At 38.1% G+C, this 243,793-nt stretch overlaps 1 protein-coding gene across 1 annotated transcript; it reads left to right on the forward strand.

Moving 5' to 3' along the window:
• The first annotated feature begins 117,972 nt into the window (after positions 1-117,972).
• On the forward strand, positions 117,973-239,912 carry LOC114654332 (receptor-type tyrosine-protein phosphatase F-like). Its single transcript, XM_028804816.2, has 30 exons — positions 117,973-118,109; positions 118,271-118,408; positions 138,340-138,408; positions 153,335-153,520; positions 154,948-155,124; positions 161,332-161,508; positions 167,573-167,881; positions 169,746-169,846; positions 172,846-173,038; positions 173,815-173,917; positions 184,139-184,403; positions 185,801-185,840; positions 189,986-190,088; positions 196,297-196,361; positions 199,700-199,836; positions 203,987-204,074; positions 207,082-207,158; positions 208,605-208,641; positions 210,626-210,723; positions 213,716-213,832; positions 214,379-214,533; positions 217,628-217,763; positions 222,525-222,674; positions 224,598-224,697; positions 224,779-224,858; positions 227,463-227,597; positions 228,089-228,214; positions 230,755-230,906; positions 233,066-233,201; positions 235,957-239,912. The coding sequence occupies exons 2-30, from the start codon at positions 118,324-118,326 to the stop codon at positions 236,020-236,022; spliced, it is 3,663 nt and encodes a 1,220-aa protein (XP_028660649.1). The 5' UTR covers positions 117,973-118,109; positions 118,271-118,323; the 3' UTR covers positions 236,023-239,912.
• Positions 239,913-243,793: the final 3,881 nt, after the last annotated feature.

Consider the following 243,793-nt stretch of genomic DNA (forward strand, 5'->3'; position numbering starts at 1 on the left):
ACTCTTGTGACAGAACAAGTATGTTTTACTCTATTTGCATATGGTCCACTTGAACCTGGAGCAGCAACAAAGCAACAACTCCAAACAACATCAGACATCAACTTTATAGGCATGGCTTTGTAAAACTATTTTTAGGATTAGTTCCATGCAAAGTCTTCTCTGCTCGGCTAAATAGCTTTAATTCTCAGAGTCTGTCAGAGTATGACATGTCATTATGTCCTGGGATGCAGCTAGTTGCTCTCCTCTGCACAGCTTCAAGTGCTGCCAAGTCTTTTTTGTAGCATGGTAGGCAGAACTGCACACAATACTCCAGATGTGATCCTGCTAGTGCATTATATAGTCCAACAATAATGTCCCTTGATTTATATTCAACAGTTTTTATGATATAACCTGACATCTTATATGTCTTTTTAATTGCTTTAGCACAATAAAAATGTTGTGTCAATATAAACCCCTAAATCCTCTTTCAGAAGCTGCTTCACTAAGAACAGTGTCACCCACCTTATGTTTATAACTGACGTTTGTTCCTTTTGTCCATGTGTAGCACTTTGTACTTTTTTGTTTTTAGTTCTGAAGCTTGTCCAGGTCTTTTTTTTTGCTGCCACCTCAGTGTGTCCCAGTTGTGCAATATTAGTGTGTGGCATGCGGCTGGGGGTGGTACCCAGCCAGGACGCCCAGGAAGACAGGAGGAGGGCTCATGCCTCCTCCAGACCACAAGGGGGCAACCGCCCTGGTTGCTTTGGGGGCCACGGGTAAAGAGCTTGGATGCTCAGCCCTGTAGGGACCTGTGGTCACTGCCAGGGGGCGCCCCTATGCCTTGAAGGTTCCTGGACCCCAGTACTTCCGCTACACCCGGAAGTGCTGGGGGGGAAGATGTGTGGAGACACCCGGAGTGTTTCCGAAGATTCAGCCGGCACTTCCGCCACACTGGGGCGTATCGGTGGGAGATTGCCGTTGCACACCTGGAGCACATCCGGGTGCAGACAAAAGGGGCCGCCTTCCTTCACAAGGAGGTAGGAGTCGGGAGAGCAGTTGGACAAGATCTCGGGAGGAGACACGGAGGCAGCCTGAAGAGTGAGGCATAGTGGTTTGGCCTGGACTTTGGGGAGTCTGTGGGTTGTGGAGCACTGAACTGTGTAAATAGACTTGTAAATAAACGTATGTTAGGTGACAAAAATGATGTCTGCCTGTCTGTGTCCGGGCTGTTCCCCACACGTGTCATTTGCAAATTTAATAAATTTACTAACTATACTTGAATCAATGTGTAAAATGAACACATTTCTTCTTGCTCTTTCCTGGTCCTCGTCAGCACCCATGGTTATCCCATGGACATAGTCCGCTGCACCCTTTTGATCTGTTACTCCTGTTGGTACCCATGGATGAGAACTGGCCACCTCCATTGGTCACCGCAACTCTTTCCCAGGTGCCATACCCTTGTGTGGATGCTGCCACAATTGGACTCCTTCCTTTCACCTGCTCCCTTGGCTTCTTTCACCATCATACCAGCTCACCACACCGCTCCTAGTAAACAAATCATCAGTGCGGAACTGTCCAACTTGTCCTTCCTCCATTCACCTCCTCACACTCGGCAAACACATTCTATTTCATTTTGGTTTGTTTTTCTCCTCCCCTGCAGTTACCCCACTCCTTTAATTTTTTGTCACAGTGTTAAGCTGGTGCCCTCTGATTGCAGTGTTGCTTTCAGCCAGCTATCATTAAGGCCAATATGTGCGCACTCTGCATTAATATGTGATACAGCAGGGTGTGCCACCGTTAAAAGGAATAAATAGTTAAAACCATTAGTGTCTCTCTCGCACTGCCACAGACTTCTCTCATCACACTGGTACAAGGTATGGAACTAGATCTGGATAGGACAACAGTCAAATTAAGGGTTCTCTCATGCATAAAGCCACACTCACCTTCACCAGTGAACCTATTATGCATGTTTGAGATAATGTGGAATGAAAATAGCAGTATCTGAAGGAAGCTCCATGCAGAAACTAGCAAAATGTGAAATATGTCACATGGACAGTAAGGGGACTGATGCTTAATTATGAGGTAAGTGCCCATGCCACAACACCATGGTTCCAGCTGACTAAGTTGGAACTGTATATCATAATTCAGATTAGTCACTGAATCATTCATTTTCTTAGTCCACTTATTTCAATACAGGATCACAGCATGGGGAGCAAGTCAGAGAATGACTCTAGACAGGGTACTGGTCCATTGCAGAGCAAACCCTCACACAAAGTTGTCCACATTGAATATGCAGTGTACCAGCATATGCCTTTTTTGATATGGAAAAAATGTCATGCAGACTTGGTGTGAACCTGCATTCTTCACAGAAGGAGTATCATAATTATTAAATAATTATTTTCTTCATTTTGTCATTCTACTGCCTATTTTATGTCAGTGCCACCGTCTCCAACCCATATAATATAGCGGGTCTCACTACCATCTTGTAGACCTTCCCTTTCACTCTTACTGGAACCTGTCTGTTGCAAATCACTCCTGTCACTCTTCTCTGCCCACTCCTCCTGCGTGCACTCTCTTCTTCATCTCTCTTCCACACTCCCTAATACTCTGTACTGCTGATTCCAAGTATTTAAACTCCTCTACCTTTGCCAGCTCTATGCCCTGCAACCTCACCATTCCTTTAACCTCCCTCTCATTTACACACATGTATTCTGTCTTGTTCCTACTGACCTTCTTTCCTCTCCTCGCTACAGCATATCTCAAACTCTCCAGGGTCTCCTCAACCTGTTCTCCACTCTCACTACAGATCACAATGTCATCCACAAACATCATAGTCCACAAGGACTCCAGTCTAATCTCGTCTGTCAACCTGTCCATCGCCACTGCAAATAAGAAAGGGCTCAGAGCTGATGCCTTATGTAATCCTACCTCCGCCTTGAATGCATCCATCACTCCTACTGCAAACCTCATGACTGTCTCACTTCCCTCGCACATATCCTGTAACACTCTTACATACTTCTCTGTCACTCGCGACTTCCTCATACAATACCACAACTCCTCTCTAGGCACCCTGTCATATGCTTTCTCTAAGTCCACATAGACATAAAGCAACTCCTTCTGGCCTTCTCTATGCTTCTCCAACAACACCCTCAGAGCAAACATTGCATTCTTGAAAATGTGTACCAGTACACTTCTCCATTCCTCAGGCATCCTCTCACTTTCCAAAGTAGCATTAAACAATCTGGTTAAAAACTCCACTTCCTTCTCTCTTAAACACCTCCATGCTTCCACGGGTATGTCATCTGGACCAACAGCCTTTCCATTCTTCATCCTCTTCATAGCTGTCCTTACTTCCTCTTCCTAATCCATTGCACTTCCTTATTCACTATCTCCCCATCATCCAACCTTCTCTCTAGCTCTCTCTCATTCTCTTCATTCATCAGCCTCTCAAAGTACTCTTTCCATCTGCTCAGCACCCTCTCCTTGCTTGTGAGTATGTTTCCCTCTTTATCCTTTATCACCCTAACCTGCTGCACATCTTTCCCAGCTTGGTCCCTCTGTCTAGCCAATTGGTACAGGTCCTTTTCTCCCACCTTAGTGTCCAACCTCTCATACATCTCATCATATGCCTTTTCTTTAACCTTCGCCACCTGTCTCTTCACCTTATGCCTTATCTCCTGGTACTCCTGTCTACTTTCTGCATCTCTCTATCTATCCCACTTCTTCTTTGACAACCTTTTCCACTGCGTACTCTCCTGTACTTCCCCATTCCACCACCAGGTTTCCTTTTCCTCCTTCCACCATCCAGATGTCACACCAAGCACCCTTCTTGCTGTCACACTTGCTACTTCTGGTGTAGTTGCCCAACTATCCTATGCTATGCTTTCCCCAGCCACTACTTTGCAGCCTGCAGTCTTCTTTAGACTGACCCTCCTGCATAGGATATAATCTACCTGAGTGGATCTTCCTCCACCCATATTGTACGTCACCCTGTGTTCCTCTCTCTTCCTAAAATACATATTCACCAAAGCCATGTCCATCCTTTTCGCAAAATATGCTATCATCTGACCTTCTGCCTTTCTCTTCTTGACACCATACCTGCCCATCATCTCCTCATCTCCTCTGTTCCATTCACCAACATGTCCATTGAAATCTGCTACAATCATCACTCTCCCTTGGGTACACTCTCCACCACTTCTTCCAGCTGACTCCAGAAATCTTCTTTCTCTTCTATTGCACATCCAATTTGCAGGGCATATGCACTAAAAACATTTATCATCACACTTCAGTTTCCAGCTTCGTAGTCACTACGCTGTCTGACACTCTTTTCACTTCTGTTGACATTCTGTTACTTCAGAATAGCCCCTATTTAAAATATAAAATTTAATCCTGCCTCTGATACACCTTGCCTCACTCCCCTTCCATTTGGTCTCTTGCACACACAATATATTTACCTTCCTTCTTTCCATCACATCAGCTAACTCTCTCCCCTTACTGGTCGTACTGCCAACATTCAAAATTCCTACCCTCACTTCCACTCTTTTTACCTTCCTCTTTTTCCTCTGCCTCTGGACACGCCTTCCCCCTCTTCTCCTTCACCTGCAACCTGTTGGCTAACAGCACTAGTAGTGGCCGTTGTTAACTTGGGCCTGGAAATCTATATGGCTGTCTGCATATTGATCTTGCAAAATTTTACATCAGATGCCCTTCATGATGTAACCTTCCCCAATTATCTGGGTTTGGGACTGGAATGAAAAAAGACATTGGTTTGTGCATCCCCTGTGGCTGGGTTAACACTTTTACGTACAAGGAGTCAATATGTTTATCATTGTCAGGCAAGGGTTTTGTGCCACCATTAGATATATTTTTTCAGTCTGGTCCATTTCTTTACCATGAAAAAACACTTTTTTTAGACTGAATCAAACTCAATTAAATTTGATGCTATGATCAATGAAAATGTCTCCCAAAGCAGAATTATTGATTTTTATTTTCTGAGTGGCAGAGTTGAAAACTCAAACCAGAAATCAAAACCTAAAAACAAGCAGGGGTTGATCGATCAAGCAAATATTTGCAATAGGGCAAAAGAAGGACTATAGTTGAGAGTATGCTTTAAATAGGAAGTTGAAATTCTTCACAAATGAAAATATTTTATTCTTTCTTAAGTCAGCATCTGTCCTTTATGTGTTGACTAAATATTGTGTTTCCTACTGTCGCTCAGTCTTAAAAATCTACTGTCCATTTATTACAATATTATTATTATCACAAACTGCATGCATCTAACTGGCACCACAACAGAACAGAAACCATAGTAACCAGGTTGATGCAACCTTAAAAGATATCGTACAAAAAAACTCATATGAAATAAAAATAATTTTAAAAGTACAGATAAGGAAACAAACTTAAAATCTAACCTTAATAAATAAGCTTAAATAGTCATAACAGGTGATTGATTATACATTTTTTTCATATTACAATCAAAATGTTCCATTTGAATGATCTGAAGACTCTTTCAGTGCATTATTATTATTTAAGATAGCACTGCTATGCCAGTTTCTTCAAGTCTGGCAATGATTTTACACATATTAATTTTAATAATAATTTTTAAAAATAATTCTTCACATTTATATAGCACAATTCTCACTACTTCTATGCACTTTACATCGAAAGTGAGGAGCCACTTCAACCACCACTAATGTGTAACTTCCACCTGGATGATGCAATGATAGCTATTTTTGCGCCACTATGCTCATCACACGTTAGCTATTAGGTGGTGAAGGGGTGAGAGATAGCTAGCCAGTTAAAAACAGGGGATGATTGGGGGCCAGAATGACTAGGCCATGGTGGACATTGGAATACACCCTACTCTTTATGAAACATGCCCAGGAATCCTTTATTACCACAGAGAGTGAGGACCTTGACTTTAAATGATATACAAAGGATGGCGCCAGTTTTACAGTACAGTGTTCCCATCACTGCACTGGAGCATTGGGATCCACATTCAGACCACAAAGTGCCTCCTGCTGGCCACACAAACACGTTTTCCAACAGAAACTCTTTTCCTAGTTGGTCTCCCATCCAAGTATTGGCAGGACCCAAAAAGGCTTAGCTTTAGGAGGACTACCTTTCCTGAAGTGCAGTTGTGGTATGGTGGCTGGCTTCTTTATTAAATTGCCAAAGCTCTGCTAGATAACACACATCTGTTAATATCACTTCCAGTAAACAAGATTTATATATGCTTCCTTCTTGACAGTTTATCTCATTTTGATACCACTCTGATTTCACTCTACATTTCTAACATCATTGTCAGATGTATAGTTGATAATAACCAATCATTTATAGTTTAAATAATTTAGCACCTTATTAGAAATGGATACTTTTATTTTCTAACACTCCCTTTTATATCTCAGGTCTTTTTATAATCTATTTACACAAATGTTATTCTGCAATGACACATTAGTTTAGGTACTGCAAAAATGCATCTTTTACTCATTTACTCTTATGTAACAAGACCTAAACAAAGGCTTCTTTTGGTCTTCACAACACTTTTAAAACATCATCAGATAGGTTATTCATGTCTTTGCAGTGAGGGATATTGACATGATGGTAAAATTACTTGTTAATGTGAAGGATTGACAGGACTTATACTAAAGATGTAATATCAAGAGAAATGCATCTCAGTAAAGCTGTCTTAGACAACTCCAAAGTGAAGTTGTACAGATGCTCTGTAAGTGCTATGAACACCCAAAAAAGTGTTTAACACTTTGAATGTGATGTACAAGTTAAGTCGTGTCTCATTGAGCCCATCTAGGAACATTGTACAATATAACTCATGTCTCAGTATACCGACACTATACAGTAGATGCACCCTTGGAAGGTGAGCTTTGTTGCAGTATCTCACTTACCTACTACAGTGCTGCCATCTAATGGATAGCCATTTTTTGACACAACAGCTTACAGAAAATAGTATTATAAACAGAAAGTAAGTACTGTAGTTATGTCATCACAGAAAAGGTATAAAGTTGCTGATGTTTTGAAACAACTAGATTTGTCACAAGATGAATATCTTAAAAATAATAATAGTGATCGTGTGACAATCAATTGATGTGGAATCTGTAGGCTGTGGCACAGATGCAGGTAGCTACCCCAAAGACATTTCTTCATTACAAGACATCCAACCTGTCGTAACTGTCAGGACAGCACTACATGGACATTCTGCTGCACACTGACTGCAAACAGTCACCTTCTACCAAACGTGTTACGTGCAACAAGCGTGGACAGCACAGAGAAAGACATTATTTAAGGCGTATGTGTCTAAGCCTGCACTCTCTGTGGTGCCATCCTTCAAGGACTCTTAAGCAAAAGCAGAATGTTAGTCGTGTTGCTGGTCAAAATAAAATAATTAACAGTTTCTTTGTATTGTTGATAATAAAACCATTGCTTTCTAATACATTTCTTTACATGTTTTACAAATTTTGAAAGTGTGAATAAACCAATATTGTAGTGTCCTGGTAAGAAATGGTCCAGCTATCGATGTATTAATGTCTTGTAAATGAGTAATATATGCATCTTTGCAGTACCTAAAGTGTTACTCAATACTCTTTATGTTAAAAATATAGAATCTAACACAGAGCTTATCTCCTTAAAAGTTAGCAAAAAACTTTACAAAATAAACTACATTTTCTATAGATGAAGAACAAAGGCAACTTTCAGTTTAACATTAATACATATTTCTAATTGTGATTAGGTACCTGACTAACATTGTGTTTTACAATTATTGTTACAAGAGCTCTGCAATGTGTTGCCATACAGTGGATTCAGAAAGTATTCAGATCCCTTCACTTTCTGCACATTTAATCGTGCTGTAGATTTCATTTTAAGTGAATCATCAATCTACACTTTATCACTCACAATGACAAAGTAAAAACATGTTTTCAGAAATGTTTGCAAATATATTAAAAATCAAAAACTAAACTCAGTCATTGATATATAAGTCTTTAGACCCTTTGCTGTGGCACTTTAAATTGTGGTCAAGTGCATCCTGTTTGCTTTAATTCTCCTTGAGATGTATCTAGCACTTGATTAAAACTGACCTGTGGCAAATTGAATTGATAGGATCACTTAGAAAGGCATCCACCTGTGTATTCACACTGCAAAATAACCAAGCCATGAAGTGTAAGGAATTCTCTGTAGACCTTCACAATCAAATTGTGATGAGGCATAGATCAGGGTGAGGGTATAACACCATTCTGAAGTTTTCACACAACAAAATGTATTGAAAGTGAAGGGGTCTGAATACTTTCTGAATCCACTGCCAGTTCTGTTTGTGCATGCAGATGCTGTGATGCACTCCATATGTCACGATGGTACATCAGAGCTAAGGAGGTTTAGAAAATGAATGAATGAATGGGTGGTTGATTTCATTGTGAATATGTGATTTAAATGAAAGGAGATGCTTTCCTTGGATTTTCAAAGTCAGCATACATTTTATAACGTGGAAAAAATAAAAATGATTAATAAAAATCAAAGTAGTTATGAAGGGCATGTGTGTTATGGGATAGTCAACATAGGTCCCAGCAATGAAAATCCACTTTTTCTTAATATGTTTGAAGAGGGCCAGCAGGTGGGGTAAGAAGAAGCGATTACCTAAAGCAGTGCTTTGGTCAGGGTGGAATTTTCATACAAGATTGTCTTTTTTTGTATTATTGGAATAATAATACAAAAAAAGAATTAAGTATGAACCATCCATCCATCCATTTTCCAACCCGCTGAATCCGAACACAGGGTCACGGGGGTCTGCTGGAGCCAATCCCAGCCAACACAGGGCACAAGGCAGGAACCAATCCCGGGCAGGGTGCCAACCCACCGCAGGACACACACAAACACACCCACACACCAAGCATACAGTAGGGCCAATTTAGAATCGCCAATCCACCTAACCAGCATGTCTTTGGACTGTGGGAGGAAACCGGAGTGCCCGGAGGAAACCCACGCAGACACGGGGAGAACATGCAAACTCCACGCAGGGAGGGCCCGGGAAGCAAACCCGGGTCCCCAGGTCTCCCAACTGCGAGGCAGCAGCGCTACCCACTGCGCCACCATGCCGCCAGTATGAACCATAAGACTTTCAAACATATCAAGTGCTTAAGTTACATACTGCCTTAAGATTGACTGAAGTAAAATTCACACACTTTCGCCACACTGCTATGGAGGAATATTTTGGACAAAATAAAATAAATACACAAATAAATGAAAGTACTGAGAAAGTGACAATAAATAAAGAAAAAGAGCACTAAATGTGAGCATAAATAAATAAAAGTGCCACATAATGTTTTTTGTTGTTTATTTATTTGCTTAATTTTGTCCAAAATATTCCTCTAAATGCAACATGTTAATGCAGCTTGAATATTGAAACTGTCACTTCCACTCATTAAAGCTGAGAGGACAGGCTCTAGCGAGTGGTGTGTTTAAATTATTGAATCGCAGGTACACCAGATTTAAATCTTCTGCCATCAAGCCACATGTACAGCAGACACTTCAGATGTAGACTCTTAATAAATTTGGAGTTTATAGATTTAAAGTAGTTGTTTTGCATAGGAATTCTGGGCAACGTTTTCTTGTACTTGTAGTTAACATGTACAGTAACATCTTTGAGCAGACAAACCATGTGACCATTCTGTGGAAGATTCACCAATCAAAAGACAGCACTCACTAGAGCCTGCCCTCTCAGGTTTGATGAGTGAAAGTGACAGTTTTATATTCAAGTCAAATTATATATTGTGTTTTGAGGAATACTGCGAACAAAATTAAATAAATTAATAAGCAGCAAAAAAACATATTCCATGACACATTTATTTTATTTATGTTATTTTTCATTATTTAATGTCACTTTTCACAGTACTTTTACTCATTTGAATAGTTACTTGTTTAATTAATTTTATTATTAAAGTAGAAAATACTTGTTCTGAAGTTCCATGTCATGTTTTTCACATATCATATTATGGATGTATAGATTGTCATTTTGTCATTTTGATTGTCATGCTGTAAATGGGTCTTTCAGTCACTGCTAGCTATGGGACCTGTTCTAAACAACAACTGTCTCAATTAACACACTGCATCTTAGTTATAGTAAGAAAGTTCTATCTCTTATTAACTTACAGGGGGTAAAAGACTATACCATTGTCTTTAGCAATTAAATAAAATTATATTCTATTCAAATTAAGCAAACACTAATATGAGTTTAACTTAAAGCATTAACTTTCTAAGATTGGCTCTTACATAAAGAATATATATACATATATAGTATAGTGTTTTTAATGAAGATTTTCATTGTTTTATTGATTTTTAAGCTAATCCTTTTAATTTCTTTTTTACATTTTTTCCAAAATACAGAATATTATTTATTCATTATTTTGTCTATCAGAGGATATACTGTACTACGTGAGTACTGCATTATGAACCCTGTAAGTACTGTATGTGGATCAAGTATGTCGACTGATGCCTAGTAATGATTTAAAAAGTTACACAGCAAAAAATATGCCTTGCCTTAGTCAGCATTATTTAACACACTGGTCCTGTGTTGGAAGCAGCAAAAATATTAAATTAAAAGTAGCTTTTCAGAAGAGACACATTCAATATGCAGTGTTACAATGGGAATACGACTAGCTTCAAAGCATCTGTTTTAAGGGTCCACTTCTGAGAGTTTCTGATTAAAGTCTAAGCTGGTATCTGCAGTCCTTTTGACGTGTATTCAAAATACCAAAAGCATCTACTCTTGTCGCCATGTCTGCCTATCTACATACAATGTTTTGGTTCCCAGTGGACCAATATTGTTAGAATTTGGCACATGTATACATTTTTTAAAGAAAGTTCAACTGTTGTTAAGAAGCCTTGAGTAGAACGTGTTTTACATGTCTACTAAAAGACCCACAACCAAAAAGGTATGGCAAATTTTTAAAATCATCTATCTTAAATTAGAGAAACATTCTGTGTGACATTAATTACTGATTAATTATTTCATATTTGCAATTAAGTAGGTTATTTCAACTTGCAAATTGCATACATTATCTTCTTTTTACATGTCTCGACAGGCACTCCTGATGGCAAAACAGATCACCAATACAAGGAGCACCATAAAAGTCGTGCACACAGGTGGGCCCAAACCTTCACATTAGCTGCTTGAGTAAATTTATCGTACCCAGTAAGTTAAATGGTCTTTATTACTGTAAAAGTAAAAATGCAAACAAGAAAAGAAAAAGTTAACTTATCCTGAGATTAATGCAAAATGAAAGGTGACTCCTAAGTGTGGCTTAGTAAACCGTTACAAGTACAGTGAATAAACATACAGTATACTTTGTATTTAAGTTACTCTAAAAACAACCTCACAACTGCATTATATCTGCAGATAATGAGGATTCAGTATTTCACTCACACTATAATTTCCAGGCAAAACGTCACAATGACATGCCCTCCATCATGGTCAACAACACTGTAGCCAACAATTTTGACTTGAAACTTCAACATAGATTTTAATTCTCCATCAGGCCCTTCTTTATTACATGTTTAAAAATATGAGCCACAATAAGCCATAGGGCCTTCATAACCAACAGTTAACAATGGTACATCAATCCATGCCATTTTACATCACTTGACTTGAAATCTGATGTCAATGAAAGCTATTTCAACCATTACAAGCCTGTTTGGGGTTTGGTTTTTATGTAAATGCTATTACAAAACATGCATTATGTTATTATTTATTAATACATGTACTGTAATTTTAGCTCCCATTGTTTTCCGCAGGAAAAAAAGTGTCATTTTTCAGGACAGAGTGGAAAAATATGATATTAATTCATGACTATATATTTTAAAAGTTATTAATAATACGAATGGCACATGTGATGAGTGAAATGAATTTACAAGAAGCGCAATACTTGTTAAGTTTACGGACTCGATAAGTTTATTTTTAATTATTTATTTATTTATTGAATGATTTATTGATTGATTGTCTGTATTATCTGTCCTGTGAGTCTGTATCCTTGTGTTGTATATTTCTGATGCTGTATGCATCTGAATGTCCCCATGGAATTAATAAAATGTACCTAACCTAACTAATCTAATCTAATCTCATTACACTCTGCTCTGGTATTACTGTTATTTGTGTGTGTGATTCATTGTTATAGAGATACTTAGTAAATTCAAATGTGATATCAATGTTTTTAATGAACGACGTAGACAAAAATTTAAAATGTTCCAACTTTTCAAAACAGCTATAACCCTGAACGTGCCTGTTCTAATTTGATAAATTATAAAAACGATATACTGCAGATAACAAGGCAGCACAAGGGTGTAGCTCTTGGACCACATTTCAGTTCCTCTGAGTGTCTGCTCTTTTATATATTTGTATATTTTTCATTTGTTTGAATTCATAGTCCAAATAATTACTTTTAGAGTGAATTTACCTTAATTGCCCAATATGAATAAATGGTTTGTAAGTTAGTGTGTCCTGCAATAAGTTTTGAGCTCATCCATGGTCCACTCCTTTGTTTTCTATACACAATTTTGTATCCACAAGACTTTTATTTTGATAATTGGGTTCAGAAAATAGGTGGATGAATAGAATATGTTTATTTTGCTCCCATTGTCGTCCCTCCAAAAAAGGGACAAAGTGGACAAACATGAAATAAATTCATGATTATATAACAGTTATGAATAATATGGACAGCACATGTGATGAGTAAATGCTTACACTCAATCTTAGGTAGAAGTTGCAGTTTTCTTTCCTTAAAGTCTTTTGCACCATGTTACGGTATGAAAAATATGAGAGATTTTTGTATTTTATATACTGAGTAATTAGCACGCTCTGCATGTAGGTTTTTAGTTCTCTTTAAAGGCATTTTAGAGTCCTCCCTCGTCATATTAAGGTATTAGAAACCCACAAAACATACAGCTGGATTTGCTTCCTATGCTTATTGTTCCTTTTATTTTCCTATAGTAATAAAATTGTACACCACACTAGCAGCACACACACTCAACACACCTTTTGGAAAGATGACCCAACAGAAAAAATAACAGCTCAACTATGAGAAATGTTGCATACATTGGTTATTACATATTTTAATATGTTACAATCAAAGTACATTAAATATTATTTTTGTTTTTTAGAATAATGGAAATATGATGAAAATATGTCCTTTCGTCTTATAATAAATCTTTCAATTTCCAAATTGCTGTATTATAAACACAGTAAATGGGATGTTTCCCAATGCTAAACCTCTGGCATGTGTGCATTAGAAACATTCTGTTGACCGCTGGGTGGCACCAGAAAAAGTTAAAAGTTACAGCTGGATCAGACTTGTGTAGTGTAAAAATGCATACAAAATACTAGGAACTATATTTTTTATTTTGTTTATTTTAGATTGATTGTCTACGCTTCCGTAACTGTCAGCAAATCCATGTATTGGCTATGTATACAAATATATGGTTTATAGGAACCATTGTTTGGAGTGAATGACAGGAAGTGATGCAGCACTAACTGGTATTTTCTTGCTTTGTCAACTAGTGCAGTGCTGAGGTGTCACCTGTTGCGCAGCTGCACTCGGGTCCTAAATTGGGATCCTGAGGTGGTTTGTCGTGTGGTGGGTGCAGCAATGCACTGTATCAGTACATGCTCCTAACCTCTCTCTCTCACTCTTCCTGTTGTTTCTCTGCATATGTCCACCCCCTTAAAACATCAGTGACTAAATAACTCAACCTAACATTACTGTTGGCTCGGAATTTTTCAATTTGAATGTTCCCAAGGTTTAGGTTCCTGTAATGTATCACACACATTCATGGTTTTCTTAATGAAAGGGAAAAGGCAACTATTTGTAGATGATAGGATACACATTGGGCAATCTTACATGCTAAATTCAAATATAATTTTATCATTGTTCTTGGGTTTTTAAATTGCAAGAAAATAAGCAGGCATTTTGACTGTATTATTTAGCTCCATATACACTTTTTCGTGAAATGTTTTTGGACACCTGACAATCATACTTATTTTAGATGGTAGGACATCACATTACAAAACCAATTGCACAAATATGGAGTCCCCAAACCACCCCCCATCCCGTCTTTGCGGCTGTAACAGCCTCCACTGTTGGACGAGAAGACCTGGCTCACAATTGCTGTTCAGACTCATACTAATTGTGTGTTCAGTAGCGTTGAGGTCCAGGCTCTGTGCAGGGCACTCGAGTTTCTCCATATCTTTATGGACCAGGCTTTGTTCATAGGTATACAGTTATGCTGGAGCAAAAAAATGACCTTCCCCAAACTGTTACCACAGTTGTCTAAAATGCCTTTGTATGCTGTATCATTAGCAATACCCTTAACTGGAAACAAGGGGCCTAGTCCAAACCCTGGAAGAAAAGCCCTAGATCATTAGACCTACTCCACCAAACATTTCAGTGGGCACTATGCAGTCCGGAAGGTAGTGTTCTCCTGCCACCTCCCCAACATACAGTAGATTCTTCCATCAAACTGCGAGATAGTGAAGCATGATTTATTGCTCCACTACTCCAGATTGCACTTCAGGTGTGCTTTACAACTTTACAACAGCATATTGTGATCTTTAAGCTTGGGTACAGGTGCTCAGCCATGGAAATCCATTTCATGAAGCTCCCAACACACAGTTCTTGTGTTGATGTTCCTTTCAGAGGCAGTTTGAAACTCAGCTGTCAGTGATGCAACAGAGGATAGGCACGTTTTATGCGCTGTGTTTCAGTACTTGGTAGCCCCACTCTATGGGTTTGTGTGCTCTACCACTTTGAAGTATAGAAAATTGTATTCCTAAAATTGGTAATCTCTATGTATTAGAAAAGTATTATAAGCACATGAGAAAAGTAGACACTATATTTTATTAAGCATTAAGATGCAAGAGTTAGAATTAAAAAGACTTTTGCCTACATATTTTTTATTATTCTGTATGAGCTAGAAACCACCAATGGTGTATTAAGCAAAACGTTAGACATTCAGGAGAGCTGGTCTTGGTTTACCTATTTTATCCTTCTTAATTTATTTGTTCATTTCTTTCTCTCTTCTGTTGCCCTTATGGCTAATAGTTTAAATGTTAAAAATTAAAATGTCCTTGATTTTCTCTACCAAAATAAAAACTTTGCCTTCTTGCAAGAATCTAAACTGTTAGCTAAAGAAGTGTCCTGATTGGACAGCAGATGTTATTGTCCTCTGTAAGCATTGGAAATTTGGTGTGGTCATTTTCCTGTAAAGTAATTTGCAACTTACAACGCTCAATTCAGTTAGATCTTTTATTTCCTTATAGAAGTTGGTAGAAAGAAAAATGTTTTCTGCTTACTCTCCAACCTCATACCACCCCTTACTCTGGTTTCTCCTAGCTAGTCACATTTTAAATTTTGAAGACTTCAAAATTATTCGTACAGTGAAAGCAAAAGCTTTCATGGATACATTTCCTGTTCTCATCTGCCATCATACATCATGACTTAAACTGGTTAACTCCTTATATTTAATAAAACCCCCTGCCAAAAATACACTTTCTTTTCCCCCACCATCACTCTTAATCTAGACATAACTATATTTTTATTTCAGAATCAGCTTTTCTGATTTTTTGATAAATGCCATTTATCAATAATGTAGTATTCACAGCTCTCCTGCAAACCACTTGATAGTGTTTCAATTCCTCCTTACTTCAGAACTTTGACTTTGCCTAAAACTAGCTTCCATATTTAATGAAATTATATCCATCAGTTCTGACTCTGTGAGCGATCCTGATTGTTTTATGGTTAGCCTTGATAGATGGTAGTCGTAATTTTAGAGGTTCTTTTGCCAGAGTATTGATTTGTTCAAAAAAATAAAAGATTGCAGTGCTTAATTCATGTTTCTGTTCTACAGAGTGCGCCCATATCCTCATGTGGTCAATCGTGGGCATGAATCTCTAATAACTCACTCTAGTCAGAATTTAAATTCTATCCATCTACAAAGAGCTGAATTTGAGTTCCATTATACCACAGAATAACCCAGTAAATTAAAGTATTAGTATCCAGACTTCGGAGTTGTAACTCCAATGCTTCATTCAAACCAAGAAAAATAAATCAGGATGACCAAACACCAGTCACACTGAAATTAATAAATGGCTCCTTGAATTCTATTCAGAGTCATTTTCAGAAACTCAAAGTCCTCCCTCTCCAATATTTGTTCTTTTCTAGAAGGTCTGATTCTCCCTAGGTTTGCAAAGGAAGAGGATTCCCATCACCTTTTTAATGACATAACTTAAAAAGGCCTTGCAATCTATGAGTAAAGATAATAAGACCTTGACATCATTTTTAGCAAAATTCTGTCTGCTTTTAGAAGCAGTTATCTAACCAACTGTCTGTTAGAGGAAATTTGAGTCACCGTTACAAATGACATTAAAGATGGACTGGTGAAGTCCCCGCCATGCTACACTGAACATGTCTACATCTGAACATGTCTGTCATCTACTCCACAAAAATGAACATTTCTATTAATATGAATATGATTACACTTTTACTGACACAGGGTAGACTGTTCAAATTACTGCAAGATATCTTTAACCCTTAACTACTTACACCATTTCTCATCTCATAAGTACTTGCGTGGTGTACTTTATGCACCAGCGTTAAAATGGTTATTTATATGCATTGTGAGGTTGTAATATAAAATATTGCAATAATTTTAAATTGTACACATTTTTAATATATTTTAATACCATATTACTTAATAGTATGATACAATCTAGGGCGGGGGTCTCCAACCTTTTTTCCACTGAGAGCTACTTTTACAAAATGAAAATGGCCGAGAGCTACTCATGTTTTCTAATGTTTATTCTCATAGCTTATTTCAACCCAAACAAACTGAATAAGCTTGTTTTGCCTGAACATTTTCAAAATGTTGGTGTCCACAACTCACATTTTGCATTAAATCATCACAAAAAAATATTTAATTCACCTGCAATTGCATTTTGTATGTCTGTATGCATTTTCTAGTGTATCTCACACTATTCAATTAAAACATGAATGCTGTCAAAACAAAACAATGCAATTACAAATACAGATATTACTTATTCAGTTGTCATTTTGTTACATGTCACTGTTTCACTTCACCAGAGTATTCACATGTCCAGTTCCATGTGTGATGTGTTTTTAGTTACTGAGATGACTCAACAAGAGAGGTGTATGGTGGAGTGGAGCCACTTGGGTTCACTCTTATGGAGTCATTTCAATGTTCATCTGTCAGTCTTGTTCTGAACTTTGATTTCATGACATTCATGTTGTCAGAAAGGCGGATTCACAGAGGTATGTAGACCCAAACAAAGCACACATTTTCAGAGCCGCTTGGTGAAGATTCTTATAGTTATCTGGCTCTACTAAGCTCCAGAAATGCTGAGAATACTGTTGAGACTTTGATTGCACATTATTTTGAAGGTTTACTTATATACAATACATAAAATCCAATGTCTGTCTGTCTGTCCGCTTTTCATGAGAGAACTACTTAACGGATTTAGATCAGGTTTTTTTCTATAATTTGCTTGAACATTCCGATTGATTTTGCAACTTCTCTCATTTCACTATGTATCATAGTTCACTTGCGGTACCGATTTATCTGTGCGAATCCGAGAGACACGCAACGGGTCGAAGAGAAGGGCCTTCCTCACTCAGTCGCCAGCTTTGGGACGTGTTCCTTAACTCCGCTTAACTAGTGAACGTTAGAACAATTCAATTCAACTTTGCTTTTATACTTAAAATAAAGTGTTACTTAGGTCTTGATGAGTTTGAGTCCGGATATTCTCTTAAGTGTATGCCACATTGTAAAGATAGATTGCAATTCAGATTGTGGATCGTGATATGATTTTTTGGAAAGATCACCCACCCCTAATTTGGCTAATCAAGTTTTCAAATTTATGTAGGATTCATTAATCCTTTGGCAAGCTACTTCGCAAAGGGGTTGCGAGCTACCAGTAGCTCGCAAGTGACGTGTTGCAGACCCCTGATCTAGGGCTATCTGAAAATAAACCTGATCCACTTCTCCAGCGCTCATTCATCACCGGTCACACTTTCACCCATTGCAGGATTTGCACTTCAGTTGTTGGATGTTCTTTACTGATAAAGTCATTGCAAGAAGAACATCTCATTGTTGTCATACATATGTAATTACCTGTGTGGTGTTCCAAATGCACCATATCGAACTTGTGATTATGCATACAGTCATAAAACTGACTGGGGGCACACTGGAGGCAAAGCACTGCAACACTATACTTGTGAATCAAGCTGAAGAGAGATGGTGGATGCTGCCAGTACATTCAAATAAAAGGACGTTGGACAAAAATAACTGAGATTGGTGCACAAAATACACCAGCGCAAGTAGTTAAGGGTTAACTACTTTCCCCACATTCTCTCTATGTTTTTCTCTTCTACTCTCTAAAATTCAAGTCTCCGCTTCCTAACTCTGGTCCTTTTTTCTTTAATGCTCTTTGGATGTGACTTTGGGTTGTAAGAATCCTTTCCTAAAATGGCATATTGCAATTTGTCACAATGAAGCCCATCAAGATGGTGATGTTCCATCCTGTTTCATGTCTGAGTGTTAACACTCTTGGCAATATTTTGAATGACTCAGGACTTTAAATGTTCCAGTCAGTCTTTCTTCTTTTATGTTCATCTGAGCTTAGCCCTTAAAATATATGGAGTACTGCTATTTACTCTTTTTTTCACCCATCTACCTTCTGTCTTTTCATATTGTCATTTTCCCCGTAAAAGGTCAATTTCTGCAGTTGTATGTTGTATTGTACTGGAGGGCCACAGTAGCAGCAGGTTTTCATTCCAACCCTATTTTTAATCAGTGACCTGTTTTTGATGCTAATTAACTTCTTTAGAATTCATTTTAATTGACTTGAATTACTTCATTTCATTCCTTAAATGGCATGCAAACAGAAATGAAAGGTGAAGTGAGTGAGCCAACAGAAGACAAATTAAGTCAGGGCCTGTAAAACTCCAACCTATTTCACTCCAACCAGTTGCTTAATTAGGCTCAGATTCTTGTTGTTAATTAAACCCGTTCTTTAATTCCATGGCTTGTTGCTGCTCTTATTGTACAATAACATACATTTCTAAAATTGTTGATTTTCTCTTTTCTCAGAGCACTGTTGAAATATTTTGGGGGCCTGAGCAGATCAACATTCCTGAGATCTTCATCTTTCTTTCTTTTCAGATAATGTATGATGTTTGCTGGTCCTGTTTTGGCTCATTTTGTATCTCATTATTGTTTGGCTGCTAATTAAGGAAAAAGAAACAATAAATGGGTCTGAGTCTTCAAGAGTGTGTCTATTAAAATTAGTTCAAAAGAAGTTAATTAGCAGCAAAAATAGGACACTCATTAAGAAAAGGGTTAGAATAAAAACCTGCAACCACTGCAGCCCTCCAGGATCGGAGTTGGGGACCCCGTTATATTACTTAAAACAGTTTGCAAGCCTGTGCCCATGCATTCAATCTGGTAACCTGATCTCTCAGTCATCAACATCTTCAACTGCAGTTTGTTCATCATCTATATCATACACCTCATAAATGATTTGCAATGGATTTGGGTACTGATTCATATTGCCATTCCGGTCATTTAAATAATCCTGAAATGTTTCTCCACATTTTGTAATTGTCTTTTCCTTTTGGTTCTTTGTTTCTACCTCAGTTTATTTGATCTCCTCTACTGATATTCTTCTCTCTCCCCACATACCCCTTCTCTTAGTTTACTTTTGACTTCCTCTCTTTTGCTTTTATTCAACAGAAGATTTTTTTCTTGTGTACCATTGTTTCCATGTTGGCACTGTGTGTCTTATCGGAAAGTCCCTAACTCTCATCATGCTGATTTCTGGTAGGTTTCCTTCTATAATTTAATGCTTGAGCTAACAATTTCAGTTATCAAGGGATCTCTTGCTCCTAATATAAAAAAATGGATATCTGTTGCGAGGCTATTGGCTGGTGGTCCATAACCCACAGGAATCATTTTTCTTGCAGGCCTTCCTTTGTTAACTTTTTTGTTTATTTTGGTCTGGTGGTGAACCATTCTCCTCTTTCTCACAGCTGCTCAGAATTTGTTTATATTTTTCATCTCCCTTAACATCTTCCTTACAGGACACGGGGTTCAAATTAGTTGAATATGTTTATTTCTGTCTTAACCCATGAAAAAAATTGATTACCAAAAATAAATAAATAAATAATAGCTTACTCTTGGGCAATACAGTGTAAAGCAGGTAAATCAATTGCTTTGCTTTAGAGTCACACCTCAAACTAAGTTTATTTGTCTGCCATCTCTCTGCATGCTTGTAAGCATCTCTCAGCACATTTCAGTTTGACACTGGGGTGTTCAATTTGGAACTAGAAGAAACACAGAGAAAGCTCATTTCACTTTGGGCATGCTGAACTGTTGCTCACACCAATTACGGCAAAGGATGTGAAACACACAAATACTGACCAGATACGAGTTTTTTACAGAATGCTTCAAATCTAATATGACAGTAAAACGGTTTTAATAGAAAATAATCATTTTTAAAATCTAATCATTAGACCTTTTAAAGCAATTAATAAAAGGTTTGATTGTCAAAACCTAAAACTTTCTCCACAGTCCTCTCTAATTGGCATTCTGCTCTCACTTCAATTTCTCTCTTCCTAGACGTCACTGCTTTCTGCTAATTCTTGACCTTTCTACAGTGTGGATTTATGAGTTCTCCATTCCCAAAATCAGCAAGTTACCTTCTATGTTATATCTGGTTGGGAGGTTGTTGACTGGTGGTGACTGATATTGTGATCTCCTAACCCTGTGTCCTTAACCCTGAGCATTTTAGTCTGTGGCCTGCCAGTTGGGCTGTTGCCTTCTTCTGCGGTTATCCTGGTACATGCCTTTTCATTTTCATTTTATTGACGTGGCCTCACAAGACTTAGATAGAAGAGGGGAGAGGGCGTTGGGTGAGGGGAGATTCTTTTTTATCTAGTAAATTTAAAATTAGTTGTAATTCTTCCTTTATTGTTTTGTTGATTCAATAATAATACGACATAACATACAAAAATATCGAAAAATTATAATAGTTGACAAAGTAGTAGTAATATTGTCACATCGGCAGAATTCAGTGAAATTCTTAGTTGCATATCTAACCGACAAGTCACACATCACCACTCTCTAGCTGCATGATAATAAATTCATTATAATATTAAATAATATGGTGGCATGGTGATACTGTACCTAATGCTGCTGCCTCACACTTTTTATTAGTGTGACAAGCTGTGTAACAGTTTTCAGATTATACTGTAGCTTAAACATTTTTATAAATAATTAATGGGCGCACACAGAGGGTGGGCACAGAGAGACGCACTTCAACAAATGTCTCCATGGTCGAAGAGCTTTGGTGGTGGTCGTTCCAGAGTGTGTGTTTTGTCTAGAAACTTATGGACAAACACATGCCACTAGTTACAGAGACCACCATCCCGTCATGGACCAGGGAGTGTATAAAGTTGTCGGAACATGCGTAGAGAAGAGCGAGAGTAACAGTAACAGCAGACATGGTAGCCGCAGGTGCTCATGAGGAAGAATTCTTATTGAAACAAAGAGATAGCATGGATAATATCAATCACTGGGTGAACTCACAAAAGTGTCCAGATGGACTGGTCAAGGAAACCCTGGGTCAATAAAAATATGCCCACATACATGCTTGGGTTGTCTATGGGCCAATTAGCACTGTAGATCATTTGGAGAGCAGTTACAATCACTGGGGAGAAGAGGTGGTGAGCCACTCATTGTATTTATTTGATTTTTGATAAATACTTTGATTTTTTCTTTTCTGTTTCTTCGTAGAATAACCTCCTGGACGGAGATAGTCCTTGGAGGAAGAAAGCATTTTGCTTTTGTTTAGATTCACTGTTGAACTTCAGAAAGGTGAGACTGTTTAATTAATTGTACATAGTCATTTTGCCATTGTTTTGCATTTATTATTTGTGTGTGTTATTGCATTACTGTACTGATTTGTATGGAACTTACTTTTTGTTATTGTTTTTGTGTACTTTGCTGCAGCAAAAGACAGCTTCTATTTGCACCTCGTCAAGTGTCTGTGCACATGTCTAATATGTTTTTTTTTTCAGTACATGAACTACTAAATGCCCAGGAATCAGTGCTGTCAAGGAGCATGGGGCATCACAATTAGCCCTGTGTTTGAATCCCTCTGTTCATGTCCTTCCTAATTCCTGAAGGACATACTGATTAGGTTAATTGAGACTGTGTAAGTGTGGGTAACTGCATACAAGTACAGACAAACATTCCATACTGTTAAGTTACCTGTAGTTTATCACAGTGATGCAGAGCATACTGTAACTTGCAAGGCCAAACGGTCACAGGAATAGTCAAACAAGTACAGCCATGAGCACTGACATACACCATCCATTTATTTAGTAAATCCCTTAATCCAATTTTAGGTTTGTGTAGAAAAGTTTCTACCCCATCTGTTAGGCACACAGGCAGGACAGGCATTCCGGCAGGAAGTTGGGAAGGTCCCTTTCCTGGACAGGAGGCCCCAAGCGAACAGAAAGGCATCCTAGCCAAGAGAGGGAAGAATGGTGCACCCGGACATGACTGTCTTAAGGGATGGATGGACATCCCAGCTGTAGAAGATTCCCTACCCCAAACAAGTGGACAGGCATCCCAACCGGATGTGTACCTAATACCTTCCCTGGCCGGGATAAAAGAAGAAGACAATGGAAGGCCTGTTGCAGAGGGGTATTTAATTCCCCCAGGTGTTAGATGGCAGCAGCCCTCCATATCAGCACCTATTTGAGAACCAGCAGGGAATGCCAGGAGTTGTAGTCCGGCAGCACAGCCCTGCTGGGGTCTGTGGGTGCCGCAAGGGGCACTGCAGGGAGATGCGCTCCCCAATTCATGGGACTTCCGTATGACACAGAAGTACTTCCATTGGGCAATGACCCTGGCACTGGAAATACTCCTGGACCCTTAAAAAAGAGACCGTACTCCCTTATCCAGGCGATTTGGAGCTGGAAGGAAGGAAGTCAACACTTAACTGAAGGAGGGTAGAGCGGTGGTGAGAAAAGAGGTGATTTGTGGAGAGAGTACTGTGAAGAGAGAGAGAAAACCTGTGCTTGTGTTTTGTCAATTTTGGAGGTATTGTGTATAATAAACACACATTTATTTGAAGTTGGGATTGTGATTGTGTGATCGTGTTTGGGGCTTGCTAGTGCCCCGGTTCCATCACACCCAGAAACATTAAGTGCATGGTAGTAAACAGTCCTGGACAGAACACACTAAGAGACCTACCTTGACTGTGACCTGTCCAATTTACAATTGCCGATGAGCCTAATGCACACACCTGTCACATGTTGGAGGTAAACCGGAGTATTGTGACCAAATACCAGAAATCTAGGTTCAGACTGGTTAAATCCTAGTGTTCAAAATGGGTGTTACCCCCAGACTTTAAGTAGACTATGGCCAACAAAGACACATAAAGAGGAAAGTGATTTAAAAAAAAAAACAATCCTCATAATCACTTCTACCAAAAATTAACAAACAGAGTGAAAACTGTGTAAAACCCTGGATCTTTAAATACGGTGTGGATTTATTACAAAGGAACTCTAAATATACAAACATATCAAGCAAACGAGGTGCACCTAAAAGGAAATCTAGAACAAAACAAAAACAATCCAAAATTCAGAAATGAGAATCAACAATGGAAACCAAGAAAAATCCAAAGGTACTCAGAAAAAGCAAAACTCCACAAATAAATCTGAGAGCTTATCAAAAAGATCTTGTTATGTTACAGCCATAGTTTGTTTCCTGGCCTATGTCTGTTGTCTGTTTTATTGTTGTTTTTGTCAATTTTATGTAATTCTTTCTCAAATCTTTCAGTAAATTTGGTTAAAATTTTTATTTAGTATTTATGTATTGTGTATGTAAGTTTGAATACATTTCTTGTTTTCGGCAGGTGGAATCCCATGAGGTGGGGCAACATTTATATTACTGTTAAGAGACCACCTTCAGTCTTTGTATTTCTGGTGGGAAAGAGAGTCCTTTAGAAATTCATTGAGTTTTGTGGAAGAAACATCATACTGTATTGTATTGATTTTTACGTTTTTCTGATTTTTGCTATTGTTTTGCTGTTGGATTGTGCATTTGGAATGGTTTGCTTTAGCTTGCCTTTCAGGAAAGCCCCCAAATCTTATTTTAGCATTTTCCATTTTTATCCTCTTTTTGTTTAAAATAATGTTTTCATTTATAAAGATTCTAGATTGGCCATGTCCTTCCAAACCAGAGATTTTAAAGTTTCCTCTCCATTGAAGGGCATTTTTAGGTATTTTTGTGCTTCTGAACTTTGACAGCCAACACCCTTTTGGTCAAGACCGTGCAGGCCAAAACCTGCTCAATGAGTTTGGAGTCAGGCTGCCTGGCTTGAGGCCTTCATTTAGGCACGTTATTGAAAGTTCTGGCTTTATTTGTGGGTATTTTGGAGGTCTTTTATCCCTTTGCTATGTTTGTGTCACGCATAACAACATACCTGACCCTTTAACCGGAAAATATAGGCCAAAGGCAGTTCTGTGGATATATGTTATGGTGGCTCCACCCTCTGAAAAACTGTTAATTGGACAGGGCACATAACTAAACACGTTCACACAAAATTGAAAGTATTTAAATAATACATAATTAGTTATTAAAACAATGCTCAAAGAGGGCAGAAAATATATTATATGCAAGAAAAACATTTATATAGTAGCAAAAAAGAACAATAAATAAAACCACATTTAGGCCTTGGCTCAACATGAAAAATATAGAGAAGAAAATCTATGCATGCACAAGGAGACCATACAAACAGCACACAGACAATAACAGTTTGAAGAATTCAAATGCAGTCAGTTAGAATTGACTTGAGGTCATGAAATGGCAACAAAGCAATGATACCCATTAGTCAGTCACATTACATTACTAAAATGTTATTCAAAGTGGGCACTCTCATCAAAAAATTTAGTTTAAGAGTTAATGTTTGCCTATGCACCATAACGATGTTAATATTCAATGACTGAGCAAATAAAACTGAAACAAAGTAAGAAGTGCGTCTTAAATTTTAATTTGACTGACACACTAACAACAAAAAATTAATAAAATGCAATTAAAGAAATGTTATATCCACAAAGTACATGAAACTCTGAAACAGCAATGCTGTAAAAGTAGCCCAAAAACATCCAGTAATACTTGTTTATTTTTATTAACTCTTTTTGATGTAATACATAAACGTATGCAAAGAACCTATTTGACTAATAGACATGTCTGACAGGCACTGATATCCCTAATCCAGAAAAATTATTTTGTTATGTGGTGAATAACAGACCTGAGGACATCAGTGAAAATGAAGTGAAAGAGCATTTAAGGAATCCAAGAATCACTTCTTCACCCAAGAGTTTCAGGAATCTGGAGCAAACAATTCATTTATGTCATTGAAGCAGAAAACTTGAAAATTTGAATAAAGCGTCTGGTTGAGGTTGAAAAATGCAGGTGGGCTCCCATGTGGCTTTTGCTGAGGAGATGCTTCTGTCTAGCCAGTCTGCCATAAAGACCAGATCAGTGTAGAATTGCAGTGATTGTTATCCTTCTGGAAGTTTTTCCCTTCTCTATACAGATTATTTGGAGTTCAGCCAGAAGAACCATTGCGGACGTGACCCAACTCTCTTACCACGGCTTTTCACCCCTGATTGCTCAGTTTGGCTGACCAGCAAGCTCTAGGCATTTTTTGTAGCCTTCCATAGATCTGTGCACAGACAGAGTCTTGTCTGTAAGTTCTGCAGGCAATTCCTTCATCATTATAGCTGTTTTCTTTACTCTGATACAAAATGTGAACTTTTGGACCTCATATAGACAGTGGTGTGATTTTCCTAATCATGTCCAATCAGTTGAATTAACCACAGATGAACTCCTATACAAGATACAAAAACATATCAATGAAGATTATCTACAGAATGGGATGTACCTGAGCCAAATTTCAAGTGTCATAGCAAAGGGTTTGAATACTTGTATAAATGTGATATTTCAATTTTTGTTTTATATTTTAAATAATTTGCAATAATTTCTAAAGTCCTATTTTCATGTTCTCATTCTGAGGATTTGAGTGTTGCCCGATGATCTTAACATAAGGCTGCAACATAGCAAAAGGTGAAAAAATCAAGGGGTCTGAATACTTTCTAATCCACTGTAGATCCATCTAACTTTGTGCTTCAGTGGATGCAGGTTAGATAGAACAGATTTTGGTGAGTTCTTATTGCTCAAAGAATAATTAACAGTATGTAGTAAATGCATTAGGTAATAATGGTATTATACAGATGATTTAAAGACTGTATTAGATAATATATCATTTATGACTACTGTTGGTATATACAAATTATATAATAGACATGTCTCCCCACAATGATGACGGTATTATAGTACATCAGATCTGCTTAAACTGAAGACTTTCAGCCTCTTAACGTAGCTCTCTCAAGTAATAAAAAGAACAGGAAGGGAACAAACTGTATTTTGATATCTTCCCAAGCTGCTCAACTCCTAGACCAATTAAAAAAAAAAAAGTGCTGCAGTTGACTTATCCAGGTAATTGGAGTGAGCCAAGGAGGGACGGCTTTCCGTGCTGCAATCAAGTGGACCTCTGTGCAGGTTACAATAGTAGTCTTTCTTTCCTTCTTAGAATTGGCGGGCCTATAAAGTTCAGGACACACACTGGGTTTTTATTAGAAAAACTATAAAATGTGAAGATGAATGCATCTGTGTTTATTTGTGTTGCCATTTAGGGCCAATAGCATTCATTTTGGTTAACCAACTGGGCTCCCATTAGCTCACAGTTGGAACTCTTTACATTGTTACTGTTTATGTTTAGTGCTGTTTCATCATTTCGTTGTTATAACAGAAATGTAAATATGCCTTTGTCATTTACTGCCTTAGCTGCACATTTCAACAGCCATGTCTTTGTTCAGGAACTATTTTCAGAGTTAACAGGGTCAGTTTCTACATGCCATAATTCACTGCTGAAGCCTGCTTGGCACATCAAGGAAAAAGTAAACTTGTCCACATTTGAAGAACAAATGAGCTTGAGGAATAAGTTACATTTTTTTGTAATCCACTTTTTTAGCTATTTTTGACTATTGCTGTTCCTTTCAATACATTAAAGCAAGTTAACCTGCTAAGGTAATTTACCTCTTTTGTCACCTAAATTTTCATTTATATAAAAATGGTGCCTGTGACTGCAGCAACATTATACTCTCTTTACAGTTGTTTTTAAACTGGTTTGACAGTATTGTAGTATGTTCCCTATCTTATTTTGTCTCATCTTCTCAACGGGTTTACCTGGTAAGGACTGCTAATGCATAGATTCCACTTGTTCCTGGCAAATTCCCAGGTGTTTCCAATCCAGCTAAGAGATGAATTATTTCCACCATGTCCTGGGTCTGCTGCAGGTTCCTTCTCCAATGGGACATAACTGGAGCAGCTCTAGGGAGAGCCTCCCAGGAACATCCTTACAATCCACTCGATCCAGACAAATAGCAGTTCTTCTCTTAGGCTCTCCCAAGTTACTGAGTATCTCACACTCTGACACAGAGTGTCAGCCCAGCTACCCTGTGAAAAAACATATTTCTTCCGCTTATACTCACTATCTAATCCTTTCAGTCATTACTCTCAGTTCATGACCATAGGAGAGGACAGGGATGTACTATGACCAGTGAACCAAGAGTTTTGTCTTTACACTCAGCTCCTGCTTCAGCACCATTGGCCAGTATAGCCAGCTGCTGCCACTCCAATCTGCTTATTGATCTCATGCTCACTTTTTTATTAATTTGTGAACAAGATCCTGAGATACTTGAACTCCTGCATTAAGGGCAGTTTTCCCTCCTCACCTGGAGAGACTAGTCTACCTAACTTGGAAATAAACTGATCCTTATCCCAGGCACTTCACACTCTGCAGCAAATCATTTCAGTGTGTGCCAAAGGTCACAGTCAAAAGAGGCAAAGAGGACAACATCATCTGTATTCACTTGGTTCTATTCAAACTTCAGAATATACAGTATATTTACATCTTCTTTCAAATTAACTGCACGTCTTTTAATAGCTATCTGGAAAAAGATCACAAGTAGCTAAAAAGATTAGACTCCATTTGTTTTTATTTTATGCACATGAATGTAGGCCTTGAATGTTACACCATGCAAACTTTATATATTGACTACAGGTCTTGTGTTAATCAAATGTGCTTTTACCATCTAAAAATTAGAAACATCTAGGCTGACCTTTTGAGTCGTAATTTATACAAAGGCCAGTGCACTTTTCAGATTATTATTCATTATGAAAACAGAGTTGAGTCTTACGATTATATCAAAAACACCCATTGAAAATTCTTATTAATCAAATAAAAAATTAAATTACCCAAAAAAGATAAATCAACATTTTAAAAACTCCAAAATTCAAAACAAAGAGCAAAATAGAAGCACTAAAGTAAATTAACAGAAACAGTGACAAAACAAACTACAAACTAAATTCAATAATCTAAATCCTAATACCAAAAACAGAATCAGAAAGCCATAAGTATCCCAAAAAAAATCAAAAGACCTAAAAGACTGAAGCCATAACATTGAAAGGGAGTCTGTTGTGATTCCAGGTTTTAGCACCATTCTGTGTAATTTAAGATATTGTCACAATGGCACTTAATTTTTTAGCAGGGCATCATTTTGGGGGTTTGGAATGCCAAGGAATATAATGGTTACATTTAGATTTCATTGAGACACATTCTTAAGAATAGTAAAATCAAATCTATTTCATTTTTGATATGGGCAATTTTGTTTTGTTTGGTCTGGTTGCCAAGCAGTTGCTAGGTAAGGTCAACCAGAAGTTGACTCGTGGATACTCACTAAAAATACTTAACACTAGTTTATTACTGTTTATGTTGTTTTTTTGGTTATCATTTTGTTTTCGACTATGACTTGCACCTTTTGTTTCACCTTTGATTATGATGTTTTGTTTTTGGTTTTGTTTACTTAACTTTCTGGTTATTATCTTGGCTAATTTTCCCTGATCTAAGTAAAATTCTATACTGAAACCACCCAGTGAAGTAAGCACAAATATTTTATCAGTATTTTTTCCGTGATGCTATTTCAGATTATTGTGGGAGGCAGTATTTTAAATCCTTGGTTGCTGCATTGCTAAAGTAGTTGCTAGTCTTGTGACCAGTATGACATTGTGATGTCATTGTGCTGCCTGTATAAAACATGGCCACGCTGTTTCACAAGTACCCCGGTATTGGGATAATATGTACATATTACCTTGCAGTTTACTTCAACTTTTAATTTTTTTAATTATAGTTTCTGACTCTGCCATAATTCTCTTTGGCTAAAGCTTTTGGTTTTGGTACCTGGGCACTATGATTCTCTGGTAATGACTTTAGCAACATTTTTAGTTAATTTCCCCTCAACCCATCTATTAGTTATTTTTTCCTGTCTGTACTGTCAGCAGCAAAATGTGCAGAACAGTATTGCAGTATTCTAATAGGAAAGCTAGAAAAAATGTTTATATGCATTCTTCATTTTAGTTCTTTCTGGCTTTCCCCTTTTCTAGACCCATGCCTAGATTTTTGAAATGTCCATATTCTTTTTTTAGTTCACAGTAATACTAGGGTGTTAGCCATTATGAATGTAGTGAGAAGTCAAGCAAAATGATGCCTTTTATTGGCTAACTAAAAAGATTACAATATGCAAGCTTTCGAGACAACTCAGGCCCCTTCTTCAGGCAAAATGTAATCTTGTTGCCTGGAAAGCTTGCGTATTGTATTCTTTTTAGTTAGCCAATAAAAGGCCTCATTTTGCTTGACTTCTCACTTGTTCACAGTAAAGAAGACTCAAAGGATCTTTAATAAATGTTCTCATTGCATGTCTACAGGCTATGTATTTCCTACAACCTTTCTACAGAAGCTATTTTGCATACATGGACAGAAGATGTATTTGGTCAAAATTCTAAAATCTTACATTATTAAAAAAGTTAAAAAAGACATAAAGGGAAACTGAATGACTTTAGAATAAGTAATTGATAGCCTAATATTCACAAATCCACCTAGTGCTGTTTATGAATGTGGGAACTAGAATTTATCATAGCAAAACTGGGAATAAAGTAGAAACCAACCACAGATGAGATCTCAGTTCATCAAAGGGGTCATTCAGGGCCAGTTTTAGAGTCATGAATCAGCCTTGTCTGCATGGCCGTGAGACTAAGAGAAGAAAACTAGAGTATCCAGAAGAAAACCCATGAAGACTTGGGAAGAAGATGCACACGCTACATCAACAAAAATCAGGTATGAGATAGGAACCTTCAAACCTAGGACATGAATTCTTGAGACACTCCAGTGCCACTGTGCTGCCCCACAAACAATTTGTGAATTATATAATTTGCCAAGTTAGAAAACATAAGAGCAGAGTCATGAAACACATTTTTTGTGCAAATATTTCATGCCAAACAAAGCCCTCCTAACTTGTGAGTGCTAGTTTTGTTGAAATGGGCAGAATTTTAATGATCTGCATTATTCACTGGCCCTTAAACAGTAAGCAGCAGGATTTTGTACTCAATCATCATATATTGCAGCATATGATCTCAACATGAGCAAGAAGCTGTTATAGTTGTCCAATATGGAATGGAAGAGAGTGTCTAAACCTGAGATTAGACTGAGAGATATGGTTTTCTCTACATATAATTCTTCAATAGTGTAAAAGCTATGGTGGATACCATTATGTTTTGTGAGGTAAAATGTAATGTAAATTAAATTTCAAGATAAACATTAACATGGTGAAACTGAAAAGATATATAAAAAAAAGAAATCCAGCTTTTTGACTTGAGGCACTTCAGGTTTACTGGTATTGATTTAGTTGGTCTGACCTTTCAACCGATCGTAAACAGAAAAATGCAGCTAGGACCTAAATGTAATTAACAGCTGCCTATGAGTCAAAAGAAGTCATAAATTAAGAGAATGAATAAAGTCGGAAGTATCTTGATGGGAGTGGAAAACAAAAATGTGAAATGACTGCCTAGTACGAGAACTATTTAATTTAATGGTTTAAGAAAAGGCTGAAACGGCCACTGAGTACCTGTGTTCATGCTCATGTTAACAAAAGTTCTGTAGATTTCAACAGGTACTCATTGAACTCATTACTCATTGAAGTGAAAAAATGTCACAATGGAACGATTCATGGAGAAAAAAAACTAACTGGAATTTGCCAAAATGTAACATAATTCTGACCTCTCAGCTCATTTCAATATCTACAATTTAAAAAAAATGATAATCAAATTAGCTAGACGTGGCATTTGTATGGTTAAATTGTTTAATTTTAATTGGTTAAATAGTCATTATTTTTACGATTACGGTGAAATTCTTCCTTGCACGTGCTAATCTCCATGCAACACATCACAGCTTTCTGGTGCCATGATTAGTGAGAATACTGTAACTATTCTACTTTAAAATTTATGTCTTTCTTACCTGAAAAAACCATCAGAACATATTGGCATACTGGTAAATAAACTTGCAGTAGCTTACATACTTAACATGTAGATTTTGCCCTTTAAAATCACCAAAGAATTAGAGCTTGTCTTTAATACTTATATTTTGTGGAGAAAGCTGCAAATCGACAGACACTTTGTGTTTCCCCCAAAATGCCAACTAGAAGACAACAAAGCCATCTCATCACATCCCATCCTCAAATTCACTTGCTCCAGTTCAGGGTGTTGGGGGTGCCAAAGACTATCCTGTCAGCACTGGGCACAGTGCATGTAACACCATTGGAAGGGCACCAGTGTCAGACATATTAAATGGTAAGCGTGAAAATTCTCTTGGCACATGACTGCAGTGCTAGACAAAAGAATCTCCTTCAAATTTAAGAATAAACACTTTCAATTGTCCTATGTTTGGCTGATTTTGGGATTTTCTAAGTAATATTTAAGAGTAAGGTCCTTATTTGTAATCAGCGCTCTCTGATTAATTTTGGCACTGCTTATGCAAATGGGTTTGTGAACTACTTACTATAGTTGTTGCTATAATTTCCGGATAATTCCTGAGTTTCCCATTTCTTGTTTTTAATGCACCATAGGATGTTATTTTACTTAATTGTTCATATTGATCTTAAGAACTTGATTTTCTAATAATATCGATTCAGCTGATTTGTAACATGCACACATGATCATGCAAAAATCACAAAAAGGTCTGAATCTCAATATATTGTATTACTGGCATGGTTTAGCGTTCAAGCTGCAAAACTTCACTCTAAATCCTAATGTGCAAAAAACTTCCCTTTAACAGTAGACAGATAAAAAATGAACTTTCCATCCAAAAATTTTGGATGGGCTTTATTTAAAAATATTCAGCTTTGATTAATTCAAATGAAGATACATCTCATGAACGCACTTTTGCCTCCACAGGTTAAAAAGTAAAACTCGTACTTTATTTTTTTATTAACTAAAAAAAACTTGATTTTCCTCTTATCCAATTATGACTACAGTCTGTAAGCATGAATGCCATTAAATGCACAACTCTGTAAGGCAGCCAAAATCTTCAAGTAACTGAAAACAATTAACACTGAGTGTCCCAAGGGAAGAAACCAGATGGTACAGTTCATAAAATCTTGGCCAGGATAACTACTCCCCCAAAAAAGAAAGAAACAAAATATTCTATATTCAAAGATTACATATGCAACAGATGGGGGCCTTTGAGACTGCTGTTTGTATCCACACCAAGAGTGATTTACAGTACTGATTGACAGCAATGACAATTACATTATGAAAGAAAGATGAAAATACAGGATGTGCTAAGTGGTATTCAGACTAAGTATGAATACCAAGTTTTCTTTATTTATATTAAATTATACAAAAGACCCTTTGATCTGGGGTTAGAATAAAGTCATCGTCCCTCTTATACATGTAATAAAAGGAAGCTGGAGTCAGGAATTGTATTCGGCTATAAGAATTCTGCTCCAATACCCTCAAGATCTGGAGAGCAATCAGTCAACCTAGGTGAACTTAAAAAATGACAGCAAAACTTCAAGCATGTATGAAGCAGCAAACTTCTGTAATACTTTAATGTTAATTTATAATATTATAATTAGCTTACATTGTATGAAGTACTGTAATTGTAATTGTAGAAAGTGCTTCTTCAGTGTAAACATATCTGTCATTTATTACAATGTGCTTATACTGCTGTGTTAGAAGATAATGAATTCGGAGTACACGTTCATTAAATATGTCCACCTTAGCGTTTCTGAGGTAATGACAAAGCAGCAAGTCCTACTACTAATTTAGAAAATTAAACCAACAAACTGTCCCAATAAACCAATTCCAGCACAATTCTTTTAAAAAAAATCAATTATTATACTTACTTGCAGAGCCCATACTTAGCGTAATGGATACATCTTTAAAGAGACTGGTACTGGAGACAGCAAGTTCAGGAAAGAAATGAATGAACAGATGGCCCTTTATGGACTCACATTGTTCCTACTGACTAAAAAGTAGCCGCTGTCAGATCCCTGTTAAAGAAACTGTATTGAAATCTGAAAGTTAAAAAAAAATGAGAAAAATGTTAGTTATACCTTCTCGGTCTCAGTAGTGTTAACACCTACTGTAAGGGTTTTTCCATGTTTGAATTATTATTTTTATGTTGTTTGCTTTTTCTTTACAGTTTCAAACCGCTTTAGCCTACTTTAAATTAAACAGAGTTTTGACATTGCCTTTCCGAAAGAATCATGGGTATCACTTTGGAGCATCAACAACCTATTTGCATCTGTAGTGTCGCGTGCCATGTGATGGTAATGACGTCACACCTGAGTTTGACCATGTTCCAGTAAAATGTTCAGAAAACCAATATGGACTCATCCAGGATAATGTTTGTTGTACTTACTCCACTGAAATAAATATCAGTTGATAATGACACATTGTCAGATATTTTCCTATCCAAATACTGTAGCAACAAGTCCACAGAAGTTAGACAGAACTACTGTATGTGTACAACTGATTTAGTGAGACACACATATACAGGATTGCTAATAAACAGTATTATAGCTTTCACTAAAATTTGTGGTGTACATTGCCATTGTGGATTCATGTCATGATCTGAAGTCAGACAAATTCAGACTTGACAGACCAGCTCCGAGTTTCCAAGTTGGAAATCTGACTTAAGGGGGCATTCCAGTTGAAAATTCTGACTAGGAACTCGGAAATTCCAGCTTTTCACTTTAGATGGAATACAGCATTAGTCACTTAACAAATTCTTAACAATGGTTTAACTTAGTCCTAATAAGGCTGGCAAAGCAGCAATAAACTTAATTTATCTCCAGTGATATGGCATATTAGGATCTAGAGACATGCTACTATAATACTGTAACCTGTCAACATGAGGGCTGCTCTTCAGAACAGGTCATTTACCTGAAGCTAAGCATGTTTGGGCCTGGCTAATACTTGGATGGGAGACCATTTAGGAAAAGCTTTGTTTGCTGCTGGAAGAGGTGTAGGTGAGACTAGCAGGGGGCGCTTACCCTGGGGTTTGTATGTGGATCACAGTGCCGTAATGCAGTGATAGGGACACTGAGGTGTAAATGTGGTGCTGTCCTTCAGATGAGACATACAAACATAATGACTCTCTGTGGTCATTAAAGATACCTGGTCATCTTTCCAAAAGAGTAGGGTTTATCCCAGTGTCTGGGCTAAACTATCCATCGCGGCCCCATCCATTCTTTTACAGAGTTCTGCAACTTTCAGCTTACTCAAACAAAGATTCAGGCAATGAGTGTGACACATATGTAAATAATTCTACAATCCAAGTATCTTAATTTAAAAAGGTTTTAGTAAAATGTAAAGCAAAAACAATTTATACAAAAATAAAAAGAAAAATTGATACTACAAAAAAGGAAATATTGACAGAAAGAGATGAATAAACGCTTTATTGGCTCTTTACAAACCTTATTGAGATAAAAATGTTTATTAAGAACAGGAGTAAGCTACTTATAGATTTGTTATGAGTATTCTAAAGAGTTACCAGTTTTAATACTTTGTGAATTTTATTTTCTCTGTAATCTAGCTCAATTGGACTCTTTGTTCTCTTCTTTTTCTTTACCAATGGATTACTTTATATTAACTTACTTTCTTACAATAAGATTATTACAATGTACAGATATGTTAATCTTTAAACTAATGTTTATATACAATATATGTGTGTATGTGTGTGTTATGAGTCAGGTAATTAAAAAAAAATGAATATGGTGTCAATAAAAAATTTTGTAATAATTCCTGCATGGACTATGGGATTATGAATAGCAGGAAGAATTTAAGTGATGTCGTCGACCGCTAGTAACCACAGGACATCAGATGTAATAATAAGGTGCCAAATGGATCACCCTGTTTAGTTCTTCTATACAGGTACAAAATAGCAAGCACATGATGTGGCCAAATAGAACAGAAACCAATAAAGTGATCAGCAGTCATAATGTTTCTTATTTATGTTTGTCAGGCCTATCATCAGACTTCCTTCTCATTGGTAGGTCTTCTTCCTTGTGTACTGCCACCTTCCAGGAATGCCTTCTTTTTATAGCTCCTGGACTGAGGCCATGCCTTAGTTGCCCTTATTGGGTGGCTTTCCTGGACCGTGGGTGGAGAAAGAGACAAGTTGGTTACCGATCATGCCCCCTGATGTCCTGGGGTGTTAGTGCTTACCTTTGATAAACCAGGAAGATGACTCTTCTCATATGCATGCATGACACAGTTTAATCCATTTATTGCCTCTAGAATGAAGTATATTTTTCAAAATTTAAAAATATTATTATTTTATATTAATATTTTTAACATTATTCTTATGTGCTAACTCAATGGCAGATTGTTTTGTGTGTGGGCATTTGTGGAGGCTTGTTGTCAAGATACAACTTCCAATTGCCAGTAGTTTTGTTTATGGTGGTCACGACATGAGATGTCATTGACAGGATGTTTTAAATACCCATGTGATGGATCTCTTGTTATTCAAGATTTGGATAAAAACTAAAAGCTTTTGTGAGTGATATTTGTTCTTCTATTGGTTTTAAAATTATTAGCATTCCCTCTTGACTACAATTCTTTCTTAGCATTTTGTCTTTGGCAGATTTAGTGTTTTCTGGTTTTCGACTCGATTCTGTCTTTGACTTCAACTCCCAGTCTGTTTCCAAAATCTTTACTGCTCATTTTGCTGACAATAAAATGTGTGTGAATTTATTGGATAGTGTTTCGTGTTTTACTGTTACAGTCTCATATTTACAAATGTAGTTTTTGCCTTCAGCTTCTGAAATTATAACTACCTAATAATGAAGCAAAATCAGCTACTCCCCCCTTTTAGGTTAAAATCTAGTTGTAACAAACAAATAAAGAACTGACCTTTTGCATACTGTGAATCATAGAATGGGTTTCCCAGCAGATGTTTTTGCTATGTGTACTCCTGTGGGTAGTTATCTCCCTCATTCTCTTTTTTGAATAATGAGAGACTCTGCTCCTTAATCTTTTACTCATGTCAACATAACATCTAAAAGGTAGTAGGCATTTCTTTTAAAGCTGCACCACTTGGTAAAGACAGATCTAAGGTTTTACTTCTGTATCATCAATATGTGGATTACACAGAAATCAAATTGATTCATTATTGTTCTGGTTTCTGGCTTCAATGGTTCCTGTTTTTTCTTGGTTTTAGATAATGTTACTACCAAAAATGTACATAATACTGTAAAAATAATAGTAAAGGAATAAATGATTTAGCACAGATGCACATTATAAACTGATAGCCAATAGACGTTTCAGAGCAATTGATTTCCATAGAACACCTTATAATGTATTACATATATATAAAGATTACATTTATATAAAGGAAATATATTTAAAAGAAACAGCAGCAAGCATATTTTGATGTCAATTTAAAAAGATTTTAACAGACTAAACATAATAAAAAATTAACTTGTGCGGAAAACATAACTCAATGTGATTGAATGTACAATAGTTAAAATAAACAGGTGGAGGAAGAAAAAAGTGAAAAAAGAACAAAATAGTACAATATGAAAATAATATTATGCAGAAATGTGGTCTGTCCCATTAAAAAATGGGCTGCGCACAGTCACATGATATAAGCTGGTGAGAGATTGTTTCAGGCAGATGTATTTAGAAAATGACTATAATCAAACCACACTAATATTGAATTTCTTAAGTATTTTGTTTCTGCAGTTTTTAAATTTTCCCAATGTATTATGAGAGTGTGTAAATGAGAGGGAGGTCAGTGGAATGGTGAGGATGCAGGGAGTAGAGTTGGCAAAGTTGGATGACTTTAAAATTTTGGGATCAACAGTACAGAGTAACGGGGATTGTGGAAGAGAGGTGAAAAAGAGAGTGCAGGTAGAGTGGAATGGGTGGAGAAGAGTGTCAGGAGTGATTTGTGACAGACGGGTATCAGCAAGAGTGAAAGGGAAGGTCTACAGGACAGTAGTGAGACCAGCTATGCTATATGGGTTGGAGATGGTGGCACTGACCAGAAAACAGGAGATAGAGCTGAAGGTAGCAGAGTTAAAGATGCTAAGATTTGCACTGGGTGTGACGAGGATGGATAGGATTAGAAATGAGGACATTAGAGAGTCAGCTCAAGTTGGACGGTTGCGAGACAAAGTCAGAGAGGAGAGATTGCATTGGTTTGGACATGTGCAGAGGAGAGATGCTGGGTATATTGGGAGAAGGATGCTAAGGATAGAGCTGACAGGGAAAAGGAAAAGAGGAAGGCCTAAGAGAAGGTTTATGGATGTGGTGAGAGAGGACATGAAGGTGATGGGTGTAACAGAACAAGATGCAGAGGACAGGAAGATATGGAAGAAGATGATCCACTGTAGCAACTCCTAACGGGAGCAGCCAAAAGAAGAAGAAGAAGATATTATGAGAGTGCATTTCATTTTTTTCATATTTTTCATTTCTTAAATTATTATTTTGCTCCATATTAATGAAATATTTTGTCATGGAATCACAGCAACTCTATACCTTTCCAGGCATTTTCACACAGCTACGCAATGAGCAATAAAAGAACTCCTACACTAGTCTGCCACTAAGCACTATAAGATGAGCGCCTCCTGTTGACGTCAACAAGTCTCTCTTACTCTGCCTCCACCTTGTTCACCAACGCAACATGAAATATTTTTTAATAATTCAGGTTTCGTTAGTTCTTCCAATGTTCACTCAGGTTGTACATTTGCAAAATATTTTTACAGTATATAGTCTTTCATAGTGACATTGAAAATTATTAGTGTCCATCTTGAGAGAAGAGAAGAGGTTAGGAGCATGAGCTGATACAGCACCTTGCCGCACTCACCATGTGAGGAGGGAATGTTTTTATTTTAGGCTGCATTATGCTATATCCCATGTATTTGTCAGAGGGTACCTGTGAAACAGGGATTAGCACCCCAAAATAGGCAATGCATAGACCACTCAACCCATAAGTGACATAGGCAGTCACCTAGTGCAACATTTCCCAGAGTGGCGTTGATTTAGCAAGCTGATTTTGGTTTGTCTCCATCTGTGTGTGTCACGCCCTGCATGCTCCTGGTGTCTTCTGTGGTACTAGCAGAAAACAGCTACACAATATAATAATAATAATTCATTACATTTATATAGATGGAGGCAATGCGAAAACTATGAAGTCCACTGTTAGGTTAGTTTACTGTGACCCACACTTCCCAACACCACCACCCACAAGCTACATTTCAAATGAAGTGGCAACAAGAGGACATTGACTTGTCCAGGAATGTTTCAAAATGAAGAGGCAGAAGCCATCAGGTACCTAATACTGCAAATGTTAAAAGGACAAAGAGAAGTAAACACAGTGGTACAAACATTCTGTCATTTCGTAAATTGTTTGTTTTATCCCTGCAGCATGACAGTGTCACTATCACTGTCACTATCACTAGCACAAATGTAAGCCAAGTAAGCTTGCTATGCTACATAATGGATGTGCAAAGTAGCCTGCAGGCTGTAAACTACCTGTTTGTACTTAGCTCCCAGTGTTTTCTTTTCTTCATATGCATAAGGGTGGTATCTCAACATCACAGACATTACTGAGTCCTGTAGTGTCAAAAAGAGTTTAAGGAAAAGATTGCACATTCCGATTGAAGTTACTGTAATGTCATAATAATTATCTAATTAATCCTACTACTTAAACATGCCTCCACGGCCATATTAACTCGACAGGGAAAATACACCAGGGTTTAATAGCATCATTTAATAGCTGCAATCAGTGATGTGGGTCAATAATATTATAATAAAAGGTAATAAAGACAACTACTTAGGTATATTTTATAGCACTATCATTTATGTAATTTCAGAGACATATTTACAATATCTAATGTCACTTTCAACAAACACATCTTCCTCAATGTCATGTCATTCCTTAAATTTTGTTGGATGTGAACGTTCTACTATTATTGTGTTATGTTTAAGTGATATAATGTATAATGTACATAGTTCTAGAGATAATTGTGCTTTTTCATTTATTCTTATATTCATATTTTTAATTGTGCAATTGCTTCAAAGCACAAATGTAAAATATTTATTATTCTTGTTATTATTAAATAACTAGACATTAAGTCCATTGCAATAACGGGCGCTAGAATAGTAGTGCATAAACATTAGTAGGAACAGTCTATATTAAATGGCAAAGGACCGTCTATTTTCTGTTACAGTAATACAGGCTTGTATGTGGCTCTAATATGCGTCACTGTATTGTGTGCCTTTAATTTTCTCTCACAGTAATACGTCTCTCCAGCAAGTATTTTAATCTGTGCTGGCGTGCAGCTGATTATTGTATGTATGGCATCTCCCCAGCAACGGATTTTATGTATGCGAAAATAAATCTACTTTTAAAAGTCATCCTATTGTAATATCATGAAAATTCGTATATTTAGGAAAACACTTTACACTTTACCAGGCCAAGTTTGTTAATCGCAAATCTGACATCCTCAGAGTGAACACTTTCACAACAGCAAACACTAATCCCACCGCTTTAGGGAAGCTGGTCTCCGCATCTCAGTACCCAATTGGATTTTTCATGCGTTATGTTTTAGGTCTTACCTCATTTACCGAAATCCGATTGGATCAGCCGTGCGATATTTTATAGGTCCCGCCCTCTCTGTCTTGTGTGACGCGTCAGGCGGCCTTTGAAGCAACACACCGTGCCCCGCGCATGCGCACTTCACCAGAAGACACACACACACGGAAACCTGGATGCACACAGGGATTTTATTAAAGAGGATAATATAATTCACTTTATTATTCCCTGAATAATACATAATTCCCTTGCATGCATATTGCACATGTTTAGTTTGCCATAACATTGGCCTGTTGAATTAAAAAAACATAATACATACAAGAGGAATGTAGCTCAATGTTGTTCACAGCCAGCAAAATAGACAATAGAAAAATAAAATGAATATACAGGGAGAGCAACGTTTAACCTCTGTTTGCAACTACTGGGTGCAGACCATCTGTACCCCTTCACTAAGTCACTCGACTTCTCATCAGCATGGTGGTGTACAGTATTGAGCAGCGCTTCTTCATGGTGAGAACCTATTGGGCCACCAATTCGTTTAAGCGATGTCAGAATCAACTGGATGATTGTGAGTTAATGGAAAGTTACTTCCAGCAAGATGGAGAAATGTGTCACACATCGGCAAGGAGCATGGCAGAAAGAAGAGTCCTTCTTCGGCAATAGGGTAATTTCAAAGTGTCTTTGGCCACCATGGTCACCAGATCTGACACCACCAGACTTATTCCTTTGGGGTATGCTCAAAGGAAAAGTCTATTGGAACAAGCCTCGCACTGTGGAAGATTTGACGGAAAACATCCAATGTGAAATTGCTGCTATTCCCCCCAAGACGCTTGCTGATACGTTCGGTAACATGGAGTGCCGCATCAAAATGTGTCTGGCAGAAAATCGGAAACCACTTCCAGTATCACATGTAATGCAATTGATTACACATACAGTATGTCAAGGTATATACCATATTTTGTTTTGGTTCAGATTGCTTTGTCCTGACAGGAGTTACAACAGAATATTCGGGGCCTCTTTCAAGTGAATCTCCCTGTACAACAACAACACATACTGCAAAAGCATCACAATTGGCTTTAGTTGTCGGCAAAGTGAATTTTGTTCCGGATGCTATGTTTAGAAGATGATCAACAGAAGAGCTCTTGGATTACGTGAATTTTCATTCATGACTTTAGAGAAATAAGATAATAAGTTTCTCATGCTATACTGCTTTGTTGTACAGTATTTAGTTATATTATCCTTCTGAAGTTTATAATGTATGGTTAATTTTCTCTTCCTCCATCTTCTCTCAGCCTTATGGTATTACCTCTTAAGATTGAGAACTGTCGGGAGTTTCCCAGGGTAAAACTGTAGTAGATGACTTTACAATGTTTTTCTGGGGCTACTTTGTTATATGCCACTCTCAGTTTACAACTAAAACTTTCCAACTTGGTATTTACATCAATGGCTGCACCTGAATTGGTACTACTTTCAGACAGACTGCTAAAGATACTAGCAAAGCATGAAGCAGCTACAGATTTAAAAAAAAAATATTTTAACAATGTGCTTTTTTTCAATTCTAGGTACATATAACAATAAATTAAAAAATAATACAGAAATGATCCGATAGTTCAAGATCTAAACTCCGTATCACTTCAATGTTAAAACTTTAGGAAATTTCCCAGTCTGAAATATGACAGCTCTGTTGTGTTGGCTGTGATATGCTGACAAAGATTAAAAGTTTGCAGCTGATCCATAAACTCTTTTGCTTTAAGGTTGTGTGAATCATTTAAATGAAAGTTGAATCACCTACAATTAATAGTCTGTAATAGTTAGTTCCAATTATGTTTAACAGATATTATAGTTTGGTGGATGATACACAGTAAGTGTAGTTCAAAGGGGTTGCTTCATTTAGTACAATAGCACCATTACTGCTGAGTCATGTTTCACACAAAGTTAAAAAAATCTATGTTTATATCTGTAATATAACCATTAATTTAGAATGTCTTATTAGATGAGTTCTAATATTAAGTAAGGCTATGCTGATCGTTTCAATGGTCTGTACCGAGATATTGCAACTGATCTTAAAAGAAATCATGTTATTTACGTTAATACCGGTTTGTCTATATTTATTACTAAATATAATGTTCATTATTATAGGGGGGATATAATGTACTTCTTTAGATAAATCAGTATTAAAGTCATGTCCATTATTACATATAACTTTAACGAGTCATTCGTGATTTATTGCCTTTGAGATGTTGTTGGAGAGAGCCACTGGGTTATTCAGATGCAGGTCATCCCATTTAAAAAAGCAGACTCTCTCCCAACACAGCTCCAAGTTGCCACAAAGAAGATGTTCTGTCTCATGTAAGAACAATCTCAGCCAACTGTTCAGGGGTTGAAGTCGACTATAAACCTCATCAGATCTTCTCATCATCGGAAGTGGTCTGGATATAACGAATCTAGCAGTCGGAGCTCTAACTTTAGTGGCCTGAATCAGTGAGGAGAAGTCCGTCTTTGTCACATCAGATTAGTGGTGTCGTATATGGTTTACTCCAGTATGCAGCGCTATGGTTTCAAAGTTCCTGCTCATGTGCTTTTCAAAGGCAGACTAGGGCTTTTTTTTAATCAGGTGCCAGGAAAACAGGACAAAAAAGTTTTGTTTTTAGATGGTTAAAACATCAAATTACGAATGATGGAGTCACAAATAATAAGTACAACATGACAATCTTCTCCTACAGTTGGAGATCTGAGAGGTGCAAATCGCTAGTTCCTTGGCAGATCAGGTGCTGGTGTAAAATTCAGGCCCAGAATCCAAATGCAATGTCATTGCAGAGTTGATAGTTTTGCCTCAATGCCAGAAGAATTCTGTGTGGCAAGAAGAAAAGCTTTCATTTTTCCAAGGTTTTACTGTTGCACGTGGAGAAGTTGAACCTGTTGTTCTACCGTTTTCAGCTCCTCATGCACATGCCACAGCTTGCATCTGCCATTTTAGTCAAGTTAGAAACAAAGTATCAAACAAAAACAAAAAAGTCCATAAGCAATCGGAGGCTTGCATTTTTGACATCCATTGTTTGTTAATTTATTTTGGCCTGGAGTTTTTTGATGCAGGTATGTGCCAGCAGTGAACATTGCCTAGGGTTCTAATGGGTGCTAAGGCAATCAGTGTAATTGGTAAAATTAAATTGACCCCACTATTGACATAGCTACTGAGTGAGTGTGCCTTCTAGTGCACTGGGTTAACTCCTGCTGTAACCCCATTTCTATCATAATATACTGTGATCAAGTAAAGGTACACACAAGTCCAAAATAACTGTTATGGTGCAAACTGGGTTGATCTTTTAAATAACGGCACTGATAAGGCAAATACTAGTAAGCGCATGATGATGCAAATCAAGAACAAACTCAATTAGAGAGTTCCTCCAAAACAAAGCTCTGAAGGGTGGTCAGTGATTAGAGCCGCAGCCTGCTCTTTCTAAAATGAGAGTGTCCTGGTCTTACAGTCCTCAGACCAGAAGGGCTGAAGTCAGTTGCCCTCATTGGGTGTCTTTTCAAAGCTTTGGGTGGAAAAAAGAAAGAGTACCATCAGTGACAGCGCCTTCTCGTATCCTGATGTAGTAGTGCTTACCTCTGAGCAACTTCTGATGTGCATGTGTCTAAACTGGATTAGCCTGTTTGATAATGAGTGCATGGACTTCCAAAGTAAATAAGACACATAAAATAAAATACAGAAAACACTATTAAATAAAACACAAAATAATAATTCAATCTTTACAAATAGAATTTTCTTACAAATCTACTCTCTATATATAAAATCCTAAAAGTGCAACGATTTTGTGCAACAATTTTATGTGCCGTTTTTATGTCACGTTTTTTGTCACACTTTGAATCGGGTTTATTTTAAAACCTACATATCTACATTTGGTATCATTATTTTCAGAATTTATCAAACTTTAATGTGATATTGTTAGATTTTCAGATTCTTATTCCATTTTTAAATTATAAACTAAACTAAAAAATATCAAGAACTCACCCGCAAGACATGACTTTGTGCCAAAAGATTTAACCACGCCTGGGACCCCCTAGTACAAATATAAATATTATTTACTCACAATATAAATATAAATTACCTATTTGTATTTTATGTAACTAACATTTTTTCAAAATATCCCTACATTTCAGACTTTAATAAGAATATTTTGCTAAGTATAAACATATGCAACCGCTTAGTCGCTTGCGTGATGACCTGCCACTGCTCTGTTTTAGTGTATGTTTAAATTAAGAGAAACCCATCATGTAGGAAAACTCATTTGTTTTCAAGTGATTTGCACATTTAAAAATGGTCTTTTTTCACTGTGTTCTAGTGCACATGCTATTCTATTAAAAGAGCTAATAGTAAAGGACGCAGCTGTGCTGAACAGTGAACGTCTCCACTGGGACTCTCATCATACAACACAATCACTGGAGCCTTCAACAAGTGGGAGAGCAAATGGAGGGAGAGAGAAGCAAAGTGAGTGAAGCCAATATTGAACAACTCTTTTCTAATCTGTGTTCCTTGTGTCTGCCGTGCCTGCTAGCTGCTCCAGTCCTCTGGGAATCTGAACGGCCTTGGGTCAGGCAGACTGACACTAGCAACGGTTACGTCATATTGTCTCCAAATATTTCATTAAAGCTCAGAATGGCTGAAATGTACTTTGTGAGGCTAGATAAGTGGCTGTAAAAGTTTGCAGTGGCAATCATTAGATATTGAGGTGTTTTTTAGTTGCTTGAGGTCAAATGCATTTTTTTTTATTCTGTAAGAAAATAAACTCTAGCTGTTAGTTCATAAAAAACCAAGTGAGAACCAGAGAAACACTCTGTAGCTTAATTGGTAATTATTTGCGCTTTTTATATTTGCCAAAGCAATAAATAAATTGTCTCTATCTTTTAGTGTTCACTGGGATTGTCTTTTGAGCAATTAATCAAGCCCTGGAAAGAGAATCAGTAAACCTTTCCAAGGAATTCTAATGGCTGAAGGGATGCACAATTAAGCAGTATGCCTCATAAAAAATATGTTCTGCATGAATTAGTATAAAAAGAAAAATTGTAGCTGGACGTATTTTGAGACACACTGCTTCATTTGTCCTTTTTTAGCACAAAGATTAGTAATCATTCAAAATAAACCTTCATTGACTATAAGTGAACAAAACCTTTGGCAAAAAGAATGTTGATTCAAATGGGCATGAAACCAGCATCCATTTTAAAAGGACTGCTTGATCACAAGAGTAATGCTGGCTAATAAACAGCACAAAAGATGTTCAGGAATCAACAGTCTGTTTTTCAGAATTGCTTCACCATTCAGCCTAAAGGAACAAGCTAAACATCTTTAGGAAGGCTGCAGCTTGATTTATGTACTTTGCAAGGTGATTCTTAATTTGCTTTAGTGAAATTAATATTTGGAACAATTTTAAGGACAGAAATCTGTTTGGACACAATAATTTCAGTTTCAGATGTTGAGTAAGGAAGTTAACAAACCTAAGGTCAGTGTCCAACAGAAGTCTGGGGTCCCAGAAATAAAAACCCTATTTAATTGTTTATGAAGAGAGTACATTCGGCCTCAGGACAACACAATTCAGCCATTAAGCAAAGTCTCTATTAGCCATGTGTGAGGATCTGGGCAGCTTATATCCTCAAGAGCTGGGGAAATGGGCGGAGCTTAGTCAGAATCACATTTCTTTCTTCTGGTTGGTTACTTTTAGGCTGCAAACAAAAGGCAAACCAGTGACTTCCTGTGCAACTGCCAACATTGTCCCCCTGTGTTTTCTTTAATTTGGTCCCTGTGAAAGCAGTTGAATGATCATTAGTTAGACCTGTATATAAACTTTGCATGTTCTTCCTTTGTCTAATATTGTTTTTTCCCATTGTAACCATATACTGCATATTATGAACCTAATTCTAGGGTTTTCTCTCATTACCCATAGATACAGTATGCATTTTAGGTTAACACAACTAATTTCAGTCAGTAGGAACGAGTATGGGAGTGAGTGAATTTGTGTGCCCTCTGAGATCAGATGAGTCTTGTATCAGAAGCTGACTGTTATGATTATCTGTTATGATCTAAGCTTCTCTTTTAATTTTTTTTTAGGTTTCCCTGAAGCTAGAATACTACTGTACACTTGGTATCATTTTGGGGGGTTTAGAGCTTTGGATTTAGACGTTTAATATTTTTTACTGTCTTTGTTTTGGGGATGGCACTGCTATTTTGTGGGTTTTGTGTCATCCATTTCCATGAATATTTCCCTTGAAGCATAAAGGTCACCCTAAAATAGCTAATAGTATCCAGGACTGGACCAAACTTAGTGCACTACTTACTTTGAGTACTGGTATTTTGAAACAAAGATCTGCCTTTTGACTTTGGCTTTTGGTTTATGATTTGGCTTTGACATTTCTCATTTTTTGACATTCGGTTTTGACCCTTGTTTTGCCCTTTGATGCTGTTCTTCTCTTGACCCTCACACTGTAATTATTTGGACTGATTGCCCTTTTTGCAATCAGTACATTGACAGAATATACTCCCGCAGCTCTCTAATCAAAACAGCAGGTTAAGAAAATGGACAGATGGGTAAACAAGAAAATGATGAGTAGTAGTAAAGCTGAATCAATACTGCTACTAACTGATATTCTGTTAGTTTTAACACCATGAATATGGCTCTGAGTATGAGTGTGCCCTGTGGTAAACTGAGATCCTGTTCTATGTTGGTTTTCGCTATGATAGGCTGTGGCTCCATGAAACCTTGAATTGCACTATTCAGGTCAAAAAAGTGGATGGATGGAAAACGACCCATTTGATTAAGTTGTTCCTGCTCTCTTTGATGTTATCTTGTCTCACCTTGGAGATGGCAGGCATAAGCTGGCATCACATTAAGCAACTTCTTCTCACAGGGAATGTCAAGCTTGATGATTGCAGTTACTGATCTAATCACCTAAAATATCAGATTACATGACTAGGAAGCAAAAGAGATGACAAATTAGACGATTCTATGGCAACCTAACAGTTCATTTTCAAAATAATGCAAGCTCACCTGTTTTTCTAATAATAATGTGCTGCCTGACAGAGCTGGTTCCTGTGTGAATACTTTTCAGGTAAGGCAAGTTCAGCCCCAAACCTGGCCATTTTTTCCCCTTTTTTTCTATTATATCGTGATACATTCTTATTGTGTACATTCGTATTCTTCCCAGCTGCATTATATGCATTGTACTTATGTCTGAACTCTCATTGGTCGTCAGCTCTCTCACACACACAGTGCCACATACAGTGATTTAACACAAAATCAAACCTGTGCCAAACTCTGTTAGTTGATGAGAAGCTACTAACCTGAGACCACAGACTACCAGAGGAAGCAGCTAAAGAAAAATGAATGGGGAAATAACATCCATCTATTTCCTAAACCTGCTTAATTAACAGGGGCTGCTGGAGAAAAGGAGCGTAAAAACACACCTAAACATCCACATTCTGTCATACTGAAAAAATTCAGAGTTGCAGGTAAATGCAACTCTCACCCAAATAAAACCCACGGAGGCATGGAGGAGAAATTGCAAACTGCATACAGGAAGTAAATGGCTTGGGACCTGAATCTGCGCCAGAGGACGAGTAAGGCATCAGTGCTAACCAGTGTGTCCACAATGATATTATTGATACATTAACATTTCAGTTAGTATCTTTTAGTTTTACAAATTACTTTTTGCAGTTGTACAATATTTTACAATAAAAATGGTTCCATCATTTAGATGAGATGTAAGGCTGAAGTCCTGACTCTCCATGGCCATAAAAGATCTCTAGGCACCAAAGAGTAGAGTGTTTCCCAATGTCCTGCCTCAATTGCCCACCATGACCTTATTATTCTGCCCCCCTAGTCATCTTCCATCCCTAATTGGCTAACTGTCTCTCTTATCCAGCCAATGTGTGATGAGCGAACTGGTGTATAATGGTTACCTTTGCATCATCCAGGTAGATGCAACACATTTGTGGTGGGTGTTGAAGAGGTTCCCCATTGTCTATGTAAGGCAATTGAAGTAGGTAAGAAAAGCACTATATAAATGTAATTAATTATTATTAATATCTTATTAGGGTGCCACATGGACATATACACTTCCTTAGAACCCTGACGTGTCTTCTTAATCTTTTAGGTTTTTTTTAGCATTATCCTCCACCTGTTCATCAATCCATTCTTCCTTGATTCTATCTATCCATATTTCTGAACCTGTTTATTCCAATTCAGGGTCCCAAGTGGATGTTTAACAGGAATCACATCCGCACACCCTCTACATTCAACTGTGTACCAGTATGCAGACCAAGAGCTCAACCTGTCCAAGACAAGGGTTATAATATAAAGATATTTTTTTTACTACATATATGGAGTAGACTTAGGTTACAGACTGAACTTGGCAATATGCACGAGACAGTTATCAATGAGTAGGATGACACCTTAATACTTCATAAACATGTGATAGTGCTACTACAAATGGCAAATGTTCTTCAAGTAAGGAAGATAGAAGTCTCAAGGTAAGGTAGCTATGCTCCATAATCATTGTGCCAGATGTATGTCTGTGTCCTTATGTTCTTGCTAAAATTCTTCAAAAATACTTTTAAATGGCTGTATTTTCAAGGAAAGAAAAACAAAAAAAGAAAAAAAAGGCATTTACCTTTCTTGTTCAGCAGACTAGAAGGCAAGACAACACTTTTGCTAGTGTTTTAGTGCTGCTTGAGTGGTGCAACACGGCAGGACTCTGGCAGTCCAGTTGTAGGGTTGCCATGGAGGCTTATGTGGCTTCACACGCAGCCCAGTTCCTTGCTAGCAGCTTGTTACTACGTGCCACTGAAGTACGAAAAAAAGGTGCAAAGCGTTCAGTTTAGTTTACCATAGAAACCAAAAGAGATCCTGGACATTTGATATGAAATCAGAAAGAGCTTGAGCCCGATCCCAGTTTGTGTGTGTGTGTGTGTGTGTGTGTGTGTGCGTGTGTGTGTGTGTGTGCACACCTGTTTTTTACAGGCTGCCTGTATTTTAATAGAGGCCTTGCAGAGATGGAAGCAGCTTGACGTAGGAACATGCCCATTTCATCTGTGATTGGATTGAGGGTGACATACTCTAGCATTACAGGATTGAGTATAAAAGGCACTTTTGACCAAGTCGTTGTGGTGAATGTTTTGTGTACCTCAGCCTTTAAACTTCATCAAGCATTGAGGCTTATGCCCTGCTTTTGTACATTTTTACTTTTTGTATATATAAATATTCTCCTAGTAATAGTATAATCTAGGTAGAGGTATTTATAAGACTTGGGTTTGTGGTACACTTTTTGTCTTTTTGTATATACCTTATATACTTACGTTTAAGTTCTCCCGCGGATAACTCAGGGCTTGGATTTTACCATTCTATAATTTCTGGTATCTTATAATGTCGGTCTGTGAAGACCGGCCTCGACCACGAACAGACACCAAGACAGCTATGTCCAAAACACACTCTTTTATTTGTGTTTTCTCCTCCCAGTACAGCACAAATCACTCACAGTCCTTATTATTTCTTTTCCTGCCGCCTCCACTCCTCTCTTCTCAAGCTCCGTCACGCTACCTCCCAACTCCGGCTCCCAGAATGGAGTGAGGCAGCCCCTTTTATCCAGTACTCGGATGTGCTCCGGGTGTTTCCTGTCAAGCTTCCTGCAGCACCTCCTGCAGTTAGAAGACCTGGGTTCGCTTCCCGGGTCCTCCCTGCGTGGAGTTTGCATGTTCTCCCCGTGTCTGCATGGGTTTCCTCCGGGTGATCCTGTTTCCACCCACAGTCCAAAGACATGCAGGTTAGGTGGATTGGTGATTCTAAATTGTCCCTAGTGTGTGTGTGTGTGTGTGTGCCCTGCGGTGGGCTGGGGCCCTGCCCGGGGTTTGTTTCCTGCCTTGTGTTGGCTGGGATTGGCTCCAGCAGATCCCTGTGACCCTGTAGTTAGGATATCGTGGGTTAAATAATGGATGGATGGATGGAAATTATGGTAATGTTTTAGAATAAGGGTTTCAAGGGCTACCTACAGAGCTTCAATTACCATTAAACTAAACAAAGTTGTTGTTAATGTCTTGTTATATATCAGGGTGTGATTAACAGATGCAGAAACCTTAGCCCAAAATGTTACCCAAATAATTTTTCATTAAAAATTTTGTCGGGTGAAATCTTTGTGACTTTTCTAGCCCAGTCCTTGAATATGTATTGTTTTAATAATTGAAAATAAAACATAGGATATGAACACCTGAAAAAGTATTAAGTAAAAGTTTTAAATTCTACAATAGTTTACTTTTTCTATATTTTAAAATTAGGAAGACAGTGCCCTCTGTGGATGTTATTAGGTACTTCATTCCCTGCACTACTGTATTAATGTCCTTAGCATTCTGAAGTTGCTTTCTTCAGGTCAACTGGACGAGTGTTTGTTCTGGGAAACGCTGCATCACTCATCCAGATGACTTAAACTGAATGACTAACTAAAACACTTCCCAGAAAAACACTTGTCCAGCTGTCTTGATTAAAAATATCTGGAGTACTTATTTTCTGGATAACTGAGAGAAACCCTTATCTTTATTTTTTATTATTCACTACAGTGTATGTCTCCTATAAGCAAATGTTTTTCAAACTTGGTACTAAAAAGCCGATGACCTGCATCTCTAATTCCACTTAATTCCTTAAGCACATTTAAATTTTTGTCTGCTTCCCTTATCAGGAATAGCAAACAATTTGCATTTTATGTTTCAATTTTTGCACTATTTTTTTAAGGCATGCTGTCATTATAATCAGTGGCCCTAAGCTCATTAGTGTGTATGTGTGTATTTATCAATATTGTCCTACACAGTGTTTTTCCTAAATACTTTAGCCATGTCTATTTAAGTTATGAAACTCTGAAGGGAGTCCTTTGGTACCACCCATCTTTGATTAATGTCAGGACATCCATTAGTGATTTTACATTTCAGTTTCTTGTTAATCTAGATGTGAAATAAGCACTCTGAAAGGAAAGGCATGCAAATATCACAGAAAAAGGTTGGTTAATGATCCTGGGTCCAAACATTTTGTGAAGACACCATTGTTCGATGTATTGTAACATCATGTTCTCTCTCTACACTATTCCATCCTTCCGTCTTCAAGGCCAAAGGCTATGCTTCCTTAGAAGACTGGCGTCCTTCAAAATCTGCAATAAGATGCTGCAGATGTTCTATCAGACGGTTGTGGCGAGCGCCCTCTTCTACGCAGTGGTGTGCTGGGGAGGCAGCATAAAGAAGAAGGACGCCTCACGTCTAGACAAACTGGTGATGAAGGCAGGCTCTATTGTAGGCACAAAGCTGGACAATTTGACATCCGTGGCAGAGCGACGGGCGCTCATCAGGCTCCTATCAATTATGGAGAATCCACTGCATCCACTGAACAGTGTCATCTCCAGACAGAAGAGCAGCTTCAGCGACAGACTGATGTCACTGTCCTGCTCCACTGACAGACTGAGAAGATCGTTCCTCCCCCAAACTATGCAACTCTTCAATTCCACCCGGGGGGGTAAACATTAACATTATTCAAAGTTATTGTCTGTTTTTACCTGCATTTTTATTACTCTTTAATTTAATATTGTTTTTGTATCAGTATGCTGCTGCTGGAGTATGTGAATTTCCCCTTGGGATTAATAAAGTATCTATCTATCTATCTATCTATCTATCTATCTATCTATCTATCTATCTATCTATCTATCTATCTATCTATCTATCTATCTATCTATCTATCAAAGCCTATCCTGATGCAAAGATGTAATAACTTCTGGAGGGCACATTCTTGCACATACTCATTCTTGGCCAGTGTAAATGTAAACTACTTACATTTTTAAAACGGTATGGGGCTGATGAGCAACTCTGATTTTAAATATGTTATCTATGTGTATCTGTTTATTTAGCTTTTAAATGAAGGACTTTTTTTGTCTTTCACAAAGCTTGCCTTCCATAAACCCTGCTGGTGCTCCACCTAAGGGTCCTTTGATGAACATTATCCATCTGTATGAGGATATGGGACAATGGAAAGACTTTCTGACACAGTACAGAAAGTGAGTGAGACAAAAACCAAGAGTGGCCCCATATATAGTATATAAATACAGTATACTGTATATAAGTATATACATAAGTAAATACTTATATAAGTACTTGTAAATAAAATGCTGTAAATGGGAATGCTTTCAAAAATATTAATAGTTTTTATTAAACAATAAACGTCCTAAAAAGCACAGTAAACAATAAAAAAAAATGAATGAAATAAATATTTGGCGTGACCACTTTTCTCTTGTCTTGCACCCATTGTCATGCAGTTTCTGAAGATCATGGTGTGGCTGGTTATTTTAAACCTCTTGAAGAACTTGCCACAGCTCCACTGCTGACTTTAGCTCTCTTACTTCTAATCCAAGTCTGGCTCGAGGGTGATACGATCAGGGTTCTGTGGTGTCCATACTATCTGTTGTAGGACTCCCTGATCCTCTTTTTGCTGCAGATTGTTTTTGATGACTTTAGCCATGTGTCATTATCACCCTGCAGAATCAAAACAGTTAGATACTTCCATCCATCCATCCATTATCCAACCCGTTATATCCTAACCACAGGGACAAGGGGGGTCTGCTGGAGCCAATCCCAGCCAACACAGGGCACAAGGCAGGAAACAAACCCCAGGCAGGGCCACAGCCTACCGCAGGGCACACACACCTACCCACACACCAAGCACACACTAGGGACAATTTAGAAACGCCAATGCACCTAACCTGCATGTCTTTGGACTGTGGGAGGAAACTGGAGTACCCGGAGGAAACCCATGCAGACATGGGGAGAACATGCAAACTCCACGCAGGGAGGACCCGGGAAGCGAACCCGGGTATCCTAACTGCAAGGCAGCAGCGCTATCCATTGTGCCACCGTGCCACCCGTTAGATACTTTCTTGATGGTATTGTGTGATGTTTAGGAATCTGCCTGTACTTCTCAGCAGTGAAGGAGCCATTAATTTTAATTAAATCACCAACTCACAAATCTGTTTGATGAACCTCCAATTTGCTTCACTGTTGTCTGCAGACATTCATCCATGTACCATTCTCCAGCCTTTCAGAAGACAAACCACCTTTTCTAGGGCAAAAATCTCACATTTTGACTCATTTTGACTCATCAGTTATGAGTCCATTGTTCTGCACCCCAGTCCTTGTGTTTTTTGTTTTTGTGCAAAGGTGAGCTATTATCTTTATTTCAGCCCTTGAGCAATGACTTTTTGGTTGCAACTCTTCTTTAAAGACCACTTCTATTAAAAATTCTTCTTACTGCAGATGGGTATACCAGGGTACCAGTGGTTTCTGCCAGTTCTGAGCTGATAGCAGTGCCAGACATTTTACGATTTGCAGGTTAAAGTCACATCTTCCACTGCCTCACCTTTTTAGTCTGATTGACCCTGCACAGTTGTATTCCCTCTTCACAGCTATTTCACTTCATTACTTTGTTTCCACCTACACATTTATGTCATTGATCATTTGCACCTGTTTGTTATATTTGCTTAATCGAGCAATGGGCAGCATGCCTACAAAGATATCATGTTTTTTTTAACTAGAAAGTCTACGAAGGCATTCAATTATCTTATTTCATTGGTTCACAATTTGCACAAGGAATGTATGGAACTCTAAAATGCTGATACACTAATCCAGAACACATTAAATAGCTCTCTAAGACAAATATTGTTGTGCACTATCTAAAGTACCTAAGACTCTGGCACTATATATATGTCAGAGTTCATATCTTCTCCACCTTTTGATGTATGACAGCACAGGGAAAGCCCTAGGAGAAAGAGATGATCAATTTATTTATATAGCACATTTCAAAACAAAATCCGTTCAGCCAAAGTGCTGCACAACAAAAAGCATAAATAATAAAAACACACATAAAAACAAATAGAACTAATGAGGAAATGCTATGGAATAAAAAGGAGTTTTAACCTACTCTTAAACACAGTCTGGGATGATGATATCCTTATACTAAGAGGTAAGATGTTCCATAACTTCAGGGCAACACAGGCAAAAGATCGATCAATCCTCAGCTTTAACCTAGCTGATCAGCAGTTTTAAAGGCACAGGTGAAAGTATAGGGTACAAAAAGGATAATAATGTAGGCAGGAGCATGTCCATTAAGAGCCATATAAACTAACATTACAATTTTTAAATCAATGCGATAGTGGATGAGAAGCCAATGTAAGGCAGCAATAATGGCGAATTGTGCTCATGTTTACAAGGACAATAAAACCTTAGATTATGAGTAACTAAGTCTGCAAGTGTTTTGCAAGATGAGCTTAAATTTTTAATAAATTTGAACTTGATAAATGAGTGAGGTCTTGCAATACGAGTAGTACGTATATGCTTTGTCTGCCAAGCGTCATGTGATCACAACTGGGTAATCGTCTCCCATGCTCGGTCTCAATCAGCGTGGCTCACTCATACAGTCAACATCCATAAGAGCGTATACTGTTTACTATAGCATTGTGACAATGTGTGTGTACTGTAATGTGTGAGTCCCTGTCTTGCACTCCAAAACACAAAGTTGAGTCTCAGTACTTTAGCAAAACCAGATTTATTCAACTTGAAACAGGAACAGCACAGTTATTTATTGTAGCAGGATCTGCAACTCTCCTATACACAGACACAGCAATCAGGCAGGGTTGTGGCCAGGTTAGTGGCTAAGTAATACTGTGCCCTTGCATTTATAACGTTCCTTGCATTACCCATTGACTGCGGGCGCTTATAGCATGACCGCAATCTTTTCGGATTCGCTTTTGTGGTGAACTGCTACAGCGCTGGGAGCCTGCAGTTGCTTCAGGATGCTCTTCCGCATGTTGTCCCGTTGGGGGTAATCCCAAAAGAGTTTAGAAACCTTACAGTGCGTAAAGCATTTTTTTTATTTTGTGTCCAAGTGTAGTGACTCTCCAGGCAAAAGCAACTTCATTGGATAGGCTCCTTGTTAAAGTCACAAAAAAAGAAAAAGATTCCAGTGAGCCAACAGATAGCAGGGATTCCATTAGTTAGAGTGAAAGTCGTCCCACACAGTAACCCTCCTCCTCCTCCTCCTCCTCCTCCTCTCCTCTCTCTCATCTCCCTCACACCAACCACTATTCTTTTCAAAGGAAAGGTGCAAGTTAATTTGTTTTATGTATTTTTACTTTATATTTTGTATTAATCATTTTTATATGAATATTTTTGAGTTGCAGAACGAATCATCTAGGTTTCCATTATTTCTTAAGGGGAAATTCAGTTTGATATACGAGTGGTTTGGATTACAAGCACATTTCCGGAACGAATTATGCTCGCAAACCAAGGCACCACTGTACCAGTAAGAAACCAACAGCAGCATTCTGGACCAGCTGCAGTTGAGAAAGGGCTCTCTGACTAATCCCATAATAGATGGAATTGCAGTAATCAAGTCTTGAGGAAATAAAAACATGAATGACCTTCTCAGAATCTCTATGGAATAAAAAGGGTGTCACACATGTGTGCATGGGAGGCAGCTAGAGGGCTTGAATGAGGGTAAGTCCGAGCAAGACCGGGATATAGCAGAGTGCACTGACTCTTTTTCTGACTTTTCTACAGACTGTTCATGGGAAATTCCGCCTTGTCCTGATGATGTCAAGTCTGCTTTTGACACCTTTGACGTCACTTACAGGACTGGGCCTATGGACGAAGGCCCTTCCGGGTCCAGCCCCTCTGACGTCATTTCCTGGCCTGAGCCTATGGATGAAGACCCTTCCGGTTCTGACCCCCTGATGTCATTTCCTATATTGGCCTTTAAAAGCCGTTACCTTTCCTTTATTCCCTCAGTTCTATTTTGGACTCTGAATCGTGCACCTCAGTGCTATCATTTCTTCAGTTTTGCAGCCAGGAAACAATATACGGGTGGCTACCCCAAACCTTGCTATGGCTCTTGGTCAAGTTTGTGACAAGGGTTTAACCCTAGCCAAAGAGTGCAACTTTTTTAATAAAATGTCTATGGTAGACTGAGAAAGAACCAAGCATTGTGTCAATAGTGTTGAGAACATTAGGAGGTTGAAAGACAACAATATCAGTCTTATCTTCATTCAGTGTGAGAAAATTTTAAGTTAGCCAAGCTTTAACATCATCTAAATAGTTTATAAGTGACTGAAGTGGTGGATCAGTCCTCTGCTTGAAAGTAATGTAAATCTGTGTGTCATCAGCAAACAGATGAAATGAAATATTATGCTTCTTAAAAATAAAACCCAGCAGTAATATGTATAAATTAAAAAGAACAGGTCCAAGAATAGACCCTTGTGGTACACCACAGGTAAGATGAACAGAACTAGATGCACAAACACCTATACTCACAGAGAATGTTCTACCAGACCGAATAGTTTTAAACCAATGAAGTGCAACATTCCAGATCCCAACATACTGTTCTAAATGAGAAATATGAATTTCATGATCTACTGTGTCAAATGCTGCAGAGAGACAAGCAGAAGTAAAATTGCACATTGGCCAGCATCTGGTATAAGAAGAAGATCATTTAAAACTTTTCAAAGTGCTGTTTCGGTGCATGAATAAGAATAAGAATTCTTTGCATTTATATAGCGCTTTTCTCACTACTCAAAGCGCTCAGCAATTGCAGGTTAAGGGCCTTGCTTAAGGGCCCAACAGAGCAGAGTCTCTTTTGGCATTTACGAGATTCGAACCGGCAACCTTCCAATTGGCAGTACAGATCCCTAGCCTCAGAGCCACCACTCCACCCATGGATAAACTTTATAGCCAGAATGAAAAACCTTACCGATGCCATTTGCTTCGAGGTGCACATTGAGCTGCTCAAAGCCAGCTTTCTCTGTAACCTTGGAAAGAAATGGAAGCTTAGAAGTTTGTCTGTAATTTGACAAAACAGTACGGTCCTGATTGGGCTTTTTTAATTGCGGTTTAATGGCCAGACTCTTAAAGTAACGAGGGACGACCCCAGATAAAAGGCTATTATTTATAATATCTAAAATATAAACCCTACCACATTAAAAATCTGTTTGAGAAAAGATGGAGGTATTATCTCAGTAGGGGAAAAATAAGGATTTAACTGGTTAATCAATTTCCTTAAGGTGGTCAGGCTCACAGGCTCAAACTGGTTAAAAACAGTCAAGCACACAGAAGTGGAAAATGGGTCAATGACAAGGTATACAATTTGGGTTTAGCTGTCTTAATCTTACCAATAAAAAAAGTTCAAAACCTCATCACAAACTTCAGAAGAAGCCTCAGGGTAACAGTAAACATACACTGGTTTAAGAGTACTGTTGATCATTTTAAACAATGCATTTGGACTATGACAATTATTAGCGAAGATATTTGAAAAGTAGATAAAGGACATGTCCAGTGAGGGAACTGAGAATACCTGGGAGTCAGGTCAAAACTAAGCAGGATAACCCTACCCTTCCAGTCACATGTTGCCAGGACCCATTTTAAGAGGAAAAAGCTGAATGGAGAGAGCTCAGACTACTTTTTGACATATATCTGTGTTTGAAGATCTCCACCTCACATTAGGGATAATTGTTTTAAAGGGGAAGCCAGCTCTGATAACTGGAGAAGCCTCCAACAATGAAATGGGAAATAAGAATAGGACTAGAGACTTCCTGATAGTTTTTTGGATTTAAAAATACCAATTAAGTACCTTTAAAAGGACCAAATTGGAGTTTAAGGAGAGACCACGAGGGACTTGGCAAATCTCAGCTAAAGTTTTTTTTTTGCCTTTTACTGGTGGCTGATCTTTCTTATGATTTTAAAAAAAGCTGCCAGTTTTATAGGATGAGGATGAATTGACAAATGTTTCATGGTTAGTGCCCTTGAAAAAGTGTCTAGGTGTGGTTTCCAATATTATTATTCTATATTTGGCTAATAATTTTATTCAAGACAACTTACAAGTTCAGTAAACATTGCTGAATGTTTACAGATATTTTTTACTGGTGGAGGACAGGTGACTTGCTAAAGGTACTGAATTTGCAATCTTACAGTTCAGTCTTTTTTCAGAAAGCTAACTCAGAAAACATGAGAGTACTAATTTTGGTTGACTGAACATTAAGACATAAGCTTATGGTCTGCAGGTTCATCTTGATGTCATGCTTCATTGAATAAGGATACAGATATCACAGTGGTTAGCGCTAATGCTTCATAGATCCAGTGTCCTGCACCCAGTCACTGTCTTTCTTCCAGATCCTCAGTTTTTTCTTTCACATCACAAAGTCATGTTCGTTAGTTTAAATGGTGTTTCTAAATTGGTACATTTGGTGTGAGCATACGTGGGCCCTGCTATATACTGGTGGCCCACCCAGAGTTGGTTTCTGTTTTACTCAACATGTTGTAAAGTACAACATCCACAACTCTGAATTGTAGTAAACAGGTTTCAGAATGTGATCTGAACATATACAGAGCACTTCACACTCTGGATGACATGCAGAGGATCCTTCATATTGAGTGGGAAGGCAATGTAACAGTACACCCATGTTGTCCAGATGCCATACTCTAAAACCAAATCAAGCCTTTGTCTCCCGGCTGCAATACAAAATACAAAAGGGACAAGGAAAACCAAAGAAAGTACACTCTTTATACTGACTATCTTGGGATTTGTTAGAAGGATGTAGAGGCTTTATGATTGATCCTAGCCGGAAATGAAGATCAGAAATGAAAGTGAATTAAGGAGATGATTACTTTGTTGTGCCAGTCAGAAGTACCTAAAGAGTAAATGCAGAACCACAGCACAGACACCTACTTTTCTACTGGACCAGGAGATGCATGTGTTTTTAAGAAACTGTAGCGAGGCTTTATGTCTTAATATAAGAAAGGGCACTATAGAGCTAACTGCAGAAAAAGGAAAAAAAAAATATATAGGTCTCAGTACTCCTTTTAACATATAAAGCCTTAAATGGCCAAGGTCCGGCTTACTTATCTGAACTTATCATGACTTACAAACCAAAGCACACATTAAGATCTCAAGATACCGGTCTGCTTATGATTCCAAGAATTAATAAAATAACAGTGGAAGGAAGAGCTTTTAGTTACAGGGCCCCTAAACTGTGGAATGGTCTGCCTGCTACTATAAGAGATGCCCCTTTGGTCTCAGCTTTTAAATCCTGGCTGAAGACTCACTACTTCAGTTTAGCATATCCTGACTAAAGCTGCTGATTAACTGTACATACTGCATCTCTGTTGTTAGTCATTAGCACTAAAACATAAGTGACATGATAGTTAGAATTTGTTACTAATCCTCACCTATTCTGTTTCTCTTCTCTGTACTTAAATGTGACACTTGGCAAGTTGTTTTGCCTGCCTAAAGTAAAGTCATCCCTGATGGAGGATCGCAGGAATTGTAGAGGTGTCCTTTCATCAGATTGGCTGACCCAGCGCTGTTTCAGCTGTGGAGTGGCCAAATGGGGGAGGCAGCTTGATGGCTGAGGTCTCCAGGACTCTAAACAAATCCAAATCATATTATGGGATATCATCTACTGTTAAATTCTGCTCTGTACTTGTAATATTCTTATTTTTATACAGTATTGAGGATTACTTGTCTTCTGTTCTGTGTATTGTATTGTATTGACCCCTTTCCCTTTGACACCCACTGCACGCCCAACCTACCTGGAAAGGGGTCTCTCTTTGAACTGCCTTTCCCAAGGTTTCTTCCATTTTTTCCCTACAAGGGTTTTTTTGGGATTTTTCCTTGTCTTCTTAGAGAGTCAAAGCTGGGGGGCTGTCAAGAGGCAGGGCCTGTTAAAGCCCATTGCGGCTCTACTTGTGTGATTTTGGGCCATACAAAAATAAATTGTATTGTATTGTATTGTATTAAATAGAGAGTGTGTTGTCACCCAAACCGTGATACTAAAACAGTAAACAAAGCCATGAAGTACAGTACCATGAGTCATTGAACCAGAAGACATGCAATCTTAGGAGTGCAATGACTAAAGCTGTTCAAGGAATGAATCTGTAATCTCACACTCTGCACTGAATGCCCTGCAAGGTTTTAAAGTGAAGCACCCATGACATGTATCAGGCACACATCATTAAGAGGCATTTGAAGTGTCATATGTATTCCAAACCGAGAGAGGGCACAATTGTTGACTTTTTCTCCCTTTTGGATCATAGATATGACTAGATATGATCAGTGATGCCACTTCTTCTATGATCCCAGAAAATCCTGCCTCTTTCACCTCCATCATTATATATCCACAATCCAACCTGGAAGATGGTGTTCATTTCAGAACCATCGCCTGTATGAATTACTTTGACTTATCAGGAGTGATTTTTCCTAAACGACGGACCCCTTAATCCATTTATTTCACTTTGGATTCAACTTCAGTTACTTTTTTCATTACATTCTTAACTGGTGTACTTGTGGCAACTCCCTAACTCTATATCGTGTCACTCATGTTGTTTTATACATAGCACATAGTGCCTTCTGGTAGCTCCTAATGTGTAGTGTGTCCTAGAAACATAATCAGAATCATAAAATGCCTATAAAATGGCAGTGTAGTGGTCTGCCATTTTGCAAGTAATGCATTTAATGCATGTAACGTGTCACTGTGGGTTTTCTCCTGGTATTAGTTTTTTCTCCTACATCCCTAAAGATGTGCATAACTAAGCGCACTAACAATACCAAATTAGGCTCTGTGTATGTGTAATTAGGAGTACGTGTGAGAGTGGACTGGCACTCAGTCAGGGGTTCATTGCAGCCTTGTTCTTGATGCTTCCAAGATGGGGTGCTGCTCCCTACAACCCTTTATCAGATTTAGTAGGTCTGAGAAGGTCACATTACATTATATTAATTGTGATGATGATTGCATTTGCATGTTTCAGGCCTGATTTAATTTGATTGCTTCTTTAATTAGGAAACAGCTACTCAGTGCAGCCTGTAGCCAAACTGGGGCCCTAAGCAGAATCTTCTTGGGGACCCACTCTCTCCTGAATCTACCACAGCAGTGTTTCTTCTAATAGCTTTAGTATGAACAATAAATATAAAAAATAAATAATAAATAAAGACACACACATCCTAAACAAATACAAATATGTTTTTAAAATAATCAAAACTTGAAAGTGAATATTTAGGGGCTTCTTCTGTCTCTGTTGCATATTACAAAAGCACAAATCTACATTTTCTGAAGGCAAAGTCAACTATTAGGTGATGTCATCACACAACAGCTTCTGTACAAGGTCTGAGTTGATGCTAAAGATAGCCAAGCTGCTTATACATTGTTGTGTCATGGATGACACTGGTAATTGGGTGGGTTGCTGCAATCATAGAGGGCAACCCATAGATTAAGACTTTAATTGTATTTAATACCAATGATATACAGTAATCCCTCCTCCATCGCGGGGGTTGCGTTCCAGAGCCACCCGCGAAATAGGAAAATCCGCGAAGTAGAAACCATATGTTTATATGGTTATTTTTAGAATGTCATGCTTGGGTCACAGATTTGCGCAGAAACACAGGAGGTTGTAGAGAGACAGGAACGTTATTCAAACACTGCAAACAAACATTTGTCTCTTTTTCAAAAGTTTAAACTGTGCTCCATGACAAGACAGAGATGACAGTTCTGTCTCACAATTAAAAGAATCTGTAGTACTAGGGTGTTGTACCGTGTTAGCCATTATGAATGTAGAGAAAAGCCAAGCAAAATGACACCTTTTATTAGCTAACTAGAAAGATTACAATATGCAAGCTTTCGAGGCAACTCAGGCCCCTTCTTCAGGCAAGATGTAATACAGAAACTGAAGTTTCCTATGTTTATATACACACTCTAGGACAAGAAACAACATTGGTAAATCTTTAAATGAGAGATTTTGTATGTAAAAAATTAATAGATTCATTCAGGCTAGGGTTAATTTAGCAAGAGAGAAAAGAACAATGTATTGTCAAGATCTCTGGATAAGATAACTGTCCAACAAAGTCTTTTGAAGTTTGTAATGAGTTTTTCAAAACAATGTGGGTCTGTAGACAGGTTGTCTGTCATTCTGAGAGATGTAAACAATCCTCATATCTGGCCATAAAACTCTTGTCTTTATTCAATCCATGTTGTAAAGTATTAAATTTTAGCATGAGTTTAACTTCCCATTCTTTTCACTCTTGCTGTGTTTTGAAGTTGCCCATAAGCACTGTGACCTTAAAGTCCTTCTCACAGTGTCCATGGCTGTTGAAGTGGGCCGCCACAGGAACATCTGTGTTGCCATGTTTAATGTGGAACCTGTGTAAGTTCATTCTCTGGCGGAGTGTTTGTCCAGTTTCTCCCACATAGAGTGCAGTGTCAGGACATTTCATGCAGAAAATTAGGTAGACTACATTAGATGATCTGCAGGAAAATGATCCCTTGATGTGATGTTCGAGTCGGCAGTGTGGTATAACTATACGGTCTGTATCATAGATGTGGGCACATGTTTTGCATCTTTTCTGTAGGCATGGAGATGTGCCATTTTCTGTTGGTTCACTTAGGGAGCCTCGGACAATTAATTGTTGAAGGTTTGGTGGTTGTCTGTATGCCAGGAGGGGAGGTTCAGGAAATACATTTTTCAGTGTTTGGTCATTGTTTAGTATTGGCTGAAGTTCTTTTATAATTTTTCGAAGTGTTTCAAGATGTGGGTTGTAGGTGACAACAAGGGGGATGCGATCCTTGTTGTCTTTGTTTTTATATTCCAGAAGGTTGTCTCTGGGTATGGCAGTAGCTCTTCTTATTTGAGTGTCTGTTGTTTTCGGGGTGTAACCTTGTTTGATGAAATCTTGTCTGAGCTCCTGCAGTTGTTGATCCCGGTCTGTTGGGTCTGAGCAAATACGATTGTACCGTATTGCTTGGCTGAAAATAATGGAGCGCCTTATATGCTTGGGGTGGAAGCTATCATTTTTCAGGTAGGTCCGTCTGTCTGTCGGTTTGTGAAAAATAGAAGTTACAAGGGTGTTGTCTTTCAGTTGAACGGTGGTGTCAAGGAAGCTGACTTCTGTTTTTGAGTAATTCAGCTTCAGCTTTATGTTGGGGTGAAAACAATTATATTCATTATGAAAATGGAGGAGGTCCTTTTCACTGGCAGTCCAGATTATGAAGATGTCATCTATGTAACGGAGATACAACATTGGTTTTACGATGCACATTGACATGAAATCTTCCTCCAATTTTGCCATAAAAAGATTTGCATAGTGAGGTGCAAACCGACATCCCATTGCAGTCCCCATTTGTTGTAAGTAGCAATCCTGTCCAAAAGAGAATAGATTATGTGTCAGAGTGAATTTTATCATTTCTATTACTGACTTTGTGGGTAAATCATGTTGTTTGAGGTACATTTCACATGCCAATATGCCATCATCATGGGGGATGTTAGTGTAAAGTGCCTCAACATCCATTGTGGCCAGTAAGGTTCCCTCAGGTAAGGGGCCTGCTATTAAAAGCAGACAGTTTTTTTAAGAAGTCAGTGGTGTCCTGGATGTAGCTGGTTGTGTTACGGGTGAGGGGTTTAAGGATGTGCTCCACCCAACCTGAAACATTTTCTGTAAGGGAGCCAATTCCTGAGATTATAGGCCTTCCTGGGTTCCCTTCTTTGTGGATTTTAGGAAGCATGTAGAAGTAACCCATTTTGGGGTTCTCAGGAATTAAACTGTTTACATGATCCCTGATGTCAAGAGGAAAGCTACTTACTATTTTTTTTAGTTCCTTTTTGTAGAGATCTGTTGGGTCTTCTTGCAGTTTGTGATAATGCATAGTATTGGACAATTGTCTTTGTGCCTCCTGTATGTAATCTGACGTGTTCATGATGACTAAAGCACCCCCTTTGTCTGCTGGTTTGATAATGATTTCTGTATTTTCCCTTAGTGAATGTATGGCTCTCCGCTCATCCCTAGTAATGTTTTCTATCCGATTTTGTTGCCTGTTTAAGATTCCTGTTTTCACTCTCTGTCGGAAGCAGTCTATATAATTATCCAGGGTAGAGTTTCTGCCAGCTTCTGGTGTCCATGTGGATTTATTGGTGGGGTTGTTGTAACTGCTTGTTGTTGGTTCCTGTGTGTTACTGTTTTCTTTCTTGTGGAAAAATTCTTTTAGTCTGAGTTTTCTGAAGAATTCTTCCATATCACTGCAGAGTCTGATGTTGTCAATGGGCTTTGCAGGACAATATGAGAGTCCCTTTGTAAGTACCGACATCTCTGCTTCATTTGGTGTGTATGAGGAGAGATTAACAATGCAGGTCTGTTGCTCTTTGTTTTTTGCTATTAAGTGTCCAGCTTTCTCTCGTAGTCTATGCAGCTTTTTCTTTTTGTTAACAATAAGGAGTTTCTGGAGTCTTTTGTAATAGCAATGGAGCTCCTTTACCATCTCCTGCCTGTCATTTCCAAGGAGCAGGATGAGGTCTTGGATCTCTCTTTGCGTGTTCTTCTTGATGTTGTAGAAAATTTGGATTAAGTGGTTTCTTATCCTTGCAGATGTCCTAAAACAAAGTTGCTCTGCAAACCGAGTATTATAAGTGTGAATGGTTGGATTCCTTATCATGATGCCTTTCGGGATAAGATTTTCCTTTTTGCATTTAGTTAAGAAGAAGATGTCGCTGTCCATGTGTGCCAGTTTCTTCCACCGGGTCTTCAGTTCCATGTAGTAGCGGTACATTTCGGTGTCTTGTATATCTGTAGTACTAGGGTGTTGTACCGTGTTAGCCATTATGAATGTAGAGAAAAGCCAAGCAAAATGACACCTTTTATTAGCTAACTAGAAAGATTACAATATGCAAGCTTTCGAGGCAACTCAGGCCCCTTCTTCAGGCAAGATGTAATACAGAAACTGAAGTTTCCTATGTTTATATACACACTCTAGGACAAGAAACAACATTGGTAAATCTTTAAATGAGAGATTTTGTATGTAAAAAATTAATAGATTCATTCAGGCTAGGGTTAATTTAATCCAAATTTAATCCAAATTTTCTACAACATCAAGAAGAACACGCAAAGAGAGATCCAAGACCTCATCCTGCTCCTTGGAAATGACAGGCAGGAGATGGTAAAGGAGCTCCATTGCTATTACAAAAGACTCCAGAAACTCCTTATTGTTAACAAAAAGAAAAAGCTGCATAGACTACGAGAGAAAGCTGGACACTTAATAGCAAAAAACAAAGAGCAACAGACCTGCATTGTTAATCTCTCCTCATACACACCAAATGAAGCAGAGATGTCGGTACTTACAAAGGGACTCTCATATTGTCCTGCAAAGCCCATTGACAACATCAGACTCTGCAGTGATATGGAAGAATTCTTCAGAAAACTCAGACTAAAAGAATTTTTCCACAAGAAAGAAAACAGTAACACACAGGAACCAACAACAAGCAGTTACAACAACCCCACCAATAAATCCACATGGACACCAGAAGCTGGCAGAAACTCTACCCTGGATAATTATATAGACTGCTTCCGACAGAGAGTGAAAACAGGAATCTTAAACAGGCAACAAAATCGGATAGAAAACATTACTAGGGATGAGCGGAGAGCCATACATTCACTAAGGGAAAATACAGAAATCATTATCAAACCAGCAGACAAAGGGGGTGCTTTAGTCATCATGAACACGTCAGATTACATACAGGAGGCACAAAGACAATTGTCCAATACTATGCATTATCACAAACTGCAAGAAGACCCAACAGATCTCTACAAAAAGGAACTAAAAAAAATAGTAAGTAGCTTTCCTCTTGACATCAGGGATCATGTAAACAGTTTAATTCCTGAGAACCCCAAAATGGGTTACTTCTACATGCTTCCTAAAATCCACAAAGAAGGGAACCCAGGAAGGCCTATAATCTCAGGAATTGGCTCCCTTACAGAAAATGTTTCAGGTTGGGTGGAGCACATCCTTAAACCCCTCACCCGTAACACAACCAGCTACATCCAGGACACCACTGACTTCTTAAAAAAACTGTCTGCTTTTAATAGCAGGCCCCTTACCTGAGGGAACCTTACTGGCCACAATGGATGTTGAGGCACTTTACACTAACATCCCCCATGATGATGGCATATTGGCATGTGAAATGTACCTCAAACAACATGATTTACCCACAAAGTCAGTAATAGAAATGATAAAATTCACTCTGACACATAATCTATTCTCTTTTGGACAGGATTGCTACTTACAACAAATGGGGACTGCAATGGGATGTCGGTTTGCACCTCACTATGCAAATCTTTTTATGGCAAAATTGGAGGAAGATTTCATGTCAATGTGCATCGTAAAACCAATGTTGTATCTCCGTTACATAGATGACATCTTCATAATCTGGACTGCCAGTGAAAAGGACCTCCTCCATTTTCATAATGAATATAATTGTTTTCACCCCAACATAAAGCTGAAGCTGAATTACTCAAAAACAGAAGTCAGCTTCCTTGACACCACCGTTCAACTGAAAGACAACACCCTTGTAACTTCTATTTTTCACAAACCGACAGACAGACGGACCTACCTGAAAAATGATAGCTTCCACCCCAAGCATATAAGGCGCTCCATTATTTTCAGCCAAGCAATACGGTACAATCGTATTTGCTCAGACCCAACAGACCGGGATCAACAACTGCAGGAGCTCAGACAAGATTTCATCAAACAAGGTTACACCCCGAAAACAACAGACACTCAAATAAGAAGAGCTACTGCCATACCCAGAGACAACCTTCTGGAATATAAAAACAAAGACAACAAGGATCGCATCCCCCTTGTTGTCACCTACAACCCACATCTTGAAACACTTCGAAAAATTATAAAAGAACTTCAGCCAATACTAAACAATGACCAAACACTGAAAAATGTATTTCCTGAACCTCCCCTCCTGGCATACAGACAACCACCAAACCTTCAACAATTAATTGTCCGAGGCTCCCTAAGTGAACCAACAGAAAATGGCACATCTCCATGCCTACAGAAAAGATGCAAAACATGTGCCCACATCTATGATACAGACCGTATAGTTATACCACACTGCCGACTCGAACATCACATCAAGGGATCATTTTCCTGCAGATCATCTAATGTAGTCTACCTAATTTTCTGCATGAAATGTCCTGACACTGCACTCTATGTGGGAGAAACTGGACAAACACTCCGCCAGAGAATGAACTTACACAGGTTCCACATTAAACATGGCAACACAGATGTTCCTGTGGCGGCCCACTTCAACAGCCATGGACACTGTGAGAAGGACTTTAAGGTCACAGTGCTTATGGGCAACTTCAAAACACAGCAAGAGAGAAAAGAATGGGAAGTTAAACTCATGCTAAAATTTAATACTTTACAACATGGATTGAATAAAGACAAGAGTTTTATGGCCAGATATGAGGATTGTTTACATCTCTCAGAATGACAGACAACCTGTCTACAGACCCACATTGTTTTGAAAAACTCATTACAAACTTCAAAAGACTTTGTTGGACAGTTATCTTATCCAGAGATCTTGACAATACATTGTTCTTTTCTCTCTTGCTAAATTAACCCTAGCCTGAATGAATCTATTAATTTTTTACATACAAAATCTCTCATTTAAAGATTTACCAATGTTGTTTCTTGTCCTAGAGTGTGTATATAAACATAGGAAACTTCAGTTTCTGTATTACATCTTGCCTGAAGAAGGGGCCTGAGTTGCCTCGAAAGCTTGCATATTGTAATCTTTCTAGTTAGCAATTAAAAGAATGCAAACATATCTTCCTTTTCAAAGGAGTGCAAAGCAAGCAGTCAAAAAAAAAATCAATAGGGCTTTTTGGCTTTTAAGTATGCGAAGCACCGCCGGTACAAAGCTGTTGAAGGCGGCAGCTCACACCACCTCTGTCAGGAGCAGAGAGAGAGTTAGAGAGAGATAGAGAGAGAGATAAAAAATCAATACGTGCCCTTTGAGCTTTTAAGTATGCGAAGCTCCGTGCAGCACAGCATGTCGTTTCAGGAAGCAGCTGCACACAGCCCCCCTGCTCACACCCCCCTACGTCAGCGCAAGAGAGAGAGAGAGAAAATAAGTTGGGTAGCTTCTCAGCCATCTGCCAATAGCGTCCCTTGTATGAAATCAACTGGGCAAACCAACTGAGGAAGCATGTACCAGAAATTAAAAGACCCATTGTCCGCAGAAACCCGCGAAGCAGCGAAAAATCCGCGATATATATTTAAATATGCTTACATATAAAATCCGCGATGGAGTGAAGCCGCGAAAGGCGAAGCGCGATATAGCGAGGGATCACTGTACTGATTGATTTGTTTCCTTGATAAATGAAGACCTAATAATAATAATAATAATGGTTCAGGGTATCAATGTGCTGTTGTTCTTTGTTACTTGATTTAGCCAAGAGTATCACTAGTGATGTGATACAACAACGACGAAAACAATTTTAATACTACTTGTCAGAGCCAATCTTAGAAAGTTAAAGTTTTGAGTTAAACTCATATTAATGTTTGCTTTACTTGAATAGAATATAATATCTTCTATAGTCATAGACAATGGTATAGTCTTTTCCCCCTATAAGTTAGCAAGATATAGAATCTTCTTACTATAACTGAGAAACTGTGAGTTAATAAACTCTTGTTGTGTTTAGAACAGGTCCCAGTAAACAGGGACTTGAAAGATCCATTTTTAAGTTAGAAATGGGATAAGCATATAGTTTTCTGACCGTTTCGAAATGGTTCAGAAATTATAAGTGACTAGTAACGATTTAAGATGTAACAAGATTAAGCTTAGAACTAAATTATTTCTTATTATAATTTTTTTTTTGTTGCTATTTTTAATTTTCTTTTTTGTGTGAACTGTTTTACTTTCAAACTTAACTAAACTTTTAAAAATGAAGATATTTTGTCTGTGGAATCATTTCTGCGCGTCAGGCTTTTGTTGAATCCCATTTTTTAAGTTGGAGCTGCTGTATTTTGGAAACTTTGGGAAAACGCAGCTACACTACTAGTACCAGTAATACTACTAACAATAAAGATAATAATATAAAATATAACATCTACTACTACTACTAATAATTTATAAAATATTGCTACTGCTACTGAAAATAAAATAAAAACTACTACTACTACTACTATTACGTGCTCAATAAACTTACATATTGTTGGAAATGCAGGTTCAAAATGAAGCTGAATATTTAGATATTTAAAAAATGAACATGTGAATGTATCACCTACACATTATTTTGTCCTTCCAATGACCTCACATAGCAATAAGGCATTTTACTAAATCAGTAATATAATCAATAATATAATTTAATTGAAGCTAATTGCACTTTTTGTATGTCAAAGCTGCTTATGTGGTGCTTTTCGACAATTCAGCAAATAACTAACTGGTAAGACAGAGAGTTGCCTGTCTGTTGATAAAATGTACAAACAAGTCTTCAGTGCAACAACAGTCAGAGCACTTCATATGTCCACAAGCGTTAGCAGCCTTTAACAACATGTAGAGATCCTGAGGTCTATATGGAGGTAAGAAATAATCCTCAACCATGTATCAGCTAGGTACTGTAACATAAGCTAATATCTGTTAAACACTTGATATCAAAACTGTTACACATAATGGTAATGTTAATCCAGTTAACCGCTAGCTTCAGTGCAGTGACAACTGATGTGACATTAGTAGGGTTAATGGAAGTTGAACAAATTAGGATTTTTAAACACACCTGCCAATGCAGCACAACCTGCTTCTTCATGACTTCTTTTCTGTGCTCCTGACTGGTGTTGACTTGAAGCCATCTCTCTGCTTATTAATAGAAAATTACCATAATAGGTGGATGTCAAAGATGTTAATTCGACAATTTATGAAACAGCAATAACCCCAATAGATTCAAGCTACGGACCTCCAGTTACACTATGGTTAAGATTAAGATTATGGGAAGAGCTGTCTAACTCGAGTCAAGTAAACCTAGCGACAAAAACTTGCAAGCCAGTTGGCTGTCCAGTGGAGCTCCTGAATCACAGAGGTTTGCAAACTGCCCACATCGATCCTCTGCTCATGGGTTCCAGGCACAGTGAGTGATCTACATTTATGAAGGGTTGGCTCTGCAGCCACTCACCATGAACAGGAGAAGCTACAGTATGTACAGCATAGTGGTTCAAGTTCCAGTTACTCTGTCAGAAGAAAGCATAGACATGGTTCATCCTCAGAAGAAAACAACTGTTTAATATAGGGACATTCAAAAGGTTACCACACTTTTATATTATCGTTGGAAACGGTGAAGGCAGGAGGAGTAGTAACTGGTCATGTCTGAGAGTATCATTTGACTAGTTCTGTCTGGCAAGATGGTTGCCCTTGCAGTTTAGTATGAGTTGTCACCCTGTGGTGAATATGGCTGTGAAACTTATAAATTGCACCAAAGAGGAACAGCTTTCTGTCATACTATTTTCGTGGGCAGAAGCTGTGCCGGTAGCACAAATTCATCTTCGCATGTGTGCTCAGTATGGTGATAAAGTTCTCTCTCGTAGAGTCATCTATGAGTGAATTGAAATGTTCAAAAATGGCCATACTAGTGTGATGGATGCAGAGCCCTCCTGACATCCAGCTATAGCCATGTAAAGATGATGTGAAAGCAGCGGTGCATCAAACGAAAACATTTTTTGCTGATGGCATTAAAAAGTTGGTACTACACTGGGAAAATTGCATCGCAAAGGAAGATGATTATGTAGAAAAGTGATGTAATTTTGTTTGAAATCCTTAATAAATAGAGTTAAAAAAAAGTGCAAAAACTTTTTGATCATTCCTCATATATAGCTGCTTTCCAGCTAACCAGTGTGACAAAATGCATTGTGTTGGACTGCATCTTTAAAGATGGACAGATTACATGTATTTGTGAATCTAAATGGACGTCACGTGGGCTTGAATGTGTTCTTTAGTAACTGACATTCATTCCATGATTGGTTCCTTTCTTGTTCACAGTGCTACTCAGGCTCTGGTTTTCTGCAAATTTGTAATTAATTCTGCAGGTTTAGAAAATGGAGGAATGATTGAGTGATTGTTCCTCCAAATCACTTGATTCTGGCTGTAGGTGTGGACTTGCTCTGCCAGGATAGGATGTGGGTCCTAGTAAAGCAGGATCAGAAAATGAATAAATGCTTTAAGTACAGTTTGCAGGAGTTATCTTTCCCTGGAAAGTACTTAGCAAAATTACAACACATGGTGTCAGAAAAAAAGAAAAAAGTTACTTTTCTAACATTGAAGTTGTTCACTAGCTTCCAAGGTCCTTCCTTTGGCCCCTTGGTTCAAAGGTCAGCCAATTTGTGAGCCACCTTGTGCAGACATTCTCTCTAAATTTTTCCACCAAATGTTCTCTTTCATATTATTTCTTTGACATGACTTTAATAGCACTCCCAGGCAATTCTAAAGAACAACCCACAGGAAACTAACTCTTAAGATCATATAAAAGTCACATCTCAATATTACACAGGAAATTTGAAACAATTTATGGCATTTCTTTAATGGTTTTCTCTCCTCTGTTATGAGGTATTGTTGAGGCAAAGAGTCTGACAATATGCAGTGCAACAAAAAAGGAGACAGTTCCAAAGCATAAGATAGGACTGCCATCTTGTGGACAGAGAAAATTCAGCCTATATATTTCTTGAAATTAGTCAGATTTTTTGTAGATCAGGTTTAGAATGGCACAATGACACGGTAGTTAATGCTGAATTTACCTGGTTTGTGTTAGTATGGATTTTGAATGCTCTCTTGGCATTCGTTCAGGTTCCCAAGGCTTTTCTGTCACATTTAAATAATTTGCAGGTTAAGTTATTTGATTACTCTAAATTGGCTTTGTGCGAGTGTGCATGGGCCAGGCAATACATTGGAGCCCCCACCAGAACTGCTTGCTGTCTTGTGTAAGATAAGGGGGTTTTAGGAATGTTGTGCTGTAAAGTCACATGGATTACCTCAGCCTCCCCAGGTCTAAGGAGCACCCATCTTCTATTTCATGCATTTACGTTGCATCATGACTGGAAAGTAAACTATGAGTCTGTGACGGATGGTGGGTGGTGCTATTACCCAACCAGGATGGGATGCTTTGCCCTACAAGGCTCAGCTGAGGGAGGAGAAATGTGACGGATGGCGGCCAGCATCATTACCCAACTGGGATTCCCCCATAATGGAAGGAAAGGGGAAATTTCCCTTGAACTGCTATTTGACAGACAGTGGGTAATAGCCCTTTGGAATCCATCCATCCATCCATTTTCCAACCTGCTGAATCCAAATACAGGGTCACGGGGGTCTGCTGGAGCCAATCCCAGCCAACACAGGGCACAAGGCAGGAAACAATCCCGGGCAGGGTGCCAACCCACCGCAGGACACACACAAACACACCCACACACCAAGCACACACTAGGGCCAATTTAGAATCGACAATCCACCTAACCGGCATGTCTTTGGACTGTGGGAGGAAACCGGAGCGCCCGGAGGAAACCCACGCAGACACGGGGAGAACATGCAAACTCCACGCAGGGAGGACCCGGGAAGCGAACCTGGGTCTTCTAACTGCGAGGCAGCAGCACTACCACTGCGCCACCATGGCGCCCCCCCCCCCCCCCTTGGAATCCCACAGAGCTATACAGGTCTTGGCATTGGGTGTTTCAGCCCTGTTGCGTTCCAGGGATGCCACCAGGGTGAGCTGCGGGAGCTGCAGAGCCCTACTTTGGGCTTCCGACACACAAGGGAGTAATTCCAGACCTCCCTAACGAGCCGCCTGGAGTTCACCTGGGGGCAGCTTAAAAGGAGCCAGCTACCTCACAGAAGTAAGCCGGAGTTGGAGGGCAGCGCTTGCGAGGAGGAGTGGAGAAGGAGAGAGACAAGGAGAAGAAACGGATCATATATTGGTGCCTTATTCTTGTGTACTGTTTGTACTGGGCTGCAGTGGGCGCAAGGAAAAATACTTCCCAATGGAAATAAATGTCTGTGTTGCAGAGATTGGTGCCTGTGACTTTGTGTCGAGTGTTTGGAGAGCTGTGCACCCCTGGGTCTTCACATTTTAGTGATGGAAATTTCAATTCACTTTACTGATTGTGATTCTTTACAACTACCTGTTTGGGTGAATCCATTCATTTGATTCATTAATGATAAAAGAAAAAAATATTTCAGAGTCATCTTTAAATGAATTGCAAATAAATACATTATATATATTATTTCAGGTTTTAAAAATGCTGATAATTCATATCTTCCATAACATTAACCTCTTTGAAAGCACAAAACATGGCAGAATATTTAAATTCATAATTAAACTAAGACGCTGAGTATAGCAGTTTTTATGGTGTTCTCTGTGGCTGACATGAGACTGGCTGCCAATATCCACTGTAAGACCATATAGATTGTCAGCCCAGAAGTCCACTGTGGCGATGAAGTGATGTCTCAAAAGGATTGTTAGACTGGCCGACTGAGACAATGAGCGCATTTTATTTTAATCAGTGTTGAGTATACCTACAAATTGTGTGATTTATTTCATTGTATCTTGCTTGGTGTGTAGAAAACTAATGAAATGGTAAGTACAAGTTTGGGTAAAATATTTAAACCAATGGTGTGATATTTTATCATATTTAGCTTTTTTGGCCTTACATAACTGACTTTATTGGCACTTGTAAATTCCACTTCTGTCACTACAACAGATGTCTGCAGCCAGAGTCTAATGGCTGACACTGAAGTTGCTCAGTTGAATATAGAATACCAGCTCAAACTGTTGTTGACTCAAAGCTGATGTCATCCCTGTCTGATGCAAGAGTTACCTTCTGTTTTATAGTGCTATCAGATCACCTGTGACATGCATCTAACATGAACGGTCCCAAGAAATGCTATAGAATTGTCATCCATAACCGCTTACCTCTCTAAGTCTCTATATTGTACCTCTGTTTTCAATCCAAGGGACCTCTGTGGTGTATTACTTGCTGACAAGGACTGTCTTTACTTCAACCCAGTTTTACCACCAATAGAGGATGTCATACAAGTGTAATCTTGTATTCTTAAGGGACCACATTTAGACAAGGAATGGACATAATATTAACATCTAGCATACAAATTAGGGAGGACACATGCAGGATTTAATAATTCCAAAAGGACTAAAAATTAATATGAGGCAGGTCATGGATGTTGTTATATCTGACTATTTCTTAATTTTAGTTGATGTAGATATACTTATAACCAGAACTATAGGGCAACATATTGTTGTGAAATATTTTGATGTGACAGCTGCCTCTAAGTTTACAAATCGCATGAATAACTAGTCTGAATTTAGTGCTTGTCCTAACACAGCCAATAATGAAACCAGTAAAGAGGAAAACTGCAAAGAGCTGGCATTACAGTTGACATAGTGGTCCCTAAAAATAAAAAAAAACAATCATTCATTTATAAGATGCTTTGGAAAACAAATAGGGTGTCTGGCCTTAAGAGAAAATATTGTAGGGCTGAGCATAAATGGAAGGAACAATAAATTATGAAATATTAAAGGCACACATAAGTGTGTACAACAAAGTAGTCCAACATGAGGGGCAGTGCTATATTTCTAAAATTTTAAATGACTATGCAGGAAATCCAAGATATGTACTTTTAACCATTGATTGTCTTCTAAACTCAGTTCAATCAATGAAATGCTTCCAAAATATAAAAAGAAGCTTCTGAGGCTTTTGTTGCATTTTTTAAACACAAAATAAAGAATGTCTTCTTATATAATATGCTACAGTGGCTATCCATTTGTCTGTCCAGGATTTTAAATCACCTCTAGCTCACAAACCATTTGAACTATTGACCTGAAATTTGGTACACATATACTACGTCACGTCTATTATCTGCTCTTGGGGTGATGATTGACCTCCAAGGTTATTCCTCTTGTTATTTTTATTTTATTGTAGAATCAACTTTTGGCAGCGGCCAGCAGGGCGGCCATGCAGTGCATGTGTATAGTCTCCATTCTCAATCCCTTCCACCTTCGCCTTCATTTCCCCTACCTCTTCATATCTGAAATCATTGAGGCAGATTGAACACTTAAGTGCCAGCTTAACTGAAAAAATATGGAAAACGTACTAAGTAATTGCAACACAAACACTTACTTAACCAGTTTTAACACGACAAGATGACGACGAAAGAAGAGAAGAAGCGGGCCACTAGGGTGGAGAAAAGAAGAGCTGCTCAGGAAGCAGCAAGCACATCAACCTCTGAGCAAACAAACTCTAAACGTACAGAGAAAGAGGATGAAAGCTATGAAGGCTCAAATCAAGTGTATTCACTGCATGTGCAGTGCGCCGTTACTGATTAGACATAATATAATACATCCCTTAAATATTAACTCTCTTGAACCTCAGCATGCTCCTTTCATCAAATGAAATTCCTTCACTGAATTTGGTTTACCTGAACTCAGTGGAATCATTTTTCAGGCAAAAACCTCCACTTGTGTCCTTTTTTATAGATGTATCTGAAGTGCAAATTGATAGTGTATTTAACATAGTTAACTTTTCATTAGATGCGGGACTCTTCAAAGATTGTTTAAAGACTGCAGTAGCTAAACCCCTGCTTAAAACAATAATCTAGACATCTCTGTGCTTGACAACTTTAGACCTATTTCTAACCTGCCTTTTTTTATGTAAAATTCTGGAAAAAAAATTTTGGGGGGAATTTATTGTCTATTTGAATAAACATTTTATTCTTTATAAGTTTCACTCAGGTTTTAGAACAAATCATAGTATAGAAGCTGCACTAGTTAAAGTAGTAAATAACTTGTGGGTTGATGCAGACATAGGCCACATATCTGTTCTTGTACTCCTAGACCTAAAAGCACAGCATTTGAGACCATTTTCAGTCTTCTTTAACAGATAGAACATTATTTGTTACCTGTGGCGATTGTTGTTCAGGGATCCATAATGTTTTGTACAGTCTACTACAAGTCTACCCCAAGGATCTCTTCTGGGCTGGCTACTTTTTCCAATATACATGCTCCCATTAGGCCAGATTATCTTGAAACACAAGGTGAACTAACACAGTCATGCAGATGACACACAGCTTTACTTATCTAAAAGCGCCTGATGACCCTGACTCTTTGGGCCCTCTGATCCCTGATACAGGTACAAGTCTTACCTGTATTTCTGAAAGGATGAGTTGTAATTTCTTGCTTTCCAGTATTGAAAGACTTGCTTTAGTAACTATAAAAGTCTACGTTTCTACTAAAATCATTTTCATGTAAACCATGTTAGCCTTTGTCAGAAATGAACTGTTCTGTAAAGGGAATTCTATAAGTTTACCTCTATTTGAATTGTTAGACCAGAATCATCGTTGAAGTCTAATGAAAAACATAATTGGCCCTAAAGGGTATTAGTGGTGTGATTGTGAAGAAGAAACAATGTTAGTGAGATCACTACATTCTCACAATCCATATGAAATTGGATAAAGCAAGGTCAGTGCACAAGTTAAGTCTTAAATCCTAGTCAAAAGAAGAAGGTGAGAAAAATGTTCACAGGAGGCTAGAAAATGTTGACTCAGAATGAATTAGGTAGCTGTTATGCAGAGCCTGTTTAAATATTCTGCCAGATAAGGAAACTGATAATTTCAGGTCAATGCCATTTATCAACAACAGCTCACTGACAAAGGGGGCTACACATGACAGAATGTTAATTGCAAAGAAATTCTGAGATAGTACTTTCTTAAAATGAATGTCTAGAAATAAAGCTTTATGATTACATATTTATAAATAACTACAACATAATATTTTTAAATGTGTTTAATCCAATTTAGAGTTGTAAGGCCCATCCTGGCAGCATCAGGCACAAGATAGCAACCAACCTCTGAATAATGCTAGGGCTGATTCAGTTGCAGTCTACCCACAAAGGGGCAATAAAGAATAACCCATTAACTAACAAGCAAGTCCTTAAAATATGACAGACAAACCAAAGTATACCATGAAAAACTCATGTAGACATCTGTAAGTTTGGATTCGAGTCTAGGATATGTCACATGCATGTGGCAGCAGCATTAACTGAGGTGTAACCTGCATCTCTGTGTCATCAATATGATTACAGGAAACAAATGAGAATCCAGAACCTCTTAATAAGGGCTTTCTTTAACTGTCCTAGGGCATTGTCAGTAAGTAGGAATTTTTAACTCACATATCTCAAGGGCATGTTGATACTTAATTTTATATCCACATGAATGTTTGCTTTGTTTATTTTTTAATGCACTTTAATTTGCCAGCTGAACACTTATACTGATACTTGTCTTTGAGTATGTTGGTCTCCCACTTGCTCAGTTCATTAATTTCTGAATTCGCCGACTTGTCAGAAGTAGAGTGCATGGATGGAGGTCCATGACAACTTTAATGTGACCCATAGTTATTGAGAAAAACCTGATGACTATTTGCAACTCTAATTTAAATGGCTCATTCCATTTTACCACATAGATGCTCATGTTAGATTAAGGAGACTACTGTATCAAGCTGGCTTTCGTCTCATGCAACTATTTTGGATTTTCTTAGCCAAGGAGCATTATTAATCCTACAGTATTTGCAGATTGATACACTGCTGTCATTTTGAGGTATTCTGCAGTTGTGACCACAAAAACATTTCATGACAATCATTTTCAATATTAGAGCTGCACAGGAAGAAGATATAAATCAGAAATCAAAACCAAAAAACTAGTGAGGGTAAGAGGATTGTGAGAAAGTTCAAATTTAGGGTCAGAGAAACACTGTGGTTGAGAGAGTGGTTAAACTGGAAACCTGAAGATCATAACAAAATAATTAACTTACTTTATTTGATAAGAAGTATTTCTTTATTTTTAGGTAAAGTACAAACAATAAACCTCCATACCCACTTCACTTTTAAGATGCTGGTCACTCATTTAGAAAATGAGTGCAACATGCACAAACCACAGCATCGTCAAAAGGAAACGAGCATAACACCTAACATGACACAACATTTAATGCATCTCAAATTCTGATCAAATGAATGTGAAAAAAATAGTAAAATAAAGTAAAAAAAACAGATAAGTGACACATTTCCAAGCACAGCAAACTAATCCAAAATTAATGGAGATAATGTTAAAGGTGTTACAAACATACAATCGTTAGAACACACTGCACACTACATCAGTTTGTATTGCTGATACCCAGTGTAAGGGGAGAGGTCCATGGTGGTACAAGTCTTTACTTAAAAACTTCAAAGGGTGGGCCCAAAAGAGGAGCTGGGCTCAGTGACATAGCTAGGGGCAGGTGGAGGGGGAGGTCCATCCTGGGTGGCACATTTTTGGAGGCGGCATTTTTGGCTAAAAGGCTCAATACAATTCATGTGTTAAGCAGCAGGGTTCAGAAAAATATCACTCATGAATGAAAAAAGTAAAATTCTCTGATTTTTATCCACAAATGCTTCAAAAATAATTTTCAGGCTGTCCTTCTGTGACGGCATCAGACACAGCAGTTGAAATTTATGAGGCAATAACAAAATAAACATAAACATTACACCGATAATAATTTCTAGGAAGATAAACAATTAATTTACAATTTATAATTTCGTTATCAATCCAAATGCGTTCTTGCTCTGCGCAGAAAATATCCCCACCTATCACTTGTACACTACACTGATTCTGGGTTTCACAGCGTAATTATATTAAACTAATAATTAGAACATGGCTTATCAGTGCGTCTATACTATATTCTTGTCAAGTTGATGCTTATAAATAATTAGATGTGAAAAATTATTGCTGTTTCTCTATATATGAATAAATCTATGCCAAATGTGTCTTAATTTTTCTCTATACGACATTTTCATTTTCTATTTAAATAGGTTAACATATTCAGATATGTTGGAGGGCAGCAAATTGAAGCACCATCCTGCTCTGAGTGGCACGAATTCTAGCTACGCCACTGGCTGGGCTGCTATGGGGTGTTTGGTGCATAGGTGCTCTACTTGTTTAATTGGTCGGCTGCTCTGCATTGGTGCTCTGTGGACAGTATCTAGGGTGCTACACCCACAGGAGCATAAAAGAAGCAGCTTGAGCGAGCTAAGGGGTAAAAGAAGAAAAAATTGAGGAAACAATGCATGGAGCTTAAATCGAAAGAGAAGGGAGAGGCAGGTAGTGTGTGTTTGCTTGTGTGGCACTAAGGAGTCAAGCAGCCAGGACTGATGCACTGTGAGGGGCACATGACTGGCACTCATGAAGGCAGGGTTACTCCTGCTGAGTATTCCAGGAGCTGAAGTGATAAACCCCTCTGAGTAGGTTCCCTGGCTGAAGGTCATGCAGTGATGGTGAACAGGAGACAGAGCAGGGCTCACTGATCCCTACAGATGCCAAGGGATAGCAGCGAGGGACATGAGTCAGGCTTTGGGCACCCCAGCCCTGACTGAATGAGACGGCTGGATTGCAAGCCCATTTGAAGGTTGACTGCACTTTCAGCAGGTATTTCTGTGGGCCGAGTAGAATTTGATGGATAAGCAGCAGAGACATGGTGGAAAAGAAAGCACCATAGCTTATATTGAGTTTTTAAAAGGACACCTCCTGCCAGTGATTTTAACCTCATTTTATTGATGGATTCTTTATTAAGAATTTTTTAACCCCTACTTCAGCGCTTGTTTTTATTACAGATTATTTGTGGTTTTAATTATTTTTTATGGATAAGGACTTTGAGCTGCACTATTTCAACTTAATGTGTTTGACTCTAGAAAAATAAAAGCTCAAAAAACACTTTGCACCATCTCTTGTTGGGTTATGTGTCTTCATTAACACTGGCTTTTCCTGGCCATGTTAAAAATGGTTCCCAGTTCAAAGATATTGTAGCTGCTACAGCCAACCTGGCTCATCACACCCAGTGGGACTAATACTTTGGGGTTGATCAAATTCCTGTCCTTCTATATGTTGTGAAAAGGAGACTTAAGCATGGCAACAGTGGGTGTGAGGCCTTCACAAATGACAAGGTAGACTAAGAGCTTCACTGGCCAGTCCAGAAGAGGCTCCCCTAGGCCAGCTTACCCTAAACTACCATAATTAGGCTTTGGGGCAACAAGGCCACAAAAATGGGAAACCTAGTTTTAGTTCAATATACTGTAAATCTAAACTGTCCCAAAACTCCAGCTTTTGGCTAAAAGACAACAATAAATCTGTTGTTAAATAACACTATTTTATTAGAGATCAGAAAAAAATAATAAAAAGGTGCTCAAAAAAGCAAACAGGAGTTGCCTAAAAGATGATCCTAAAACAAACAAATCCCAATAAATCAGAATCTCCAAAACAGAGGCAATAAATCAAAAGCCAGCAAATCCAGTACAAAAGCAATACTTTAACTCCTTCCAACAAACGTCAATGAACAGCTGCCTGAGCTCCTTCCCTGTAGGCTTAAATAGGGAGGATGGGCTTAGGAGTGGCAATGTCAGGGTGGCCCAACCTCTTGGGAAACCACCCACAAAGAATATGAGATATATGCACACTTTAAGAGGTAGTGTATAGTTAACCAATTATAAACAAAATCAAAATAAATTTAAAAAGTATGAAAAATAATTCAATAATAACAGTAATACATAAGCACATCTTCTTAAGCACATCTTCTTAATTTGTAATGAAACACTGTCGGCAGAAAATAATAGAAACTGAGGTTCATCAAATGAAACAATGTGCTTATAGCCCTCTTCTAGGTGTGAATATTTTTGTTGACAGGAAGAGAACTCTTTTAAATTGATGGTTGCTATATACCCCATTCATGAGATGACACTATGAGCTGTGTGTTCTGATATGTCTTTTTTTTACCACCACTATTGTACTTAGCTGTGAGCTGGCTGTTCCTTCATATAAGTCGTATGAGCCTCTATCAATTTGTTCAATGAAGTATCTGTTTCTAAACACAGTGCCACCATTAACTAGATGTTTTCTGATGATAACCCTGTAAAAGAACAGACTCGACACACTTAAAAAGGTTTGGGGCAGCCACCTGTATATTATTCCTAGCTGCAAAAGATTCTTGTAATAGTACAGAGATGTTCTCAATACCGAGTCCAAAACAGAACTGACAATGGTTTGTGAAGATGGTGGTTTTAAGGGATTGGACAGGAAGTGGCGTAAAGGAACCGGAAGTGATGTTCTTCAGTAGTCAGAGTAAGTGCCGGAAGTGATATTCTTCTAGGCACCGGAACTGGAAGTGACGTCATCTGTTCTAAATCAGACAGGTTTTCCCGCGGCTGGTCTGAAGAGATAACAGGAGAAGGTTTAGTGCACCCTGACCCCCTGGCCTGGCGTGGAATTACCTTTGCTTGGTCCATACAACGTTTTCCTAGTCACACGTGTGTGACACCCATATACAGTAAATTTAGTTGTAACACAGGTCTTGATTATTCTCTTATGTTGTTCCTTTGGTGTCCTCTGCCATGCTACATTCCAGGTTATTTAATTTTTAGCCTTGTGGCGGACAGACGGCAGCTCATCCTGGCCAGGATGCCGCTGAAATGGAAGGATGGGGGAATGGCAGCTTTTGCAGAACACTGCCTCCCCCAAAACGCTAGATGGCAGCACACCTGGAGTGTAACAGTGCTTCAGATTCCCACAGGGCATCCTGGAACTTGGAGTGTGGTTTCTCAGCCCTGTTGGGTACCGTTGGTACTGCCAGGAGGAGCTGTGAGAAGACTGGAGGAGCCATGCCTCATCCATAGCCCAGAAGTACTAAATCACAAGGACGGGAGCCCCGAATTACTTCGGGGCTGAAGAAAAAGCCAATTCTCCATCTGACTCGGAAATGCTAGCAAGTCATGTGGACAGAAGGACAGAAGCACTTCTGGGTCAAGGACTATTTAAAGGACTGTTGGAGACCCAGCAAGCGAGCCGGAGTTGGGAGGTGTGTGACAGAGTATGCTGGGAGGTGTGAAGAAGACATTTTTGTGTATAATTATTGTTTATTTAATTGCCTGATTATTGTGGCTGGGGTGGTTTGGAGTCACTACTTAAAAGAAGAAGCATTATAATACTGTGCTTTTATCCTGTATCCTGAGCATCTGTCTGTTGGGTTTAAGGGGCAACAGCGACCCCTAGCGTCAATTCATTTAGAGTCACTTTTTTTAAATGAATGAATTTCACTGATATCTTTTGCAATCACTTCTTATTGAAATTGAGCAACAAGACTACCAAAAAAGCAGAAGTAATCAATCAGTGTAAAAAAATTTATAAAGACAAGCCCCCCACACTGAGCTGGCAACCACACCGTTCCTAACTGAACCCGGTCAGGCGTTCCAAAGATAGAGACAGGCAAATAATAATCCAGGGAGAGGGGCACAGTACGCTTTGGAGGAATAAGTGACAGGTAAGTACAACAAATAAAGCATTTAATTACTAAATATCTACTTGCTTTAAATAAGCATCGGCTATCCATATAACCTTGTCACTGATCGAGTAGAACATTTCTTATGAGGAGCAGATGAATGTTTTTACTGTTGGACCAAAAGGAAGTTCCTATTAGAAAATAAATAACCAATTGATGCATTTTATTCATCTGATTAAATCAAGGTATTTTAGTACCATTTTATGCTAATTGCAGCACATGAAGCTGTCATAGCATATAAAATAGTATTTTACATTATTTATTTTCAAATACACCAGTAGATGGTGCTATTTAGCTATTTAGTGTCATTTTTTACAAACTTCAAGGAAAAATAAACAGCATTTTTTGTTTTACTAATACATTTAAAAATGTTTTAGAAACCCTTTAATGGCCAGAAATAGAGACGATGCTTCCATTCATTTATGTGTCTGCAACACCAATGATATATAAATAGATAGCACTTTAGTTGTCCCAAGAGGAAAATGTAGCTTTTTATGGAATTATAACGAAAAACAACAACAACCCCCGTCACATACATACAAAACATTACAAAAAAGAGACTTGAACAAAGATAAAAAGATAAGACACAGTCATAGTGAGACAAAGGCATAGTGCTAAAGACATAGAAGAGCCGCAGTAGTGTTTCTTGATAAATTTCAGTTTTGTCTTTCTCTTCTCTGCTACTACCTTGAGAGTCCATCCAATAATCAAACTTTTTTTTTTAACTAACTTGTTAATTTGGTTGGCCTTTCTTGAAGTGATGTTACAAGCCCAGCACATCACAGCATACACAACAACGCTGGCTAACACAGAGTTATTGAACATATAAAGGATGTCACTAGCCACATTAAAGAACACAGTCTCCTAAGAAAAAACTGCCAGCTCTGCCATTTCTTTTATAAAAATAATAACTCTTTGCATTTATATAGTGCTTTTCTCACTACTCAAAGTGCTCAGCAATTGCACGTTGAGGGCCTTGCTCAAGGGCCCAACAGAGCAGAGTCCCTATTGGCATTTACGGGATTCAAACCAGCAACCTTCTGATTGCCAGTGCAGATCCCTAGCCTCAGAGCCACCACTCCACCTTATATAGTTCCTCAGTGTTACGAGAACAGTTCAACCTGTCATTTCTCCTCAACTACTTGTAATAATGCACCTCCTCTACATCCACTCCTTGAATATGGCTGTTTCTCTGATAGACTAAGTACATCTGTGGGTACCCCTCAAAGTTGTTTATCTCCTCTTTTGTTTATTCTGTATACAAATGACTGCAGGAGTTTGCATAAGGACAGACATATCCTGAAATATGCAGATGAATCTGTCATTGTGAATCTTCTACAGTACAAGATAAGGAAGACAGCCAAGGACCTATTATCAATGAGTTTGCACAATGATGTGATCGCTCTAATTTATGATGTAATATTTCCATACAAAATGGTTTTAGATTTCAAGTGCTCTCCACCATCCTCTGTCTCAACTTTAATAAAAGGGGAAACAGTGGAGATTGTACAGCAATAGAAATATCTGGAAACAATCATTGTTAACTATGTAAACTTTGACCTTAGCACAGAGCAAATGTGTTAAAAAGGGGCAGTCACGACTTTTCTTTCTTAGGAAACACAACTGTTTCAAAATGGGCAAAATCATAATGATACCTTTTTAGAAATCCTTTATTGAATCCATTGTTACATTTGCTTTTATCTTTATCTGTTGGTTTGGAAACCTCAGAAATAAGAATATAAATCATCTTAACAACATTATAAAAATTAGCAGTAAAATTATTGGTTCACAGCAGACCTCTCTTACTGAAATGTATTTCAAACAGGTAAGAAAGAAAGCCAACTCAGTTCTGTCAGACAGTAGCCATCGTCTTTGCTCTAAAGTCCAGCTGTTGCCATCATGCTGCAGATTTAGATTTCCGAAGGAAAAGAGCAACAGGTTTAAGAACTCTTTTATTCCTAGAGCTATACACTTTTTAAATTATGTTACTTGTAGGGATGCTGCTAAGTGTTAAATTCTGCATTATTATTTTCTGTAATGTTGAAAGTTATTCTTTTTTGTATTGATCTTGAGTGTTTATGCAATAGCATTGGTTGTCAAATGTTATATCTTTGTTTATCTATTGTATCTCTTTAACAATGTCTTCTGTTTTTGTACTTTCCTGCTGCAAACAAATTTCCCTCTGGGAAAATAAAATCTACCTAACCTAACCTGAATAGTGCCTGGACATGGAGGTTCTTTAGATCCAGTTCTTTAGGTTTTGGTGATGTTAAGTTGCAGATAATTCTTTCTGCATCAAGAAACAATGTTCTCAGCTGATTCCTATACTCTGCCTCATCCCCTTATCAATACTATTGTGCCAAATATATGCTTTCCCCTCAGTTGTTTGCCATCTGATTACTGATTTTACTGTAATTCATTAGGACAAAGTTTTATTACCCACTTTCATTTACTTGGGCTATTCATTCTTTTTTTAACGGTGCACCCATTTTGCATTACACTGTAAACATCATTCACCTTTCGGGTGCATGTCACAAACTTCAGCACACATCCTACAACAAATTGAATTATTCTTGCTAACACCTCTGTTTCATTTCTTTCATTTATTTTCCATTTTATTAATTAAACATCTTCATCTCTCTTTCTAAACTGAGAGTGAGGCTTGTTTCTTCCACACTACTATTCCAGCATAACGTTCAGCTCTGCTGAGTGGCATTAATTTTGCTTGCTCCTGGACTCCTTCTCCCATGATGGCCACTGAACCAGGCGACAGTATGACAGAGTTACCTTTGGCCGCCTCATGATGAAATGCTTGTTTAGTTGTCTCTTTATCCAGGTGCTGAACTTGGAAGAGCATCACTTCATATATACTTAGCAATCCTTAAAGGATAGTTTAGCCTCTTTAAATATCAAATATTTGGATTCATCTTTAAATTACTGTATTTCTGAGAAGCTTCTTAGTGTTCATTAAATCCAATACCTGACTAACAGACCTTTAAGAGGTAGACACATGGTATTTAGTGAACCATTGGCATGTGATGTGTAAAGGTGACATCTAAAACTGGAGATCTTACTTTCTACAAACAAAAAAGGCTCTGGGTGTACAAAATATTTGGAAATTTAGATTTTTTTTTGATAAATTAGCATTGATGTTTGCCATTTGTTTTTAGGTCAAGCTTTCAGATTCTAATAAAGGTTTTAAAACTTAAAATAAGTATGAATCAGATCTGTTGCAGCAATTTTTAACATACTCTACTTGGTAAGAATCTGCAATATACTATCCATCTACATTACATTTTGTTGTCGCAGGTAAGAGATAGTAATAATGTTCTGCTTTTTCACTCATTTATATCTAATAAAAGAAAATGAACAGGCTGAGGATTAAAAAAACAGGATAGGATGTCCAGACTGATAGAGAAAAGAGCAATTTATAAAAAAGTAAATTACTTGGACATCACAAAATGTGTCTTTCTTTCTCTGTGGCCATACTTCATTCAGTGAGGCTTATTGTCACTGCACATCTGTTCAGCAGACTTACATATAAGTCCCTTTCATAATGGTAAGAAATTTGAAATAAAATCTTTTTTAAAAACTTCAGTGAAGTGGAGATGAATAGATGAGGTTTACAAAGCAAAATCAGATCAATACCTTAAATATTCAGTAACTAACCATCTTGAGTTTGACTACACTTTATGATATTTCTCACAGCTGGTCTGGCTACTTGTCCATCAAGGAAAACTAACAAATTTCTTATGTATCTTTACTCCCCTTTCCCCAACTGAGTTCCTTGATTGCTCTTTGTTCCAAATCTAAAGGCGTTTTCACACTCATAATGGGTTTGCTTTGTGCCAAATCAGGATGTTGTACATTTACTGTGTAATAACCTGAATGTCACCACCTTTTAGGTTATCTGTTGTCTTTAGGCCTGTGGAAATTTGTAAATAATGTTAATTTGGGAATATTTTATTCATATTTACTACGTAGTATCAAAGTTAATGTGGTTCCAGTGTCCGCATCGAGCCAGAAGTGCGATCATACTGAGAGGACATCATGTGCACACATGTCAGTCTTGCAGTTTAAGATTGGGGGGTTTGATTATTGGTCACAATGGCATTTGTTTCCTACCAACTCTGTGTGTAGTTGGTTTGATCTTTCTGATTACAAATTAACCTACACTCTTTTTTTAGTGGTTATCTGCTATCAGATTTAATTGTAAGGGAGAAGAGGAAGTTCTGAAGCTGATGCAAATGCAAGGCTTGATCTGACTGACTGGTACTTCTACGAGATGTTTTATGCAAATTTATATGTAGGTGTGGATTTATAGATGTATTTAGAATAGTTTGACCATTCTGTGGACCATCATATTGTTACAGGTTAATTACAATCAGATGCATTAAACTAATAAACAATATGTGATTAATTTCAGTGCATTTATAAAGCCACGTCAGGGATGTGGATCTAAAAAAGAAAGGGTATCCACACAGGAACAGTAGCATTGTTTTGACACTGGGTGCCGCCAGTCTGCAAAACTGAGCGCAGAACTTGTGTACGCCAGGGTATGAGCTACTGTGGAAATGTGCATGGCTTTATGCCAAGTTTAGGTTTTATACATCGTGATTTGAACATGGAAACATTCTTACGCAACATTTTTGTGCATACGCACCATTTATACATGAGGCCCCAATTGTTTTGGTCGGCACCAGAGTGCAATTAGCATGTCCACATCTACCTAAATATACTAGACTACAGTGGCAATCACTCCAGAGTTCAAAAAGAAAAAAAAACATAGCTATTAAAACACCTTAAATCTTTGAGCCTACCTCTTTGAGGTAGCATACATAGGCCTTAGGAAGGTGTATGGTACTGAAACCTTGTGAAAGAGCCACACTTAAATTTTATACAAACATTTGACCCAGGAAGTTGGAGCCCCAAGTCAGGTGAAGTCTAATATCATAGTTTAGAATCATGCTTCTTTTGCCAAAGGGACAAGTCCTATATGTTTATTGTGCTCAGTGTTGCCAGTGAAAGACTGAAGGAGACCTTTACATATTATATGAATATGGCCACTTTTTAAATCTAGATAACTGAATAAGTAACCTGTTGCCCATCCTGTCTGCCCCAACTGCAATTCACATTTAAAATCATATTCAGACCTTTATATGGCCTAATAAAACACATATAACAATATCTGTCTAGACTTAAGTATTTCAAAAGCTACATGTAAAACAATCTTTGAACAAATTTAATGTAAAATTTAATTTAAAAAAACTATTAATAATAGAAAATATAAAAACTAGTTATTAAAATTAATCAGCTGAACAACATTTTAATCAAGACTGGTTAAAACTTTTCTCAAAGGTAACTAAAAAGAGCAAAAGCAGGATACAGCATATAGTAATAGCAGAAAACAGTACAACTGTTTAAATATAAATAATTGTGGAGTACAAACAGGTTAAGTGACTTGTTCAGAGTCATGCAATGAGTCAAAATTAGGAATGAAACTGGCAGCCTTGTGGTTTAAAGTCTTAGCTATTACAAAACAGTAAATAAATGCTATTAATCAAAACAGTATACACCAAATACATTCACTACATTGATTTAGCGGCACTTTTCTTTTCAGTTGACAGACAACATCTGACTCCAATATATTTTCAATTTTCAATTTTTAAGTTTTTTTTTTAATTTAAACCATAGTTTTTTTATTTTTAAATATCAATCATATGGAGTTTCTTTGTCTGAGACTTTAGGCATGAAATTAGTTTGCAAGTGACACTCAGACAGACATTGTACACACACAACTGCATCCCCGCCCACCACAGAAACACCATCATCAAATTTGTAGACGACGCCACTGTGGTGGGGCTCATCTCTGGGGAGGATGAATTCACCTACAGGGACGAAGTGGAGCGGCTGACAGCATGGTGCACTGACAACAACCTGCTCCTGAACACAAGTAAGACCAAAGAGCTCGTTGTGGACTTCAGGAAAAAGAAAACGGACATCAAACCACTCTACATTGGAGGGGACTGTGTGGAGAGGGTGTCAGACTTCCGCTTCCTGGGAGTCCACATCATGGAAGACCTGTCCTGGGGTGTGAACATAGCTGAGCTGGCGAAGAAGGCTCACCAGAGACTTTATTTCCTGAGAGTCCTCAGGAGAAATAACATCCCCTGCGGGTGTCCTTCTATCGCTGCTCTATCGAGAGTATCCTGTGCTACTGCCTCTGCATGTGGTTTTCCAGCTGCACAACAGAGCAGAAGAAAACACTTCAGTGGATAGTAAGGACTGCCCAGCAGATCATCGGCTGCTCTTTACCCTCTCTGGATGAACTGCACAGCTCTCGCTGCCTCAGGAAAGCAGAAAATATCTTAAAAGACTCCTCACACCCCGCACATGATATGTTCCAACTGTTGCCATCAGGCAGAAGATATAGGAGCATCAAAACAAAGACTAAGAGACTGAATAACAGTTTCTACCCTGTTGCTATTAGGGCACTGAATGCCACCTAATCACCTCCAATGCAGCAGTGCAAAAGATGACATCTTGTGCGATAGTGTTCATGCGCAATTAAGGTCTTATGTTGAATGTTTGTGTTCTACCTTATTTCTTCTTATCCTTTATCCTTTTTTAATTATAATTTATTTATATTTTGACACCGCAGGGACTGCACTTAATTTCGTTGTATTTGTTACAATGACAATAAAGATATCCTGATTCTGAGACAGACAGACAGACAGACAGACAGCTTTTCAGTTTCTCAGGAATTAAATGTCAAGCCTTATGTTCAGTTCATAAAAATCACAAGCATGAAAAGCTTTTCATTTTATCCATTCAGTTTTCAACATATTTATTACTGGGATGCAAGCACATTTTTTCATTCTTATTAACACTGCAGAAGAACCAGAAACTACCACATTAATACACAGTTATTGAAACAGAAAATGTATCTATACAATATAATACAATGAAACAGGACAAGATAAAGGTTTTTGGTATCAGCATGGTGAACCTTGCTTTTATAGATGAAGAAGAAAAACTAATGAAAAAAGTTGCACAGCCCAGTAAGTCCATTGGTTTTAAACAAAAGTATGCTTCACTCCCAGATGCAGGTTTTTGACTGAATACAGACTTTCGGTGGTCTGTGTTATTATATAGGGTCCCGTGCATAAGAGACAGGTGTTCCATGGTGTATCCAAAAGTGAGGTAAATTTTCTGATGGTAAAAAAGGACATGATGTTAGTGACGGCACCACCCCTTGGTATGAAGGCGAATTACATTCCTTGAAGATGCCCCCTAAGTGTACATTTCCAACAACAATTTATACATAAAAAGAGGTAAATAAAAGCTACTGTCGAGCTTCCATGAGTGGTGACCTTATTAGTGATTTCCCGATTAGAATAGATAACCAGCTTCTTCATATTAAATCACTTGCTTGATTATTGCTAAATTTTATACTGAGTCAAGAACATCTAAATTATTAATTAATAGACTCCCAAAATTATACTCTTTATTCAGGTCTGGATGCAGTAACCTTTTATTTGACCTAAATATAAACTATAATCCACTAGTGTTAATTGGCAATGGGGAAAGGAACACCATTAGAAGATAAAAAAATCTGCTCAAAGTTAACTCAATAGGGTTTTTACAAAACTGTAAAAGGTCCAACAAAAATTAAATGTCACATCAAAGTGTTATTTTTGATGTTTACATTCCAAATATAATTACTTTGCTAGTAAATTATGCAAGACTTGCACCTCACCAAAGGCTATTTTCCTCCTTACTTAATCTAATGCTGCTGTGATGGCACAGGTCCTAAACCGGATAGGCAGGTTAGAAAATGAATGAGTTGATGAATATATTACGCAAATTCAGATCACCATCCAAGTACATTTTGATTTTTTCTTTGCCCTTGCACCTTGGCAGAAGATTTATTTTCCAGCAAGACTATGACCCCAAAACATAAAGCCAAAGGCACACAGACATGGCTTAAAAACAATAAGTTAATGTTCTCGAGTGGCCGAGTCAGAGAATTTCTGGCTGGACTTGCAAAAGGCTGCTCATTCACGATCGCCACACAATCTGACAGAGCAAACAAGAAGGGGGGTTAAATGGCAGTGTCCGTATGTACAAAGCTAACAGAAACTTGTGCACAGAGACTCGAGGCTGTCGTTGCCAAAGGTGCATCTACGACATACTTGCTTGAAGGAGGTGAAAACTTATGCAAACAATTGCTTTGCGTTTTACCTTTGTAATTAATTAAGACCACTTTGAAGAGATATGTTCTCAGTTTGACATGTAGAGAAAAGCCAAGCAAAATGACACCTTTTATTGGCTAACTAAAAAGATTACAATATGCAAGCTTTCGAGGCAACTCAGGCCCCTTCTTCAGGCAAGATGTCACATGGGCCTGAGTTGCCTCGAAAGCTTGCATATTGTAATCTTTTTAGTTAGCCAATAAAAGGTGTCATTTTGCTTGGCTTTTCTCTACATTCATAATGGCTAACACGGTACAACACCCTAGTACTTCAGTTAGACATGAAAGAGTCTTTTTCTGTTGATCAGTGTCAAACAAGTCATATTAAAGCCATTTAGAATCAACCTCCAAGGGCTGAATACTTTTTATATGTACTTTATATGATTTATTTTTTCCAGATCTTGAGATATTATTTATTTTGAAATGGCACTGTTATTTAGGTAGTTCATTGCTTATGAATGCATAGGTGGAAATAATATTCACATAACCAATCCTCTTTAGCATTTAGTGACCATGCTTTTTTCTTTTGTCATTATTTTGATACATTGTAGATTTCAAGCTCTATAATAAAGTGGAATAAAAAGGATAAAATGAAAAATAGACTCCTGCTTATTGAAATCTAGGGAAAAATACAAATTTCACATTGAATTGTCTGTAAGGGCTAATTTTAAAGTGTTAATGTTGATGGTAAATTCACATTAAGTGTTTGTTTAATTTGAATAGAATGCAAGTTTTACATAGTTACTTATCTAAAAGCACAATATGTTTTACTGTTGTAAGCTAATATGTTATATAAACTTCTCAGCTATATTTGCAATAATAGATTGTTATTTTAATTAGTTAGGATCATAGTCTCTCTGCTGCCGTAGTAGCATGGACTGTTAGATTTGCTTACAAATAATGGTTGACCCTCTGCTCCGACCCCCAAAGATAGTTCCCCTCAGGAGTATATCCAAAAAGAAAAGAAAACAAATGGCAGAATAATGGCATAAAGTATTCTGATCATGTGATGTATGTATGTTTGTGGCAATGAAAAGAAACATAGCAACATATGTAAGCCTGAAGCAAAACATCATATACAAGAAATTTTCTTTTTTTGTGTGTTATCAATTTTTCTTTATTTCTATGTGAACTATTTTTTCTTTGAATTTAACTAAATCTATTAAAATGGAAATACTTTGTGGGATTACAACTGATTATAAAAACAGAATTGTTTAAAAGAATAAAACAGCCACACATTAAAAGATGAAATCAGCATAGTTTATCCTACTTTTTAAATTAAATTATAGTGTAAATCAACTTTGTTATGTGTTTCAGGATTTACACACAAGAGGTATAAATAATAATGGACTGTTTATTTAAGATAAGGAGTATAATTAACGTTAAGAATTGGTTGGAACAAAAACCTGCACCAGCTTTAGCCTTCCATGGCTGAGTTAAGACATAGTCTCAAAGCAGTGGCCACAAATGAGGAAGCTGACCTGGATAGAACAGAAGTGAAATTATCCAAAATAAAACACAAAAATGCATGCATTGTGGTTTTAACTAAGTTAAACTTTCGCATTACATTTTTATTACTTTTATTATGCACTGATAAATGTTTTCAATGGGTGGCTTTTTCTTTTTTATGGTACAGTAGAGGTTTATTATGTATAATGTGTTACCACTGCAGTTCCGCCTCCCTACTCAACTAAAAGTTCATTAAAAACATCCATCCATCCATCCATTTTCCATCCCGCTGAATCCAAACACAGGGTCACGGGGGTCTGCTGGAGCCAATCCCAGCCAACACAGGGCACAAGGCAGGGAACCAATCCTGGGCAGGGTGCCAACCCACCGCAGGACACACACAAACACACACCAAGCACACACTAGGGCCAATTTAGAATCGTCAATCCACCTAACCTGCATGTCTTTGGACTGTGGGAGGAAACCGGAGCGCCCGGAGGAAACCCACGCAGACACGGGGAGAACATGCAAACTCCACGCAGGGAGGACCCGGCAAGCGAACCTGGGTCCCCAGGTCTCCCAACTGCGAGGCAGCAGCGCTACCCACTGCGCCACCATGCCGCCCGCTCATTAAAAACATATCATTCAAAATGTTCAGTGGCTGGTCCATGCCTTGTAGTTTTGTTACTTGAACACAAAAGAATAAGAACTTTGGTAGAATGAACAGTCCTTTATGGTTTCTCAATCATTTCCTTTCCAAATTCTTTTTCCCAGCTTACAACATTCTTTGAACGCCATATTCCACTTCATCATCACTGCCATTACCATCACTTTGGCCTTAAAAACAATGTAGAAGTGTTCCTTAGACCAGGGGTTCTCAAAGTTGGTCCTTGGGGCCCACTGTGGCTTCAGGTTTTTGTTACAACCAGATTCATAATCAGTGACAACAACTGATCTCATTTAATTAGCTTGTGTATTTTTTTTCCTCTTCTTTTACTCAATATTCAGAAAAGCACCTCAGAATGATTTTTGCATTTAGAAATATTTCTTATTTTTGCTATAGATTTAAATGCTTAACTTTCTTTTGTTAATTGCAATACGTTTTGCTCTTTCTCTGTGCAGTTTGCTCCCTTCAATGTATCTTAATAATGACAATTAAAATCGAGCATTGCAGACACCCAGGCAATCAACAGCGAATCATCAAAGGATGCAACTACTTTAGCGTCTGAGCCACTAATTACAAAATAATGGATTAATTAAACAATTAGAACGCCCAGAGAGGTAGAATGAAAATCAAGATGAAAATATTGTTAAAAAAAAAGAAAAATATAGTATTCCCCTATAACTGCTTAGTACATTTTAATATATATATTTTTAACCAAGCATAGTTTTCTAGTTTCTATAAAACAATCTGAGAAATGACAGTTCACTTAATTAGCCCAGGAGTCCAATTAGAAACAGAAGCTGGTTGGAACAAAAACCTGCAGCCACAGGGGGCCCCCAGGACCGAGTTTGAGAACCCCTGCCTTAGACACTCAGGGGATGACCAGTTTGGCCACCAACCTAAGCATGGAAATGCAGTATTCTGATAAACCTCATGACAGCCAGTTGAGAGCCTTGCGACAGAATGCTACACACTATGTGCTAGACACTATGCTACATAAAGATTTTTGACAGAGTATCACTGGAATTTTCCAGTGTTGTTAAAATTCTACTTAATGCCAAATGTTAAACGTTCCAGTGCCTTAGGGGGAGACACTGATTCACAGCTCCTGTGATGTATTTCCAAAAAGAAACGATGTGCTGCCAGTGCTTATGAGAAAACTCCTTGATTTACAGGAAATGGCATGCCTGCTTGCAGCATTTCAGCATCAAATGAAACAGACAGGCGCTTTACAGTTTATCTAATGTTGTTATTCTTGACATTGCCCTTTCTATTTTGTGCTTAGTACCGGAGTGGGAAATGAAAAACTTGCACAGTAAATTCTGTGTAATAATAAAATCTTAAAATAAATATAAGACTATATGTATATACTTCAGATATTTCTTCAAACTATTCTTCAAAAATGGATAGATAGATAGATAGATAGATAGATAGATAGATAGATAGATAGATAGATAGATAGATAGATAGATAGATAGATAGATAGATAGATAGATAGATAGTGTGATGGAAACCAGGGCATCAGCGAGCCCTAAACCACCAAATACAATCACACAGAGTTCTGGGTTCAAATAAAGGATGGTTTATTAACTGAATTCCTCCACAAAGTAGCACAGTACAAGTAATTTCTCTCTACAATACCTCTCCGCACAATTTCTCTCACCACCGCACTGCCCTTCTCCAGTCAAGTGTTGTTCCACGTCCTCCCAGCTCCGACTCGCCTGGACAAGGGAGTGTCGTCCCTTTTATTAAGGACCCAGGAGTACTTCTGGTGCCAGGGCCACTGCCCAGCGGAAGTACTTCTGAGTCATATGGACTTCCCACTTATTAGGGAGCTAATCTCCCTGCAGTTCCCCCTTCTGGTACCACAGACCCCAGCAGAGCTGTGTTGCCAGACTACACTTCACAACATGCCCTACTGGTTTCATACTCAGCACCGATATCCTGGGTCGCTGTCATGTAGTGTCCTGGAGGAATAAGGAGTCCTCAACAACATCTTCTAGTGGGCTGTCTGTCCATCAATCCCAGCCATCACTTCCAGGTCTGGCTCCTTCCATTCTCCTGGTTAGGATGCCCATCTGTCTGCTTGGAGCCTCCTGTCCGGGTAAGAAACCATCCCCTTCTCTGTTTGGGATGCCCATCCAAATCCGGTGGCCTTTATAATAAATAAAAACAACTTAATTTATCCCCAAAAGAAATTTAAATAAGCAGCCATTTGGAATTTATCACTGTTCAATATAGCCTCTCTGCTTTTCAATACACTTATCAATAAGGGTATAATCTTCTAGATGATATCAGAAAAAAGTTTTTTAGTTAAGTGCCAACTCAGTTTTGCACCTCTTTCTTCACATCATCAATAACTGATAATTGACAGCCTCTAATAGCTCCAATGAGATTTCCTCTATCGTTATTTTTCTATTGGCAAGAACAATGGGTCAAGCTTCTTATCTCTACTTATCAATGGTTGATAACTGTTGTTCAACTGTTCTTGAATATATTCATCCATCCATCTTCCTAACACACTTATTGAAGGCAGGATTGCATGGTAGCTAGAGCCAATCCCATCAATCATTGGGCATAAGGCAGGAACAACAACTGAACTGGGCGAACAAACACACGCACACACAGACACAAACCCACATACTAGGGCCAATTTAGCAATTCTAATCCACCTAATTTGTATGTCTGTGGTATGTGGGAAGAAACTTGAGCATCCAGAGGAAATCCATGCTGACACCGGCGAAACTCCACACAGGTAGCACCCATGATATGAACTCCTTACTGCTGCAGTGCTGCCCCATTTTTGAAAATGTCTGTCCATTCAATTACACTACTATTGGGTAAAGCATTGTCTCATATGGAATGCACAACCTGTGTGAATTTCACCTTATGCTCAAAAAATGCATACGATACCAGACTAAGGTTTAAATGATAAAAAAATTCTCAGCAAGCCGAGCAAAGTAAAAAAGTGTGAAAACATTTTGTAAATCCCTCATAGTTCTATTTATTTAAAAACTAAAAATTAACACCCACGAGTCCTCAGTAAAGCAAAATGGTGCAAAGCTTCCCTGCAATAAGTGGGTTAGGAAGACAGATGGGTGAATAGATTGATAGTTGTGATGGAATGCAAGTGTAATCCTTATTTTAATACATAGCAAAAGAGGTAGAGATGGTATTCTCAAAAATAAGAACAGTAAAACATGTCTTTCAGTTACCAAAAGGTCATCGCTAAAGTCAAGCACTTTTTTTATTTAGTTGTTACATCATCAGCAGAAAGTCTACTATGATGTGTCACCCACCTGATGTAAAGGTGAGTTTTCACCTAAGACAAACTTAAAGAAATAAAGGATAAAATTAGGGGCAGAACAAGAAAGGTAATTCTCTCAAAAATTTTGGGTATGCCCAGTATTACTCTGGGCATGGTTCAGAAAATCTGAATGTTTAACATGTGGCTCATATCTTAAGGTAAAACAGAGGCCTATATGATTAGGAGGGATGCTTATTACAACAGAAGGGACCTGTACTGCTGAGAGGAGATGGATGAAGCATCTGGAAGACACATATGCAAAAGGTAGTCTAGAATGGTTAATGAGAGAAACTTTTTACAATTTATTTTTATAAGTACTATAGAAAATACAGTAAAATGCTTATTTTGTTTAAATGTTTACTAGTGAACATGTTAGCAACATGATTGACAATCTTCAAGTCATTCATTTTCTTAGCCTGTTTTTTCATCACAGGAGCTGGAACCAATGTCAGCAGCAGTATACAACTGAAACTTACCAGTCATTTACAAAATTCCATTCAGTCGCATATCAGGCACTTGTACACACCTAATTTCAGTTTATTCTTATGCTATTGTGGTAAATGCTGGCTCTCTGCAACATTGTTGTGGAAATTAAAAATTTAGAAAATAGATGAGTAAATATATAAACTGTAAAAGAAATCAAAGATACAAAAAAGTGTTTGGGCTTCCACAATAGAGAGTCTCTATTAATTGCCAGGTTGTACAAGCTAAGAAAAAGCAATGCAAGGTTTATTGCTAGAATGCTGCAGTGTGTCAGAGATCAGTTGCAGAAAACACGTTTACCTAAGAGCATGGTCAAAAAAAGACATCCCCTAGTGATGTGATGACTTTCAGGTTTTGGGACTGGAAGGGGTGGTAGAAGAGGTGAAGTGGAAGTGGCAACAGGCTTTTTCTCGGTGGTGTTACTCCATTTTAGAACAAAAAGCAGATACGGTGTAAACAATTGTTCCACTTCCCTCTTATTTCTGTTGCAAGACACATAGACTCTGGGAATCATTGTGAGAATAAGAATTTACAGAGAGGTGAAAACCTGAGCAAACGTGAAGTGAAAAAACAGGTAGAGATCAGAACTGGGAAGACAAACAAGAGGACTTCCAAAACTAGAGAGCAACGTTAGAGTCAAATATCAAAACAGAGTTCAAAACCCTAACACTAGAGTGTACTTGTAATGAACATAACTAACACTAAAGTTCTTGAGAGTTTTTTTTTATTTTCTAAGAGTATCCATTGAAAGATAATGTGTTCAGCAATCACTGTGATCTTTACATAGTCACATCCGGGAATGTAATTGATGCATCAGCCATGGTCACATGATGCTATTCAAAACGCTGAACAAATAAAATATATATATATATATATATTTTGGGAAGGATATTCATCTTAGCAATGTTGATTCTCCCTGCTAATGTAAGATAGAGGGTAGACCATATATTCACGTCTTGTTTAATTTTTTCTAAGAAGCAAAATTTTGTTGAAAAAGACCTTTATATCTGCTTGTGGTATTTACTCCTAGATATGTAAACTGATCTGCTAAAATAAATAGGAAAGAGTCCAGTCCAAAAATTCACTAGAAACAGCACACTTTTATTCAAATTAATTTTGAGTTCAGATATCTTTTGAAAACCTGCTAATGCTTTTAGGACTGCTGGCACAGAATTCTGTGAGTCTGATATATACAGCACCATGTCATCTGCATATATTGATATTTTCTTTTAAAGCCCCTCTCTGAGAATCCCCTTTATTTCTGGCATATTGCCCTTCAGAGTCTGGTATTGCATCTGACACTACAAATGGAATAATTCTGTGTATTAAGATTTCCACACCCCTGTTTTCCTTTGTATAGCTGGAGTGAATAATTTGAAACTGAAATTGGACCTTACTAAGTAAGTGGGTCTCCTATAAAAATACTATCTTGGCATTTAGACTAGGTAAGTGTAGGAGTACTTTCTCTTTAATTAATGATTTAAACTCTTGACTTTACAGCTAACAAAGTTCACCATTTGGTCATAAAAATTGCTTCTTAACTTTTGTTGACATTTTTTTGTTTTCGGTTAAGATAGTACATTGTTACTTGTAATAGTTTTAATGTAGATTTCATATTCTTGCCAAGTAAAACAGCGTTTTTTGGGGTAAAAGGGGAAAAAAAAGAAATGGTGTTGTTCTCAGCAGGTGTGGCATCCAAGTGGCTCTTGGATAAATGGGATTGTCTGTTTACTACACCGCTCACATTCATGTTTGGCCCAAGTATATCTGAACTACTTACTACTAGACCAGGAGCCTCAGTCCGCATTAGCAACACAAACTCAGATTACTTCAAATCAGAATGATGCACTCAACATGCCCACTGTCTCCAATTATTTCTGTATTAACCATGATCCATTAGCTGTTGAAACGGGCGACTGGGTCCCATGCCCGGCCGGGACGCCCTTGCTGCATATGTTCCGGGGGAGCAGCCGTGGGCTCTTCAGTTCCTCCCCCGGGATGCTTGGTGGCAGCCTCCCTGGGTGCCGTGGGTGCCTCAGTTTCCCGTAGGGCTCCATGGGAGATGGAGTCCTCCACAACCCTGTGGGTATCTGGGGTGGCCGCCAGGAGGTGCTGCATGGATCCCAGAGCCAGCCTGGACACCTCTACAGCCCCGCCCGGAAGTGCAATTAGCAACAGGTGATCAAGCACCTGGAGCACTTCCGGGTGGGCTATAAAAGGAGTCAGCTTCCACCACTCGACAGCCAGAATCGGTAGGAAGAGGACGAGGTTGCCTGGGAGGAGTGGTGGTGCCAGAGGAAGGATTGTTTGTGCTGTGTTTAAGTGCTTTGGGACTGTGTTGGGCCTGTGGGACACGGGGAAGACGTGTTCCACAGCTGAAGAGAAAAATAAAAGCCTGTGTGATTTTACACGTGCCTCTGCATCAGTCTATGCCGGGCGCTATATAGCACCTTATCACACTGTTCATCTCTGAAAGAAACTAGAGATAAAGTGGATTATCGGAGAAGGACACAGAAAATACCACTATACACAGATGATATGGTGATTTATATGTGGTAGACCCACAATCTCCTGTACCATTAGTCTTAAACATGTTAGGAGAATTTCATATGATCTCTGGATTCAGAATTAGTTTGCATATAAGTGTGTATTTCCCAGTGAATTTTCTAGCACATCATACCAGATTGTATAGCTATTCTTGTGTAATATTGTGACGTATACGTAGCCCCACCACGCTACGTGTCCTGCTTCAGTAGAATCCTACCGGCCCCGTCACACAGTAGAGCGTCCGTCGGCCATGACACCATCACCATGACACCAAGTTCACTTATCTTTCTGCGCAGAGCGTATGTCGGCCAGTGACCAATCGATGATACGGGGAGGTATTTTAATTTTGGCCCCATTTCTCTTTGTCCCCTCTCCTTGAGGACAATCTGATCCCAATCCCAGATTTGCAACCACAGGACAAACCTGAGGAGGAGGATTATCAGTGCCTGGACTGAATGAGGGAGCTGAGGCAAAATAAGTACGGTAATGAAGTCACGGTTTGCTTGCTGTCTTTGTGTATTATAGTGTGGTAGCTCCCGCTTCAATAAAAATGCTTGCTGTTCAAGTTTGAAGTTATTAACAAATTGAAGATTGTGACTCAGCCTCTTGTTTTTGGGGTGTAAGACAGTGACTCAGGCATCACAATATCAATACAGTTTAAATATCTGGGGATAACAATCACAAATAAATATAAAGATCTTTTTCAGTATAATCGATAGATCGATAGAACTTTATCTGTCCCCAAAGGGAAATTTGGCTTTTTACAGAAGGTCTTTAAATAAATAAATAAACAAATAGATAAATAAATAAATATACACACACTTTGGTCTGAACACACACTGGAATTACAAGAGAACAAGATAAAAAAAAATTAAAGTTTTGACTTGGCAGTCCCAGTCACAGTAAGGCATTATGCAGGTGTATTTCTCTTGGTATAAAGTGTGTTTCTTGACACACTTCTGCTGAATGAATCATTGACTAAAGTTTTTGCATGCATCACAGCTCATCTGTAAATTTGAAATCCATTTAAAATCTATTTATTTGATGTCAAGTGGATACTATCAGTGACAAACCAGGAGCCAGATCAATTCTAATTTAAATAAGACTAGTAACCAGTAAATAAATTAAGCAAAAAAAGAAGAAAAACAGTGACAAATATCGAGCTTCTGTAAACAGTGCACAGTGCCTGGAAGTGAATGAAAATTTAAGTGAAAACTTCAATTTTGAAGTGAATTGGAGAAAATCAAACAAGACCTAAGCTGCTATGTGTATTCCAGAGTATCCCTGTATAAATAAGGAATCGCTCTTTAAGAAATTAGATTCAATCATGACATCATTCAATTGGAGTTTGAAACAGCCATGTATCCAAAAGGAAGCTCTAGAAGGACCTAAAACAGAAAATGGCATGGCACTACCTAACTTTCAATTTTAATAGTGGGCATCAAATTCTGTATACACAAAATAAAATCTTGGAAAATGGCAGAAATTCATGAATTCACACCAACCTTGGCTTGCAACGGAAGACAAATCCTGTTCTAAATCGTTGTTGTACTCCCTGTTGTGTGCTCTATTCAATCCTATTGTCAATTTACCTACAATCCATTTATCCACCATCTACCTAAAATATGGAACCAATGCAAGATGCAATTCAAGGTGGAGAAGTTGTTATCACTTGTCCTGAAACGTGTTATTTACCTTTTCCCACCTTATCAGACCTACTGTGTTTAATTTATGGAAAGGGTAGGGATTGAGACACAAATCTTTATATATTCAATGAACTGGCATCTTATAAACAATTACTCACCGAATGCAACCTTACAGCTATATTTTTCTTGTATAAATTAGAAATTTGTTAAAATTAATCTACTAGACTTTTATATATCCCACAACCATATATATCTCAAAAGCTATACTGGTTAATCTTGATGAAGACTCAGCATTTAAATCAGGGGTAGGCAACGTCGGTCCTGGAGTGCCACAGTATGTGCAGGTTTTTGTTCCAACCCAGTTCCTTAACGAGAACTCAATTATTGCTGATGAAGCACATATTGCTTAAGTGACATTTTAATGCTTCATTTTAGTGGTCTCGCTTGTTAAGGTTCTCCAACCTTAATTGCTTATTTCAATCTTAAACTGCTGCATTCAGTGTTTTAATTGCTCCTTATTAGCAATAAGATGTAAAACAGGGGTAGGCAATGTCGGTCCTGGTGAGCCGCAGTGGCTACAGGTTTTCATTCAACCCAATTGCTTAATTAGAAACCAATCATTGCCAATCTCAGACCTTATTTAATTTTATGGCTTGTTAGTCTGTGCAATGTAAGGCTTTTATATCGTAGATTTTTTTCCTTTCCAAGGATATCATCCAAATGATTTGAAGCCTAAAACAGATCATTTTCAGTCTGTCACATTTTTCTATTAAGTGTTTTATTAAATCAAACCGTGCATGATGAACACACACAGATGTAATTGGAAAAAAGCTAGCTGGAGAACTGCTGGCTGCTTTGACTTTTACATCTTATTGCTAATAAGGAGCAATTAAAACACTGAATGCAGCAGTTTAAGATTGAAATAAGCAATTAAGGTTGGAGAACCTTAACAAGCGAGACCACTAAAATGAAGCATTAAAATGTCACTTAAGCAATATGTGCTTCATCAGCAATAATTGAGTTCTCGTTAAGGAACTGGGTTGGAACAAAAACCTGCACATACTATGGCACTCCAGGACCGACGTTGCCTACCCCTGATTTAAACAATATACATTATAGAAATATTTCAAAGATCATAGGGAACAGTGGGCTTTCAATAAGCATCTTAACATACACCAAGCATTCCATAATTCAATTAAAAACCTTTCATCAATCACATTTATCTCATTTGCGGTTAGATCCATAAGTATTTGGACAGTGACACAAATTTCATAATTTTGGCTCTGTACACTACCACAATGGATTTGAAATGAAGCAATCAAGATGTGATTGAAGTGTAGACTTTCTGCTTTAATTTAAGGGGTTTATCAAAAATAGCATATGAGCCGTTTAAGAATGACAGACATTTTATACATGGTCCCCCTATTTTTAGGGGGTCAAAAGTATTTGGACAAACTGACATAATCGTAAATATAATAATCATTTTCAATATTTGGTTAATAGTCCTTTACAGTCAGTGACTACCTGAAGTCTGGAACCCATCACCATCTCCAAGTTCTGGGTTTCCACCCTACTGATTCTTAACTAGGCCTTTATGGCAGCTGTCTTCATTTGCTGCTTGTTCATTGGACTTTCTGCCATCAGTTTTGGCTTCAGCAAGTGAAATGCATATCCAGTTAGGTTGAAGTTAACTGGTTGACTTTGCCATTAAAGAATATTCCACTACGTTGTTTTGAAAAGCACCTCATTTGCTTTCACAGTATGTTTTGGCTCATTGTCCATCTGTTACTGTGAAGCTTCCTTCTATCAGTTTTGCAGCATTGGGCTGAATCTGAACAGACAGTATAGACCTGTACACCTCAGAAATCATCCTGCTATTTCTTTCACCAGTCATATCATAAATAAACACCAGTGACTGACTTCCATTTGCAGCCATGCATGATCAAAAAACTGCCTCCATGTTTCACAGATGATGTAGTATGAATCAGATCGTGAGCTCTTTCTTCGCTTCCCCATATTCCATCTCTTTCCAACATTCTGATACATATTGATCTTAGTTTCCTTTGTCCTACGAAAATTGTTCCAGAACTAGACAGGCTTTTAAAAAATGTTTTCTGGCAAAGTCTAATATATACTTCCTTTACCTGAGGTTTACCAGTGGTTTGCACCTTGTGGTAAACTCTCTGTCTTTACTTTCATGAAAGCTGTTGAATGTAGACTTTGGCAATGATAGGTCTACCTCTCAGAGAGTGTTCTTGGTTTGACTAAATGGACAAAATTCTGCAATCATCCACCACATTTGTCTTCCATGACTGTGCAATCCTTCTGATGTTGTTGAGCTCACCAGCGTGTTCCTTCTTTTTAAGAATTTACCAAATGGTGGATTTGATCACTCCTGGTGTTTCTGCTAACTCTCTAAAGGATTTGTTTTATTTTCTCAGCTTAATGATGGACTGTTTTTACTTGAATGGACAACTCTTTGGACTTCATATTAATAGTTCACAGTGACAGCTTTCAAATGCAAATTCCACACTTGGAATCAGCTCCAGAGCTTTTATCTGCTTAATAGTTAAAGAAATAATGAGAGACCAGCTCCTACCTAGTTATGGAACAACTTTTCACTCAATTCTCCAAATACTTTTCAGTTGCTAGAAATGGGGGTGGGGGGGAGGGGGCTATGTAGAAAAATGTTAGTAATTCCTAAACCCCTTAAATTAAAGCTGAAAGTCTACACTTTAGTCACATAATGATTGTTATATTTCAAATCTACTGTAATGGCGTGTATAGCCAAAATTATGAAACCTAACTGTAAAACTGTCTAAAATGTACCAAGACAAGACCAAACGTGAGCATTTTCATCCAGCCCCAGCATCACTATTAAATCAATCAATCAATCAATCAATCAGCCAATGGCTCAGCAATCTCTTCTAGCCAAGCGTGACCAGAAAGCAACATCCTCAGTGCAGTATACTGGATACAGCAGCTGCTTCCACTCCCATGTTGATTTGTCCAAAAGCAACACCCTACGGATAAAAATACCATTGGCCTGATGAAGTTACTTAATCTTAATTGAGTGTATTTCACTCAAAAAATATGCAAAGGTGACAGATCAGCTTCTACAAAAGCCGTTCATTTTGATGACGTCACTTAACTCAAAGCAAACATTTCTGTTATAAGTGAATACCTGTACAAACTTGTCACAGTTCAGATGCAGTCTAGTGATAATGGAAGAGACATGTTTAGGAAATGGAGAAATGGATGGTCATTTCTTTACAATAGTATGACAAGAGGATTTTACTTTGCCTAATTGTACATAATTCCACAGCTAGTCTGTATCGCTTTAACACTCCTTAACTTTTCAGCAGCAGTCCTACTACATGCACCACTCAAACTAACAAATCAAAAAGATTAAAAATGCCTGGGCTGTAGAATTTCTGATAGCTAAATTACTTTTCATTCTGTAAATGTAAGTTATTATAAAAAAAAACATTCAGGGTTATCTTCTGAAAGAGCAGTATTGCTATTGAAATAATATCAGTTCCTCTTTGCACTTACTTACTTTTCAGTTATTTGATGTAAAAAAGAGTAGAAGTAAAAGGTAAGATATGACTAACAGGTATACACATTTACTTCATGTGTTTGTCAAATATGGATAGATTTCCTACAATGTGTGTAGAGTTAAAAAGGATATATTGATTTCAGTTAAGTTATGTAAAAGTTATCCAGAAATGAAGGAATAGAAACAAATTAATATTATTTAAGGCTTGCGCATACACTCTTCCATACATTCACTCTAAACATACTGGAGGCTATCCCAGTTAGTTCTTTTTCTTCACAGATGTTCTTATAATAGAACATACACTATGTAATCAAGATGTCCATCCGTATATCTGTCAGCCAGTCATTAGTTCAATATATTTGCTATATGTTAAGCATCTGTCCTGCGGTGGGTTGGCACCCTGCCCGGGATTGGTTCCTGCCTTGTGCCCTGTGTTGGCTGGGATTGGCTCCAGCAGAGCCCCGTGACCCTGTGTTCAGATTCAGTGGGTTGGAAAATGGATGGATGGATGTTAAGCATCCATCCAATAATCTACTTCAAGCCTGAAGTCAATCCTAGCAGCACCGAGAGCAAGATATGTGTCCATCCATTGTGGACCCAATTAAAATTCAGTAGTGAACCTACCCAACACACTTGTGCAATGAATAGGCTTTCAACCTATTCAACCTATCAACACTTTACTACCATATTATCATATAAATTAACTAGTTTTGATTTTTTCATTGGATGTATAAAAAAGAAAGGTACAGAATAACTAAATTGATTGTAGTGCTTTATGATGTTTGCAGGCTATGACCAACTGGATTTTTGGTAATTTAATTGCTTTTTTAGGTAGCTTGCTGTGACAGATGTCTTTTTTATAGGCTCCTCTAATGGACTGCCACACAACGCTGATGTCATTCTTGGCCACTGCAAGAGTCAGCACTCTTACTATATACTGTACTGTATATATATATATATATATATATATATATATATATATATAATCTTCATTTGGATCTTGATCTTTGTTTGTCCACAAATGAATTAGAAGAAGAAGCACTAGATGGCAGTAGAGAGACAGCTAAAACATAGGCATTGCATTAAGAGTGCTTTAAAGAGAGTGCTTTAAATTAACTAATCTTTATATATAATCTTCATTTGGATCTTGATCTTTGTTTGTCCGCGAATTCATGTTCCCCTGACACTGCCTTGGTTGTTACTTTTCTTTACAAACACTGTCGACACCACTCTTTGTGTTTAGATCTGGCGTTGACACCGTGCTTTGTGTTTAGATCTGGCATCGACACCTGCTTCGTTGTCGATACTGTGGTTTTTTCTGTTTCTATCGACCGTCGTTGGCAGCATTTCGTCCAAATGGAATGTTCACCCGCTTCTTGGAGTCGGCAGTCAGAGTATATAAGTTGGACACACTTCTGTGATTTTCCATCAGTTGCCGTTTGGAGTTCAAGAAAGAAACATTGGTTCTTCCTTACTCTTTGGATTGCCACAAAGCAACCTGCGAGATTGGAGAAAGGTTGAGAAGAGATCGTGACAGGAAACGACAGCGTCATGAAAACGAGACTATCTGTGAACGGAGAGAAGCAGAAATGCTCCTCCACCACCACATAATTACTATTTGGACAGTGATTCCGAGTAGGCCGTTCCTATCGAATCAATGTCCAAGGGTTTTGTTTTCTAATTTTGTTTCCCTTATAAAAAATCCTAATGCTGTGCGACGAAGGGCCCAGTTCACGACTGGCAGCCGCGTTTAAACAGGGAGCCCTTCACAGACAACTTTAACACGCACAACGTAGTTGTGCGCACATGGCTAGTGTATATATATATATATATATATATATATATACAGTGGTACCTTGGTTCACAACCATAATTTGTTCCAAAACTCGACCGATTTGGTCGTGAACCGAAGCAATTTACCCCATAGGATTGAATGTAAATACAATTAATCCGTTCCAGACCGTACAAACTGTATGTAAATATATATTTTTTTAGTTTTTAAGCACAAATATAGTTAATTATACCATAGAATGCACAGCGTAATAGTAAACTAAATGTAAAAACATTGAATAACACTGAGAAAACCTTGAACAACAGAGAAAACTAACACTGCAATAGCTTGCGCTATAGTGCTAGGAACCGCTCGCTAAAAACACTTTTTTTTAAATGAGTTTTAAGCACAGGGAAAAAAATGAACATTTGAAAAATCCATAATTTAATAAACCACCAAGAAAAGTAATATTGCAACAATGCACGCTACGAACCGATCGCTGTAAACAGAACTGAAAACAAAAACAAACCTTCTCTACCTTATGCGTCCAGCCCTCCCTCTCTCGCTCGCTCGCTCTCTCCTTCATGTGTGCGTGTGTCTCTCTCGCACGCCTGTGTGTGTGTGTGTGTGTGTGTCTCTCTGTCGCAAGCCTGGAGCTCCTGTGTGTGTGTGTCTCTCTCTCTCTAGCGCGCTCCTGTGTGTGTCTCTCTCTCGCGTGCCTGTGTGTGTTTGTCTCTCTCTCCCGCGCCTGTGTGTGTGTGTGTGTCTCTCTCTCGTGCGCCTGTGTGTGTGTGTCGCGCTTTCTCTCTCTTGCTCGCTCGCTCGCTGCACAGGAAATGCACACGGAGAGACTGAACATGTAAAAACCGAAAGGGAAACTTGCTTGTTCGTATACCGAGTGTGTGGTCGTGAACTGAGGCAAAAGTTTGGCAAACGTTTTGGTCGTAAACCGATTTGTACGTGTACCGAGACGTTCGTGAACCAAGGGTTCCACTGTATATATATGTATAAAACACAGCATATATTTTAAATTAGGTTATGTATGACTTGGTGACCTGGCTGGTGAAATGCATTTTTTTGGTTTATCTCACTAAAAGACAATTCATAAACTTTAACTATCCTGCCATCCATTATCTTAACCTGCTTTTACAGAGCAAGGTCACGTGGCAGTTGCAACTTATCCCAGTAGGCACTGGGTGCAAGCCCTGGACTGGGTGTCAGCCCATCACGGTAATCTTTAAGAAGTTACTATAAAATTGAAATTATGCTAAACTAATTATTGAATTATATTCCCTACAGTTCACACAACTGCTCAGTCACATACCTGACCAACACATGCATTATTTCTCTCATTCCCTCACACAAAAAAGGTTCTTTTTTTTGCATGAAGTTAGAACATTTAGAACACTAGTAAAAGTTCTCAAAGGGAACAAAAGTTCACATCATCTTTGTTCCTTTTGCCGTGTTAATTGTTTTACATGAAATGTATATAGAGCATGACTGTAATACACCTTCAACCTTAAAACGCAGACTTCATCACATCGCTGTGTGTGACGAAACAACGTGCAGGCAACTGCTCATACATGTTTACTGAAGGACAGGCCGGCATTTTAAATGAAGTATGCATTAAATCAAAAGAGAAACGGTATGCAAAGATGCGTGAACACAAGGAGATATGTGACAATCACACCTTAGTGTGCCACACCACATCAGAAGGGACAACTGAATTCCACAGAGTACAGATATCTTCATAACAGGGCAGGGGGCCTTTATGATGGGCAAATGAATTTCAAATGTTTTGCATGCCTACCTTTTGATTTGATGACCGGTTGCGTCATATTCAGCCCATCGTTCATTATTCTGGTACAAGCATAACCAGCCTTTCATTGAAAGTCACCATTTGGAATACACGGCCATCTTAAATGCAGAGCAGTGTACTTAGAAATATTTTCCTGCATGCATCTCCGAGTCTGATGTCATTTTTGCTGCGACTTCCATGCACCCAGCGTGGGATATAAACCAGCCTTTATGTGGCTCAGGGATATGCAAGGGGGAGCCCGTATCGACACATATATTTACGGAACATTCGCTTAACAGTAAAAATGTCCTTTTGTATCTGTTGCAATATAATTAGTTTCAAGTTTCAATGATTTCATTCGTAACTGGTGAACTAAGTGCTGCATTTGAGACCATTTTAGTTGCAGTCTGGAGGCCTGGTGGTACTACAGACTGGGCCACTTGAAGGTTTCTTCTGGGCTGCATGTGGCCTGCGGGCAGCCATTTGAATAGGCCTGCCTTAAACCATGTCTCCACAAAGCAATACACTGAAGAGAAAAAATAATCTTTACTTGCTGAGAGAAGGAGATTTTGTTTATCTATTTTTTTCCTCAGTGATGCAGTATATTTTAAAAAATGGTCAATTTTTTGGGACCCACATGCGCTTGAAGTGTCAATCCTGGTTCTTTGGTTCATTGTAGAAAACAATGCATTTGGCAAACTCGGATGGTTATGATATAAACTGTTGGTATCAGTTTGGCCTTAGCCATCACCATAGCCTCATCTCTTACCCATTTTTAAACTAACAATTAGTCTTTTATATGAACCTATCACAATACATATACTTCATGGATAGAGTTATTGGTTAAACTTTTAGGAAGACTATATGTCTACCAGACCATAAATCAGCATAAAATGTAACAAAGATTTTCAGGCATTACTGACATTACTTAACATAACAAAGAAACTCAAGGGTATTCTAGAAACAGAGTTATAGGTATGTTACCATCAGTGGCAATGTCGTCTGTAAATGCATAGCTGCAGAAGGAGATTACTTTGAAAGTGATAGTAGCCGCTAGTGCTGGTTTATTCTGAAGATTAAATTGTCACAATTCATATATTCCAGCAACTCTGGTTTCAGACCTGAGATGTATATGCTCTTTTGGTGGCTGCTGACTCCTGAAGAAGCCAGGAGACACCTAAAGAAGCTGGGTATGTAGTGGTCCCATGAATAACGAGTGCAGACATGGCATTGTGAAAAGGAAAAGACACTTACTGTAACTCTACGTCTTCACGATGGTAAGGACTGTTGGCCTTTGTGTGTGCCTGTTGACAAGCCTCGGATTTGAACGCTGATGTTGCGTTGGCTCACAGAACTGGGGGATAGTATGGCAGTCAGGTTGCCTATGATACCGGGTGAGTGAAGTGAGACAGAGCTTGCCAGTGCATGTGTATTTCTGGCAAACGAGATGAGCAGGTGGTGCCACAGAAGACTTGGCAGTGTGGTGGAGACATTGCTGAAGAAGTAAAAGGTTCTTTTTGGGCAACACCAGCAGTCTGGGATAAGGTGGCTAAATCTATTCCTCAGTCTCTCACACCGCCAACATCATTAAAGTGGTGTTAGAATTGGGACAGAATGGACTAACAACCCTGAGATGGAGGATTGATTTACCACTACTGGTGGAACCCTTCACTTTGCTTACAATGGTTCATTTCAATCCAGGCAGACTGGCTTGCCTCACAACCCCTTGTGTTTCCCCAGGGAATGAATTTCGGGTCACTATCGAGGGGTTAAGGGGTCTGAGAGGTGTGCAGTGTAATGACCCTGGGTTCAGACCTGAGAAGGACACACTCTTTAAGAGGCTGCGGACTATCAGAGGGGGGGTGGGGGTAGCCGAAGAAGCCAGCTATACAAACGGCCCCATGAACAGCATGATTTGGGAAGCAGATATGACAGTGAAAAACCACTTTATTAATGTGTATTCCTACTGATAAGAACTACCAGTCTGTGTATGAAGCAGCCGATGAGCCTCTGACATGGACCCTGGCCTTGGGTTGGTTCATGGAAGTGGGGGATAGTGGGGCAGTCGGGTTGCCTATGACCCCAGGTTAGTGTGGTGGAGAGATGAAGCGCATGTGTGTGAGCTGAGGGGTCAAAGCAGCTTGGAGTGTATGGCACCACAGACGACTTGGTGCCATGGTGGATGTGTCATTGAAGAAGCCAAAGGTCCTTTTTAGGGCCACACCAGCGTCTGGCATAAGTTTCTTGAATTCTTTCAAATGCCTCTTGCACCCCCTGGGTCATTAAAATATTATACTCATGTATTATGCTCCTTTGCTACATTATATTTTTTTTTAAATGTATTTATAAAAAGAGGCTGGTTTGCTATTTAATTGGTCTAACAATTAGAATTTCACTTTTATACTGTATATCAAATTTCTCAAAGAAATTATACATTGTTAACTCACTCACAGTAAAACATCGTACTATGACCTTTGCAAGGCATCAGAAAGAACTGAATACAGGCTTGAATGAATCACTCTTATTAGTGTAAAGTTGACAGAATCATTTACAAGCCAAAGGCATTTTTTGATGTTTTCTTTTCATTATGTTACTCTTCATGTTAGATTTTATTGGTTTATCTAGTTCGTAATTTGCCCTGGGGTGTATAATAATTCACTAGACAGTGTACATTAATTACAGAAACATGCAACGCCTGCTTGAAAAAGAAACATTTTCTGGGTTTTGCTGCAGTTGTGACACAAAAATTGACACATATTACGCTAAATCCTCATCTCAGATGTCATGCCACACCAATTGGTGGCTGCACCTCCTTGATGAACTATGTCACTGGCAGAGTCATGTGGAGCAAGAATACTGGGAAATTTTAGAGAACTAAGTGTATGACTTCTGAGTCATATGACTTGAGGGTTGCATTGTGACTCAGTTATAAGTATTATTCTTGTTCATTTTAGGTCATCTTTGCTAATGCTTCAGGATTTGTCCTTAATCACTTTTGTTTTCTGCAGGAAGCACACACTTCCAGAGACATGTACTTTTACTCTTATAAGTAGGTAAAATGAACATTTAAGACTTTCAAATCTGGGTTATTGGTTCAAAAACACACCATCATCATAACAACAGGCTCTGGTCCACTTTAGTGAAGGTTGGAAAAATGTGTCACATCCCACTTGATCTGCATGCTAAAGCCAAAAATAATTTAAATACCATATTTTTCACTCCATAAGACGCACTTTTTTTCCGCAAAAGTGGGTGGAAATGTCTGTGTGTCTTATGGAGCAAATATTGCGTCACAGACCTTGATGTGTATTACCTGACCTACTGTAACTCAGATGATGACGAGGGTTCTACATCAGAGAAAGAATGCACATCGCACTTTTGCCGTCGCTGTATTTTGTATATGTACACGGGAAGCTCTGCCGTCTACTTATGACTTTACGCTGTAGGAAGATAAGTAAATAAATCAAGGTAAATAGGTAAATAACATTCGATCTGACTCTTGTATACAAAGTACTAGTGACGGCAGCTTCCACCGGCAGCTATAGAATCTTCAGTATGCGAGCGACAATCCATGCTAGTGTTTAGATCTGGACGGTGTATGTGCCCAAAAAAGAAGTCTAACTGCATTCTCGTACCATTGCTTGCTAACTGAAGTGTCAGCGTGCATACATTACACATGTATTTTTTTAGCATGCCCGTATCGATCAAACACAGGAAGCTCGGCGGTCTACTTGTGACTTTATGTTGTAGGAAGTAAGTAAATAAATCAAGGTAAATAACATTTGATCTGGCTTTTATGTAAGTAACATATAAATGTTAATGTTTTGGGCACATGCACCGTTCAGATCTAAACACTAACATGGAGAGTCGCTCGCGTACTGAAGAGTCTATAGTTGCCAGAAGCTGCCCTTATCAATGCCTTAAATGGAACTAAAGGTAGTATCATTAATGAAGAAACTGATGTCAGTGATTGCGAGCAACTGAGCTTCATAAATTCTGACACTAGCGATGAGTTCTTGGGGTTTCCAGAAAACTAGAAGAGTGCTTGAACCTTAAAGTCTCTCCTCATTTGTTAATGACAGTGATGATGGTTCTTAATACTACTGTTGACTTTAAATGGTTGAAATATTATTCTGCTATATTTGACTAAATATATTAGTACACCATTTGGTTCAGAATATTTTTTTTCTTGTTTTCCTCCTCTAAACCTAGGTGCGTCTTATGGTCAGGTGCGTCTTATGGAGCGAAAAGTACGGTAATTCCACATGCTCTTCAGTGGAGTCTGGGTGGCTAGATGGCAGAACCCCTGGGTTACAGCAGTGCCTCAGATTCCTGCAGGGCTTCATGGGAGTTGAAGTTTGGTGCATCCCTGTTGGGATCCACGGGCACTGCCAGAGGGTGCTGAGGCAGGATCTGTTGAGCTCTTTTTGGACAGTTTTTCTGCCATACCCAGAAGTTCTACCAGAAACTAGGTCATCAAGCACCTGGAGCACTTCCAGGTTCAGTATAAAAGGAGCCAGCAGCCACTACTTGAGGAGCCAGAGTCGGGAGGAGGAAGACGAAGCTTGACCGGGGGAGTGGAGGAGAAAAGAGAAAGAGAAGGAAGATTTGTGTTTGTGCATTGTGCTTGTGGGAACTGTGCTGTACTTATGGGAAATGGGGGAAGTTATTTCCCATGAGGTAAAAAAGAAAATAAAAAACATGTGTGTGTCTTGAACTTGTGTCCCACGCTTGTGTGGCCTGGTGGGCCACAACATGTATATACAGTAATCCCTCCTCCATCACGGGGGTTGCGTTCCAGAGCCACCCGCGAAATAAGAAAATCCGCGAAGTAGAAACCATATGTTTATATGGTTATCTTTATATTGTCATGCTTGGGTCACAGATTTGCGCAGAAACACAGGAGGTTGTAGAGAGACAGGAATGTTATTCAAACACTGCAAACAAACATTTGTCTCTTTTTCAAAAGTTTAAACTGTGCTCCATGACAAGACAGAGATGACAGTTCCATCTCACAATTAAAAGAATGCAAACATATCTTCCTCTTCAAAGGAGTGCGTGTAAGGAGCACAGAAAGTCACATAGATAGAGAAAACAGTCTCTAGCAAACAAATCAATAGGGCTGTTTGGCTTTTAAGTATGCGAAGCACCGCGGCACAAAGCTGTTGAAGGCGGCAGCTCACACCCCCTCCGTCAGGAGCAGGGAGAGAGAGAGAGAGAGAGAGAGATAGAGAGAGACAGAGACAGACAGAGTTTGTTTTTCAGTCAAAAATCAATACGTGCCCTTCGAGCTTTTAAGTATGCGAAGCACTGTGCAGCATGTTGTTTCAGGAAGCAGCTGCACAAAAGATAGCAACGTGAAGATAATCTTTCAGCATTTTTAGACGAGCGTCCGTATCGTCTAGGTGTGCGAACAGCCCCCTGCTCAATCCCCATACGTCAGGATCAGAGAAAGTCAGCGCAAGAGAGAGAGAAAAGTAAGCAATCTAGCTTCTCAGCCATCTGCCAATAGCGTCCCTTTTATGAAATCAACTGGGCAAACCAACTGAGGAAGCATGTACCAGAAATTAAAAGACCCATTGTCCACAGAAATCCGCGAACCAGCAAAAAATCTGCGATATATATTTAAATATGCTTACATATAAAATCCGCGATGGAGTGAAGCCGCGAAAGGCAAAGCGCGATATAGCGAGGGATCACTGTATAGTGCAGATAGTGCAAATGGCTCATAAAGTAGCTCAGATTATGCAATATTACAGCTGTAGTGCAAGTTTACAGTGAGGTATTTGTTATTTTAAGTAATAACAGTTCTACCAGGAGCAACTTGATGGACTGATTGAGTGTGTTTATAGCTTTTGGGATGAAACTTTTCCTGAACCAAGAGGTCAGTGCAGGAAAGACTCTGAAGCTTTTGCCAGATGGGAGAAGTTCAAATAGACGGTGGCATGGCTAAGGCAGTGTGAGCTATAAATGTTCTCCAGGGCTAGAAGCTGTATCCCGATAATCCTCTGTGATCTCTAAACAACCTGCCGTAGAACTTTCCAATCAGCTGCTGTACGGCTGTGATTCCACACTCATATACAATGGTTTAAAACGCACTGAGAGTAACAACACTAAAGTAGCTATGGTAGTTGGAATAGTTTGGCCATTCCATGCACCATTATATTGTTACAGAATGATTTTAATCAAGCGAATTAAATTTTTAATCAATATACAATTAATTTCGGTATCTATACTAATAAAAGGCAAAGCCCTCACTGACTCACTCACTCACTGACTGACTCACTCATCACTAATTCTCCTTCCCGTGTAGGTGGAAGGCTGAAATTTGGCAGGCTCATTCCTTACAGCTTACTTACAAAAGTTAGGCAGGTTTCATTTTGAAATTCTATGCGTAATGGTCATAACTGGAACCTCTTTTTTGTCCATATACTGTAATAGACTGCAGCTCGATGGCCATGGGAGGTGGAGTTGCGTATCGCGTCATCACACCTCCCACGTAATCACGTGAACTGACTGTGAACGCAGTAAGTACAAAACAAGGAAGAGCCCAAAAGTGCGCTGAAGAAAACATTCATTACACAATTGAGAAGGCAGCGAAACAATAAGAAGCAAGCGAGTGACACATACAAGCATATTCATAAGTGCAGCTACTGCGGAAACAAAGCACGGTGTAAACCGTAAGTTTAAATTAAGTTTATAGAAACGCTCCCGCTGCAATACCATATTCGCGACATACAAGTTTAATGAGAAGACACGAGGTATAAACGAGACTTTGGATCACTTTGTAACGGAGTTAAAATTGCTGTAGCGAGAAACTTTTAAGTGCCGGGTCTTAGCTAACATTAAATAAAGCCGTGGACATCGCAACATCACACAAGAGAGCGGCTCACGTGAACTGACTGAACGCAGCACGAGTGATCACTTCGATGAATCAAACCTGTTCAAAAAACATATTACACAATTGATAATGTAGGAAAAGAATATGAAGCGACTGACACATACAGACATATTCATGAGTGCAGTTACTTCGGAAACAAAGCACCGTGTAAACCTAAAGTTTAAATTAAGTTCATAGACCTACAAAAGGTTGCCATTGATTTGAGGCAAGATTGCTTTTCTCCTGTACAACTATACGTTGCATTCTCAACAGTAAGCTTGCATGGCTTGGTCATATTACAACCGGACTGCTGAACTGACAACATGGTATACATAGAGAACTATAACAATCGTAATAAACGAACAATAAAACAGCGGAGAACCCGTGGATTAAATAAAAAGGCTGCTTCCGTTGGCGAAGCAAGGAAAAAGGATGACCTTATATGGCGTTCGTTTATAAAACAGCGGAGAAGCTGTGTAAAGGCTGCTTCACAAAAAAACAGCAGAGCGCCTTATATGAGCAGGCAGTCAGCTAAAGAAGGGAATCAATAAATAACTATAATCGTAATAAACGAACAAAAAATAGCGGAGAATCCGCGGACTACATAAAGGAAATGGGTACCTGAGCAGAAAAGTGAGTCTCAAATAGCTACACAATAACTATAACAATCGTAATAAACGAACAACAAAACAATACAGAACCGCTAAGCAAGGAGAAAGGATGGCCTTATATAGCGTTCGTTTATAAAACAGCGGAGAGGCTGTGTAAAGGCAGCTTCACAAAAAAACAGATCCTTAATAAATTGTTATTGGTATATTTTGCCTCAATTTAAAAAGGTTTTCTTTTCTTCTTAATAAAAATTTAAAAGCAGTACTTCGCCGCTGCGAAGCGCGGGGATTTGGCTATATATATATATATATATATATATATATATATATATATATATATATATATGTAGATATGTATGTATATATATATATATATATGTGAATGTATGTATGTATATATGTATGTCTATATATATATATATATATATATATATATATATATATATATATATATATATATATATATGTAGATATGTATATATATGTGTATATATATGTAGATATGTATATATATGTGTATATATATGTAGCTATGTATATATATATATGTAGATATGTAAATATGTATATGTATATATATGTGTGTCTGTATGTGTATATATATATATATATATATATATATATATATATATGTGTGTATGTATGTATGTATGTGTGTATATATATATGTATGTGTATGTATGTATGTGTATATGTATATATGTATATGTGTGTGTGTATGTATGTGCGTATATGTATGTGTATATATATGTTGATATGTGCATATATCCATCCATCCATTTTCCAACCCGCTGAATCCGAACACAGGGTCACGGGGGTCTGCTGGAGCCAATCCCAGCCAACACAGGGCACAAGGCAGGGAACCAATCCCGGGCAGGGTGCCAACCCACCGCAGGACACACACAAACACACCCACACACCAAGCACACACTAGGGCCAATTTAGAATCACCAATCCACCTAACCTGCATGTCTTTGGACTGTGGGAGAAAACCGGAGCGCCCGGAGGAAACCCACACGGGGAGAACATGCAAACTCCATGCAGGGTGGACCCAGGAAGCGAACCCGGGTCTCCTAACTGCGAGGCAGCAGTGCTACCACTGCGCCACCATGACGCCCATGTGTATATATATATATATATATGTGGATGTGTATATGTATATATATATATATGTATATATGTTTATATATGTATATGTAGATATGTGTATATGTAGATATGTATATATATATGTATATATGTATATGTATATATATGTTTACATAACCTCTTTAACACACTACTTCTCCGCTGCGAAGCACGGGTATTTTGCTAGTATTTGATAAATCCTGCATCATTGATGCAAATATGAAAAAGAAAGGTAAATGACACGGAAACAGTAGGACTGCTTTGACGCTGGGTGCTGCCAGTTTGCAAAACAGAACAGAAACGTACATACACAAGGAAGGGGGCTACTGTGAAAATATGTGTGGCTTTTTGCTAAGTTTAGTTTTTATACATTTCAAAGTGTGCGAGGAAATGGGCGTACGCAACATTTTTCTCCATATGCACCGTTTATACATGAGGCCCCACAAAACGTTGCAGGAGCTTTTAAGGAGAGTTTGATCTCATAAATATGTTACTGAAACAAGAAAAAATAGGTCCAGACACAAGTCTGAAAACAAGTACTTTTCTACATGTGTATATGAGTGTAAGCTAAACTTCTATATTTATAAATCACAGCATCTGGTTTTTTGTTCTTTATGCTCAGCTTTGCTTTTTTAAGCCACAGACCTGAATCTCGGCACACTGGTACTTCTCACCTTAAGGTAGGTTTTTGACACTTAACTTTTGGCTTTGCATTTACATGGTCCGCTTAGTGTGTGGAACAAGTGGCAAGAAATACTAACAACAGTAAAAAGCATGACACAGGCTGTCATGGTTAGCACACTGGTCTTTCAGCCAAGAAATCTGAGATCAATGCTTGCCAATTACTTTTATTCTTTTCTTTAATAAAGCTTTCAGGTGAACACACATTGTCTGTGAATGTATTATTGCAATTTGGGGTTCTTTGCACCAGAAGAAAAACTAGTAATATTGCATGCAAAGATATTTTCAAGTACAAACTTGTGTAATGCAACCCGCTTAAGGGTAATACAGTGTGGTTATTCTGTATTTAATTTTGTAATTATTTTTGACCTTTCCATTTTTTTATGCAGGCAAAATCAGGTAATTCAGCTAGTATATATTTTAAACAGAACATAACATAGAAAGTAAATGCAACCTATGCTTGCTGGGATAGGTTCCAGCTTTCCTGTGATCCTACTCAAGAGAAAGTGGGTTTAGAAAATGGATGCATGGAAGTCTGTATTGATTGCTGATTATTCCATCACTCGCTGCACCATCTCACATCGCTGTTTCTCTTTCAGCCTGTTTCCAGCAGAAGGGCCACCCTGCAATTTTTGTGTACTATAGTCAACTTTTGTTGCTGCTAACACTTATTACATCAAACAGCCATGGCTCCTAATATTACAGCAGGAGAAACAACAAAGTCAGGCACATCCTGTAGTTTCATCATCTGCGACTTCTTCATCTCCAAACACCACATAATCCTCTTTTCTGTCAGAAAGCTTTGCTCAGAATGGGAAGTCAAATATATTTAGAGAAATGGAAAGAAATGCAGCCACATGACACAGTTTGCTCCAAGCCCACTAATGCTATCTTCAGGTCTAAGCTGAACCATGGCAAGAACCGATAGAAGACTAGGTGATTTTGTTATTATATGTCATTTGAAACTGCTCAAAATATCTTGACCTGTGTCTCTGAAGATACTGCTGAGCATAATCTGAAACTTTCAGATGCTGGTAAACGAAACCACAGGAACAAGTGACATAAATGTAATTTCCTGTTCTGTTTTTTTATGTAAGGTATCTACAACTTTCTTTTTGTTCTTTCCTGAGAGGTGGGTGTCTTCATAAAGATGGAGCTACATGTTGTCTTTACAGCTACAGCCCTATTCATACTGACATTAACCTGCAGATCAGAGCCTTCAAATTACACCAACGGTAAGACACAGGGCTCTAAAAATATTTCTAATGGTTTAAATGTATTGTTTTGTCATTGCTGTTGCTTGAAGTCTTCTATGTTATCTTTTACCTATCTAACTAAATGTATAAAATTAAACAGGAGATAAAAGAAATGTATAAATTAATACCATAAATTATACATGAACATTTGCCACTCAAAGGGGCAGGAAAGTGCTAAGCTTTATAGTCTGACTTATTCAGTATCTGTGGTTGGAAACCCACGTTCGGTTGTGGTCTGTGTGGAATTTGCCCCTTCTTTCCATTACTGTGAGAGAAGTTTTACTGCAGGCATAGACCTTTCCCTCCCACATCTGAAATACATTCAAATTAGGTTAACTGGCACATCTAAATAGATAGATTATTGGTCTATCTGGGTTTGTTGCCGCTTTCACCCAACGCTTTTGGGATTTATTTTATCCTCCCTCAACTCTGAATTGCAAAAATCAGGTTTGAAAGTGTTATTCTGTAGTATGGTAAAGCACAGATGGATAGATAATATTTCAGCAAGCATTTCAGCTACTGTATTAGGGGCACAGAGAGTGACAAAGGCTTATGGTATTTTTAGAGGTCCTAGTAAAAGAAATTATGTTCTTGATTCAGTCACAATAATCACAAAGCCGTACGTAGCAGTGAAATAATTAACTTAAATAATTTGCAAATTGATTTAGTACATCTTCAAGTCAGGTGGTTATGCTTCTGCACAACAAACCTTTTAAATATATCATGTCCACATATGGTAGCCTTATTTCATTCTGTGGGGTGTTATGGCATTGGGTAATGTATCATGAGCAGATGATGAAGAAAACTGTCAATCGGGATGGAAACTCACTTGAAGAAGTGGTTAGACTATTAGTAACAAGCTCAATAACTCATCCAATGGAATCAAACCAAACCCTTATATGTTAGGGGTCTAACATCTGACCCCTCCCCATCCCATGTGTTACATTTTATAATGTGCTATATGTTGGTATTTATTTCTCACAGAATATATTTTATTCTGTTATGCTTTATTGTTATTTATTATTTTATTTTCATGTCATTTTGCTTCATATAGATGCTGTTATTTTGTGTTGCTTTGTCATAGCAATGCCATATTGCTTTCTGTTGCTATGCCTGTTGCTAGGCAAGTTAAGTCATGTGACAAGTTATGCCACCTTGCTTCTCCTATTTAAGATGATATCCTAGCTTTAGAGCTTTTACCATTTTCACATCTTTGTAAGTATAAAGAAAGCTAAAAGGTGAAAGTTAAAAGGTCTATCTTTGACCTATTTATTGTTCTTTGTTTTTTGGGCTTTTTGTTTTCCATATTTCTGTGAATATAATGATTTTCAGGGCTCACAAAAAAAGATTTCAAATCAAAACAGTTACACTTCAGTTTAATTATCCATTATAAATGAGCTATTGTTCTTCTTTCGGCTGCTCCCATTAGGGGTCGCCACAGCGGATCATTTTCTTCCATATCTTTCTGTCCTCTGCATTATGCTCTGCAACACCCATCACCTGCATGCCCTCTCTCGCCACATCCATAAACCTTCTCTTAGACCTTCCTCTTTTTCTCTTGCCTGGCAGTTCTATCCTTAGCATCCTTCTCCCAATATGCTCAGCATCTCTCCTCTGCACATGTCCAAACCAACGCAATCTCGCCTCTCTGACTTTGTCTCCCAACCGTCCAACTTGAGCTGACCCTCTAATGTCCTCATTTCTAATCCTATCCATCCTCGTCACACCCAATGCAAATCTTAACCTCTTTAACTCTTCCACATCCAGCTCTGTCTCCTGCTTTCTGGTCAGTGCCACCGTCTCCAACCCATATAACACAGCTGGTCTCACTACCGTTCTGTAGACCTTCCCTTTATAAATATTTCATTAACTATGTTAAAACAATAATAAATCATCATTAATAGTATTAAGGCATTTGAAATGTGCTACTGCCATTTATTTTTTACATAATATCATGTCAAAGAGTCTAATATTTCTTAAAACATGCAGACTCCTATGTCTCAAGTCTTAAAAGAAGTTTAGAATCAAAATCAGCCCCAAACTCAAGAAGCAGGCTTCACACACTGCATGGGCCAAAATAAGACAAGGTATACAACAGAAAAGGTAGTGGGGAACAAAATTATACTCCTGGCCCAAAATAACTGAACAGAGTTCTTTCATAGATGAAGAGTTTAGTATTATGAAACATACTAAAGCAAACCAAGAGCAAACAGGTAAGCAAAAGATAGTTTGAAAAGGCAACCAAAAAGGAGCATGCTGAAACATTGTCCAAAACGTCTTAATTAGCTCTATTCCCAGGTCTCCACAAATTCTCAAGGTTTTCATTCTGTCACAGAAAGTGTGCTCCTCTGTCACACAGAGGATTCTAACATAACAATTTTTACCCACCATGTCATTCTTTCTGGTCCATACCTGTGGGAGTAAAGATAGACCAACATATAAAACATTTCACTTGATAACTTACCACTCACTTTACCATTCCTGTTTAGTTAATTTGCAGTATTACATCTCGTGTGTTAAACTCATAATCTGTCATACCAACACAGTTATAAAAGACAACAAGAAACTTAACCTATACCACTTGGGCCTGCTAGTTAAGCCTTCTGTTAGTAGAAAAGGCAAATATATTTTTATTTAGGGGTGAAAAGATGACTGAGCAAAAATTTGTAACCAAAAATCAGTAATGTCCTTTATCAAAACAAACAAAAAAGCATAGTTGAGATTTTCAGGAAGTTCATAACCTCAGACCTTTATATGCTCTATGCATTGACATCTTGGGTTTTAGTGCAGAGAAACTTGGCTAGCAACCATACGCAAGCTAAGCCCAAAATGAAACAAGAAAGAAAATGACGTCCCGGTAAGACTTTGGTTTATACAAAGGACTTTAAAATGTTTTCAATGTATTTATTAAAGAACAGAATCAGTTTCAGCACATAACAAAATGCTTATAGCAAAAACAAAATACCCAAAAAAGGTGCGTAATAGACTAGGAAAAAATGTAAAAGGAAATCAAATTATAAAATTTTCACTATTATTTTGTGTGTCTTACAGATGATAGCAAAGATGGATTGGTTGAAGCTAATTCTTATCGTAACTCATCACTTGTTTTCACTTGTCTGCAAACCTCTTCATAACATTCCTGAGATCATTTAGATGAGGCATGGTGAACATTTATCACAATAGTTAAAGGAGCAAGTTATAGTTTCACAAAAGATCTATTTCAATAATGGTCATAATATTGAAAAAGCACAGAAATATTATAGCATGCATACAAACACCAATGTGAGTACATACAAAGATTTGAATCAAAGTATTACTAATAAATTCTCTGGGCTAAAGGCCCAATAAGCCAATGTCTATGTATCCCAAGACTTGAATCAGAATCTCAAAAATGAAATGTGGAATCCAGACAGTAAAAAGAAGTCCTTTAATTACTGTTATTAGTTTGCGCTGCAGGTTATATATTATATGAATGCACGGTTATTCTTTTGTGTTATTTTTGAGCATTTATCACAAATACCAGACTTGCAGCCCTCAGGCCATTGGTTGTACCCCTGTGGAAAATTTGCACCTGCTCTGGTTTTCTTCTCATATCCCAAACACTACACTGGCCTTGTGTGGGTATGGCTGTGTGTACGAGGTGGCTGTGCGATGGTCTGGCACCCCGACATGGCTCTTTCTTGTCCTGAGCCTGATGCTGGCAGTGGATTTCTATCAATTTGTTTTTTGGTTTTTTTGTTCTGCTCTGTCCACATGTGTAAGAATAAAAACTTCAATTAGAAAAAAATCAATGTTGCCTATCTGAGATTTACCAAATTATTTGGCATTGGAGTTCTTCGTCTATAACCAAACAATCACAAAAACCCCAAGACATGTTCATGAGCCACACTGTGTCAAATTAAAAGCTCGCCCTAACCCTTAGTTTCTTCAAATGTCAATGTTTTCCACTGTTTTAGAACAATGCAAGATTTTTTCTTTCATATGATTTATCTCCTAAGACATGCAGTTATTAATATAAATGTTTTATGCCTATCAAGTCAATTTGATTGTCATTTGAAATTCAAAATGATTATTTAGAAAGTATTAATTTATTTTAAACACATACATTACAAGAGCACTTGCTTGGGTCAGGGCTTAAGAGACCAGCACCCAAGAAACAACCTCACATCAATTGCCATAAGTTGCATTGTTCAATCAAGGCTTTGAGTCATAAAAAGAAAACATGACCTTTTGAAGTTAATTTTTTTCTGGTAAATGTACATGTATTTCATGTCAGTACACTCCTTATCAATTATTTGAAAAGAGTATATGATTCTGCGGACAATGACAACAGAAGTTAAAATTATTCCAGACATATCCATCTTTATGAAGCTTTAACAGTGTTGTAAAAAGCACCTAACGACCAAACATGAGTAAAAGAAGAAGAACCTTTCTGGAAATTGGCTCAGGTGTAAGGAATTTTTTCCCATGAGAAAACTACTCAGGGCGGCACGGTGGCAAAGTGGGTAGCGCTGCTGCCTCGCAGTTAGGAGACCCTGGTTCGCTTCCCAGGTCCTCCCTGTGTGGAGTTTGCATGTTCTCCACATGTCTGTGTCGGTACTCCTCCCATAGTCCAAAGACATGCACGTTAGGTGCATTGGCAATTCTAAATTGTGCGTGTGTGTGCGTCCTGCGGTGGGCTGGCGCCCTGCCCGGGGTTTGTTTCCTGCCTTGCGCCATGTGTTGGCTGGGATTGGCTCCAGCAGACCCCCGTGACCTTGTAGTTAAGATATAGCGGGTTGGATAATGGATAGATGGATGAAAACTACTCAAGCAGAAGTTATAAAGTGTCTTATATTAATTATAGTTAAATATCAAAAGTACAAGTAAGTACAGCATTTCCCCGTTTTACATATTTAAAGTCAAAAATGTTCTTACAAATGTAAAACAATTCAGGCGTCCTTTTTACACGTGACTTATATTACAGTAACTAAAGCTTGAGCCAAATAACTGCAGCTTGAAGCAGTAATTTTCAGTGTGAGTGTGCTGGTTAATGATTGTTGGATATGTGCTAACAGGAGAAGTATATAGACTTTGCCACTTTAAGAAAGAGCTAATCCATTCGTGAAAACTTCTTTGTAAAGTGAATTTTCATAATGTGAAAACACCTAATTACAGTCAATTAAATGGAAAACATTTTTAAGCATTCCCTAGTGACCAAAATTACTCCAATTTTTTTTCAAATATCCCAAAACTATATGAAAATGCACAGAATTAGTGTAACAATAACATTAATTACCAAAACAAATTCAAATATGAAATTGTCCTTAATTAAGAAATATTTTATAAAGAGCTTTACCTGGAATTAATCACTTCTAGTTTCACATTCAAAGGAATGACCTTTCAATTCTTCCTTGAGCTTTTAGTGCATCTGTTTTTGGAGCTGTGATACCCAGGATAATGTAAAAAAACGTGAGAATTACACATGGCGAGGTGAGTGAATCACAGCATGTGAACGCACAATCACACCTCACTGCAGCCTATAGAACTTGTCCTGCCCCATGAGGACATCATCTGAAAGTGGCAGCATCAGCTGAGGAAATTACTGAGACTTGGATTGCATTTCATCAACATCCAGCCCCGCCTCAAACATCCAGAACTGCTTTGTGGGCTAAAGTAACAATGTATTTTTTCGAATTCAAAGGTTGTAGGTACATTCAGACAGTGTGCAGAAGTGATCAAGAAGGCTGTTTGGTCATATATCAAAAGGTATGGAGTACAAGTATATTGAGGTTATGCTTCAGCTATGTAACACACTAGTTTAAGCCTTGCCTAGAGTATTATGTTCAGCTGGGTCTCCATTGTGGGCTTTTAACCCTTGAAAAAACAAGGCTAAAACCAAGAAAAAGGTTTGGGGATCGTCCCCGTATATTGCTCTAAGACAATATATAGAAAAAAGAGATCAGTCTTTTAAATTACAAGAAAATTTGACAGTCTGTACTTTGTGAAAATGGTGGATTTATACAAAAAGGATTATGGGAACAGGAAATGGTTGGCGTTAGGAACAGGAACCATAAGTAACATCATTGAAGTGAGCCGGAAGTGATGTGATCTGGATGAGCCGGAAGTGATGTCATTGAAAATAGCCGGAAGTGATGTTGTTGCGGCCATTTTTATACCCGAAAGTGGAGGCAATTATTTTTCTTCTGGCTTTCTGTGGAAAGAAGAGATCCAGGTAAGCACCACGTGACCAACTCATATCTCACAATAGTTTACTCACCTTTAGGCTCGTTTGACTGCCTCCTAATCACACGTGTGTGACACCATATTACAAAAGAGACATAACAGCACTAGAGAAAGTTTAGAGAAGAGCGACTAAATTGATTCCAAGACTGAGAGGTACAAGCTATGAAGAGAGATTGAAAGAGCTGAGCCTTTTCAGTTTAAGCTAATTAAGATTAAGAGGTGAAATTATTGAAGTACAGTATTTAAAATTTTGAAAGGAATTAGTACAGTTGGTCCCAGATGTTACTTTAAAATAAATTCAAAAACACAGGGACACAGTTGGTAAATTGTCAAAGGCAGATATTGCACAAATATTAGATGGTTTTCTTCTCTAAAAAACTAGACATATGGAATAAATTACCAAGTAGTGTGGTGGAGAGAAAAACGTTTGGGATGTTCATATCTTGACTTCTTGTTATTTTGGACAATCTATGGGAATAGGATGCATGGCCTATTTCCATCACAATTCTTCTGCTGTTCTAATGTACTTTGTTACTATACAAAACTGACTTAATGATGGTTGTAAAGGTGTTGTTCAGAGTAAAGACAACAGTTATGATTGTTATTATCCTTCCATCAATTTAATGAACCATCTTTTACCTGGACAACTTCTTTCCTGTTCTTAAAGGGATGTTAGTTAATCACAAAGAATACCCACTCACAGAGGCCAATTTTAGTGTTCCTAGTCATTCCTGCAAACTGCCTTTGGGCTGTGCAGGGAAATTGGAGTTTCCCAAGGAAGCCCAAATGAACTTGATGAGAAGATGCAAAACTTCTAAACAATTGCTTTTTAAATCCAGACCTGGATAGATCTCTCTACAGAAACAATAACATCTAATATAACAAAGACAATTACACAGTTTTTAATGGATCACAATTTATCAGACGCATGGAGATTCTTAAATCCAAACTCAAAAGAATATTCCCTTTTCTCACCAGTACATCATAGCTACTCAAGAATTTTTCGATCTGTAGTAATTTATTGAAAACTATCAAATCTTGAAAGTACGACACTATTGTTTATCTCCAATCACACTTCTCTTTTCTTGAAGTTCGTCATTATACCCTTCACACTTATTCATAACTGCCATCTTAACACCCTTCATCTCCAAACAAATGAGTTGTTTTTGGAGACTAACGTAAACCATTACACTTCAATTCTAACTTTCCAGCAATCCAATTTTTCCATTACTTTCAAGTGAGAAAGTGTGTTAACTTCCCAGTTTTCCACACCTCCAACCCATTTCTATTCTGGAGGCAATACTGATAAGTCTTGAAGGCTCAGGCTGCATCTCAATAATATATATAATACATTTCAGAGAATCTACCCTGCAACGATTCTAGGGTATGGTGGGAAAAGGACCTTTAATTAACATCTCAGAAAAGGAGTGAAAGTCAGCCATACATAGAATACACTCTATCTCTATATACACTAAGCACTCAAAAATTCAAATTACATTGTGTTATGGATCATACTTCTCATTTAAAATTCTAAAATAGCACCCAGGTTAAGATCCATTTTGTGAACAGACTTGGTATCACAACCACTCCTAATTCATTAACAACTTTTTTTGCTGTACTCCTGGATAGGCTTAAAGTGGACAGCGACAATTTGATTTTAATAGCCTGTACCACACTACTAATACTTATACTTATCTTGCTTAACTTTAAGAATCCCAACCCAGCTTTTGTATCTCAATGTCTAACAGGCATTCTATATTATTTTGAAACTGGAAAAAAATCAAAATCTTGTTTAGAGGATCTGTCCAAAACATTTTTGTCTATTGCTTTTTTGCGGCATCGGGAGGTGTAGATTTGTTCCAGAGTGGGGAGGGTACAACCAATTGTTCTCTCCGCTGCCCTGATGACCCTATGGAGAGCTTTCCTTTCTGAGGAAGTGCAGCTACTGTACCAAACACACAGTCCGTATGTGAGCACACTCTTAATGGAACAGCGATAAAAGGCAAGGAGCAGATTTTTGGGTAGATGGTTATGTGCTTCATAGCAAATATCTCCCATTCTTCTTCTTCATATTAATATTATTTTCAACCTTGGTTTGTGGGTTGTAGGAGTGAGAGTCTGTTTCAGCAGAGTCTGGTAGTCAGATGTTGTTGAAAGTAATTCTAAATACCATTTTACAGCTACTATGGTCACATCACTAACCATTTAGCATATTCTTAGAATTAAGTGAAAATTTTATATTGATTATTTAAAAAAATTAAGCTGTACTTAGAGTAGACCATTGTTGTAGCTGTTGTAAACTGCTTTAATTTTTGTTACGTAAAAACACTGAGTTTTGTAAAATTTCCAGGTGAACAGCTTGAGTAGCTCCAAATATAATTGATAATATTATTAGTCTGAAAATACCACAGTATTTGAGCTTAAATTTAAAAGTGTTTATAATTGCATCAGTTTTAAAGAGTTTTTCTTGGCTATGTTTTCATTGTCTGGCATTGTAAATTGTATTATTCAGTATTGATTTATTTTTGTCATTAACATATCAGTCTTTTTTGCTGAAACATGCCTTAATTGTATTTGTGTCAAGACAATATGACTGACTAACTTAAGCACGTTTCAAAATGTTAGCTTTTGTCTTTAGTAATTTAAAAGCTCAATAAAGCTTGTATTTTTAAAGTTTACATCATTCACAAGCAGTTTGACTTACTGGCTAAGACTTTAGACTTCAAACCCTGAGGTTGTGAGTTCAAATCCTGCTACTTTGTGACTACAAGAAAGTCACTTCACCTGTCTGTGCCCCAAATGAAAAAAACAAAAGAATTTTAATCAGTTGTGTCTCATTTGTCATAAGTCACCTTGGATAAAAGTATGAGCCAAATAATAAGTATTTATCTGGCATATCATATGGACTAACTAAAAAGGTAAACATGCTAATATGTGTTTTACCTTATGACAGAGAGAGCTCAGCATTCTTTTACTGTTTAAAAAACATAATACTATCATTTTACTGTACTTAGGAGTAAGAGGTCAATTTCACTTCCACAAAAACTAGCTGTTGCTTAACAATGTACTGTATATACATTCATTGCAGTTGTACTTTAGGAAACATAAAAGCAGGTTAACTCATGCATTAAAATGGCATTTGTCAGACATTTCCTGTGCTTAAGTTTCACAAAGTTTATATCAGGGCACACCTTATGTCTTACAGATGTTGAATTTGCAGTATTTATGAATACAGTAAATAACCCCAGCCAAACCTAAAAGGAATTGGTTGCATAATGATTAGTGTTGCTGCCGCACATCTCTATCAGCCAGGTCAAAGTGTGTGGTTTTTATTATCCTAGTTCATACCTAAACATGCATGTTGGGTTAACAGATGGCCCTAAACTGGCCTGACATGAGTAAGTAAGGGTGGTTCTTGTGTGTGTGTCTCCTCATATGGAGGGGCTGGTTCTGGCTTTACGCCTAATTCTGCACTGGCTCCTTGCAACCTTGAATTGCAACAACAAGTTCAGAACACAAAGGGGATGATTTTTATCATGAGCAAAGTGGGTTTCAGAATGTCACATGTCTAAATGCAAAGGCCACATAAAATGAAGTAATACAAGGTTGTTTATTAATGCCATAGATACATGGCATTCTTGTATAATTCTTGGAAATGTTTTCAGTGGTTCATTTATATTTCCCCCCTTATCAGGGGCACAGCATTTTGAAGACTCCATTTAGAATACAAAGATGTAGAATGCACCTGTCAGAGAGCCTCAGATTGCCCTTTGCAAAAGAGTTTCTGGTCATTTTAGAAGCACGTTTCTTTTTCATCCCTATATGCAGGACGTATTTGCAGATACAGCAATATACTTTCCTTTACATTTTAATATATCTGCAATACATTTTGAGATATCTCAAATGCATTTCAAGATATCTCAAATACATTTTGAGATATCTCAAATTTACCTTGCATGCATTTTAAGATATCTGAAATGCATTTCAAGATATGTTGTAATCACTTCCTGTAAAATTTCCTCTTCTGTCAATATGACCTTCTGTTTATTTTAAGATATCTTGAAATGTATTTGAGATATCTCAAAGTGAGCAGGAGTTTATTTGAGATATCTTAAAATACATTTCAGATGTCTTAAAATGGACATAAAGTGATTTTAAGATAAATGGAGATGTATTTGAGACATCTAGGGATGCATTGTAGATATCAGATACCTTAAAATAAGTTAATGTCTTTATAAAGCTATCATAAAATATACTGTATTTGAGATATCTTGAAGTAAAATCCACGGTATCTGAAAACACATTCTGAGATATCTCAGATTCATTTAGTGATATTCTCAGATTCATTTCATGATATCTTAAAGTGGGTCTCTGCTCCATTTCAGATATCTAAAAATGTATTTTAAATATCTGATACATGAGTCAATTTGAAGATATCAGAAATATATTTTAGGTTTCTCAAATACATTTCTAGATATCTTAAAAAGACTTCCTGTCCATTTCCAGATATGTGAATAGCACATCAAGACTCTTTTAATAACTTTCTGCTTATTTTAAAATATCTCAAATTTGCTTCAGGATATCTTAAAATAAACAGGAGATTACGATATGAACATAGGCAGTTGCAGATATCTCATAATTCTTACAGACTTATTTTAAGATATCTCGAAATGTACTTGAAATATCTTGAAGTGCATGCAAACATTTTTCAAGATATGTTGAATGCATTTGAGATATCTTACAATGAACATTGTATCCTTTCAAGATAGCTTGAAATCTATTTTTTGGAAATCTGTAATTCATTATAAGTTATCTTAAATGCTTTTCCAGATATCTTAAAATGCATTTTGAGATATTTCTAGTTGTTAATTGGGCTTGCCTTAGGAGGCTTGCTTCCTTCTCTTCTGGTTCCAGAATGCTTCCCCTTTCTCTTAATAAACAGGCACTATTGAGTAAAGCCACTCAACAACTGCCTGTAATCGCATCCTGGTACAACACTTGCTCAGTCGAGGCCCGTAAGGTATTGTAGAGGGTGGTAAAATGATCTCAGAATACTCACAGTTCCCTTCTGGTCAGAATATTTAGACAACACATATTGCTTATCAGAAATACGTACTTGCACTGACACTAACCAAGGTCTGAAGAAGAGGATGGAATAGGAGACAAAAAATTTATTGTTAAATAAAGCAAGGGTCAGACCCAAAAAGACTAGTAATTTCTTGTATTGAAAAGTATATGTATGGATATTCTTGCAGTAGACTGATGGACGAGTGAGCTTAGGCAGCTTACTTATGGAGAAGTGCTATAGCATTGATATCATTGTGCCCCGTAGATGTTATTAATTTATTTCACCTTTGTTTCAGTAAAAAAGTATTTTCATCCTGTTATACAAAGCTGCACATACGTTAAGAAATACTCCACCCATAAGTAATATTATTTACCAGTAACAGCGCACTGCGTGGAATACACTTGACTTGAACATGGTAGTCATCCTCTTTCTCTGTACGTTTAGCATTCGTTTGCTCAAAGGTTGATATGCTTGCTGCTTCCTGAGCAGCTCTTCTTTACTCCACCCTAGCAGCCCGCTGCTTCTCTTGTTTCGTCGGCATCTTTTTGCGTTAAAACTGATTAAGTTAGTTTTTGTGTTGCAATTACTTAGTACGTTTTCTTTAATCTTTCACTTAATCTGGCACTTAAGTCTTCAATCTGCCTCAAGAATGATTAGCGAAGGTGGTAGGGAATGAGAACGGCGCCCGTATGCATGCGCCGCACGCCCGCCCTGCTGCACGCTGCTGAGAGTTGATTCTACAATAAAATAAAATAAAAATAAAAAGAGTAATAATATCATCACCCCGTAAGTGGATAGTAGACGTCACATAGTATATGTGTACCAAATTTCAAGTCAATAGGTGAAACGGTTTGCGAGCTACAGGTGATTTAAAATCCTGGACAGACAAACGAACAGCCACGGTAGCGTATTATAGAAGAAGATATGTTACTTACCCTATGTAGTCTGCAGTCTGTAATCTTGTGTTTACATGCAGGAAGAGAGAAAAAGTTTATGATAAAATGGAATTTGTTATACAATGGCAAACGATGTAAAAAACAACGATGGAAAATAATTCTCACGTTTATCATGACATATAATCCACATGTCCGTTGTCCAGTCGTATGAATGCATTTTCTACACTTTGATCTCACAACTGGTTAAGACAAGTGGATTATTTAAGATGAGTAATGTGACATATTTGCCTTTTTTCATGTACGTCTTTCACATTGTTTGCTACTGTGCAGCACTGGTCACTTTTCGGCAACATTAATGTATATCATAAACTTTTTTCTTTCATTCTGCTTGAAAACATGAGATTAAAACTTTTTCTGAGCTATTACTACAAACTGCATGGAGTAAGTAACAAAAATTAAATTTTTGGATGTATTTCTTTAAGGTAGGAGTGAGCAACATCAGTCTTGGAGGGGTGCAATGGTGACAGGTTTTTTGTTCCATCCCAGTTTCTTAATGAGATGTAATTTATTGCTGATGTAGCACTTATTCATTTTAGTTGTCTCACTTGCTAACAACCCCATCCCCCTTAACTGCTTATTTTAGTCTTAAATAGCTGCATTCACAGTTTTTATTTGTTCCTTACTAGCAATGAGATGCAAAAGACAAAGGAAAAAGTAGTTCCATCTAATATGCCTCCATTTAGTCATTGTGAACCCTCTAGTTTAATAAAATATTTGGAAGGAAACTAAAGAGAAAAAAGTGAAGGACTGAGAAACGTTCATCCGTTTTAGGCTTCAAATGAGTTGGACGAAAGCTTTGGAAAGTAAAGAAATCTACAAAATAAGAATCACTCAATATGGCTGAATAAGAACACTAACAAGACAGGATATTAATTAAGACCTGTTATTGGTAAGCAATGGTTTCTAATTAAGTACCTGGGTTGAAACAAAAACCTTCAGCCATTATGGTCCTCCAGGACTGATGTTGCTCACCACTACTTTAAGGTAAACAGTACCTTAATTTAAAAAATGGTTGGGAACTTTTTCACATTCCTCAGAATCTACTTTTGGTTTTCTTACGTCATAATAATATTTTACCTAAATTTCTCAATCCTGAGTCTTAATCACCATGTAACCCACAGGTGGGTGTGACAGCTCTGCTAATTGTCCTACTGATTTTTGCATTTTAATAAACACAACTTGACATGTCTCAACTAATATTTACTTAATTTGCTGTGAGGTATAACTAGTCTGGACCTGCACTGTCCCAGCTGCCGACAAAAAAGACAGTTATAGTTCTCATGATTTCATATCACATTCACCTTTTGTCTGTGGTTGAAATTCGCCCAAAGCCATTGTAGCTTTTCAAGGCAATAATCTTTTGAGAGAGACGGGCTGAGCTTGTTTGGAGTAGTGTTGCCCTTTGGACATCTGTGGTAAATTGTGAAATAATCAGTTGTCATGTACAAGGAAATTCAGAAAGTATTTAGACCCCTTTGCTTTCTGCATGCATTATTGTGCTGTAGATTTCATTTTTAAATGGATAAATTTGCCATGTTTGCACATTAGTCTGCTCTCAATCACCTAGAATGACAAAGCGAAAATGTTTTCAGAAATGTTTGCAAATATACAAAAAAATCAAAAACTGAAATCTCTAATTTACATATTCAAACCTTTTGCTGTGACACCCCATATTGTGTATCCTGTTTGCTGTAATTACCCTTGCGATATGTTTAGAACTTGATTGGAGTTCACCTGTGGCAAACTCAATTGATTGGACATTGTTTTGTAAGACACACACCTGTGTATATAAGGTCCCACAATTCACACTGCATGCTGGGACAGAAGTTAAGCTGGTAAGTTGAAGGAACTTTTTGTAGACCTCTGTGTCATAGATAAGGATATAAAATCATTTCCATAGCTTTGAGCATTCCCAGAAGCACTGTGACTGTAATAATTGTGAAATGGAAGAAATGTATTGGAAAGAGGAATTTCCCTTGAAAAGTTTCACTGTTTTGGTCACTGGACAGCTTCTCTTCTGGTGTTAGAGTCAGTGCTGTTAAAATACCCAGCAGTAATGGCTACCTTTTCTTGAATAATTCCACTTTGTTCAAGTGAAACTAAACCACAAAATGATTTCCCTTTATAGGTATTTATAGATGTTAATCACTCACTTAAGACCATTCAGCACAACTGCACCCACCAGACTTGCAATACAATTACACAATTTGTGTCTGAGTTCCATACTACAGTATACACATGGATCCTGGATTTGTTCTCTACTAGACTTCAAGTAGACACACACCTCCAGTTCCATTACCCTATACATTGACCCCCCTCAAGTATGTGTTCTTAATCCCTTGGTGTATTTACTATACAAACATGATTGTTTAGCCAGATTCAACTCAAACTCCTCTGTAAAATATGTTGATGACACGGATGTGGTAGGCCTCATCAACAATGAGAAGCCTTACCTAGATGAAAATGATCAGGAAAACAATCTGTCCATCAATGTCAACAAAACAAAAGACCTCATAGTGGATTTCAACGCATACTTTTAATACAAAGTCAAATTTGGGATAATCATTTCACCACTATTCAGCGGCATTGAGTGCAAGGCATGAATGAACCCTTGACAAGACATCTGTACTTTGCAGGGCACACTCACACACTAGCAAGTCAACATAAAATGCTTGCTATTAAGAAGTGTGCTTAGGGAGAAAACAACGAGAGCATGTAAACTCAACATAGATAGCGAGTAGGTCTCCTATAGCAGAGAATTAGCAGCACTAATCGTTGTTTCATCATTGCCTTCCCTGAGACAATATAATTTCATAAAAAAGCAGTTTATCTCAGTCCACACCTTTAACTTCATAGTAACAAATCGTTTTCTACACTTCTTAGTGAGAGCCTCCTTGGAATTGTAGAGTAGTAGCTGTGTGGTTTTACATAAATAAAAATAAGTGAGCTTCTGGAATGTTTTTTGTCTACCGTTTTATTAATAATTATTTGAATATAGTAAAAAAAATCACTGAAAACGGTGTTAGAAATTTCTGATATTTTCTAATCTTTTTAAAAAAAAGAGAGTCAAGGCAAAACTACGAAGCTTGGCACATACTGTATGCTTTTTGTGCTTGACTTTTTTGCACTGCATTCTATAATCTTGCAAGATGTATTATCTTAGCAGTTATACATTATGTGAGCAAACTGCACAATCAAAACTGTTTAAAGTAAGCACATACTGTAGCTGAATTTTAAAAAATGTTTTTTTAATTGTGCAGAAAGCAACTTTACTAGGAGTTTTTTTTTTCAGAGAAAATTGCATTGCCCTAAAGCTGCTTAGAACTTTCAGTGAAAATTGCTTATAAAATATTGAAAAACAATTTATTTGTGCCCATAGATATTAATGAAAATAAAAAATAATTGTAGAAAAATGTAAAATTATTCATAAAGAATGTCATTTAAAAAATTTGACTTTTAGGGTAGCTATGTTTTAAATTTTTAAGTGCCTTTCTGACAGCCTTGGTGTCACAATCCCTCCTAACCCACTAACAGCTGTGTTTGGTGTTCTTCCAGATGGGCTTAAAGTGGAGAAGGACAAACAAACTGTAATTGCCTTTACTACAATATTGGCACGTAGACTTATCTTGCTCAACTGGAAGAATCCTAACTCTCCCCTTTTAAGTCAGTGGGTAACTGATGTTTTATATTATTTGAAATTGGAAAAAATAAAATTCTCACTTAGAGAATCTGTGCAGAAATTTTTCAAAACCTTGCAGGATCTAATCAATACCATTTTAGAATAAGCTTTTAAAGCACTGAGGAAGCAGATTTTTTTTTCTTTTTCTTCTCCATTTATTGATATTCACTTATTAATTTATCTATTTACTTATTTTTACTAGGGTTAAGTTTTATTCTGCTGCCCATGCTCTTTTTCTCAGGGGTGGGGGTTGATTTGTTTTCAATACCTATTCTTGTAAAATTGATCTATTTGTATGGAATGTTGTGTGATTTCAATAAAATCAATAAAATTATTTAAAAAAATAAAATAAATAAATAAATTTGCTTGTTAAGGAGTATAGACCCTGAATCTTGATTTCAAGTGTAGCTCCAATGAATTACAGTACATTGACGTGGATTATTTATAAAATCAAATGCTAAAATTTTAATTGAATTGAACCTTTCAAAACTTATTCAGACTTCAAAAGTGTGACAGGACCTGGCATGCTTCTCAAATCACTTCTAATTCATCTTGCATTAATTTTTTGACTGATAAATTAACCCAGGGGCCAAGTTGGATACGATGTCATTTTGGTATCCAAAATTATTTTAACATGTACATTCAGGTTGTGCTTTCAAGAAGCAAATAGATCATCTTTTTGACATCTATAAAATTGCATATCAAGGACAACAAGAAACTGGTAGTCTTTGGTGTATAGTCATTATAGTGAAGCAAAATGCTATTTTTTTTATGAAAGAAGAGTGATTGTTTTAGAGGTTCTGTTTATGGTTTAAAAATATATGTATTCTCCTCTCTAGTGAACTACATTCATGTATATAACTTTTTGGTATATTCCATTAATCAGGACAGTCAGACTGAAGATAACAAGTTGACACATTTGTACATTTTATAATTTAGTTTTTGAGTTAAGTTGGCACTCTCTTGTTTTCTAGGATCCAGCAACACCCATAATGTCATACAGTAGACATGGTCAGGTGATGAGGGGTGTTTCTATTTCTCAAGGGTACCATTGTTTTCTTTCTTTTTCCCTAGACACATGAATGCTCAATGCCAAAATTATTCACAAAATACATAAGGGAGGGATAAAAGAATGTAAGTAAAAGTATGAATTAAACTGACAACAGCAATACGCTGTAGTCTTTCTAGTCTGACCTACAGCATATCTCTGTTGGTCTCTGTCTGTCAAGTTCTCTTTTGCGAACACAGAAAATACATCCAAACACTACCTACATGTAATGTAAGTACCGTAGATGTAAGAGAATTGCATGTAGGGAATTTAATGTAAGTAAATGTGGTGTAATACATGTATGAAGTAAAATTATTAGATTTGAATGCATAATAAGCTACCACTCGCTTCATTCGACAATCACCCCTCCCCCCCCTTTGCTGCGGTACGCGCCAGCCACTTCGTGTCTCTGCCGCTCGCGTTGTGAAGAGGGGGGCTGAATGCACCCCAAGGAGACGTGGTCACTACCACTGATACATTGGGAAACAAATACAGTTTTTTTTACCTCCTCTTTGCTCGATCAGCTGCTGGATTACTGCTGCTGCCATGCCATGTGATCTGCATCTCGCGCGGCGCTTCGAACATTTAAAAGCCTGTACAGCAGCTGTTTTTGTCATCTACTCTTTGTCTTTTATTTCCGGCCTCGGGCGTGGTTAAATCTCTTGGCACAAATTCTCATCTCGCGGGACATGAGTTCTTGATATTTTTTAGTTTATAATTTAAAAACGGAATAAGAATCTAAAAATCTAACAACATCACATTAAAGTTTGATAAATTCTGAAAAGAGTGATACCAAACATATATATGTAGTTTTTAAAATAAGCCTGATTTAAAGCGTGACAAAAAACGTGACATAAAATCGTTGCACTTTTAGGCTTAGGATTTTATATATAGAGAGTAGATAACATATAGTATATACAAGTATCATACATTATACATACAGTACAATATGTTATATGTTTGGTTGGTGAATGATGTTTTTTTAAATATATTGACGTATCGATGGGTTTATCTGTGTCCTGTTAGTTAGCCAGCAATGGATCACATTTATACCAAGTCTTTTATAATTACCAATGCAAGCTTGTTAACTTTCTTATGCCAGTATGGTGACAGTTTCAGCTAACCAGTTGTTTTATATTTACATTAGCTCACTCTGTTTTGACAGAGAGCAGGATACTGTAATATAGAATAAAGTAAGTAAATTAGCACTAATCTTATAAATTAGTTGTGTTTGATCTATTGTTTATCTAGCAACCATTTATCTTATATTATTTGGAATGTTTTTTCACGTTTATTGTATATTAGTTAATTTGTTCCTGCCATGAAACACAGGAACATGCGGCATTAGATGTTGTTTTAAACTTAAATTTCATATTGTTATTAATAAAAATTAATTAATTTAATTGCAATTACATTAAGCTGTGTATACTGACCAGGAGCAGGTGCTGTTACATAGTCATGTTCCTTTAGGTAGGGACCCAAAGTACTTTTTTCCATCAGTAGGGACTCACATACATTATCTCCAAAACAAGTATTTGCCCTTTCAGAAGATGGTTCCTTTGTTCGCAGGATGCCAAAGTTGTTCCATCTAAAAAGACTTGGAACAGCATCACTCTTAAGGCACTGTGAAAAATGTTTGTATTTGTTGAATCTGAAGTGTCGACTACAAACATACATAGTGTCACAATGTATAACAAAATTTGGTACTTTGTCTCTTTTGATGGCTTGGATCCGTTTTCTCCTCTATGTTTCATTGATTAGAAATCTGTGAAAAATTGCTTACATACTAAATTTACTACTTTTGAAATATATTTCTTGTCTAAACTTACAGTACAATATTACTAATATGAAAAACACAGCCTGTTTATCAGTCATTATTTTATTAGAAACTTGTAAGCCTCCATTCCAGTGCCACTTTTCTTTCTGCCATGTCACTGAGTCAATCATGTGCTTTCCTAGTAAGAAGTTGTTCATCAGGGTGACCACTCATTATAGTATGAGGTGCAGTGTCTGTCATCTCACCCATTAGTTTCAGATGACTGCAATGCCACTGTGTAGATTATTGCACTTTACTATTACAGAGTTGTTAGTCAAAGCTGTTCTCTCCACCATGCCACCTCGCCAATCGATACCAGGTTCCCACAGTTAATGATCACCATGGCCTGTGCACTGAGGTTCACGGAGTTGTTTGTGGCCATAGTGCTATTCATTTCCTATTACAGAGTTGTTCATCATGTCATCAACAGCAGAGCCTATCAGTCATAGCGCAAGCCTGCACATCACCATTTTGTTCTCAGTCATGGCTCGTGACAGCATCACTGCTGTGCTTTTTCTGCCTGCTATTGTGTGTGTCTGAGCCATTGCTTGCTGTCAGAAACACCTGAGGCCTGATTACATCTGCGAGGTAGCCAGCACCTCCAATTTTCCACAACCACTGCATGTGTCACGTCCCAAGTCATCAGTTAAGACTTAAGTCAAGGTTCAATGCTCAATGGTTTACAAGTTTTTGTGTGACAGATGGACAACTGTTAGCATTTTATATACAGAAATTTTTTTCTTTCTTCATATGTACTTTTTCATTATGGATAAAATTCTAGTATGTCATTTTGGAGAAAAGAGAGCAATAGGTTTGGTGAGCTTGTTGGGCCAGATGGCCTTGTTCTAATTTCTAATTACTGCAAGTATCTTGTACAGACATGGACTCTGTGCCAGGTTAAATGATATTTTACTTACAATTTAAGTTTCTAATGGGATTCCGGCTCTTAAAGTACAAAAAAATCACAAGCTTCAGATGTATTGCAACTGTTTTGCACATGACTCATTTTTCATTACCACACTTGATGCCAGTGTTGAGCAATTAAAATAGTAAAATGACTGCTGTCTTACATCTGAAAACAGGGCAAACTAATGTTTCTTTCTTTTTTTGAAACACAGATATTGCCATTCCATACCCCAATGCAAACGACAGCAGCAGTATAAATGCAACAAATGTACAAGAACAAGGTAAGGAAAAGCATACACAATTATTTTTCAGTATTTTTTGTGTAGTTTAGAGCTTATTTGCAACACTGACCAGGAAGTGGGCAAAAAAGAGGAACAATTACAATGTTTGTATCCTTTTCCCTGTGTGTGGTTGATTTAATGAGGGTTTACAGTTCCAGCATACCCTGTAGACACACAGACTATTAGTTTGCTGTGTGCTATTCTTGATCGTGGGTCATACAGCCCATCAATGCTAATTGCTTCTAGTCTCATGCATGGTAGAGTCTATATAAAAAATAAGCAGAATTTTTCAAGATGCCCTAAAAGGCTGATTTACCTAATTTGCTTTAATCTGACTGCTTTAAGTAATTTGCTAAAAAATTACTAGAATTTTCTATAAAATTCTGTTCTCCTCTCTTTCAAAGAACATTTAGCATTTTGGAACTCAACTTCTATGCTCAAAATAAGCACAAAGCTAACAACAGAAGGTTTATTTAAAAAATTACACATATATACTGTATATATACACAAAATGTTTATTTTACCAATTAAGGACACAAGGGAGTAAAACACAAATGATGATACAAAGTACAAATGAAAAAAAGACAAAAATGACCCAGTGCCTTCATTGGGCTTCTTTTGTCCCTGTCTGTTGGGGTGGTTTGTCCACAACCCAGGTACCACAGCAAAGCGTACCCTTTCTCCTACCAGTGAGCTATTGCCTCAGTTTATATTCGCATTATGCCAGAGGCATTACTGAAGATACAACTTTAAACACTAACTCTCTACAGTTACAGTAGGCCTTGGAATTACTTCTGGGGTCTATGGGACTCCAAGACAGAACACAACAGTGACTCTTGCACCTGTATAAGCTTAATCTCCCTTAAGTAGTTGGGTGGGTCTCCAAAGCAGCTTTATAGGTGTATCTTCCCTTTAAGGGACAACTTTTTGCTGCCTTGCTCTTTTATAGTTAACATGGTCTCATTTTCCTCAGATAGACACAACAATGTGCTACCACTGTTGCTTTCATTGTTTTCCTAGCCTTTTGCCAATCCTCCTTGGTGTCAGTTTGTCTTTAGTTAGAGGGCCAGGAACCCCAGATATCTGATGTATGACCCATCTTCTAGCATTCCGGGGGAATATAGCTTTTTCCCATGTTACTCATTGCACTTCTGTGGCATCACTCGTGGTAAGGCACAACTTGCCCCGTAATTCCCACACTCACATGGCAAGTTGCTCACAGCCTGCCAATTTGAATCTTTTTTTTCCCTGTAAAAAAAGTATATGAATTTTCCTCTGCCCTGTATGATCAACCTTCTCCATAAACCTCAGTCCTGCATCTCCTCCTCAGTCAAACCGTTTTCCTTAAGATCATCTTTTACTTTATCTATCCACCTCCACTTTGGCCTCCCTTGCTTTTTCTTCCCCTGTTCTTATATTCTCATCACTCTTTTGCCCGCATATTCATTGTCTCTCCTCATCACATGTTCATACTAGGGAATCCATTCGGGAGCCCGTTTCCCATTCCCACATTCCCAGGAATGAAACTGCTGGAATTCCCAGCTGAACGGGAATGGCCAAGCTCGCATATATAGCGTGTAAAAGTGTAAAAATCGATCAAGAAATAACAGTTTTATAGTTCAAAATAATTAAGGTGGTGCCATTGCTGCAACTTGCACTTCATCAGACAACAGCTTTGAACAGCAACTTGAAACTGCAACGCGTCAGTCTGTTGCATACGCATTATCTGTGCCAAGAAACTTGCCATCACAGAATGATGACAAGAAACTGGAGGCATCAGTAAAAGCTGAAACGGCGGTGTTTCAAAGCAACGGCAAGCGCGGACGTTGTTTAGAACAAGTGTATCAGTATCTGATGACTGTGCTGCCTACTTCAGTGGAATCAAAGCGTGCTTTCTCAGTGGGTGGCGTACTCTTCATGAAGGTGCACTCTCGCCTGGATGACCGCATGCTCGACACGTTGTGCTTTCTACGCTCTTATTACTGCAACTAACTAGATACATGTACTTATATGACAGCATGACCTGCTTGTACTTAAGATTAGTCTTCTATTGGTGTCAACAAGCAGTACTTTTATTAAAAATAAGTGTTGCTCGCTCTAAAACCATTCACATGTGAGATGCCTGTGCACTGTGTCATTCCCGGGAGCCCGGGATTCCCAAATTCCTGGGAATGGATAAACCCGTCCGGGAATGGATTCCCTAGTTCATACCACTTCCACGTACTTTTCTGTATTTATTTAGATATCTCTCCCACTTTTGATGTACCTCTGATTGTCTCATTTCTTATTCTGTTTTTCATTATAACTCCACACATCCACCTTAACATTCTCATTTCTGCCACATCCAATTTCTTCTCCTGTCTCAGCTCTATACGTCATTGCTGGTCTTACCACTGTCTTAATAACTTTACTTTTAACCTTTGCTTTAATTCTTCAATCACACAATACTCCTGAAACCTTCTTCCAATTTTCCCGTCCACACTCTATGGGTTCTCTCTGCATCTAATTTTCCATTCTGGGTTACCACTGATCCTAGATATTTAAATTTATCGATTCTTTTCAACAGTTCTCCATGCAGAATTACTTCTGAATCCTGATCATCATTAAACTTTATATATGCTGTCTTCTTCCTATTTATCTTCAAACCCTCAATCTTCCAAAGCCCTTCTCCATTCTTCCAACTACCACACTACTTACTCTTATTTGGTACTACACAATACCCTGCCATCTGCATAAAACCTACACTTGGGGCATTGGTCTTTTATCCCATGATTCAACACATTCAAAACCAGAACAAAGAGGTAAGGACTTAAAGAAGATCACTGGGGCAGACCTTCTGTAATCAGGATCTTGTTTGTTAACCTAGCAGTGCTTTTAACCTGAATCCACACTCCCTCATATATATCTTGCATAATTCTCACATAATTCCTTGGTATTCCTTTCCCTCTCATGCACCTCCACACCTCTTGACATGGCACTTTATCATAAGCCTTCTCCAAATCAGCAGCGTATTTATTTAATTTCCTAATTTTAGCCTGATATTTGCATATTGGGTTCATCTTGTCGTGTAACTTTTATAAATCTGCCAAGTTGAGGTTAGTAGTGTGCTCGTTTCACCCCTTGATGGTTTCTAATTCTATTGGCAGTTATTTTAGAGTTTCTTGTAACAGCTTTGATCATTTTTTAATCTTCCATTTCAGTTCTTTTCTTTTATCTGCAGTGCTTATTGTTGATTGCTCGATTACTCTCTCTTTTTCAGTAAATTATCACATTAACTAAGTAACGGGATCATTCTGTTGCTTAAAATGCAATATCACTTGAAACCTGCTTTAAAAACTTCCATATCATCTTTCTACAGAGCTCAACCCTCCCTGTCTATCCTTTCAGCTGAACTGTCGATGATTTTTTCTGATCATTGTATCTGTTAGCTACATACACTTTCTTTTTACAGTGTTCTTTTTACAGTTAAAGTACTCATATCGAAATTCACATCATAGACTCCTTATCTTCAGTGATTATCCAGTATAGAGTAGGGAGACAAAAGAATCATCAGACATCTACTTCTCCCTTCAAAGTCTACCCCATATTTTAATATAACATGTCTCAAGCAAAGTGAACCTTTTGGAGAGGTAAGCATTCACATTACCCTAGGCAAAGGGGAATTTCCATTAGCTTGACTGGCTCTCCTGTTTTTTCTTTTATTTTTCCACGTGGTGGGCAGGACCTCAGTTTATGTCTTGGTTCCCACGTGACAAAATGACACCTGTTACATTTGTGCCTTCACATGAATTCATCAAATAGGTGGTGCCACAGAGAATGTAGCCTCTCTTAAGGGAAGTAGGCCAGTTGCAAAAGAAAAATTTAACTGTAAGTAAATATTAGCTATAATTACACAATGCTGATATAACATCTGTCGCTGCTGCTGGCCCTAAAACACACAACAATGAGGGGACTTCATCTCCTCCAGCCATTAATATAACCTGACATGGTTGTGCTCTTTTTAACAGCACAGTACTGCACACATTTCAGAATATTCACTTTCCGTTGATGCTTTGTCAGTCTGTTTGAGTACAGAATGTTGTTTCTTTGGTGAGCAACTTGCACACACCTTTGTTTTCTTTGTTATGCCTTCCTTACCTTGCCTTCTTTATCTATTTCTTGTGGTTTCAGAGTGGTTTCCTTCACTTGTATGTGTGTGGGTTCAGGAAATATGCTTCAATGGCACAGCTATTCTCTTTGCTTCTCCTTTGGTTAGATAACTGGCTTTCAGTCATGCAATCTGAAGTGTGTTACAGTTATCTTCATGCCACGGCCAGGCAGCAGTAATGAGAAGATTTTCTTTCCAAGCAGGGTTTTTTTGAAAAGCCAGAATGCTGAATGGATTCACTATTCTCTCTTTTATTCACACAAACATAAGAGTAACAAAGCTTAAGAGTTCGATTAAGCTATACATGGTCAGGATTTGAACCAGAGCCCAATCCCTTGAACTTGTTTTACCTGCAATTTGCCCTTGATCCTTCCTGTCAGAGTCTGGTATACAAACTTGTTACACCCGTATAAGAAGAAGCATGTCTGTCAAAACAGGCAGTGACATTAAGAAGGGTGGAATGATCCTTCAGCAGTGGGAAATGCAGAAACAACACCACCCTGCATAGAAGAAGAGTTACAGCTTCTTTCTGGCATGCTAGCTCTCTTGCTTTTCTTTTTCTCAAATGGGCAGATCAGGACACGTTTGCAGTTACAGCTTCAAAAAGAGAACTGATCAGTGATGGGTGCAGTATGAACCTTTTACAATACTGAATAACTTAAAGGGGCAAAATACTTTTCTTGAGAAAAGTGGAAGTCAACAGTAAATTCAAAAAGTACTCAAAACGCTTTTCTTTTTACTCAATTTACTATGTTGCTGACTTGTGATACAATCATTTAAATTTATTTTTTCCCTCTTCAAGCAACTAAAGCAAACTACAAATTTGCAACTGAAGAAATTAAACAAGGATGTTCAAGATAAAGGAACCCTCTAAGAAGGGGAGTGTGGTGCATTCATGGATTTGGAAGATCACCTGTGTAGGGCTTGTGTAGGTCGTTAGATGTTTAGACCAGACATTATTAGCACACAAAAATAATATAAAATAATTTAACAGGATTCACAGGAGATGGACAATTGTATTGACTATGAGTGTTCATAAATCAGGGTCTGTATTGTTTAAAAAAATGGAGCCCTCCAGATTTTCCCACCCTAGGCAGCCACTTAGTTCACATAAAATGCAGAACACCATCCTTGGCCATGTCATACCTAAGAAGACTCCATGTTGTTAGCACTGCCAAAAATGCTTCCACTATGTACTAAGTAAAGGGTCTGAGTACTTGTGTTAATGTGATATTTCAATTTTTTATTTTTAATAAATTTACAAAAATTTCAAAATTTCTGTTTTTGCTTTATCACTCTGGGTTATTGAGTGTTGCTTGATAAGGAAAAAATGAATTTAAATGATTTTAACATAAGGCTGCAGCATCACAAAATGTAAAATACTTTCTGAAGTCACTAACAATTTCTGGAACAGTAAAGATCATTATTTTCTTCACATCTACAGTACTTCTTCTGTAGTAAAACATCCAAGGTCTAAATCGCCATGTTTTAATCTTGTAGAATCCAGATGAAAAGTTGTTGACTCAACCACTCTGGCAAACGTCTTTTTGCAGATTCTAATCAAGTGGCATTTTCTTAGGAGTACAGTAACCATAAACCATTCTGTTCCCCCTGGAGGTGGTAATAAAGGAGAAAATTAAAACAAATTTGAGCTCAATTATGAACAATTCTGCACATCCTCTCTCTGACACACTAACACTGAGTACTTTCAGCCAACAAATTATTCAGTAGAAGTGTGTCAAGAAACACTCTTCTTCTTTCGGCTGCTCCCATTAGGGGTTGCCACAGCAGATCATCTTCTTCCATATCTTTCTGTCCTCTGCATCTTGTTCTGTTACGCCCATCACCTGCATGTCCTCTCTCACCACATCCATAAACCTTCTCTTAGGCCTTCCTCTTTTTCTCTTGCCTGGCAGCTCTATCCTAGCATCCTTCTCCCAATATACTTAGCATCTCTCCTCTGGACATGGCCAAACCAGCGCAGTCTCGCCTCTCTGACTTTGTCTCCCAACCGTCCAACATGAGCTGACCCTCTAATGTACTCTTTTCTAATCCTGTCCATCCTTGTCACACCCAATGCAAATCTTAGCATCTTTAACTCTGCTACCTCCAGCTCTGTCTCCTGCTTTCTGGTCAGTGCCACCGTCTCCAACTCATATAACATAGCTGGTTTCATTACGGTCCTGTAGACCTTTCCTTTCACTCTTGCTGACATCCGTCTGTCACAGACACTCTTCTCCACCCATTCCACCCTGCCTGCACTCTCTTTTTCACCTCTCTTCCTCAATCCTCATTACTCTGTACTGTTGATCCCAAGTATTTAAACTCATCCACCTTCGCTAACTCTACTCCCTGCATCTTCACCATCCCACTAACCTCCCTCTCATTTACACACATGTATTATGTCTTGTTCCTACTGACCTTCATTCCTCTCCTCTCTAGAGCAAACCTCCACCTCTCCAGGGTCTCCTCAACCTGCTCCCTATTATCGCTACAGATCACAATGTCATCAGCAAACATCATAGTCCATAGTCTAATATCGTCTGTCAGCCTGTCCATCACCATTGCAAACAAGAAAGGGTTCAGAGCAGATCCCTGATGTAATCCCACCTCCACCTTGAATGCATCCATCACTCCTACCACAGACCTCACCATGGTCACACTTCCCTCATACATATCCTGTACAACTCTTACATACTTCTCTGCAACTCCTGACGTCCTCATACAATACCACAACTCCTCTTGATGCACCCTGTCATATGCTTTCTCCAGGTCCACAAAGACACAATGGAACTCCTTCTGGCCTTCTCTAAACTTCTCCATCAACACCCTCAGAGCAAACATCGCATCTGTGGTGCTCTTTCTTGGCATGAAACCATACTGCTGCTCACTAATCATCACCTCACTTCTTAACCTAGCTTCCACTACTCTTTCCCTTAACTTCATCCTTTATCACCCTAACCTGCTGCACATCTTTCCCAGCTCAGTCCCTCTGCCTAGCCAATTGGTACAGGTACTTTTCTCCCTCCTTAGTGTCCAACCTCTCATACAACTCATCATATGCCTTTTCTTTAGCCTTCACCACCTCTGTCTTCACCTTGTGCCTTATCTCCTTGTACTCTTGTCTACTTTCTGCATATCTCTGACTATCCCACTTCTTCTTTGCCATCCTCTTCCTCTGTATCCTCTCCTGTACTTCCCCATTCCACCACCAAGTTTCCTTTTCCTCTTTCCTCTGTCCAGATGTCACGCCATGTACCCTTCTTGCTGTCACCCTTACTACATCTGCTGTAGCTTCCCAACTGACTGGTAATTCTTCACTACCACCAAGTGCCTGTCTCACCTTCTCCCTAAACTCAACCTTGCAGTCTTCCTTTTTCAACTTCCACCATTTGATCCTTGGCTCTGCCCTCACTCTCTTCCTCTTCTTGATCTCCAACGTCATCCTACAGACCACCACCCTATGCTGCATAACTACACTTTCCCCTGCCACCACTTTATAGTCTTCAATCTCCTTCAGATTGACTCTTCTGCATAGGAAGTAATCTACCTGTGTGTATCTTCCTCCACACTTGTACGTAACCCTATGTTCCTCCCTCTTCTTAAAATACGTATTCATCACATCCATGTCCATCCTTTTGGCATAATCCACTATCCTCTGACCTTCTTCATTCCTCTCCTTGACACCATACCTACCCATCATCTCCTCGTCTCCTCTGTTCCCTTCACCAACATGTCCATTGAAATCCGCTCTAATCACCACTTTCCATCCCTTGGGTACACTGTCCATCACTCCATCCAACACACTCCAAAAATCTTCTTTCTCATCCATTGCACACCCAACTTGCGGGGTATATACACTAACAACATTCATCATCACACCTCCAATTTCCAGCTTCATAATCATTACTCTGTCTGACAGTCTTTTCACCTCCAAAACACTCTTAACATACTGTTTCTTCATAATAACCCCAACTCCATTTCTCCACCTATCCACACCATGACAGAACAATTTGAATCCACCTCCGATCCACCTATCCTTACTCCCCTTCCATTTAGTCTCTTGCACGCACAATATATCAACCTTCCTTCTCTCCATCATATCTACTAACTCTCTCTCCCCTTACCAGTCATACTGCCAACATTCAAAGTTTCTCAGTTCCACTCTCTTTACCTTCCTTCTTTCCTCCTGCCTCTGGACATGTTTCCCCCCTCTTCTTCTCCTTCTTCTTCTTCGGCCAACAGTAGCCCAATTTCCACCAGCACCCTTTTGGCTAACAGTACTGGTGGCGGTATTGTTGTCTACCAACAGAAATACATCTGCATAATGCTTTACTGGGACTGTGACTACCAAGTCAGAAGTTTTCTTTCTTTTTAATATTCTTGCATTGTAGTCATTGTGGTGTGTGTTCAGGACATAGTGTGGGTGTATAAATATTTATTTATCTCCCTATTTATATATTTATTTAAGGAGCTTCTGTACAAAGCCAAATTTCACCTTGGGGACGAATAAAAGTTCTAACTATCTAACTGTCTGTCTACAAAGACTGGAATACATGTACAAAATGCTGCAGAGACTGCTGTATTCCGGACCAGTTCTTTGAAAATGGTCATTGGATTCTGACAGATCATTTTCTCCTGATTGCTCAGTTTAGGAATGAGTCTGCTCAAAGAAGAGCTTGGCTGGTTCTGTCTTTCCATTTCCAAATAATGTCTCGGGAAGTTCACATCCCGACAATAAACCCTGTAAACCCAGTTCTCCACATTTATGCTGAATAACAATTCTATTATCTATTCCTTTACACAACAGTTTTACTGGCTAGGTAAGTAGATATGTCCAGCGCCTCCATATCAAACAGATACTACATTTTACAGCTGTGGTCTCTAGAGGGTGCTATTGAGCCATACTTAAATGTTGCCTATGTGAGGCAAAAATAAGTTAAACGTAAAATCTATTCCTTTACATGAGAGTTTTAAGTATACCCAGTATCAATCCCATATCAGTCAGAAACTACATACGTTCTGTGTGCCAACTTACAGAAATGTTTTGTGTGCATTACTGCATCATGCCTCAACATATGTCTGCATGCAGAATGAGCTCTGTATGATTGAATGCATTATACATGTGTGAACATCAGTGCAGAAGAATTCATTTGTGTTAAGTCAACTTGGCTGCACCCAGCAATTAACACAACTCATAAGAGTCACTCAGTACTCAAGTAGTAATCACACCACACCAATAAATTGTGAAGGAAGAGACTGTATTTCCAAAATAACACCTCCACTATTTCAGGCCCACGTCTTCTGTAATTCTTTTTCATTTGTTGATGCCTCTGCAATACATGATGTCAGAATCAGCATGCTTTCTGTATAGTAATGTTTTTTTGCACTTGACCTAGTTTCTGCTCTGTGTTTTTTCACTTGTCTAGGACTAGGAAGTATTGGTACTTGGACTGGTCTGGTCTTGGCCATTGGTCTCCCCAAATCTGGTCTTCTGTCTCAAACTGACAGTTGCCTTCTTTTAACACTACAATTACGAAAGCCTACAAAACAACTCATAAATCCATCCCACCTTAAATCCCTTCACATCTCTCTGTCAGTGTCTTTTGTCTTTTAAATGTGTCGATAAGCAGCAAGCAGCCTGCTCTCACATCCCCCCACCGCTGCACAAAGTTTTCTCTGTCCATCTTTCTTGAAATTGTCTGTGTTCAGCATCCACCTTCCTTTTTGGTTTGGAAAGAGAACTCTTTTTTATTGATAACCAAGCAAATGAATTCCAAAAAAAAACTAATTTGCTTTCTTTTTATCAAAAACTCCACATTTGCACCAAATGACAGAACTGAAAGATCTACATTAATTTGAAATTATGTTTTAATTTAAAATGATTATTTTTAAACTAGTTTGGACTTAAACAAGTAAATGAAGGAAGTAGGTGAAAATAGTTAAATAAATTTACCATTCGCAGGCCGGATTGCATTATTTTGTTGATGTCATATATGGGAAGGAGACAGGGCGCCCGGAAATGGCCTGTGGGTCAGGAGTTTGAGACCCCTGGGCTAGGTAGAACATATGGAGTGGATGAGGAACAGTGCAGCAGGATTCAGCCACAACCTGGACCAGGAGATGTTATGGTCTGTTGTCAGTTTTCATCCTTTTGAATCATTCGGCACCTGTCCTTGCTCTGTGCTTTGTCATAGCAGGGTGTTTGGACACTCCCTAACCCTGGTTAGCCACAAACCCACCAGCACACTTTAACACAGCTGTGACTCTGCCTGGTCGACTGCATCCTGTGCCCTTGATTTCCTCACAGGGAGACTTTAGGGTCTATACTGCAGCACTGTGTTCACCTAATCTTTTCAAAAATATCAATTTGTGATTTGTATGTCCAACATGGGCATCTTATAACTACACCACTAACTAAAACATTCTACGTATTTTCAGTGTCCCTTTGTTAATTTATTTGCATCTATGAGGTCTTCTCTTAGGTTTCCATATGCTTAAATTGCACAGATTCAGCTCCCTAAATATTTTTTCATAACTCATACACTAGTCCTGCCATACATCTTTACACTGGCTTCATTCCTGTGCTGTTTTGATCAAAATTACACACAGTATTTCACACATAGCCTCATACTGTATGTACTTTATACATCAACAATTTCAGAAGCTTTGTTGAATTCTTTTATATATACCCAGTAAGACCATGTACATCTTTTCCTTGAGTTCCAAACCTCTTATTGAGTATGAATATCCAGTACTTTTTCTATTCTATATGTACAACTTAAGATATGTATATTATTACAATTAAGATTTCATTTACCATCTATCAGTTCAAATCTGTTTCTTTCTGTGTCCATCTATACATATTTTGCTGTATCTAGGATGTCTTTTATCTAACATAATGTAATATTCTCAACTTCACTTGATTAAATTCGGGGCCACTGGAGGCCAGAACGTGTATTGGCAGCAGTGAGCACAAGATAGGAAGCAACACAAAATGGGGAACTAGTCTATTCCAAGGTGTTCCTACTCTTTAACATAACCTGCATGTCTTTGGAAATTAACATGAAAAATTGGAGGACCATGAAGATAATCTTTGAGAGAACACTCAAAACTCCACACAGTCAACACTGGACACATGGTTCAGACTTAGGATACTGGATCTGTGAGGCAGCCACACTAACAACTGTACCACTAATCTGTACAACCTGTTTGTTATGTGTTTATGAAACATATGCAATGCCAATAAGAAGTATTAACCCCCCCCTTGGAAGTTTTCACATTTTATTGTTATGCAACATTGAATCAAAGGGGATTTAATTTAGCTTTTTAGACACTGATCAGTTCAAAAACACTCTTTAATGAAAGTGAAAACTGATCTCTACAAAGTAATCTAAATGAAATATCAAACACAAAATAGTTGAATCACATAAGTGTTCACCCCCTTTTAGTCAGTATTTTAGTACAATAGATGTACTTTTGGCAGCCATGAGCAGTGCAGGATTTACGTATAAGCTACACAAGCTATAGCTTAGGGCCCCCGCCTTCTTGGGGGCCCCCAAAACAAATTGTCCAAGTGAGCAATTGTCATATATACTTAAATATACTCCAGCATTATTTGTCCCAATCAGGCCCGGCCTTAGGCATAGGCGAAGTAGGCGACCGCCTAGGGCCCCGGCGTCCAGGGGCCCCGGATCGACTCCTTGGTCTAATTTTCACGCATTTCACAGAGCTTCCATGGGGCCCCTGGACCCCCCTTTCGCCTAGGGCCCCATAATACTTAAGACCGGGCCTGGCCATGAGGGCCTCAAGTCTGTGTGCACAGGTCTCTTTCAGCTTTGCACACCTGGACACTGCCATTTTTCTCCATACTTCTTTTGTACAATTTGAGATTGTTAAAGAGCGGTCATTTTTAAGTCCAGGCAAACATTCTCAGTTAGACTGAGATTTGGACTCTGACTATGTGACTCTAGTACATTAATATGTGTTTTTATGCCATTCCATGTGTAGCTTTGGCTTTATGCTTGGAGTTGTTGTCTTGCTAGAAAGCAATCATCTCCCAAGATGCAGGTTTTTTGCAGACTGTATCAGGTTTCCCTCCAAGCTTTCCCTGCATTTTGCTTCATTCATTTTACCCTCACAAGCCTTTCCAGGACCTGCTGCAGTGAAGCATCCCTACAGCATGATGCTGCCACCACCATGCTTCACCGTGGGGAAGTTTTGTTTTGATAATGCGCAGTGTTTGGTTTATACCAAGCATGTTCTTTACTGTGATATCTAAAAAGCTCAATTTTGGTTCCATGAGACCATTCAGCTTTCTTCTAGCTGAATTCATAGTCTCCCATGTGCCTTCTTTCAAACTTCTTTCTTCTTTTCCACTTTCACATAAAGCTACGACTGCAGAAGCACCTGGGCAACAGCTGTTATATATATGCCCAGTCTCTCTAATCAGTCACTGTAGCTTGTAACTCCTTCAGAGTTATCATGGGTCTCTTGGTGGACTCACTCACAATCATTCACTTTTTGTGGATGGCCCACAGTTGGCAAATTTGCAGCTCTGCCATAATCATTCTAGTTCGTAATGATTAACTTAACTGGACTCCAAGGGATATTCTGTGTCTTGGATATTTTCTTGTTTCCATCCTCTAACTTGTGCTTTTCAATCACCTTTTCACTGAGTTTTCTTTTGTCTTCATTGTGTAGGTTAGGCCACCGTACTGACTCAGCACAAGTTGGACCTTCCAGATAAGGTGCATTTATATTCCCATTAGCTATAACGCCACACAGCTGATCACCATTGATCTAATTATGTGAATTCAAAAAACTAATTAGCTGCACTAGTGATAACTTAGGTGTGTCATATTAATGGGGTCAACAGTTAAGCAATCACTTATTTTGTGTTTTATATTTGTAGTTTACTGTGGTGGGCTGGCACCCTGCCCGGGGTTTGTTTCCTGCCTTACGCCCTGTGTTGGCTGGGATTGGCTCCAACAGACCCCCGTGACCCTGTAGTTAGGATATAGCGGGTTGGTTAATTGATGGATGGATATTTGTAATTTATTTAGACCACTCTGTACTGGTCTGTTTTCACTTCACTTTTTCTGTTGATAAGTTTTAAAAATCCAAATTAAATCCTCTACAATCCAATGTTGTATAACAATAAAATGTGAAAACCTCCTAGCGGGGAATACTTTTTATAGATACTGTATATAAATTAAAAAGTGTCTTGACCCCATCAATAATCCCCATTTCTGACTTCCTAAATCAGAAAATAATCTTTGCATCATAATCCAATGGTTTCAGAAACTGTAACAATGAAGTTTTATGACCTGTTTCTTATGGTATACTTTATCAAGGATGTTTTGAGAGTCAGGGTAAATATTATTTCAATATAATATTTATATTTGTTATTAAATATTAAATGTTTGTCATTAAAAGTTTTCATAACTTCCTAAAAAATTGACACATCATACTAAAAGAGACTTTCTTGCTTGAGAATAAGCTGGCATTCTGCTAACACGTGACAACTATAGAGCTAATTTACTATGTCACTTGTAATAATCTCTTCTATTAATTATATATGAGACTAGATTATAATTATCACGACCAGCATGGTCACCCATTTGATAGAATGTTATAGTGCTGGCAAGATTCCTGCCTTTTGAAATTATTTCCCACTTTATGGTGACCTTGGTTGATTGGTGGTAAATATAATCAACAACGATTTAAAGAACTCTGGCATATGTGTCATCTAGTCTTGGCAATTGTTTTGATTTTAGAAATGTAATACATGCAGCATATTACATTTTATTATAGTTCTAGTATATTACAGTACAGTATAGGGTTGGTTCCAGCACAGCTACTGCTAGTAGTAGTAGTGTTAGGTTGAACTTCAGTGAGCATTTGTCAAATGTCTGTCACAAAAATGGCTTTGATTTGTAGATGGGTTGGATTTCATATTTGCCTACATCATAGGATTCTTCTGCATTTGTGCTCTCCAACCATTATACTGCACTATAAACATCTACCTACTGTATATGAATAATGTGACCTTAATATTTGGTGCAGCTACATGTATATCACTGGTGAAAAGCATAAAAAATAACAAAGTTATCTGCTATTGCCTTATCTTTACGTGTTATTTCCTGTTATTTTATCAAAAGCTGTTGTTAATAAACCTTACTTAATGTTTTGCCATTTCTAGTTTCCTTTTTAACTGCTGCTGCCAATGTATGTTTCCTAAGCTTTACACTTACCAATTATTTTTTTTAAATGTTAGGCAGACTTCTTTGCTGTATTTTTATTCTTAACACTAAAGAGATCTTGGTTGCATTATTACCTCTAATTTATGGTAAAAAAAAACAGTTGTTGGAAAACGTTTTTGCCTTTACCTTTGAAAATTTTATTCTAACCCAGACACCTGCATTAAAGTACTGTGCTTTTAACATACAAAAAACTTTTTGTTTAGCTTTTATCCAGATTTTTCATTATTAGGTGGCATTTTTAAACTAATTATGTAAAAGAAACTGGCCCCATGTTAGTATGAATTTGACTGTGTAGCTGGGTAGTCCCTGCAATTAACTGATATCCTGTCTTGGGTTTATCTATGATATACATTATATATGTACTTTAAGCATGCTAAGAGTTTGCATGTTTTTTTTTTAAAGCATAATATAATATGTTTCAAATATAATTATTCTTTTTCTATGAACTGAAATAATTTCAATTTGTTTTTTATTGTTTTTTTCTAATAATAAATGAAGTTAATTTGTTTTACAGAAAATTGCTCAAATGTATCTGCATGTGACAGCCTGAATACAAGTCGCATCAACAATACAAACTTAAGTGGTCCAATACAGAACACATCATCAAGTAGTTATACAGAATGTACTAAAGGTGAAAGAGAAAGAAATTTGAACTGCACTGATTCAGGAAGTATATCAGAGACCACCAACAAATCCATGGGTAAGCACAGCAGAATCTGTGTCTGTCGTGTATACATTCAGTATGTCACTAACTATTTATTCCAAAAGTTGATTATACTTTCAGTGCAAAGCAGGTTGGCTTTTGTGTTATGCCTGTATGCATCTGAGAAGCTTATTTGCAATAATTTATTATTGTGTCTTCATTAGATTGAATCATAAAAGTAGAGCAAAAGGGCTGATTTCATACTTGCATATATTTTTTAGAAAACTTGGAAGTTTTAATTCAAAATAACTTCAGAAGCACCAGGAGACTGGCTGAATAAATGTATGAGCACACATCAATTTTGGGAGTATTGAAAATGCACCCTTTCATGCATTTATTAAGTGTATATATACCGTATATATAGGTTTCCAAGATCCAAATTTAAAGACTTGTTTTTTTCCATGAATATCAAACCTAATGAAATATATACCTCAAAGAAAAGACTTTTCTAGTAATAGAAGTATTCTTGCCTTCTATTTCCAGAAGCATCTTAATGACCTCTTAGTGCACATATCATACGGTACCAGTTTTTAAGTTATTTCTAGGCAGTGGCAAAGTTATAGCCAGTTAAATATCTGACTTTGCTTTTTCTGGAACCTCCTGCATAACAAAATCAAAGCTGTTTGGTTTACAAATAACTCCTGCTCTTCTCATATAAACACACTTATGACTGGGGCAAGGCTACCCCATTCAGATAGGTTGCTTCTAAACTTTTTATTTGATTAATGTCAGTCAGTCAGTCAATATCCAACCCGCTATATCCTAACACAGGGTCACGGGGGTCTGCTGGAGCCAATCCCAGCTAACACAGGGCGTAAGGCAAGAACAAATCCGGGGCAGGGGGCCAGCCCACCGCAGTTGATTAATGTTCGTTCATCAATAAACTGAGCCTCTAGAACGTTCATGGGTGGCACCCCATCTAAAACCTCTGCCTTAGTTTTATCACTACTTAACCAAGCCATGCAAAATGTCAATGAAGGCTTATTGTTTTCCCACCCTTGTTTTTTCCAGACCCAACCACTTTGTAATTACTGGCTTTGCTGGTGCTTGTGACTTCTGACACCCACATGGGCCAGCCGTCTGTCTCAAACGTTTGCTTTAGCCAAGCTTTGTGACTGTGATTCTCTGAATCTTTCTGCTAATATCTTTCAATATTGCCTCAGTTTCCACATTTAAATTCAGATTGGTGACGTCTCTCTTCTGTTGCCTGAACCTCTTCGATTTCTAAGTCTATGTTAACCTCACCTGTCACAACATTCTTTCCTGCTTAGTGCATTTTCTATAAATTCTCAAAGTTTCATTCATTTTGAAACATAACATTATATATTGCTAATGCACCTAAAATATTTTAATGGCTGAGATAATTAAACAGTTAATCTTTTGCTTTTGTTATTTCTGGTAATAAAAGTTTTTTTTTTCCTCAGCAAATTTCTCAGATCCATCTGCTAGTGACAGCTTGAACACAAGTCACATCAACAAAACAGACTTAAATGGTCCATCAAAGAACAAACCAAAAAGTAGGGATAGACAAGGGGATCGAGGTAAAAAAATAAACCGCACAAATTCAGAAAAGAGCTCACAGACCTCCATAAAATCCAAAGGTAAGAACAGCAGGATCTGTGTCTGTCTGGTATACATTCAGTTTGTCACCACCTTTTTACTCTAAATACATTTTGTGTTATGCATGTAGGCATATGAAAAGCATATTTGCAATGTAATATTTCAGTGGCCTCACTAGACTATATTATTACCACACAATTTTCTAAGCCCACCTAATCCTGAGCAGGACTGCAAGGGAGATGGAGCCTAACCCAGCACGCATCAGGTGGCAGGCAGGAACAAACTTGGATGGAGTTTCAGCCCATCGCAGGTTGAACACACACCATGACCAGTCCATCTAACCTGCCTATCTTTGGACTGCAGGACATGGTGAGAACATGCAGACTTCATGCAGGGAGGACCCAGGACATGAATCCTGGTTTGTGAGGATCAGCACTACCACTGCACTGCTATGTCACCATGGCCTTCCTACATTGAATCATAAAGCAGAGTGAAAAGACTGATTTTAGATACAGCAGAGGAGACTTTGAACTAGTGTTGGGCTAAGGTGACACCTGTTGCACAGCTGTACTCGGGTCCCAATTTGAGATTCTGAGGTGGATCGTCATGTGGTGGGTGCAACAACGCACTGTATCAGTGCATGCTCATAACCTCCTCCTCCTGGAAGACTTGGAAGTTTTAATTCAAAACACCTTTAGAAACAACAAGGGTTTAACTGAATAAAGCTTTTGTACATACATCAATCATAGTGTGCTTTCTTTATACAGGAATGTTAACTCATTCACAGATGGTGTATTGGAAATGTATCAAGTCACCTCTTTATAGTTTATTAAACACAAGTATATTGGTTCTGTAGACTCAGCTATCTTTGCCTGTTTTATTCCATGAATATCAAACTTATTAAAATATATCTCTTTTGTGGTATTCTTGCCTGTTTATGCCAGAAGCATCTTACTGATCTTTTAGTGCAAATGCTATATCTGCTACAAAAATGAAATGTATATAAAATATATTTTAAAAAAATATTGCTACCAAGGGAAATATATTTTTAAATGTTTTACAATATATTTCAAGGATAAATATAATATCTTATACTATACCAAAAGGTATTGTCCACCCATCCATTTTTCAACCCGCTGAATCTGAACACAGGGTCACGGGGGTCTGCTGGAGCCAATCCCAGCCAACACAGGGCACAAGGCAGGAAACAATCCCAGGCAGGGTGCAGACCCACCACAGGACACACACAAACACACCCACACACCAACCACACACTAGGGCCAATTTAGAATCGCCAATCCACCTAACCAGCATGTCTTTGGACTGTGGGAGGAAACCGGAGCGCCCGGAGGAAACCCACGCAGACGCGGGGAGAACATGCAAACTCCACGCAGGGAGGACCCGGGAATCGAACTCAGGTACCCAGGTCTCCCAACTGCGAGGCAGCAGCGGTACCCACTGCGCCACCGTGCCGCCCACTGAAAGGTATTGTGAAATATGTAAATTATTGTCGTTATTGTACAGCGTATTGAAATACATTTTTCAAAATACTAGATACAGTAAGAAATAGGCAATATATTTTTACATATACTATAAATTCTAGCTATACCATACAATATATTTTAGAATATATATAGACATTTCAGTATATTTATATACGTAACTGTGTTGAGGGTTTCCAAGTAGTTCAAAATTGTTCAAATGCCGCTACCAGAAAAACATTCCAGTAATAGTATGTACTAAAAATATTCCACAGTCCAAGTGAAATTGTGAAATTCAAAGCAAACAGTTCACATAAAATAAGGGAAAAAGCTGATAATACACGGGAAAAAGGGAAACTTCTTGTCTATGGTATTCAAATTGAGGCTTAAGTATCTAGATTACATTTCTTAAGGTTTCTATCTGTGATCTTATTCACCGCTCATATGTACATACAATCAGAAAACTATGTGCCCTTAATGCCAATCTGACGATCAGTTCACGTTTCTTTCTAGCTGTCTAACTTCAATCTAAGAGCTATAACTGTTGTCACACAGAGCTAACATTAAGAACATTCCATTATCTTTAAGTCATAGTGGGCAAAACAGAATCTTCCATTATCTGTATTAAAGTTTAGAGACAAAGTCAGAGAGGCAAGTCTGCGTTGGTTTGGACATGTGCAGAAGAGAGATTCTAGTTATACTGGGAAAAGGATGTTAAGAAAGAGGAAGGCCTAAGGGAAGGTTTATGGATGTGATGAGATAGGATATGCAGGTGATGGGTATAACAGAACAAGATGTAGAGCAGTGCTCCGCAACCTTTTCTCACCTACGACACACCAAAGTTCTTCCTAGAATTCCGCGGCACATCAAAAGCTAAAATATATAGCAGTGGCGTCGCTATAGCGGGGGGGGGGGGGGGGGGGTTGGGGGGGGGGCGGGGATGGTTTCCGCTCCGAGCGCCAGCTATTTAGGGGCGTCCAAACTACGGTACTTTCTTTTTTTTTTTGTTCCTTGAGGAGGCGCAAAAAAAAAAAATTTCTTTCAGCTTTGGGGCGTCAAATTTTTCACCGCCCCGGGCAACATGATCTCCAGCTACGCCACTGATATATAGATATGAATTTAATACACAAATATTACAATAAATTTTCATTTTTTATTATAAGTATACATTTATTATAAGTATACATACATAAAAACTATACTATATTAACTTTTATGCAATCTTAATAATTATTATAACATAATGACTGGTTAATGTGATACCTACGCTTGTTTCAATGAACACAAAAGTTTTATATTCGGCTCAATATTTGACAGCGCAACCCGAAGTTCTTGGTCAAGATCTTTTAAGCATGACCGCTTATCATTTTTAATTAACACAAGAGTTGTTTGTCTTTTTTGGCGTAACTGGGATGGTTTGAATTTAGATGGCGATTTAGTTTACTGGGTGCCATTGCCTCGTTTGATAGCTGATCGCCGCATATGATGCATTGTGGCTTTGCAGCCGTTTCGTCACCACACCACGAGAATCCATATCGAATGTAGTCTTCGTTGTACTTCCTTTTCACAATCTTCTTTGGTTTTTTTTTTGCAACACTTGTGCTGGGTTCTTCATCATCTGTACGTGAAGACGAATCTTTTCCACGTAAAAATTTATCCATATTTAAAGGGGTATAAAACTAAATATGAATCACACAAAGAACGTTAACCATACACAATTCAGCAACACAACTAATAGTAATGAATGATAACTACTGTCGCAAGACGAGTGAATGCGACGTAGCACGACTAATACGTCAGCTTGAATTGAATCTAGGTGAGGGCACGGAGCGATCTGCCTATCAAAGCATACTACGGAGTTGTCTGGCGACTACGTAGGGCCTACGTCGTAGGCGACAGGCGATGGGATTTATTATTTCAGAGAAATGACACATAAAATTACGAAACCTTTAAAAGGCTATTTACGCGAATATTTCATTGCACGTATTCTCGTTATTGTGTTTCTAAGGAGGACCGTTGAAATATTATTTAGTTAGAAAATTGTCTTATTTGACCGCGTCACACCTGTATCGGCTCAAGGCACACCAGTGTGCCGCGGCACACCGGTTGCGGAGCACTGATGTAGAGGACAGGAAGATAAGGAAAAAGGTGATCCACTGTGGCTGAAAGAAGATATTCAAGTTAAACAAACACCCTCCTATAGAAACGGCAGACACAAAAAAACTTAAAATTTTTACAGCTCTCGATTGCGGCAAAAAGAAAAAAGACATTGCCAGTGAATTCGGAATTTCGCCATTGACACTGTCAACTTTCTTGAAAGACCGAGCAAAAAAAAGAAGAAAAATCTCAGATTGCAAATGTATGCAAACTGCTGCATTTGAAGACGTCGAAAAGCAGTCTTTATGTGGTTCAGTGATGCTCGTTCAAGAAACATTCCTATTAATGTGGCACTCATTCAAGAAAATGTGAGGTTTGTAAACTCTTCTGGGTCCTCCCACAACTGGACAACACGCCGAAGAGTGTCCTGAAGTGTGATCACTGCGTCTGTGAAAGACTGTTTATATGTGTCCGGGGAAACAGCAGGCTCACAGCTATGCTGCATCTCTTCGCCAAAGCAAACTCGATGGGTGATGCAAGAAACAGGATTACTTGGCCACTAACCTGGGCACGACCCTGCCTGACTGCTGTGTCTGAGTATAGGAGAGTGGCAGATCCCACTACAATAAATAACTGTGCTGGTCCTGTTTCAAGCTGAATAAAGCTGGTTTTGCTAAAGTACTGAGACTCAGCCTCATGTTTTGGGGTGTAAGACAGGGACTTATAGCGCAACCCCGATCTTTTAGGATTCGCTTCTGTTGCCCTGCCCTGGCAAAGGACAAACAATCTTCCACAGACACGGCAATCACGCTTCAGGACGCACTTCAGCGTGATGTTCCAATTGGGTGGGGGGATTGGGGGGGGGGATTGCAAAAGAGTTCAGAAACCTCACAATATGAAGGAGAAGAAAAGGATGATTCGGCTTCTGATTGATAACTGTACTGCCCACAACATGCTTCCACATTTAGATAATGATCGTGTTGAATTCCTCCCACCCAATTGCACAGCAGTGCTTCAGCCATTGGATTTGGGCATCATTCGCACCCTGAAAGTGTATTATCACAAGGAAATGCTGAGAAAAATTCTTGTCAGCATAACTTGTAGACAGGAGAAGATTAAAATTAATGCTAAAGAAGCTATTGAAATGACTGCAGATGCCTGGACGCAAGTTAAAGAAAGCACTATAGCTACAAATACAGAATCTCATGACAACGAAATTTTCATTACAACGAAACATTTTTTAGGTCCCTGGAAGTTCATAGTAATGGAATTTTACCTGAATTTTAACTTGGGATTGATAACATACATTTGATATAGAGTGTTGCTTGTATTGACATCTATCTTAGATCAAATCTCACTGTGAAACAGCACAAATTGTATTAACCTCAGACAAGCATGTAATAAAGTCGTAACTCGCTATGTTCATGTTCATCAGTACAGTAGTAGCTGTGTAAATGGTAATTAAAAGTAGTTGATTTGAAATAAATTGTACCTAAAAAGATTTTTAATATTCTTGCTTTTCATTTTAATACAAAGCTTGCTGATTTGCTTTTTGATTCACTGAATGACAACAACTTTCCACAAACAGGAGCTCATCTTCATGTGATTCATTTCCAGAAATTAATATTGAAACGATAGACATTTAACGCAAATAACTTTTTTTTAAAATCATTTTTCTTGTAATTTCAAAAAGCATTTTGTTTAAAGTACATGACTCATATTGGAACACATTGCAACTTATATATGTTGACGCATCCACCTATTTGAACGACTTATAATGAGGTTCAAGGAATTCAAAATAAATTGGATTCATTGGAAAACCTATGTTAAACTTGAAAGATACAACATGAATGATCATGAATGATCATGATACACACACAGTATACACACTCTTTCTACCTTGTACTTTTCTGTGTTTTAACAAATCTGCACAAATATGTGTACTAGTTCTGTATTTAATAATTGGTATAATCTGTACTTGTATTTTAATTGATAATTGTTCACAGTGCTCTGTGCCTGCAATTAGTGAATAGCGCTATACAAAAAATAAACTGTATTGTATTTTATATTGCATGTTGTATACTCAATGTATTTGAAAGTATGTTTGTTGTATTAAGAGAAATGTTATGTTTCATTATATCTTAGATATAATCGTAAAAATATATACATTATTTGAATTAAATGTATTTTACATTATAGTGAAAGATATGGCAGTATATTTTTTCATATATTGCAATATATTTCATTTTTGCAAAGGATTTTACCAGATTTTAAGATTTTACAAGGTAGATGACCAACTTATAGTCAATCTAATCATCTGCCTGCACCTTTTTCTGGTAACTTATGAGCACAATGAAATCATTCCATTGGGTGAGTTGAATGGCTAGTCGTGTTTCTCTTACAAACATTCATAATTACTGAGATCCCCATTGACTGGCTTTCTGATTCTCTCAGACCTTTGCTGTACCACAGCTCTGTTTCTTTGAACCTCTCTACCAGTATCTCTTTCAAATTTGTTTCAGTTTCTATGTTTTAATCTAGACTGGTCACTTCTCTCTTCTGTTGCAAACAAAATTATTTAAGGACTGAAATAATTAAATAATATTTTGATTTTTACATCTTTCAAATTTTTATTTGTTTGGTAATAACTGAAATTCTTTTGTTTCACAGCAAAACGCCCAAAGCCAACTGCTAGCAGCAGCTGGAACACAAGTTACTACAATAATATAGACTTAAATGTTCCAACGCAGATTACACCATTAAGTAGCTGCAGAAATGGAAGTGAAGGTAAACAAGAAAATTGCACAAATTCAGAAAGAGATTCACAGACCACCGAAAAATGCATGGGTAAGCACAGTAAGATCTGTGTCTGTCTTTTATATGGACAGTATGTCATCATCTATTTACTCATTTGTATGTTATGCTTTTTATTGATAGGAAAGAGCAAAGGAGATAAAGTTCAATATATATGAGCACTTTCCATTGTGAGCAATGTCTGTGTTACACTTATGTGTGTTTGAAAAGTTTATTTGCAACAGGACATTACCATGATTCTTACTAGACTGAATCTATAAGAGTGAGATCCATTAGCTGATTTAGTCAAAATCTTCCACTACTGGGCAGAACATGGTGCAAGGCGTTCTACGGTTTGTATCTTATCCATGTCTGTGTATTTTTTTCTCTGAGTAGTTTTGTTCATTATCTTCAAATATGTATTGGTTTTGTTAATTTGCAATTCGAAATTGGCCCAATTATGATTTTGAGAGAATGTGTGCGTGAGTGGGCTCTTTGGTGCCACCCTATCCAGGAGTTTCCAGCTTAGTGCCCATTGCTGCCAGGGCAGGCTCCTGTGATCCTGAATTGAGATAAGCAGATTTGAAATGGTATTCTATGTTATGTTATCTTACACTGTTTGACTGCTGGTTACTTAACCTCCAACTTTAACATTACGTTATAATAGTTCAATAGCCAGTAAGAACTCTTTTTTTTATTTTTAAAGGCACAATGGAACATGCTAAGCTACTAACTTTCTATCTAATTTTGATTAATTGCTGAAATCCTAACTTGATTAACATCTCATAATGGGAACAAGGCCAATTGTATTGTGCTACATAATATTAGACTCAATTTCATTTACTGTATATACTCGCAGATAAGTCGGGGCTTGATTTTACCGTATAATTTCTGGTATTTTATAATGTTGGTCGTATAAGTCGAATGTGGAAAACTCATGCTATTGGTCCAAGAGATTACGATATGCTAACGCCTACCTGAGAGAGTAACCACGGACCACACTGTCTTTTTTTTCTAAGTATCATGCCTACGTAACCACATGGTAATACCCGAACTATTCCGAAGTCACGTTTGTACTGTTTTGTGTTTTTTGCATCTCACACCCTCATGCAGCTTTATCGTAAGAGCATCCCTTATCTACGATGGAGTGTTCGATCAGAAGAAAATATGAAGCTGATTTTAAATTAAAAGTCATTGAAGTGGCCAGAGAAATTGGTAACTGTGCTGCTGCAACAAAATTCGATAGGGGAGGCAGTAGACCCCTTTAAAGCTGTACACAGTTATACTTCCAGTGCCACAATGTGTCCACTTAGACGTACCAGGAAAACCAGGAAGGTCCTACCACAACAGCGCCCTCTAAAAGCACTCAGGAACCCCAACAGGGCTAAACTTCTGGACTCCAACTCTCATGTATCCCACTGGGTGTCCAAACTGGTGCACCTTTGGGGGGGCTGCTGCCTCCTATCACATCGGGGATGGAACTGCTCCTGGCCTCTGACTTCTGCTGGTCCATTCTTTATATACCTCTAAATGGGCAAGAAGTCATTTTCTCATCCAGCCATCATACCCATTTGTCCTTCATGTCACTTACAACATGCATAGCCAAGCAACCTGTTTGACTCACAATATAGCAATTGCTTAAACTAATTATCTGGTAATTCTTTAACAAACACCAAAGCATTAATGGACAAAGTAAATTTCCAGTAGCCAAGTAATGAGACAAGCTGCTTTAAAATATGAAGTTGTTTCAGCATAGAAAGAAATAAGCATCTATTTAAAGGTCCACTTTTTAAAACATCACAAGAAAAGTCCTGCTCATTTCTCCTACAGTCTGTGTGGTGTTTCCTCTGGGTGTTCCAGTTTTTTTGTTGGTTAGGCTAATTGGTGTCTCTAATTTGAGACCATAGTTAGTGTGAGTGTACTGTAGGTATACGTGTGACTGAGCAGCTACCCTAACCAGGCCTATTTTCAGGCTTGCAGCAGGGCCTGCTGGGATAGGCTGTAGCCACCCCCACAGTCCTGAAGGTTAAGTAAATGTGTCTGAGAATGTTATACTATGTTATGGCTTATTAAACCAGTCTTCAACAAACACACCGTAAATAAAGTGGCAGTCACTCCCAGTAGCTCTCATCTCACTATCTGGCTTAATTGCCTGTAGCTTCCCTAATGTGATCTTGCTTCCTTTTTCTTTCTGTTTCTGTTCATGTTGGATGGGAATAGAGGATCTGAATTATAGTTACGTAGTAAACATATGTGAATAACTTTAGTTAAATTGTACAACATGTTTTATTGTTTTTCTTTCTGAAAAGTATTTTTTTTTTTATGGAAGGGCAGCATTTAGCCAGGACTACATATTTCTAAGTTTAGGGCTCCTTTTGTAACATTTTTTTTTGTCTTAGTATCCCTTGTGTCAGAAGTATTCTGCTGAAAAATGAGTGCCCTGGCAGCACTGCAAGTAACTTGAGCAGAACTAAAGATAAACTCACCGGGCCAAAAAAAATTAGTCACCCCAGCTAAATCTTCTCTAATAGCACATAACTCCAGCTGCAGTTCTGTCCGCCATGGACACCAACAGTTTGCAGATGTAGGCAAAATCAGTTTTCATCTGCTATTCCAGTGCCAGGTCCAAAAGTTCAGCCAGATTGGTCAGATGGCACTGCTGGTATTTCACTTGTTCTCCAAATAGTCCCACAGATTTTTTACAAGATTTAAATCTAGGAATTGTGTGGGCCAGTCAAGATGTAAGAATTCTTCAGAATGTTTTTTGTGTTAATCACACACCCTGTCAGCCCTGTGTATGTGACAGTTGTCATCTTGGAAGACTGGGTTAGCCATTCTGTGTTTACTCTGGAGATGAAGCACAAAAGGTAACATAGCTTGTTCCATCACTGCTTTTCTGCTGTAGAGTATTTCTAAGTAATCAAGAAAAGTTGAAACACATGGCAACTTCCCTATCTATCTTTTGACTGCACTTCTGGTGATGATTAGAGGTTGACTGCAATGCACACCACTGCTCTATGACCCATTGGACAGCACATTTTGACACACCCGCAAAGTAGACAACTTCCTGTGCTCTTTAGTATGGTTAAATGCAATAACCTCTTTTTGCCAATCATTCACATCTGTTGTGCGACCCATTTTTAATGGAGAAAACCAACCACACATGGCACTACAATATTTCTCATCACTCCACAAAACCCACACAGCTATTTTTAGCATGATATTCATACTGTTGGTGTCTGAAGTATGTATCACCTCTTACATGAGCGATGAGCTTACTCTTACCTTCAGAATCCATCCATCCATTTTCCAACCCGCTGAATCTGAACACAGGGTCACGGGGGTCTGCTGGAGCCAATCCCAGCCAACACAGGACACAAGGCATGAACCAATCCCGGGCAGGGTGCCAACCCACCGCAGGACACACACAAACACCAAGCACACACTAGGGCCAATTTAGAATCGCCAATCCACCTAACCTGCTTGTCTTTGGACTGTGGGAGGAAACCGGAGCGCCCGGAGGAAACCCATGCAGACACGGGGAGAACATGCAAACTCCACATAGGGAGGACCCGACTTATCTTCAGAATTCAATATTTAAATGAAATTCTGCAAAGACACCCCAAGAAAGAGAACACAGATGAAATGGCAATGAGCCAGTATTTGACTAATGATGGCCCGGGAAAAAAATCATATTAAATATAATAAGCAAAGGCAAATAAACTAATAAAATATAGAAATTGTTCAACTAATAACCATTATTATATTTTAACATGCCCAGGAAAACATTGCAATTATTGAATGTATTATATAAATGAAAAATTCAAAATAAAAAATGGTTTAAATAATAATCATTTTTATATTTTATCATGCAGATAGATTTAGAGACTCCATCTGACATAATGTGCCTGACATTGGAGTGCCCTCAAATGTGCAAACTCTAAAACAGATGTTGGGATTCAAACCCAGAACCATTTTTCTGCAAAGCCACCAAAAACCAAATCACTTAAACTTCAAAGGTGTCTTCAAAGGTTACAGTTTGCATTAGTTTTTCTGTGTGAACTTAATTTATTGTAGCTGTAGAGTTGCTTTTCCCCTGATCCCCCCCCACCACCACGCCCAATATCAGAGCTTGTTTCTGATGTACTTCCAGAGGATTTAACGGCAGACTATGAAGGCAGGCCTTCCATCCCTCAGTGAAGAAGCCCTCTTCCTCTACCATGTTATCACATTTTCTGTATCATGTAAGGCCTTGAGCTTCAATTCTGACTGCTTTTAAAGAAGCTACACTTTTGTGTGAATGGTTTCTAAAGCCCATACTGCCTATGGAGAGCATCAAGGGTCTTGAATGAAAGAGTGAATTAGCTGGTTTGATTATGAATTGATTCAGCAGTGCAGAGGTTAAACTTTGTGCTTTTGAAAGTTTAATTTTCAAGCTTTGTTTTTATATATGACTTTGAATTTTATCTCCTTGTCTGAGAAAAACAGACATTGTTTTCCATACATTTTTGAGTGCATTGCATTGCCATTTTAGAAGCTACTATACATAAATAATGTGTTGCATCTGGATTTCGTCTGGTTGATAGAGATCTCCTACCTGATTCGGGTCACAAAGACTTTCTAATAAATTACTGTGCAGATTAGGGGCCCTTTGTCCAGCATATGAATTTCATCAGTGAATAAATATGTTTTAGTAGTCTAGATAGTTAAATAGATAGAATGCTGATGTTAAATTGGCATTTGTATGTGAGTGTGTTCACCCTGCCCTGTCCAGGGGTTGTTCCTCCCTTCTACTTTATGCTTTATGGGATAGGCTCCAGCTACCCTGTGATCCTGCCATGAATAAGCGGGTTAAGAAAACTGATGAATAGACTCTACAGTTCATTTCCAATAGCAATTACAGTTATACCCACTGGCTTAAATAAATAACTCATTACAAAAGGTTTTGTTGTGTTTTAGATTGAATTTCAGTCTTTAGGAAAGACTTCCTTTTGATTTAGATTTTACTCCCAGAAGTAACATCATATTTTTTAAAAATCACAGCAGCTACTCCTAAACACTCATTAAGAGAAGATTACCTGGAGTGGCCAGTTTGGGAAACGAACACTCGAGTGTAATGCGAGAGATGCTTTTACAATGAGAGCAAGAGACAACTTGGGTGCACAACAGATGACGTTTACACTCACTGCATATCATCTGTTGCTGCATTTTTACTGCGTTCGCAGATTGAACATAGAACCATCGTCCAAACTCAAATTTCTCTTGAGTGTAGTTTTTGAACTCTGAAATGTTTGAAGTAAGAATTGTTTGAAGTACGAGGCACCACTGTACATAGAAAGCAGTACAAAAGGTAACAGTACTTTGGTACATGGCTACCTAACAAACAAATTGTCTTGTACCAAATGGCAGTCCAGTTGGTGCTGATATACAAAACACGAGAGTCCATCTTGTTTAGAAATTTGTTTACAAAATTAGCCGACATGATCGGAGAGTTTGCTTTAAGAACATAAGTAAGGGGATTTTTTTCCTATTATCCTCTGTGTGCAGTTAATATTCCTGGTATTTATCTATAATGCTCCCATGTCCGCACAGCTTTAATAATCTGCATCAATATATAACAGCAGCAGAATAATGTCACTATCATTAGCACTGCTAATCCAGATCCAGAGACCTGTGTTCAGATTCCAGCCCAGTCACGGCCTGTATGGTTTTACATGTTCTCTCTTTGTCAACTTTTCTCCAATTATTCTAATTTCCTACCTCATTCCAAAGATGTATAAGTAAAGTTAATTGGAGATTAAATTTATTTATGCCCTGCCTGAGTAAATATGATTGAGCCCAGGGTTGGTTCCTGCCTTGAACATGGTGCTTCTGGGTGATAAGTTCCATTCATCCATGATCATGTGCTACACTAAATGTTTATAAAATAAAAAATTGAATAAATGTTTAGAAAAATATCTTTAAAATATACTCGCACAAATGCATCTCGTACCAAAGTTGATTAATCAAATTTAATAGCAGAGGTGCCATATCATATTACATTTCCATTAGGTACAAGTAGAAATTGACCCTGAAGTTGACACCAGTACGCTAACCTTTTTTTTTTTTTTTTTTAAAGAGCCTGAAATATTTTTAGAATCTAATCTAACTGGATACCACAATTTAACTGTGGTATGGATCTTTCAATGCAATTGCACTGCCAATTACAGTCTTGAAGCCACAGGCCTGTTGGTAGACCGCTATAAAGAGCAATGTCCCAACCAGATATGCGTCTCTTATGAGAAGAAGGAAAACAGAACAGAAGTGCTTTTTGAGTGTTTGACACCTTCTTCTCCTTATGAACTGACATTCAATGCAACGTTTTCCTTCCAATCCTCCCAACAGAAGATTGTGTCAAAAAAGATTTTTTTGAACACTACTGAAAAAGGTAATGTCTGCTTTTTCTTTCTCTATTTTAATATCCCTTGTAAACTTTGAAAATGTATTTTTCCATTCACTTTACTTTCTATTTGTTTTTTCTGGTGTAAATTATGGTAGTAACATTCTGGGCTAGGAAGACCAGACTATTCTATGGTGATCATAACTTTGTAGCTCTTTGTGTGGCATTTCCAGATGCTCCCAGTCCAGCAGTGAGATGTAATCTGTATCAGTATGTCCTAAGTCTACCCTGGATTTCACGTCATAAACCTCAGAGGGAGTTGTTGAGGGTACATCATGTTTATGCGTCCATTGCACCACAGTAGGCTCCTCTCAATTCAAAAAAGCAGAAGTCCAACTCCAAGGGCTTTCCATTGTTTTAAGTTTCTTATGCTATCATGGTGAGTGAATCCAGCAACCCTGCAAAGGAAACTCATTTTAGCCACATGTAAGTGTAATCTAATTCCTTATTCCTTCAGTTACTACACAGAGTTTTTTCCCATAATTGAAAATGGGGATGTAGACTGACAGATAAATCAAGAGTTTTAAGCACTTAGCACTCATTTCACCTGTACAACAACTACAAAAATGCTGACACAATATCAATTCATTAGTCAATCTACGCTTGATACTCATAATCAGGACTTTGAGGTAGTAGAACCCCTTTATTTGAGACAGATGTTCACCTCCTAGCTGCAGGGAGCAAATTACTTTTTTTGTGGAAGGAAGCCATTACATCAGATATGCAGCTGTTAATTCCAGTCAAACGTGCAACACTTTCAGCTGTGCATTGCTCCAAAGCCTACCACAAAGTATGGTTTGATGGGACCAAGAGGTGAAGATCATTAATAAACAGAAGAAATAAAACACTTAAATTCCCAAAGTGAAATTCCTCTCTTGAAAATCATGAGCAAGAGAGAAGATAAGATGTACTCTTGATTGGACTCAAGTTAATGCTAACTGTGCAGATTCTCATTATGGAAATATATACTGGGTGGCACACACCAGAGGGCTTAAAACTGCATACTGTTCCACAAAATGCCATGGGTTAGGTGGTCATAAGATTTTTCAGATAATAGCTACTTGTAGAACCAAAAGCCAAATTCCAAAGACCTCTCAAATATCTCTGCAAATACAAAAAGCTGACCAACTAAACAGAAATCTTAATTGAACTAAGGAGCAACTATTGAATGGCTCCAGAGTCAACGCTTTCCACAGAAGTGCATCCAACTATATCTAGATGGTAAAGCAAGTCTGACAAACAAGAGGACATGAAATGTCCATTTGCCCTCATACTCACTACAACATTTATATTCCGTGTTATTAACCCTAGCTTCTACTATCAAGTATTTTATATGTCTGGACTTTTCCCAGACTTACTTGTTGCACAACAGCAATTGCACTGAACTCTCACTTGTCATCTTCTGTGTTGTGAGCCCACATGTTTACTAGACACGACTTTGTTGAGCTGAGCTCACTCAGTCTATCTAGCTCACTCAGCCACAAGGCACCAGTTCTTAACCTATACCTCAGGTTTGGCTCCAGAAATGGTTCCCAGTATGTGTATCCTAGGTGAGATCCTGTGATAATCACTTAGGACCATTGCAAGTCACATTTGTGTAGAGGAGCTTAACACATGCAATTCCTTTGGAGAACATATCTGCAGCCAGCATAGCCATAACGGTCATTGAGATATACAATGGCCTTACACTCTGCCAAACTCATGATGATAAGAGTGGTGAAAATTGTTTCATTTTGTCATTTCAATATTCTGATGTCAATATAAAGTAAAGCTAAAATTATTCTTCTTTCCACATCAGCTTGAGATGCATTGAGAAAAGCAAATGCTAAATGAATCCTTCTTTTTTCTACAGTGACAGCTGAAGGTCCAGTGAATATAACTGTAAATACAACAAATGGTGTAGTCATTTGGAATCACATTCCTTACTGCTATAGTGGCCTTCTCGGATATGAGGTTTGTGTAATTTAGTACCATACAAAGATCTTACATTTGTCTATTAATTTCTTAAGCTTTTGAAAATACTGTTTTCATCTAAAACATGCCAAATGTGAAGCAAAGACAGTTGGTTATTGCACAAAAGTAAATTATGAAATGCTGTCTGCTCCTATGTCAGGTTTCTAGGAGGATGCTAATTTTGGAAGGTATTTCTTCAGTGCCTGAAGAAGAAGTTATTAAAATGCATACATTGAAATTAAGAAAATGCAGGACATCTGTTTCTGTAAATCCTGTATATATTACAAAACCTACAAGAAACTTCCCCTTGTTGACTGAAAATTCAGCAATTCTCTCTATGCATAAAGTTCAGCCAAAATATGCACACTCATTAATAAAAAAGGAAGCATATAAAGCTAGCGTACACTACAGTTAATTTTGTTAACTGTCATTGATGCCTGAAACAAAAGCAGTCCTTTAAAAATTAAAGGTCTAAGTAATTTAGTTCAGAGGAAATACATAGAGACTCAGAATCACATTACATCAAAGTCACCTGGGAAGAAAGACGTGAGGCGGCCACAGTTTGCTATGCAATACTGCAATCTTCATTACTATAAAGCACCTTGTGATAATTTATACTATTAATATCCCTTTATAACATGTGAACAAATGGGCATTACATGATTGCTAGACAGTTAATACTTTCTGCTGCAGATTACTGCTACGGTACGTTTTGCCTTGATCCACAAAGCCTGATTATTTCAGCAACACATTTTCAGCACTTACCAATTTTTCCATTTACACTACAAATTATACTCTGAAAAGTATTGGTTATTTTTTGTGGTCTTATAAAAAAATATTTATTTGCAATTTCAGGGTCACAAGCAACATGTTTGCTATGCATGTCTTTAATCTGGAATTTACAAATGTTAAAAAAGTAGTTGGTTAAATTCAGTAAACACTAAAAGAGAGGATAATTAATTTTAAGTTTATTGTCAAGTACATGCAATGCATTATAGTTCCTGCGTGTTTCCTACCAACTAATAGTGAGTGGCATCTCTGCATTTAGGGCAGAGTAATAAACAGTTAATATCTCTAGCCAACTGCTAAACCTTAACTCAGCTCACCTCCAAACTTTAGATTCAAATGAGTTCTGGCTTCAATAGGCCTTTAAACTCCATCCAATCGTTACATTTAGGCCTGTATAATTTTAAGAATTCTTTAAGCCTGCTCTAGTAGGTATTTATTAAAAACAGAATGGTGGTTCTGAGGCTAAGGATCTGTGCTAGTATCAGGAAGTATCCCGTTACTGCTAAAAAAGATCCTACTCTGTTGGGCCCTTAACCTTAACCTGAAGATTGCTTGTGGGGTGCTATACAACGGCTGACCCTGTGCTCTGATCCCCACAGGTAATTGAAAAAGACAATTTCCTCTTGGGGATTAATAAAGTATGTCAAATCAAATTTTCTCCAATGGTCCTGTAGATGTTTCTGCAAAAAAAATATTTGTGTCAAAATTAAAAGCAATCCAACATGTTAACTACATTAAAATGTTATACATTTGCATTTAATTTTGGGCACAGTTTTATCATGTTATAATTAAAAGCATATGAGCCAAGTGATCAATTGCTTCTCACTACAACATGCAATTTTCATGCCTGTTTACAATTCAATACAAAAGCGTATTGCATTTTACTTCATGTCCATAGACCACATGTCACTACCAGCAAACCAAACATACTGCATTTTACTTACCAGCAGATCAGAATGTATTGCATTTCAATTCAAGACCACTCTTTAATCGTGCCAAAACTGAATACCATCAAATAGCCAATTAATTTAAAAAAGCAGAGCAATGGACGTCCAAAAGGGAGTTGGTAATACAGAAGATCCACCATCTTATTGAAAAGGAGGAAGCAGGTGATGTACGTACATGATGATTTAATTCTCTTCCGGGTCAAAAGATAGGGAAATAATATCTGGTTATCACAGAGGATTTGAATGAAAAGCTATGAAAAAAAACAGGCTTGGTGATGTTAACAAATATTTCACTATAGTCATTTTTTTTTAAACCACTAACAGCCCATACCTCAAAAATTTAACCGTACTACTTAATTTAACATTTACAGTATAAAAAAAGAAAACATCTTAACACAAGAGTAAGTTTTTTTAGGAAGATCTAAAACATACTTTTTGCTGATCCAATAATCACACCACTGTCCCTTTTGATCAAAATTACACTACCCTCCAGAACACAGAAATGATTAGAACAGGAACGTTTCTAAAACAAATTGTTGATGCCCCATGCTCTAACTTTTAATGCTGATTTTTCCTTTGATTAACTTCAATTTTTGCATAGTTAATGCACGGTCTTGAATTGAAATGTGCAAAGTTTATACTCTATCACCCCTACTGCGGAAAGAACAAAAACCACAAAAACAGATGACCAACACTACTTCCCGACTGATCTCTCAACAGAATACAGCAAAATAACAGAAATGCTGATAAATGAAAAATATTAAAATTTATTACAAAACAAAAAAATACAACTCCAAATGTCTCTTTACAAATCCAGCAGAACAATCCCTAAATAGATCTAAGAATTTTACCCCTGAAATATACTTCCGACTTGTTACAACAGGCTGTGGCCATGAGGATTTGTCTGCTTTAACTCACTGCAGCCTTGCTCTTCACTGTAGTAATCTTGAGACTTGAATTGTCCTAATTTTATCTGACTTGATGTTTTTCCTATATGTCTTCTCAATCTGGCGTAACAAAAATTATGCAGCTGTACATATGAATGTCTTTGCTACGCATTTTTCTAGACGTATTTAAAACATGCTTCTCTTTCTTTGAATATCTATGTTTAACTTACTTTTAAAAGCAGCCAGCTTATAAAATGCACAAGTACATGAAAATAACAGGCACTAAGATGCCTCACAGGTGGCCACCTCGTAAAAAAAATCCTTGTGATTTTCCACAAGTGTACTAATATGAATGCTCTGTGCTATCTTTTCATAGCTCACATTATTTGGTGAAAGAAATTATAATGCAAGCTTTAATGAAAAGCAACACATCAGCAGTCTTTCAAATGAAACCAAATACCAACTACAAGCTCTGAAGAACGGAACAAATTACACATTGCAAATATGTGGGCGTACATTACTGGGTTTGGAAAAATGTTCAAACATGTCATTTGAAACAAATATAAGTGGTAAGATTCTACTTTTACTTTTGGTATTTTTCATGTATTCTTAGCCTTTTAATGTGATATGTTTTCAGTTTTTTTTTTGTATTTAGATTTAGTGCTAAGATAGATAGATAGATAGATAGATAGATAGATAGATAGATAGATAGATAGATAGATAGATAGATAGATAGATAGATAGATAGATAGATAGATAGATAGATAGATAGATAGATAGATAGATAGAACAACATACTAACATTTAATATTGCATGTTAAATACAACAGATAAGTTTATCTCAATAATTCTGTAAACTACATGTATACAGAAATTAACATCTAAAGCAACAGTGGCAGGTGCTAAGTCAGAAATGGATTTTGAGTAGATCTGTGCCAACATCGGTTACCTGGATGTTAATTGACTATCCATCCAGCGTAGGGGCATCCGTCTAAAAATTTGCAATCCAGCCCTTAATCAGTATAATCAAAAATTAGAATTAATAGAAATTAAGGGCCTGAATTTCATTTGCAGCATAGGAGGGACTTCCTTAACAACGAATGTGGGCTATTGGAAGGTTGGATTTCAACATAGTGTTAATAAAAAATTATTTGATCATCATAGACTACAATACCTGCTTTATCTTACTGTGGTTATGTATTAAATGTATTCTCTTCAGGTGTCCTTATAGTTAGCGAACATGAAGATTCATTATCTAATCATTCAGTGGTTTGAACTTTAAATATTTGTTCCAGTTCTCTTCTTTGAGTAATGTCATGTTATGTTTTATATTTAAATATTTTAGAACCCGAGAGTCCTCTGATACATGGATTTCCCTCTTATAACTTCTCATCTGGCACTGCACTGGTCTATTTGAGTCCTGTCTCAGACATTAATGGTCCAATCACGTAAGTAATTCTTTTAATTCAGTATTAGTCTGAAATGTGTAAAATCATAATATGATTCACCAAGTGATTGATTCTGTTAATTTCCTTACATATAAAACCCCAATTCTTTTAGTCTGTCAGTAACATTGCATTGTCACCAGTTGAACATGTGTGCAAACTCAAATGTTACATGGTGTGGAAGATGACCCGGACACAGACAGACAGAGAGCATTTTACAGTCCACCACACGTTTATTTTACACTATGCACAAGTAATAGTGAACACAACCCAGTGCCTCGGCACCAATCACCCTTTAGTCCTTGGCCACACAGCACAATGCCTTTCACAGTCTCTGGTCCGCCTCCACTCCTCTCCACCAAGCTTCATCCTCTTCCACCCGACTCTTGCTCCTGACTGGAGGGAGGCGGCCCCTTTTATACACCCCGGAAGGACTCCAGGTGCATCCTGAGGCTTCTGTAGCCACACCCCTGTGTGGCAGAAGCTCTAGTGGTGTAACCGGAAGTCCACCGGGTGTCCCCAATCCTCTTCCCCCCAGCACTTCCGGGTGTGGCGGAAGTACTGAGGTCCAGGGCTACCAAGGCATCGGAGCGCCCCCTGGCGGTGACCATGGGCCCTTACAGGGTTGAGCTTCCAAGCTCTGTACCCGTGGTCCCCAAAGCAACCAGGGAGGATGCCCCTTCGTGTCCTGGAGGAGGCACAAGCCCTCCTCCGCTCCTCCTGGGCATCCCTGCCAGGCATGAACCCCCGCCGGGTACCACAATGGATTCAACACAACAAAATGACAAATTACCTGCATGTGGCTTCAGAGTACCCTTAAAATTTCTGAACATAATACAGATATAAAAGTGAGTTTGTGCTACATTTATATTTTAACTTGAAACTGTGAAAACCTCTTTAGGAATTGAATGTGTGCCATGCATTATCACTAGTGATGAACAAGCCAGCTGAATTTACTTTGCCTCAAGATCATGGAAATGTTCAGCAAGTTCAGCCAACTCAGCAAAACATACTGAAGTCAATGAGGAAGGAGAATCTGAACTAGTTTTGAGTGGATTTTAATGGTGCAGTGGCCTTTTATGTGTCACTGATGGCTGTGGAAACTTCTGTAAACTATGCTGGACTGATTATTGTAGCCAAAAATGTGACTTGAGCTGTGAGACATCTGTGCCAACCACAGCACCGCCATACCTCCCTGAGATAAAATGAATAGAACTGAATATCAGAACAGTAAAATCTCTTGTAGACAGTAGCACACAGGAAGCAAGAATTCACTAAGGCTTGCCCTCCACAGATTCAAAAGCTGGTACTTTCACCTGGCACTTTTGATCACTGCCAGTGCTACCAAATAAGCACAACACTAAAACACATAGATTCATCTGTTTGCCTCATCTGCACAGTACTCTATATAATACTATTAAAGGGGTAGGCACACATATTACACACAGGTCACATATAAGTTAGGACACAAATATACTAACACATTTCCAATTTCCTTCTGAATGCACATTTTATTTTTAAAAGTATTTGCAAGTTTTCAGCTCATTTTTCTCTCTCTACTAGATTTAGCATTATACACTCGGGGCACCATCCCATCCAACATTGGCCACGGCAGGTCTATGATGTCACACAGGCCTCACTTTTTGCTGGGAAAAAACTTTGTCTAAACTGGCTGGACATTGAATTTCCAAGAAATTATTGAACAAACAAGGTCATCAGTGAACACAGCATATTCACTGCCAAAAACGGTTTGGCAAATTTCACCAATCAACACTAGTTATCATATAAGACAATGTGGGTCAAGAGAGATCTAGAAATTTCAATTGTGTTTCACATTACATAATCTCAAATTACATAAAAGCCCCCCTGTGGTAAACATCATCTTACCAACAAAATCTCTACTAGCACAGATGAATGTTTAAGAAAAAGGAGCCAGCCCTGACTACACAAACCAGCTGGCATTATTTATTCCAGTAAGGAAGTCTTCTCAAGTTAACCCAAAATATGATTACATAAAGAGAAATCTTTTAATTAAAATATAGAAAAGCAAAAATAAAAAAAAAATCACAAAACATATTGATAAAAAGTTTGGTTTTAAAAAGCACACCAACTGCTTCATGATCAACTGTCTCTCCCCTTCCTGTTGAATAAATAAGACTGGTAGCACATTTGCTATTATTGTCAAAAGCTGGACTGGATCCAGCCCTACTGAAAGCGTCAGTACATACATCAAAACTAACTCATAACAACCGAATTTATGAAGTGAGCAATCAACCAAATGTACACGTATTTGTAATGAAAAATGAAATATCTAAAGAAAAAACTATATATATATATATATCCATCCATCCATCCATTGTCTCCCGCTTATCCGAGGTCGGGTCGCGGGGGCAGCAGCTTGAGCAGAGATGCCCAGACTTCCCTCTCCCCGGCCACTTCTTCTAGCTCTTCCGGGAGAATGCCAAGGCGTTCCCAGGCCAGTCGAGAGACATAGTCCCTCCAACGTGTCCTGGGTCTTCCCTGGGGCCTCCTCCCGGTTGGACGTGCCCGGAACACCTCACCAGGGAGGCGTCCAGGAGGCATCCTGATCAGATGCCCAAGCCACCTCATCTGACACCTCTCGATGCGGAGGAGCAGCGGCTCTACTCTGAGCCCCTCCCGGATGACTGAGCTTCTCACCCTATCTTTAAGGGAAAGCCCAGACACCCTGCGGAGGAAACTCATTTCAGCCGCTTGTATTCGCGATCTCGTTCTTTCGGTCACTACCCATAGTTCATGACCATAGGTGAGGGTAGGAACATAGATTGACTGGTAAATTGAGAGCTTCGCCTTGCGGCTCAGCTCCTTTTTCACCACGACAGACCGATGCAGCGCCCGCATTACTGCGGATGCCGCACCGATCCGCCTGTCGATCTCACGGTCCATTCTTCCCTCACTCGTGAACAAGATCCCGAGATACTTGAACTCCTCCACTTGAGGCAGGATCTCGCTACCAACCCTGAGAGGGCACTCCACCCTTTTCCGGCTGAGGACCATGGTCTCGGATTTGGAGGTGCTGATTCTCATCCCAGCCGCTTCACACTCAGCTGCGAACCGATCCAGAGAGAGCTGAAGATCACGGCCTGATGAAGCAAACAGGACAACATCATCTGCAAAAAGCAGTGACCCAATCCTGAGCCCACCAAACCGGACCCCCTCAACGCCCTGGCTGCGCCTAGAAATTCTGTCCATAAAAGTTATGAACAGAATCGGTGACAAAGGGCAGCCCTGGCGGAGTCCAACTCTCACTGGAAACGGGTTCGACTTACTGCCGGCAATGCGGACCAAGCTCTGGCACCGATCGTACAGGGACCGAACAGCCCTTATCAGGGGGGCCGGTACCCCATACTCTCGGAGTACCCCCCACAGGATTCCCCGAGGGACACGGTCGAATGCCTTTTCCAAGTCCACAAAACACATGTAGACTGGTTGGGCAAACTCCCATGCACCCTCCAAGACCCTGCTAAGGGTATAGAGCTGGTCCACTGTTCCGCGACCAGGACGAAAACCACACTGTTCCTCCTGAATCCGAGGCTCGACTATCCGACGGACCCTCCTCTCCAGGACCCCTGAATAGACTTTTCCAGGGAGGCTGAGGAGTGTGATCCCTCTGTAGTTGGAACACATCCTCCGATCCCCCTTCTTAAAGAGGGGGATCACCACCCCGGTCTGCCAATCCAGAGGCACTGTCCCTGATGTCCATGCGATGTTGCAGAGGCGTGTCAACCAAGACAGTCCTACAACATCCAGAGCCTTGAGGAACTCCGGGCGTATCTCATCCACCCCCGGGGCCCTGCCACCAAGGAGTTTTTTGACCACCTCGGTGACCTCAGTCCCAGAGATGGGGGAGCCCACCTCTGAGTCCCCAGGCTCTGCTTCCTCATTGGAAGGCATGTTAATGGGATTGAGGAGGTCTTCGAAGTACTCCCCCCACCGACCCACAACGTCCCGAGTCGAGGTCAGCAGCGCACCATCCCCACCATATACAGTGTTGACACTGCACTGCTTCCCCTTCCTGAGACGCCGGATGGTGGACCAGAATCTCCTCGAAGCCGTCCGAAAGTCGTTCTCCATGGCCTCCCCAAACTCCTCCCACGCCCGAGTTTTTGCCTCAGCAACCACCAAAGCCGCATTCCGCTTGGCCTGCCGGTACCTATCAGCTGCCTCCAGGGTCCCAATATATATATATATATATATATAAAAAATAGAAAGTTGCACATGATGACAGAGATGGGAGTAGATTCATACCTGGTGGCATGGATCGTGGACTATCTTACAGACAGACCTCAGTATGTGCATCTCGGTAACTGCACATCTGACATTGTGACACTGTACTTTCTCCGGTCCTGTTCAGCCTATATACATCGGACTTCCAATACAACTTGGAGTCCTGCCACATGCAAAAGTTCGTTGACGACACTGCTATCGTGGGCTGCATCAGGAGTGGGCAGGAGGACAAGTATAGGAACCTAATCAAGGACTTTGTTAAATGGTGCGACTCAAACCACCTACAACTGAACACCAGCAATACCAAGGAGCTGGTGGTGGATTTTAGGAGGACCAGGCCCCTCATGGACCCCATGATCATCAGAGGTGACTGTGTGCGGAGGGTGCAGACTTATAAATACCTGGGAGTGAAGCTGGATGATAAATTGGACTGGACTGCCAATACTGATGCTCTGTGCAAGAGAGGACAGAGCCGACTATACTTCCTTAGAAGGCTGGCGTCCTTCAACATCTGCAATAAGATGCTGCAGATGTTCTATCAGACGGTTGTGGTGAGCACCCTCTTCTACGCAGTGGTGTGCTGGAGAGGCAGCATTAAGAAGAAAGATGCCTCACGTCTGGACAAACTGGTGAGGAAGGCAGGCTGTATTGTAGGCACAGAGCTGGACAGTTTGACATCCATGGCAGAGTGACAGGCTCTGAGCAGGCTCCTGTCAATCATGGAGAATCCACTGCATCCACTGAACAGTGTCATCTCCAGACAGAGGAGCAGCTTCAGCAACAGACTACTGTCACTGTCCTGCTCCACTGACAGACTGAGGAGATCGTTCCTCCCCCACACTATGCAACTCTTCAATTCCACTCGGGTCGGGGGGGGGGGGGGGGGGGTTAGGGGGGGGGTTAAATGTTAACATAAAGTTAAAAATAAAGTTATTGTCAGTTATACCTGCATTTTTATCACTCTTTAATTTAATATTGTTTTTTATCAATATGCTGCTGCTGGAGTATGTGAATTTCCCCTTGGGATTAATAAAGTATCTATCTATCTATCTATCTATCTATCTATCTATCTATCTATCTATCTATCTATCTATCTATCTATCTATCTGATAAGGTTGGTACTTTTATTACATGCACAAATGTGAAGGGTGAAACTGAGGAATTTGCTTGCCTTAAGTTTGCAAAGGTTCCTGTCCAATACCAGTCCAGCATACTAACCACCCAAAAACCCTTAGGCCTTTCAATTTTCCAGGGTCTCCACTGCTGACTACAACCTGTTTGATTATAAAATGAATCAGAAAAAAGTCTTGCCTCCTTAAACATCACTTTTCATCTTTTCTTACAAAAAAGGGGTAAAGCACTTTGTGAATACTAAAGCTTTTTCACACAACAATACATGGCATATTTCAACACCTGAATCACTATCCTTAGTCCCCATTCCATATCCCCATGTCAATAATCCTATTAAAACTGAGTTATTAAAAGTTCCAGTTCACCACGAAAGAGAGTTCATAAACATCCCACTATCACTTTCCTCCTGGTGTTTTTCATTTTAATCATTTTCCTCTCAGCTTCTCAACCTAAGCCAACCGATGGCATAGATTCTTTTGGCTCCTCTCCTGATTTTCTGCACCTAGTGAACACTGTTACCGCCACATTCCTCCCACCTGTTGACATCAATGTCCATGGTCTATATGTCACACTTAAAAACATCTTTAAATTGAAGGTGGGTTTAGCCAGCAACCAGCTCACCATGCAAGAGATTCTTGGGAATTGTTTTGTCACAAGTCTGGTAGACGTGGCCAATCCAGCTAAACTATTACTTCATCAACAGGGTTTAAATACTGGGGATCTCGACACATGTAATGACCTCCTGCCAGCTGATGTTGAAAATGCACCTGAGGTTGTGCCTGTGAGGGGCATTTAGTTGCCATTCTTGTCGGGAGTAGTTCAACCAGGATTTGCTGCCATACAGTAGAGTGCAAAACATGTAGGCACATTAGACAGCCATCTTTGTATGGAGAGTCAGCTTGGCAAAGGTTGAGGAAGCACGGTCAATTCTCCGGTCTATCTCTGCATCCAGGGAGAAGGTATCTTTAACTTTGCAGCCAAGGTAGGAGAACTGATTCACCACTTCTAGGTTGTAGTCAGAGATGGTGATCGAGGGTGGACTCTCGATAACTTTGCACATCACACTGGTCTTTAGACTTTAGACTTACTGTGAGGCCAAAGTATTGACATGTTCTGGAGATCTGATCCATCAGTCTCTGCAGTTGCTCTTGTAAGTGGATGGTAAATGCAGCATCACTGGTAAACAACATGAGGACATGTCAGACTTTGCTCTTTGCTCTTAGGTGTGAAAGGCCGAACAGCTTGCTGTCAGGCCTTGTACAAAGATACACCCTCTCAGTTGATTCCATGAAGGCATGTCTCAATGTCATAGCAAATAAGATGCTGAAATGTTTGGTGGCAAGGGCAGAGCCATGTTTCACACCATTGCAGATACTAAAGACATTAAAATATTTGCCATTGAACTAGACACCACCCTCCATGTCTGTGTGGAAGGACTGAATCATGCTGATGAGCTTAAGAGAGCATCCAGTCTTGCCAAGGGTTGTGAACAGACCATCCTGACTGATGAGGTTGAATTCAGTCCTTGGTCAGATTGATAAAGGTGAGATAGAGAGGCATCCTCAGCTCTCTAATCTTCTCATGTAGTTGCCATTGGGGAAAGATTAGAAACTGCACAGTAACTCTGTCTGCAAGTTTATAAAGCCTATTTAGGATTAACTGGGCAATCCTGTCTATTCCCATTCTAAATGTTATAACTTCAAGTGACTTGGATGTTTCTGGCTTCCTGCAAGGACACTTGGCGGCTGTATCACTTTTAAGGAGGCAACTTGACTCCTCATTTTACAGGAAGGAAGCCATCACTACCACCAAGTGGCCAATAGATCTTGCAACCATTTCTCTATAGCCTTCCTCTCATTTCAAATAGTAGGTCAGACATGCTAGTGGCTACGTGTTTCCTCCCAGGGATCAAGTATCTCCCTTCTGCACTAGTGGTGCTGCCCATTGCTCTTCTAGACCACCATTTATGACAATAAACACAGTCAACTGCAAATTCTGCCTTTTCGCACTGGTTTGTACTACACTCTCTCATCTGCCATTGTGGTACACCAAAGAGCAGCAATCAAAAAGACAAAGGCAAATAGAAGTCATAAAACAAACATAAGATCATAAACACAGGAAACATAAGACACTCTCATTGAGTGCTTTTGGTCATGACTTTGGATATGCTTGTCCCTGCATGGCAATGGAAACTGTTATGCCATTGCCTGAAGGCTGTTTATTTAACTGCCATTATTGTTAACAGTTTATGAGTCACATGTTTTATACATTATTTTAACTTGTGTTTTTTCACTTTGTACTTTTTTCTTTTCACTATCATTTTTGTCTTATTCTTCTGTAATGTTTTTCTTATTAATTATTTGATATCTTTATCCACTTCTGTTTTACCTGCTTATGCTGCTCTGTCTATTAAAGTTAGTTTGCTAATTATAAATCCAATTTTTCCCCTCACACATCTTGAAAAATTAAATCCATTTTCAAAAAACATCACTTGCAGCTTTTGTCCCCAAATGCTTGCTGGTGCTCTTCACATTCACTTTCAGTTAGACTGTAATGGGGTAAAGTGAGCTTGTAGTAAAGAAAAAAGAGAGGCAGCAGAAATTGGAGCAAAATGAAATAAAGACCATGCTAAAGGTTTCTTGCATTGATGTTGATGAGAGTCGATAATTTACCTGATGTGAAATCATTATTTCAGTCTTTTATACTTTTTACATGTGCATGGTGTCTCTTTTACTTTTAAAATTGATTGCTTATTAAGGTAAGAACCAATAGTAGATGAAAGAACACAACACACCAACCGTGTCACGTGGAGGACTCCTGGATATTTCTGTATTAATACTTGAAATGTATACAGTAAAGAGGTTAATGTTAATGGTTTTTTGGAGTGTGGAGGAGCGGTGAAGAAATTAAGCACCTTGCAGAAATTTTACGGTCAGCTCTGAAGAAGATGGGCAGTCTCAGAACATTCCAGTTTCTATTCCTTTTAGGGTTTAATTTGTTATTATACAGGATGTTGTAATTGATTCTTAAAACACATCAAGATAAAATATCAGTACCACCAGGGGCAGAATCAGACTGCTGCACAGTATTATTTCTTTTCTTTGGAACCCTGTTGTTGACTTGAACCAGCATACATTAGTCATACAATAGGTCATACATTAGTCTGGCTTCATCACCTTCATATTACATATAAGCATGAAAAGAGACATTTACAGTATTTCATCTGTTTGTGATTTTTCTTTTTGTAGTTTATATTTGTTATTCACCAAGTTCAAACTATATAAAACTACTCCAATTTTTTACATCTGTTGATTTTGGAGTATTTCTTGTGGAAAATATTTGTAGTGGGAAATAAGAAGGATGGGTAATGGCCTGAAAACTCCAGGCTTGATTTCAGTGGCAGCTACCATGATTTGCTTGGAGATGGGATTTGTTACATAAATACTCACTAAATGTGTTAAAGGTGTGCTGCAGCCATGTGAACAGTGGCCAAGAAACAAAGAAAACATCTTCCTAAAGGGGAAGACTGGAATAAAGCAATGGTTGAGAAATAACATCGCAAGTACTGCATGTACAGAATTATGACGACAAACAGAAATATTACCAATGTAATACAAACTAAAGAAAAATGTACAAACTTCATCTACTCTTTAGAAAGTATTAGATGATAAAAGGCAGAGCTTGTGTTCTTTAGCAAAGAATGAACCGTGATAAAAGTGCAGTTATTAGCGTAAAGCTTGTATATGAGAAACACATCAGTGTGGTGCTGTGATTTTAAAAGTGCAGAAATTACCAGTTAGCATTTCAGTGTCTTTGGAGAGCTTTCACATTAATGACAATATAAGAGAGCAATATCGTGTTAAAGAGCTTTGGCACAAAAGGCCATATTTATTTATTTAGTTTCTAAAGCCAAATGGAATAAGTTACTCAAATACTAATTAATTTAACTTAAATTTGTTCACCCTTTATATTCCATTCCCCCTAAACACTATTCCTGAAGACTGTCCTCTCTACCACAGCTGTCACCTTTGGTCCCTGAACACACTAGGCACATTTATGCTTATGTTATGGGACTGCCCTTCTGTGTCCTGTAATTGGCCCGGAGTGTTTGATTTTCCTACATCCATATCCTCTATTAACAATCCTTTGCTTCCCCACATTTTTGTACTTCTTAACCTTTTCTCATTTCATTTATCTGTTATGTTGCTTGAAATTACATCAGAATTTGCCCGTGCTTCTTGTCGGAAAGCCCCTGGTTCTACTTCTCTTTCAATTTGGAATTTTTTTCTTTTAATTTGACACTTTTTGAACTTTTGGTGGTGAGGATATGATACAGCTACTCTTTCTATTGATGCACTGTGGTCCTTAGTTTTTCTTCTCCTTAAAGAGGTTGATGCGACTGTGTTCCCTCACTTGCTGGGCCCCTTTATTTATTTTTTTTTTGTGGTTCTTTTCAGTTTTTAATGTGGTAAGATTAGGTGGGATTGTGTTAATGGTTGGAGGATTATTGTTTTAATACTAGTTAAAATGACTAATGTTTCTCCTGAAAATGTTCTTAATGTATTTAATTGAAAAGTGAACTCAAACAGTTACCTAAATAGGATTAGATATGATGAGTCTGGTTTTATGCTTTCTAGTTGAAAATTGTGCCGAGTCAATTAGAAAATAGTTGATAGTTGAATGCAAATTGGAGGGAAATTGCATTCTTTTTTCAAAATATGTTATGCAGTATAATCATAATACTATTTAGTTTTGTTTCCTGTGTAAGCCTCATCTAAGCTTACAAAAGTTTATTATACATTATTTTAAATTTGTATGCCTTTGCAGCTCTTATCAAATTATAATAAAGGACATGACATGTAGCAAAGAGATTGACTTAACAGCCATTTGTATGGAAAAAGAATTACCAGTCTTCAACACATCTAGGCACAATGATTTATATATTGTGGCCGAAATTTCTGCTGAGAATATGACAGACTACTATCAGTTTGTAATTGGAGATGGAGCAATGCACCGGTTGTACCATAATGCTCAGCTGAGGAGTGGAAGAAATTACTCTGTCATTGTACGAGCCATCAGTTCCTGGAGGACAGTGAGTATTATTCACATTACTTTGTCCAACATAATTGTATAGTATTTTAGGCATCCAGTCAAATTTGCAGTCTATACTGTGTATCTTTTAGTTGCATATTTCATTTTGATGATGCTTGTATCTTATCCCCCCTGATAAGGGCTGTTCAGTCTCTGTACAACCGGTGTCAGAGCTTGGTCCGCATTGCCGGCAGTAAGTCGAACCCGTTTCCAGTGAGAGTTGGACTCCGCCAGGGCTGCCCTTTGTCACCGATTCTGTTCATAACCTTTATGGACAGAATTTCTAGGCGCAGCCAGGGCGTTGAGGGGGTCTGGTTTGGTGGACTCAGGATTGGGACACTGCCTTTTGCAGATGATGTTGTCCTGTTTGCTTCATCAGGCCGTGATCTTCAGCTCTCTCTGGATTGGTTCGCAGCTGAGTGTAAAGCGGCTGGGATGGGAATCAGCACCTCCAAATCCGAGACCATGGTCCTCAGCTGGAAAAGGGTGGAATGCCCTCTCAGGGTTGAGAGCGAGATCCTGCCCCAAGTAGAGGAGTTCAAGTATCTCCGGACCTTGTTCACGAGTGAGGGAAGAATTGAGCGTGAGATCGACAGGTGGATCGGTGCGGCGTCCGCAGTGATGCGGGCTCTGCATCGGTCTGTTGTGGTGAAAAAGGAGCTGAGCCATAAGGCAAAGCTCTCAATTTACCAGTTGATCTATGTTCCTACCCTCACCTATGGTCATGAACTATGGGTAGTGACTGAAAGAACGAGATCGCGAATACAAGCGGCTGAAATGAGTTTCCTCCGCAGGGTGTCTGGGCTTTCCCTTAAAGATAGGGTGAAAAGCTCAGTCATCTGGGAGGGGCTCAGAGTAGAGCCGCTGCTCCTCCGCATCGAGAGGTGTCAGATGAGGTGGCTCGGGCATGTGATCAGGATGCCTCCTGGACACCTCCCTGGTGAGGTGTTCCGGGCACGTCCAACTGGGAGGAGGCCCCGGGGAAGACCCAGGACACGTTGGAGGGACTATGTCTCCCGGCTGGCCTGGGAACGCCTTGGGATTCTCCCAGAAGAGCTAGAAGAAGTGGCCGGGGAGAGGGAAGTCTGGGCATCTCTGCTCAAGCTGCTGCCCCCGTGACCCGACCTCAGATAAGCGGAAGAGGATGGATGGATGGATGGATTGTATCTTATTAGTTGGCGTGAATTAAGTATGCTAAACTAGAGATGATTGCTGGAATACTCCCCCAGAAAATAGCACATTTTATTAATGGTTATTCAAAAATTTAGGTTTGACTCATATTTCAATTTTCAGTTTTTTAAATTAAATTGCCCTTCAATAACAGTCATCATAAAAGTTAAGTTTACTTTTTGGTGGAAACAGAAGGCACATAAAATGTTAGTCCTTAATATATTTCAGGTGACAAAGTACTCCTGCAGTGTCTCTGGACCTTTTTATGGTAAGTTTTGAACTGAACCCCGATTTGTTTTATGCTATTACAGCTTCACCTTCACTAACAGCCTTCCTTTATTATCCTTTATGTTATGCATCTTATGGATGTGGGCATATTTCTGTTCTAGCTTACATTTTTGTTTGCAGAAAATGTATCTTTATTTGAAAAAAAAACCCAAAACATAACAATCGTTTGTTGAAAAGTGAAACTTGTAATTATAATTGGAATTCAAAGAATGAAATGCTTACTTTTTTGCATAGAAATATTTGTAAAATTGTGTTCATTTAATCAATTGAAAAATAAAGACAGTTTGGCCAAGATGGGTGTTTTGTCATGGCAGAGTCGTATGGTAACCCTATTCTCCCTTTTATACTTTTTATTATTTAGACCGTAACAGAATGCCTCAAAACCTATCCATAGCCTTTGTAGGTTTATTCTTACCAGCATGGTCAATGTAGTTACATACAATACCTCTCCCTTTCTTTTACATCTATGACCCCATGTATTATAGATAATATAACCAAATTATGCAATGCAAAAGTACAAATGTTTTAAAATAATAATAAATAATAATAATAATATGACCTGGTTCATGTTATGCATCCAATATGTTTAATTACCAGGTGGCTATCTGGCTTCACCTTAGGATGAAAAATAGCAGAGAGAGAGATATACATGGATGAAAGAGAGACATTTTGCCTTTCCCACATCCCTTAATTTAAATAGTCATGATGTCCTAGATGCACTCCTTAGTCAGGCAGACTCCGTCCTCACTCCATTCCAATTGTAGCACATTTATGTCCTGCTACACATTTTCTCTTTAGTTTTCGTATTAGTTTCAGGCAAACAATGAAGAAATCATATACAGGTAATTAATTTGTGAACTGCCTTTTCAAACCTGCTTCCCTCTCCGAGTCACAAATTCCAGTCCAGGAAGGGTCATAGAATATAAAGTGTTCCTGCACACCTTGCCCACTCTGATCAATCTAATCTAGTAAGTCATGAATGTTCCAGAGCAACAACTGGCTTATCCAGCTTTTGTGCATTTTAAAATAATTTCCTGCCTGTTTAAACAATTATCTTATTAGACTATAGTAATAAAAAATACTATCAACCTATACGCTAGAGGATATTCTCCACTACAGTGTGGCATTCTGATGTCCTGGCAGAGAACATAAGCCACAACCATCCCATTTAAAGAAAAGATGATTTATGTGTCGACATAAATGAGAATGGGCAAGGTCTTCTTCATACTCAAATCAAGTGCCTCTCTTTCTTATACCCAAATATTGAAGATTTTATGGCACCTACTTTAGTGTGTTCATTTCATAAAGTTCCTTTCAATGTATAGCCTCTCTTTCTATTCCTGACAGAGCAGCTGGAGTAGTGAAAGTCGAAGCAGAGGTGACACCCATTGCAGGGTATGATTCCCCCTCTCTCTATTTCTAGAGGTGCACTGACTCATAAACTTATCCCTATTAAAGGCACTCACCTAACCACACGTCTGTAAGCAACTGGACCAAACTATCCTTACAGGCCGGTCCTCATATATTGGACATCCAGTGTCCTCCTTGGCACGTCCTCCTTCTTCTGGCTTCCAGTACTCACCCAAAAAAAGAGAACACAGGCTGAGGCTTGGAGAATTCCTTGCCCTTTTCCCCAGTCGTCCCCAATGCTCTGAACCCTTGAGTCACAAGGACAGACAAACAGAAAGAGTGAGGAGGAAGACATATTGATTTTATATATATTTCCTATTTTCTTTTGAAAATTAAATGTACAATTCAGTTCATGAATTTAAATTGGTTTTATACATGTTAATTTTATAAAATACTTTCAAATTGTATCTATTTAAACAAAAATGCAAAGTCTTCATGAAACTCATTATGAAAGACTTATTGAAAGACTTGATTCTGATGCATTTGCAATCTCTCAGAGTTAGTAATTTATCTTTCTTTATCTTTTCTTTTTCTGTGTTCCCAAAAGATTTGCTGGGAACAAATTAGGGATGACTGGAAAAACACTAGATTTCCACACCACAAGCATCATAAATACTGATGGTTTTCTGAACAAAATAATCTTCAGTCATGACAAATTTAACCTTTTTATAAAAGTAGAACTAAAAATAGTGGTGGTTAAGAGTGACTGAGGAAGAATACACTTTGAAAAGGCAAGGATATAAGGACATCAAGTAGTCAGTCACAATAGGATTGTTACCAAAACCCGTTAAATCAGTCACCATCTCGGAAAGTCTAGAAAACAATCAAAATAAGTGCAAAAATGAAATCAAAACAAATCATAAAAAAATTAAAAGGAATTGCTAGAGAAGCTAGATTTTTAAGCCAGTGTCTTTTCATTGTTTAAACACAACGTGCAAATGCTTTTGGAGCTGAAGTTCACTGTTTTAAAGATAGCCACTGTGATCATGTGACCACCTCCCATGCATACACCATACCTAGTGTCATATGGCTTCATAGCAACATATGCCACAGTAACTTAAAGAGGACCACGGCCATCAGTATTATCACACACATACAAAAGATGCGTTGTATAAAGCTGTGTGTCCTCATTGCCATTGTTCTTACATTCATTTTATTTTCCTTTTACACAATAAAATAAATTCAGGTGGCTGAAATTGTACAAATGAGTTACTGCAATTTGAATTTGCTAAAGAAACCCTACGACTGTAATAATATGACAAGTGTGCGTCTGTGTGTCCATGCCTTGGTCTACTGGCTAGGGTTAAGAAGAACAAGTTAAAAACAGGCAAAACATGCAGAAGAAGGGTAAAAATATTAAAAATGATAATAAAAATACCAAATAAGAACCTGAAAATAAGAAAATTAGTTAGTCTATCCCATGTCCAATGTTGTATGCTGGTGGTACCGACTTTCTTATGCCCTTTGGGTCATGTGAACAAGGTTTATAGCTGTATAGCTTATGACTGATAACTTCACATTGTTGGCAATGGATGAATTAAAATAACAATAAACTGACGCACATGTCAGGAAACCAAAACCTGAACTAAACCAAGTAAATGTAGTAGTACCAACCACTGTGCTTTCCCATAAAAATATTTTGACTATAAGAGTGGTCAGTTCGACAAGAAAGCTGGCTCTAAAAGATCAGGTGCGCATGAGGGCCTTTTCTGGAAATCATTTATTTAGCATTATTTTAGCTTTTATTGGTCATCACTGTAGTACTAGGGTGTTGTACCGTGTTAACCATTATGAATGTAGAGAAAAGTCAAGCAAAATTACATCTTTTATTGGCTAACTAAAAAGATTACAATATGCAGGCTTTCGAGGCAACTCAGGCCCCTTCTTCAGGCAAGATGTAATCAATGTAATTGCCTGAAGAAGGGGCCTGAGTTGCCTCGAAAGCTTGCATATTGTAATCTTCTTGGTCATCACTGAAAACAACATAGGGTTATTAAAAGATGAGAAAATTCATTTATAGATGGATTAACCCTTTAATTACTGTCTACACAATATTTTATTATGTGATCACATACATATAATCCTCTTCTTGTATAAAGGATTAAACACTAGCTTAATTATTACAATGTATCTGTCTCACCTATTTATCTAAAGCAACATATAAGATACATTTTTAGAAATAGAGCATAACTAGGTTAACTAACTTAGGGTCACACATTTAAGTCAAAAGTAGGAATTGATCTGTAATTTTAAAGACCAGTGCCTAAGCCACTACCAAAAGACGTCACCAGTATAAATATGTTCTGTATTAACATTCATAGGTTTTGGCTCCTCTCAACTATGCAATGGACTAATCAAGTTCAGCAAATAGATGGATTGTTGGGTTATACAGCGTTTTTCGGATTAAATGCAAATAAAACACCATTTTGTTATTTTTCAATAACATTTAAAAAAAAAACCCAGCATTTTACAACATTTTGAGGAGTATATACTATATCTGTGTCAGTCAGGACAGAAAGTCAAGCTAGGATTTACACAAAGAATGGTCAGGATCTGTTTAAACATGAGCACATGGTGCACAGATACAGCAGCAACATTTCATCAGCTAATTTCATTAATAAAATGCCTGTGCGATATCCATTGGTATTGTTGTGTGATATTTTACAATTTCCTGTACAGTATTTTTGTATGTGAAGTAGTGTCTTTCTTCTTCAGCATTTTCTGAGGCCCCTGAAGACAAGAAGCTTTTTTGGAAATTATCTATGGTCTACCTCCTTGTGATAATTCCATTTATGATCATCGCTGTTTTCATTATCTGGTATGTTAATATTGTTTTTCATCAAACTAAGCTTTAAAATGTTGTGTTTTATTGCTTTCCTTATTTAAATCATTAGATTAGAATGATTTATTAAAATCATTTCTCCATCACCTTCTTTACCTATCCATTTTAAGACCTGTACTATGCCACTCTAGTCCATTATGCATTTGTACTTAAAAATCAATTAAGAGAGATTAAAGAGGAAATTAACACTTAACTTTATAACTCTGGATAATTTTTAAATATGTTTTTCAATTCATACTTCTCAGCATTTTCAGTGTACTGTTTGATTATTAGATGTAAGTTAAACTTGGCTTGACATTCTGGGTCACGGAAAGCATCTACCGTCATGGTGGCCATGGTGGGTTGCCTCACATTGGTTTCTGCAAGTCAGCACAATTAACAGTATTTGGTAATGTTATTAAGAGTATGGTTCATTCAAAGATGATCTAAAATTACTACAAATCACCAGGCCATATAGGCATCAAACTTTAAAATTAGATTTGCCTTATCCTAAAAGTATTTGAATAAATGTCGACCAGCAAGAAGCAGCAAAAGTTACCAATTAATTTTTTTCACTGAAAAACAGGGCCCTAAGTCATTCTCTTTCAAAGAAAAGTAACTCTGCATGAATTATAGCAAAAAATTGCATTTCATTCTGTTTCATCATGGCTTGACTATATTGCACATTTTTTACTTCTTGTTCAATTTCCTCAATATTTTTCGTATAATGTGGGAAAACAACATCCCACAAAAAGTGCATAATACTGGTATTGGTTTTGCCAACTTGCAATGAGTCTTGAGATGAGTCATCAGTTTATTTCAAATGTGTTATCTCTTTTACAATGGCATTCCTATTTTCCTGAAGGAACAACAAGTGTGGTTCTGTAAAAGATCTCATCTCATTTTCTAAAACCTTTTTTCCTGGTAAAGGTTACAGTGTATGTAAAATCTAACATCACAAAATATACTCTGGAGTGATGAGCAAAACAAACAAGTTTCCTTTTGTATAAAGTTTCACAAAATTGACGCTACAATTAGTGTCACTTGTGATTCTGCAATCACACAAATTATTAAAAGAGGTCTTTTTGTTGGAGTTTATAAAGGTTTTTGGGGGAGTATAAAGAAAGAAAAATTGCTCCTTAAGGGTTTAGCAATACTGTACATATCTTTTGGATCTGTAGATTTGTCAGAAAAGGTTCAAGATGAAAATAAAACTACCTATGGTCCTTCAATTCAAACTTTGGGCGCAGTGTGCTGATCCAACAGAGAGTAACTGCAGCCCCTCTTATCAGACAGCCTGCTATAAGCCACTGCACATGCCTGCTGCCTGATGTTAAGTGTAAAAAATATCTGGAAGGAAAATAGATTTTATTTATATAAAAATAGAAATTTCTGGATCAATAGCACGGATTTCGCTGGTTTCTTAACAGCATAGCTTTGTGATTCTTTTTGCAAAGTGAAACAAATTCAGTTTCACTTGAATTGCTGGTTCACTGGTAATATTAGGCTAAAAGTAGCCCTGGCTTAGGTGGCCCCAGTGTCCCATAGTCCATGCTTGAGGTGCACCGGCTCATAGACGTTAGATCTGCCACCTCACAGGTCTGAAGGCCTGGTTGAGTTTACAATCTCTTCCCTTATATGTATTTTTTTGTGTGTACTGTACACTAGTTCTTCTACTATATTCCAATGATATGCTGACCAGGTTAATTGGAGATCCTTGTTTCTTTGATATTTTTATTGTTTTACCAAGTTACTGGCATGCACCATTTAGGGTTTTATTAATGCTGATTGCTATAAAGCCATGCCTTTGATGGACTGACATTCCATCTATGGTCCATTGCAGTGATTGTTTTTTGGACTAATAAAATGAATAAAGCCACTTTTTAAGAGCTTAACAGCAGAAATTGGTTCATTTACTTTCGGGGTCCCCAACTCCTATCCTGGAGGGTTGCAGTGGCTGCAGGTTTTCATTATAACCCTTTTCTTAATTAGTGATCTGTTTTTGCTCCTAATTAACTTCCATCCATCCATCCATTATCCAACCCGCTATATCCTAACTACAGGGTCAGGGGTGTCTGCTGGAGCCAATCCCAGCCTACACAGGGTGCGAGGCAGGAAACAAACCCCACGCAGGGTACCAGTCCACTGCAGGGCACACACACACACACACACACATACGCACACACACACGCAGACACACACACTAAGCACACACTAGGGACAATTTAGGATCGCCAATCCACCTAACCTGCATGTCTTTGGACTGTGGGAGGAAACCAGAGTACCCGGAGGAAACCCACGCAGACACGGGGAGAACATGCAAACTCCACGCAGGGAGGACCCAGGAAGTGAACCCAGGTCTCCTAACTGTGCCACTGTGTAATTAACTTCTTTTGAATTAATTTTATTTGACTTGCTGTTGAAGACTCAGATGCCTTAATTGTTTGTTTTTCCTTAATTAGCAGCCAAACAATAATGAGATACAAAATAAACCAAAACATGACGAACATTGTCGATCATGCAATATCTGAAAATAAAGAAAGGTGAAGGTCTCATGAGTTCTGATCTGCTTAGGTACCCAAAACATTTCAACACTGCTCTTAGAAAAGAGAAAATCAACAATTTTGAAAAAGCAATGAGCCATAGAATTAAAGAATGGGATTAATTAACAACAAGAATCAGAGCCTAATTAAGCAACTGGTTGGAGTGAAATTAGTCAGAGTTTCAGGCCCTGACTTAGTTTGTCTTCTGTTGGCTCACTCACTTCACATTTCATTTCTGTTTGGGTGCCATTTAAGGAAAGAAATGAAGCAATTCAGAGGAACGACGAAGAAATTAAAGGGAACAAATCTTAAAAAAACAAGTCAGTTAAAATTTATTCAAATGAGATTAATTAGCAACAAAAACAGTGCACTAATTTAAAAAAAGGGTTAGAATGAAAACCTTCAGCTACTGGGGTTCCTGCAGGACCAGAGCTGGGGACCCCTGATCTACTGTATCTGTAATAGGAGTGCGTGAAATACCAGCTGATCAAGTTTATCAGGTGAAAACTCTTCCTCCTGAAGAACTTGAACACATTTACATGAAAAACACAAAATGTGCAATTCTGTTAATGGAAACAGTGATTTTCCATTTGTGTATTAAAGAAAATGTCTTTGTTTATGGGCTTGTATGTGAACTGTGTGCAATAAGTGAGCCCACCACTTTAGAAATATTGAGTCGATGCAACAGGGAAGGTGGGACAGGAAGAAGCTGTATCTTGTACTGTGTTTGTTTGGCAAATACCAAAGTGATAATGCAGCAAAATAAGGATAACTGAAGAAAAAAAAATAAAGAAACAACAATATTATTAAACCAGACCAATAAAATCAACATTTATTATTGTGTTTCATGGTTCATTTTCATATTTATTAACTGTAATAATAATAATTATTATTATTATTATTATTTTATTTTTATAGCATCTTATCGTAAAGTCATCACTTTCCAAGGATACTCGAATTTATACAATAAAATACAAGTATAAATATGTTAAAAATAACACAGAATTTTAGAAAAAAAGTTGCAATATATAGCATAGTACTTTTAATTATTGTAAAAGATTAACTGACAGTCAAGACTGTCGATTTGAATAAACAAATGATAATATTGAGCAAAAGATATGTTTTGAGGTTGGACTTAAATGAGGATAAATTTGTACATTCACTGAGAAAAGCCAAGCAAAATGACACCTTTTATTGGCTAACTAGAAAGATTACAATATGCAAGCTTTCGAGGCAACTCAGGCCCCTTCTTCAGGCAAGATGTCTTGCCTGAAGAAGGGGCCTGAGTTGCCTCGAAAGCTTGCATATTGTAATCTTTCTAGTTAGCCAATAAAAGGTGTCATTTTGCTTGGCTTTTCTCTACATTCATAATGGCTAACACGGTACAACACCCTAGTACTACATTCACTGAGATACTTTGGAAGGTTGTGGGAGCAGTGGCACTTAAAGATAAGGCCCCCATAGTAGATGTAGAGGTGTAACAGAAATAGAAGGTAAACCACTTTCTGAGAATCTGAGTATGTGTACAGCATTTCAGACACGTAAGAGGGAACAAGGCCATTTAAAGCTTGAACTGTAAGTACATGTAGCTTATATTCTATACGAGCTGCTACAGGAAGCCAGTGTACAGTAACTGAACTAAAACACAGAACAGGTGTGATATGTGCATATTTCCTAGTGTGCTTAAGAAACACAGTAGCAGAATTTTGTATATATTGAAGTTTATTATGAGATTGGGAAGGCAGACCTGAAAACAGTGATAAAAGAATGAACAAGAACGGAGAAAGGCAATGTTACATATGTGACAAAATGTTACTTTAATCTAGGAAGAATGTGTGATTGAAAAGAAAGTGTAGGATCAAAATTAAAACAAGGTTACAAACTACACAAATGGGGAGCATTGATATTCCACTTAAGTTAAGGCAGAAGTTATTAACCCTTAAAAGAGCAACTTTGAATCCAGTAAGCATAATCTTTTCACTGTTCAGCTATATGAGGCTTGATGCCATCCAAAGCTTAACATCAGATTAAGCAATTTACCAAGGTGGAAGGCAGAAGCTGACCCATGGGACTTATATGAAAGTAAATTTGTGTGTCATCAGCATAAAAATTAAATTGTAAGCCTTGCCAATGAATAATGGTAAACAGGACCTCACAAAGAATCTTTGGTGACACCTTATGAAAGTGGAGTAGGAACCCTAATTGCCAGGAAAATGTGGTAATGTAAAGTTCAACAAATCTTTGTTACAGAAGAATAAATCATATTTATTAGCGGCATTGCCATAGAGATGACCTCTTTAAAGACACCATCTTTTTATCATGCTCTGGATATAGTGTAAAATCAATGTTTCTGCACTGCCTTTGTCAATAACTATCATGTGTGTCCAAGCTGAAGCCACTTCATATCCTTGTGGTGCTCTGAAATTCCAGTTTCATAGTTTTATGCATTCAGCAGTCCATACAGGTTTCTCCAGCGCCAGACAGTTGACCAGATATAGGCCATGCTTCTTTGAAATGTTTGATGTTATACATCAGAGCCCTTTTTGCATCTAATGGAAACTCAGTTTTGTTTCTGGATGAAGAAGAAGGACTGAAAGACATTCTAGCAGAAAGCATTGATGTGTGAGTGGTGTATTGATTGTGTCTTAGAAGAGTTTTGTGTGGCGGCTCAAGTGACCAGTACTTGTGGTTCGCTGACCCTCCTCACAGCTGGGACAGCTACTATAAATTCTAATTTTTCATGTAAATGATGAGTTTTTTAATGGCTAGTAGAAAAAATTATACAAGGAAACATGATAAAATAGGCTATTATACATAAAAGAAATTTTAGGACATAACAAGACCTAGACTATCTACAGGCATGGTCGGATTAACCCACCCAAACATTTTTCGAACAACTGAATTGAGGGGATAAGGTACATTCATGAATACAAGAACACTTCCACATCCATCCATTATCCAACCCACTATATCTTAACTACAGGGTCATGGGGGTCTGCTGGAGCCAATCCCAGCCAATACAGGGTGCAAGGCAGGAAACAAACCCCAGGCAGGGTGCCAGCCCACCACAGAGTGCGCACACACACACTAGGGACAATTCAGAATCGCCAATCCACCTAACCTGCATGTCTTTGGACTGTGGGAGGAAACCGGAGCACCCAGAGGAATCCCACGCGGGGAGGACCCGGGAAGCTCCACGCAGGGAGGACCCGGGAAGCTCCAGGTCTCCTAACTGCGAGGCAGCAGCGCTACCACTGCACCACCATGCCGCCTCCACATACCAGTCCACTTTAACAATGTAATGTGCAGACAGGAGCATTTAGAAAAGCAGGTAATGGAGTGAGATGGAGATACTGTAAATAGGCTACTATTAATGATTTCTGTCTTGTTTATTTGGGAGATCAAGAAAAGGCAGGTATAAGGGAGGTTCTCTAAAAAGAAAATAAATCATGATTGATTTCTATGAAAAAGCAAAGAGCTGTTGCTAAAACAAACCACAAGTCATTTTTTTATAATATGACCACAATGTCACATGCTGTGTCATAGAAACAAATTGCATTCTTCTGAAAAATGACATTGCAAAATCAGTAATGAAAGACCATAGTTACAACTTGCCCTTTGTTTTTTATTCAGTCTCATTACAGCCTTTTATTTTCATACAGGAAAATCTCCAAAAGGCGTCACAGTAAAATGGATGAAGAAGGAACCATTACTTTATCCGAGAAAGGTAGGACACTACTGTGTGTGTACTGTCTGTCTCAGCTGAGGTATTGTTGATTGTATTCAATAGCATGAGCACTTTTACATTGTATTTTGAAGTATTAATCATAAATGTACCATTTAGCAGAGCCAAAAATCAGGGGTAGAAAGTCGTAGCAACTTGTGGGCCATGAATGAGTATAGGTGACTACTTCAAGTAAATACTAACAAATAACAAGTACATTACTGTCTCCCATAATGTTGTACTTCAAACAGCGCAGTCACCCCAGGCTGTGTCTTGATGTTGATGTCCTATTCAGCATTGCTTCAAGAAATATGTGTGTTTGAGAAATAAGCAAATTCAGAACAAAGAAAAAATTCATGCAAGACAAAGGAGCCAGAGATGAACAGCTACAGTCGTATAAAATCTTTAAAAGGCTTCCAAATGAGTCCAGATGTCTTATATTCTGAAACGATCACATGGCCTTTAATTGGAACTGAGTTAGTAGCTTGTTTATACTCCTGTGCTCATCTTAGTATCCAATGGCTTCACATTATGTACAACATAAACAAAACTAAATGTTCAAAAACGGTCCGTTTTCGGCTTCTACAGTGAAACGAAAGCTACATTTTACCCATAGTTCACATCAAACACCGCTGATTACTTCTGTTCAACGTCCTGCAGGATGAAAATTTTATAGCAACATAAATCTTTATATTACATTAAAATCGACTTATGTGATGTTTTAATTTATCTACATAGTTTTGAATCACCATATTTTACCATTCTTTCTTTAGAGAAGTAGAAGTGCTAAAAGAAGCTTAATATTAGTGTTAAGACCCTTTAACTTGCTTCTTTTTTCTTACTTTGTTTCTACTTCCTACTCAAAGATCATATTCATGAAATTGTGTACACATGTTAGGTAATTAAACATTTTATACCATTATGTGCTTCTGCTGCTTTTGTGGATCCTGTCATGCTGCAGTCATGTAATCAACTTCAGTCGTGTCTGATGTAATGGCACCATGTATATAAAATATGCTGACAAGCATGGTTTGGCATCCTAGGTTTAAACCAAAGCTCTTTTGCAAATCAAATTATTTCTTTTGAATTGTGAGTAACTAAGAATTTCTGGTAGGGTCTGTCTCTGACTGCATCTAATTTTTATTGTTAGTCAATTATTCCCCTTGTGGAAATTATTTTTCACCATTCAAAGATGTGTGCCAGCAGTTAACAAGGTCACAAGATTAAATTTTTGAAATTTCTACATTGACTCCAAAACACAGAAACTGCGACATAACTTCTTACTTAATTAGGGTAGGAATCCAATTAAAAAAAAAAGTTGGTTGGAACAAAAACCTGCACCCATAGTAGGTTCTCTGGACTGAGTTTGGGAACCACTGCTCTGGACCAAAAGCATCTATTCATGTTAATGATCTAAAGTATTAATTTTGCTTTAGAGTCTAAAACCAGGGATGGATGTCCTCTATCACCAAATTTATTTGCTTTTGCCAATGGACCACTCGCTATCCATATTTGTAAGCAAGCAGATATTTGGGGGGGACTGAAAAGGCAGGTCTCAAACATAAACTATGTTTAGGCACATGATAAGGTACTTTATGTGACTGATCCAAATTCATCAATACTGTCAGTACCAAACTTATTAGGTACATTGAAAGAATCTTTATAGAGTTTCTTTGTTATGATTATTTTAAATAAACCTAACCTAAATAATCTTAAATAAGAGCATTTATTTTCTAGTCAATTCTTTTGCACCTTTTTTTGATCAATTTTCCTATATGACAAAAGTTGTAATATCTTGGAATAACAAGATTAAATAAGATTTATTTACATTAAATTAATTTCTCATTGGAAAATGTCATGCTAGATATTAATAAATGCTCATCTTTTTATTAATGTCAAAATGAGTATCTTCCCACATATTTGATATTTTTTCAGAGTATTCATATATATATATATATACATACGAGGGTTGTCTGGGTTCTGCGCGGAATCACTCGAAATAAGTAGCCAAGGATTTTTTTTTCTATTTTTCTCATGTACTTCGATCCTTTTTAAACTTTTTCCAAGTATTCACTGCCAACATCAAAGCACTTTTGAGCTCTTCTGACCTACGCCACAAAACACTCGCGAAAGGCTGTCTTTGGGAGGTTGTCCAGCTGTTCTTTGACAGCTGCAATCAGTTCCTCTTGAGTTTTGAAGTTGTGGCCTCGCAGGGGTTCTGTCACCTTCGGGAAGAGCCAAAAGTCACATGGTGCAAGATCAGGTGAGTAGGGTGGCGGGTTCAAAATGTTGACACCACTGTCTTCAATGAAATGCTTCGTCGCATTAGCTGTGTGGCCTGGCGCATTGTCATGATGTAAAAAGTGCCTTCGCAAGTTCTTGGACCGGCCTCTAGCCATCGCAGAAAAAAACGTCAGGCAGGCACTGAGTGGTGTACCACTCAGAGGTCACAGTTTTCCTCTCCATCAGCGGAATTGACGTGACAATGCCATCGATGTTGAAAAAGATGGAAAACATGGTGCGTTCCACCGAGCGGATTAAACCATCAGAAAAGTCGTAAAAAATCATCACTCGAAAGTCACGCACGCATGGAGTTGGGAGCTTCGCCGCTAGCGCCGGCTGCGCACTCTCATTTCGTATGCTTCTCGTGTTCATTCTGAAGGAAGAGAGGGAGCAAAACATCTGAACAAAAACATGCAACCACTTGAATAATCCCTCTACACAGCAGAACAGGTTTCGACAGGCTGACACTTGACAAACAATAAAATTCCGCGCGGAACCTGGACAACCCTCGTATACATATATATATATATATATATATATATATATATATATTGTGGAATAACCACCAAAAATGATGGATGGAGCTCAAGAATGGAATGAATCGAAAACAATGAACAAAAATGGTGATTATATAGTGGTGAGACAAGAAGGGGGTGTGTCCAATGGAGCCAGGACTGGAAGTGATGTCATCTCACAGGATTTCTTTCTGTAGGTCTGCAGGGGAGGAAAGAGAGAAAGTGTTAGTTACCCACACGGCTTCATGATGGTGTTGCATTTGAATCTGATATGCAATACTGCATTACTTACTGTTTGCTCATTTGTTTTGTAGCATATGTATTGTGATGTATTCTTCTAAAAGTAATTAAACAGAGAAAATTAAAAGAAAAAGATAGTGGTGAATTTTTGCCAAGAAATAATAAATAAATCTAAATCTGATTAAGCAACAGTGAATCACATACTGTAGGGCACATACTATATGGCTCAAGTGAAGCAAATGAATACACAAACATTAAATACATAACCCAAAGATTGAATGAATTCACTTCTGTCTCCTACAGGTTCAGTAATCCCTGTTAAGGACCTGCTAGCACACATCATCAATATGAAGAAGATGTGGTATGAGGAGTGCAATAACTATGGGGATGACAATGAAGATGATGATGGGGACAGCGCATGGGTAGCTAAGGAATATACTGTAAGCCACAAAAAGCACCTTGGTACATTGCCAGAAATTGATGCAAAACATTTTCAGCCTGTTTAATTAACTCCAGTCTAACCTCAGATGACATGGAAAGTTCCAGAATTAAGCAGTTGCGATTTTGGTCTTTTACACAATGGCATGTTAGAACAGTAGATAGATAGATAGATAGATAGATAGATAGATAGATAGATAGATAGATAGATAGATAGATAGATAGATAGATAGATAGATAGATAGATAGATAGATAGATAGATAGATAGATAGATAGATAGATAGATAGATAGATAGATAGATAGATAGATAGATAGATAGATAGATAGATAGATAGATAGATAGATAGATAGATAGATAGATAGATAGATAGATTATTAATCCCAAGGGGAAATTCACATACTCCAGCAGCAGCATACTGATAAAGAACAATATTAAATTAAAGTGTGATAATAATGCAGGTTTAACAGTAGTATTAGAATAGAAGATGTCATTGTGCTTAATAAGTTATTCAGAAATGCTACCTCTTCTCTGTTGACTAAACCCAAGTCTCAGGAGGCAGCAACAGGGAAAAGCTTGTTAGCTAAGATGTCAGCTATCATAAGCAATGTCTCCAGTTTTCTGCATGGCCCCCTGGTCAAAAGGCTGATTCTAGCATGGTGCTCCACACAGTGTTATTTCAGACCTTTATTGTCAGCTATCATTAGATATAATAGATAATGTTTTTCACCACTTTAATCCCATTTTAAATTAATTATGAACCTGTTTATTTAATTTATTTAATGTATTCTCTTTTGTTTCTGTATTGTTGTAACACTGCACTTTCCCTTGAAATCAGCAGAATCTGTCTATCTATCTAGAGAATTTGATTTTGGTGATGTGAGATGAGTCAAAGAGATTATTTGCCTAAATAAGGTCAGCAAGGTTAGTTATTGGATGTGGAAGGTCTATGGCTGCGTTCACATTTCCAGGCTGAAGTGACTCAAATCTGATTTTTTGCCTTAGCGTGACACAAATCTGATGTTTTTAAAGCTGTGTGAACACAGAAATCTGATCTTTTCAAATCAAATTTGAGTCACTTTCTTATATGGTCTTCGATTGGCTATATATCCGATTTGTGACTATGTAATATGACTGAGAACAGCCAGTTCTTTTTTCCTATGCACATGGGCTAAGAGTTATCGTCATCAGCCAGCACTGGAAGGTGTGGTGAAACAACAATAGAGGAGAGCTACAGATGTGACAGCAGTCACGGTCCCATCATTGCTAGCTCCTTTTTTTGTACCCTCACATCTCTTGATGCAGCAGTGCCAACAATAGCTGTGAAAAAAGAAAAAAGCTAGCTGTCTGGCTTTTTTGTTTGCCTTCTTGACCTAATCATGTATTGCTGATGAACCACAGCATTTTGCCATACTCCAGAATAAAATGTGATGCATACACTAGTTACTAGTGTGTCCATTTTGTCGGTTTTAACACAACAAGTCGTCTCAGAAATATAACTTTTTTTAATGTTAGTGACGCAGATGACTCGTGCACAAACATATCAATGTGCATATGTGTGCTGTTTCAGGGAACAGATGCACTCACATTACAATTAGATACAAGTCACTTGCACTTATGAATGTAAACTGTCAAGAGGCCTAATCCGATATGTGCAAAAATCGGAATTGAGCAGTGAGGCTTGCAGTGTGAATGTAGCTTGAGACTAATTGTACCTGATATTTCTTAAAGAATTAACATTGACCAATATGGATATGTTGCTTTCCAGTGTGAAATACTGAATCATTATAATCTGCAGATAATGTACTGTAACTGGGAGTTGTTTTTAATGTATAAGCGGTGACTATGAGTAGTGACTATGTGATGTGTATTCAGCCCATAGAGCCACATTTAGGGAGCACCTTTCCTCATTCATTCATTTGAGATAAGTTAAGTGACTTTTTTTAAATATCACTGTTACAAAGATCATTTAACTCACTTTATAAATCAGCAAGATCAACCACACGTGACTCTGCTGCTATCCTGATGAGCCAGAAATTCATGTACAACTGAATGTGCATGGAAACTAAATTTTGCAAACCAAACGGTGTTTTGCAACCAGTGAAATCTGCACCATTGATACAGGATAACAAGTCCTTAATCCTTGTCTGGAATCATTTTCCTCTTGTCACACACATGCGCATGGGAGACAGCTAAAGGGTCTGAATAGCGACAATTCCATGCCTGACCAGGGGGTGGCGAGGTGCACTGACTCTTTCTCTCAATCTTCTGCAGACCATTCACAGGAAATCCCACAGGGTTCTGGTGCCCGTGATGACGTCACTTCCAGTTCCGGTACCCGTGATGATGTCATTCCGGTTCCGGCTCCAACAAGGATGTCACTTCCTGTCCCAATGACATCACTTCTGGTCCAGGCCTTTAAAGCCGCCATCTTTGCCACATGTATTCAGTTCTGTTTTGGACTTTGGCCCAGACACAACTCCTCAGAATTTAACCCTTTTGCAGCCAGAGCATTATACACGGGTGGCTGCCCCAAACCTTTTTTATGTCTCTTGTCCATTCTTCTGACACTGTGTTAATTCCACATGTGTCCACCTATCATTTAGTGTTTAAGTAAAGTTCTTTAGCTAAAAAGCCTTCCCTTTCACATGTTGACAATTTGCAGAGCCGTGATACATTGTTCTCATAGTACACAATGCCCACATTGCCAATTATGATGACAATCTTGGTGATCAATAAGTTGCCTGGAGACTGTACATAGCACTTGAAGTGTGCATATCCTTAGGCTCATTTGTACAAATCAAGAAGCAGAAAAAGATGGTTAATAAGTAATGACAAGAGACGAGCTCCTGCACAATGTGTTTTACTGCTAAGAAAACACAGTAATATTCTTGATGGTACATTATGGTGCGTCTTCGCATGGAATGAGTGAGTTTATTGGCATGCTGCAGATTACGTACTATGTTATACAATCCTACAGAAAAAGTGAGGTAAAGGGTATAGGGACAAATGTTACTTAATTTTACCACTAAAAACTTTTAAAAACCCCAAAAAAGTGAGCCTGGTATAACTGCACAGGAAGAACATTTTAGCCTCAATTTTGTGAAACTGTTTGCAAAACATAACTGATGGTTTTGCTTCACGCTGCATTTAAATAATTTGGATTGAGGAGTCTATTTTGCCACCAGGAGTGGCTATCAGATGAGTAAAAGAGAAAGATGTACAGATTGAAACAACCTCCTTCAAGGTCAATTTCAAACAGTAAATTAACCAAACAGAATGTTTCTATGTTTAATGCTAGATGGTTTTAAAAGTTCACCAATACTTTGGAAGTTTTTTTCAGATTGCTATATTTAAGATATTTCAGAATTTTTTTGACTAATAGGATTACCAAATTCTAATAAAATTGGTTTACTGGGGACAAAGTTTTTTCCTGCAGGACAGACAGTTCAGTTTATGTGAAATAGAAGAGTCACATCACCCCCTTGGCAAATCTACACTCATAGTTTAAGGAGCCCATAGATAAACTAACAACCTTTTCACTTTATAGTGAACAATTCCTTAAAATGCTTTCTAGGTTCATGGTTAAAATATCATATTTTTCGAAACTGAAGCACAAAGAAGTTAACTGAGCCAATCCCAACCAACACAGAGTGCAAGGCAAGGCAGGAAACAAACCCTGGGCAGGGCACCAGCCCATCGCAGGGCACACACACACTAGGGACAATTTATGATCGCCAATGAACCTAACGTGCATGTCTTTGGACTGTGGGAGGAAACCGGAGCACCCGGAGACAAACCCATGCAGACACGGGGAGAACATGGAAACTCCATGCAGGGAAGACCCGAGAAGCGAACCCACTGCGCCACCGTGCCGCCCAGAAGTTAACTGTTTCATTTAAAACCCCAGAATGAGTCAGAGGTGGAGATTGAACCAGCAGCCAGCAATTTCCCACCCAGTTCATTAGCCGCAAGGCCTCAAAACAAAAATCACACTAAGCAAAGAGTCCAATGAAATTTTGTATCCCTTTAGGGGTGTAAATAAACTTTTCATTATGAGAGATTAACCTGTGCCAATGTAACCCACAACAATAAATGATTATTTTTAATTACTGTATATGATTCCTTGCTTGTTTTCTTTATTTTTTTCAGGAGATTCCAATTAAATACTCCTTTCCCTGCAGTGTGGCAGTCAAAGAGGCCAACAGTAAAAAAAACAGATACGCCAAAATTGTACCTTGTAAGTCTGCTTCTTTTGCTACATGCTTCATTCTCTTCTCAAAAATAAGTGGTATCTTTTTATTCTACACGGTAAATGCAACAAAACTGTTAAACTCAAATTCAAGAGGAAAAAACGCACAAACTCAATATAGGCTAGGATTTGAACCCAGTACCCATGAAGCTGCATGTTTGTGGTTATAAATATTTATATATATTGTGTGTGTGTGTGTGTGTGCGTGTGTGTGCGTGAGTGTGTGTGTGTATCTACTCACAGCTGAGGGCCACATCAACCAAACGCTGCACTATCAGATGACACAGCAGGAATGTCAAGTGCTGCACTGGCATGCAATAGAGGGGGGATGTTAAACGCTGCTCATCCATGTGGTGATCTGTCCATGAGGTGTGGGCACGCGAATCTCCAAGTTTGGAGTTGCAGTAGTCTCTTAGCTGTCTTCCTTCACTGAGCTGATGATGCAAATGATGTTCTACTTCTGGATCTCGTTTTTGAGACTCTCTCTCTCTCCACTGCTGCTCTGTAACATCTCTGCATTCTGCCTCTTCCTTTGCTTGTCAAGTCTTACCACCAGCCCTGCTTCACTTTGCTTACCTGGGATCAGTGGCAACTTGATCTGCCACACTTTTTCACAGCTCCATGAGTCAGGGGAGCTCTACCGGCAACCACATGCTCAGGCCAAAGGGACTTAGTAGATGGAGAAGCAGTGGTGGAGCTGCAGAGGTGGCAGTTTCAACTTCAAATTCAACTTTATTGTGATATGTACTCAGTACAATGAAAGTTTTATTCTGCAAGTCACAGCCTTCTCATAAAATACAAACGCTGCTGGGCTTTCCTCACCAGGTCTGTGACATGGCAGGTCCAATTGAGATCCTCAGAGATGTTAATGTTAGTGTCTTTGTTATTGTCTTTCATTATTATTGGTATTTTTATGATATCCTTGGGTCTCATTTGCTTTCTGACTCTTGGGGGACTCTTTAAGGTTTGTCTTGGTTGGAACTGCTTCACATGGCTAATTTTATTGCTTTCAGGCCTTTCCTTACATGGACACAGATACTCAAAGATCAGTTTGGGCTGCTCCATACTAGAAGTTGAAATATGCATATCAGTGATCCACACCAGACCCACAAAGCCTCAACTGCAATGGCTTGTACACTTTTTGACTGACATATGGCCAATTTGACATATAGTCTAAGAAGAATTAAGAATTGGCTAGAAAGTTTTTCAAAACTTGATTTTTTTATTATTGCTTGTAATGTATTATGGAATTGTTTAAGAATGCTTACAAGACAACTGGAAGTATTTGCTGCACTCCTCATTTTTGTACCTCAACACTCTTAGTTTTTTATACTTCAGCTTCCATCAACTTCATCTTATGCATCCTTGTATTTCCATCTTATACCAGTCTGAATTTTCTTCACTGCCTAATAGTGTGTCATTAGTGCCAAGCCTTTTCCCGTGAATTCTATCTATCTATCTATCTATCTATCTATCTATCTATCTATCTATCTATCTATCTATCTATCTATCTATCTATCTATCTATCTATCTATCTATCTATCTATCTATCTATCTATCTATCTATCTATCTATCTATCTATCTATCTATCTATCTATCTATCTAATGCTAAGGTTTATTCATCTGTCTTACAATTATTTGAAAACTTCTAGGGCTACATCCTTGATCTCGGTCTTGATCGAAAGTCTATGACTTGATATGTACTGGTATTACAAACAATTTGAGGTGGCTGAAAACTCAGGAAAATGACCCACACTTGTGGATTTCGTACAGCAAAGTAACAGACAAACTGACTGAAAGGGTGACATGGCAGAAAGAAATAGAAGAGCAGAAATGTGATAGGAATAAGAATAGTTGTGGCAACCTCGGGAAAGCAAAGTGATTGACAAAGTGACATAGTAGAAAGAAAAGGGGGCTCATCTGCTGAGTGGCTGACTGGTAGGCAGAAAACGTTTTTAAAATAAAAACTCAATCCTCACAAGCCCATCTGTGGATAATCACCCAGGACATGCTACATACAGTATGTCTTTTGAATACATAATCAAGTACAGTATAAGGATTTTTTTATTGATAATTGACCACCTCCATAATAGGATGTAGGAAAAAGAATATCAGCAACATCTACTGAGCATTAGGTGGATCATGGAAGGTGATGGAAGCAAGCACTATTTTGGAAAGTTACATCCCCAACACTATCACCGTTAAGCTGTATTTTTTTTCATGCTGAAAGCAACATGCTGGCTTGCCAAAATGGAAAAGTTCAGTTTCCTCATTATGAACCATCTATTTTTTAACTGCCTCTTTACTAACTCCTTCTCTGCCACCAGAGATTCTTAGACATCCCGTTATTTAAACTGTGCATCTTTGCACGGTTTCTAGGAAGTGGATTGTTCCTTGTATCAGACAAAAATAAATTGCAGGCTTGTTAATTTTGACTAAACCTCATAAAGTATTGCAAAATTATATACTGTATACAGTATATACTGAGATAGGCTGTGTGGCAGGCAAGGAGGTGCCAGGAATAGAGGGGTAGGATGTGGATGGACTCCATTATGTTAGAGAAGCTTATTATAGGAATAATGTGGCTAAGTAATTATGTATTAGATGACTACAGACCTTAGTATGCCAACAGAAAGGTGGGTAAGTAGCTGGTAGAGAGCTGTGGACCCAAGTACTTCCTTGAACAACTATACATTATAAGAGTATGTATTTAACAGTTTTTGTTACATCTATACATATTGTGCTCAATGGGGATATAAATATGGGGAAACTAACGTGCATGGTGTCTTCAGGAGTTAGTGTGTGAGGCTCCGTGCAAGTTTTATTAAACCCACTAACATCTGTAACCTTTAGGTACTTATTGTCAGTTTTAATGAGGCCTCTAATCTTTGTTCAGGTTTCCGGTTACCCACTCCATCCAAAGGGGTCTACCTTGTAATATCCATTCATCCATTTCCTGAACCCCTGTAATCAAGTTCCATTCTTTATTTTCAGATGATTATTCTCGGGTCATATTACATCAGCCTCCTGGCAAAGAAGAGAATGACTACATCAATGCAAGTTACATTCAGGTAAGTACCAATTATCGTTAAGGTGAAATGCATGCACTTGATTTATACGATTGTCACTCGAATGCTCAAATTTGGTGTTTTAATGGCTTTTTTATATTTTACTCAGAGTAGAAAGAAAATTTTCCAAAATGAGAAATGTGCATGTGCAGTATGCTCTAAATGTATACCATGATATTAAATGTATGTTTGTTCTTTTGTGATGTCCTAGAACACTGTCTGGAACTTTACCATGCCTTGTTCCAAGTGTTAGGTTTTATCTTTCCCCTGACAGTAAATTGGACTAAGCAGGTTTGAGAATTCTATATTACGTTACAACAATTTCAAGCCTTTCATCTATTTTTTAGACCTGCTTTTTTCATTATTAAATCACAGAGAGACATGCATTAGGCATAAGGCTTAAACCCACCCTTACTGAGATGTTACACCTTCATATTACACACGTATGCACTCACTCGTACTAGACCTTTTCTGATTATCCCCTCTGTAGTCTGTACATTCACCCACACAGATTCTGGGGAGTTTCTGTGACTTAACATACAGTATGAATATTTGCAGAAGACAAACAGAAGCTCATCTACAGATCTAGCCTTGTGTTGATAATGCCTGGAAGTCAATTTTGGATAATGATTTCCACCAATCAGGCTACTTCCCAGTTAATACTAACAAAACGGAGCAGCTTTGCTGGTGCTGATGGATACATATTGTTGATTTCCATTTATATTAATCGGTTTTTGCTTTGCTTTCTGTGTTCTTTAATAAATCTGTGTCTTTCCATTTCTATACCATACTGCTTTCTAAGCCTGCTTAATTCTGAACAGGGTTGCTGGGAAGCTGGAGCCTATCCCAGAAAGTACAGGGTAAAAGGCAAGATCAACCCCTGGATAGGATGCCAGTCAATCACAGGGTGAATACACACACACACATACACACACTAGGGTCAATTTAGTGGTGCAATCCACCCAACTTATATGTCTTTGGAATATGGGAGGAAACCCACATAGAGGCAGGGAAAACATGCAGACTCCACACATGGAGGTCCCAAGACGTGGACCCCGATCTCCTTACTATGAGGCAGCAGCGCTACCACTGCGCCACCCATCTGTGTCTTTGTGTGTTCTAATTCTGAATTTAGTCATTTGTAAAATATATACTTGCATTTTACCTGAGAACTTGTAACAGCACTCTACACCTGCATTAGAGGCAAAACTAACTTGAATTGAATTGTTGTTTGTAGATCTGCTGGCAGAATAAGTAAAAATGCAATATGCAGATTGACCTTTCAAGATACATTATGTGCCAGATGTTCTTATCTTCTTCAGAAAAATCTAATAGTTTAATTTCCTTTGGAAATACAAATCCTTTGATTAAAATATCAAGGAGTGCACTTATTAGGTGGTTTAAAAGAATGTGATGTTTTTCTTTTTCTGTCTTTTTGAAATCTCTCAGGGATTCAATAAATCAAGATGCTACATTGCTACACAAGGTATGTTGCCATCATTAAGAAGTTTCATAAAATACTCCTCTTTTCTGCAAATAAATTCAAAAAGGTGTATTATATTATACATTTTGAGAAAAATCATTTTGACTGTAAGAGTTCAAAATTGTCTCAGGCTGAAATTCCTGCCTCATCACTGTGTTCAGTTTGTATGTTCTGCCCGTATCTATGTGGATCCTTTCCCAGAGTGTACCGGCTTCTCTCAGATCCTCTAAATGTGCTGGCTGGTGATTCTAACTTGATAAAGTATAAAGAATTGTATGTGAGTGTGGCTGGCAATTCTGTGTGAATAAATGAATGAATGAATAATTATATTATTATAATATACATATATATATTCATCACTGAACCATCTATAGTCATGAACCAAGATGAGCCGAGCAAATGAGGAAACACACATTCAGCAAGGGGTTGCTGCAAAAAAGGACTGTGTTTTTATTTAAATCAATCCCAAACAGTGTTCAAAAGTGCAGTGCATCAAATTACTCTTTAAATAAATAAACAATCCATAAAACCAGTGATAAATATCCATCCAACTATTATCCAAACCACTATTTCCTAACTACAGGGTCATGGGGGTCTGCTGGAGCCAATCCCAGCCAACACAGGGTGCAAGGCAGGAAACAAACCCTGGGCAGGGCACCAGCCCACCGCAGGGCACACACACACACACACCCACACACCAAGCACACTTTAGGATCGCCAATGCACTTAACCTGCATGTCTTTGGACTGTGGGAGGAAACTGGAGCACCCGGAGGAAACCCACGCAGACACGGGGAAAACATGCAAACTCCACGCAGGGAGGACCCGGGAAGCAAACCTGGGTCTCCTAACTGCGAGACAGCAGCGCTACCACTGCACCACCGCACCGCCCCCCTCAATATTCTTCCTATGCTTTTCTTTGAAATCTTTATGTCTCTTAACCTCACTTGCCAGGCACTTCATCTCTCAATTGCGTCTGACTGAGTCACCAAAACAAAACTAACCAATCATATTGCTTGGAGGATCTGGACACACACACACAGAGTAGCATTTTATAATATAGTTAATGAACTATTGTAAATAATGTCTTATTATTTAAAACAGAATGAAACAGTTATTTTCCATACTGGAATATATACAAACTGTTGACATTTGTGTTATAATGTGCATATGGAACTTTACACCCAAACCTCGAGATTTATAAAAGGAAACTTCATGCAAATCTTGTGTAATTTTACTGCAATTGTATGCGCTGTGTATGCAACATTTCAGATAAACTGGGAAATGATGACTCACATATGTAATAATTGACATCATTGGGTCGTTATTATAATGTGCATTGAAATGACAAATATATTAAACCTTAAAAGTGATGAATATGATGTACAGACTATTTTAGTTCAATTTTTAGAGGGCCAATGATGCATAGAACTTTTGCAATGAAGAACTTTTTTGTTTTTCGCCAGTTTATGCAGCCTACCTGTTGTCACTTTTCAGTGAATTGTCCGACACGTCTGGAATATCTCAGCCCAGCCTCACTCCATTGTGCCCACTGTGCTGGAAGCCATTAACTGACCGGCAGAGCACTACATCCAGTTTTCGCATGGTGTGGGTACACATACAGTACATAAAACATACTTTTGCCAACGTAAAGAGGAAATTTGCAGCAATGTCTGGTTCCTAAATAATATAATCAAATTACTTTACTACACTCATATTGCATTTCCTGTTTTTTGACGTGCAAATATTTTCACAATCAAATCCACATATATTTATTTGATTTGAGTTTTACTGTCAGCATATGGTAGGTTTGAGTAAAAGGTGCTAAATAAAATAAAGACTGATTGCCCTCTTAGTCCTACAGTTTTAATAATGATAATGAACCGAGTATCACTTGACTAATTTATAGAGTTGGAGCTGATCCTCTCAGATTATTCAGTACATTTTACATTTCTCTTTCATCACTCCAATCTCTTTCTTTTTTTCAGGGCCACTTGAATCAACCATTGAGGACTTCTGGAGTATGGTTTGGCAGGAGAATTCTGAAATGATCATCATGCTTACAAATCTCACAGAAAATCAAACGGTACTGTTTTGTGTTTATGTTTAAAGTGGAAACACAGTAAAGTCAGGCTCATCAAAAGTAATCAGTGGATAACAATTTACTGAATAATACCAAGGGTGGCACATTGGTGTAATGGTAGTGCTGCTGCCTCGCAATAAGAAAGCCGGGGTTCACGTCCCCTGTTCCCCCTTGGTGGAGTTTGCATGTTCTCCCCGTATCTTTATGGATTTCCTTTGGGTTCTTTGGTTTCCGCCCTCAGTCCAAAGTCATGCAAGTTAGGTGAACTGGTGATGCTAAACTGGTCCTAGTGTGTGTGGTTGTGTGTTTGCCTTCCAATTGGACTGTCACCCTGTCCAGGGATTCCTGCCTTGTGCCTTTGCTTGCTGGGAAAGCCTGCAGCATCCCTGCAACCCTGCTCAGGATATAGCAGGTTTGGAAGATGGATAGATGGATGAATAATATCTCTATGCATTTTCTCTCTGACAAACGTGTCTTATTATAGGGTTCAAATACTGTAAAACATCCAAGTTGCTAGTTAAATTGTAGGGGTGCAATGATTCACAAAATTCACATTATGATTTGATACATGCAATGCAGTCACAATTTGATACAGTGCAATTCTATGTCGTAACAGTATGCTAACTTGCTAATGTGAAGGTATGTGTTTGTGATATGTTTTATCTCCATTTAGGTGAACAGGCATTCCAGGGAATGCAGTCCACTGTCCTGTATGACACTGTTTCATCCATAGAAACTCTGGTTGTTTTGCCTCTCTGTTAGGTTGTGGACAAATCCTAAAACAGTTCAGGCATGGAAGATTTCTTCTCTTGAGCTTATGATTCTAAAGGCTGTGCTGCCTGTGCTTCTGATGAGGTGTCAAGCCTTTGTTTTTGTTATGACTCTGCATAAATATCCACCGTAATAAAATAACAAGTGTCTGTGTGTCTGTTTGGTTTCTATGTCTCTTTCATTCCTACAGCTGGCATATCACAAAATTTAACATTGCTTTTATGAATCTCATACCAAATGGCATATAGCAGAGGCATATGCCCTACATTTGTCAATCCAACAGATTGCACATTACAAATATTTGTAGTGCTGCATTCTATTACTAGAAATGTTTGTGATGTGCAATCTGGTGGATTGACAAATGCAATGCATTTTAATACTTTATTCATTACAAATGGTGCATAGCAAGCATTAACACCAAAGTCTATTTTGATTACTTAGATATCAACTTGCCTTTGATGGGTACCACAGCCAATAAATAACTAAAATATTAAAATATGCACAATTTGTATAATTATGAAAAACAATTTGAAAACTGATCAGTGCAAGTAATCATATCAATAATAAAATGACATGTAAATAAAAAAATATTCAATTGACATAGAACCTCTTGCTCTGGTCATCATATCATATTTTGACAATTACAAGGTTGTAAGAGATCTGGCTAACTTGCATTGCTTTCTGTGATATTAGATTAAAAAAAATGTTCATAACATCTTATCTGTAGCTCCAGACCAGAATTCGTTATTATTATCTACAGCACTTTTGGCCTTTTCAGGGGTCACAGAATAGTCAAAATTGCTCTCTCTTGTCTCCAAGCTGTTACTGCTTTTGTTTCTCTGGTATGAATAAAAAGGCATTTTTAGTATGCCATTATAATCAGGTAGTACTCTGCAGCCATGGATGTCAAACAGTCTGTAGTCTGAGTGACAGTGTGTGGTTTTGATCATTCATTTTCAATATGAGCTTTTTTCTTTTCGTACAATAAAGGAATTACCAAAGAAGCTCATTCCTAGCACTTAAAAAAGAAAAGACATTGCCTGCTGCCATGGGCAACATCAGGCACACATGTGCTCTGGCCGTCTAGTGATAGCTGGTGAGGAGGAGGTTAAATACAAGCATAGCCTGCAATCAAGTGAACAGACATTATAGGCATATACTGTGCATTTAATCGTACATGTGCTGAGCAGTAAATTTAATCTGTCCAGTTTAGGGTCACAGGGAGCCAGTGATTATCGCAGAAGCACTGGTTTAAGGAAAGAAGCAAACATGCTGGACAGTATGCTGGTTCTTTGTATTGTTCAATCACACAGTCAAACAGAAATGAGTATGCTGCATCCAATCCAGTTTACTATAAAAAAATCTGTTTAGCTTTAATCCAGCTATTTGTTATAGATATTTTGAAACAATGTGAACTGGTGTGATGTGTCACCTATAATCTTTGGGAGCTGGGGCTGGGGATATAAAAAAAAGGGTGGGTGTTATTTACTTCACAGCACAATACTAAATTTATTTTAAATAGTATTACTGACACATTTCCAATATTTAGATTAAAAACAGGTAATCAGTTAAGCATACTCACTGATATCAATCCATCCATAAATGAACAGGGCGAACATGCAAGCCCCATGCAAATCCTGGTGCTGTGAGACAGGAATGACAGCTCTGTGCTACTATGGAAGGACCACAGTCAATATTTATTTTCACGGTTTAAGGTGGTAAAAGGGTTTAATTGGGGATCCCAGATCCATAGGGCCCCCTATTTTTCACCTTCCAAACAATAACTGATAGAAAAACACTTGAATAACAATATCCCAGAAATAAGCCAATGACAAGAAGGACTTGAAACCAAAAGAACGAGAATTTAACATTAACCATTAAGATTCCAGATCTTGGCATTAGATTAAATGGGCTTAAAAATGTTACATTATAACCAGATTATCCATTGTAGCTGTTCATGATTTACAATGTAGTAATAAAAGTATTATTTTTAAAAATTAAGCCAATTTTAAAAGCAAAATAATATTATAAATGAATATTAATATCCAAATTATTTCATATTAAATATGCTATATTGTTAGATATAAAATATCAGATATTGTACTGCATTTATTCATTTTAATGACAGACAGTTAAGGGAGTAATAATTGAGTCTGAAAAAATTATGTGTTATTTTGCAATCATATGTCATTTTAATTTTACTCTTTAATGTGATATCTTACAGATTAAATGTGCCAAGTACTGGCCTGACACATCTGACAACTATGGAGATTTTGCAATCACATTATTAAAAACAGAGAAAACCTTGGAGGTTATTACTCGAATATTTGAAATGACAAAGGTAATATTCCATATAATTAACACATTATTTATTCCATTTGTGGTTTTTATTCATCTGGATATACAGTATGATTATACCTTTAGGGTAAAATAAAGTTTCTGTTTGTGCCAGAAAACCAAAAGAAGAGTAAACCAGTGTTAGCTTTAAGGGTGAATTCAGCACTTTCAACTTTTATTATACTTTTGGAGTTAAGATGTACCTTTAGACTTTTTCTTTCTAACAGGATCTGTTTATTATTTGTCATCTGTCAAATCAGAAGTGTAATTACTTAAATAGGATCATTGTTAAAAGAGTCATTGTATTTTCTCTCGATAGTTCTTTGCTATTTTAATATTGATTTTTTTCCAGATCATACCATACCATACCATTTTCCCAACCCGCTGATTCCGAACACAGGATCACGGGGGTCTGCTGGAGCCAATCCCAGCCAACACATCTTTCATACAAAATTTAACATTTCATTATTGCTTTCCTTCTTCTGTTCTTTCATCTATAATTCTATCCAACTTGAGGATCATAGCTGTTTCTATTTTATGTCCCTCACAGGAAGGTTCTTGTTTGCGAAGGACGATAACCCACAGCCTCTATACTGCTTGGCCTGACCATGGGGTACCTAAAACAGCCAGTGGACTGAGACAAATAGTGCATAAAATTCATACTATTGTAAATCCCAACAGTGGTCCTGTCATCGTTCATTGCAGGTATGGACTCAGCCAAGCAAACCAGACCCCCATGCAGCATAGCAGTAAGGTCACGTGAGGTTCTGGTGACATTTGTTTGATTAAGGGTTAAAACGACAGATAATGGCAGAAACTCCCCAGATGGTGATCTCCATACTCCATTCCTAGAACAGAAGAAAAGTGAGAAAAACGAGATGAGTCTTGTCCACCCCTGGTTCCCCAAAGATTCTAAACTGTTTCTAAACATTGCAAAAAGCTCATTATTTTACTGTTTAATGCAACCAAACCTCTTTTGAATTTGGCTATTTTGGAGCGAGTTGTGAAAATCAGGAACCAAGTCAGGTTTTTCAGAGGGAAATGGTGTAACTTACAGAGAAAGGAACAGTTGACCATACGGTACTCACAAAAGTGATTACTGATTATTAGTGTGATCATTTCCCTAACTTTAATCCTAAATTCTGTTTCAATTATAACAAATTTATTTCTGGTGGATAATATAGATTTATATTTGAACCTTTCAGAGGCTAATTTTCAGTTGTGTATAAAAAACGCCCACTGAGTCATTATTAAATAAATAATTTTCCCTATTTGTAATTAATATGTAATGATGTAATAAGCATTGAAATCATATACCTGTAGTGTCAGCTATCAAAAGTGACTGCTGTCGTTTCTTCTGCAGGATTTAAAATTATAGGGAAATACTTTTTGCAAATAAATATTTTCTGTACTGTAGGGAAAACTGAAAAAATTCAAAAATGCAGAAAAATGGGGTGGTTTACGATGGTGACATCTTGAGTCTTGAGTCTGCAGCAGTGCAGCATTTTTGCTTTGCTTTGTATGTTATATCTGTTTTTATTTAACTTACTAGGGGGCTCTGCTCCCTGCTCGCTTCACTCGCAGACCCCGGGTATGGGTAACCGGATGTACAATTTAAAGCAATTGTATTTTTTCATAGGAACTGTTACATATGCATAATAGAACTATTTTATATTACAGCGAGTAATTAACCATAGTTAAAAATAATAAAACGTAATTAATTGCTTAATTTATGTTTCATGTTGCGTTAACGGTATTTGTTGAGTTAAACATTTTCGTTCTGTTTGGCTTTGAAATTAACACGCAAATACTTTTTAAACTTACACTTTTACTGTAATATTTCAGTAAAAACAATATTTGGAATTAACTGTTGTCAATATCGCATTGAATTTTGGTTCTGTGTTTGGATTTACATCGTGACAATGCAACGTATAACTGCCCATGAGTGAATATAGTTTCTTTCTCTCTAGTAAATAAGCCTACTTTTTAGTAAAAAATAGTAAAACGTAATAAATTGAAAGAAAATTATGTTTCATGTTGCGTCAGAGGTATTCATTGAGTTATACGTTTTCGTTCTGTTTGGCTTTGAAATTAACACGCAAGTACTTTTTAAACTTACACTTTTACTATAACACTTCAGTAAAAACATCTGCCAAACAACAAATCTTTTAATTCTCGCAGATATGCTTCTTCATTGGTAAGAAACACTACTTTTCCCTGATGGCAACACGAATTAGACAATCTACAAGTTTCCTACTTAAACTTTAAAGCCGAACAATATCTATATACTTCTGTCATATCACCTATGTCTATATATTCGATCTCTTTTCATTGTTCTGTTATTTCACCAAGTAATAATTTCTGTTTGTTAGCGCTAATGCGATCTTTACTATCAGTTTTTCATTCCTTTCGAATTTTACTACTTTCATAATCTTTAACCTGCTCTGCATGTGTATCACACCAATGTTTTTGAAACTCTTTACGATGTCCTACTTTGTCTTCTACTCTTTGTCTTTTATTTCCCTCCCCGCTTGGACCTGCTAGGTTTTCAATTCCACTTGGTCCGGGCTGATTATTACTTTCCTTATTTTCTGAATTTGCACTTAGATTATTATTGTTCTTTTTTTAATTCTTTTCTCTCCAACGCTTTTGGGCCTCTTTTCGACACGCTGCCTTTTCTTCTTCGCTTACTCGTTGATGTGTCATCTAGAACATATAGAATTATTGTCCAGAAATGGACTATTACAAATGAAAAGAATAGATTGTATGTATAATAATACTGTCCAGAAAAGATCCTTTAAAGGATGAAACGGAGGACTTTTCATAAATGACTTCAAATGAGGAAAACATAAAATTTATAAGAGCTGAGAGTGCAGGAAGTGTGTTTGACAAAAGCACTCCCTCGAATGAGAGGTGATTGGATCGTGTGCATGGTTGAATATGGTTGAGAGGAGTGCGGGACTTGTAAAAATCTCCTACCAAACGTCTCGTCTCACGGGAGTTGAAGTTATCACAGAAAGAAATGTGTGTGTTCAAGTGTAGCCTCTGAAGGAATGGCTGTGATCCCTTAGCCTTGTCTTGCTTATGGTTGTGAAGAAAGCTAGCTTCCATGCATTTTGATTTAACTGGGAGTCTCCACACTTTACCCAACCTGGCTTTGAATGTGAACAGATACATATACTACAGTATATAGGGCTCACTTGGGAGACTTGGGGAAAGAGAGAGACACACACACAAACACACATTGGTGTGAAATCAATGAAGACTGATTTTTTCATTGGATTCCCAGGACTCAATGGAAACATCTGAATGGATCACATATCATGTTGCCAGTGTCTGTAGTTGTTGGTTAGAGAGGAGGACTGACCACTGACTGCTACAGAGTTTTTCTTGTTCTTCTGTTACCAGTTGAAGAGCACTCGTAGCTAACATAAACACTACATCATTTTTCCTTTTTCCTTGTGAAGTATGTAATGATCTTCATTATAAAAATTAGTTGTCTTCAACAAGCTCCAATGACAAAGTTGTCCATGTATAACATGGAACAGAGAACATGTATTATATGTTTGCTTTCTTTCATATTGAAAAAGTGTTTCTTCACTGAGGTTGCAACAGTCAATAAAGCCACTAATTACTCATTTTTAAAAACTTTAAGAAGTTCCTATTACTACTTTAAAGCAACAAGAATTATTTTATGTGATTATTTTAGGCATTCAGTGTTTAGTGAAATGAACTTTGGTTTTGAATAATAAAAGCTGAATGGCAAATGGTCTGATATCTCTTATTTTATTATGTTTAGTGCAGGAATTGGCCGCACTGGCACTTTAATTGCCCTGGACTATCTTTTAATGATGGCAAAAGATGAGAAAAGGGTGGATGTTGTCCAATGTGTATCCAAAATGAGAGAGCAACGCATGAACATGGTGCAAACACTGGTAAGGCTTTTGTTTTTTTTATTTTTCTTAGGATTAAAACATGGAGTAATGTCAGCTTTTTGTTGGTAATGCCTTTTGAATTCTGGGTTGCACCTGCTATATTTCTGTCTGTATATTCATTTTTATGGCATGTTGACCAGAATTATAATAAATATAGATGATGCTATATACCAGACTAGTTTTATAAATTCATTTTTAATGCAAACGTGTCATCTTCTTGCTGCCTTTTATTGAACAGCCTAATCTGTACCCTAAAGTTTTCAAGTTCAAGGATTTTTCAAGTTCAGTCATAGTGAACCCCTGTGGCTGCAGCTTTCTTAATCGGTCTGCTATTTTGCAACACTTTTTAACTTCTCACCCTACATGTTATTATGCCAGTCTTTACTCATTCACTGGATCACCCCAAGGCGGCTGTCTGTCTCCTCATCTGTTTCTTTTATACACAAATGACAGCAGGAGTTCATATAAGGACAGATATATCTTGAAATGTGTAGATGACTCTGTCATCGTGTGTCTTTAGCAAGATCTGGAGGACAGCCATGGACCAGTTGTTGATGAGTTTTTGCAATGGTCTGTTTATTCCTTTTTACAGCTAAATGTCTTTACAATCAAGAATATGGCTGTCAATTTTAGGTGCTCCCCTCCTACTATTGTATCAACAGTAAGCACTACAAATATCTTGGGACAATCATTGATAACAGGTTAAAGTTTGATCTCAAAACCGAATAAATTTGTAAAACGGGCCAATATATATATATATATATATATATATATATATATATATATATATATATATATATATATATATATATATATATATATATAAAGAAATCTTGGGTCGAGACATGATCATCTCGGAGAGACACTTTGAAGTCCCGCGAGACTTCTTACACATCACACCCTACTTACAAACAATTTCTCGGAGACACTTTAACATCCCACGAGACAAGGAAGTGAGAGAAAAGGACAGCTGCTGTACAGGCTTTTAAATGATCGATGCACAGCGCGACATGCAGATCACGCAGCTCAGTAGCAGCTACCAGACAGCCAGCAGCTGATTCGTCCACATTTCCTTACCGTACATTCAGCCCCCCCCCCTTCACAACGTAAGCGGCAGAGATGCAAAGTGGTGAGCGTGAAGTGTGCCCCCAGGGGTGGGGGTTGTGGGGTGGATGAGCGAAGCGAGTAGGGGGCACAGCCCCCTAGTATATATATATAAAGGCTACGATACGTGATCTTCTCGTAAGACATTTTAAAGACCCGCGAGACCAAAGACACACCCTACTTACAATCTATCAAATAGGACAATAGGATTTGAGCATACACAGATCCAGGGCTCTCAGCGCATATAAAGCGTATAAGGACAGTACATTATAAATGAAATGTTGACATCTAAGTGAAGAAGAAAGCAGCGCGGAGAAAAGAGACTCAAATGTGTTGGAGTGAAAAAAGAGCAAAAAAGAATAATCGAGGTGCAAATTCAGAAAATAAGGAAAGTAATTATCAGCCTGGAACAAGTGGAATTGAAAAAAAAGCACGTCCAATCCGGCTCAGAATTAAAAGACAAAGAGTAAAAGACAATGTAGAACTTCATAAAGGCGTTTACAATCGTTGGCGCTAAACACATGCAGAGCAGGTTAGAGACTATGAAACCAGTGAAATTAGAAAGGCTCAAAAAAAAAAAAACGGCGCTATACACATGTGGAGAAAATTAAAGGATATGAAAGTAGGAAAATTAGAAAATATAAAAAAAGAAAGTAAAGATCGCAGTAGCGCAAACAAACAAACTGCCTTATTTAACTATTCACCAGTCTAACTTTGGTTTTGCACAATAATTACTACACTATTGCACCTTAACACTTAATTCTACTTTATTCACATAATTTTACTTATTTATTATGTTCTACTATACTGTTATCTTTCAATATATGACTTTTTGTTAATCTAACTGATTTTCTTCTAACTTTGCACAGTTTTTGGTAAGCGGATCAGGATGCATTTCACTGCGTGTTGTCCTGTATAACTATGCATGTGACAAATAAAGAATCTTGAGAATTTCAAAAACGGAGTTTACCACACACGCATTTATTGGTTACTTCGTTCATGTATATATATTTATCTATCTGCTTATTTAAAAAGCTAAATTTACCCGAGGAGTCAAAAACGTTCTGTCTAGCCCTTGTACAAAAACCTAGACAAAAGCTGGGGTATCACCTTGGTAACCCCATGTACTTTTGGAACTGTGAGAGGAAAATAGCACGACTTTACAGACAGGAGTCCAATGCAGAACTCTACTTACTTTTTTACTTTGTAAAAATAAATTATTAACTGCTGATGATATAGATCGTTTTGTCTGTGCTGAAATTTCAAACAGAGAAACCTGTCCTGACCTCATTAAAAAGATTCAGCATTTTGGGACTCGCAAGATTACAAATATTGTTTTTACAGAAGTTCTGAAATAAAAGTGAAACTAATGAAATAGCAACAATTCAAAAAAAAAAAATCATAAAAGTGTGTATCCGGAAAAACAAACATGGGGGTTGGCGAACGAAGCGAGCAGGGGGCGAAGCCCTCTAGTATATACAGGTGCTGGTCATAAAATTAGAATATCATGACAAAGTTGATTTATTTCAGTAATTCCATTCCATTTATTTACTGAAATAATTTACTGAAATAAGTCAACTTTGTCATGATATTCTAATTTTATGACCAGCACCTGTAGTACTAGGGTGTTGTACCGTGTTAGCCATTATAGTTACGCGACCCCCGAGCACATATTGTAATCTTTCTAGTTAGCCAATAAAAGGTGTCATTTTGCCTGACCAGCACCTGTAAAAAAAAATATATATATATATATATATATATATATATATATATATATATATATATATATATATATATCTTTAATTGCTTCTTTGTACTGTCTAGTCTACTGGTCTTGTAAGTCTTTTTCATGGGACTGTGTTGAAGATCCAGGTTAGCTCCATTCTCCCTTATCGCGTCTGGGAGCCTCTTCATCACGGAACCATCAACAGCCATAAACCAAGATGAGCCAAGCAAATGAGGAAACACACATTCAGCAAGGGGATGCTGCAAAAAAGGACAGTGTTTTTATTTAAATTAATCTAAAACAGTGTTCAAAAGTGCAGTGCATCAAATTACTCTTTAAATAAATAAAAAATCCATAAAACCAGTGATAAATATGTGGAGGTTAAAAAGTCACTAAATAAATCCATTTAAATGAAGTTAAAATCCGGAGACAACTCTAAAAATTATGAGCCCCAATGCTTCCTTCTAAAACCTGGCATCACCTCTGCTTACCCTATCTGGACCTTACAGCCAGAGGTGCCACCTGCCGACAGGTTACAGTCAACCATAAATACCTGGCTCTGGTCCCCTGTGCCAGTCCTTTGGCATCCATGAGGCACCATGCCAAGCCACTCACTCCCCCAGCATCACTGAATAGGAGTGCCCCTTCTTCAGCCCCAGGCTCCTCTCCCTGAAGTTCGCTCCCAACCACCGGCCTCCATTCCTCATAGCATTGGCTCTCCCATTCCTGCCTCTCACTCTCTCTTTCTTTCTTTCACTTTAACCTCTGTTCTCTCTTTTACATTCTTTCTGTTCTTGTCTCTTTTCTCGTTCCCTTCCCTCTCTGCCATGCAGGCTCCTTTATATGGCCTGATCGGGTGCTGATGTGACCCTCCGCCTACTCCGAGGTGTGACTGAAGCACCTGGCTGATCTGTTCACATTTGCACGTGAGTGTGCGATCAGCCCAGCACCACAATGAACCCTGGAGCAGCGCCGTCATGCACACATCTGCACCCGTTTTGAGCCTGCATGCTCTTAGGACATAATTATTTATTTAAAAACCTGCAATGTGCCACAGACCTCTTATCACAGGCTGATTTTTCTAGTTGCGGAACCTCATTGTGCAATTAATACTGAAATTTGTTCTCTCTTAACGGAAAACTTTATTTACATTAAACTTCATCTGCAATGTATCTACTTATCTACTCAAATTTAAACCCACTCTGACAATATATACTGTATTTTGCTGTCTAATCTATTTAGTTTCATCTGTAAATTTAAATGACATTAGTTATAGTTTGATCTAAATCAGTACTGTAATTTTAAATCCCAAATCTTTTTAATTGGTGTCTCTATACTGGCCACATATAAGAATGTGGTCAGTGTGTTCATAAGACCCACAGTCTGTGTTGTACCCCAATATTCCCTGGTTAATCTCTAAATCCTGTGACCCTGAAATGGGCTAGGCTGATTCAATAATGAACAGATGACTATAAATTAAAAAGGTCAATTGCCCCAACACCGATCTCTGTGGGACCGCAATTCCTAATTAAAAATAAAGATCCTGGCACCTTTGCTTTTAAATAAATTCTGAGCCCATTAGCACACCACATTCTGAATCCCAACTGATTATAGGCCAAAAGTTTGCCATTCATGGAGTAGCAGATCTAAAGGGCAATAAGTATAAGTTATTTATTTAAATAAATATTTATATTTAATGGTGTATAAAATACAATAATAATAGATGCAATCTGATCTGGTCAGCCAATCGCTTTTTCCTTTTATTCACACAGACACATTTCTGCAAATCCATCTCTAGCACTCCATGCACTTATCGTGTTTGGGCCTCTCTAAATTTCTTAGCTCTTGCAAGAAACTAAACAAGCATTATTTAGGTAATCATCTTGTTTTATGATTAAAGAAAAGGATATTTTCATTTTCATTTGGTTCAGGATCAGTACATGTTCATCTACGACTCACTGATTGAATTTCTGGAATGTGGAGACACAAATATTAAAATTCAGGATGTCCATAACAAGGTGAAGTGTTTGGAGAAATGTCACCAACAAACAAGAAAAAATGGATTCCAACAGGAATTTAAGGTGAATAGAAAAATGATCTTTTGCACTCTGTTGCTCGATTTACATAAAATAGCATTCTTAGGCAGGTTTGAAAATGTTATGCTATGCTCTTTGTATTTCATATATATGGTATGGAACTGGGATTGTAGATACTAACTTTGTTTTCCAGTTATTTCTTTTACGTTTATTATATAATAGTAAACAGATTATTCTCCTGTATTGCAGCATTCAGCTGAAAGAATTTAATAATATAAGTTGTAAAAGTAAACAGAGGAGTAATAATAGTTTTGTCATATGCATTTTCAGTCAGTCAGTCAGTCATTATCCAACACAGGGTCATGGGGGTCTGATGGAGCCAATCCCAGCCAACACAGGGTGCAAGGCAGGAATAAATCCTCGGGCAGGGTGCCAGCCCACTGCAGGGCACACTCACACACACCCCCACACACCAAGCACACACTAGGGACAATTTAGGATCGCCAATGTACCTAACCTGCATGTTTTCGACTGTGGGAGGAAACTGGAGCACCCGGAGGAAACCCACGCAGACACGGGGAGAACATGCAGACTCCACGCAGGGAGGGTCCAGGAAGCGAACCCAGGTCTACTTACTGGGAGGCATGCATTTTCAGATTAGATTAAATTAGATTGTACGTGTCGTCATACTGGCATTTTCAATCGACATACAAGATGTTCAGGGAGGAATGATGGCTCTGAGGCTAAGGATCTGTGCTGGTACCCCGAAGGTTGCCGGTTCGAATCCCTGTCACTGCCAAAAGAGATCCTACTCTGCTGAGCCCTTGAGCAAGGCCCTTAACCTGTAATTGCTCCAGGGGCGCTGTACAATGGCTGACCCTGCACTCTGACCCCAAGGGGTATGTGAAAACTAACAAATTCCTAATACAAGAAATTGTATAAGGCGAAATAAAAGAACAAAAAAAAAAAGATGTTGCCACTCTCTACCACTATCACAAGAGTGATCTACTTTTATTTCATCAGCTTGACTCAAAAGTATCTGTCTTAATATTTTATTTAACCTCAAATTAATTTTCAATTAATTTAATTGTGGATTCTTCATTTTTTCTGTTCTGGTCAGTTCACTTTAACAGACTCTGTAATATCTTCTATATCATGGGTGGGCAATATCGGTCCTGGAGAGCCACAATGGCTGCAGGTTTTTGTTCCAAACCAATTTCTTAATGAAAAGTCAATAATTGCTGGTGAAGAAGCACTTATTGCTCAGGTGACGTTTTGATGCTTCATTTTAGTGGTCTCGCTTGTTAAGGTTCCCCACCCTTAATTGCTTATTTCAATCTTAAACAGCTGAATTCACTGTTTTAATGGCTCCTTATTAACAATAAGATGTAAATGACAAAGCAGCCAGCAGTTCTCCATCTAGCTTGTTTCCATTTACATCTGTTTCTGTTCATCATACACTGTTTGATGTAATAAAACACTTAATAGAAAAATGTGACAGACTGAAAATTATCCTTTTTGGGCTTCAAATCATTTGGATGATATCCTACGATATAAGACCTTACATTGAAGAGCAACAAGCCATAAAATTAAATAAGGTCTGGGATTGACAAGGATTGGTTTCTAAGTAAGCAACTGGGTTTGAATGAAAACCTGTAGCCACTTCGGCTCTCCACGACCGACATTGCCCACCCCTGTTCTAGATGAACAAATCGCCCTTTTCACTTTTTAAGTTTATTTTGTATAATATGAATTAACTTACAAAAGCATTTAAATCCTTGCACCTCTACCAAACCTAAATGTGACCAGAATATGGTCTATTTAATTACTTATTTTTAAATTATAAGAATTACATTTAGGTAGACCATCCTATGTATGTAGACCTATTAAAGTTTTAATAAATTAGAACAAAATCAGAAATGATTTCATATGAAATGTAAACTACTTGTCTAATAATGATGTCTTTAGGTTCTTGATAGGATTTCAGATCTGTACAGATTGCAGCCCTGCAGAAATGCCCAGAAAGACTCCAACAGACACAAAAACAGAAATACTGACATCCTGCCAGGTACAGTAGGCGGCTGAGTCTTCAATAAGAAGCATTTAAACACAAAACGCTTGAGATCTTCATAAGTGTCTCTCTCAGCAGGGGATGAAGTCTTAACACCTCTAATGTCAGTCACAAATAAGGATGGCTCGCCTGGATATATTAATGCAGTCTTCGTGAACGTAAGCTCAAATGATAAATATGCACCTCATTTTTTTTTCTGTTACATTTTTCACAGGTAGCGTGATCTTGTGGCCTCTGCCTCTGACCCACTGAGTGACTCTAAAAATAATTACATTAGGGTTATCCAACGGCCTTGACTCACACTAACTTGTATATATCAGTTTATGTTGCATTTATTGTGGAAAAGTGGCTACATAGATAGATAGATAGATAGATAGATAGATAGATAGATAGATAGATAGATAGATAGATAGATAGATAGATAGATAGATAGATAGATAGATAGATAGATAGATAGATAGATAGATAGATAGATAGATAGATAGATAGATAGATAGATACTTCATTAATCCCAAGGGGAAATTCACATACTCCAGCAGCAGCATACTGATACAAAAAAAACAATATTAAATTAAAGAGTAATAAAAATGTAGGTAAAAACAGACAATAACTTTGAATAATGTTAACATTAAAATGGAATGACTGAGAGAAATACAATGAAAGTCACAAACATATAATTAATGATTAAATTAAAGAAACAATTACACTTTTTAAATAGTCTCTTTTCCAAATGATTAGAATTTTAAAGTGGCCTTCCTGTGCATGAGCTGTATGTAGTCACCTGTTTTTTTTTATATTTTATGTGCAGCTATGCCTTTCCCCACTGTGTCACTCAATCTTGATGCTCCTTTAAATATTTCGGCCATCTCAGGGCTGTGCAGTCGGTAATCTTATGTTATGATGCTTTTAAAAGTTCAATCTTTATTTGCACCATTCTGCATTGGGACATACAGTGCATCTGGAAAGTATTCACAGCGCATCACTTTTTCCACCTTTTGTTATGTTACAGCCTTATTCCAAAATGGATTAAATTCATTTTTTTCCTCAGAATTCTGCACACAACACCCCATAATGACAACGTGAAAAAAGTTTACTTGAGGTTTTTGCAAATTTATTAAAAATAAAAAATGGAGAAATTACATGTACATAAGTATTCACAGCCTTTGCTCAATACTTTGTCGATGCACCTTTGGCAGCAATTACAGCCTCAAGTCTTTTTGAATATGATGCCACAAGCTTGGCACACCTATCCTTGGCCAGTTTCGCCCATTCCTCTTTGTAGCACCTCTCAAGTTCCATCAGGTTGGATGGGAAGCGTCGGTGCACAGCCATTTTAAGATCTCTCCAGAGATGTTCAATCGGATTCAAGTCTGGGCTCTGGCTGGGCCACTCAAGGGCATTCACAGAGTTGTCCTGAAGCCACTCCTTTGATATCTTGGCTGTGTGCTTAGGCCGTTGTCCTGCTGAAAGATGAACCGTTGTCCCAGTCTGAGGTCAAGAGCGCTCTGGAGCAGGTTTTCATCCAGGATGTCTCTGTACATTGCTGCAGTCATCTTCCCCTTTATCCTGACTAGTCTCCCAGTCCCTGCCGCTGAAAAACATCCCCACAGCATGATGCTGCCACCACCATGCTTCACTGTAGGGATAGTGTTGGCCTGGTGATGAGCGGTGCCTGGTTTCCTCCAAACATGATGCCTGGCATTCACACCAAAGAGTTCAATCTTTGTCTCATCAGACCAGAGAATTTTCTTTCTCATGGTCTAAGAGTCCTTCAGGTGCTTTTTGGCAAACTCCAGGCGGGCTGCCATGTGCCTTTTACTAAGGAGTGGCTTCCGTCTGGTCACTGTACCATACAGGCCTGATTGGTGGATTGCTGAAGAGATGGTTGTCCTTCTGGAAGGTTCTCCTCTCTCCACAGAGGACATCTGGAGCTCTGACAGAGTGACCATCGGGTTCTTGGTCACCTCCCTGACTAAGGCCCTTCTCCCCCGATCGCTCAGTTTAGATGGCTGGCCAGCTCTAGGAAGAGTCCTGGTGGTTTCAAACTTCTTCCACTTACGGATGATGGAGGCCACTGTGCTCATTGGGACCTTCAAAGCAGCAGAAATGTTTCTGTAACCTTCCCCAGATATGTGCCTCAAGACAATCCTGTCTCAGAAGTCTACCGACAATTCCTTTGACTTCATGCTTGGTTTGTGCTCTGACATGAACTGTCAACTGTGGGACCTTATATAGACAGGCGTGTGCCTTTCCAAATCATGTCCAGTCAACTGAATTTACCACAGGTGGACTCCAATTAAGCTGCAGAAACATCTCAAGGATGATCAGGGGAAACAGGATGCACCTGAGCTCAATTTTGAGCTTCATGGCAAAGGCTGTGAATACTTATGTACATGTGCTTTCTCAATTTTTTTATTTTTAATAAATTTGCAAAAACCTCAAGTAAACTTTTTTCACGTTGTCATTATGGGGTGTTGTGTATAGAATTCTGAGGAAAAAAATGAATTTAATCCATTTTGGAATAAGGCTGTAACATAACAAAATGTGGAAAAAGTGATGCGCTGTGAATACTTTCTGGATGCACTGTATCTCATAAAAATATAACCACAATAAATGAAGGAAGTAATCACTTCTTAGGTGGCACATTAATTAGGAAGGATTCAATAACTTAGCATCTACAATCATACACTCATTACTTCAAAATGGCCTTTAGCATCACATCTCATCTTTCCTAATCTGCTTGCTTGTGCTGCTCTTGACAGTGCTATCAGAAGGAAGATGGCTTTATTCTTACACAAGTACCTCTAGAAGAAACAGTTGCTGATTTTTGGGCTTTGGTATACGATTATCGATGCACAGCAATTGTGTTAATGCAAACCAAGGCAAGCATTGAAAAGGTAAGGGAGAATTCATTTTAAAATAATAAACATAATTAAACTGAGAGTGACTTGAATTGCAATGTTGAAATAGTTTTAATAAACAAATTTGAGAACTCTCAGCTCCAGTGTACTGAATTTGAATATTGATCCAGTTTGCGCATATTGTTCCCCATTTTTGCTTTGATTTTTTTATCTTTGCAACTCTCATGTCCTCCCACATCCTAAAGATGTCACGAGTGCAGTTAACTGACGACACTAATTTGGCCCCATGTGTTTGTCCTCCATTTTGGGATGTTAAGCCTTCCATCCATTTGTGCTGTACGATGTGATTCTGGAACTGGACACAGCAGATGGGTTTGAAAATGGATGAATGGATTATGTTTGAATTATTTTTTTTGGATAGCTGAATACAGTAAAGCACTTATAGGAGTTGAGCTGAAAGATTACAAACTTTGCTGTAAAAAACAGGCAACAATGTTTGGTTCACAGTCATCTTTTTTTTGTTTCAGAACTCGTCCGTGTTTTGGCCACAGACAGGTGAATGCAGTTACAGTCTATTTCATATTAAAACTACAGGAGCACAGCTCAGCACAGGCTACACCATTACAAAGCTGGAGCTGAGCAAATCTGCACAGGTGAGCTAAATAAGCATAATGCACTGTTTTATAGATGCAGTTATTTGGCTGCTTAACAAGTATTTTTAATCATTACTACATAAATGGATTCTAAGTCATTTCAATTATCAGCTCGGGATCCAGTAAACTGAATATCTTAGTGCATACCAAATAAACACCTTTGAGTTTTACAGAACAACTCACTGAAGGAATATTCTTGTGATAGCAATTGCAGGCCATCTGTTGCCTTTCTGTACCCTTATTTGTTTTTTAGAAATTGTCTTTCTCCTGTTTATTAACGTCTATTGTTATTTTGCTTACCTCACTGTGGAGTAATTTTGTTGTCTGATATATTGACGTTGGCAACAATTTCTGTTGCCTGTCATGCAGTTTGACATTGTCATTGTGTGTGACATCACCAAAGACTATTTAAGATGGTGGTGCACAGCATTCAATTTCTTAGCTTTTGGATTAACTTCAAAAACAAAAAAAATGTTGATTAACAAAGGAAAGACAATCTGGATAAAATTAGGACCACTTTCAATATTTATTTCACTTAGAGCTCACATTCCTCATTTTAGTTACAGTCATTTTGGTAATCTTCTGACCACTGTTCCATTTTCCAGTGAACCCTCTGTATTCACCCTCTGTTATCTCTTTATCTCCTGGTGCATTGATTTAACCAGCTTAGCATTATGTTTACCTCCAGAAGAACGAGTCAGAAATACTGAATTTTTTTTTGTTGTTGCATCTAATAGAAACATGTAAATACCAAAACGTCAATCATAAATATAGCAGGAAAGTTATGTCTAGTATCCACTACTGTACTGATGCAGATATAGTACACATGCTTTGTGTGAGATGTTTTTAAGACTGTCACCTAATACATTGCCCAATGTTGCATTCTTGACAGTAGAAGTGCATTTCTTTGTGCACTTTTCTTATATTTTTTCTGTTCCTTGTGCATGAGAGGATTGTTCCATCAGCTGCCCTGAATGCAACTCTCCAAGGAACAGATTTGGATGTGCGTAATGCCCCGATTCATCTGTAAACAGGATGTGGGTCACCAGATCATAGATGGTGTGATGGTGTATCACTTGCTCACAGATTCCTCTAATAGATGCCTCCAGGACACTCGCAAGCCCAGGCACTCAGACTCCTCGCTCAGTCTCTCGAGAGCCCCAATCAAAGCCTCACATTGACTCTTCAAAAATCACAGCATAGTCGGCAAAGTCAAGATCAATGAATCTCTCTTTACCAACAGATGCCCCACAGCTGCTGGACTCCATGACCCTGCCCAACACCCAGTTCATGCAAGCATTGAACAAAGTAGGAGCAAGAACACGTCCCTGACAAACCCCAGAATTAACTGGAAAAAACACAGAGGATCTTCCTCCTCTCTGCACAGCACTCACAGTACTATTGTACAGCCCAGCCATGATATCCAGCAACTGTGAGGAGATCCTGTGAAGTCTCAGGATGTCCCACTGGGCAGTTGAATCAACTGAGTTGAACACTTTATGGAAATTGCTGCCTATATTTGCATTTGTGCTACATGAGAACTCTCAGTGCCATGATGTAGTCGATGGTAGACTTCTTAGACAAAAAAAACATACTGCTCTGGTTGCTGGTAGATGAGCAAGTGATCACAGATCCTATTGAGGATGACCCTAACAAGGACCTTACCAGGCACTGAGAGCAGTGTTATCCCCCTGTAGTTGCCGCAATCCAGGCGATCACCCTTGCCTTTCCATGTAGGTACAACAAGTCCCGTTTTCCAGTCAGTTGGGATGATGCCCATCTCCCAAATGGATGCAAAGATTGCTTGCAATGCAAGGGGAACAGCCTTACCACCAGCCTAGAGACATTCACCCTGGATACCACAGATCCCTGCAGCCTTCCCATTCCTCAGCTGGTTTACTACCTGTGCAATCTCTATGAGACTGAGTGGTTCACAGCTATTTGGAGGATCAGCCTCAAGAACTGTGGACCCAGAGATGTTCGAGATCTTATATAACCTACCCTGCTCAAGAAACCTGAATAAGAGAACCTGAAATAAAACCCACACAGACAGCATATAAACACAGCATATAAACACAGAGAGAAAGTGACCAGGCCAGGAACTGGACACATTTAAGGTAACTGGTTTCAAGTGTCACTGTTTGTGTGGAGTTTCCATGGTTTCCTGGTACTCCAGTTTTTTTTATTCGTCCCAAAGATGTGTGCATCTGGTTAACTTGCAACATTAATTTGGTCCAACATTATGAAGAGAGCACTGCAACAGACTGGCATCCCATCTGCTGTTGGTATCAACCATGAGTCTAGTATTACGTCTACCTCTAACCCAAAAAAATGGATCAATACAGTTAAGTAAATGAACAGATAATATTTCTTGCACAATGTACTATTTTGTCTCTTGCTGTCTTGTACAGCATGCACAGTTAACATTTTTTACAGAATATATGGTGTGAAGCAGTGACAGTGCAGTTAAATTCTGGGCTTTTCTGCTCATAAATCTATATTTGCATGTCATGAAATAATGCACCAAATGGTTTTTCTAGACTGACAAGCAGCATGTAAGCATCATACAAATAGAAGACTGGACAGAAACTGAGGAGCTTCCACAGTCATGCAGCACAATAATTAGCATGGCACAAGAAGTCACCAGTTGTCAAGAAAATCACAACAGTGGCCCCACAGTCATCGTATGTTGGTAAGTTTCACATACACAGTAGTACTATTGGGTGAGAACATTATTTATGAAAAGTTGTTTTGTGAAAATCAACCAGTGCAGTATGGCCCAACATAAAAATTAAGTATTAAAAGACAATTACTTTAAAAACAAATTGTAAGAATATGTGTAAATAAAGAATAATCATACTTTATTACATCAGCATTGATGAAAATAAAGTATATGATTAAAGTGGAAATTTCGAGATTAATGTTGACATTTGGACATTTTTCCAACTGTGTCCCTATTTTGTTTTTCTTTTCTCTGTACCCTAATATTCTTCCATATGACACTCAAACGGTGGGCTAAGACTCGCCTTTTCACAGCGACTTTGATATCTGACTACTTCTTATTTATTTTGGACACTTTGCGACTTTCTGAACTTGAACTTTCGAGTTTCTTCGCCACTTTGTTACTCGATCAACTTTCTTTTGTTGTTTATATCACTGTTTAAACCAACAAATAGTACGTTTTTCCTTGCCTTCACTTGGTATTCGCTGAAATTCTTCTATTTCCCCCATGCTTTTGCTATTGTCTTTTCACAGAACGCTGAGCTTAAGGGCTATTTATATTGATTTTCATATTCAAAGAGGCGTAATTCTGGGAGGAGTTGGGAAGTTACTTTTCATGCTGACTGGGACTTATGGAGCGGAAGAACATGGAAGTTGACGTGCACACATATTTATGCATCTGGATTTTTTTGTGCGTACACACATTTCTGCTTTTGTCCATATGCCATGTTTTAGTGTGAATTCTATGTATGGTGTTATGCATGAGGCCCCAGGTATCCTGGTGTTGGAACTAAAGGGGTCCAAGGGCTAGATGATTTGTTAACTGCCAACAAGACAGCATTCACATGTTAAACCACTGTGACAAATAACAGTGGCAGGGTGTGGTAGCTAACCCCTTTGCATCATCTTATTCAAATCTGATTCTCCTTCCTGCTCTTTCCCTATGTAACTAGGAATTCCAGTAATTTTGTCTGGTCTACAGTTCTAAATTTGTTTTCTAGTTTTTCTTTGCATGCTTCCATTTCAAAAAGCCTTGTTGTGAGACTCATATTATGTCTCAAACTCCCAGGAAAAGTTGTATATGGGTATATATACCGCAGCTAAATGTATATGTAAATATATACACTTTATATACAGTATAGCAAAAAAAAAATCACATGTATGTCTGTATAACTGTTGTAAGTGGCACTCCAACATGTTGATTAATGTGTGTAGCAAAAAGGCAATGGCCTACTTGACTATTCTTGCTGACCGTATGTATCCCTTCATAGTCATAATTTTCCCAAATGACCACTTCCAGTATACTGCACCATGTCACAAAGCCAAAGTCATCTCAAACTGGTAACATGATCATGACAATAGGTTCACTGTTCCATCCAGGTCACTGGATCTGAATCCAGTAGAACACCTTTGGAGTGTGGTAAAATGGGGTAAAATGGGAGATTGGCAGCCTGAATGTGCAGCTGACAAATCTGCAGAAATTGTGCGATACACAAAGGAGAATCTCAAAGGAATGTTTATAACATCTGGAGTTATCCATACCATTAAGAACTGAGGCTGTTTTGAGAGCAAAAGGAGGCCTACCCAGTATTAATATAGTGATCCTAAGAAGTTGACCAGTGAGTGCAGGCAGGGTGCAATGACATAATATGTTATGTGACCCCTGTGTCACATGACCTGAAATGGGCATCATGACCACAAACAATACGGCCATTGGCAACCATAATTCAAAACGATGCTTCCAGAAATGTCATAAACATAACAGTAAAATATCTTCACAGCAATGTCCAAAGTAAAAAAAAAAAATTGCATAGAAAATACTCAGAAAGATTCAAAATGGTAATGCAATGTAAAATTACAAAAAAATAAACAAAAATCTGTGTAGCACCCAAAGGTTTTGGAATAACCTTCAGAATATTTCCATTATATACAGTATGATAAAGTAACAAAGGAAAAGGTACTAGTACAGTAGAGCCAACCATGAAGTCATAAGGATGAAGGGATGAGTACAAGGAGTCAGCTGTTGTCATCTCCCATTGGTACCATACTGGATACCCATTCTTGAGAAATTTTCATGATTTTATCCTCTGTTAAAATGGTATAACATTAAAAAGCCTCCTTTGTTTGTAGGGATGGATGCAGTAGAAGTGGGATTTTCTGCGTCACCAGCTTTCTTACAAAGCAGATGAAGGAAGAGGGCAGGCTGGATGTTTTCCAAGCTGTGAAAAGTCTGCGGATTCATCGACCACAGCTAATTAAGAATGAAGTAAGTCTTCTTTCTGCACCATTGAAGGTACTGCTGTCGTAACAAAAATGCTTACTCCCCACCTTAAACACTATGAGTGAAAACTGGCATGTCTGTTTGAGTCGGGCAGTATAGGCCCGGGTACGGCCATGCCTACCCACTTTGCTTATTGGTGTGTCCTTTATTGTAGCTTAGCTTTTAAAATTACTTTTTTTTTAACATATGAAAATTAATCTGCTGCGTACATATATTTTAAAACACATCTTCTGTGAGTATAATATCAATTAATTATAAACTTACACAGCAAAATTGCAAGTGTTAGTTTTATCACTATAGACGTTTAACTCTTAAAAGTGTTTGGAAATATATTGCACATGGTTGACTATTTAATTGCGTACGTGTAGGTAACAAGGTTTAGAAAATAAGATTGATTTTTACCAATCATAACCACTGCAAACATCTGACATTTACAGGAGGAGATCAACTAGTAACTTACTGAATTTACAGGTTATGTGGGTACAATAGTGGCCTGTGGGAGAGAGATGTGAACATGCAAGATAAGTGTGAATAATATCTTGATAAACAATGCTTTCAAGTTATATTAGTGAAATGAAACAAACAGAACTGCAGAACATGCCAGAGCCTGACGTCGATAATGAACATTTTGGTGATGCACCAGCTGCAAGTGAAAACCTTGTCACTAGCTTTGCCAACTTTAGTGCACTGCTGAATGTGCTGGAAAATCTTCTACCACTCTACCACAAAATGGTAAATGATATGCCAACTTAATTTATTTACCTGATATTTGGAAACCACCAGCTCAATTGGTCTTAAAAGTTTACAACTTTTGTTTCATCCAGTAAGACATGCAGCTTTGTGGCTCATTGATGAAACAGATAACAGTACGTGACTGCAATAAAGGATATTGATAGATGCCATTTTGGAGAGGACAGATTCACTCGAAGATTCGCACATTTCAGGCGGGCATATGCAAATACAAGAAATGACAAAACAGTAATCCGTCTGTTTGATGTTATTTAATGCTTCCAGATAATAGATATTATTGGGGCATTGGTGCCTTGCGATGGGCTGATATGTCATACATGTCATCAAAAGGTAGACATTCAGTTTTTTTCACCATTTTTCAGAGGATTTAAATTAGTGTTGACAAAAATCGAGAGTGGTCTCCCCTAGACTTTCTCGTATACTCAGATATGGGGATGGATATTTGAGGAGTAAACTGCAAGACAATGATTATATTTTTATATTATGTACATTAAAGAACGATCAGCAACAAAACAAATCAAATTAATAATATATTGAACAATTATTATAGAAGTAAAGTTGAATGAATTGGACTCTGCAGCTGCATGAATAATAGGTAAAGTACCACTTCCGGTTAGCAGAAAAAGACAAAAAGTTGATAGAAATCTACGTTTTGTAACTATGCAAAATTTGGTTGACCTAAGTGAAAGTGTACTCAAGTTATCATGTTTACATATACACACACACAGACAAACACACAGACACACAGACATGATTCGAAAAATGGTATTTTCGGACTTGGGGAGATCATCAAAATCTCGAAATTGAATTTCTGAAAGATTCCAATTCTTTCCCTATACTTCGTATACGAGAAAGTCAGGGAGGTCTAAAACTTTGAGATTCATCAAAATCTCGACATCACATTTTTGGATGATTACAATACATTCCCTATACTTCGTAAACGAGAAAGTAAAAATGTATTGAAAGTAAAGCACAGAAGAACAAAATATGATGACCCCCAACTACATTCGTATGACTGGACTTCTACATTTTTTTTATTGAATGTTAATATTAACAGCATTAAAAATGTATGTTCACTTGTAACAAATTTTGGCCCACCCTTAATGACATCGTGGCGCTACCACTGATGTGAGTGTGCATTGTGATGGACTGGGGCTGAAAACCCAAGGTTGGTTTCCCATTTGCTTATAATGCTGCTGAAGTGGACTATGGCTGCTCTCTGAATATGGGATAATGGCTGGATAAGGGTTACACTTTCAAACATTGTAGATTTATTTGAGGTACTGTTGCCCTATCAAGATTAGTTAAGATGCCCCTAAGGCTGAATTAAACTGGTTTACAAATTGGATGGGTGCTACATTTCCTGACTTTATGGGCACATTTACCTAAAATGCCTGACACCTCTCATCCAAGTTTGGCACCTGTCCTATGCCCAACCCTGAAGTGGATAAGGCACATTTAATAATGAAGGGACCGATTTATCAAATGTGACATACAAATTACAGGATTAAAGAAAATCATTTTTAAATGTATACAGCCAAAATATTGAGTGATTAAGCAACTTGGGCAGAGTCACAGAGAAAGTCTGTAGTGGGAATGGAGCTAAAAACCTGTTGGCTCACCGCCGAGCATGCTAACCACTGTTCCAGAATACAAACACAAAAGACTCGCTCAGCTTTCCTGTTAGGTCTTTACTTTAATGCTGCAATGTGTTGTGCCTGTCACGCATGCCATTATATCCTGCCATATTGATGATGTGTGGTGTGTTTGACCCCTGTAACCTCTGATGAGTATGCTTGTCTAGGCAGGCTAAGTTCAAATTACAGCATGCCTATGCTGTGAGCAATAGAAAAGAAGGCAGAGACACAAGGAATGTCCTGTCTGGAACACTTTGAGGTGTGCTACCTTATGGTGTACAGATAGAACCTCTGACATGAAATGTTTATACTACTGTTGAAAGAGTTACTTACTGGTCATTGTTCTTTCTCAGCAACAGTACAGGTTCTGCTACAAAATGGCAATGGCGTTATCTGATTTCCATGGACCCTGGGAGTAGATGTGCTGCAATAAAGAAGATGGTAATGTGTGAAAAAAAGAGCCAGTGACACCATCAGAACTTCAGGAGCAAAGCTTACCTTTCTCAAGCATGTTTTAAGATTTTCAAGGTGACCCAAGTTTTTTTGCAGTCCGGTAGATGGTTAAAAATAAAAGGGCTGCAATGAGAGTTAAGGATTGCACCTTGGTTATTGTTATTGGACACATTTTAATATTCTGGCTAGGCAACAAAGTGCAAACAAGAATAACCAAAACATGCCAAATCTCACACCAGGATTTGTATTTTCAAATGCTTCCATGTCAATAAATGCTATAATGGTACACTTGTTTACCTAAATGTGCATTATGAAGAATGCTCAGACACCTAACAAAAAGGAGACAAATTTATGAACGTTCAAAGGTAGAAGCTGCAGTGTGTTACAAAATAGAAAACAATGTCTTTTCATCAAGCTGTCTATTTATGAGAAGTAATAAGTTATAAGAAGTTTAAGTCCTGGTAGCACCAGGTGGGGTTATTTGCCCATCACATGTCACAGCCAGACACACAGCCACACCAGGTCAGTTCAGAGTGAAATAATCAACTTAACATTCATATTTTTAGGATGTGGGAGTAAGTGAGACCACTCAGGGAAAAACCCAGAGACACATGAAAACAATATACAAGTTCCACAAAGATAGTGGCACTGCAAAGAAATTCTTCAGGGTCTCGACATTCTCCATTTCATATTCTCATGTGCAGGGGCTGTCCATGAACCCAAAATTTCTTTGGTTGCACTAAAGGAAAACTCTTTCGACCCAACATTCAATAGGGTTATTAAATTGCAGGAGTGCCTCTTATTCTACTGTTGGCATGTGACGATACGGGTTCAGCTCCATGCTCCCATCTGCTGTTCGGTCTACTGTCAGTAATGTTACCAAAGAGCTAGACAGTGAGGCAACAACATAGCAAGGGGATGGTACAAAAGTGCAAAAGTGCTTTTATTTAAAATCCAACAAGACAAAAACAAAGTGTCCACAAATAAATAAGTGCAGTGCTTCCCAAAAAGAGTCATTAAATAAATAATCCATAAAACAAATGTGGAGGTTTAAAAATCAATAAACAGAACAAAATAATAATCCTTTAAAAGCCAAGGTTAAAACGTTGGAAGCAATCTTCTAAACACAAAGCCCAGTGTGTTTGTCTTACTAGTGACTCCCCTGCTTCTCCCTATTCAGGCTTTGCAGCAGGGGGAGCCACTCTACCTGCAGCTGACCTTCTTTCCTCATTCGCACAGGTCTGGAGGCCTCCCGATCCCTGGCTTCGGTCGTGCACTCATCCCAGACCCGAGACTTAGCTTCTCTCCAACAGCAAGGACTCCCACGCTGGAGATTATCTGCCCAAGTCTCCTGACTCCCGCTGTCTTCCACGGCGAGTCACCTCCCTCACTAGTCACTCCCGCTCTTCTCAAAATGCTCAGTGGGAGCAACGACAATCAACTGCCCTAGGTGTTAGATAAACACCTCGCTAGGGCCCACAGTCCAGCTGCACTCGAGCCTGCTCTCACTCGTTTGCTCGATCTCCTTCGCGCTCTGTCTCTCTCTCTCTCTCACACACCGGCTTTCTCCTCACTTCCTTCCAGCAACCTCTGTCTCTTTCTCTTTCCGTTCCTCCCTCTAGCCGACTCGCGCTTCTATATATCGAGAGGGCATGGCAGCTGCAGCAAATTAGCAGTCCCAGGAACAATCACAGATGCAGGCAGTCTCTCATCTGTGCACTTAGGTGAGAAACGGCCACATTGCAAATCGCCCTGAGAACTGCTGCAGCCACACCCACCATGCCCCCTCACTAAGCCGCGAGCTTGATTATTTACTTTAAAACGGGCATTTTGAACAGGAGCTGTGGACCCGCTATACCACAAGGCACATTTTCTAGTTTTCATTTTTGCACTTTTTGCGTATTTGTTTTTAATATGGTCACTGTAATACTTTAGTTTCTTATGTCAGTAACTTCAGCACAATGCTACAGGTAGGTCTCAGGTTACATAGTCTCATGATATGGCAATTCTGCAGAAAGAAACAAGCACATAAAACTCCAAATGTTTCTTTTTAACTGAATTTCAAATACATTTTCATCTAGCAACTTCAGTGTTTCACTTATGAAGGGAACAAACTAGTTCTGATACAGATAAAAATTAAGCAATCTTCACTAACAGTAAGCAATAGTACTGCACACTATGGACTTTGTCATCATTTTCAGTCATTTTGTTTTTTGTGCATACACATCGCCGAGTGTAACAGGCCACATGCACAGTAAGGTCAGTCACAGTTAAGCAGCTCAGTCGGCAGTTGGCCATTTAGTTGAGTGGTACAAACTGTCATGTGTAATTTCAAGTAATTTCAAGTGATCAGCATATGTGTCCCAGCCATATCATCTCAGTGTGTACAGCTGCAGAGATTATGACGTGTCACTCTTAGCAATTCTTTCTGCAAACACAACACATCACTGCTGAGGGATCAATCATCATTTAGTGGTGTCTCTTACGTTTGCTGACTCTGTGAACTTATGAATCAGAAATGACTGGTACCTCTCATCAAAAGTTTAAATTGCCCAAATTATTTGTGTTTTGTGGTTTAAAGTATAGTAATATTGCTTCAGTGTCAATTTATTAATAAGTGTGAAATGTTTTTTTCAGAAAAAAATAATATAAACCATTATGCATTGTTGCTGATATTTCCATCAATGGACATTTTCAGTACAAGTTCCGATTTACATACAAGCTCAGGCTTGAACGTTGGCAGAAAGGGAACTCCTTCATGACATATGCGTTAATAGTATTTTGCTTAGGATGACCCCCCCCAAACCCCCACTCTTTTGTGGTATTTTTCTAGTGGCCACAGCCAAGTTAATTAATAGAAACTATGTCAATTCCAAGTTATCTGATAGGACCCCTTGAGACACATGACATTAATCATACAAGCTCCACTTAAAGACAGCAGCACACATAAAAAATGTATATATCAGATTGAAATTCAAAGGACAAACCTTACATTCTGTGCTAGTTAGGGGTGAAGACAATAGGTAGTTATGACATTTCAAATATTTGTTTTAATCACTGATTTAGACTTTGACGCTTGACTCTTTGTGCTTTTTTGGTTCCTGACTCTCGCCTGGGTATTTGACCTTGATTCTGTCTACTCCTTTCTCAGCAATTTTACTTTTATGTCAGCTGGCAGTAGCTTTTCTTTCTTCATCTCTTTAGTGCAGAGGAAGCGAAGGGTGCTTCTACAAAGATTTTAGAGCAGAGCTGTTTTGCCTTCATGCCATCTGCTGGTCACTACATGTATCTCCATCTGTCTACGATCTGAAGAACCTCAGGCTTACTGCGTTTGTCGTTGCCATCACAATTGCCTCCTTCCATGCAAATCCAGTCACCATTTCTCACTGCTTGGAAATTTCCTCATAGCGATATTCCTTTTTCAGTTGCTCATCCCCACTGAAACAACAGCAAGTCTCAAAATTGGTACCCTCAGATGACACAGCAGCCTTCTCTTCCTATATACAGATGACAGATAACAATTTGGCAGGAGTTTGAACCTAGGAGTTTGTTAAAGGTTTTCAATAAGTTCTGTAGAGCATTGCTGCTCAGGTTAGCCGTGTTGGTGTATTAAGAAATAAACAGTATGGGTTTCTTCAAGAACTTGCCCAATTTGGACCTAATCGTTGGACTGAAATGGGTATTCATAATGTGGGTAGCCACTAAAAGAGGAACGTTCCAAATCTGGGTAACGTTTTATTGTAATGTTTAAGAAAAAATTCAAAGTAGCTTCCTCATTTACTTATTCTTTGCAGACTAACTTATTAACTTCAGAGTACAAATTATTTTGTAATTTATAATTCTCACAGATGTAATATATAAAATATTACATAAAGATTCAAATGTACAGTAAGTGTTAACACAAATTTTGTTTTATACATCAATAACTTTTGTTAATTATTGAAAATGTGGAATATTGTGTACATTTTGTAAATAAAAAGTTGTAAAAATTATAAACATGATGTCAATTTATTATTACCTTGCTTCTTGCATGTGGCAAGGAACCAGAGCATGTCATGAAAGCATCCTGCAACCAAACCAATGTTTTCATGGAGAATGGAGATGATAATATTTCCGAGTGAATGGGAGCCTTTGGTGACAAATGTTGGACAACGGTAAAGAATTTAAAAAACATCCATGAAAAAAATCGCACTTTACTTATGTTTCATAATCCACAGGTCAAGTCATTCCATCATATGCTCACAATGTGCAAAAACACATGCATTTTCTACTAAAATATTGTTAAAAGAATACCTTTAGAAAAACGAGAAGTGCAGTCACTCTTGAACTGAAGACGTGACCAATGAATGAGGGGGAGCCAACTACATACAAGTTATACATAAAGTCCCAACTGGCTTACTAAAGTCACAAATGCTTATACTAAAGTGTGAAATCTGCAACCTCAATATGCAAGCTTGCTTTCAAGTCCCAGGGGAAATCAAACTAGAGCAGGAGGAAGAGCCTTTATTTTATTTTTATTTTAAACACATTTTAATTTTAATATTGAAGATGAGAAAATTACAATGGCATACTACACAATCAAACAAAAAATAATGACATACAAGATACAACCATTTAGTTCAAAATCAATACAGAGAAAACAAAGAAACATTTAAATACACAGAAAAAAAGGAAAACAAGACTTAAACCCCACTTAAGAGAAAGAGAAAAGAAAGAGAGACGAGTGATTGTGACACATAGGCTGTCTGAAAACTATGCACCCATTTAGTTCATTTAGTGCAATCAATTATGGAATATTTGAAACACATAGAACTAGAGTGTATTCTATGAACACCTGAACTCCACTGCTCTTTTGAGATGATGATTGAGAGGTCCTTAGAATATCCCCTAGGATTATTGAGAAGTTAAGGGGCCTGAGTTGCCTCGAAAGCTTGCATATTGTAATCTTTCTAGTTAGACAATTAAAGGTGTCATTTTGCTTAACTTCTCACTACATCCATAATCGCTAACATGGTACAACACCCTAGTACGTAGGATCATTGAAAGGGAGAGTGTTTATCAAGACTAACTAGGGTAGCCTCCGGGACTGATATGAGTGTCAGATGTGAACAGCTGTTTAGGTCTCTTTTAACAAATGTTCTAATTTGTATATTGGAAAATAGTGTGTAATTGGAAAATTAAATTTGGAGTGAGATATGATATGATATCTATATAAAGATCTCCAAAGATGTTTTCACACCTAGTTAATTTTGTGTGAGTTCCCCGAATATCCGGTTCTTTTAGGTAGATGTGAATACACCAATCGCACTCTGTCGCAGATCAAAACAACTGTATCAGGACCCTTTGTAAAAGGTGTTTTCGATGTCTTACTAGGTGAACCCTGAAATGGTGTGCATGAGGTATAAATGTGATCCAACATGGGACCAATCTAACTACAGGAAACACATAAACGCACTATATGTGAAATTGTGTGTGCGGTGGTAGTCACGCTAAGCATCTACCATCGGTAATTGGGAATCTCATTCACCGCATAATGAGTTGAGGGTTAACATGGATAATTAAAATACTAAAAAGGTAAAAGAAATACGCACCTGGGAACAAATGTAACACAATTCGTGTAAAACAACTTGCACAATTACCAATTGCTTCCTGATTCAGGCTTACAACCCCTCGCACACACGATCGGACAGCTTATGGAAGGGAAAAAAATGGTGTAAATTCATTTGTGATTAGATCTATCAAAATACACACAGAGGTGATGAGACATGAATAGCAGTGTCCTGTGAGACCAACGATCAAACCTCCAAATCAAACATCCTTAAAGTGATACCCGCAGATGGGGTATCCTTTCAATCTTTGATGTGTGCTGTAAATATTATTCAAATATTCTAAAATGAATATTTAGAAGAGTTAAAAAAGTAGACATGTGATTTGAGCATACATTCATATGTTGGCTACTGGAAAGTAAATACGTAACATCATACAGTTAAATGAAACTCACCTGATAGGTCTACTGTAATAAAATTGAAGCCCATTATCCGTGTATACCCTCAGCAGAGCTCGTCGTCTTTTGTACACTTGTCTATTTGAAACCTTTTTGTAAATTGGAAGGGTAGGAACTCATTTTCAAGGTGAGGTGTTTTACTCATTGAGTTGTGCTTGTTAAATTAACCAAATAATTATAGACGACGTGGCAGTGCACAAACACAACTGTTGTCTACCGTCTATAATATTTTTTCCTGGGGAAAAAATTGTTCTTCCCAATAAAAGAAGTCCACAACACAAACATGTGGTGCTTATTGATATGTTTAGTTCACATAAATGTTTGTGTGTAACGCGACTGGAAATTGAAACAAAGTAATGAATCATCCCCTGATTCAGACTACGAGTGTGAAAATGCCTTAAGTGTTATAATTCCTATTGTTTTTCATAAATTAAAAACTGCATATGTCTGAGAAGGTCGAGATAGGTAATTATCATGTACCAGTAATGGCACACTGCACGATAACGCGCAGTGAATACACTTGACTTGAGCATTCCTTGTTTTCATCCTCTTTCGTTCTCTGTACGTTTAACATTCGTTTGCTCAGAGGTTGATGCACTTGCTGCTTCCTGAGCAGCTCTTCTTTTCTCCACTCTAGCAGCCTGCTTCTTCTTTTCTTCCGTCAGCATCTTTTTGCGTTAAAACTGATTAAGTCAGAGTTCTTCAATATTTCACTTTAGCTACCTCAAGAATGATTTAAGATATGAAGAGGTAGAAAGAAGTGGCAGTGAAGGTGGGAGGGAATGAGAATGGCACCTGTATGCATGCGTTGCATGGCCACACTGCTGCGCGCTGCTGAGAGTTGATTCTACAATAAAATTAAATAAAAATAAAAAGAGTAATAAAATCATCACCCAGAAAGTGGATAGTAGACGTCACGTAGTATATGTGCACAAACTTTCAGGTCAATAGGTGAAACAGTTTGCAAGCTACAGGTGACAGACAAACGAACAGCCATAGGTAGCGTATTATATACTAGCCATGTGCGCCCAACTACGTTGCGCATGTTAAAGTTGTCTGTGAAGGGTTCCCTGTTTAAACGGGCTGCCAGTCGTGGACTGGGCCCTTCGTCGCCCAGCATTATGATTTTTTATAAGGGAAACAAAATTAGAAAACAAAACCCTTGGACATTGATTCGATAGGAACAGCCTACTCGGAATCACTGTCCGAATAGTAATTATGTGTTGGTGGAGGAGCATTTCTGCTTCTCTCCATTCAGAGTCTGTCTCGTTTTCATGACGCTGTCGTTTCCTCTCACGATCTCTTCTCAACCTTTCTCCAATCTCGCAGGTTGCTTTGTGGCAATCCAATGAGTAAGGAAGAACCAATGCTTCTTTCTTGAACTCCAAACGCAGACTGATGGAAAATCACAGAAGTGTGTCCAACTTATATACTCTGACTGCCGACTCCAAGAAGTGGGTGAACATTCGATTTGGACGAAGTGCTGCCAACGACGGTCGATAGAAACACAAAACACGGTGTCGACACCAGATCTAAACACAAAGAGTGCTATCAACAGTGTTTGTAAACAAAAGTAACAACCAAGGTGTTGTGTATTCAGCCAGTACAAACAGCACATAGTCTCCTTTAGTTCAATCCTCTTTAATCACCACACTCCAACCTCATCCAACGATCCTCCCCCTCACTTCCTCGCCTCCTCCATCACTACTGCCCTCTACTGAACACAGCAGGAA

Source organism: Erpetoichthys calabaricus, chromosome 7, assembly GCF_900747795.2.
Source record: "Erpetoichthys calabaricus chromosome 7, fErpCal1.3, whole genome shotgun sequence".
Lineage (NCBI taxonomy): Eukaryota > Metazoa > Chordata > Cladistia > Polypteriformes > Polypteridae > Erpetoichthys > Erpetoichthys calabaricus.

Excerpts from the sequence above, each read along its gene's own strand:
- LOC114654332 (XM_028804816.2), top strand. The coding sequence starts at position 118,324 with ATGGAGCTACATGTTGTCTTTACAGCTACAGCCCTATTCATACTGACA. Across the intron at positions 173,039-173,814 it reads ATTTGAAACAAATATAAGTG|AACCCGAGAGTCCTCTGATA; the intron begins GTAAGATTCTAC and ends TAAATATTTTAG. Across the intron at positions 196,362-199,699 it reads CATTACTTTATCCGAGAAAG|GTTCAGTAATCCCTGTTAAG; the intron begins GTAGGACACTAC and ends TGTCTCCTACAG.